The 288358-nt window shown below is 37.7% G+C and overlaps 1 protein-coding gene across 1 annotated transcript; it reads right to left on the minus strand.

The window, feature by feature from the left end:
• Window positions 1-227385: 227385 nt before the first annotated feature.
• On the minus strand, window positions 227386-228096 carry LOC149194225 (protein PPLZ12-like). The gene has a single exon (XM_089407377.1). The coding sequence runs from the start codon at window positions 227974-227976 to the stop codon at window positions 227440-227442; it is 537 nt and encodes a 178-aa protein (XP_089263503.1). The 5' UTR covers window positions 227977-228096; the 3' UTR covers window positions 227386-227439.
• Between the last annotated feature and the right edge of the window lie 60262 nt (window positions 228097-288358).

A 288358-nucleotide genomic window follows, 5' to 3' on the forward strand; every position in this document is an offset into this window, starting at 1 on the left:
AAGATCAATCAGCTATTTGTGAGGCCAAGTTCTGAAGTGGTGATGAATCCTCCTATTGGATATGAGTACCTAAATGATTTGGGCAGAATGCTAGTGGATTTGATCAGCTATGTCCTGGGGTATAAAGGGATTGAAGATGTTGATGATACTATGATGGCAATGCTGTCTATATTTTCTCCTGGAAAGCCTCCAGCTGTACACTTTGATTATGCCACATATATTGCAGAAAAGATTCATGAACAGCTAATGAATCTGCCAAGGGAGAGGGTGTTCAGATACACCTCATACATCTACCATCTGTTCCTATACTATCAACCAGATAGCTTCTCTGTTCCCCTCAAGAAGCTAAATGCCCAGGGAATCCCAAGATCAGTTGTTTTTTGGTCCTCAGTTTTTCATTGTTCTTCTGACTCACCTTACACATACTGTGAGTTCATAGATCTGTTCATTCACCCAGCAATGACCTTGCTGCATGGTGTTCCTCCTCCAAGGTTGACTGATGAAATGCAAAGAATCCTCCACCTCTCCAAGGCCTACAGCATTGGTGATTGGTATTTCTACCAACATCATACAGTAATCAGAATTTATGGCTGTGAGTTGAACCTGTTTAGGCTTCCAAGGTATGTCCCCATGAGGCTCTTTGCCCTAGAATATTTCAGGCAGTTTGGAAATGCTGACCACATCCATTTCCAAAGCAAAAACAAAAAGGTGCAGCTGAAGGTAAGGAGCCAGCTAGGCCCTTTCTTATATAATAAAAGAGAAGAGGGATGGAGGGAGGCAGATAGAATCCTAGAGGGCCTCAGATTAAAAACTAGCTTCAAATGGTCACCTTATGACCGGAATCACTTTATTTCCCTCAGGAGGATAAAATACAAATTAGGTACATATGCACATGTAAAGCTACCTCATATTGAGCAATATGCTAATACCATGAGCTGGAGAGAAGGCACTCTAGAAGAGCCAATTACTAGAGAGCAGATGCTAGAAATTGAAGCTAGAAATCTACGAAAGGAGGCTGACTTGGAAACTTGTGGACAGGTCTCTTTCTCATACCAAAGGCAACTTGGAGCAGCTGCCTCATCTTCAACAACACATCAGCAAGCTGCAATGGACACTCAATAAGCATCCAGCAAGGGCAAAGAAAAGCATGTGGAGGAGGAACAGCTACCTCCCATGACTGAAGAACAAACAGATAAAGAGATGGAACAGCAGGGAGAAGTGTAGCAGCAAGAAGAACAACAAAAGCAGCAACAACAGGAAGAACAAAGACAGGAGCATCCTGTACAGCCAGAACAAACAGTGGAAGCCCCAAAATCCACTGAGCAACAGCCACAACAAACTATGCCTCCAAGGCAAGAAACATCAGCGGAAGCATCAATCCTCCAGACTCCACAAAAGGAGGATGTAAGCAGAAAAAGAGACAGAGAAACTCCCCTGACATTATCTATAAATCAGGGAGAAAAAAGGCAAAGATTGAATGCTCTTTCTGAAGAGGATATGGCAATGGGGCAGTCATTAGGCATGGGCCCACCGAGCAGAGAAGCATCCGCCAGTTCCTTCCAGCAGGAACAGGACAGAACATTGGGAGGAGAGGTCAGCTCCTCTAGCCAGCAGAGAGAGGGAGAACTGAGCATTAAGCAACAGTTCATTGAAATTAAGAAGAGAAATGAGCCCATAAAAATACAGCTGTACAACCATTTGTTGAAAATGGCTCCCACCAACCAGCAGCGACTAATGTCTGCATATGATGTCCAGGAGGGCAAAATGATCATGAGCCATTTCATGCCAACTACTATGCATCCACAGTCCGCTTCTGATTACCTAAGGACCAATCTGGAGGTCCTTGCCAAGGACATACACCCAATGGACAAGATTGAATTGCACAAGCAAACTGGTGAAATGGTGTATGCCTCCTTGGCAGACAAAACATTGGATAACTACAGGCTAGAAAGTAGCCTTAATAATACAGCCTCTCAACTGGAGTTGGAGAGAGCATCATCTCAGGCAAAGGACAACAGAATAAGGTCCTTAGAGGATATAATTATTGAGATTGGGCATGATCCCAAAGATATCAAGGGAATACAGGAAATATTGAAATTGAGGGATGCTGATATGGCGGTCTTAAGGAGAAAGATCAAGCTCCCAGCCACAATTCACCCTCAGACAGATGAAGTAGCTCAACAAAGGCATGATCAAGATGCCACAGCCTTGCTGGTGTCACTTTATAAACATCTCATTCAGACTCAAGAAAAGCTAGGAGAATCAGAGGCTGCACAGGCAGCATTACAAGCAACTTTGAAACAAAGAGAAGAAGGTCAAACCTCCCAGCCTCCTCCTCTAATCATTAATCTTGAGGAAGCTGCTCCTACTACTACTCCTCCTCCTCAACAGACTGATGAAACATCACCATCTACTTCAGCACCACCAACAACAGAGCAGGCCACAAGCTTAGATATGCAAAAGCTAAGGACTGAGATTCAAGCCCTGGAAGCTCAAATGACAGAATTAAATGAGACCAGGGAAAAATTGGCCAAAGTCAATGATAGATATGACAAATCCAAGCAGGCTGTGGCAAAAAGGGCAGGGAAGTAAAAGCCCTCAAGGACAGGATCAAAGAACTAGAAAATGAGCTCAAGTTAGATAAGGTTGTGACTGGGATTAGAACAGTGCTGTGGGCTAATATTGGCCAGTCCATTACTGACCAATGGCAGTATATTAAAACAATCCATGAGCAGTTAGAGCTCATTCCAAAGGCACAGGCTGAAATTCACAGATCAAGGAATGCCCTGAGCAATATGCCTGAAGTTGCCACCAGGATGATTAATGTGCTGAACAATAGAACAAGTTCTCAGTTATCTACCATGGGGATTTCTAACAGAACTGAGACCATTCAATTAATTAAGAGGGTTCTTACTTTGAGAAACTTGGTGCAGACATTAGAAAGAAGAACCCAAGACATGCAAACTGAGGTAAACAAGTTCATGGACAAGTTTCAGGTGTTACAAAACAGAGGGCTCCCTAGCTTACTGAACAGCGCAGGGAGACTATTCACACATGAGCAGTATGCCAAAAGGGTAAATGCTTTTGCCACAAGTCAGATCAATGAGAAGCCCAGCACCTCAGAAGAAACAGGGCCAGCTACAGGACAGACTCTCTACAACAAAGTAGAAAGTTTATTTTTTATAATGAATGAAATCAAACACTTGTTTGAAGTGGCTCCAAATTTTTATAAGTATACAGAGGCAGAGGAGACTATGGATGCAATTCTCAGGCATCAATTACCTACACAGGACTGGTGGACCAAGGCAATACAAATGATTTTGTAAACAGGAAGCCATTCACCAAATTTTGTTTATAGAAAATACGAATTGTCATGCACAGGACAGTTTAAAATAATCAGCATGCATTAAAGATGAAAGCTGAGCCAACTCAGCAGAACTTATGGCCAACAAAGCAAGATGAGAAGCTACAGGTGTCCAGGCCGAGAAGCTACAGCAGAGCAGCTCCAAAAGCGCATTTTCCAGCATTAATGCAGATTACTCCAACCGACTCGTTGGCTTCCAAAAGCCAAAATATCTTCTGACAGATGAAAAGAGCATTTATGTTGTATTAAAGGCAACAATAACTTCTTATCTGTTGTTCTGTACAAAGTTGGTGTAACATTTATTTCTCAGATGACTCAACGCCTTAGATATTTTGTAAAACTGTTTGTATATATTTGCCCCTCGCACAAGCTTGCAGGGGTTGGTTGTTGTTTATTTCTCTTGAAGAAGTTTCTTCTGCTGTAATCTTTTCAGAGTTAATAAAGAAAAGTGATGGAATTTCTCAAGTTCTGAAGTCGGTTGAATGCATTCTGGTGTTTGTTGAATACTGCAGGATCCCTGTGCATCTCACAATACAATAAGTTTTTCTGTAACTCTCTTCGTTATGTGTTTAAATCTTTAGCAATCCATGTATGTTTCTGAAATTCTAAATGTTTAACAGCAAAGAAAAAGAATAGCCTTCAGGATTTATTCATTGAATACCCTGGGCTCAATCTATGTTTGTTAATGAATGTTTTCTTCAGCTATAATCTGTATAAGTGTAATTCTTAATTGCTGCACTTTCAGGATATATCTTTCACAGTGATCATAGTTTTCAGGAATTCAACTTTGCTCCTGGGTAACATATTTCACTTTCACATCATCAGCTTAATGGAGAATTCTTAACTGCTTTCCATGGGCTAATCATATTTCATCACTTAAAGTTTAAATTGTTTTGTTGGATACCCAATAGGCCCTGCAGGCTAAACATTCCATTTCAAGCATTCCAAGCACTTCACACCTCCAGACTCCATTGCCCAATGAAATATAACTGTTTGAACATTACACCTTAAGCATTGAGAGAAAGTCTTCCAACCAAAATATAAAACAAAACTTGAGCATAATAGCTAGCCTGAAACATTAACAGAACAGATACAAATCATAAAGAGAGAGCCCTCTCTGATTACAGGTTGGCTAGAAGCTGTGATCCAAAGGTTGGTTAGTGGTTACCCCGGCCGTATTCCCTTGGGAGTCAAAGGGAACAACCTGGGTGTTAACATAATTGGCGACTCCGCTGGGGACTTCCTCAAGATTTTCTAATTTTTGTTTATCTCTTGAAAGCTGATCATTCACTTTGCTGCTAGCTTTGGAAAATACACAGTAAGTTCAAAATCTTGTCTGGCCTCTGTAGACACAAAAATATCCTGAAAAATACCAAAAAGAAGTTTAGAAGCTGGCTCCTAAAAGGAAAACCAGACACACTAGGTCAAACCCTGACCCAGAACCACCAGCTGTTTTTGAAAATCCTAATATAATCCCTAGGATCATTAGGAAGCAGCAGGGACAACAAACTCTTGCTGATTCCAGTCCTGAGACAGCTCATCCAAACCTTGTTCCAACTCCAATCAAGGTTCTATTTCGATCTACCCTTGACTCCCCTAGTTCCCCTTCTACATCTCAAAGTCCTCCTTTCACATCTTCATCCACTGCACATACTCCTCTAACTAACATCCTAGTTTCTACCCCTCCCATTAACCCGGTAATACCCATTATCCCTGTTGTCCCATTTATCCCTGTCAACCCCTTAAACCCTGTAAATATGGCCAATAGGTATGCACCTTTGCAGTTACCTGCTAATGCTGCAGCTCTACCTCAGGACTACCAATCCAAAATCTCATATTTTGACTCCACTGGCCCTTTCACTGCCATTCAGCATGCCAGAAAGATGCAGGACCATTTTGAGAACTATGAAATAGATGATGACAGTGTGAGAATGAGAATTTTCGTTCAAAGCCTGACTGGTGATGTAAGAACTTGGTTTAGATCCCTGAATGCAAATTCCATCACAACTCCTGATGAGCTTTACCAAGCCTTTACTAATAGATGGGAGAAGAAGAAAGATCCCTTACACATACTTGGAGAATATGACACAATTAGAAGAGGTCCCCAAGAGACAGTTTTGGAATATTGTGCCAGGTTTAACAATGTATATAATGCAATACCACAAAACCTAAGACCTCCTCCTGATTTGGCCTTGTACAAGTTTCCTGATGGTTTTGACCCTGACATGGCCTATCAGTTGAAGGAAAGAGCTCCTGAAACCCTTGCAGATGCCCAAAAAGTTGCTGTCACTGTAGAAGCTAACCTAATTGCTAAGAGAAACAGAGCTAGGTTGGAAAAGAGAACCACCTTTAAAGAAGAACCCTCAGCTTTTGATCAAAAGCTGGATGCAATAATTAATGGAATGAAGAGATTGGGTGATAGAGTGGAATCAGTTGAAAGAAAATCATCATGGGAAGCACCACAGAATAACCCTACCAGAAATCCAAATTTTAGGAGAACTCAAAACCCAAACATGGGCAAGGCAAATGCTGATCCAGACATAAGACCCCCTTTTCAAGAAAACTATGCAGAGACTTCTACATCACCTGAAACCAACGAAGATCCTCACATTAATTTAATGGGTTTGGGCGGTGAGAGTCAAGTTTTTTTGACACAAGAGGATCATGAGGATGATGAAATCAAACTGTTCCAAACCAAATCAGGTGAATCATTTGACTTTAAACAAGGCTATGACACAGCTGTGTATGAAGTCCACAAGCAATACAAGCTAAGGAGCAGAACTGTAAATGTAACTCAGCCTGAAAAGACTAAAGACAGCCAACAGCCCAAAAGAGCCATAGTGATAGAACCTGATGACAAAACAAATTCACCTGCAGAAGAAATAACTATTGAAGAAGTCATTGAACCATCTTTCTCAAAACAACAGCCTGTGGCAACATCTGCCTTTCACCCTAATCCAAGTCTCACCCTTCAAGAGATGAGTAAAAAGGACAAACCCCAAAACCAAGATAAGAAACAAGAAGAAGAATTAGTGAACAAGGAAAGGACTGTTATCCATAACCCTAAGACCCAGTTTGAAAAACCCTTTGACCTAGAAACTGAACTTGGCAAATTAAAGATAGCAATTCCTCTCTCAGAACTAGCCAAGCATGACATTTATAAACAACAGATCAAGAAGTCCCTTCAACTTACCAACAGCAAAGATGATGTCAATGTGTTGGATGACACTCCAGAATTACTGTTTGGCCCAGAGGTGGATGGAAAAACAGTAGTTACAGGGATATTACCTTTTTATGTCAGCTTACATATTCATGACAAAATATTACATAATGCAATGTTTGATTCAGGTGCCTCTCACAACCTCATGCCAAAAGCAGTCATGGAAAGATTGAATTTAGATATAACAAGACCATATAAGGACCTGTTTTCCTTTGACTCCAGTCAAGTCAAGTGTTTAGGTCTCATAAAAGATTTGTGTGTGTCTCTGGTTCAATACCCAAACAAAACAATTCTAATGGATGTTGTAGTTGCTGATATCCCACCTAAGTATGGGATGCTGTTATCAAGATCATGGGGGGCTAAACTCCAAGGCTCCCTACAATTAGACATGTCATATGCCACTATCTCTGTTTTTGGACAACCAAAAAGACTATACAGAGAAACACTCATGAAATACATGGTCAGCAGTGAAGAAAAGCCTCAAAACTTTCCCATATATGCTGTCCATTCAGACATAGACTCATACATTCTCTTCAATGACAGCACAACTCCCTCAAATAATGATGTTGAAACCAAGATATTCATACAAGAGGAAAACACTAAGGAAGCTCCTATTACCCATGAAACAACAGTCAATCAATCACTAGACACTGGTGCTGCTCTAGTTGTCAAGCATATTCAATTAGATGATAAGACTGTCCTAGAAGACAAACCAGAAGTTCAACTTACAAATCCAGCTCATGAACAGATCATTAAATCTCCCTTACAACAAGACATTCTATGGTTCCTTGAATTTGATGGCTCAGTCAATAAATTAGGGGCAGGAGCTGGAGTTTGGGTACACAACAAAGAAAACAGTTATGCAGAAGGCAGAGCATATAGGTTAAACTTCAGATGTACCAATAATATGGCAGAATATGAGGCTCTTTTACTAGGCCTCAAGTTAGTAAAGTTCTTACAAGCTGCCAGGGTTTCAATCATGGGAGATTCAGATTTAGTCATTCAACAAGTGAAGGGAAATTTTGTCACCAATGACAAAAGATTGAGGTCTTATAGGTCTGCTGTTGCTGAAATACTAAACTCCTTCTCTGAATTCCAAATCACCAAAATTTCCAGGACTCACAATCTTCATGCTCATAGTTTGGCCACATTTGCTAGTACTTGCAAATTACCATTGGAACCTAACAATTGTTTCACAGCTGAGATAAAACACAGACCCTCCATTCCAAACAATGTCAAAGATTGGCAAGTATTTGAGGATGATATGCAAATAAACAATTTTTTAACTTTACAACAAGAATTTGCAGGATTAAATATTGACACTGAGAGAGCAAGTCAATCACAAATACTTGACAGAGCAAGTCAATCACAACTACAGTTTCAACAGGTTGTTCATCCAATATCACCTAGAACAGCAAAACAAATACTGCATCCAACCATTTTCAACAAGGAAAACATTCATAAAATTCAACGAAGAAGTGGCCAATGCTGAAGCTAAGATAATAGAGTTGAAAGACAACTTTCTTCCAACAGGCCTCACTCCATTAGAGGACATCTTTGATTCAAATGATATTCCTAGAAAACCAAAAATGCAGCCCTTAAATGCAGCCATTGAAGAATGTAACATTGGTACCATTCACAAGCCCAAAATAATAAAGTTGTCTGCATCCTTACCTCCTGATCAAAAACCTAAATACATTGACCTTTTCAAAGAATTTCAGGATGTCTTTGCATGGGGCTATGAGGATCTAAAGTCCTATGATACCTCTGTTATCCAGCACACTATCCCTCTCAAGCCTAATCAAAAACCATTCAAACAAAAATTGAGAAGGATCAATCCCATGCTCCTTCCTTCAATTGAAAAGGAATTACAAAAAATGTTTAAAGCTGGTATCATAGCACCAATCAGGTTCTCTGATTGGATTTCAAACTTAGTCCCTACAAGAAAGAAAACTGGTGAAATAAGGCTTTGTGTGGACCTAAGAAATCTAAATCAAGTATCACTCAAAGACAACTATCCCTTACCCAAGATGGATCACATTCTCCAAAGAGTGGTGGGAGCCTCAAGGATCTCACTACTTGATGGATTCTCAGGCTTTAATCAAATCCTGGTACACCCTGATGACCAAGATAAAACTGCATTTACAACCCCATGGGGAACTTTCAAATATGTAAAAATGCCTTTTGGATTGAAAAATGCAGGGGCAACATTCCAGAGAGCAATGGATATTGCTTTTGCAAAGGAGATTCATGAATTTTTAGTCATTTACTTAGATGACCTCACACCTTTTTCAAAATCTGATCAAGAACATTTAAAACACTTAAGGCAGATTTTCTTAACATGTAGGAAATATGGAATTTCCTTGAATCCCAAGAAATATTTATTTGGTTTGGAAGAGGGTAAGCTCTTAGGACACATTATTTCAAAGGATGGCATAAGAATTGACCCAGATAGAATACAAGCTATCTTACAAATGCCCCACCCAAGAAATATCAAAGAATTGCAGGCATTCCTGGGAAAGATCAACTTCTTAAGAAGGTTTATCCCAAACTTAGCAGAACTAATCAGATTACTAAATAACATGCTAAAGAAGGATTCAAAAGTGAAGTGGACAGTTGAAGCCAATCAAGCCTTTGAAGGTATAAAATTGGCCCTTACCCAAACCCCAGTCTTGACCAATCCTCAATTTGACAGAGAATTTATAATCTTCTCTTTTGCCTCCCAGCATACAATTGCTGCTGTTTTGTTACAGAAAGATGACCAAGGGAATGAGAAGCCAATTGCTTTCTTTAGCAGAGCTCTTAGAGATGCACCTTTAAAATACCAAATCATGGAAAAACAAGCTTATGCTTTGGTCAAAGCCATCAAAGACTTTAGGATTTACATCCTTTATTCCCATGTTGTAGCATATGTGCCAAGTCCTATTGTAAAAGACATACTCACTCAAGAAAACCTAGAAGGCAGAAGAGGAAAATGGATTGCCAACATCTTGGAATTTGATATTGAAATAAAACCTACAAAACTGATAAAAGGGCAAGGTTTGGCCAAATTAATGACAGAAGCAAACTTCCAAGCCTTAGACATAAATCAGCTGGACAGTGAACCGGAGCTGGCGACTCCAAAGATCAATGTAGCCTTTGAACAATCCCCCTGGTACTCTGATATATGTTATGTATTACAAAACCTGTGTGCTCCCCCAGGATTGTCCAGAACTAAGTGTAGGTTCTTAAAAATGAAAACCTCAAGATTTTGTGTGATGGATGGCAATTTGCTTTGGAAAAACCATGAAGGAATATTGCTGCACTGTTTAATTGAAAATGAAACTGACAATATCATGAAAGAATTTCATGCAGGAGACTGTGGTGGACACTTGTATTGGAAGTCCACTGTGGACAAAATATTGAGGGCTGGTTACTATTGGCCCACTGTTTTCTCTGATGTTAAAAAATTTACCACATCATGTCACAAATGCCAAGTGTTTGAGGGTAAGAGAAAATTGCTACCACTTCCCTTAAGGCCTATTGCAACAGAGAGACCTTTTCAACAATGGGGCCTAGACTTCATTGGGGAAATTCATCCCTCATCCTCAGGACAACACAGGTGGATCCTAACAGCAACAGACTATTTCACTAAGTGGATTGAAGCTGCCCCATGCAGACAAGCAAATGATTCAATAATCATTCAGTTCTTGGAGAACAACATATTGGCTAGATTTGGCTGCCCTGATAAAATAATCACAGACAATGCTGCTGCTTTCAGATCTAAAAAGATGGTGAATTTCTGCCACAAATTTCACATTACCTTGGGCCATTCTACTGCTTATTATCCCCAAGGAAATGGCCTGGCTGAATCATCAAACAAGAGCCTAGTAAACATTATAAAGAAGGTGCTGGAAGAAAACAAGAAGAATTGGCATAAGAAACTGGTCAATGCCTTATGGGCAGATAGACTAACAACCAAAAGATCAATTGGGACCAGCCCATATGAGTTGGTTTATGGATTAGAAGCCAAATTTCCCTCATCACTAGGAGTTCCTGTCATGAAACTTCTTCAAGAAAGCCAAGCTGAACCAAATGATATGCAAAGAAGGATTAATCAAATAATATGTCTGCAGCAAACCAGAGACCAAGTTTTCACCAGAGTTCAAGTGTTACAAGAAAAGCTAAAGAAGGCCTTTGACCGAAGAACTAAGGCAGAAGATTTTAATGTTGGAGACAAAGTCCTCAAGTGGGATGCAAGAAGAGAAGATAAAGGAAAACATGGAAAATTTGATTCCTTATGGAGAGGACCATTTGCTGTCCAAGCAGTGCAAGGAAACAATACTTATTTCCTCAAAAGTCTTAATGAAACTGACTTGGATGAAGGTCCTGTGAATGGCAGGATGCTGAAGCACTATTTTGACTATTACCCATAAGTGCAGCCTGGGTTTCCCTTGTACATATTCAGATGTATATATTATTTTCTATTAAGATATAAAGTGCAGTTTCTCAAGTCTTCTTAACTACCAGAAAAAGGTAAATAGGTTCAGAGATCTACCAATAAGGAAGAGCACAATTTTGGTATTCCAAAGCAGCATACTTCAAGTTTTACTAAAAGAAGTCAAGGGCCAAGGCATTCTGACCTGCTGTTCTTGGTCTTTCAAATGAAAAACCATCCCCATGTGGAGCCACTGTTAGCTACCTATACCAATAGGTTTCATATTTCATGATTGGCTATAAAAGTTCCAAATATGCTCTGCTTTGATGATGCAAAGATCACATATTTCCAAAGGAATACAAGGTGTGTAAATAGCTTGATGTGTCCTAATTTTGATGGGTGGTCCAAAAGCCTAATCTGGATCATGCCAAGGTTTAAATTTGCAGTTGTAGGATAGAGAAAGAAGTCTGTCCAAACTGTTTAATCTTGGCAGACAAGTAGCTTAGGTAGAGAAAGTAAGGCTCCCAACTGCTTAATCTAGGACCTTGGAAGAAATAAGAGTAGAAATAGATAGAAAAAACAAAAGGAAAGAGCCAAAGAAAAGAAAAGGAAAATGAGGGTCTGCAAGCCTAAGTGCACCCTCCAAGAAGAAACACAAAATGCTAGGCAAGTAGATGGGTAGGCAGCAGGGGTTGCAGAAATGTCATTTCTTACAAATTGCATGTATGTTAAACTTGTTCACAAAGCAAAATCAGTGAATTGAGAAGGTGTTCTTCTTCATCAGGTTGCAGCAAATCAAAAAAGCATGTCTAACCTCCCTTTTTCCCCTTTTCCCATTTCATTTCTAACATTCCCTCATCAGTTGAGATTCTTGGAAGAAATTGTGGTTTTATGTTGGTTCTTATTCTTTTAGAAGCCACATTTCCTGTGTAAAAATTCTTTTCATTTTGATCTACTCCCTAAACTAAGTGAGTTTCAAACAACTTAGTGGTATCCCCCTTCATCCACCCTTTCATACATATTAACCCCTAACTCTATTATGTAATTCCCCTATGTTACCCTTCCCCTAATATTATTAACACCATGGTGTCTAAACCCCAAACATTGTACAAATATCCCTCCCCTTGGCATTATAGCCATGTGTTCTCTAACAGGGATCAAAATGACATCTGGTCACTTTGACAAACCTAAGCCCTACCCCTCTCCCCTCATTTGGATCCATTTGACCCATTAAATCTTCATTTGCTAAAAAAAAACCTTACAAAACACCCCTTTTACCCATAATCCGCCCCAATTGCAAATTACACACAAAAAACCCACTTTATGCAAATTATCCAAAGTTTCTGCCCGCATGATTTTCATTCCGAAAAAATACATGGAAAAACTTTATAAAACACCATATCCTAAAGTTTTCCGCCGGGCGCACACTTCAAAACAAATAATATTTTAATCCTCCGCCCGCGTCCTTATCAACCTATCACTTCATCAACCCGTCAACCGTCCGATCGGGCACTTTTGATCGGACGGCTATTGTGCATATCGGGTTGGGCCCGAGGTCCGACGTTTAGCGCCCGAGAAACTGTCAGAGGGTGACGTCAGGCCTCTGCCACGCGTCGCCCTCACAGCTTCTCGGGTTGCCCTCTGACAAAACCGTCGCTGTATTGTAAGCGGTTCGAGAAAAACCATTACCGCTGTTCCACTTACCACCTGTTTTGCCGGGCCTGCGTCATGCCCACGTCAGAGCCACATCGCTGCCATCCCGCCGTCGCATCATCTCATTCGTCCGTCCCCTCGCTGATATGTCCGCCACTTCATCACATTCGTGGACCAATCAGGGCCTGCCACATCACCCAGTGACGTCATGCTGACGTCATCCGACTTCGACCCCACCCGATGACGTCATGTTGACGTCATCCCAAAAACACGCCAATATGGCCAAAAATCCATATTTAGGCCAAAATGTTATGTTTTTTCCACTTTTGGCAAAAGAAACTCTTGCTATTTCTGCATGCTGCTCACGTTCAAACCAGCGCCAACCTGCTAAAGTTGATTCCGAGACCACCAGCGCCTCCATTGCACCTGCATTTGCAACTCTTACCGGCGAATTCACCAGGTTTTCCTCAAAATCATTCCATGAGCCTGGTTTTATCCATATTTCCTCAAGCAAACTGTTAAGAGACTGTAAAACACTGTTTTCACCACCAAATATACAGTAACCTGCACCTATTTTCAACCAGTGAAGCCATAAACCTTCTGCAGAGCCGCATTTGACAAATTAAGCTAAATTCACAGCTAGTTCGCGCAGTCGTGAACTAGAAACCTTGAAACTGACCAAATTCACCAGAGAAAACACTCCTGGTCAGTCTTGCTACTGTTTTATTAATCCCTTAAATAGTATTTCAATTGCTGTTTACTCAATTTGCTCTCTGTTTCTTATAATTCACCTCCCTTGCAAAGAAACACTCCTCTGTGTCGTTTTGCTCAATTGAAACCGGTTCACATACAATTCAAAAGCCTCAGTAGCCATGGAGACACCAATAGCTCTAAACATCCAGCCTCTGAATGCCCCTCAAAGAGAGATAGATTGGAAACCCCTGGGTGATGTAGATTATCAAATGCTAGATTGGTTTCCAATGGGCTCCAAGTTCAATATTCATATGCTCAATGAGTTGAAAGCCCAACACCTCAATGGAGCTGACATCTTAGGGATTTGGGATTCAAATTTGCCTATTTACAACCTCCCTCAGATCAATCCCCTACCAGATTTGATTCACAAATGCCAGGAATGCTATGATCCTTGCCAAAGAGCTGTTCTCACTCCCACAGGCTCAGTTTTGTTCTTCATTACTCCAGAAACCATCAATGAGATGCTCCATTTTCATACTGCAAGGCCATTGACCCCTCTTTCCATGTTGGATTTAGTAAAGAAGGGAAGTAGTTTGTCAAGTGCCCAGATTGTTAAGATCAATCAGCTATTTGTGAGGCCAAGTTCTGAAGTGGTGATGAATCCTCCTATTGGATATGAGTACCTAAATGATTTGGGCAGAATGCTAGTGGATTTGATCAGCTATGTCCTGGGGTATAAAGGGATTGAAGATGTTGATGATACTATAATGGCAATGCTGTCTATATTTTCTCCTGGAAAGCCTCCAGCTGTACACTATGATTATGCCACATATATTGCAGAAAAGATTCATGAACAGCTAATGAATCTGCCAAGGGAGAGGGTGTTCAGATACACCTCATACATCTACCATCTGTTCCTATACTATCAACCAGACAGCTTCTCTGTTCCCCTCAAGAAGCTAAATGCCCAGGGAGTCCCAAGATCAGTTGTTTTTTGGTCCTCAGTTTTCCATTGTTGTTCTGACTCACCTTACACATACTGTGAGTTCATAGACCTGTTCATTCACCCAGCAATGACCCTGCTGCATGGTGTTCCTCCTCCAAGGTTGACTGATGAAATGCAAAGAGTCCTCCACCTCTCCAAGGCCTACAGCATTGGTGATTGGTATTTCTACCAACATCATACAGTAATCAGAATTTATGGCTGTGAGTTGAACCCGTTTAGGCTTCCAAGGTATGTCCCCATGAGGCTCTTTGCCCTAGAATATTTCAGGCAGTTTGGAAATGCTGACCACATCCATTTCCAAAGAAAAAACAAAAAGGTGCAGCTGAAGGTAAGGAGCCAGCTAGGCCCTTTCTTATATAATAAAAGAGAAGAGGGATGGAGGGAGGCAGATAGAATCCTAGAGGGCCTCAGATTAAAAACTAGCTTCAAATGGTCACCTTATGACCAGAATCACTTTATTTCCCTCAGGAGGATAAAATACAAATTAGGTACATATGCACATGTAAAGCTGCCTCATATTGAGCAATATGCTAATACCATGAGCTGGAGAGAAGGCACTCTAGAAGAGCCAATTACTAGAGAGCAGATGCTAGAAATTGAAGCTAGAAATCTACAAAAGGAGGCTGACTTGGAAACTTGTGGACAGGTCTCTTTCTCATACCAAAGGCAACTTGGAGCAGCTGCCTCATCTTCAACAACACATCAGCAAGCTGCCATGGACACTCAACAAGCATCCAGCAAGGGCAAAGAAAAGCATGTGGAGGAGGAACAACTACCTCCCATGACTGAAGAACAAACAGATAAAGAGATGGAACAGCAGGGAGAAGTGCAGCAGCAAGAAGAACAACAACAACAGCAACAACAGGAAGAACAAAGACAGGAGCATCCTGTACAGCCAGAACAAACAGTGGAAGCCCCAAAATCCACTGAGCAACAGCCACAGCAAACTATGCCTCCAAGGCAAGAAACATCAGTGGAAGCATCCATCCTCCAGACTCCACAAAAGGAGGATGTAAGCAGAAAAAGAGACAGAGAAACTCCCCTGACATCATCTATAAATCAGGGAGAAAAAAGGCAAAGATTGAATGCTCTTTCTGAAGAGGATATGGCAATGGGGCAGTCATTAGGCATGGGCCCACCGAGTAGAGAAGCATCCGCCAGTTCCTTCCAGCAGGAACAAGACAGAACATTGGGAGGAGAGGTCAGCTCCTCTAGCCAGCAGAGAGAGGGAGAACTGAGCATTAAGCAACAGTTCATTGAAATTAAGAAGAGAAATGAGCCCATAAAAATACAGCTGTACAACCATTTGTTGAAAATGGCTCCCACCAACCAGCAGCGATTAATGTCTGCATACGATGTCCAGGAGGGAAAAATGATCATGAGCCATTTCATGCCAACTACTATGCATCCACAGTCCGCTTCTGATTACCTAAGGACCAATTTGGACGTCCTTGCCAAGGACATACACCCAATGGACAAAATTGAATTGCACAAGCAAACTGGTGAAATGGTGTATGCCTCCTTGGCAGACAAAACATTGGATAACTACAGGCTAGAAAGTAGCCTTAATAATACAGCCTCTCAACTGGAGCTGGAGAGAGCATCATCTCAGGAAAAGGACAACAGAATCAGGTCCTTAGAGGATATAATTATTGAGATTGGGCATGATCCCAAAGATATCAAGGGAATACAGGAAATATTGAAATTGAGGGATGCTGATATGGCGGCCTTAAGGAGAAAGATCAAGCTCCCAGCCACAATTCAACCTCAGACAGATGAAGTAGCTCAACAAAGGCATGATCAAGATGCCACAGCCTTGCTGGTGTCACTTTATAAACAACTCATTCAGACTCAAGAAAAGCTGGGAGAATCAGAGGCTGCACAGGCAGCATTACAAGCAACTTTGAAACAAAGAGAAGAAGGTCAGACCTCCCAGCCTCCTCCTCTAATCATTAATCTTGAGGAAGCTGCTCCTACTACTCCTCCTCCTCCTCAACAGACTGATGAAACAACACCATCTACTTCAGCACCACCAACAACAGAGCAGGCCACAAGCTTAGATATGCAAAAGCTAAGGACTGAGATTCAAGCCCTGGAAGCTCAAATGACAGAATTAAATGAGACCAGGGAAAAATTGGCCAAAGTAAATGATATATATGACAAATCCAAGCAGGCTGTGGCAGAAAAGGGCAGGGAAGTAAAAGCCCTCAAGGATAGGATCAAAGAGCTAGAAAATGAGCTCAAGTTAGATAAGGTTGTGGCTGAGATTAGAACAGTGCTGTGGGCTAATATTGGCCAGTCCATTACTGACCAATGGCAGTATATTGAAACAATCCATGAGCAGTTAGAGCTCATTCCAAAGGCACATGCTATAATTCACAGATCAAGGAATGCCCTAAGCAATATGCCTGAAGTTGCCACCAGGATGATTAATGTGCTGAACAATAGAACAAGTTCTCAGTTATCTACCATGGGGATTTCTAACAGAACTGAGACCATTCAGTTAATTAAGAGGGTTCTTACTTTGAGAAACTTGGTGCAGACATTAGAAAGAAGAACCCAAGACATGCAAACTAAGGTAAACAAGTTCATGGACAAGTTTCAGGTGCTACAAAACAGAGGGCTCCCTAGCTTACTGAACAGCGCAGGGAGACTATTCACACATGAGCAGTATGCCAAAAGGGTAAATGCTTTTGCCACAAGTCAGATTAATGAGAAGCCCAGCACCTCAGAAGAAACAGGGCCAGCTACAGGACAGACTCTCTACAACAAAGTAGAAAGTTTATTTTTTATAATGAATGAAATCAAACACTTGTTTGAAGTGGCTCCAAATTTTTATAAGTATACAGAGGCAGAGGAGACTATGGATGCAATTCTCAGGCATCAATTACCTACACAGGACTGGTGGACCAAGGCAATACAAATGATTTTGTAAACAGGAAGTCATTCACCAAATTTTGTTTATGGAAAATACGAATTGACATGCACAGGACAGTTTAAAATAATCAGCATGCATTAAAAATGAAAGCTGAGCCAACTCAGCAGAACTTATGGCCAACAAAGCAAGATGAGAAGCTACAACTGTCCAGGCCGAGAAGCTACAGCAGAGCATCTCCAAAAGCGCATTTTCCAGCATTAAAGCAGATTACTCCAACCGACTCGTTGGCTTCCAAAAGCCAAAATATCTTCTGACAGATGAAAAGAGCATTTATGTTGTATTAAAGGCAGCAATAACTTCTTATCTACTGTTCTGTACAAAGTTGGTGTAACATTTATTTCTCAGATGACTCAACGCCTTAGATATTTTGTAAAACTGTTTGTATATATTTTCCCCTCGCACAAGCTTGCAGGGGTTGGTTGTTGTTTATTTCTCTTGAAGAAGTTTCTTCGGCTGTAATCTTTTCAGAGTTAATAAAGAAAAGTGATGGAATTTCTCAAGTTCTGAAGTTGGTTGAATGCATTCTGGTGTTTGTTGAATACTGCAGGATCCTTGTGCATCTCACAATACAATAAGTTTTTCTGTAACTCTCCTTGTCATGTGTTTAAATCTTTAGCAATCCATGTATGTTTCTGGAATTCTAAATGTTTAACAACAAAGAAAAAGAATAGCCTTCAGGATTTATTCATTGAATACCCTGGGCTCAATCTATGTTTGTTAATGAATGTTTTCTTCAACTATAATCTGTATAAGTGTAATTCTTAATTGCTGCACTTGCAGGATATATCTTTCACAGTGATCATAGTTTTCAGGAATTCAACTTTGCTCCTGGGTAACATATTTCACTTTCACATCACCAGCTTAATGGAGAATTCTTAACTGCTTTCCATGGGCTAATCATATTTCATCACTTAAAGTTTAAATTGTTTTTTTGGATACCCAATAGGCCCTGCAAGCTAAACATTCCATTTCATGCATTCCAAGCACTTCACACCTCCAGACTCCATTGCCCAATAAAATATAATTGTTTGAACATTACACCTTAAGCATTGAGAGAAAGTCTTCCAACCAAAATATAAAACAAAACCTGAGCATAATAGCTAGCCTGAAACATTAACAGAACAGATACAAATCATAAAGAGAGAGCCCTCTCTGGTTACAGTTTGGCTAGAAGCTGTGATCCAAAGATTGGTTAGTGGTTACCACGGCCGTATTCCCTTGGGAGTCAAAGGGAACAACCTGGGTGTTAACACCCCTAATGTATTCAAATAAATTCAATGAATACAAGCATCTTTCTTTCTCTATAATTTCCTTTTAACTTTCCAACTCTATCACTATCTATTATTTTTCCTTGCTCTCACTCCAACTCATTCATCCTAGTGATACAACAAAAATTAAATCTTGACAATGCAACCATCATCTCTTAATTGAATAATTTAGTCCATATTTGCATACATAACAATGTATAAGATAAAAGTAAACTTATATTACTCTAACAAGGTGACATTTTGGCCCTTTTCCAAGAAAAATTTCTTGTTGATTTTGCTTTAAATCTGGTCATAAATTGGGAAAATCATATTTTTAAGTTATTGAGTCTATACAATGAGACGATTTTCCATGGTTTTGGATCCATTTATGCATTCAAAAATACAATTGAAACAACTGAACATTGATATCTTACTAGGAATCACGTGATCAGAATTATGCAAAAAAAGCCAAAATTTGCCTTGTTAGACTACTACATTTTTTAAAGTTCACTCTCTATACCAAATAAAGTTAGTGAGACCCTCATAAATATGCATGTGAAATTTTATTGGATTTTTATACAATGGTTGTTTCACTCTCCAATTCACATTTCAAGGACGATGGTAGTTGTAAAAATGAGAATTTGTCTTTCGCTAGTATTATGACATATTACACTTCAATTTTTGCACAAAAAGTAGCGATGTGCTTCACAACCTAATATGAGGGATATGTTGTCATGAACAAATATAATATTGACATATAAATCTACTCTAATGGTATGTACACAAGGCATGTTATCTTTACATGTTATCACAATCACTTGGAAAAGATGGCAAGGGAAGAAGAATCAGTGTTCAAAAATCTATATATATCCAAATCATATCAAAGTGCAACTTGTTCCTTAAAAATAATTCAAAATATTTAACATTTAATTTTACACAATGAGATAAATAAATATATCTTACATGTAATTAATAACACATTTAAAATTATTTTTTTAATATTATAATAAATTTATATTTTTATATTATATTCCCATGATTTTATACAAAACAAGGACTTGAAATTAAAAAAAAAATAGTTTTCATATTTCTTTTTCTTATAAAATGCAAATTGCATATCTTAAAATTAAAGTTAAATCTAGTCCTTATTTTTAATGGTTTTTTTTTTAAGTAATAAATAATAGATACTTAATATAGATTGGGTGATTATGGTGGCTAGTGATGCCTTTGCCACATGTAGGGCATAGTCTTAATCTTCAACTCTCCCTTAATACCTTTCTTGGGTGAGATTTGATAACATACCTTAGTTGTTATAGAAATTCGTGGGAGGTTGACGACTATTGAATGTGGAATGAGGAATTCTTATGTCCTAAGTACATGAGGTGCAAGTGGATGCATTGATGATGACATTGGCATTAGTAATTTGAATGATGGAAACATATCCAAGCACTTGTGTAATAGGAAGTTGATGAATGTGGGTGGCATTTGTTTTTAATAGATAATTCTATGGTTGATTATCAACATATGTTGACTTCTCATAATATAACCTCCTTGTGACCCACTATAGTAGGCCAAAATGGTAGCTTGATCCCTATCCCTCTATTCCTATTTAACACTTATATGCTTTCTGTGTGCATGCATTAAGGTTTGACCTAGCTAGTGTTCAATTTTATATATAGGATAATAGTATCCCTTTTTCTACTAATCATAAATATATTTTAAGCTTATAGGATGGTAGGGGTTGGAGGGTTTCCCCATCCTTCTAGGTGCTGGTTGGTGGTAGTGTGTAGGGCCACCTAGTTTCATCCTTTGCCCCCGTTACTCCAATTTTGTGTACTAGATGGCTAGTTATCATCTTGTTGGGGCTTTGATGGTGGCTTCTTGAACCATTTTGAACCTGCATGTTGTGGGTTGCTCATGGATCAAGGTGGAATAGACCTTGGCTCTTGCCACTTCAAAATTGGCCACTAGTGATGGTAGATAAAATAATGAATAATACCCTTGAATCCAATTAATGAGGTGCTTGAATATGGAAATGAAAGGCCAAAACAATAATGGACAGGCATGTCGTTCCTTGCTCTCAGGTTACTCATATGGAAAGGTTGGATTTGTAGGCTCATACAATAGTTCAAGGGGATTGAGCTTTGCTACTCTGCCCTTGCGTGTGTATCGGATCACAGACTGTTCCCCCAGGTATATTTGTTTCCGTTGGTAACCATAGTGACCATAATCTATAGGATTCTTTCCTAAGGTGATGGTGGAGGGAAGATCCCACTGTACCTTGAGCAGACGTCGACTAGACTCACTTGGATTTTCTGGGGGGTTCTCTTCACTCGAGACGGTTTAGTGGAGAAACTTGTGCAAGTCTATTCATTAAGCAGGTTTTCGGGGTAACTGTTCCAACCGCCATTTCTATATTGAATTCTGCGACGTTGGATTTCATCACCAACTAGTGTTTTCGGTGTGGAAAGTTACTGTTTGTGTGTGGTTTGACTCCTAAATTTGATAGCGTATGTTAATTTGTTTGTTTTTACTTTTAGAGACCACAGGTGTGAATTGTGAATTTTAATTGTTAGGTGTGAATTGTGAATTGTTAATTTTAGTTTTAAACTGTTAATAAAATTCACTGAAGTTGAATATAATGGCAACTGTTCCAGAATTTACCAACCAAGGAACCCCTCTTAACGAGAATCCTAGTATATTTCCTTACTTTGGAAATGTTGGTCCTCCTTATATGGCTACTTTGTCATTACCTGGATTTACAATAGGTTTACCGATATGGTTATTTTCAACTTCGTTGGCCCCAAATACTCCAATTGTTCCACCTCAACCGAATGCTTCACCTCAACAGAGTTCACCATCTCAAAATCACCAAACTTTTGTTGACCCTTTACCTTCTTCGCCTAATTTTTCTTCCTCCATTTCTTCCTCTTTGCTTGGTAAAAGCCTTGACGCTAGTAACCAGGTAGCTAAGAAGAAGAAGAAAGGGAAGAAGAAGAAGAAGAAGAAGAAGAAGAAGCAAGATAAGAGAGAAGTCAACCAACCAACCATGGCTATAAGTGTTAGTTGTGTTGAGGAAACCTCCAACATGCATCGTAAACCCAAATACCCTTGCAGGCTTTGTAAGGGTGACCACTTCCTTATCAATTGTCTTGGTATTCCAAAGGCCTTGGAAGTATGGTCAGAAAAATCTCATCAACTTTCCATTGATCCATCAACCAGTGATAGTCAGGTTTATGGGAAAAAGGGTAAAGTTAGGTTTCCTTGTAAGTTATGCAAAGGGAGTCATCAAACTCACATTTGCCCTCACATGGATGAAGCCTCAAAATTGTTGGAAAATCTTACTGTTCCACATCAATAATTTCCAACTAGTTACCGTAAACTTTCTCCCAACCTACCATCAACTGACGGAGTGATTGATCTAATTTCAAGTACAGTCGATCCCACTCTTCCATTGGACAGTGAAACTCATATCACTCAGGTTGATGATCCATTAGTTGATCAAGTGGTCGATTCAATTTCACATTTGGTCGATCCCACTCTCCCTTTAGAGAGTGAACTTCATACCGCTCAGGTTCTTCTTGTTACATCAGATTCTTTGATGTTAGGGGGCATTTCACCTGTTTCTACAGAACCCCCTCTAAGTACTGAGGTCTTTTCCTTTGATTGGAATAGACTGATAGAACCTCGTCTTCCCTCCTCCATCCCTTTCCAAATCATTGTCAAGGTTGGTGGTAGGGACATACACCGCACACAGGTAGATGAAGGTGCTTCTGTTAGTATTTTATCCTCAACTGCTTGGAAAGCTTTGGGTTCCCCTCAGCTTGCACCTATTACGTAGAATTTGAAAGCTTTTAACAAAACCATTAGTGAACCTTTAGGGATCCTTCCTAAGTTTTCTATTACCTTGGAAGGTAAAACTGTTTGTATTGATCTTATGGTGGTTCGAGGTCCCTTGGATTTCAATTTACTCCTTGGGCGAGACTATGTTTATGCAATGAAAGCTGTCGTATCGACACTCTTTCACGTGATGTCTTTCCCTCACAATGGAAATATTGTGACTGTAGACCAGCTTTCATTCCCTAGTCTTGTTTCAACTACCAATAATATGACACCCCTAAATGTTCCTGATTCTAAAGTGGTATCTACCCTGCCACGGGTTAATTATGTGGCAACTGGTCCCATGTTTTTAGTCACCGATGTACGTGAGCCTCTCACTGTTTGCTCATCTTCCTTTGATTTAGATCCAGTAATTGACATGGAAAACTCTATGGGATTTCTTGAACATGATGTTCTTATCCCTTTTGAGTCCCTTGACATGTGTTCCTTCCAGAGAACTATTCTTCCTTCTGACAAAGACCTCTTGGAAGCCATGATCAACGTGTGTCCATTAATTCCAGTTGGAAGCCATGATCAGTAGATATGAGGATAGTTTGTTCCTGTCTCAACCTCGTTAAAAAATGAAACAGGGTGTTTTGAGCATAGTTCCTTGTCTTGTGTCAAGCTCGTTAAAAAATGAAACAAGGATAGGTTATACAGGTAGATTGTAGAGAGTAGGATTTCGAGGAAAGTTCCTTTTACTGTGTCGACCTCGTTAAAAAATGAATCAGTGAGTACGAGGATAGTTTGTTCCTGTCTCAACCTCGTTAAAAAATGAAACAGGGTGTCTTGAGCATAGTTCCTTGTCTTGTGTCAAGCTCGTTAAAAAATGAAACAAGGATAGGCTATATAGGTAAATTGTAGAGAGTAGATATGAGCATAGTTCCTTGTCTTGTGTCAAGCTCATTTTCAAACATGAAACAAGGATTTTGAGGATAGTTCTTTTCTTGTGTCAACCTCATTAAAAAATGAAACAACTCCCTTTTCAAGTCGAGTCTTTCCAAGATCTCGAAAGTAAACCTTCATTCCATCCACTTCGTTGAATGCAATGAAGCTTGGGGGGCATGTACCTCATTTTGCGTCATTATGCTGGGGGCATGCGAACTTATAACAAGCATAGTTTTTCATTTCAAGCTTGTGTAAACATGAAACCAAATCCAATCAAAGTTCTCTATGGTTCAAGCTTGTGTAAAAATGAATCTATACCTGATTTACATCTCGTGATTGTCATTTTTATCCACTAAATTATGTTAGATGAGCCTTGGTTGTTTTCATTCCATCGCCACCATCTCTTTGGATGATCATATTCTTTCACTTGCTTGTTTACCCTTCCCAAGGGACCGCATCTATGAGTGGTTTTGTTAGGCAGCCTCTTAACCATTACATGTTTTGAGCAGTTCCTCCATTACTGGAACCAGTTGCTACCCTTTATACCACTCGTTCCTCTAGGATGAGTCCTCTTTAAGCTCTTTTCTGACTCGTAAAATATGAAAAGATTGCCGAGTTTTTTCTTTTTAAACTCGTTAAAACAGAATTAAAAGGACGGTCCACTTACAACTCTTTTCTGACCGTAAAAACATGAAAAGATTGTCAGATTTTTGTCGTTTCAAATTCAATATTGGTTATAAAACGAAGTGTCGTTGATCGCTTTTTTACTTTTTCAGGTCAGAGACACTAATTATGAAAATTACTCCTTGATCGTAATGGTCAAGCGGTTCTCTCAAGTATTATTTTATACTTTTTCAAGCTTGGGAGACACAAATTTACGAAAAAGGACAACCATGGAGTTTTCTTAAGTGTTTTCAGACTCCCTAAAATTTAAAAACACTGAGTTTCTCCTATACTAGACTCGTTAAAATTTAACAGTAAAGGACCTGTTCAATTACAAATAGGAATGGACCACTCCTTCTTAGGGTTCAAATTTAAACTAAGTTGGACTCATCCGAAGGATGAGCTTATAATCAAGCAAATGTTATCCTCCTCAAGCTTGTAAAAATAAAGAGGTACTTGCCAGAAATGGTGGGGTAAAAGAGAGAAAAATGAGCCTGTTTGTCATACTTTGTGTCTCAAAAAAACATTTAACCACTCTTGAACATGACACTTTTTATTCACCTAGGTTGGGAAATCCTTTTCCTAACAGTTGATCAAACCATATTGAAAGTCTTCAGCCAGTTTCTGGGTATTAACTTTGGGTCAATTGTCACCAAACCATCTGCTGTGTCATTATGTGTTCAAGAGGTCAGTGCAAATAAACCATTCATCTGCAAAATATCTGTCATCCATCTCGACCATCCCTGAGTCAATCCTTGCAACTATATTTCTTCAAACTTGATCTATGATTTCGTGTTGTGGGCTTGCCTACGACGGATCGCTTTATATCGACTTCAGCTCATTATCTAGAAAGATGATCTAGAAATTGTCAGTGCCTTGGGATCTGCATGTCTCAATGGAAGGTTTCTCGCCTTTGACGACAGGTTGCATCATTGACCTTCGATCAAAGGATTCTGTGACATGTTCGAAATCAACACATCTATTCACATCTCATGGATTATACTAAGTACTTTGAGAGCCATTGACATTAATGATGGTTTCTCTCACACTTGTTAACAGTTTACATCATCGACTAGTAATCAAGTGGTTTCTACCATGTTCGACTTCAACACATTCATTCACATGGATAAAATCGTATTATTTCGGGAAGTAGAAATCAAGACCCTGGATCTAGTTTCCACCATCCAGGCTGCGAGGAATTTTGTATTCGTTATACTGTAGACTATTCATAAACAAATGGCTGCGTCCATACTGTGTCTACATGTGTCTATACTTGTGATGTATTGCAAGATCATTCCTATATCAAAGTAGTAGTTAGTTTTCTAGTCAATTTTGATCTGAGTATGGGAATGCCTACCTCAGCGATGATATGATCTCATATATATATTTTGTATTGAATGTTTTTACAGGTTCCAACCGGGCTCTCCACAAGATGATCCTCGAAATGATAAAGTACTTCAATCTTCTTAGATGATACATGAAACCCTCATCTACTACAGACTTCGCACTTTAGGGGGCAATCTGTTACACAAAATATTGTCACCATTACTATTTGCAGTCAGTATGGGTCTATCATCATCCATACTATCCTCCTTGCCAAGTCTCAAACCTCAGCTCTTCATGTCAAGCTTTAAAAATGAGAGAAAGTCCTTAAAAAATCAATAAAGCTCTGGTTCCGCACTTTCTCTTACTGTTACCTGTGGTCCTGCACCCCTTGTTCATGTTACCTGTGGACCTGCCTGCTCTGTCTCTAAAGGAGTGGGTGCGGACCCCTGTGAAAGTAAAAAAGGCACAAGTTTATCCTTAAAAACTTACTTGTGGTTAATTCTAGATGATTCTTGATGTGGATGGTGTTAACGCTTGAATTTGCCTCAGGCTGAAGAAGGCGAAACTCAAGGCAACATCAAACCATGCTCAGCCTCGTAGCTAGCCCTACGAGGACAGGAGAGGGCTCTCTCCAGGTCTATCTTAGCAGACAAGTTTTCAAAGGGGCTGAGATGACCAATAAAGAATAATGATTTTAGGCTAGTAAAGAGATAGAAAGGGGTTTTTTGATAAATAATTGGGTTTTCTGGGCAGCGTGGTATCAAGAATAGCGTGAGCAGAGATTTAATCAAAGGCACAGATTATTCCATAAGGCGAGGTAGGAGCGAAATTTAACAATTAAATTGAGTTTAAACGGAATGGCAAAACCGCTGAGAAGTCAACAAGGGCATGTGTGATGAATCCTTATTGAACAGAAGAAAACATTAAATATGAACACTTCCTCAAGACAGAGCAAATAAATTGAATTCTGTCTTTCTCACTTAAAAGTATTCATTGAGAAACGATTATGAAATGAAATGGAAACATTACAAAGACATATGAGACAGAAGAAAAACATATGCTAAATTTCCACACCACAAGAATCTTACAAACCAGAGCTGGGCCATTTAATTAATCTCTGTCGTTCAACTGTACAATGAAGTGCTCTGTCTTTTTCCTCCACCAGCGCTCAGAAAAAACTCCTCTTCTCTCTCTTTACAAGTGATTTTTAATACATAAAAAAAAAACTATTCTAGGAGAAAACAGATCGACCCAAAACAAGGGCACTGTTTCACCTGAAGTTACAAAAATAGAGATAGAATTATCTATTTATTCTAAAAATAGAAGACCATTCCCCTTAAAATCCTCTGATGGCCACTTTAAAGATATCAACTAGAGCGTAGATCCACTTGGAGATTTAACTGAAGCTATTAATAGGAGATCGAATCCTATTTCTCTATTACGTAGGCTCCCATTGATGACGCAATCCTCCCATTTTGACAACTTGCCAACCACTTTTATCCCTTTCGCAACTCAACTATGACTGGTGTCCATTTCTCACCAACCGAAACAGAGAAATGAAATCAAAGTGGGAGGTGCTTTCGTTAAGGTAGAACCTCGACAACGGATCCCGTCCAATTTGTAGCAAAAGAAGATAGAATGACCATGACAAGTTTATCGCTTGGGCACAATACTTCTTTGAAGGTTTTATTAGCGTGACATTCAGATGACCGCAAGCAGCAACAGAACTACCTCCAACAAATAGACCAACATCGAGCAACAAAAGAAACTTGATCTGCGGCTATCACCCCATGTCCTTCTTCTTCTCACGACGTCCTTCATGGCCACCGATGCCACTGTCGATCTACAGCCTCACATAAACCATGTTTCCGGTTCAATTTTTCTAGAGCTGGTATACAGAATAAGAATAGAATGAAGTTCAACCTGAAAGTTGAATTATTTGTTCCAAACATTATCAAGTCCCCGTTACTTAGGATTGTCTCCTTATTTGCTAAAGAAAACACAGGCTTTGAGCAACTTTCCTTGTTGACAAATGTGCCAAACTTTGAAAGATCCTTCAGGAGAACCCAAGACAGCTAGTGCTGCATATTCTCTAATGCAATGCTTGACATCTCTGTCATCTGAAGCTACCTTCAGTGCTTGGTCTGCAAAAGTCTGAGCTTCTTTTGCATCATTATTCAGCAATCTATGCCTTGCAAGATTTAATAGGCCAAACATCAATTCCTTAGACCAACATTTCTGATCCATGTCTGTTCTTGCCAAAAAATGATGAGCCCCTTTCCTCCTGTCCTTGGATTCATCCACTCCTTGCTTATCCTCTGCATGCTCTGAAGGATAGAACATATGATAACCTGCGCCCTTTAAGGAAATAACCAGGTTTGTTGTCTGGCCAGTTAAATAATGATTCTTGAAAGACACTGATGCTTGCTGTGTCACCTCCATAGTGTGATTCAATGCAAGAATAGACAGGAACAAGTTCAACACAGGTAGGGTAGAGTTTCCTATAATGGCAACAGAGGTCGCGTGCACTGGTCAATCCTTCAAATGCTGACACAAATTTAACATGGTTAACAACCAATGCATACACTGCTAAAAGAGCATCCTTATCATTCTTCCACCACTCGAGAGAATCATGAAAACAGCATTCACTGAGACTAGAAACTGCAAAGTCCATCAATTTCATGGAACTATCTCTAGATGCTTCTGAAAGTTGACAATCCTGCCAGTCAACATCAAAAGGTAATTCCTGTTCAAATTCAAGCCGCCCCAAAATAGCTTTAGGAAGCTTTCCATATACTATGAAATACGTACAACAGACCATAAGTACACAAACATCCTTCTTTCTCAAATATGGCAATACAGTGGAGATGCTGATAAAGTCTGACTGCCCTTTGCCATAATTTTCGGATGAATAGTAAAGGAGTTCATCAATCCATGTCATGGCTTTATGCGTGTTGCCTGACATAGACAGATAATTAAGCATCTGCAAAACAATGTCCAGGACAAATGGACTGGATGATTTAACATGATTTTCATCACCACCTACATTCTGGCATAATGTCGTAATTGCAGAGTTGTAAGCTTCCAATCTCTGATCCATTTGGAGCCGGCTATTTATAAAGAGAAGCCAAAGTTCATATGAACCTTTATTGTGCTGCACCGCATGATGAAACATATCATCTGTTCCTATTACTTTCTCCTTTCTGTAGAAAATATGGAGGTACGCTATCCATACAGCTACAGAGTTTGGATTAATCTCAATTGCTCGCGATAAAACATACAATGTTTTTTTTTTTTTTTTTTTTTTTTTTTTTTTTTTTTTTTGCCATCTGATTTATCAATATTGCTGTCAATGTTCATTGAATCGATAGCCAACTCCAGCCAGCATTCTATATCGCCAAGTCCTCAGAAAAGGTGTTGCTGTGTATCATATGGTTTTCCAATAACACTAGAAGTATATAAACAAGTAGATAGTCGACTGTTATTGCCAAGCATCCACTCCCTAACTGCTTGGTGAGGAACATACCTCCGGAAAAATACAAGTCCATCGACAAATATTAATGTTGTTGTTATCGCTCAGAAATTGTCCTGGTTATGGAAGAAGATCTTTGAGATAACCCTTTTGACCAATCTTTGGGTTCGAAACTGACCTTTCCAAGATTTGGAAGAAGACCTTACTACAGAATCTAACCAGTTCCATCGACATTGAGACAAAGCAAGATTGACAAGGCTTGGAAACGTTATGCTAATGTTGTTCTGTTTGTTTGTGCCTTTGCAGGGATAGGGGCTGCTGAAGCTGAAACAGGGTGAAACCTCCTCTAATTTTCACATGTTATTGGAACATTCTGAGAACAAGCTATGCAACAGAGACATTAGCCTGATTGACATTAGCTTGCATATTGAACAGAGACTTTGACAGCCACCTGTCTAAATTGGACTGTGACAAAGGATTTGAGAAGACGGAGTCTAACAGATGGTTCGCTCCTAGGTGGTTCATGCATCCCAAAACTAAAGGAGCTAATCCCTTGATAAGAGGAGCTTATCCCTTTGAAGGAGGAGCTTATCCCTTTGAAGGTGGACCTAGTAACTTCCCTCCATTGCACTATAAATTAAGGCATTGGGCTAGTGGCTAGGGAGGTTAGAAGCTGAACATTTTTGAGGGTAAATGCTAGTGGAATTGAGACTTCCTAGTTAAGCTTGAGAGGAGAGATTACATACCTTTTGGCTTCATTGAGAAGAGAGTGAAACTTGTCAAAGTAGAGGAGACTTCTTGCTGGACTTGGGAGGAGCTTGTATAGCATCAAGGCACAGGTTGTAAAGTTCTTCTTTGATTTAAGTTAATACAATCAAACTCATTTTTCTCAAAAAATTGTATTATGTGATTTGTTTCATAAATTCCTTTATCATTATTATGAAAATGCTTTATTATATTGGCTTTTTAGGTGCTATTTAATGTGTGTGCTTGTTTGTGTTTGCAGATTCTTTATAAAGGAGCTCATTTGGATCAAAGGAGCGTGGCTTCTACAAACTTGCACTGGACCCAAGGTAGGCCTAAAAAACTTGTTTGCCTTTATTTATGAATTGCATATTTAGAGAAAGATAGAATTTGGTTGGTTTGCTTGTCGCTAGATATCATTGGATACTAGGGAGGTTGGTCTTGTCTGCAAGAACGACTCATTCCGTGTGACACCTCCTAATGAACTAATTTCCAAATACAATTCCCTTCCACATCTGTAATAAGGATGGATTCATCCTTATTTATAACTAACAAGATAATCTTAATCATAAAAACCTCATTACTAGCTAATAGAACTTATTTAATGAGGCCCATTACATTTATTCAATAGTACTTACAATAGTGGGCCTTATTTAATAATAAAAATCATGATGGAACTAGTCCACCTTATATTGAATGAACTTCACTATATTATTCTACTAAGCTTACCTACAAATGATACAACACATATCTAACATTTTCCCACTTTCTTGAATACTTTGCAAAAAGGGGGTAGGGGGGATGCTTTCATATAATCAATTGCTAATAGCAAAGATACCCATTGGTTCTCTACATGAAGATAATTTTGTAGTAATAACAAATGTTCCAATGAATTTATAACATTCTTCAAGGCATCAACCTTATCCAAGAATACTTTTTTGTTGTTTAAACATGTTTCTCACATCAAATATGATTTCCCATGTAAGGATAAGAAGGGCCATCTAACAAAAATATTGAAGTTGAGTTGTCACAACATATTTTCACTACTTTCTCAATGAATCAAATACCCTAACACAATATTTGCAATTGTACAAATTCTATACTTCCATATATGGTTTCCATGTACTCAACATATATAATTGTCAATGCAACTATCCTACCTATTGCTTATTCAAATAATTACTCCACTAATTATATTGGAGACATAGCCACTTGCAGATTTCCCACAGTTAATATCTCTAACCTAGATTACATCAACAAACTTGTGTATGTCTATCTCTTTGTGAGGTCCATGCCTCCATGGTAAGATATTGCATAATTTGAAGTCCCACACATGTATATGAAGAGCATCTTTACAATTTTCCAAAGTTCTTTCCCTATTTTTGCCATATATATACTTAAAACTTTGATTACATGGGAAATGGTTAGTTTGTTAGACCATAACATACATCAAATTTCGAAAAACACTTGGATGGAGGACCTGAGACATATTGTATGCCCCTTCTTGTGTCTCGGGACATTGATGTATAGATAAATTTAGACATACAAGAATAGGGAATTTTACCAACTTACATTCCTATGCATTAAACCTCTACAACATTGTCTCAACATATTTCCTATGATTCTACTAGAGTTTTGTATTTGTCATATATCTTTTTATTTCCAATTCCAAATAAAATTTTCAGTACCAATATCTTCCATAACAAATTCGTAAGACAATTGAGCCTTGTCATAATTGATGATTTCCTTGTTTTTTCCAAGCAACATCATATCATTAACATAGAAGGCCAACTATGTAAAATTATCACTAAGTTGCTTGGAATACATGTGTTGGTTAACTTTTCTTCTTAAGAAGCTAAGTCCCAATAGGTAAATATCAAGCTTTTGATATGACATTCTTGGATATTGTTTTAGTCCACACAGAGTCTTCTTTAGCTTGCAAACAAACTCCCTATTTCCCTTCATTGAAAACATTTTGGTTGTTTCAAGTATATTTATTATTCAAGACCCCCATGTAAGAATATTGTGTTCACATCCATCAAATATACTTCAAGATCAAAAGCAATAATTATAGACAAATAAATATAATAGAAGTAATTTAGCAAGTGGAGAAAAAATCTCACCAAAGTTAATTCTCTTAACTAAAAATATCCATTTGCTACCAGGAATGCTTTATACTTCTCTACCTTATCTTTTGCATTGAACTTCTTCTTAAACACCCATTTTTTACCAATGGGTTTTCCTCCAGCTAATAGAACACAGTTACCAATCAAACAAGAACTTGGTTGAATTCTCACTTTTTAGAGATAGCAAAGAATCATCCAATTTTGAAAAGTGTTGATTTAGAATACACATTTTTTTAGCATATTTTTTATACTTTAAATTTTCATATATATATATATGTGTGTGTGTGTGTGTGTGTGTAATCTTAACAGTACCTTGCATTCATTCATCTATAAACAAGCAGGTTACAATTATATGAGTCGTTTGGTGGCCTCAACCTACCCAATGGGAAACCAGATCTGTTGTCCACTGAATTGCATTATAAGCCATCCAAAACATAAATAGTTTGAGTCTATTTAACCAAGCCTTATAAGGTTGATTGTCTGGAAACTAACTAGTAGGCATAATACTGAAAACATAAATGCTAGCCAACATATACAACCAAAATTAAGTAAAAAATAACAGTCATAGCTTTGATCCACTAATCATCTGACAATTCCACAGAGCAAGATCTTTAACACTTGATCCTGGCAATTCAGATTGCGACAGACATGGGATATGCTGCTCAATGTGGCCCAAGTGGGCATTCTAATTCTGCAACTAAAGTTGGATAAGATGGAACTCATTTTGAATGCCTCGTAGGCCTGACTCGACCTCACTTTGCTCCATTGTGTTGGTGGTCGCAACCATTTCTTTGGCAACTATGCACTTCATTAACTAGTAGAGATGTATGGACTGTCTGAGGAGGGTGAGATGGTTGCGTGTGTACTCAGGGTCCGTGATTAGTTCCCCCCAATATTCGACTTGAGGTTCAAGCTCAGCTTGCAAATTCAAATTTGCCTCCCAGTTCACAATCAATTGTTTCACCTGCACCAAGGTCCCTTCGCAGTAAGCCTGAATCATTGTCTGAATATTCACAGAGTTTGTTTTTCGACCCATCTGCCATGCAATCCCTTGTTGCACAATCCTTTCCCATGCAGTCGCCTGCCATGTAGTCTTGTAGGCTCCTACCACATAGTCCCTTCCTGCACAGTCCACTGCCGCACTTTCACCTGCCACACAGTTTCCCATCGCAAAGTCCTCTTCTGGGCAGTTCGATTGGAAGATAGACCAACATATTTACCTTTTCCTTCTTGGGGTCTTCAGCCTCCTCCACCTCGACATGAGGCTACATCACGAGGCTGAGACTTCAGTATATCTTCTAAGGTCGAGCCCCCTTTCTTCACGCTTCTCCCACTTTCTTGCACTCATAACCCAACCCACTATACAGAGGCCAGACGTGGATACAATGTACCTGGACCTAGAATATGATTTGTACAGAGAACCACCTAAAAGATAAGCATTAACTGAATGAATGGCCAGAAAAAAGGAAATGCCAGGCGACACTGCATCCCTTCAGAATTCCACCACCCGAACTAGCGTGCATATATAATCAATAACCCTCTGGGAGCGGGAGCTATCATCAGAATAAAAATGGTGTCCCCCATGCCCCCTTGAGCCCTAAGTTCATAGACTCGAACTGATCATTTACCAAAACCCTTGCTCTCCACAGGGCTTGCCCTAACAATTCAAGCTTAAAACGGGTAACCCAATTATCAACATGTAGAGAAAACATCACGAGAAAAAAATGGAAACCAATAAACATGCCCATGCGAGAAAGGATCTTGCCAAAAAAATATAGAAATCAACACTACAAAGTCGAGAAGGCCAATATTGCCATTCACAAAAACTACTAATTTAACCAATGTTTCTTTTCCCCTTCGGGTGCGAAGCTTATTATGAGTAGCTGCCCCCCACCCAAGTTACTAAGATAGTATTATGACATGTCAAACTTTATAAGCCAACCTTGAACAGAGACAGGAAACAACTGGGTATACCTCTTGCATTCTTGGCGCTACGAACATGTAACCAACAAACTTAGGCTCCCTAAGAAGTTGAGGACCTGAGTTTATAAGCCGAATATATGGTCTTAACTCCACCTTCTCTCCCACTACCTGTAGGCTCTGAGGGTTACCAACCTTTATGTCGTGGATCTGCCATGATCTGCGACGCTTCATGTTATTGCGGTGAATAAGCATGGGAGGGCGGGGGGGATACCACCCACCACCCAAAACAATAAAAGCTTTGTCATATCAATCAAACCCAAGCGGGCCTCCAATTGTTTCACACTCCGATAAGGGATAAATTTTCATAAATATTAGGCATGCATATATATTTTTTTTAAATGTTGGTAATTTTCATGCTAATTTGAAAAGTGTTAATGCAACATCAACCTTTTTTCTGTGCTTATTTTTGACACTTTAAATTTTTCTGATATATTAAGTATGGTTAATTTTTTTTAAATATTATTGGTTTTCATGTGGATTTTAAAAAACATTATTAATATTTTTTTTTTTTTTAGACATTTTTTTTGACACTTCAATTTTTTTATGTCTTAAGTATGCAGTCTTTTTTTTGAATATTTTTTATTTAACCATTTGGCAAGTTGTCTTCTTCTTCTTTGTTCCCGAGATGCTTGTTTTTAAAGGATTTCTCAAGTTTGCGTTTTTTATTTTTCCTTACAATTTTTTTTTGTAATGATTTTTTTATTCTTTTGCAAAGTTAAAAAAACTAATAAAAATAATATTTTGAAATTAAGATTTTTTATATATATTTATGTATCATTAATTAATAGTTAATTACACATAAAACAATTTTTACTAAAATGATAATAATTTTAAACAGTTGACAAAAATATATATATATTTTGGGACCTTTTCTCAAAAAAAACATGTCAAATATATATATATATATATATATATATATATATATATATATATATTACACCCAAACAAATTGAAAAATAACAATTTAATTGAATTTTATGTGTAGATATCATAATATTTGATTTTTTTGGAAAATTAATGATTCACAGAAAATTTAAAAAAAAAATAAATTAAAAAAATAGCTTGAAAAAATAAATCAAAGTAACAAATTAAAAATAAATTGTTAAAAAAAAAAAAAAAAATTGAAACAAATACCGGAAGGGAAAAAAATGAAAAATTATGGGAAAAATTAAAACATTATAAATCAATAAAATTAAAATTTATTAAAAATATAATAGAATAAGAAAATTAAAAAAATTATAAATAAAAAAAAAAATAAAAAAATCTTTAAAAAATTGAAATATATATATATATATAAACATAATAATAATAATTAAAAAATACATAACATAAAAAACTTAAATATATCTATATCTATATATATATATATTAAGAAATAAAACACAATAAAATAAAATAAAAAATATATATATTAAAAAGTTTTAGAAAAAATGTTAATTTTTTTAAACATAAAACAATAAAATAATAAAGAAAGAAAAAAACATAATTTTAAATATTAAAAAATAACCCAAAAAAACAAATATTGCCTTTGCTGTTAGGCATGGTTTTCATCATAAACTCGTAACACTAGAGTGGCTAAGGTATTGAGAACACCTAGCTTTTGAGCGAGGAAATGATGCGAATTTGTATGAAGATATTGTTCGGTGTGAGTTTTCTTCCAAAAAACTTGATGGGAGAAAGAACCATCATCTCTATTTGAAATAAGAACGTTGAGGAAAGTGAGGCTGCTATCGATTTCACATTCCATAGTAAACTTTATAGAACTAGATTGATTGTTAAGATGTTGGAAAAAGAGCTCTGACTTTTCTCGACCATGAGACCAGATGATGCAAGTGTCATCCACATACCTTTTCCAAAGCTTAGGCTGAAATAGAGTTGAGGACAAGGCCTTAGATTCAAAGCCATTTTTTAAATTTTTTTTTTTTTTTTTAATTATATTTTATTTATTAGCTTTATATCCACATTTTTCTAAAAATTTATATTTTAATACAATTATATATATATGTATTCCATTTTTTTTTATTTGCATTTTCTTATTTTTTATGTTTGGTTTTTCATTTTGGGTTTTTTATTTTTTATTTTTTACTTATTATTATTTTTTGTTTTTATTTTTATTATTATTATTATTATTATTATTTTTTATTTTTTATTTTTTTCTAATTTTATTGATTTTTTTGTTTTTAGGGGTTGCATCAATGTTTGACTAGCTATCTAACACCAATATGTATCAATTTGACAGTTGATTTTTCAATTTTCATTACAATGAATCAAGTTCCCCTTCACTATGCTTTAATTTGGAAGTTGATTTTTAAGTTTCAATTGCAATGAGTCAAGAATACCCCCACTATGTGTCAATTTGATGATTGATTTTTAAGTTTTTGTTACAATGTGTCAAGTCGTCCTAGGCTAACGTTTTAAAAGAACTAGATTTTTAGAATTTGGTATAATGACTTTTTGATTTAGATAATTTTTTAAGGTTTAATTTAGTCATGATATTTGATCTCGAAATATGTTGAAAATCTAAGGTTTTCTATAGTCATAATATTTGTTTTTAATTCCATTGCTGAATTTTTTTGAAATTTTAAAGTTTTCTGGAGTCATAATATTTTAACTCTAACACAATGGTCTAAAATTGTTGAAATTTTTAGGTTTTTTGAAGCCGTGATATTTTATCTTCAACGCATAGTTGAAAACTATTGAAATTTTAATGATTTTTGGAGTCATGGTATTTTATTTTTAATGCCACTACTATTTTTTTTTTGGAATTTAAGCAAAAAAAAATGTTGATGCCAACATCAACATTTTTTGATTCCAAGGTGTTTTTTCATGTTTTTTGCGCAAAAAAATTTGGTTTTTTCTACCCTTTTTAAAAAATGTTGAAAATTTACCCAAAAAACGTCGTTCCAACATATACACTTTTCATTTTTAGACTGTTTTTTCATGTTTTTTGGGGACTTTTTTGGTAGAATTCTTGTTTTGAGATCATAGTTCCCGATTGATTGGTAAATATTTTATATCTCAACTAGATCTTGAGCCTTATTTTTCAAGACATCCATTTCTTCAACAATCTCCTTATTCTATAGTTTACTATCCTCTAAGTAGGTTTCCTCCCTAACAATTATAGGATCATCGGCAACAATAGATAGAATAAATCTAGAAGGAAAATCAAGTGGGTATACCTTTCTAGTTACATCTTTCTCAATTTGATATCCTTAAGGATGTGGTCCAAGGTCTTTCCTTTTTCGACTCATCTTCTTTTATTTATTTAAAATCTTCACACTCCAACTCAAACTTTATTGTCTCTTGTTCTTCTTTAATTAGTTGAACATATAATGTAGAAGTGGTTTTAACCTCTCTAAATACTACACCTTGACTATAAATACTTTTCTTTTCACAAAATTTAAAATTTTATAACATTAGAAACTATCTTTGTAACCTATTTTCATTAGATCTTGCACATAAGCATCAAAACTAGAAACTCTAACATGGTTAAGAGAGTAATTTTTACTAGTCTATGCCTCGTGTAGAATTTTATCAACTAGTGTTGATGTAGATGATTGATTTACTAAATAACATGCACTATCCACTACCTTTGGCTAAAATCCCCATGATAACTTGCACCATTGAGCATGTTTGTTTCCTTTTCCATCAACATCTTGTTCATTATTTCTACAACTTCATTTCTCTTAGGTGTCTATGAAGTGGTATTTTACTGTGCTATTGGCACTTATCACATAATTATTGAAACTCACTTCCACATGACTCTGTGTGATTATTTTTTCTCAACACATTTGTTTTCTTCTCTCTCTACAACTCTTTAAATTTACTGAAAACTTCAAAGTTATTTTGAAGGAGATAGATCCATGTGTTCCTTAACAAATCATTTATGAGTGAAACATAATGAACATAAGTTCCTAGTGATGGAATAAGTATAGATCCAAACACATCACTATGTATAACTCTAAATATATTTTTAATCTTCTAGCAAAAAATGAAAATATCACCTGATTATGTTTAACATATATACAATAGTCATAGAAATCAAAATCCAATGAGCAATTAGACATACCTTAAACCACACCTTTACCATATTTGTTTGAAGGATCCTCTCCAAAATTTCCTAGTCATTAATGCCACAACTTGACTTCTTTCCAAGGATAGTAATGGTCCTATATTTCTCATTGTCATCCCCAAGAACAATGAAACTATTATACTCATCATTAATAGTGCTTTCCAATAACTTGTACAATGTTCTAATCTTAACTCGCCTCATCAACAATAATGCTCCTCAAATGTCTCCTTTATGAATATAGTATGTGTGCCTACATTTTCTCATCTTACTTAGAGATATTAGGTCAAGAATTCTAATTCTAAGATTGTATCTTTTTTTGAAGAAACAACTTGTTTACTAGGAACTTTGACTAAGTCAAATTCCTTAACTTATCCCATAACTTCTTTGCATAATCTCTATGGATACAATCAACAACACCAAATTTGAGAGGTAGAGTGAAATCTTTTCAAATTTTCCTAGTCTTATTTTAACATATTTGTAGATTTTGTACTTTGATCCACAAAAACACAATGTTTTATATCTACAATAAAATATTCCATCATTAGCTTTCATAATTTGAAGGTTTTACCTTTAAACTTCTCTATTTCTATTCTTGAACTACTCACATTTTTTTATTTACACAAGATTCATATGCAAATCTCCCACAAGCTTAATATGCCCTTACTTTTCATAAAATGAGCTAAATGCTAACAAAAAGAGTATTCCATTGAAGCCAATAACTTGACTCTAATCACAAATAATGAGTTTGATATACATATGCAAGAAAATCAAATAATGTAAGAATTTTACACATAAGAATAAAAATGAGACATTCACATAGTATACATAAGATTCACCTTGGAAACTCTGAAGTAAGAAAATTAGCATAATCAAAAGTGTGCCCCTCTCTCTACATATATATGTGTGTCTCATTTTATTTAATTCACCATCCAAAATACAATATTTAGATATTCCATAGGATCTAAAACCCTGATCAATTAACCCATATTATATCATAACCCAAATTTGTAACTGAAATTATATTTAAATGCATTGAAAGCATAAACTAAAGTAATACATAATGAAATAATAAATTTATAATGTGTATGGTTGAAATAATAAAAATAATAATATTTAGAATATGTTATATATATTTAAAAAGGTAAATTTATATAATATTAAGTAAATTTGGCTTTGGAATAAGGTTTAATGATTAAGTATGTAGTATCTCTTCTACTAAAAAATTAGATTTAGGCCATCAATAAGTTTTTTTTGTAAGTTTTGGTAAGACTACATCATCATCATGTCTAATATATCACCTCAATTGTTAGGCCCTCGAGTCATCACCGTCGCACTTAGGCGAGTCGGGCATGCAAATCGGGTGTGTTTAACCGATGAGCTGACAGATGAATCGACGGGCGCGTTTAACTGACGAGCTGGGTAGGCGCGCACATAACTGATGAGCGGATGAGTGCACATAACCGACGAGCTATGGTGGGCACGTTTAATCGATGAGCTAGGGCAAGTGCACTTAATCAATGAAACGAGGGAGCGCTAATAAAAAATTGACTAAGTGTTGGGCGAGTGCGACAAGTTGGTTTATAGGCAGACAAATTGGGCGATGGGCCAACACGATGTGTGGATGTGAACGATGGACTAACGGTTGGGTAAGGGCTGATGTGTGGAAATGTTGAAGTGCCATGAGGTATGGGTCGACTGGGCATAGCCAAGCCCCCTCCCCACGACTGAGCAACGTATATATGTGACAGAGGCAACACAGAAATGAACACAAGTGAAGTGTGTAGATAGAAAACGAAGGGAGATAACCGAACAGGGGTCGGCTGACATGAGCCCGCGGGTTGAGTGGAAATAAGAGCATAGGCAGTTTGGGCAAGGGTGACCGTAGTAGGGTGGGTCGACTTGTCACATATCGGGAGAGCAGCAGATAGTTCGGGTAGGGAAACTGCAGGTGGGCGGGCCTGCACGAAGGGCACGATGACCAGTTCAAAGGGTGCGACGAAGGTAGAGTCGGGCGGGTCTGCATGAGTGTTCTGCATAGTGGACAGGCCGCAGGTGGAGAGTGCAGCTGCACAATGGGTGAGTCGAACACTGGGTGTGGGCAGAACTGAATGGGGAGCTATGGTCGAGTTGTGCAGTAGGCCGACTGATCGGACGACTCACCCAGGTTGTTGGATTTTATGAAACGGGTCGAGTTTGTCTCCTCGAGAAATTATAAAATTACAGAAATTGTATTAAACTAATTATACATGGAAAATGTGTCTCTTGCATTTATGATGATGTTGTGACTATTTAGTTAAGTAATTTCTCACTTAACTCGTTAATAATGGTGAATGATGAATTAGGTAAGTGTAGTCTAGAAAATGTAAAGGAAAATAATGTGTTGAGTCATTTAACCGGTGTCGCACATAGCTCAATTCGGGAAAAAAAATTGGGGCCGTGACATCGATCAGGGCAGGGAATTGAACTAGTGACTTCACATCAAGGAGTGCCTTAGTGCACCCAATCACTCTCTATCCAAGAACTCGTGGACTAGACCATCAATAAATTATTTTAAATGATTTAATTCTTTTTATTAAATAATAGTAATAAGTAAACTTAAATTTATAAATAACAATCAAAATTAATTAACAATTAAATTATAACCAATTTTTTTACCCTATAAAAACAAGATTTGATTTATTTTTATTTTTATTTATATATCATTCAATTTTTCTTTCGAGTGGGTATTAGTTTGTTTTCGATAAAAAATTTATGACACTTATCCATAGTTTAACATTAGGAATTTAATTTTTATTATTATTGAAATTTATTTATTTGTAATGTGATTGGTTGAGGTCTTATTATGAGTTGTTTAGTAACTTACATTTCTATTAGTTACTAATTTTTTGTTTTTAGTTTTATTTTCTTTTTATTTAACTTTTTGATTTTTCTATTATTTCTATTCTCACAATATATATATATATATATATATATATATATATATATATATATATATATATATATATATATATATATAAGCATAGTGTGTATTTGTGTTATCGATTACAATTTTCTTTATTTTTTATTTTTAAATTTAATTAAAAATATTAAAGTAAATTATTTTAATTAAAAAATATAATATAAAAATTTAAGCATTCTATTATTATATTTGCTGGTATATCTATAGTTTAATATTTGGAATTTATTTTTTGTTATTTTTTATTATTATTTATTTGTAAGGTGATTGGTTGAGGTTTTCTTATGTGTTGTTTAGTAACTTCCATTTCTATTAGTTACTATTTTTTTTTGTTTTTAGTTTTATTTCCTTTTTATTTAACTTTTTGATTTTTTTTTTCATTTTTCTATTATTTCCATTTTCATGAATTATAGTTTTTTCTCTATATTTAGTTTTATTACTTTTTAATTTGACTTATATATATATATATATATATATATATATATTTGTCTTTTTCTATGGTTTTTTTAAGATGATAAACTTTAAAGAGGAAAAAATGGTTAAAAAATAGTTTTCCAATAATTTCTTTTAGTTTTCTTCCTTTTTAATTTGACTCCTTTTTTTTGGTCTATTTTCAATTCCAATTACATTAATCATAATATTTTTCCTAGTTTACACATAAATTCTATAATTAATAACTATTATGATAATTAGTTATTAGTTTTTAATCATAATATTTTTCCTAGTTTACACATAACTTTTATAATTAATAACTATTATGATAATTAGTTGTTAGTTTTTAGAATGAGAAAGTTTTATTGATGTATGGTTATTAATTTTTAGGATCTCGTGAGCATTGAGCATTTTTTTCCTAACTTTGTTGAATTTAATTTACTTAGGCATAGCTTTTATAATTTTTGCCTCCAAGTATATAAAAAATTCAAGAAATTGATCTTATAACCATAAATTGAATTCAAGAATTCAAGAAATTAATCTTCTTGAATTCAAGAAGTTTTGTTTTGTTTTGTTTTGTTTTTTTTTTTGTTTTTAATTCCTTTTGTGGGTCTGTGATTAATGTTTATTATTCCCACAGGTCAAAAGATTTGAAAATCTAGCTCAAATATTATTAGGATCACACTTTGAAGTTCCATATTTTGTTTCAAGTGGTTGGAGATTTTTCCACATTTATTGGGAGGTTAGTCTTCAATTTCTCATTTGTTAAAGTTTTTTTATCTTCTTTCCTCAAATCAAACACAAAAGATTGGTTCTCATTTGTTAAAGTTGTTTTATCTTCTTTCCTCAAATCAAGCACAAAAGATTTGTTAATTCCTTCTGTGTGTCTGTGATTAATGTCTATTGTTCTCAGGTCAAAGGATTTGAAACTCCAGGGATATTATTGATCTCACTTTGAAGTTCCATTCTCTATTTCAAGTAGCTAGAGATTGTTCCACATTTATTGGGAGGTTAGTCTTCAATTTCTCATATGTTTCAATTGGTTTGTGAAATTTATTTTATCTTCTTTCCTCCAATCAAACACAGAAGAGATTGATTTCAATTATGTGTGAGCTTTGTAAAGTGGTTTAATCTGCTGCAACTTTATTCAATGTGAGTGTCAAATTCAATCAATTCAATACTATATCACAAAACATAGACAAACATATAATATTTAGAAAAAAAAAAATGAAAAATGCTAATGATATATTTTATTTATTTTAATATTTAAATTTTTTAAATGATTTTTATTTTATTTTTTATTTTCACAATATGAAATGTTTTAGGAACTAAGTATTTTGATTAGAAACTAAGTGTTTTGATATTCATCTACAATTACTAGTTAAATTAATAGTAAAATAATTATTATTACGAATTATTCATAAATATTAATTAACATGTCTTTACAGTTTAATTTAAAAATTAATTTAATACTAAATCACAAATTATAGATAATTTTTCTTTTCAAAAGAAAGAAACATCATTTGAGTGATAACAATAAAAGTTTTGTTTCAGAGTCCTATGCCTTCACTGCCACAAACACAATTGCAATCAAATCTATATCAATCATGTTCAATTCCCATGAACTTTGTAGGAGACAATTAGTTGTGCAAAACAAGTTACTTGAAATTGACATCTCATTGAGTTGCAACTAAGTTTTTCCATATCAATTTGAACCAAACAATGCAAAAATAAAATAAAATTATAAAGCTTCATTACAACCAACGACGTAGGGAGCCCACCAAAAAGCAACATTTTAGCACAACATTTTCACTTTCATTTCTATTTTTTTTTATGAAGGATTTAATTGATCATCTCACTCCTTGTCAACAATTCATACTCCAATTAGCTATATTTAAATTAAGCGGCAGCTTCTAGCTACTATGTAGCACTTGTTAAATAACAAAAAGTTGAATAGATGTAAAGTATAACAATTTTCTAATTTTTATTATTAAATAATAAATGTTGGAGGGTCGTATAGTTTTTATTAGAAAGTTTAGAAAATATATAATGGATAGTTAAACTTAATATACACAAATATAAAGTGTTCTTAGTATACACCATCTTAACAAAAATATAAAATTTTAAAGTTGTGTAATTGGTAAAATGTAAAATAAATATATATCATTCTATATTTTTCTTGTAAGCTTGGCATTGGTAAGGCTACATCATGGTCATGTCCAAGAATAACACCCAAATAGGGTAGGGAATTGAACCAGTGACTTAAAATCTAGAAGTGCCTTAACAACACATCTGATGTTGAAGAGAGATTCCATACAGGCTGGTAGAGTATTTAATTAATGGAAAGACCTGTGAGCAATTTTGAAACCGACGTTTCGGACTAGCTAGGTGAGTCCATCATCAGGGTAATGAGATCTGCATTTTGAGAAGAGAGAGTCAAGAAAATGAGAACCTATTAATAGAAGGATGGATAGATAACTTTGGTTTGGAGAGGTCGGCTTGATTTTCATCAATTTATTAATAAATGGATTAAATAAATTTTAATTTTGTTTTAAATTTTAATTTAATTAATAAATTTAAAACTATATTAAAAATAAAATTTTACCTAAATTAATTTGACCTAAATTAAAAATAAAATTAATTTAAACTAAATTTAAAATAAAATCAATTTAATTAATTAATTAATTAATTAAATTAATTTTAAATTTAGTTTAATTAATAAATTTAAAACTATATTAATTAATTAATTAATTTTTAAATTTAGTTTAATTAATAAATTTAAAACTATTTTAAAAATAAAATTAATTCACCTAAATTAATTTGGCCTATATTAAAAATAAAATTAATTTAAACTAAATTTAAAATAAAATCAATTTAATTAATTAATTAATTAAATTAATTCTAAATTTAGTTTAAATTTTAATTAATTAATTAATAGAATTTAGTTATTAATTTATGCATATATATATATATATATATATATATATATATATATATATGTTAATTTTAATTTATTTAATTTTTGAGCTGTAAATGCTGTCTTAAGGGAGAATTTGTATAAATTAAAGTTACTTTATTTTGTTTAGCAAGGGTTTCCAGGTATTACTTAGTTTAAGACCATCATCCCTATTCATATTATTAGAAGATTTTTCAATTTCTATTGCTTCTTTAATTCTTCTTTTTAAATAGTGGTCTTCCTTGTGGATTATTTTAGCTTGTTCCATGCATATATAGTGAGAGGAGGAACAAGCATGCTCTGCAAGACCTGATTTATCAGACCTATTTCTAGTAATATCACTAATGTGCTCTTTTAATCTTACTCCAAAGGATCTCCCTGTTTCCCCTATATAAACTTTACCGCACGATCAGGGAATCGAATAAACGCCTTTGTGACTTTTTGGGTCAATTGCATCTTTTGCAGATTCAAGCATGTTTTTTATGGTGTTAGGGGGGTGAAAGCTACCATAATGTTATGCTTAGCGAGAACTTTGGCAATTTTATCTGTGGTTCCTTTGATATAGGGAAGGGATATTCTAGGGTTATCAAATGATTTCTTTTTGTTTTGTTTATTGGTTAAGGAATTTTTATGGACTCACCTAGCTAGTCCGAAACGTCGGTTTCAAAATTGCTCACAGGTCTTTCCATTAATTAAACACATCTGATATCTGTATATCTAAGATCCTGTGAAATCTATCATTCTATGTTAATAACAAGTGTATCTAATGACTGATAGATCCCACCACCTGCGCCGTTAAGTAGAAAGGTACCTATATAAAAGGAGAAGAGATCTGGATGGGCTCTGCGATGGCGATGGTTAGGGTATGTTCACGCAGGGATCGCTATGCAGCCGGATCGGACCCCAAACCAGCCGCAGGTCCTGAAAATGATCCAGGGTATGCGTTAACGGTGATCGTGGTCGATTATGGTGGGAGAGCGATGGAGGTTGTTAATGACGGGGCTTCAGAAGATCCGTTTTGTGCAGCCACAGGCCCTAAAGACTTGATCCGCTGTGGATCGACCAGAAGTCTGACCGCTGGAGTATACGATGTTTCCCTCTGGCAGAGACCTGGATCTGCAGACGGCAAAGACTCTCATAATCCGAATCACAGGAAACAGAACCCGGAGCGTTACCCAACCTTCTGGACGTAGATCTGTCTTAATCTGCTTTTTTCCGCATACGCTCTCCCCAAGTTTGGTAGATCTGCCCACGATTATCAAAAACTGAAGCATAAGACTCTTACCAGACCCATTCTTGGTATGCCGTGGTCTCGATCCGCTGTGATAGGGCCAATTTCAAATAGCAGGGTCGAAGACAAGGTATGGGGGGAGAATATGGACCTGGTTCCTTGGTATTTTGAGGTTCCTCTGATTCCGTCAGTGCAGATCTGGACTCATACCACCGTGAAGCATTGCTCTAACAGAGGGTTTATAGACTACGACCTGCAAACAAGAGACAGCCCCAGCAGGAACCCTGATCTGGGAAACGGCTCTTCAGAATGGGTCGAACACTGTAGAACAGGAGTGGATCTATCAGATCCGGCCAGAACCAGGTCTCTGCCAGATCCAGAACACGTGGGCAAGGGCGAAGCGGAACGGCTGGAGATGGCCGTGTGTGCTGGAGCCAAACAGAGTAAGGGAAACCAGATCTGGGGCGTTCCCATGGATATTGCTGCTAATAATGCTGGATCGGTCGCGACAGGGTTCCACAGGAGCGATCCACTGTGCAAGGGTACAGATCTGGCACAAAAAAGGCCCCACAGCACCGATCTAGCCCATACAGATGTAGATATGATCCAGATCTTCATTAAATTGCTCGAAGGAAAACACTGCTGCATGCAGCTCAGGAAGGCAACAAGCATCCAGGAACTAAAAAAGGAAATACAGGGCCACCATGGAACCCCAGAACGATTACAAAACCTCACTTATTTAGGATTCAATCTGCAAGACAACAAAACCCTGCAGCATTATGGCATAGCAAATGATTCAACCATCAATCTAACCCTCCGACTGCGGGGCGGAAGCTCTGGAACCAGCTCTAAGAATACAGGTTCCTTTCGGGATGCAGTAAAAGGAAAGGAAGAAAAAACGGGAAATAAAGCAGCACCAACAACAGAATTGCCAGGACCCTACATCGTCGAACAAAAGCCAGAATCACCAACTCTTCAGGTATCTATACCAGAGGTAATTAACTTATACACAGATTTATCAAATACTGCGGTCATATGTAGATTCAATGGCTTCTGGCCAAAATCAGATGCCCTGCATCAATGGATCTACACAACTTGGACATCAAACTGCGAAATTTACCTCTGCCCTAAAGGGTTTTTCATAGTAAAATTTGATACAGAACAGGAAAGAGACAGTATTATTAAACAGGGGCCTTGGTTTTGGGGCAGTGCTGGCCTCTTCACAACCCCCTGGTTCTCGGGATTTGATGCTACTACAATGATAGTCTCAACCATGCCTGTATGGGTGAGGCTACACGGGCTCCCACTGCATTTCTGGCATCAGAAAGTACTAACCGCCATTGGGAATTCTCTAGGGAAATTCCTAAAAATGGATGAAGACAGAGCAATCAGGGGTATCTTTACATTCGCCAGAATATGCGTAGAAGTGGATTTGAGTCAGGGACTACCTGACCACATTACGCTAAACTTCAACAACACCCAATGGATACAACAGCTTGACTATGAAAACACAGCATTCTGATGCAGGAACTGTTTGCAGACAGGGCATCTCCAAAATGATTGTCCATCAGCTCGAAAGGACCCTAGGAAAACCAAGAAACAACAAAAAAAGCCCAAAGGCTGGCAACACACAGAGCCATTGGAAGAAGAGGACATCAAGGAGGACCCTCCAGAGAACCACATGGAACCAGAACCTCAAATGGGACAGAAACAAACTCAGGAAGCAAAAAACCATTTCACTCATACGGGGCTGATCATTACAGATCTACATCATGAGCTGCAAATGGAAGTAAGTGGCATAAAGAGAACCCATAGCTCAGAGGGCTTAGAATCAGACAAAGAACAACAAATGATCACCATGGAAAACCAGCTAGCTACAACTACACCCACAGTTGACTCGGGAGGATGGCGCCGGGTGGAGAAGAAGAAGGGAAGAAAAGAATAGGCTTGCTGGAATTTTTATTTTTTTACATTCTCTGTTTCTCTATTGGATCCTGTTCTTACAGGAAATATTCATATGCTATTCAGTGTTATTTTCTTTATTCTGCTGCCTGTTAATACTGGATCAGCCATCTGCATATGCCTATGGCATCTACAAAATGTAATTTTATCAATTATGAATAAAATTACGACTTTTTCCTAGGGGAAAAAAAAAACAAGTGTATCTAATATTATTATATTTATATTATATTAATTAATTAGGTCGATAGAGATGTCTATTTTGGAATAGAGCTTCCACAATTTTAATTCAATTATCAATAATTATTAGATTGATGACACAAATTTAAACTCTATAGAATATTCTACAATATTCTTAGTAGTATACTCAAATAAAAGATTGAGATTGATCTCTATAATAATAGTTATTCCCTTTTAATAAAATTCATTAATTAAAATAAATGTCACATGAACAAGTGCCATACGAAAAGAGTTATGTTCTTTTGGGCATGTGGTATTAATAAGCCATGATATTGGCCCATGGTATTTTAAGAAAGCCTATTTTCTCCATGATAAAGCGTGGGTGAATCTCCATGGTTAAGAATATTGTTACATATATATTTGTAAAAGTATACATGTTTAAGTTATATATTAATTATTCCTAAGATGGGGTGCCTAGTGGAGTGAGGAGAAGGGGAGGGGGAGGTGATGAGCAGGTTTCCACTAACCCACTTGATCAATAGGCAGGGAGATGTGGAAACACACCCCTTGCATATGACATAGCCTAGGATTAACATAATTAAACAAGTCCAAAGAGGGGAGAAGGTTCATGATCTCGCGTGTGGGAAGGGGTTAGAAAATGCATTGAACATGCATGCAATGTATACAGAGGATGCCCCAACTAGGAGATCCATCTTGGGAAAGTGTTCTAGCCTACATCCACCAATAATTAGGTTAGCCACACACCAAATGAAATGATGCCTAAAGGAGAAGGTAGGTGGCATTATGCGTGTGAGGGGCTTAGTAATTAAGAAGAGCATGATAAAAATAAATCTTATGGGGGAGCCTACAACCCGAAGCACAAAGGCAATAAGATGTCGTAGACCAAATTGAAAATGGAAAGGAGCTGATAAGAGGTAGAAGGAGGGGAGAAATTGTAGAGAATTGAAGTTTGTAAAGAAAAATCTCTAGATGGTTATGGAGACTCGACAAGGTTATGAAATTTGTTGGTAGGGGGATGCTACTAGTTGCATACGAAATAGAGTCCAGGAGAGGAAAGAAGCTTCAAATTGGAAATGCGTGTGACAACATAAGCAAGTAAGATGAAGCCCTCTCATGTCTTACCTAGGTAAAATATTTTATGAAGTTTACCACTCTTTTATTGTGTTTGTTAATAGTTCGCTCCTTTGCAACCTTATCTAGGAGAACCCATCCTTCTTAGCTGGTTTCATGGATGAATTTCGAATTGTTTATCTTTATGTTACAATTTCTTTGTTATTGAGTTGGAGGTGGAGTTGAGAGTGGAGGAAAAAGGAACTTGGGTAGATATTTACTTGAGGGAGAACAAATATTTTTGGATTAGTTTGGTGGACTATGACTTTATAGGTTTTGGGGCATCCGTTCACCTTGAGCACTGGAGAGGGACATATGAGAGAAACACCTTTATTGAATTCTGGTGGTGCTAGGTCTGGCATGGGTGTTCACTAGATGAAAGATGAAACATGGAGTTGAGGGCTTATCCCAGGTTTTTTCTATGTAACCATATCTCAAAAATAGAAGAAAAGATAGATCAATGACTTGAAAATAAGCCTCTTCGAGGGGAAACCCTCCTTTAACATCACATAAATGAACAATTTTTGAATGATACAAATGAAAATACCTCCTTGGTATATATAGGAGTCTAAAGGGTCATAATACAATCAGGGCCTACATAAGAAAATACTGTAAGGGCACAACAATAACAATAGTGGGCTTCTATGGGGCACAATAATAACAATATGGGGATACACTAGTATTATAGGGACCTAACATGGATCTCTCCTTCAAAAAAGTGTTGTACTCAATGCTTGAGTGGTTTTGGATGCTTTTGTAAAAAATATCATCCTCCCAGGTGGAATATTCAGTGGGTAAGTTTTTCCACTTAATGAGATACTATGAAATTGATCAATTTCGTAGTTGTCATGTTCTTATTTCTATGACTGCTTGAGGCTCCAATATGATTTTTCATTCTTCGTCAAGTTCTGGCAATATTGTTTGAACTGGGAGTTGGTCACCTATAACCTTATTTAAGCATGAAACATGGAAAAATGGGTGTAATTAGGAAGATGTAGGCAACTCCAATTTGTATGCCATAGTACAAATATTTGCAACACCTTGTAAGAACCATAGTACTTGGGTGATAGTTTATTATCCTTCTTAGCTTACTTAAGGGGTGTTTGTTTGTATGGTTGTAGCCATAAAAAACCCAATAGCGTACATCAAAAAATTCTTTCACTATGATGTTGTTTCGCCTGTTGGTTCATTCGATTTTGTGCCAGTGTTAGGTTATCCTTTAAGAGTTGGAGAAGTTGTTGTCGATGTTCCATGTGATTTTCCGTTTCTTGAACTTTAGAATTTTATCTTAAAGATGATGTGATGGATGATGGATGATATCCATAAAGTTCCATAAATGTGGCCATTTTTGTTGTGGTATGGAAGGAAGTGTTATACCACCATTCTACCAGAGATAACCACTTGACCCATTGTGTTTGTTTATTAGATACAAAGCAACGAAGGTATCCTTCCAAGAATTTGTTCACTATCTCAGTTTGCCCAATAAATTGAGGATGATAAGATGAGTTGTGATCTAATTGATTACCAAGACAAGAAAATAATTTTGTCCAAAATTTTTCAGTGAAAATGGGATCTCTGTCATTTACAATATTATTTGGGTTTCCATGTAGCTTTTGAACTGTTTCCATAAATGTAGTAACAACTGTACCGGATTTGAAAGGATGAGATAGTGCACAAAAGTGTGCATAATTGGTAAGTCTATCAACTACCACCATTATGACACTATTTCCTTTAGACTAGGGTAAACTTATGATCAAATCAATTGAGACCTCCCAAAGTTGACTTGGAATGGCTAAAGGTTGTAATAGACTCGGGGTGTAAATTGTCTCAACTTTGTTTTGCTGGCAAACCAAACATTCTACCACAAAAGTCTGAATATTAGATTTAAGGCCATTCCAAAAAAATTCCTTCTTGACCCTATGGTAAGTTTTTAAAATTTTTGAGTGCCTTCCTAAAGGAGAGGTGTGCAATTCCAAAAGAATATTTTGTTTGAGTTGGGAGTTATTACATATATATAAGTGATCTTTGTACAATAATGAATCATTTTTTTTTCAAATAAATGGTATCATATGTATTGAGATCTTGTTGCAACTTTTGAATAAGTGTCCATACCTCTTTGTCATTCTTCCATTCATCCCTTGCTCCAATTATCCAATCAGGTTGGATAATAGTGTCAGGCCAGGTAGTAACTCCACAAAATTCAATTCATGTTATTCCTTTAGGTTGTCTTTATTATATACATGAGGGAGACTGTTCACTTCATCTCTCGATGACTGTTCATATTACTTATTTATTTGTTTACATTATATTCACAATGTAGGTTTTAACCCTGTACAGAAATTACCTGCATACGAATTCTTAAACAAAGAAAATAAACAATGAGAGAGCATAACCCATAAAACACATATGCGCAGATATTTTTCCCTGGATCCCAAAACCGGGACTACCAGCTTGATTTTTCATTATATTCCTTTCAATGTTACAATACATATTTATACATGCCGAAGCATCCAATACCATGTACTGAAAAACCATCGCGTCCAATACCATGTGCAAAAATCATGCACAAAACCATAGGTAGGTTCGCCCTGGAACCTAATATAGGGTCCAAAAAAAAATTTTTCCCGGGGCGCTGCCCCGGACCCCGTAGAGGGGGGCTACCCGCCCCCCGCTGCGCAATCGGCGCAACGAAGGGGGGCTACCGCCCCCCTCTAACCCCCCGTTTAACTACGTAGGTTAGTCGTGGAAAGAATATAACACAACCCAACAATCTCCCACTTGTTGTTTTCTTTCCACAGGGGGCCACAGGAGAGCTTAGTCATTTTTTCAGCCCTGAAACACCCATTGTTTCTCTACACCAAGAGAACTTCTCAGAGCTCACAGATTTTGTCAATGCATCTGCAGTATTCTTCAAAGTGTCCACCTTTGCCAGCAACACCTTTTTGTCTTCTATCATATCCCTCACAAAGTGATACTGAACATCAATGTGCTTTGTCTTTGAATGATAAGCCGGGTTCTTTGCCAAGAAAATTGCACTTTGGCTGTCACAGTCTATTCTTATAGCTCCCTGTACTAACCCCATACTTGAACACAACCTCTGCAACCAAACTGCTTCCTTGCTTGCATGAGTGGCTGCCGTGTATTCTGCCTCTGTAGTTGATAGTGCCACTACAGATTGTTTCTTACTCATCCAACTGACTGCACCTCCAAATAGGTTAAACACATACCCACTTGTAGATCTTCTCTGATCCAGATCTCCAGCCCAGTCTGCATCAACAAAACCATGAATATCCAACACTCTGTCCAATCCTGGTCTTCCTTGGTAGCACAAACCATAATCACTAGTGCCACGCAAATACCTGAAAACCCACTTCACTGCTGTCCAGTGATCCTTCCCAGGTTTTGACATAAACCTGCTCAATACTCCCACTGCATGTGCAATGTCTGGTCTAGTACAGACCATTGCATACATCAGGCTACCGACTGCACTTGCATATGGAACACGGGACATGTCCTCTTCCTCTTCTTGTGTCTTGGGACACTGTTCAGTAGATAACCTCACACCTACAGGAATAGGAACCTTCACCGGTTTACTATGCTGCATATTAAACCTCTGCAGTATTGTCTCGACATACTTCCTCTGGTTTAACCAGAGCTTCCTCTTTGCCCGATCTCTTTTAATTTCCATGCCCAAAATATAGTTTGCAGCACCAAGATCTTTCATGTCAAATTTGGAGGACAATTGGGTCTTCAAATCCTGGATAATTTCTTTGTCATTTCCAACCAGCAACATATCATCCACATACAAGACCAGATAAATAACATGGTCACCAATTAATTTAAAATACACACAATGATCTGCTTTGCTTCTGGTGAAGCCAAGTTCCCGTATAAATGTATCAAATTTCTGATACCACATCCTTGGTGACTGTTTTAACCCATACAGAGACTTCTTTAACTTGCATACCAGTTCTTTCTTACCCTTCACCGCAAAGCCTTCAGGTTGCCTCATGTAGATTTCCTCTTCCAAATCCCCGTGAAGAAATGTTGTCTTCGCATCCATCTGTTCTACCTCAAAATCAAAAGCAACAGCAACAGATAAAAGTAATCTAATAGAAGCTACCTTGGCAACAGGAGAAAAAATATCACCAAAATCAATTCCCGGCACCTGGGAATAACCTTTTGCTACCAACCGAGCTTTGTATTTCTCCACCTTTCCTTCTGCATTAGTCTTCTTCTTGAACACCCATTTGCTGCCAATGGGTTTCCTTCCAGCCGGCAACTCTACCAGATCCCAAGCCTCATTTTTGTGCAAAGATTCCATTTCATCAACCATGGCCTCTTTCCAGAGTTTTCCATCCTCTGAATCCAATGCTTCCTTCACAGTTCTGGGATCATCATCAGTAACAGACAAAGCAAAATTTGAACTGAAACCAGATGGACTATACCTTTCTGGCTGCCTTCTTTCTCGACCTGATCTTCTCACAGCCGGAGTTTGTGGCTCTTCATCTTCTGATTCCTCCTCTGCTACAGAGTCCGATTCTTCCTCCTTTGGCTCAAACTCTATCTTCTCAGGTTCCTTTGGTTGGACTTCATGTTGAATAACATCTTTTACCTCTCTGAACACCACATCTCGGCTGTACACAACCTTCCGTGTGACTGGGTTCCAAAGCTTATAACCCTTTAAACCATCCTTATACCCAATAAAGATGCACTTTTCAGATTTACTATCCAACTTGGTTCGTTTCTCCTTTAGAACATGTACATATGCATCACATCCAAATACCCTCAGATGTGAAAGAGAGGGTTTCTTACCAGTCCATACTTCTTGTGGAGTCTTATCCTCCAACGCTGATGAGGGTGATCTGTTGATCAGGTAACGTGCAGTATCCACCGCCTCTGCCTAGAATTCCTGTCCTAACCCGGCACCACTAAGCATGCTTCTTGCCCTTTCCATCAACGTCTTGTTCATTCTTTCTGCGACTCCATTTTGCTGAGGTGTATATGGAGTAGTCTTCTGCCGTGCTATACCACACTTCTTACAAAATTCTTCAAATTCCTTGCTGCAAAATTCTCCACCATTATCTGTCCTCAGCACCTTTATCTTCTTCTCTGTCTGATTTTCCACCAGAGCCTTAAATTCTTTAAACCTGTCAAAGACTTCAGATTTCTTCTTAAGGAAATATATCCATGTATTCCTTGAGAAGTCATCTATGAATGATACATAGTACACAGACTTACCCAGTGATGGAACCTTCACAGGTCCAAACACATCACTGTGCACAAGCTCTAATATCTGTTTCGTCCTCTTACCACCAGAGGGGAAACTCACTCGATTCTGCTTCCCATACACACAATTTTCACAGAAATCAAAATCCAGAGAGCTATCATTCATACCTTCTACCATACCTTTACCATGAAGTATTCGAAGGCCCTTCTCTCCAATATGTCCAAGCCTTTGATGCCACAACATGGTCTTCTCTCCAGAGACCACTAGATTTTCTACTCCATTTTCAGGAACCATAGAACTATTGCACCCATCAACAATAGTGCTACCTTGCAACTTGTACAGAGTTCCAATCCGAACTCCCCGCATTAATATCAGTGCTCCTCGAACCATCTTGCAGGTATCTTTCTCGAACACCGTCTTTACACCTGCATCATCCAACTTGCTTACAGAAATCAGATTTCTGGCCAATGCAGGAATATGTAGAACACCCGGAAGTGTTCTAACCCTTCCACCTTGCAACTTCAACTTTACTTTTCCCCGACCAATGATTCTAGCCTTCCTATCATCTCCTAAGAAGACATCACCACCATCGTATTTCTCATACTCGCAGAACCACTCTCTATGGGGAGTGAAGTGAAAGGATGCACCTGAGTCAATCAACCATGCCTCATGATCTACATGTGTACTTGAAGAAGCCAAGTACACATCCCCACCTTCATCTGAGGTGGTTTTCGCCTCTGCAGAAGGAGCATCATCAGATCCCTTTCCTTTATCAGGAGCTTTAGATTTACAATCCCTTATGAAGTGCCCTTCCTTTCCGCATTTCCAGCACACCACCTTTGTAGGTTTTCCTGGAGATTTAGATCTCCCTCTAGATTTAGATCTCCCACTCGATGACTTATTTTTGTTTCTGTTCTGGGACCGTCCTCATACAGACAAGGCATCACCATTCTGGTTGTCCATATTCTTCCGTCTCATCTCCTCCGTCAGCAAGGCTGAGACTATTTCATCAAACTGCAAAGCAGTTTCATTGCTACCTATTGCAATAACCAGACTATCCCACGAATCTGGTAGAGAACACAATAGACTGATGCACTTATCTTCATCTGAAATTTTAATATCAACAGATAATAATTGACTTACCACAGTATTAAACGCATTCAGATGCTCTGTCACCGAGTCTCCATCTTTCATCCTCAGGTTATACAGCTTTTTTCGCAGGAACAGTTTATTCACCAGAGACTTAGATTGGTACAAAGTCCCTAACTTGACCCACAAAGCCTTTGCCGTAGCTTCCCCTGATACATTCAGCAATACTGAATCTGAGACACACAATCGTATTGTGCTCTTTGCCTTTCGATCCAATTTCTTCCATTCTTCATCGGTCACTCCCGATGGTTTAGTACCCGGATCTACCGCGATCCACTGATCTTTATCAACCAACAGATCCTCCATCTTGAGTTTCCACAACTCAAAACTCTGACCATTGAACTTCTCAATCTCGATCTTTCCACTGCTCGCCATCTTCTTTCACCACCAGAATCGATTTCGCAGATCTCCCACTGAACAGGGTCTACCACAGGCCCGAGTGAAACCCCTCAGCAACAAAGGCGTCCCCTTGAAGCCAAAACAGCTCTGATACCAAATGTAGGTTTTAACCCTGTACAGAAATTACCTGCATACGAATTCTTAAACAAAGAAAATAAACAATGCGAGAGCATAACCCATAAAACACATATGCGCAGATATTTTTCCCTGGATCCCAAAACTGAGACTACCAGCTTGATTTTTCATTATATTCCTTTCAATGTTACAATACATATTTATACATGCCGAAGCATCCAATACCATGGACCGAAAAACCATCGCGTCCAATACCATGTGCGGAAATCATGCACAAAACCATAGGTAGGTTTGCCCAACCTAATATAGGGTCCAAATTTTTTTTTTTCCCGGGGCGCTGCCCCGGACCCCGTAGAGGGGGGCTACCCACCCCCCCACTGCGCAACCGGCGCAACGAAGGGGGGCTACCTCCCCCCTCCAACCCCCCGTTTAACTACGTAGGTTAGTCGTGGAAAGAATATAACACAACCCAACACACCTAATCCTGATGATTAGGTGTCAACATTCCCCCCCTTAATCTGAAAGGATGTTGGTGAGTCCAAGCATCATTCTGAATCATTCAAGCTTTTCTCTTCCAAGTTCTTTGGTGAAGATGTCGGCAATTTGCTCATTAGTGGAAGAATGACAGAGATGGATTGTTTTTGCCTCAACATGATGTCGAATCAGATGATATTTGGTATTGATGTGCTTCGTTCGATCATGGAACTTTGGGTTCTTGGCCAACTTTATTGCAGAGGTATTTTCAATCATGAGTGGAGTTGATTGTACTTGTTTTACCTGCAAATCTTCAAGAATTTTCCTGAGCCACACAATTTCTTTTGTTTCTTCAGCTGCTGCCATGTATTCTACTTCTGTTGTGGAATCTGCTGGAACTGATTGTTTGTGTGATCTCCAGGAGATAGCTCCTGATCCAAGACTCATAGTATATCCTGAAGTAGATACCCCAGTTTCTTTGTCTCCATCGAAGTCTAAATCAGAGTATCCAATCAAGCTGAAGTCGTCCACCTGTGTATACTTGATTCCAAAGTCTTGAGTTCCCTTGAAGTACCTTAGGACTCTTTTTGCAGTAGACCAATGTCCCTCACAAGGCTTTTGCATAAACTTGGAGAGGATTCCAAAAACAAACGAAATGTCTAGTCTGGTAGTAGTTAGGTATTTGAGACTTCATACAAGTTGTCTATACTTTGTTGCATCCTCAAATTCTTTTCCTTCAATAGATGTGAGCTTTAAGTTTTGTTCCATTGGAGTAGTAAGAGGATTTCATTCTGTCATTCCAATCCTATTCAACAGATCTCCAATGTATTTCTTTTGAGAAAGAAATATGGACTTCGGATGTTGGGTTACTTCAATACCAAGATAGTAATGAACATAGCCCAAATCAGTCATTTCAAAGCTTTTTCCCAATTCCTTCTTTATGGATGCAATGTAGCTTTCATTGTTCCCTGTCATTAAAAGATCATCTACATATACCACAAGATATACAACTTTTTTTCCAACTTTCTTGACAAATAAAGTTGCATCATCAAGATCATAATGTTTGAAATTGAGTTTCAGAAGATGCTCAGTTAGTTTTTCATACCAGGCTCGCGGCGCTTGTTTGAGGCCATACAAGGACTTCACCAGTTTGCACACTTTATGTTCATGTCCTTTGACAGCAAATCCTTCAGGCTGGGACATAAAAACATTCTCTTTTAGATCTCCATTTACGAAAGCAGTTTTTACATCCATTTGATGGAATTTCCAACCGTTCTGAGCTACTAGGGCAAAAAGTGTTCGTATGGTAGCCCATTTTGCTGTGGGGGAAAAAGTCTCCTCATAATCAACCCCTTCCTTCTGTGAAAAACCTTTTTTCACAAGCCTAGCCTTGTGCTTGTCAAGTGAGCCATCAACTTTATGCTTGTTCTTGTAGACCCACTTGCAGTCAATTGGTTTGGTTCCTAATGAAGGATAAACCAGCTTCCAAGTGCCATTCTTTATGAGGGCATCATACTCCTTTTACATCGCTTCTTTCCATTCATCATGAGAAGTAGCTTACTTGAATGAAGTTGGTTCAAAATATGTAGACAAGTTCAATTCACAATCATAAGAAACATCCATATCAATAGGTGAATTAGAGTCATCTACATCACCTCCATTTTGAAGGTTTGAATTTCTAGTTCCTGTCTTTCCAACCTCAGCAAGATGAACACTTTCAAGTGTCTTTGTCAACCACTTTGGGGGACCTTTCTCAGATGGTCCAGGCTATTCCATTGATTGAGTTGGGACTGAATCAAGATTTAGTCTCCCAATTCTATCAATCACATCACTTAAAGCATCATCTGTTGTTGGAGTTTCATGCGGGGGAGAGTGTTCTTCAGAAGAAGATTCCACATGTTGATCTAATATAGGAATCCCCCCTTCAAGATGTGGAATATGATTATCAAATTCTTGAAATGATTTTTCTTTTGCGAATCTATCCAAGCAATCAAGTTGTCGCTCAATAACATTGTCAGTTTTGGATGATTCAAGAAAAATTACATCTCTAGATACAACAAAATTTTTATTTACTTCATCATAGAGATGGTATGCTTTGGAGGTGTTTGAATACCCCAGGAAGATACATTTACGACTTCTTGCACCAAGTTTGTTTCTATGTACCTTTGGTATCAAGGCATAACAGGTGGAACTAAAGACCCTGAGATGCTTTACTGAAGGAACATGTCCCTACCACATTTCATATGGAGTCTTGTTTCTAATAGCATTAGATGGACATCTATTCTTTATATATGCAGCACATAGAACAACATCAGCCCAAAACATTATCTTTACATTTTTGAAGAAGAGCATGGATCATACCATATTTAAGATTGTCCTATTCATTCTTTCAGCTACACCATTCTGTTGGGGATTATAAGGCACAATTGTTTGATGTTTGATCCCATGTTGGTGAAGATAGTTTTCAAATTCATTTGATGTGTATTCTTTTCCATTATCAGTGTGAATAGACCCAATATGAGATTGTGCATCTTTTCAATCCATTGATTAAAGTTCTTGAATGTTTGAAAAGCATCAGATTTGTTCTTCAATAAATAAACCCAACACATTCTAGTGTAGTCATCAATAAATGTCATCATATATTTATTTCCATTTTCAAAAGGAATAGGCATTGGACCACATAAATCTAAATGGATGAGTTCAAGTTTTCTATGTGCTCTTGAATGTGAATCATGAAAAGATTGTTTGCTATGCTTTCCTAGAATGCAAGCATCACATTGCTTAAGTTTTCTAGGAATTGTAGGCAAACCAGCAACACCATTTTTCTTCAACAAGCGGAGGCTGTCATAGTTCAAATGTCCAAATCTAGCATGCCATAGTAAACTTGATGGAACTGTACCTTCTTCATGATGAGAATTGTATGAGAAATGTTGTGCACGAGCAGAGGTTCCTTGCAGCTTGAGAAGCCTTTCTTCTTCTATTCCCCTCATGAAAAGTGAGTGGTCAGATGCTTTTCTCACCTTAAGCTTGCCATCAAACATATGAATGGAGTGACCTTACTAGCAGATGTGAACCAAGGACAACAATTTTCTCTTCATCTGTGGGAGATATAGAACATGGTATAGAAGAAAGTCTGGAAGACCAGGCAATTTAAGCTTGATTGTGCCTAGCCATGATGGCTTGATTTTTGATTGGTCTGCAAAGTATACTGCTCCATCAACATTGTCAGTAAATTCTTCAAAAAAATCTTTTCTATGAGTCATGTGGCAAGTTGCTCCTGATTCAAGCAACCAATAATTTTTCCAAGAAGCAAGTGAAGCATTAAATAAATCTTTATTTACTCCAATATTACATTGTGCCACAACATATTGAGCGGATTCAGGTGCTTTACCTTTGTCTGTATCATCAGTTTTACCTTTCTATTGGTTCCTTTGCTGCTCAATTTTGTCCCATGGTAACTTGCATGTAGAGGCATCATGTGATCCATTTCTTTTGCAGTGTATGCAATGCAAATCTACCTTTTCTCCTTGAGAGTGTCTGCTCCCCCACCTCTGAAATATCTTCCCCTTCCTCTTTGACCACCTCTTCCTTTGGAAGAATCTTTAGCAGGATTCTTTTCTTTATGAGCAAGGCACACAGCCTCTTCAGAAGATTCAGGGGTTGTCTTCTTTCCAAAAGCTTTCTCTCTTTCAGCAAACTTTTTCACAAGAGAGTCAAAGGTGATATCTTTGAGATTTTCATTTGCTTGCAATGACTCAAGATAATTGGAGTAAGTAGGATAAAGTGCCTTGAGAAAAGCGATAAGAGGAATATCCAATTCAACCTTAGTGGATTTGATATCATGCATTATAGACTTTACTTCAGATGCAAGAGGAAGAGGATCATTATTTTGTAGTTCAAGAGTGAAGAGTTTAATCATGAGTTGAACAACTTCAAGTGCCAAATGTGAGTCGTAGAGTTCTTTCAGATTTTGTAAGGCTTCAAAAGTAGTTGAAAATGGTGAAATATGGCGACTCACCTCTTCATTTACAAACGCTGCGATTAATGCATAAGATTTGTTGTTCTTGTTTTCCCAAATGACGAGCTCTTTATCTAATGTAGGTTGTTCTGGCTCTGTGTCTCCGTCTCCAACACACATTCATTTCCACAACTCATTGAAAATAAGCATGTGTTTTATCATCTGGGACCACTCAGGATAGTTCTCTTTGCCAGTGAGAACTATTCCCACAATAGATATGATTGAATGCATACTGTAAAAAATACTGCTGATAGAAAAATACTTCTGCCAATATACAGTAAAATTGTACTTCTGGTGGTAAATTTTAAAAATTACAATTCAAAGGGGCATTCTCTCCATATAGGGCTTTGTACTATCTTTGTCTTTAATGTTAAGGATGAAACCCAACAATGAAAATTGATTATTATAAAACATTTCCAAAGAAATATTCAGATCAGCTATGCTCTCTCAAAAAAATTTCAAATCTCTTCCTCATCATTTTTTTTTCTTATGGTTCCTGTGTAGCGCGTGATATAGCACCGATAACATCTTTATCAGTTCAGATTTTCACTTTTCCTCAACGACACAAAATATTTGAAAACCTGTGTTCAGAGTTTCACTTACTACCAAAACAGAAAGAATTGAAATTTTGTGTACAGCTGTGCGTACTCCGCTCCATAAAGTGCTGGTAGGTACAGAGTCGTTACCCTCAGTGCGTAGGCTAATTTCCAAAGAATACTTATGGAAGCAGCATCCTTCAAGATAGGAGCAGCTTCATATTTCACGTAGCATTCAAGAAACTAGACCACCAACGTTCTTCAAAACAGGAGCAGCTTCATATTACATGCAGCATTCAAAAAACTGTACAGCGCATTCAAGAAACTAGACCACCAGCGTTCAATGTAATACAAGAACTGTGTATTAACTTATAAATTGACTTATAACAGGTAGCGTCAATCATATTACACGCAACATTCAAACTTCAGGCCTCAACGCATATGCCAACACGGATTTAAAAAGGAAAATCAATGCTCATACCAGAGACAACTCACTAATGTCATATACAGTGTTAACTTATAGAGTTAACTAATACCATAGATAGTGTACGCAGCTGCCACTGCAAATGTGGAGGTCTTCATTGCCATTTTCGTTACAGGTTATGAAGCTGGATAGAATCAATCAAAAGTTGAATCACGGCGTTAAGCGAAGGAGACAACAACCGAAGAGAGTGGGAAGATTCACCAGTGTTAACTTACAGAGAGCATCATTCAAGCAACAAAGAGAACTGTTAGAGGGCGGACTGGTCTATGCACAGAAGATGGTAGAAAATGATTATGGCAGAAGCCACGCTGAGAATGCAACGTTTAGACAGAGGTAGTGACTGTGGAGGGGATAGAGAGCGCAACAGTGGATAGGCTGTAAGAAACTAGTAGAAGGGAGTTACAAGACTATGCCAAAAATAGAGCTGGCACTCATACCATGTCATGCCAGGTAGTAACTCCACAAAATTCAATTCATGTTATTCCTTTAGGTTGGTATTTATTATATACATGAGGGAGACTGTTCACTTCATCTCCCAATGACTGTTCCTAATACTTATTTATTTATTTACATTATATTCACCCAATCCTGATGATTAGGTGTCAACAAATAGAAATGGCACAAAGCAATGCTTCCACATCCTCATCCCTTTCTGAGAGTGCATCTGTAATAACATTTTTCTTCCCTTTTTTGTAGATGATTTCAAACTCATAACCCAACATCTTTCTGACCCATTTTTGCTTCTCTTCTAAAGATAATCTTTGATCCAAAAAGTAATTAATACTATCATGATCTATTTTTACCTTGAAGTGTCTTCCCATTAGGTAAGGGAGACATTGTTTAAGGGCATGTAGTATTGCCAACATTTACTTTTCATAAATAGGTTTGTGTAAATACTTTCCCTTGATTGGATGACTTTCAAAAGCAATGGATATTCCTTCTTGCATTAAAACAACACCAATTCCATATCATGAGGCATCACATCCCACAATAAAGGTTTTTGTGAAGTCTTGTGGAGCTAATACCATAGCTTGGAACATTGCTTCTTTAAGATGTTCAAAGGAATTAGTTGCTTTCAAAGTCCAAAAAAATGCATCTTTATTTAGTGATGTTGTTAGAGATGTTGTTATTTTCCCATAATTCTTAACTGTAAAACCCTCTCCCAGGTCTACCCAAAGTAACCAACCAACCGGGGTAAACATGAGACAAGGGGCTACTATGATCAGATTCGACATCCTATGTCACCTTAAGGAAGTGGAATCGATGAAACATCACACACAATCATCCAACATCATCAACAAAACCCTCAAGAGGCAAGTCAACTAGTCAGGAAGCCTATCCCTGGGTCCCACTTCTATTTTGGATCTCTTAGGCCATATTCGCTCACATTCTATGGGAAAGGGAGCAACCAACAACCTAAAGTTTCTCTCATGGGCCTACCTGCCAGCGACTGTGGACCAAAATTTCTAGCTATGTGCCGATGACCCCGGGATTTAAGCCACTTTTCTACCCCAGAATCCTGGTCTCTAACCAGAACTTGCTACAACCTTCATAATTCAATAAGGGAATGATACCAATGTTGTTAAATCAAAATCAACCTCAGGACTAGGCCTGAGCATCCCCATATGGGACTAGAATTCTGTCAAACACTTGGCATCAATGCACCCTACAGGTCTAGGATACAAGGCAGAGCATAAATGATTGAACCCACTTATGAAACATAACCAAAAGGATCACCTCCTTCTCCATTGAAATACTACATCATCAATTAGATCTTGCATCCATCCATTTAACATTTACAAGTAAATACAAGAAATAACCATGACATGAACCAGTCATTTAACCATTCTATTAACCAGCATAAAGCCATATAAATATCAAAGATAAGACAACCACTGAATCCACATATAAATAAGTGAAAAGTAAGAGAACTTAGCTTTTATTACTCATAGACAAATCCAACCAGGTTTTGGGCTTCCATGTACCACCCAACCATAGACATGGCTGAACCAAATCTCTCTTTCATCCAGTCACCCCCATGCCATATTCCAAGCATGAATGTGGGATCTCATAGAAAAACCAATCCAAGAAAAACCAAGGGAATCTAGAGGTTAAACCACCTCCACCCTCATTAAACTGTGATCACACCAAAACCGATGCTTCGATCACAACCAAACCAAATTTGGAATGCCATCTGGAATCCATCACTACTCTTGAGGAATTTTCAATCTCCTTGTCTCTCAGGCTTTACCGCAATACAAACCCAGATCACTAGGCCCTAAACTGATACTTCTCCCTCAAGCTTTACCGTGTATCTCGCCACAGCCAGTCAAGGGATACCTAGGCCTTTGCGAATGAAACTTGAGACCACCTCTGCCCCGGATTCCCAAATCCATCCAGCAAACCAAAGCTCAAAATCCAAAATAAACATCCCAACACCATGGCATCCGGAAAATGGAAAGGCTAGGCTGAAAAACCACTGTCATAACGTGACAAAACCATGCCATCAATAGCTAGAGAACTATACACGAACATGCAAAGACATGCATGTCCAACCAAACTAGGAAATCACACATGCGAAAGGTTACCTGCAAGTATTCTTGTTGAAGCTGCTTGAATCCTACTTTCCTTTCCTTGATAAATTGGTTGAATGTGTAGTCTTCACTGAAATGAAGTGAGCTACCTTGCTCAACCTATCGATCATGACCATAATAAAATCATGTTGCCTCACTATCCTCGGAAGACATGTGATGAAATCCATGGAAATGACCTCCCATTTCCATTATGGAATCACTATAGGTTGTAGAAAACCACCTAGATATTTACATTTCACCTTTAATTGTTGACAATTGAAACATCTAGTCACAAAATTTGCCACTTCCTTCTTCAGATTTAGACAATAGTAGAACTTCTTAGCCACCGTCAATGTCTTATGATATCTTGGATGACCTGAGTATGGATTCGTGTGAAAATTTCTCATGATAATATTCTTGAGCTCAATGAAATTCGGCACATAGATTCTGTCTCGAAATCTCACCAAGCCATCTACCGTGAGACGATAGTCTACATCCTAATCAATTGTAACTACACCTATACCTATACCCGTACTCTGTTGTAACCTATGCATGATTTCCATATATTTGTCATCTTGTTGTCCTAGTTGCAAAATCCTATCTTGTAACTTTGTCCCATAAGAGCTCATGGCTACTATATGATTTTCTTGTACCTTCCTGCTAAGAGCATCTGTGACCCAATTCTCCTTCTCTTTGATGTATTTGATCTAGAAGTCGAACTCGCTAAGGGTAGCCAACCATCTAGCTTGCCTAGATTTTAGATTTCACTGTTAAACAAATACCTCAACCCACTTGATCACTCATCAGTACAAACCTCCTGCCAAGAAGATAGTGCCTCCACATCTTCAATGCGTGTATAATCTCTACCAGCTCAAGATCATGCGTTGGACAGTTTTGGTCATGCTCGTTCAGTTTTCATGACTCATACCACACTACCTATCCTTCTTGCATGAGAACTCCACCAAGTCCTCTCTTGCAAGCATCTGTACATACTATAAAATCCTTGTACGGATATGAAATCTTCAGTACAGGTGCATGTGTCAACAATTGCCTAAGCTACTCAAAACTAGCCTCACAATCTTCTATCCATTCAAACTTCTTACCTTTTCGCTGCAATGATGTGATAGGATATGCAATGAGTGAAAATTTCTTGATGAACCTCATGTAGCAACCTGCCAATCCCATGAATGATCTCACCTCACCCACATTCTTAGGAGCTACCCACTCCATGATGGCCCTTATCTTTTCTGTATCTACTGCAATTCCTTCCTTGGAGATAACATGTCCCAAGTAATGTACCTCATTCAAAAATAAGTTGCACTTGCTAAGCTTAGCATACAACTGATGCTCTCTTAGCAATCTCAACACTGCTACTAAATGATCAACATGTTCTTCCTCATTTTTAGAATATAACAGTATGTCATCAACGAATACAATAACAAACTTGTCCAGATAAGGGCACAACACACTATTCATTAAACACATAAATGTAGTTGGAGAATTAGTCAAACCGAATGGAACAACAACAAACTCTTAATGCCCATACATGGTTCTGAACGCAGTCTTGAAGATATCCTCTTTCTTGATGTGTACTTGATGATATCTCAATCTCAAGTCTATCTTAGAGAACACTGCTGCTCCCTTCAACTGATCAAACGAATCATCAATCCTTGACAATGGATACGTATTCTTGATCATTTCCTTATTCAGCTGCCTGTAATCAATGCACAATCTAATAGTACCATCTTTCTTATTTATGAACAACACTAGTGCACCCCAAGATGATACACTCGGTCTGATGTATCTTTTGTCCAACATTTCCTTCAACTGTAGCTTTAACTCAACTAACTTAGGTTTTCTCATCCTGTAAGGTGCTTTTGATGTTGAAGCTGCCCCTGGCACTAACTCAGTAGAAATTTCTACCTCCTTGTGAGGTGGCAACAATGTAATGTCCTTATGGAATACATCTTGAAACTACTACAATATTGGGTACCTGCTCAACACATCCACATCCTCAACCTCCTTACTCTTGTCACTAGAAATGTGTACTGCAAACATCACACAACCTTTTCTACAACTACACTTAGCCTACATAGCGGTAACCATCCTCACTGATGTAGGTTTCTTCTTTCCCTGCAAGGTCCTATTTTCCCCACTATCATCCGCACACTCAATAGCCTTGTCGAAGCAATCCACTTTGTTTCTATGAAGGTATTGACAATCCATACACGAAAGCATACTATACGAACCCAATGGAAATACATTCAAATGCGGTACTGTAGGCATACCATTTAACTCAAATGCACAAGATCTTACCCAATGGTGAAATTGCTTCTTTGTACTTGTAGCCAACTGTACCAACCAATATTCTGCATGCAATTATTTTCTCAAACCACACTTATTCAGTAGGTCAGGGTTAGTATAAATAAAGTTAGACCTAGGATTAATCAAAATGGAAACAACTTGATCATAAAGCTTACCATCCATCTCAATGATCGATGCCTGATGATCTGTCTGCATGTTGTCCACAACTGTATAGATCCAAGGAATGTTATGACCAACATCACCAACTGTATGCGCCTCCTGAACACTATAGATCTGGGGTCTACCACCACTCTGATACTACAGATAGTACTTCTTATGATAATCCTTACCACATATTCAACACTGCAATCATTCTCTACCACCACCTCTAGTCTGCTACTCTCCATGTCCTTTCTCATATGTATTGAATCTCTTGTAAGGAAATGTATTTTATTTCTCACTTGCATCTTGAGGTCTTCCTTTCTTTAGTGGCCATTTTCCTTTAGCTTTGTCATTTCTTTTCAAGTCACGCTTCGGCTCAACTTTGTTCTTTGACTACTCATAAAAATGCTTCAAATTTTGGATGGCATCCTCCAACGATCTAGGCTCATTGAAGTCAATCCGGTCTTTGTATTCAACTGGAAGTCCACTGATGAATCTCTGAACCTTGGCCTTGTCCTCCTTGAGGTAAGGCACATATCTCAACAACTCTAAAAACTTGCTAGTATACTCATCATCAGTCATGGAACCCATCCACAACTCATAAAACTCCTTAGATTTGTCATCATAGTACCTCTCCAATAAGTACTTCTTCTTGAAGAGCCTTTCAAACACATGCCAAGTCAAATCATCTTAATCAATACCTTTAACATTATTCACATCTTCCCACCAAATATTTTCTTTACCTTTGAGATTGAAAACGACTATCCTTGGTTTCATGTTTTCTGGATAATCATGCAATCTAAATAATTTCTTCATACCAAGAAACCAAGCCTTTGCATCTTAATTTTTGTTCATATCTCCATCAAATGTAGGTGGCTTTGCCTTCTTGAACTCATCCAACAAGTATTCCTTATCACTCCCCTAGTAAGGATGATAATGATGACAATCATGATACCTATCAGAACCAGAACTAGAATAATACATGTGTCCAACACCTCTCCTATCCGGAGTGTCCAACAACCTGCCATCCTTGATCGTGTCAAATATATCCAACCTGTGACAACCATAAGACCTGTATATACTAGGATACCTACTGAAATATGCCCCATTAGTTCTATCTTGCTGTCCATGGTTGATCTGAAGTGGTCCTGTCACTGCAAATCTGAAAATTTTTGAAGTAATATAGGATTCACCTTTGCTTGTTTCTCTTGTGCTTCCATGCTTTTGTCATTGTTTGGTTTGCAACTCCATATATCTTCCCTCAAGCTTCTCAACGTGTCTGCCAAATTAGAAGAATTGCCCATACATGCTGCTCATCTGATGCAAAGGGAGATTCTATGTAGTCTACAACCTTGCTAGCCATCTGATCTCTTTTTTGTAAGGTATACAATGTCAACTAAACCAAATCACCATAAATCAATGCACCTTAGCATAACTCGGGGAGGATACCTTGTTTTCAATATCATCAAATCAGTGTGATACATGTATAACATAATCATAATAACATATAGACATATATCAAATAAATGCATCAACGCATAAACATTATTCTAGCTAGGGTCCAATCATCAATATAAGGCCATATCAACAATGCATGCTATGACCTTCTGCATGACAACAACCATTACTCAATTGTACACATTTCCTCATGCAACTATCAACCTGCATAAGCAATCCTTAATCAACTACACATACACATAACCGCATGTAGTCAAGCATAAGAGGTCAATTCTTGTAATCAAATACATGACTGATGCATGTAATCAAATACATGATTGATACATGTAATCAAATAATCAATAATGAAACCCAACATACAAGGATGTAATCAAGCTCCATATAATCATATAACAAGTCATATACTCCTGAAAATGCATTCCATAAAATCGACATCAAGTTCCTCATGATAACCTTATTGCAACCATGATCAATATGATGCAGTGCAACAAGCACATGGAACGCAAGTGTAAGAGACACACACACAATTGACATGCATGCATGACCAACACACTCACCCATATCTGTAGCATCAAATATGACCTGAAGAGAGTGCAACCCTACTCTGATGCCAATCTATAACCATGCGTGGTTACAGATTCAACCAAGGAGAGTGTAACCGCTCTCTGATGCCACTCTAATACACCCCCTCCCAGGTCTACCCAAAGTAACCAACCAACTAGGGTAAACATTACATGAGAGGCTACTATGATAAAATTGACCTTCTATGTGACCTTAAGGAAGTGGAATCGACGAAACATCACACGCAGTCATCCAACATCATCAATGAAACCCTCAAGAGACAAGTCATCCACTCAGATAGCCTGTCCATGGGTCCAACTTCTATTCTGGATCTCTTAGGCAATAGTCACTCATGCTATGGGCAAGGGAGTGACCAACAACCTAATTATTTTCTCACAGGCCTACCTGCTAGCGACTGTGGACCAAAATTGCTAGTTATGTGCCAGCGACCTTGGGATTTAAGCCACTTTTCTATCCCAGAATCCTGGCCTCTACCCAGAACTTGCTACAACCTTCAGAATTCAATAAGGGCATGATAACAATGTTGTTAAATCAAAATCAACCTCAGGATTAGGCCTGAGCATCCTCAAATGGGACTGGAATTCTGTCAAACATTTGGCATCATTGCAACCTACAGGTCTAGGATACAAGATAGAGCATAAATGATTGAAACCACTTATGAAACATAACCAAAAGGATCACCTCCTTCTCCATTGAACTACTACATCATCAATTAGGTCTTGAACCCATCCATTTAACAGTTACAAGTAAATACATGAAATAACCATGACATGAACTAGTCATTTAACCATTCTATTAACCAACATAAAACCATGCAAATGTCAGAGATAAGACAACCATTGAATCCACATATAAATAAATGTAAAGTAAGAGAAATTAGCTTTTGTTACTCATAGGAAAATCCGACCAGGTTCAGGACTTCCACATACCACCTAACCATAGACATGGCTGAACCAAATATCTCTTTCATCCAGTCACCCCCATGCCATATTCCAAGCATGAATGTGGGATCTCATAGAAAAACCAATCCAGGAGCAACCAAGGGAATCCAGAGGTTAAACCACCTCCACCCTCATGAAACTGTGATCACACTAAAACCGATGCTTCGATCACAACCAAACCGAACTTGAAATTCCATCCATAATCCATCACTATCTTTGAGGAATTTTTCATCTCCTTTCTCTCAAGATTTACCGCAATCCAAACCCGAATAACTAGGCCCTAAATCGAGACTACTCGCTCAGGATTTACCGTGTATCATGCCAAAACTGGTCAAGGGATCCCTAGGCATTTGGGAATGAAACTTGAGACCATGTCCACCCCAATTCTGAAATCCAGTTGGAAAACCAAAGCTTAAAAAATGAAATAAATAGTCCAATACCAAGGCATCGGGAAAAAGGAAAGGTTGGGCTGAAAAACACTATCATAACAGGGAAAAACCATGACACCGACAACAAGCAAACTGTACACCAACATGTAAAGGCATGCATGTCCAAACCATCTAGGAAACCACACATGAAAAAGGTTACATGCAAGTATTCCTGTTGAAGCTGCTTGAATCCGTCTTTCCTTTCCTTGATCCTTGCTTGCTTTTCCTTTCCTTGCTCCAAACTAGAGTGCTCCAAGAAATCTCTAAGTGACCAAGAGTGAGAGAGAGAGAGAATAATGAGAGAGCTCCAAAATTTTATTGACAAAAGGTTAGAAAAAGCTTTCCAATTGATACTCTGAAGCCTTTTTATGAATGAGGCCTCTATTTTATTCATTTTACATTATTTTCCTTCAATTTCCTCCTCACATGCAACCTGTGACCTTTCACCTTAATTTTCTCCTATTTTCCTTTATTTTCTTAAATAAATGTGCCAAAATGCCTTTTTGCCTTTTAATGCCTTTGCCTTAGCCGTTGCCAATTTTCCTTAGTCAAAACACACATCCAGTGATGCCCACTAGGATATCTTTTCCCAACACTCAGCTTGGAATAAATGTCCGTTAATTGTGGTCTTATTTTTCCTTTATTAAATTTTATTATATGAACTTTTCACGAGGGTTGTTACATTAAAAAACTTGTGATAATGCCATGTCAACCCGAGAAATCCTCGAAGATGCTTTAGGGTTGTGGGGATTTTCCATTCGTTTACAAATTTAATTTGTTTAGGTTGTACCTTAAAACCCTCATGAGATATAATATAACCTAAATATTCCACCTTGTATTCCCCAAAGAAACATCTGGAGGGTTTTTTATACAATTTTTTCTACTCCATAAATTTAAGCACCCTGTCAACATGTTGAACATGATGTTTCCAAGACTTGATGTATATTAGTATATCATCAAAAAATACTAGCACAAATTTTCTAAGAAAGGGTTTGAAAGTGGAATTCATCAAACTTTGAAATGTGGAAGGTGCATTGGTAAGGCCAAAAGGCATGACAAAAAAAATCATAATGACCTTCTTGAGTTTTGAATGCTGTTTTTGGAATGTCTTCTATCTTCATTCTAATTTCATGATATCTAGAATGAAGATCTATCTTGTTGAAGTAAATTTCTCCATGTAATTTATCCAACAATTCATTAATGTTAGTGATGAGAAATTTATCTTTAATAGTGAGTTATTGAGCTCTCTATAATTTGGATACATACACCATGATCCATCCTTCTTGTGCACTACTACTACTAGATAAGCGAAATAATTTTGGCTAGGGTGAATTATATATGCCTCTAGCATTTATACAACCATATGTTCAATTTCACTCTTCTGGGTGTAGGGATATATGCAAGGCCTAATATTTGGAGGAACACTTATTGGAATCAAGTGAATGATATGATAATGATCTCAAATAGGTGTTAGATCTTTGGGAGTCTTAGATACCTTGGAATGATTGTCTAGGACTCTTTGGAGATATGGAGAAATGGATTATTTCGATGTTTGAACATCTAGTGGGCATAATTGTGAAATTATGCTTCATTTTTATTTCTTCAAAATATTTTTCATGCCATTAGAGCTTACTATTTTCCACGGTTTCCTTGTGACACTCCTTAATTCAATTTCCTTTCCTTCCCAAAAAAAAATCAAGAAAATTTCTTGAAAATTAAAATCTGTCGTCCTGAAAGATTGTAACCATTATAATCTTAATACAACATCAACACCATCCATTGGAATGGAAAGAATTGGACTATTGAATAAATATTCCCCCATGTTCAACTTAATATTATGGCACTTCCTTGAGAAATTTATAGTTCCTCCATTTGCAATAATGACTTGACAATATGGTGCTAGATATAGAAAGCAATTCAATTCCTTGATTATCTTATAATGAATAAAACTATGGGTACTACAGAAATCAATCTATAATATTACCTTTATTTTCTTTATATATCCTTATATCTTGAGAGTTTGAGGAGTGGTAATTTCTGCCAATGCATTACAAGATATGGTTAAATTCATTTCTTCTTTATCTGGGGTTGGTTATTGTTGTATATCCTCTTATTTGGTTTTTCTTGTTCCTTTTCTTACCGCTCTTCACAATCTATGTAAGATAATTTCTTCTCAACACACTTATGACCTTTAATGTATTCTATATCAAAATTGTAACAAAGCCTTTTTTTTTTCCCTTTAGTTGTTGTGTTGTCAACCTTATAGGTTGTGGGAGGCTAGGAATGACAACACTTCCAACTTTATGTTAGGTCTCTATAACACTAGTGTAGCTCCCATATTACTATTATTGTTCCCCATTTAGGCCCCATATTGTTATTTTTATGCCCCATAGAATCCCAATATTGTTATTGTTGTGCCCTTACATTATTAATGTTACATATGCCCTGATTACGTAACAACCCTGGTTAAAAACTCATGTAAATATATATAAGGCCACGATGATGGGGCACATATTCCAAGATGAATGGTGGGTAAAACATCCTAGTGGGTGTTGATTTGGTTTATTATGGCTAAGGAAATTGGCAAAGGAAATGACAAAGGATTTGGAAAGGCATGAGGTATTTATTGGAATTTTATCTATGAAAATAATGGAAATTAGGAGAAAAGGAAGGTGAAAGGTCAAATGTTGCATGTGAGGAGGAAAATGATGGAAAATAATGGAGAAATGAAAAAAATAGAGGCATCAGTGCTAAAAATGCTTATGAGGATCAGTTGGCAAGATTTTTTGACAGGTTTTGGTGGAGCTCTCTTCTATTCTCTCTCTCTCATACTCCTCGACACTTAGAGTTTTCTTGGAGCACTCTTGGAGAGTGTGGAATAATTAAAATTTTGGAGCAAGAATGCAAAGGGAGAGTAGGAAAACACAAGAGGACATCGAGATCAACAACTACAACATATTTTTCTTGCAAGTACTGGTGAGCTCCAGTATTGTAGCAATAATGCTACAACTCCTGGAGCTTCCTATCTCTAATTTTATCAACCCGGTAGTTCGTACAAACTTGGAAGCGACGGTGCTGTATGCACAAGTACTAGCTCCTGTCGCAGCTGGCACTTGGTCAGCTAGTACAAGTCCACTAGGGCTCAAGCCAACTTCTATATGCTCTCAGAAGAAGCTTGCTAAATGATGAACGAAAGCTAGCTCAAAGAAAACTAATCTACTTGGCAAAAATGAACTGGAAACAAACCAAAGCATGGAAACCCTAGGAAACCCTAATCTGACTAGTTTAACCTCTATGATGCAATAGTGAGAGTGCAGATGTCTAAGAATGATGCCATTACCTCTAGTTATGTGAAATGCATGAACTCAAACTACTTTCATGGAGAAGGATGTTGTTTTTATGTTTTTGCTTTAATGGTTGGATTGATTGTGATTTTGTTCTTATTAGGGTTTGGTTGTGCAGAGGTGGTGCAGAAGGAAGGAAAGCTTGGGAAAGGTTGGGGAGGCTAGGAGAGGTCCCCAGGGATCCTTAGCATCAGTCCACAGAGGTTCCTCACGTTCAGATGCTCAGCAACCGAGTGTGTGGGCTCCTACAGGATGTCTGCAGGGGATCCTACAGGAAACTCAGGGATTTCTACAGGATGTGCTGTAAGTGGAAGTTTTGGGTGATGGTGAAGGGATGGAATGGTTTGGGTGGATAGGTAAGGTGGAGATGAGACTTGTGATGACTCAGGGGCAGAGAAATAGGACAGAGAATGAGTGCACGAAGTGGTTGGTGGATAGAAGGATGGGATCAACAAAAGGACAAAAGGATGAAGCTACGTGGTAATGAATGAGTTGGAAGGTGAACAACAATGTAAAACCTATGAACAACAATGTAAAACCGAGAAAAAGGAGCCGTGCATGGAATGAAAAATGTAGAAGTATGGTTCAATGTCAACAGTGCATGGATGGATCTTCAATGACTATGTTGCAGCTTGCATGGAAGGAAAAGACTGCGTTTCTTTTTGGTGGTTGATATGGACTACACCCCAATCCCTAAACAGAGATGGCAGTGAGGTCCTTTCAACCTTTTCTTGGAGCTCAAAGGAACACTAATCCTCCTACTCTAATTCAAAACAACTAAAAGCACTTAAACCATAAACTAATCCTACTTCAATCACATAAAACAAATCAAATCAGCAGGCTGGAAATTCTAAATGCATGACAAAACAGAGGAAATAAAGTGCTGCAAGGAAAAAGAAATAACATTACAAGGAGGAAGAGGTCTATTGCTCTCTTAAAAACTCAGATTTGGATCAAAAGCTGCCTGTCTTTATTGAATAATCATGAATCTAATGACATGCCAAAACTGGCTTACAAGGAGCAAAAACCGAGCTACAACATGACTAACCAAATTGACTAACTAGCTAACCCCAAATTGACTAACTAGCTACACAAAATGACTACCCACTAGCTAACCAAAATGAGGCCCCAAGCCTTCTTATTTATACAATTTGAGGACCCAACAGTCCTCCTAAAAGTTAGGGACTTGGCTGCCCAAGACTTGTAGTTAACAGCAGTCCAACTTGACTTGCTTGGCTGCCCTTGAGCTGATTGATTCGGTGGCCCTTGAACTCCGAGCTGATGGTGGAGAATTCGAGGTAAGGGCCCATAAATGAGGGGGGACACCTTCCTACAAATCCTCTAGCTTGTTCTCCCACGAATTTGGCTGCCAAGTGCTCATTAAGACCTTCCATTTTGTCTCCAAGTTGACCAAAAAGGCTACACAAAGCACCCATTAGACTTGTTGGCATAATGACTAACCAAATTCACTCTATTAACATAAAAATAATAAAAAACATGCAATAAACAAATGAGAACGGTGGACTAAGCCAAATTAGGAGGTTGAATGAGCCCAAATAATGGTACATTTTTGGGGCTCATCATCACCCCCCTACTGAAAGTGTTGCTCATCCTCTAAGCAACCAAATCTCTCCCCTTGTCTTTGATGGCCCTGGTGACTTCCTTGGCTAGCATCTCGGCCAATTTCTCCTTTGGCTTCCCGCTTTTCAAACTTTCCTGTAGAAACTCTTCGCTGGCTTCCTGTAGAAACAGTCTGCTAGCTTCCTGTAGAAACAGTCTGCTAGCTTCCTGTAGAACCAATTTTCTCTGATTTTGCCTGCGGTATTGTCTCAACTTGTTCTGTTTTAGTGGCTTGTTGAAGGCTTACATTCACAGGTACACTGATAGTTTCACCAGATGGATTGGACTCAGACACTGCATCATTCAAATCTGAAACTGCTTTTTCCTCTTCTCTGGAACTTTCACCATCAACTTTTTGTTCAGTTGATAATGTCAAAGATCCATCTACTTGCTCTGCAATGCTGTTTGTTAATACATCCTTTGTCTCAGAAGCTTCAAAATTTTCAGTCTCTTTTAGATATGCAGAATCATTTGCCAAGACATCCTCCATTTCTGCTGCTTTTCTTAGTGCCCTCAGCCTTGGTATGAGTGTGCAAGTATATTCTTGTAGAAGGCTGAACCATGATCAGATTATGTCCAAACCTTGAAATTTAAACGGCCCCTCTGAAAAATGGTAGCTGCATGCAGAGCCTCAGTCAATCTTCACTGATAAGTATATTGTCCACACAAACCAAAGGCATGCATAGAAATCTATTATACCGGTCAGAACAAAAAATGAGTATGACATGATGGGCATGTAGCCAAAATATGAAATTCTAGAAACAAGTTTTGTCATCTCCAGCTTGGTGAATAAACAAAATGTGGCATAGAGAAACAAGTAAAATGCGGAGGAGCCTGCAGTCAAATAAGATCTCCACCACCGGTTGTAATTTTCACTGCACAGTTCGAAGTAGCACAAGATAATGGTGATCTCTACATATGTAACAATGAGGATCTCAAAGACAATGAACAGGAACCCAAATATACAGTAGAAATGATGCAGCCATATTGAAGTTAATCTGAAGAACAGTCCAATGAATACAGCTCCAAAAGGCAGCATGCCTCCAATTGGTATTGGGAAAAAAATGGGTTGCATATACCAAGCTTGCTCTAGAATCTGCCTGGGGATTTGATTGGTCTTCACTGGATCTTCAATTTTAGGCTCATTGTAGCCAAAGTAACTGCTGGCACAGAAATTCCAAACCATAAAAGGACTGAGGCAAACATAGTCTCGAAAGGAACTATACCAACTGATTTTTTTTCCATAGCAGTGCATTGAGAATAAAGAAAATGCAAAAGGAAATGCATGGAAACAAGAATGTGGCCTTCAACATATTCCTCCTTTCTCCTCGTTTTGAGCTTGAACTTTTCTAAAAATCCCGTGGTCAGCCAACAGAAGCATCAACCCACAGATGCTCCTCATGTTTTCTTTCTGCAGGGCTGTTTTCTGCCTTTCCTGTAGACGACATCCTGTAGAAACGCCTGTAGAGCGTGATTCGGCCTTTGAGTGAGCCCGCTGCACTAGAGAAATTTGAAAATAGGTAGGAAACTCAGCGGAGGACGATAGATTAAGCCGATTGTGGAAGCAGAGGATGTATTCTTTGAGTGAACATGATGCAAGTGCAAGTTGACTAACGGTCTTTGGATTTCAGCCGAGCGCTCAGTGATGTCTGCATGATTTTTGGAGTGAGGTGGCAGAGACATGTGTTGGCCATGCAGACAGTTAGGCTATTGTGAACTGCATGTTCTACTTATGAACCGTATGTTTTCTTCTTGATCCGCTGCACTGGAGTTCAAGCAGCTGACACTAACTGTGTTTTTTTTCACGTGAATGACTGATCATGCTGCGTGATTTGCTAGAGAACTGGACACCAAGTGAACCTTCCCAAATTCGTGGCTTAATTCCATCACTCCATTCGTTCATGCTGTTCTTGAATTAGATTCATGCAATAGAGGAATAGGTTTTGTCACGTACCTGAAGCCAAACGGCTGCTTGTGGAGCTTCTTGCTGCTGCATGCTCTGATTCTGCTGCTGCATGCTTGGATCCTTTGATTGCATGTGGCTTGGCTACTAATCTTTGATCCTTTTTTTCATGTGCAGGTGTCCTCTGGCCGGATCTGAGTGCATGCAATCATTTCCACGTTCAACTCTGCCCGTTCAAGCTGCTGCTGCTGCATGGTCACTAAACCAGAACTTCTTTTTGCCATTTCTCCCAAATGGTAGATCGGATTGATCTGAAACTCGGGGAGCGTGTTCCTACCATCATTATGCATCTCCCATAGCAAATTCGTGATCAATGGATGCACGGATTTCGAGAAAAATGGAAAATGGCTGAAGATTTCAGAGGTCAATTTCTCGGAAACCGTGCATTGGAACCGGCTGAAACTGCTGGGGTAGGCTACTATCACCCATGTGCATCTCCCCATGAAACAGGTTTTAAAATGGATGCACGGATATGGAGAAAATGAAAAAATGGCTGATGGTGATGGAGGCTGATTTCTTGGAAACCGTGCATCACAATTGCATGACACTGCTTAGGCATGTTGTCATTAACCCTGTACAATTCCCCATGAAACGGTTTGTCAAATGGATGCATGTTTTTCAAGTTATGGCAAAAACAAATTCTGCTCTATGGATTTTTGCTTCAAGGTACTTTGCATGTGCTTGCATGGGATGACAAAATGAATTTTGGCTGTGATGCAGGTATGGAGATGATGGAGGAGGAGTTGGAAGATTGCATGAGGGCTGCTGAACCCTTGAGAAAGCTACCATGCTCGCCAAACCACTTTTTGAAATGCATGCCTAGTTTCCCATAATTTCTACAGGAAGTTCCTGTAGAAGCACAATGAGAAGCACAAGGAGGTGGAAAAATGATGGAGAAAGGCCAGGGATGGACACACAAGTGCTTGTAGGCATAATCAACAGATTCCCACCATCAGATTCACTTTTGAAATTGGATTTGGCTCGTCCAAAGGTTCTACAGGATGTTTCCTGTAGAAATACAGAGCTTTCCTGTAGAAGGCACAAGAAAGTTCCTTTGACCCTGATTTGAGTGTTCCTCCTGTCATGAAACGTCCTTCTTGCAACCTGAAATGTCATTGCTGCAACATGAAATTATTCAATGGAGATTAGCTTTATTTTTCTTTTTCTTTTTTCCTTTTTTTTTTTTTTTGAAAAACAACTAGGGCACCTCATGGAGGTTTTCACCCTAATTGCCTGCCTTGGGTGCCCCCAAGGGAGGTTTTCACCCAAAGATCTTATTCCATTTTTATTTCCTTTTTTCCAACCCATTGACCGCCTCATGGAGGTTTTCAATCAATGAGCCAATCTAAGGCGCCTCCGAGGAGGTTTTCACCTTAGATTTTTATTTTTCTCTTATTTTCATTTATTTTTCTCTTTTTTCTTTTTTTTTCTACCCTACCCTACTTGAAAAACAAAATCATTTTCAAGTATAAGAATACTTCCAATGGAGCCATGTGCACATCGAGATTAGAGAAAAAATGATGTGAAGGCTCGAAATGCATGCTTTGACAGGTACCCAGATCTCAGAGACCAAATGATCTGGCTTTGAAGGGATCAAACAAAGTTGAGGAAGAAAGTACTGCTGCAACTTAGTGACCTTCTGAAACCATATCTCAATATAGCTTTGATATCCTTGGTTCTCTTGCTGATCTGGATCATTCTTCATGTCACCTTCTAACATGACTTTCTGATCTTCCTCTTTTTGTTGATCTTTCTCTTGAATACATGGAAGATTTGATGGTAACCATGAAGGAATTCTCTCGATCTCTGATTCTGATCTCTTCTCTTCATTAAGTGCAACCCATGGTTCTTTGATCTCCTCTTTGGAATCTTCTTTTGCTTTTGGTCCTTCAATGTTGTCAATAGATTCTCTCTTTTGAAACACTCTTCCTAAGCTTTGGTGAACATCATTGAGCTCAAAAGGAGTCATTTGCACATGTTGTGCCTCAGCTTTGCAATTGGGTTGAGCTGCTCCATTGCATGGTTTTGGAAATGGAGGTACGGGTAGCTGAGTGGAGGTGTGAAATTGAGATGGAGATGGATGGCATTGTGGTTGGGTAGGCATTTGGGGTTGCCTTGGTGGAGGAGGAGGCGATGGTTGTGGATGAGCAGGTGGTGGAGGAAAATGAGCGGGATGAGAGTTGTACTGGGGCCTCCACTCCTGATAAGGTGCATTCCACTGAGGCTGTGGCTGAGCATAAGAGTGAAACGAATGAGCAACTGGTTGGGCATAATATGGATCTGTGAAGGAATAAGGAGGAGGTGTGAACCAGGAAGGATGAGCAGGGGGACCCCAAGAAGGCATGAAGGTGGCTTGGTAAGGGTCATAATAGGTCTCAGGTATCCCTTGTAGTTCCTGCTGGTAGGGTATGGGTCCATGTGGCCTCCTTTGGTTCATATAATAGAGTGATTCAGTGGCTCCCTTGGCTCTTTGATATGTAGCTTTGATTCTGGGCAAGGAAGGGCACTGATCTGTAGGATGGTATTCTTCACAGATGAAACACACTTCTAGAGAGTGCATTGGACATTCGTTCCAAGGATGCTTTCTAGTGCACCTAGGACAAAAAATGGCCAAAGCCCTCTTAGCTTCTTCTTGCTTCTTTTGGATCCGCAAGGTATCCAGTTGCATGGCAAGAAACTGCCTCATATCACTCTTGAAACCTTCGATCTGATTTTCAAATTCATCTTTGGACAAGGGATTGCTCCAATCATTTCTGCTTGTAGCCATTTGCTTCAGAGGAGTGTTTCTTTCTTCTTCTCCCCTAGAGGTTCTTCAGATATGTCTTGATGTCCACCCAGGGGTTCTTTCATCACAGCCATCGAAGAAGAACGTTGGCTGTGTGAAGCAGTGGGGGGGTTGTGCAATCATTTTTCTAACTTATCTCTACTCCTACAAAGCATGAAATGAAATCTTTTTGGTTGTTTTTTCTTTTTTTTCTACTTCTACTTGCAAAACTGAAATAGATTGAACTGCAACTAACTATCTTGCTGACATGAAAATGCGGAATTGAAATGAAAGCAGGAAAGGACTAATCTATTTTGCTCAAATGAAATTGCAGGAATGAAATGCTAGGCTACGCTTGCGAAATTGAAATGCTAATCTACACTTGCAGAAATGAAATTGCGGAATTGAAATGCTAATCTACGCTTGCAGAAATGAAATTGCGGAATTGAAATGCTAATATATGAAAGCAAGAAATACTAATCTATGAAAGTAGGAAATGCTAATCTATGAAAGCAGGAAATGCTAATCTATGAAAGTAGGAAATGCTAATCTACTTTTGCATAAATGAAATTGCATAAGGGAAATGAAATAAACTACTTAGCAGAAAGTTGTAGTAGAAAATAGAAGAATAGCAACAATCACCAATACTCTGCCGCTTCCCCGGAAACGGCGCCAAAAAGATGGTGAGCTCCAGTATTGTAGCAATAATGCTACAACTCCTGGAGCTTCCTATCTCTAATTTTATCAACCCAGTAGTTCGTACAAACTTGGAAGCGACGGTGTTGTATGCACAAGTACTAGCTCTTGTCGCAGCTGTCACTTGGTCAGCTGGCACAAGTCCGCTAGAGCTCAAGCCAACTTCTATATGCTCTCAGAAGAAGCTTGCTAAATGATGAACGAAAGCTAGCTCAAAGAAAACTAATCTACTTGGCAAAAATGAACTGGAAACAAACCAAAGCATGGAAACCCTAGGAAACCCTAATCTGACTAGTTTAACCTCTATGATGCAATAGTGAGAGTGCAGATGTCTAAGAATGATGCCATTACCTCTAGTTATGTGAAATGCATGAAGTCAAACTACTTTCATGGAGAAGGATGTTGTTTTTATGTTTTTGCTTTAATGGTTGGATTGATTGTGATTTTGTTCTTATTAGGGTTTGGTTGTGCAGAGGTGGTGCAGAAGGAAGGAAAGCTTGGGAAAGGTTGGGGAGGCTAGGAGAGGTCCCCAGGGATCCTTAGCATCAGTCCACAGAGGTTCCTCACGTTCAGATGCTCAGCAACCGAGTGTGTGGGCTCCTACAGGATGTCTGTAGGGGATCCTACAGGAAACTCAGGGATTTCTACAGGATGTGCTGTAAGTGGAAGTTTTGGGTGATGGTGAAGGGATGGAATGGTTTGGGTGGATAGGTAAGGTGGAGATGAGACTTGTGATGACTCAGGGGCAGAGAAATAGGACAGAGAATGAGTGCACGAAGTGGTTGGTGGATAGAAGGATGGGATCAAAAAAAGGACAAAAGGATGAAGCTACGTGGTAATGAATGAGTTGGAAGGTGAACAACAATGTAAAACCTATGAACAACAATGTAAAACCGAGAAAAAGGAGCCGTGCATGGAATGAAAAATGTAGAAGTATGGTTCAATGTCAACAGTACATGGATGGATCTTCAATGACTATGTTGCAGCTTGCATGGAAGTAAAAGACTGCGTTTCTTTTTGGTGGTTGATATGGACTGCACCCCAATCCCTAAACAGAGATGGCAGTGAGGTCCTTTCAACCTTTTCTTGGAGCTCAAAGGAACACTAATCCTCCTACTCTAATTCAAAACAACTAAAAGCACTTAAACCATAAACTAATCCTACTTCAATCACATAAAACAAATCAAATCAGCAGGCTGGAAATTCTAAATGCATGACAAAACAGAGGAAATAAAGTGCTGCAAGGAAAAAGAAATAACATTACAAGGAGGAAGAGGTCTATTGCTCTCTTAAAAACTCAGATTTGGATCAAAAGCTGCCTGTCTTTATTGAATAATCATGAATCTAATGACATGCCAAAACTGGCTTACAAGGAGCAAAAACCGAGCTACAACATGACTAACCAAATTGACTAACTAGCTAACCCCAAATTGACTAACTAGCTACACAAAATGACTACCCACTAGCTAACCAAAATGAGGCCCCAAGCCTTCTTATTTATACAATTTGAGGACCCAACAGTCCTCCTAAAAGTTAGGGACTTGGCTGCCCAAGACTTGTAGTTAACAGCAGTCCAACTTGACTTGCTTGGCTGCCCTTGAGCTGATTGATTCGGTGGCCCTTGAACTCCGAGATGATGGTGGAGAATTCGAGGTAAGGGCCCATAAATGAGGGGGGACACCTTCCTACAAATCCTCTAGCTTGTTCTCCCACGAATTTGGCTGCCAAGTGCTCATTAAGACCTTCCATTTTGTCTCCAAGTTGACCAAAAAGGCTACACAAAGCACCCATTAGACTTGTTGGCATAATGACTAACCAAATTCACTCTATTAACATAAAAATAATAAAAAACATGCAATAAACAAATGAGGACGGTGGACTAAGCCAAATTAGGAGGTTGAATGAGCCCAAATAATGGTACATTTTTGGGGCTCATCATCACCCCCCTACTGAAAGTGTTGCTCATCCTCTAAGCAACCAAATCTCTCCCCTTGTCTTTGATGGCCCTGGTGACTTCCTTGGCTAGCATCTCGGCCAATTTCTCCTTTGGCTTCCCACTTTTCAAACTTTCCTGTAGAAACTCTTTGCTGGCTTCCTGTAGAAACAGTCTGCTAGCTTCCTGTAAAAACAGTCTGCTAGCTTCCTGTAGAACGAATTTTCTCTGATTTTGCCTGCGGTATTGTCTCAACTTGTTCTGTTTTAGTGGCTTGTTGAAGGCTTACATTCACAGGTACACTGATAGTTTCACCAGATGGATTGGACTCAGACACTGCATCATTCAAATCTGAAACTGCTTTTTCCTCTTCTCTGGAACTTTCACCATCAACTTTTTGTTCAGTTGATAATGTCAAAGATCCATCTACTTGCTCTGCAATGCTGTTTGTTAATACATCCTTTGTCTCAGAAGCTTCAAAATTTTCAGTCTCTTTTAGATATGCAGAATCATTTGCCAAGACATCCTCCATTTCTGCTGCTTTTCTTAGTGAACCCTCAGCCTTGTTATGAGTGCACAAGTATATTCCTGTAGAAGGCTGAACCATGATCAAATTATGTCCAAACCTTGAAATTTAAATGGCCCCTCTGAAAAATGGTAGCTGCATGCAGAGCCTCAGTCAATCTTCACTGACAAGTATATTGTCCGCACAAACCAAAGGCATGCATAGAATTCTATTATACCGGTCAGAACAAAAAATGAGTATGACATGATGGGCATGTAGCCAAAATATGAAATTCTAGAAACAAGTTTTGTCATCTCCAGCTTGGTGAATAAATAGAATGTGGCATAGAGAAACAAGTAAAATGCGGAGGAGCCTGCAGTCAAATAAGATCTCCACCACCGGTTGTAATTTTCACTGCACAGTTCGAAGTAGCACAAGATAATGGTGATCTCTACATATGTAACAATGAGGATCACAAAGACAATGAACAAGAACCCAAATATATAGTAGAAATGATGCAGCCATGTTGAAGTTAATCTGAAGAACAGTCCAATGAATACAGCTCCAAAAGGCAGCATGCCTCCAATTGGTATTGAGAAAAAAATGGGCTGCATATACCAAGCTTGCTCTAGAATCTGCCTGGGGATTTGATTGGTCTTCACTGGATCTTCAATTTTAGGCTCATTGTAGCCAAAGTAACTGCTGGCACAGAAATTCCAAACCATAAAAGGACTGAGGCAAACATAGTCTCGAAAGGAACTATACCAACTGATTTTTTTTCCATAGCAGTGCATTGAGAATAAAGAAAATGCAAAAGGAAATGCATGGAAACAAGAATGTGGCCTTCAGCATATTCCTCCTTTCTCCTCGTTTTGAGCTTGAACTTTTCTAAAAATCCCGTGGTCAGCCAACAGAAGCATCAACCCACAGAAGCTCCTCATGTTTTCTTTCTGCAGGGCTGTTTTCTGCCTTTCCTGTAGACGACATCCTGTAGAAACGCCTGTAGAGCGTGATTCGGCCTTTGAGTGAGCCCGCTGCACTAGAGAAATTTGAAAATAGGTAGGAAACTCAGCGGAGGACGATAGATTAAGCCGATTGTGGAAGCAGAGGATGTATTCTTTGAGTGAACATGATGCAAGTGCAAGTTGACTAACGGTCTTTGGATTTCAGCCGAGCGCTCAGTGATGTCTGCATGATTTTTGGAGTGAGGTGGCAGAGACATGTGTTGGCCATGCAGACAGTTAGGCTATTGTGAACTGCATGTTCTACTTATGAACCGTATGTTTTCTTCTTGATCCGCCGCACTGGAGTTCAAGCAGCTGACACTAACTGTGTTTTTTTTCACGTGAATGACTGATCATGCTGCGTGATTTGCTAGAGAACTGGACACCAAGTGAACCTTCCCAAATTCGTGGCTTAATTCCATCACTCCATTCGTTCATGCTATTCTTGAATTAGATTCATGCAATATAGGAATAGGTTTTGTCACGTACCTGAAGCCAAACGGCTGCTTGTGGAGCTTCTTGCTGCTGCATGCTCTGATTCTGCTGCTGCATGCTTGGATCCTTTGATTGCATGTGGCTTGGCTACTAATCTTTGATCATTTTTTTCATGTGCAGGTGTCCTCTAGCCGGATCTGAGTGCATGCAATCATTTCCACGTTCAACTCTGCCCGTTCAAGCTGCTGCTGCTGCATGGTCACTAAACCAGAACTTCTTTTTGCCATTTCTCCCAAATGGTAGATCGGATTGATCTGAAACTCGGGGAGCGTGTTCCTACCATCATTATGCATCTCCCATAGCAAATTCGTGATCAATGGATGCACGGATTTCGAGAAAAATGGAAAATGGCTGAAGATTTCAGAGGTCAATTTCTCGGAAACCGTGCATTGGAACCGGCTGAAACTGCTGGGGTAGGCTACTATCACCCATGTGCATCTCCCCATGAAACAGGTTTTAAAATGGATGCACGGATATGGAGAAAATGCAAAAATGGCTGATGGTGATGGAGGCTGATTTCTTGGAAACCGTGCATCGGAATTGCATGACACTGCTCAGGCATGTTTTCATTAACCCTGTACAATTCCCCATGAAACGGTTTATCAAATGGATGCATGGTTTTCAAGTTATGGCAAAAACAAATTCTGCTCTATGGATTTTTGCTTCAAGGTACTTTGCATGTGCTTGCATGGGATGACAAAATGAATTTTGGCTGTGATGCAGGTATGGAGATGATGGAGGAGGAGTTGGAAGATTGCATGAGGGCTGCTGAACCCTTGAGAAAGCTACCATGCTCGCCAAACCACTTTTTGAAATGCATGCCTAGTTTCCCATAATTTCTACAAGAAGTTCCTGTAGAAGCACAATGAGAAGCACAAGGAGGTGGAAAAATGATGGAGAAAGGCCAGGGATGGACACACAAGTGCTTGTAGGCATAATCAACAGATTCCCACCATCAGATTCACTTTTGAAATTGGATTTGGCTCGTCCAAAGGTTCTACAGGATGTTTCCTGTAGAAATACAGAGCTTTCCTGTAGAAGGCACAAGAAAGTTCCTTTGACCCTGATTTGAGTGTTCCTCCTGTCATGAAACGTCCTTCTTGCAACCTGAAATGTCATTGCTGCAACATGAAATTATTCAATGGAGATTAGCTTTATTTTTCTTTTTCTTTTTTCCTTTTTTTTTTTTTTGAAAAACAACTAGGGCACCTCATGGAGGTTTTCACCCTAATTGCCTGCCTTGGGTGCCCCCAAGGGAGGTTTTCACCCAAAGATCTTATTCCATTTTTATTTCCTTTTTTCCAACCCATTGACCGCCTCATGGAGGTTTTCAATCAATGAGCCAATCTAAGGCGCCTCCGAGGAGGTTTTCACCTTAGATTTTTATTTTTCTCTTATTTTCATTTATTTTTCTCTTTTTTCTTTTTTTTTTTCTACCCTACCCTACTTGAAAAACAAAATCATTTTCAAGTATAAGAATACTTCCAATGGAGCCATGTGCACATCGAGATTAGAGAAAAAATGATGTGAAGGCTCGAAATGCATGCTTTGACAGGTACCCAGATCTCAGAGACCAAATGATCTGGCTTTGAAGGGATCAAACAAAGTTGAGGAAGAAAGTACTGCTGCAACTTAGTGACCTTCTGAAACCATATCTCAATATAGCTTTGATATCCTTGGTTCTCTTGCTGATCTGGATCATTCTTCATGTCACCTTCTAACATGACTTTCTGATCTTCCTCTTTTTATTGATCTTTCTCTTGAATACATGGAAGATTTGATGGTAACCATGAAGGAATTCTCTCGATCTCTGATTCTGATCTCTTCTCTTCATTAAGTGCAACCCATGGTTCTTTGATCTCCTCTTTGGAATCTTCTTTTGCTTTTGGTCCTTCAATGTTGTCAATAGATTCTCTCTTTTGCAACACTCTTCCTGAGCTTTGGTGAACATCATTGAGCTCAAAAGGAGTCATTTGCACATGTTGTGCCTCAGCTTTGCAATTGGGTTGAGCTGCTCCATTGCATGGTTTTGGAAATGGAGGTACGGGTAGCTGAGTGGAGGTGTGAAATTGAGATGGAGATGGATGGCATTGTGGTTGGGTAGGCATTTGGGGTTGCCTTGGTGGAGGAGGAGGCGATGGTTGTGGATGAGCAGGTGGTGGAGGAAAATGAGCGGGATGAGAGTTGTACTGGGGCCTCCACTCCTGATAAGGTGCATTCCACTGAGGCTGTGGCTGAGCATAAGAGTGAAACGAATGAGCAACTGGTTGGGCATAATATGGATCTGTGAAGGAATAAGGAGGAGGTGTGAACCAGGAAGGATGAGCAGGGGGACCCCAAGAAGGCATGAAGGTGGCTTGGTAAAGGTCATAATAGGTCTCAGGTATCCCTTGTAGTTCCTGCTGGTAGGGTATGGGTCCATGTGGCCTCCTTTGGTTCATATAATAGAGTGATTCAGTGGCTCCCTTGGCTCTTTGATATGTAGCTTTGATTCTGGGCAAGGAAGGGCACTGATCTGTAGGATGGTATTCTTCACAGATGAAACACACTTCTAGAGAGTGCATTGGACATTCGTTCCAAGGATGCTTTCTAGTGCACCTAGGACAAAAAATGGCCAAAGCCCTCTTAGCTTCTTCTTGCTTCTTTTGGATCCGCAAGGTATCCAGTTGCATGGCAAGAAACTGCTTCATATCACTCTTGAAACCTTCGATCTGATTTTCAAATTCATCTTTGGACAAGGGATTGCTCCAATCATTTCTGCTTGTAGCCATTTGCTTCAGAGGAGTGTTTCTTTCTTCTTCTCCCCTAGAGGTTCTTCAGATATGTCTTGATGTCCACCCAGGGGTTCTTTCATCACAGCCATCGAAGAAGAACGTTGGCTGTGTGAAGCAGTGGGGGGGTTGTGCAATCATTTTTCTAACTTATCTCTACTCCTACAAAGCATGAAATGAAATCTTTTTGGTTGTTTTTTCTTTTTTTTCTACTTCTACTTGCAAAACTGAAATAGATTGAACTGCAACTAACTATCTTGCTGACATGAAAATGCGGAATTGAAATGAAAGCAAGAAAGGACTAATCTATTTTGCTCAAATGAAATTGCAGGAATGAAATGCTAGGCTACGCTTGCGAAATTGAAATGCTAATCTACACTTACAGAAATGAAATTGCGGAATTGAAATGCTAATCTACGCTTGCAGAAATGAAATTGCGGAATTGAAATGCTAATCTATGAAAGCAGGAAATACTAATCTATGAAAGTAGGAAATGCTAATCTATGAAAGCAAGAAATGCTAATCTATGAAAGCAGGAAATGCTAATCTATGAAAGTAGGAAATGCTAATCTACTTTTGCATAAATGAAATTGCATAAGGGAAATGAAATAAACTACTTAGCAGAAAGTTGTAGTAGAAAATAGAAGAATAGCAACAATCACCAATACTCTGCCGCTTCCCCGGCAACGGCGCCAAAAAGATGGTGAGCTCCAGTATTGTAGCAATAATGCTACAACTCCTGGAGCTTCCTATCTCTAATTTTATCAACCCGGTAGTTCGTACAAACTTGGAAGCGACGGTGTTGTATGCACAAGTACTAGCTCTTGTCGCAGCTGTCACTTGGTCAGCTGGCACAAGTCCGCTAGGGCTCAAGCCAACTTCTATATGCTCTCAGAAGAAGCTTGCTAAATGATGAACGAAAGCTAGCTCAAAGAAAACTAATCTACTTGGCAAAAATGAACTGGAAACAAACCAAAGCATGGAAACCCTAGGAAACCCTAATCTGACTAGTTTAACCTCTATGATGCAATAGTGAGAGTGCAGATGTCTAAGAATGATGCCATTACCTCTAGTTATGTGAAATGCATGAACTCAAACTACTTTCATGGAGAAGGATGTTGTTTTTATGTTTTTGCTTTAATGGTTGGATTGATTGTGATTTTGTTCTTATTAGGGTTTGGTTGTGCAGAGGTGGTGCAGAAGGAAGGAAAGCTTGGGAAAGGTTGGGGAGGCTAGGAGAGGTCCCCAGGGATCCTTAGCATCAGTCCACAGAGGTTCCTCACGTTCAGATGCTCAGCAACCGAGTGTGTGGGCTCCTACAGGATGTCTGCAGGGGATCCTACAGGAAACTCAGGGATTTCTACAGGATGTGCTGTAAGTGGAAGTTTTGGGTGATGGTGAAGGGATGGAATGGTTTGGGTGGATAGGTAAGGTGGAGATGAGACTTGTGATGACTCAGGGGCAGAGAAATAGGACAGAGAATGAGTGCACGAAGTGGTTGGTGGATAGAAGGATGGGATCAAAAAAAGGACAAAAGGATGAAGCTACGTGGTAATGAATGAGTTGGAAGGTGAACAGCAATGTAAAACCTATGAACAGCAATATAAAACCAAGAAAAAGGAGCCGTGCATGGAATGAAAAATGTAGAAGTATGGTTCAATGTCAACAGTACATGGATGGATCTTCAATGACTATGTTGCAGCTTGCATGGAAGGAAAAGACTGCGTTTCTTTTTGGTGGTTGATATGGACTGCACCCCAATCCCTAAACAGAGATGGCAGTGAGGTCCTTTCAACCTTTTCTTGGAGCTCAAAGGAACAATAATCCTCCTACTCTAATTCAAAACAACTAAAAGCACTTAAACCATAAACTAATCCTACTTCAATCACATGAAACAAATCAAATCAGCAGGCTGGAAATTCTAAATGCATGACAAAACAGAGGAAATAAAGTGCTGCAAGGAAAAAGAAATAACATTACAAGGAGGAAGAGGTCTATTGCTCTCTTAAAAACTCAGATTTGGATCAAAAGCTACCTGTCTTTATTGAATAATCATGAATCTAATGACATGCCAAAACTGGCTTACAAGGAGCAAAAACCGAGCTACAACATGACTAACCAAATTGACTAACTAGCTAACCCCAAATTGACTAACTAGCTACACAAAATGACTACCCACTAGCTAACCAAAATGAGGCCCCAAGCCTTCTTATTTATACAATTTGAGGACCCAACAGTCCTCCTAAAAGTTAGGGACTTGGCTGCCCAAGACTTGTAGTTAACAGCAGTCCAACTTGACTTGCTTGGCTGCCCTTGAGCTGATTGATTCGGTGGCCCTTGAACTCCGAGCTGATGGTGGAGAATTTGAGGTAAGGGCCCATAAATGAGGGGGGACACCTTCCTACAAATCCTCTAGCATGTTCTCCCACGAATTTGGCTGCCAAGTGCTCATTAAGACCTTCCATTTTGTCTCCAAGTTGACCAAAAAGGCTACACAAAGCACCCATTAGACTTGTTGGCATAATGACTAACCAAATTCACTCTATTAACATAAAAATAATCAAAAACATGCAATAAACAAATGAGAATGGTGGACTAAGCCAAATTAGGAGGTTGAATGAGCCCAAATAATGGTACATTTTTGGGGCTCATCAAGTACCGAGTTGCATGTATGTTTTCCTTACTAGTTTCAGCATGCATTGCACATGCATGTGGTTTCTTGGTCATGATTTGTCATTGGCATGGAGGATTGCCTGGATTGATAGTGGATTTTCCTAGCCTTGCCATTTCCTAGATAGCCATGAAGATCGTGGTTTATTTCATTGTTTTGTCTTGGTTTGCCCTCATGATCCTTAGCTTGGGTTGAGTTATTAGTTCCTGGAGCCTTGGTTGGAAAAACGCTCTAGAAGCCCTGTAACAGCTTGGGTTGAGTTACTAGTCCTGGAAGCATTGGTTGGACACATGCTTTGGAATCCCTTGGTGGGTTGAGTTACTAGTCGTGGAATCCATGGTTGGAAAAATGCTTTGGAAGCCCGAAAAATGCTATGGTTTGAGTTACTAGTATTGGATATTTGGTTGGACAAACGCTCTAGAGCCCGATGGTAACCGTGGGTTGAGTTATTAGTCATGGAAGCTGGGTTTGAACAAATGCTTTGGAGCCTTCGAAGGCTGGGATAGAGACCAATTTGATGATGGTTTGGTGATGTCCAACCGTGAGGTGGAATCATTGTTTGATGGGTTGAGGTGGATGGCTTCTAGAAGCCCTATATGAGTTTGATTTTGTATGTTCTATGAGATCCCACATTCATGCTTGGAATATGGCACAAGGGTGAATGGATGAAGAGAGATTTGGCTCAACCATTCTACAGTCAGATGGAATGTGGATTTCCCATCTCGAGTTTGGATTTTGCATCATTAATGAAATGTTATTTCTCCTTGTATTTCTATGAGAATTTTGATGGATTATATGTGGTCTATATGGTTGTACTTTCATTGGTGTTTATGCTACTATTATGTTGGTTATGTATGTGTTTTATGACAACAACTATGTATGAATCTCATCATCTTTTACTTGTATTTGAATGATCAATGTATCTATGATTTAATGGATGGAATGATAGTTAATGTGTTGAGGCATCAATGCTTCACAACGAATCTCAGATAAGTATGAGACCCATATGCTCGGATTTTTTATTCACACCTGTAGATTACATATTCAGGATATTTATAACGACATGCCTATCATGGCTCATAGGGGCCTATTCAATCTCTTATTCAGGTATTTGCATTAGTACTATTATTTCCATGGTATCTTACTATTTTGAAAGTGTCATGTCATTCTAGGTAGTGACCTAGGCTTTGGGCCTGAGAATCTGGCTTAATTCCCGGGGACGCTTGCATAAAATTGACAAGAAGAGTCCCTAAATGCTGGGAGACCGGTATGTGAGAGCGTCCAGAGGTCCATGGATGTTGTCATGCCCATAGCATGAGAGCATCTGGGGGGTTAAGTTGTCCAAAAGTTTAGTGGGACCCAAGGGCAAGCTGTTTGAAGTGTTGGATTGTTTCTTGATGGTCTTGATGATGATGTCGAATGTTTTTATGGTGTGTTTCCATCAATTCCACTTCATTAACATGACTTAGGAGTTCAAATCATATCATGGTGGCCTCTCATCGTATGTTTACCCCAGTTGGCCAGTTGCTTGGGTCGATGTGAGAGGAGGGTGTTACATAGTGGCATCAGAGCGTGGTTTCACTCTCCTTGGGATGTGTTTTGGTCATGTATTCATGTCAGTTTCATGTGTGTCTCTTGTGTTGTAATCCATGTGCTTGTTGCATTTGCATGGTTTTGATCATGGTTGTAGTGATGTCACCATGTGAAGGTTGAATGTGTTGTCGTGGAGTATGTAATCATGTGCATATGGCTGATTATGCATTGTTATGCATGTTAGTGTTCACATGTGATCAAGTGCATGTGATGTCTTTGTTGTCATGCTTGAGGTCATTGTTTGGGTAGTTGATATGGTCATGCATTAATGACTAGACCCTAGCTAGAATGATGTGTATGCGTTTTCGTACTCATGTGTGATGTCTATATGTAGTTGTTATGAATGTATGGTCTTGGTTATGGTTACACATGTATGGTAATTTATACATGCATTGTAATGTCATTGTATGCAATTAGGTCATCCTCATGATATTGATATGTTATGATGCTAATGTGTTGAATTAGGTAAAAACAAGAGATGCAGATCATTAAAGTGAACTTGCAACATGGGACCTCAAGGCAAGAGCATGTCACCATAGAGGTTTGGATGTTGGGCATGTAGGTATGTAGGTTAAGGATTGTTATGTGCATTATGGTTATGTGTACGCCTTAATTCTATTGATGTTATGGTTACATACATGATAGATGCTAGTTGATTAGTGTAGTCATATGCACATGTGTCAGATACTGTAATGTTCCTAAACATGAATTTAAGTGATAATCTAGATAAACAAATGGTGCAATAGTGGAAAATTAAAAACATTTATCAAACACCCATGAAACACTATAATACTAGAAATGTTGAGCCATATATTATGAAATATGAGAGGATGAGTATGATATATAAATGAAGTGGTGCACTTGGGCTTGTCTCAAGGACAAGCTGGACTAAACCCAGGTGGTAGAATAGTTGGAAAGATGGTTGTTTAGCTGCTGCTCCACTATGTTCTGTGCTTTCTTAGTAAACTGCTGATTTGCTGACATTGGCCTTCTAGAATATGCCCAAAATCTACTTAGAAAATTCCATCCTTTCAGCCTTAGACTCCTTGGACAAAACCCAGAAAAACCTAGAAGGGAATTTCTTTGATTTTGACTTTGGATTTTTGGCCTCTTGGGAGCTCCTCTCCAGCTATTGTTGCCAAATTATATTTGTAGGAAACAACCACCAAATCCACCTAGAAACACCCCTCAAATGCTACTTTCACCTGTAATAGCTGATCCCTTGCTTCCCGGATGGTCCTTGGCCCTGATGGCTGCTCAATCAAGCCCCACGAATTTGCTGTTAGAGGCCACTGCACAGTCTCTCTGCCCAGAAATGCATATTGCTGCGTGTACTGGCTGGTTGGCTACAAAACTCTGAGAAAATACCCTCAGCCCTCTACCTTCCTTGCTCCCGAAACTCCCAGCAAGTTAGGGGCCTCTTGGCTGGCTAAATCAACCTCTACGTATTTCTGGCTGCCCAGAAAACACGTAGTCCCTTCCTCTGCATGGATGGATGAGCTGTGAATCACTATTGGAAACTCCTGCAACCTCTATGGAAAAACATCCCTAGGGCGGGCATGGATAGTCCCCCAAAGTAGAGGTTGAATCTTCCTTGCACAAGACTCGGTGGCTAAACAATCGGTAGACTCACTAAACAACAAAGCATACAAGAGTGGGTTTGTTTGTCAAATATTCAGAATGCTAGAAAATGAGAACTCCATCCCCTTTTATCACCTTGGCCCCCCTTAGCCTCTTGTGGGCCCCTCCTTCCACTAACTCGAATTCCCTCCAATGTCCTCCTTGTCCAAATTCGAATTATGCATGTGGTGGCCCCCACATTCCACTAGCTGCGAGAAATAAATTGAACTGCCTATAGTTCCTAAGTTTTTGCGTGTGGGGTCCTCCTCCTAAACCAAAAATGTGGCCAAAATTGTGTTACTACATCTCGTGACTAATTCATTTGAGAAGGGACCTGATAGTCCTCCCCTCCCAAATTTTTCTTGTCCTCAAGCAACCTTAGAGCTAGGTGCTCTAGTATGTGCTCACCCTCCCAGGTGGCATCCTCATCCAGTAATTTCTTTCAGCGTACCAAGAACTCCTTGATGGTTCTACTCCTCAGTCTTCTCTCCCTGCTCTCTAGTATGGCCTCTGGTTCCAGCACCGAATGGCTCTCATCATCCAATGCGGGTAGATCAACTACTGTGGTCACTTGTTATCCCAACACCTTCTTTAGGCATGAGACATGAAACACATTGTGGATCTTTCTCCCCAGAGGTAGTGCTAGCTCATAGGCCACCTCCCCAACTTGCATGGTCACCTAGTAGGGCCAATAGAAGCGTGGTTGTAGCTTCCCATCCGCCTTTTGTTTAGCGTGGGCTGTCTGTAAGGCTGCAACCAGAGGTACACTAGGCCCCCCTTGTCAAAGTGCCTCTCTATCCTATGTCGATTTTCATACAATTTTTGCTGATTCTGGGTTGTCGCTAGATTATCTTGAGATTTTTAAGGATATCTTGGCTCTCTTGGATCCAGCCTTTGGCCTTTGGGACTTGACTGTCTCCAAAAATAATACAAGAAAAAGTTAGAGCATCATAACCATGGAGGACACAAAAAGGAGTCGTACCAATAGACACATGGTACGTGGTTTTGTAGCAGAACTTGCCCAAGTGCAACCACCGAATCCATGTCCTCTGCTAACTCATCACATAGTTCCTCAGGTACTCCTCCAACCACCTGTTGACCCTCTATGTCTAGTCGTCCATCTGAGGGTGGCAACTGGTGCTAGGAGTAATCTCTGTCCCAACCAACCTGAGGAGCTCCTGCCAAAAGCCACCCATAAATTTGTTGTGTATATCTCTAACAATGTTCTTGGGGAGTCCATGTAGTCTGAAAACCTCCTGGAATTACAAGTCGACAACCTGGGCAGCCGTGAATCTAGTGGGGATGGCAAAGAAATGGGAAATTTGGTCAAGCTCTTGACCACCACATACATGCAATACTTCCCTTGTATTGTGGGGAGCCTAGTGATGAAATCCATTGATATACTTTCCCATTTCCCCTTTGGAATGGAAAGTGGCTATAATAGCCCTTCAGGGTGAGTCAGCTCCCTCTTGTTCTGCTGGCAGGATTCACACTCCCTTACATGTTGCAGCATGTCCTCCTTGAGGCTTTTCCACGTGAACCTCTCCTGAACAACCATGTAAGTCTTCCGGAACCCTTGGTGTCTAGATAGTGGTGAATTGTGAGTTGCCTGAAGTACACTCTCCCTCAACTACGAGCTATGCACTAAGTAAATGTGCCCCTTTTAATAGATGACCTCATCCATCACACGGTAACACTCATCTGCATGTGTCCCCTCTAACACCTCGAAGGCCTCCCTGTTTTTGGAGTACTCAACCAACAACTGAGCTTTCCAATCCTGGAAGATGCTCATAAGAGATAACCCATTCAGTCACCTGGATAGAGGATCACCCACCATGTTGTGCTTGCCCACACATACTCAATATCAAAGTTGTAGGCATGCACCTTGCTAACCCATCTTCGCTACCTGTCATTGAGGCCCTGCTGCCCCATGAAATGTCGAAGACTGTTGTGATCAGTCTTCACTGGGAATCGGTTGCCCACCAAGTACTGGTGAAACTTTTTTAATGCATGCATGATGGCCAACATCTCCTTGTCATATATGGAATATGACAGCTCATGCGGTAGGAGCTTTCGACTCTCGAAATCTATGGGGTGCCCCTCTTGTAACAAAACGACTCCATCTCCCACCCCTGATGCATCGCACTCCACCATGAATGGTTGGGAAAAATTTGGGAGTGCCAAACAGGGTAATTACTCATCACCTCCTTGACGTGATGGAAGGCAACTTGTGCTCCCTTAGTCCACGTGAAGGCCACTTTCTTGATCAAGTCGGTCAAGGGTGCTTCCAGCTACGAGAACCCTTTGACAAACTTCCTATTGTAAGTGAAAATTCCCAAGAATCCTCTTAGCGTAGTCACGTCTTAGGGTACTAGCAAATCCTAGATAACCCTGATCTTCTCCTCATGAACCTTCACCCTGTTTGATCCAATGATATGCCCGAGATAAAGTATCTTGGTCAATCCAAACTCACATTTGGAGAGCTTGGCATAGAACTGCTACTCCTCTAGAATGCACAGAACCTCCTCCAAGCATTGGAGATGCTCCTCCCATGTCCAACTATAGATCAAAATGTCATCAAAAAACACTAGCATGAACCTCCTCAGCTACCCCAAAAAATGTGGTTCATGCAAGATTGAAATGTGGCGAGCACATTGGTTAGCCCAAATGGCATGACCAGAAACTCAAAGTGCCCATAGTGGCACCAGAATGTTATCTTTGGGATGTCCTGATCTTGAACTCTAATATGGTGGTACCCCGAACATAGATTGATCATAGAGAAGTACTTGGCTCCTCTAAGCTCATCCATAAACTCATCAATTTGGGGAATGGGGTACCAATTCTTGAGGGTATTCCTGTTAAGGGATTTGTAGTCTATGCATATCTTAAGGGTCCCATTCTTCTTCTTCGCCCGCACTATAGAAGAAGCAAAAGGACTCAAAATAGGCCTGATGTGACCAAAAGCAAGCAGCTCCTGAATAGCTTTCTCTATCTCATCCTTATAGGCTTTGGGATGCCTATAAGGAGTAGTGATGAATGCTTGTATACCCGACTCTAGCTCAATGGTGTCCTCAAACCCTCTATCTGGTGGCTGCCCTGGTGGAATGTCCTCGAACACCACTACGTACCTTTCAAGAAGAGCTTGTATATATGTCAGTGGTAACTGTGACTGTCTCCCAGCCTTTGAGATCCTTAACTCAACTACCCACGCAATGTACCCATGTTGAAGATCTGCCTCCATCCTGTGGGCCAAAACTATTTGAGACTGATAAGACTACATGCCTCTCAAAACCACCAGTTTGCCATCTGGCCCCATGAACTTCGTCTTAGGTTTCCTCCAATCAGTCGTAACTCTCCCAAGGGAATACATCTAGTGGACACCCATCACCACATTGGTGTCTCCCACGTCGACCACAAAGAAGTGGTCTGTCATCGAGTAGTTTTCCCAAACTATTGTAAAGGAGGGCACATATCTGGTACATTGGATGGTACAGTCACCTGGCACTAGGACGAAGAATCCATCAAACTCTGTCGTGGTGAGGCCCCTTCTCTGGACCAGCTATGCATCTATGAAGTTGTGGGTAGCCCCACTATCGACTAGTACTGACACCCTCTGCCCCTGTACGTACCTCTAATTCGGAGTGTCAAAAACTTAAGAATCTCGCATAGAGAAGTGAGGACTCCCCATGATGAGGCAAGAGATACCCCTCCCCATGGAAGTGGTGGCGGTGGTGGCCCTCTGTCCCCCAAACTCTCTCCATCTATCCCATGTAATCCTACTCCACCTCATCCTCCTGGTCACTGTCAGAAAAAGCCTCAATGTAATTTTCTCTACCCGTTGTGCACCTATGGCCTGGTGCCCAGTTCTCTATACATGTGAAGCATAGCTTCCTCCTCTAGAGGTCCTTCTGTGTCTCCTCATCTAGCTGCCCCCTCCCCTGTGTGGTCCTCGGTGGTAGGAATCTAGTCTCATGCCCCTTCTGTGGGAAAGGGGTTCATGCAGGAAATGACACTCTAGTCTTAGGGATGCACCCCTGCAAATCTCTGGCGCACACCACCACCTCCTGTAGCGTAGAGGGTTTGTGTGACCTTACTAGTCCACACAAAGGCTCAAGAAAATCCTAAATGAAGGTGTATACCCTCCTGGCCTCATACAGATCCGGGACCATCACTGACACACGCAAAAAATCAGAAAAATACTGCTCTGGGTTGTCTATCTGGTGCAGCTGTGTCAACTCCCTGAAGGATGGTTCCGGATCCCTCTGATCAAATCACTCCACCACCATCCTGGTGAAGTCCTCATATGAAACTATCTGGGCATGCCCCAAGGTGGTTAGGTCATGAAACCACCAGTCATGGGCTTCCCCCTCCAAGTGCAGCGCTGCCATCTTAATGGCCTCCTGTTCCGTCATTCGGCTGAGTTGAAAGAATGTGTCCATATTTTCAACCCAAGCCTGCCTGTGGACTTGGTAGTGACATCAAACGTAGGGAAGTACATCCTCCCTATAGTTCTCTGTAGCTCATAGTTTTGGGTTCCCTGTCCTTCGTACCCCTTGTTCCTCTCACTTTGCTTGAGCTTGCAATCATCTTTGAAGGGGAGGGATTCTTTGAAATCTTCTTCCATCGCCTGTCACTCTGAAGTAGTCCCCCATCTAAGGAGTGTCCTCCTCACGTGCTGGATTGATTCGTGCTATAGGAACGAAAGAGGGTAGTGTAGCCCTAGTGGGAACACTTAGTAAAGGGCATTGTGCTGCTGGTGAGTTTTGATCAAAAAGCTGAGAAGCCCCTAAAGTCTCTCCACACAAGAACCCTCTAGTGTGGCTTTGTCCCGGTACTGTGATTTGATCTCTTCTAGCATGTCTTTCTTGCCCTTGGCCAAGTCACTCAAAGCCCTCAAGAGGCTATCGAAATCATCACCTCCTTGCTATTGGGCTATGTCATTTCCTCCTCTCCGGCCACATTTTTCCCTCTTTCCTCTGTGTCCAGTGTAATTTCCAGCTCCCTTTCTTTGCTCCTGTACCTCTGCCTCCAATAAGTAATGTTCTCCTGGTCTTCCCCTCTCATAGGAAACCAACTCCACAATTGAGCCAAGAATTAGGCTCTGATACCACTATAATGTTTCGAAATAGGAATTTAAGTGATAAATCAAATAAACAAACAGTGCAATAGTGGAAAATTAAAAACATTTATCAAACACCCATAAAACACTATAATACTGGAACTGTTGAGCCATATATTATGAAATATGAGAGCATGAGTACAATATATAAATGAAGTGGTTCACCTAAGCTTGTCTCAATGACAAGTTGGACCAAACCCAGGTGGTAGAATAACTGGAAAGATGGTTGTTTAGCTATTGCTCGACTATGCTCTACGTTGTCTTAATAAACTGTTGATCTACTGACTTCATCCTACTAGAATGTGCCAAAAAACCACCCAGAAAATTATGTCTTTTTAGTCTTAGACTCCTTGAACAAAACCCAGAAAAACCCAGAAGGGAATTTCTCTAAATTCAACTTTGGATTTTCGGCCTGTTGGGAGCTCCTCTCTAGCTACTACTGCCAAATTCGATTTGCAGGAAATAGCCTGCAAATCCACCTGGAAAAGCCCCTCAAATGTTTCTTTCACCTGCAATAACTGATCCCTTACTTCCTGGATGGTTCTTGGCCCTGATGGCTACTCAATCAAGCCCCACAAATTTGTTGTTAGAAGCCACTGTGTAGTCTCTCTGCCCAGAAATCCTATTGTTGCATGTACTGGCTTGATGGCTACAAAAATCTGGGAAAATACCCTCATACCTCTACCTTCCTTGCTCCTAAAACTCCCAACAAGTTAGGGGCCTCTTGGTTGGCTAAATCAACCTCTGCGTATTTCTGGATGCCCAGAAAACACGTAGTCCCTTCCTCTGCATGGCTGGCTGAGCTGTGAATCACTGCTGGAAATTCCTGCAACCTCTGTGGAACAAACTCCCTAGGGTGGGCATGGATAGTCCCCTGAAGTAGAGGTTGAATCTTCCTTGCGGAAGACTCGAGGCTAAACAGCCGGTAGATTCGCTAAGCAACATAGTGTACAAGAGTGAGTTTGTTTGTCAAATATTCAGAATGCTGGAAAATGGGAGCTCTATCCTCTTTTATCACCTTGGCCCCCCTTAGCCTCTTGTGGGACCCTCCTTCCATTAGCGCAAATTCCCTCCAACATCCTCCTTGGCCAAATTTGAATTATGAATGTGGTGGCCCCCACATTCCACTAGCTTCCATAAATAAATCGAACTACCTATAGTTCCTAAGTTTCTACGTGTGGGTTCCTCCTCCTAAACCAAAAATGCTGCCAAAATTGTGTTGCTACATCCCGTGACTAGTTCATTTGAGAAGGGACATGACAGATGGTCATGAATGATAGTAAGTTGTGGTTGTATGCATTGATATTGTTGTTTTATGATAGATAACTTGATGATTATGTTATATGTTATATATTGTCAATGAAAATGTACATGTTAGCTTGTTATGATTATGACATATGTTATATTTTATTGATGAGTATGTTATATATTAACTTGTTATGATTAGGTTATATGTTTTTTATGAGCATGATATATAACTTCTTGTTGTTATATGCTAATAACTTGATGATTAGGGTTATTACATTAAGATATTGATGTTATATGTATCATACTAAGTTGGATTGGTTTATGAAAATGGTTAGGGTTATGACATTCAGGTATGAGATACTATGTGGTGATATTATGTCATATTAATCTAGATCGACTGTGCAGATGTGATTATTATGTATGAATGAACTTGTTAGCTAGTGACTATCATGGATATCATGACCTTATTTATGGTTGAGTTGATATGTTGTGATGTTATATCATGCTAACCTAGATTGATTGTGCAGACATGATAGCCTCCCCTAAGATTCATTAAGGTATGAGCTTGATTATGTATTCTACTTTGTGCTTGAAGGTTTGATTATGCCATCTATTTGGTGTTTGAGTGTTGGTGTCTATTATGTCATCTATCTATTGTTGAATGTTTGACTAATTGCATGATATGAGTATGTCTCTATAAGATTGCATCAAGAAATGGTCTTGTTTTAAGTTGATTTTACTCATGCACACTTGTTGAGACAGTTGATATGTACTTGAGTGTAATAGGTGAGAGTTGTAACATTATGTCTAATGACTACAATTTGGTTATGGATTATGACATGATTGTTATTTTTGGTAAAGGTTGACTTCAAATTGATACATATGATTGTCTTGATGTTGGAACATGTGGTTGACATGTGTGAGTAGTTGCAGTGTAACATGCTTGGTATTAACATGACAAGGTAATAGTCTATGTGTTTATATAACTAACAGTTGGGTGATGTGGCAATACTTAGTAAGCCTTGATTGCAACAAGGTAAAAGGTAAAAGAAAGGAATTGGGCAAGAATTCCTTGGGATATGTTTGGAAACCATAGTTCCAAACAAATCAGTGCTTTGCATATAAGAAGTCTTCTTAGCCTGGATTTTGTCCGACATTACGTGGATATGTGCTAGATTCATGAACTTGTATTTGACAGGTATATTAGTTAGTCTCTAGTTACATGTGGATCTGTAAAGAGAATTGGAGTCTCTTGAGAGATGGCGTGGATGTGTTCAGTTGCAAGCAACTTTCTTGCCACAACAAGATAAGTTAACTGATGTATTTTTACATTATATATGCACCAATAGTTGTGTGTTTATGGTAGTATGATGCAGGGGATTGCATGGCAAAAGAAATTTCCATGAAATCTGAAGAATGCTCAGGTTGAGATTTTCTTGGGAACCATGGGGATTGAGTCATGGCATTTGTTGTCAGTCTTGTGATTTTGGTATTTTGGTGATTTGTTATGCTTGATTGTGGTTTTGTTTGCATATTATGCATGGACATGCCACTTTTATTGTGATGTCATATTGCTGTTGGTTTTCATAGTATTCTTCTTGTTTGTCTCTTGTTTTTCCTTTTATGTTTTGAGTCTTGGGAATTGGTTTGGAAATAGGAAAGTTAGTGGAGCTTGGAGAGAGATGAATGGTACCTAACAGGTAATGTAAGACATGAATGAAGTTCGATGCATGAGTAAGCGCAACATAATGTAAGACTATGATAGTTGGTTGGACTGGTTGGGCCCATTGTGGTAAATGGATGGTGGCAGTACAGACATGAGAAAGGTAACCAGAAAAAGGTAAAGTAAATGAATCTGAGGTGTCAGATGCCTTTTCTATGTTGGGAACTGTTTTTCTCAAAGTCGTGCATGTTGTGCATGAATAAAGGAAGTTCTCTTAACCCTGACCTTACGATATCTGATTATGTTGATGTTTATATATGTATACATGTATGTGTGTATGTATGTCGTTGTCTAACAAGATCATGATTGTTTTATGCTAATGTTTATATATATGTATGTATGTATCCATGTATCTATGTCACTATTCGATAGGATTTTCAGGGATCATTCTTGCGGATGAATGATTACTTATGCAGGTGATTGGCACGACAAGGTTCCTGGTCTTATGAGGAATCAAGTGGAAGAGTAGTCATGACAAATATATGAGGTCAGTATCATGTGGTTATGAGATGATATTATGTGATTATATTATTTCTATGTTATGGATAGACTATACTGAGGGATACATCATCATAATGAAATTAGTGTGGTCTATGGCATGTTGGGACAAGCACTGATAAGACACTAGAAGCAAGGTTACTTGGTAGAGACAATGTGGTTTTGGGGATATGTGGTACTATTGTTGTGCATGTGTTGCATATATTGTACATGTTGCATCTGTGATGTTGTGAGCATGTGGTGTTGTGTATAGTGAGTGTACATGCTGTTTTTGCAATGTTATGTACAAGATGGTACAAATAGTGTTGTGCAAATGCAGTGCTAAGTATAGATGGTGCTATGTACATGTTGGATATGTGATGATGTATACATATTGTACTGTGTGCATGCTGGATATGCGGTGTTGTGGGCATATGGTGTTGTACACGTGTTGGATATGCAGTGTTGTGTACATAGGGTTCTATGTACATATTGTATATGCAATGCTATGTACATATGGTGTTGTGTGCATGTTGTACATATGATGCTATGTATATATGATGTTGTGTGCATGATTGTAGAAGTGTTATTGTGAGCATGTGGTGCTGTGTATATATCGTGCATACGATGTTGTGTACATGTGGTATCATGTACATGTCGTGCATGTGGTATTGTGTACATGTGGTATTATGTACACATTGTACAGGTGGTGCGGTGTACATGTGGCATTATGTACACATTGTGCAGGTGGTGCCATGTACATGTGATGTTGTGCACATGTTTTTCAAGTGGTGCCTTGTACAAATGGTATTGTGTACGTGTTGTACATATGGTACTGGTGTACATGTGCTATTGTGTGTGTGTCATACATGTTGTGTTGTGTACATGCAATACTATGCATGTTCATTGTGTAGTTGTGGTGTCATGATATGTGCATTCATTCTGTTGTACTCTGTGTGAGTACATGCATTATGTGGGGTTCTACATCGAGTATAGATGTATGTATTGTGTTGTACATTAGGTATATCTGCACGTATTGTGTTGTACTCATGGATGTAGGTGTATGTATGTGTTGTGTTGTACACTAGGTGTAGGTGTAGGTGTTGTGTGTCAGGTGTAGATGCATGTGTTGCATGGTGTTGTACGTCGTGTGTGGTTGTATGTGTGTTATGCACACTATTTGTATGTTCACATGGTTGAGGAGAAGGCACTGGGTGTTTTACGGGTTTGGCAACCAATCCGGAGTGCATATGGAATAAGGACAAAGGTAGAAGCTAAGAATTTCTTAAAGGATAAGTATCTATATTTTATTCAGTTTTACTATGCATGTGATTTATGATTCTGGTCTATGACGATTACATGTGATCTATGATTCTTGCTTATGATGGTTACATGTGATTTATCATGTTGATCTATGATGGTTGTGTTCTAAGCTAACCTGATGTGATATGTTTATACATGGTGATTTGATCAAAGATGATAGTTTGACTTGTTGTGACAGGAAGTAAACATGATTGCAAGTGTACCTTATTGACGAGTCACCAATGAGGTATGATTTTCATTTATTTCAATTTATTTTGAATCTAATGAAAATTATGTGTTTGGAACAAGAATGCATGAATATGCCCGGTTGAGAAGTTGAAATCGACTGCAAGAATTAGCAGCAACAGTGAAAGAAATTGGAACATGTAGCAGTATGTTGGTAAAGTACTTTAGGAGTAGGGCCATTGTGGGACACTGGTACCTAATAGTGTCCATTGATTTCCATGAGAATGCTATGACCGATACGATAGTTTTAAGGTAGGGATATGCATTTTTTTTAGTATCTTTCGATGCGAGGAAGCTTTGCCAAGGGATGGACTACCTAGGATGGGGGTGCCAGCATAACTTGGAAGGTGAGTGATTGCACAAAATGGGGTGATCAGATTGCCCGAGGGACTATGTAAAAAAGAATGGAAGGTTGAGGATGGATTTTTTTGGTCATTAGCATTGCAAGATGGAATCAGATGCACATTGGGAGTGCGCCCTGGAACAATTAGCCAGTATTTGTTCACTAAGAAGACAAGTGGTGCAAGATTATAACGTTGGATATTGGATGCAGATTTGACTTTGCAGTGGATTCTGGACTTCTTGGGAAGGAGGTGAATCTTGGTATTATTTTGAGGGTGGAGGTGTGAGCCTTTGGATTCCCTTATTGTGAATGTAAACATGGAATCCTTTGATTTGCTGGTTGAAAAAATGTGCATATGTGTATGTGTGTGTATTATTGTAAATATTAGATCGAGATGGATTTATAAAGCTCCATAGACATTATAATTATTTGTTGGTTGAAGAAAATGTGTATGCATATATGTGGTTATTATTGTAGATATCGTAATGAGCTATGTTATAAAGTTCCATGGGAAATATGTTTTGTTTTCAACAGTCTTGTTGGTTATAAATGTCATTGAACACCGAGGATGGTGTTCCCCCAAGGGGGAGGCGTCTGTAACAACCGTGGTTAAAAAATCATGTAAAAATATATAACTCCATGGTAATGGGACACATATTACAAAGTGAATTGTGGGTAAAACATCATAGTGGGTTATTGATTCGGTTTATTATGGTTAAGGAAATTGGCAAAGGCAATGAAAAAGACTTTGGAAAGGCATGAGGCATTTATTGGCATTTTATTTATGGAAATAATTGAAATTAGGAGAAAAGGAAGGTGAAAGGTCACAGATTGCATGTGAGGAGGAAAATGAAGAAAAATAATGGAAAAATGAAGAAAATAGAGGCCTCATTGATAAAAAGGATTTTGAGAATCAGTTGGTAATATTTTTTGACAAGTTTTGGTGGAGCTCTCTTCCATTCTCTTTCTCTCATGCTCTTGGACACTTAGAATTTTATTGGAGCACTCTTGGAGAGTGTGGCATACTTAGAGTTTTGGAACAAGAAGGCATAAAAGAGCATAAAAATGCAAGAGGACATCAAGATCAACAACTACAACAAGTTTTTCTTGTAGGTACCGAGTTGCATGTATGTTTTCCTTGCTAGTTTTGGCATGCATGGCATATGCATGTGGTTTCTTGTTCATGATCTATCACTAGCATGGAGGATTTCCTGGATTGATAGTGGACTTGCCTAGCCTTTCCATTTCTTGGATAGCCATGGAGATTATGGGTTTAATTCCTTGTTTTTGATTTGGTTGGATCTCATGTTCCTTAGATTGGGTTTAGTTATTGGTTCATGGAGCCTTCGTTGGAAAAATTCTCTAGAAGCCCTGTAATGGCTTGGTTTGAGTTACTAGTCAGATAACCTTGGTTGGACAAACTCTCTGGAAGCCTTGTAACAAATTCGGTTGAGTTACTAGTCTTGGAAGCCTTGGTTGGACAAATGCTTTGGAAGCTCTTGGTGGGTTGAGTTACTAGTCCTGGAAGCCTTGGTTGGACAAACACTTTGGAAGACTAGAAAATGTTGTGGGTTGAGTTACTAGTCCTGGAGCCTTGGTTGGACAAATGCAATGGAGCTTGGCGATAATTGTGGGTTGAGTTATTAGTCCTAGAAGCCGGGTTGGAACAAACGCTTTGGAGCCCTGGAAGGTTTGGATAGAGATCAATTTGATGATGGTTTGGTGATGTCTAACCGTGAGGTGGAATCACTGTTTGATGGGTTGAGGTGGATGGCCTCTGGAAGCCCAGGACGAGTTTGAATGATGTGTTCTATGAGATCCCACATTCATGCTTGAAATATTCCATGGGGGTGAATGGATGAAGAGAGATTTGGCTCAACTGTTCTATGGTCGGGTGGAATGTTGAAGTCCCATCCCGGGTTTGGATTTTGCATCATTAATGAAAGGTTATTTCTCCTTGTATTTCTATGAGCATTTTGATGGATTATATTTGGTCTATATGGTTGTACTTTCATTGGTATTTCTGTTGCTATTATGTTGGTTATGTATGTGTTTTATGACAAAAACTATGTACGACTCTCATCATGTTTTTACTTGTAAATCTATGATCTAATGGATGGAATGGAAGTTAATGTGTGGAGGCATCAATGCTTCATGGCAGATCTCAGATAAGTATGAGAATCCAATGCTCATATTTGTTATTTACACTTGTATATTACATATTCGGGATATGTTTAATGAAATGCCTGTCATGGCTAGTAGGGATCCAATCAAGGTATTATTCAAGTATTTGCATTAGTACTATTGTTTCCATGTTACCTTATTGTTTTGAAGGTGTCATGTCATTCTGGGCATTGACCTAGGCTCTAGGCCTGAAAATGTGGCTTAATTACCGGGGACGCTGGTACAAAACTGACAAGAAGAGTCCCTGGATGCTGGCAGGCAGGTCTATGAAAGTGTCTGGAGGTCCCTGGACATTGGCATGCCCATAACATGAGAGAGAATGGGGTTTAAGTTGTCCAAAAGTTCAGTGGGACCCAACAACAAGATGTCTGAAGTGTTGGATTGGTTCTTGAGGGTACTGATGCTGATGTTGAATGTATGTATGTTGTGTTTCCATCGGTTCCACTTCCTTAATGTGAACTATGAGGTTGAATCATATCATAGTAGCCTCTTGTCACATGTTTACCCCGAATGTCTAGTTGCTTGGGTAGATGTGGGAGGAGGGTGTTACAGATTATATTGTAACCCTTTAGACTCCTATATATATCAAGGAGGTCTTGTTGTAGGAATTTACATGGTAAGTTCCTTAGATAGAACACCAAAGGACACCACTCAAAAACAGATCATAGATCAATATACCAGTATTCTTGACATGGTTAAAACCCTCAAAGAGGGAAACATTCCACGACCCGAGTCAACGTGGCCACTTGAGACAATTTATTAATGTATAAGAAAGAAAAATTACATAAGCTTCTCTCATGAATGGTCACCTAACAAATGACCCTCCATGCTCTTTAAATATATATCATGGACCAATCGGGTGTTAAACCACAGATCAAGTGTTGGTAATATTGAGGAGAGAATGAACCTTTAGATCACTTCATGTCTAGAACATATCAAGGCCGTCAGATTATAAGTTACAAAAAGTACATACTAAAGAAACACACTTTACTTAACTATACACTAGACCGAGTTATACTTAATTATTTCCCGTGTCGGAATATCCTAATATCCCCCCTTAAGAACAAATTGGGATAAGATTGAAGGATGTACAAATATGACACAATAGGAGAAGGAAGGAGGCATTAGAGCCTATGACCCCTTAGTGACAACTTCCTAAAGTCCAACCATAAATCGAAGTTTAGTAAACTTTGTTTCCGTGAGAGCCTTTGTAAAGTTGTCTGCAACTTGATCGTTGGTTGAACAATATTGTACTTCAAGAACATGGTCATGAATTGGCTTTCTTATGAAGTGCATGTGTATTTCAATGTGTTTGTTGCACTGATGTCAGGGAAAATTTTAAGGACCCCCTAAATTTATATGTATAATAAATGGGCTAATCTCCATGGTATATAGGAAAAATGGAAGGCTATTTTATCAATAATATAATATGTATATATAATTTTTTGGCGGATCTCTCACTAGGCATGGTGAATATTTTTCTCAATTATAAAATCTTGTAAGATCTTAGCGAGTCTTTCACTAAATAATAAAACTTTGTGAAGTCCTAGTGAATCTTAGCATTGTGAACTCCTAGAGAATTTTTTGAAAAAGTATAAAACCATATGTGGCAAGAGCCACATGGTGGCAATATCACTGTTTTTTCTTCACATTTCCACGACATGGAACTTGTTTATAAAATTATAAAAAATCCAACCAAGTCCCTTATAATATGCAGTTAAGCTTATAATAGAGTCTGATACATCTACTATGCTTGTCTTCATTCAAGTGTCATAGCTACTATACTTAACATTGTGAATCACAACTCTCAAAACTCAACTCTATAGTGTAATTAAAACCTTTGGAAATTGAATCTGACAACTCTATAAAAAGGATTAGTGAAATAAAAGCTTTTGTGAATGAGCCCACTAACTATCACTGCTAAACAATCAATTTTGACTATGAAGTCTTCCATATTGATCACAATAGTGCTCACAATCAAGGGAGTGCTACCACCTGGCCTGACATAATGGCCATCATAGCTTCCAATAATCAACAACCACCTTGCAAGGACATCCTAGCTCATGTCTCATGAAATTTATTCATCAATCTTAACTGATATACATCTTATAAAGAATATTAGAATCCTCTCCAGATTCACTGTTAATACAAGGGTAAAGGAAATTTTCTAGCTCAAGGCACTAGCCAATACCAACTTTGGTATTTGTGACCCCTTTGTGGGGATGCACCTACCCTGCCCTGTTGGGTTTCTGCCTTGTAACATAGTTCAAGGATCACAAGAATTTCCAATCTTCCTACTCCATTAGACACACTTTATATGCTATGCATATTGAATGGAAAATAAGCATTATAGAACACACAATTTCAAAGAAGGAAGAAAAATATTAGCCAGTTCAATATCAAAATCTTAACCCACTGATTAATAAAGAATAACAAGTAGTGTAATGAATTGTTCCGAGTTATTTATTTACAAGTTGTAAAGAATGCAGTGGAATGGAAAATATTACTTAGGCAACCCTTCAATATTTTCTACTAATATTCTGTCCATGTACATATGAAATTAAGAGCATTATTGAATACAAAGTTTCCTTTTCTCTTGCCTCCATTTTGACAAATCAGTGTGAAATCAATGTCACTTTGAATCTCCTTTCTAGCGTGGATGTTTTGACAAATCAATGTGAAATCAAAGTCACTTTTAATTTCCTTTACTGTGAGGGATCACATCCACAGTTGATTAGTAAAAGATAATCTACTATATATTATGTTCAAGAAACTGACTGCAATCTATAGTGGAAATGAGACCTCAATTCTTATTCTGAATTTGAATATCTCAGGACAACATAAGAGATAAAAATTCATATGGCCTTAGTAGCTAGAAAACAATCACTCCATCATTACAAGACCACCTAGATTTCGGCACTTAATCTAAATAATGGAACTAGTTGCAGTGCTTATTTGCATTAACACCATGGAAAAGCAACAACAATGTTTCAAAGCACACTTACTGGAAAAATTGTAATGTTATGAGAATATTTAACGATAGCATCTGAACCTCGTAGCTATGGTGGGGAAAATAGGGAACCCAAATCTTGGAAGATATCTCATACCAAATCTAAGAAAAAAATAAAAAAGGGAAAAAATCAAAATCTATAAATCAAGCAAAGAATTGTTTACAAATCAAATACAATTCCTTTAACTAACAGTTAAATTGTGGTGATATATTTAAATATTTAGTAAAGGGGAACTTCAAACCATGGAATATTACATTTGTCATTACTGTCATCCCTCAATGACTGAGATTACAAATCAATACTTATGGAAAGATTATAAGAAATTATGTGAAATAGTAAAGCATAACCTCTATTTTCAAGCAACAAAATCAAGACATTGTTACAACAAGAGCCATAATTGATACATAATCAATGAATCAAGTCCTTGTATGGCACAGGCTTGTTTCAAAACCTCTATTTTCTCAATAACAAAATCAAGACATTGTATGTGGTTATTGCCAAAAGGAAACTGCATTCTAATTTGGAAGAGGATCTTATAAAAAGACATGGATTTATTCAAAGCTACAAAGCCTAATGGGTTACTGAAAAATAAGTTGGAATATGGGATCATGATACTTAAATTGAAAAAATATGCTTTCCTTTTAGAAACATTACAATTATACAATGTTCTTTGAAAGCATTAGAATTTGAAATTGGGCTTTTCTATCAAGACAAATTTTCATTAACAAAATGTACTTTCCTACCTGAAACATTGTAGATATCCAAGAAAAACTTGAAAAGGATAAGAGAACTTAGCATAATGTACTTTCTTTCCTTCCTTAACATTCTTAAAAAGTTGAGGTTCCCCAAGTCATCAGGTAACTTTCAAAGGAAATGACAGTTTGTAATAGTCCAATTCACAACTGAAGATGTGTCACAAATACAAGGGGGCATCTCCTCCAAATCAAAAAAGTGCTCCAGGTTAAAATCTAGCATTATTGGAAGCTTAATGCTCGACTTGGTGTTATTGAACTTAGACATTTTTCCAATCTTCAATAAAAGCTTAAAGATAGCTTCTCTAAGTTCTACATAACTTTACTATGCTCTTGAAGTGGGGACACATGCAGCCCCTCCAAGTGAATAGTCTTAAACTAAGAGAAGATAAGGTCAATAGATCATTTAGTGTGGATCTCTCTAACCCATAATTGAATACTATGTCTCTCTTGAACCCATAATTGAATACTATTAGGACTTTCAAATTTTTCATGGAACTCAAAAATGTTGGAAGAAAGTATTTTCTTCCATAAAAGAGTAAAACTAAAGTCTCTGCTTGAGGACAATTGATGTCACACCACTAATACTTCTCCATGGAATCTGTATAGGTAAACCACAAATGTAGAATTCCATTAGAATATTGTGTTTATTGAATACACAAATGAAGTCATTGCATTTCTTTAAAATATATTTTGAAATCAAAATTACTAAAACTACATATCGATAACCTAGTGGGTGTAGGATAAAATTCACCCATGTCATTCACAGAAAGCATGAGAAAAAACCTAATACGATATATAAAACCAAGAAAAATTCAAATTCATCACTTCTAGGGACCTCGTAACCACCCTGCCAATACACAAGTATATTCATATTTGCAGTTAGAAAAATTACCCAAATTACAATTCTGTTTACTCCAGCCTATGTTGGAAAGTTATAGAAGGATGACTAGTGTAATCAATCCATTCCTTTTAGCCCTGGATTTGTTTCAGTTTAAAACAGAAGTATACATATATACTTGTCCAATGTCTATGCTTTAATCATTCACCTTAAGATGTTTTACAATATAATTACCTAAGTCTATTTAATATCTTCATTATCATAAAAACCAATCTATATCCATCTTAACTCCACATCTACCACTCTTAGTGGCATGAAATCTATTTATCCCTATGAGCACTTGGTAGACCCAAAATTAAGATGGATCTAAGATGATAGAATTTCCCCTTTAAATAGTCTATGCTCACATGAATAACATGGTATTACCATGGGTCAATACCATGGGTTATCATAAACCTGGAGCTTAAAAATTACTATTAGTAATTTATAAAAATTAATAAAATTAATAGTTGATTTTTATTTATTTTTTATTTTAACCAAGCTAAAATGTTTAAGATACATTAAATTACAACATTCATTTTTACTCTTGATCCACCAAGCCCCGAGAGGGATCAAATATTTTTTCACTCTATGCTAGTTTTCATATCACGATATTTGATACCTCTCGGGGGTTAGTAGATCCAGAGTACATATGAATCTATGCTGGTTTAATTCCCCCATTTAGATAGGCTACATTCCAGGTGAATACCAGGGTCAATACCATGTGCCATTTTTATTTTTATTAATACTAATATTAGGGTTAATAATGTTTTTTTGCATGGTATTAATAATAATCTAGCCCATGGTATTTGTCCCATAGTATTTTGCCCATCGGTTTCACCTAAATATAACACATTTTTTGAGTGTCCTTAAATATAAGGTGACTTATGGAGTAAATACAAAAAAATGTTTTATTTGTTTACCATACCTTTAGTTTATTTATATTTTTATTAATTTAGCATACCTATTTTACAAATATGGTATTTGGGCCATAGGATTCACTTAAATAAAACCTCTTTTTTGAGCCTTCATAAATAGCACGAGGGTTATGGACTAAATATAAAAAGAAGTTTTATTTATTTACCATACGTCTAGTTTATTTATATTTTTATTTATTTACCATACCTTTTGAGTAAGTATAAAAAGACGTTTTATTTATCTACCATACCTCCACTTTACTTATATTTTTATTTGTTTACACCCTTGCATGTATATAAGGTGACTTATGGAGTAAATATAAAAAATGTTTTATTTATTTACAATACCTCTCATTTATTTATATTTTTATTAATTTACCATACCTCTTTTATAAATATGGTATTTGGCCCATAGGATTCACTTAAATAAAACCTATTCTTGAAAATGGGCGAATGCAAGGTTGTAACCCCTAATTTCAAGGGCTAAATTTACCTCTTTTACCCTCTCCCTTAAAATAAGGTGGGCTATTTGAGGTGATTTGTAAAAATGTACTATTATACAAAATATTCGCCCACTAAAAATTTAAAACCCCTTAATTCCCCCAAAGGGCGAACATTCACCCCTAAAATTTTCCATGATTGATGTTGAACTTGATGTTTGCTTAGCTGAATGGTACTTTGATTATCACACCAAAGTGTAGTCATATGCTGCTACTGAAAACCAAACTCTAACAGGATATGACGAAGCCAGAGGACTTCCTTACTAGCTTCAATGATGCCATGATACTCTACTTATGCTAAAGAAACAGAAATGGCACTTTGTTTCTTGCAAGCCCATATAATAGGTCCAAAACCAAGAGTGAAGACATAACCTGGAGTAGACTTCCGATCATCAAGGTCACCAACCCAATTAGAATCAATGAAACCAACCAATAGAGGAGATTCTTTTGCAATGTAATGAATCCCAAACTGAACTATACCTTGAACATAACGAAGTATTATTTTAGCTGCTTTCCAATGACCTTCATGTGGGTTTTTCATAAACCGAGCAACAAGGCCAACAAAAAAGGAAAGTTTAGGACGAGTATGGGTCAGATACAAAAGTTTTCCAACAAGTTGACGGTATAAGGTAGCATCAACTTCAGGGGAAGTACAAGTGATTGGAAGTTTGACACTAGATTGAAATGGAAAAGGGGATGGCTTACAGTATTCCATGTGAAAGTGGCGTAGAAGATCACATGCATACTTGGACTGGGAAAGAGAAATACCTTCTTTGGATTGCAAGACTTGAAGACCAAGAAAATAATGCAAGTGTCCTAAGTTTATCATTTCAAACTGCATTTTAAGGCTAGAATTCACATGGTTTATAAGGTTGGGATCACTACTAGTAAGGATAAGATCATCAACATAAAGAAAAATAATGATAAGAGACTTACCCACTTTCTTGGTGTAGACAATATTGTCAGAATGACACCTAGAAAATCCATTATCTAAAAGAAAGCTATCCATTTTGGCATACCAAGTTTGAGGGGCTTGCTTGAGACCATAAAGGGATTTCTTAGGCCGACATACAAGGCTAGAGTATTTTTGTAAGAATCCAGGAGGTTGTTCCATATAGATTTCTTCATGCAAGTCCCCATGAATTAAGGCAGATTTAACATCCATCTAATGGACTTCCGATTTGAAAGAGGCAGAAAGGGAAAGAATAAGGAGGATAGAGTTCATTTTGGCTACAGGGGAGAAGGTTTTAGTACAGTCAATACCTTCAACGTGTGAAAAACCCTTAGCAACAATATGAGCTTTATGTTTATCAACTTTTCCATATGGTCCAAACTTAGTTATGTAAAACCATTTTCATCTAACAAGTTTTCATCCCTTTGGAAGAGGAATAAGGTCCCATGTATCATTTTCTAATAATGAAAATTATTCTTCATTCATAACTACGTCCCAATATGGATGGCCTGATGCTTATGCAAAGGTGTTAGAATCATAATTTGCTGAAGCTTGGGCCAGTAAAGAAGAGGCTCTATCGAACTAAGAATGTGTACGACATTGATTTGTAGGATCGCCTGCAAGAGCACTTGTTGAATCTCGAGTAGCGCGGTCCCATTTTTGAAGCTAACCAGCTGAAGCAGGATCTCGAGAAGGTAGGGGAGGATTTTAATCCTCGTTGTCATCATCTGAAGAAGGAATATTTTCAGAAGTAGAAGGGATAGAGAGAGGTGTCACATCTGTTATCGGGAAAACTAGTGTCTATGCAGAACTGTTAGTCCCACTAAGGGTGATAGCTACCTTAGAAACAAACACACTAAGTCTACTTTCATTTTCCTTTATGAGAGATAAATGAGAGAAGAATAAACGAGACCAACCTCTATCTTGCGCTTGGTTCCTTACTCGGTTCTTCTCCCTTCTGATAGTCCTTTGCTACTTGCTTCCTTGTATACCCAGCTTCAAAGAGCACCTGTAGAATCAAAGCAACATAACACTATACGAGAACATGGATCTATTATCATAAACAATATAGGATCAGATGTATATTAACCACACAAATGCATATAACATCAATTACACAAGAATATGGAGGAAAACTTGAATAGCTTTATTAATAATCAAGAAAGAGCAAAGAGGATTACAACCAATTGTTCTGACCCAACATCATCCTCTCAGCTAGAAGCCCTTCTTCACCTCATGAAAAGCTTAGATCACCCAACACTATGAGATTGCACCAAGAAACCAGCAACACTTCCTTACAAGATACACAATTCCAGCCTCTGGATCTCTGGGATGAGGGATCCATATATAGATGTTTGCAAGGGGGGTGAGTCAGCTTTTGAGATTTGATTAGTGTCTTCTCTCTGATAGTTCTTGATTCCACTTGGAGATTGATGATCTCTTACTCATCCCTAGTCGAATTTAGAGAGGCAAGTGTCACAGGAGAAGTTTCTAGAAGATTCCATGCTCCTCCACCTTGCGGATTGACTCTGCCATTTGTCTCTTCTCTCCCATCGCACCCCATAGAAGGGTTTTTTGACATGCATCGCACCTACTGAGTGTATTCAGGTGGGATGCAGCACACTTTGCCTATGGAGCAGGTGAAATGGCCCAGTTTTGACCAGTTCTGAGTGGTTTTTCATGGAGAACTTATGGGAGAAGATGTAATCAGTTTACCTTGTTCTTTTAGGGGATAGAACAACACTTTTAGGGACTTATGAGCCCTTGGTTTATGGACATTTATGATTGGGGTTGCAGTGCCCAAAAATGTCTATAACAGTTGCCCCCTAAAGGATGAGGTCGTTAATTTGTTGATGTCGGGTGAAATGCTTTATCATGAGGATCTAAAGTTTTTCGAGCTGGTAGGCGAGCTATAATAAGATACAATACAATACATTATCTTCATAATATTTTCATGATCTAGCTGAGGCGGGCATTTCCCATGCTCAGCTTTATAAGTTCATCTACATGTACATGAGATAGACAATCGTCTGAGTGTAGTCTGATGATTCTGGTAGAGCCATCATCCAGTAGGTTGGATGATTATCTGTGCAGTAATGATGTAAATTTGATGTCTTTATTTTCCTGAATATATATCACAGCCCGGATGGATGAAACTAGATCCGGGGTCTTCAATCTCGTTCGATCTTTGCTCAAAGTGTAAGTCGATCCATGTGAGAGATGTTCCAGAGTCGAACATGGAAAGACATCGCCTGATTACCAGCCAATGATGTAAGTAGTTAACAGGCGCGAGAGGAATCACCGATAATGATGATGACCCTCAAGGTACTACAGTACAATTCACGTGGTGTGAAGAAGGACTTGGCATCGAACACCACGCAAAATCTTTCGGTCGAAGGCCATTGGCGTAAACCTGTCGCCAGAAGTGAGAAACTTGCCATTGAGGAATGCAAGCTTCAAAGTACTGAAAGGGTTGTTCCTAGATCGACTTCTTAGATAATGAGCTGATGTCGACAAGAAGCGATCCGTCATAGGAGGGCCTTAGGGAATCCCACATCAATGACACGAAACTGAGCAAATGATTTTAATGGAGGTGAAAACGATTTGATGACATAAGGTTCAGGGTGGCAGTCATGAAAGAATGGAGCGTAAGTGTATTGCAGTGGGTGAGACACAGGTGTATTCTCTGAGCGACTTCTCTTGAACATATCGGCGACACTGACATGATGGATTGGTAGCATTAACCCCAAATGTGGATGGTGTGACGGAACCATGGTGATGTGACCAGTGAATGGAACAACCTAACCCGACTCGGATGCGGAGTGAAAGTGTCATGTTCAAGAGTGACTTGCTACCAACAAAGTTTCTTCAAGTTTTCTTCCCAATTTTCCCCAGTCATTGCTGACTAGTACCTCTTTATTTTTTTCAAGCTTGAGGAGGATAACATATACTTGTTCTATAATTCGCCCTTCGGGCAAACCCATCGCTATGTTTTAACGAGCCTAGCGATAGTGAAACTCGTTCTTGTCTGCTGTGGACAAGTTTGTTGCTATTAGGTTTTAACGACAAAGATAACTCGGTCCTTTTCAATTTTAGAGAGTCTGAAAAGGGATGTAAAGGAAACTCCATAAGATCCTTTTTCCTCATCTAATCCCTTGGGTCTGAAAAAGTATAAAATAATACAAAAGGGATGAATTTTCGGGGTTTTTAAGGAGCCGAACAAAACAAGCGCTCGATCTTTTTGTGTAATAATCCCTCAGGTCCAAAAAGATTAAAATCTAAAGGAGAGATAGCACTTCCGGTCACTTTAACGAGCTGGAGAGGCCAATGGCTCGCCAATCTTTTCATATTTTACGAGTCAGTTAAAAGAGCTTAAAGGAGACTTGTTTTTGAGGAATGAATGATAAATTCAGGTAGCAGCTGATTCTGGGTAAGGTTTGGAATTTTCCAATCACAGCAGTGTCACAAGGATGGCTAACAGGATCACTCTTTGCAGCTGTTCCTCAAAAGGGGTAAACAATCAAGTGGAAGTGAATGATCAACCAATACGGAGTGGAGGTGATGATGAGAACACGACCAAGGCTTTAAAGGCTGTAGTACTACATTCACGATGGTTATTTACCGAAAATTGGTTCATTTTTTAAAAATGAGCTTAAACTCTGGAGGAACATTTGCTCATGACTTATGTTTATTTTTTAATGAGCTTGAACTATGCGCTAAAACTTCTCGAATCCAGTCGTATAATAAGGATGTCTCATCTAAATGGCATTTTTCAAAGTTTTGCCCCACATCCTTTCTTTATGCAAGTTAGGAAACGACAAATCCTACAAGTTTAATGGGTTAGAGGACCTACAAACTTAAAAAATAAATGGTCGCTCTTCGCTTGCATGCCAAAAGGTTTGCATGCCCCCAGGTATAAAATAGAGTTTCGAGGTTACCCTTCAATTTGCAGATAAAACATTTGTTTTACTGGGAAAGGCTTACCTCTTTCAGGTTACCAAAGATTGTTCTATCTGTGGTACAAACAAAACACTTCTTCGGTGATGTCTACCGAAATAGACAAAGGTGGGTGGCGCAGACGCCTCCACTCACATAACTTTGACGAGGGAATCTTATTCTAGCTTAATCCCCTTTTCCTAAACGGACGGGTGTGTCAAACTAGTCATATAACCCTCGCGGAAACCTACCCTATACCTGAAGTTTCCCTGCCGAAGCAGACCAGGGTGCATGCCACCTGGGTTTCAGTCATATCTTCTGAATCACTCGCGCTCATCAGGAGGACGGACTAGAGATTGATGAGACATTCCTTGCCTGAAAAGACCATTCAGGGTTGGTATATGACTATTTTCCATGTGTGATGGCATCAGAGAGAAGTTCTATCAACGCGCTATATTCAGCGACGTTATTTGTTGACCGACCAATACACGCCCCTCTGAAACTTACTAGCTCGCCGCTTGGATCGAAAATGGCCCAGGCCGCAGAAGAAAGGTTCCGCGAACTACAACTTGCTCTATCGACATATCCAACAAAAGATTCCAATAGGTTTGTCATCTGCGACAAATTAAAAAGTCGATTACTTGACCAAAACAAATATGTTTAGCGAAAACAAAAATGTAACAAAAGCACATGTGTTACCACACTGAATCATGCGTAGTAATGTTTGAGGTACAACCCATTACGGGGTTGCGCCAGCGGAATCCTGTCATAATCCATTAACTCGTAGGCTCCTTTTGCTAACACTCGCTTAACAATATAGGGGCCCATCCATAAAGACTGGAATTTACCTGCTCCCAATTTATCGGATTCCTGGTCATAAAGCAAGACCAAGTCACCTTCTGAGAAGACACGGGGTTTGACATTCTTGTCGAACTGCGCCTTGACTCGTTTCTTATGGGCTTCGTTAGCCAAAGAGGCATCACGACGAGTTTCATCCAATCAGATTAATTCCAAGAAATGAGCCTCCTCTTCTGAAGTTCTGGGGAGAAGGTCGACTGCGAGTTTGAGGGACAAGATTTCACACTGAACTGGTAAGATTGCTTCTAGGTCATACACCAGTTGAAAAGGCGTGAACCCGGTTGCATTCCTTACCGACGTTCGGTATGCCCACAAGGCTGAGTACAGGATTAGGTGCCAATTCCTTTTGTGGACTCCAATCATCCTTTGCAGCATCCGCTTCAGGACTTTGTTGATTGGTTCAACTTGTCCGTTGGCCTGCGGGTAATATGGAGTAGAGTTGTCGTGGAACAACCCTAATTTGGTAGCTAATTCGATCATCATGTGATTGCAAAAGGGTAATCCATGATCTGTGACAATGGCTTGTGGAACGTCGAATCTAGCGACTACATGATTGAAAAAGAAAAGGGCAGTTGTTTCACCAGTGTTATTTAATGTAGGCATCGCCTTGGCCCATTTGGTAAAATAGTCTACGGCGACTATGATATACCAATGCCCCCTGGTCGAGGTGGGGTTACATGTCATAAAATCTATGCCCCATTTGGCGAATGGCCCAACATCAACTATTGGCTACAGAGGTGTGGGTGGTCTTCTGGTTTTGCTATCAAAAATTTGATAGGCATGGAAACTTCTGACTGCGGTTATGCAATCTTTGAACATTGTTGGCCAGAAGTATCCTGCTCGTAAAAATTTTTGTGCCGTAGCGTAACCAGATTGATGCCCCCCACATGCGCCTGAATGGCAGTCATTTAGGACTTTCTCGGCCTCCTCATGGGTGAGGCACCTCCTTAGAACTGTGTCGACGCCACGACGGTAAAGTGTATCACCTACGATCATGTAGTCTTTTGATTGGTATCGAACACGTTTTTGTTCTGAGCGTGAGGTATTAGGCCTATATTTTTGGGTTTGGAGATAGGTGATTATATCTCCATACCATGGATCACTTGAAGATATCAGAAACAAGGATTCATCCACGATGATTTCTTCGGATGTTTCATTGTTGGACGACGATGGGAGATCGCATAGTAATTCTGCGAATACCAGGGATTTCTTTGATTTGGATTTTACAAATTCCAGATCAAACTCTTGAAGAATTGCTATCCATTTTGAATATTTGCCCCCCAGCAACTGTCGCGACAATATATAAGTCATGGGGTTGCAATCTGACAGAATGGTAGTTTTTCGAAAGAGGACATAGTGTCGAAATCTCTGTATCGCTTGAACAGCTGTGAGTGCTAGCTTTTCAACATAAGAATATTTTCTTTCTCTATCATTTAAGTTTCTACTTAAATAGTATATAGGATGTTCAATTCTGTTGTCTTCTTGAACTAAAACCATTGCAATGGTTGTATCTACTGCAGCCAGATACAGGTTATAGTCTTTTTCATAATCAGGAGCATATATTAATGATGCTTTCATTAGGGATTGTTTTAAAGCATCAAAGGAAGCTTGTGCGACCTGATCCCAAACGAAGGGCACTTCCTTTTTCAATAGACGTGTATAACCTTTAGCAAGTTCGGCATAATTTGGAATGAACCTCCTCAGAAAGTTTGCTTTCCCTTGGAGTTTCTGAATCTGAAGCAAGTTTGAAGGTGGAGGAAAATTTATGATTGCCTGAACCTTACATGGGTCAAGACGAATCCCGTCCTTTGAGACTACAAAGCCAAGTAATCGACCAGAACTGACACAGAACACACATTTGTGTGGATTGAGTCATATCTTGTAGTGTTGGCAACGTAGAAATATCGCTCTTAAATGGGGCGGATGATTGGTCTGCTTTCGCGAATGAGCCGGAAGGTCGTCGAGATATGGTTGAACGATGTTTTTGATGTCATGGAAGGCATAATTCATTGCCCTCTGAAATGTCACCCCTGCATTCTTTAAACCAAAGGGTAATTTGCGATATGCGAATGTGCCCCATGGACAAATAAATGCAGTCTTTGACTGGTCCTGTGGGCGGATATTTATTTGATTATACGCGGAGAATCCATCCATGAATGAAAATATTTCGCATCCAGCGCATTCATCAATTATCTGGTCAATAAAGGGTGTAGGGTAGTTGCCTTTTGGACAAGCTTGATTTACATCCCTATAATCGACGCACACTCTAATCGTTCCTTGTTTTTTCATCACAGGAAAAATGTTCGATACCCAATCGGTTAGAGGAACCAGGTAAATGAAACCAGCATGTAGAAGCTTTTCAACTTCTGCCTTGATGGCAACGGCTTTCTTGGGGTGCACCTGCTGTAGCCGCTGTCGTACTGGTTTGACATCTGGATACATCTTGATTTCGTGTTCAACTATACTCGAGTCAATGCCTGGCATTTCATCATATGACCAAGCAAAGACATCTCTAAATTCGCGAAAAAGAGCATTATATATTTCTAGTTCTGAAGTAGAACAACATTTGCCTACATATATATTCTCTACAATATCTGTTTTGGTCAAGATATTTATGGTGATAGTCTCTTCAATATTGGACAAGTTTCGCTCCAAATCCACTGTGTTTACAGTATTTGATAGGAAATCAAAAACTAAAGGATTACGAAGGTCATCAGGAGTATCTTCTTTACAATTCGGAAGATGGGAACGATGGTGGTTGTCTTCCCATGGTGCCCCTTCAGTTATCATGGATTGAATAATTCCTTCGTCGGTGTAATGCACTCGCGACCAAGGATGTAAAGGGGTGTCATATTCCTTTGACCTATCTACCCAAACGCTTGATGAGCGTTGATTTGGGCTTGCTTCCCATGCTAGAAAAATTGATTGCCACAATATTTCTATTGGGCTTGGAGGCAACATCGACAGATGATCCATGTTTATATGATTCTCTGAGATCTTTTGAATTGAAGATATCATATTGCAGGTTCCTACCGTCGCCACTTCCGCCAAATTGATTGGAGGTGGGAGGGAAAAAGTACCCATTAATATAGGGTCTTTTAATAGGCCTACTCTGATATTTTGAAGCAAATGGGAGCTTCCATGGATCATCGGGATGCTTCCCATAACTTGGGAACCATTGGGGAGAAAAGTTTGTTGATCGACGATTGTAATCCCTCCTTGGAAAGGAAATGCAATCTTCCTAAAGTAGGTCGACACAATGGTAGTCATAGCATATATCCATGGTCTTCCCAGTAGGATGTTGTAATCGAGGTTTCCGTCGATTACTTCCACATCTATTTCTACTGTTTTCCCCCTAGTTCAACTTGCAAGTTACTTAGAATACCATATGGGGTATATGTTTGTCCGTCAAATGATTTTAATGTCGTCAAAGACTGTGACAAGGTTGGAGATCCTAAAGTTTTCTAGCAACTCATCGACATAATACATGTAGATGCCCCCTCATCAATAATTGTTCGATGAACAATTTTGTTGAGGGCCTTCACTTGAATGAGGAAAGATAGTTGAGCTGGTAATTGAGGATCGTATCCTTTATGATCGAAGGATACAAGATTAGAATCCTTTGGGTCTATCCCACCGATAGCTGATAATAAAGCCTGTTTTTGGGACGGGCAGTTTTGTAATACCTCAAGTGTCGACATAGTGGATGGCGATTGTGCCAGATATTCCACTATATTATAATGTTGTGCTGCTCTGGCACGAGGATTAAATGTCGACTTGTGTACTACTCCCTTTGGTGGTTTTATTGTCAGTTCTGGAATGGTGGGCGGCGCAACTTCTGTCGAAGTCGTTGTCGAACTACTAGGTTGATCATTATCCTTGTTGTTCGACAGCTGTGGATTCCTGTAATCTTTATTCCTTGTCGATATCAAAGCATCATTTTGCTGTTTCAAAACCGACAACATCAGCACTTGGGATGGGGAAGCATTTTCACTAGCAACCAGATTTGTGCCTGGATTTGGAAACGGATCAGTTAATACCGCCGAGGTTTTTGAATTCTTAAAGAATTTTTTAAGCTCAGCTTTATATGGACACTCTCTTGTCCAATGATCCTCATCACATATTGAGCATGGATTTTTTGGTTTCCTATTTCCAGAAGGGTTCGAAGAAGATTTTTCAGGTGATGATTCCTCCTGTTTCTTTTTCTTCCCTTGGTTTTTTTTCTTGCCTCCTGGTCGCTTGGTTTCTTTGCCTTTGTCTGTCGAGACGGCATTTACTTCCGAGGCGAGAAGTTCTTCTTTTGCATTTTGACCGGAAATCTTACGGGCCTTCTTAGATGTAGCCCTTGTCGATTTCATGTCTGTCGTACCAATCACACCATCGCCGGCATGAGAGTCATTGTTTGATTTAGGAGGATGAGGGATAGAAAATTCCGGTCTGGGAGCGTCAGGGATGTTATCGTAGAGCGTGCCAGACTGAGTATAAACCAAGTCTAAATATTGTGCACGAGCAATAACTTGCTCTTCCGTGACGACTCCTCCTTTTGCCACATCTTCTGTAATGGAAGGTAATAATGACTTAATAAACCATTTAGCTAAAAGCTTATCAGGAACATACGTTTTTACCATTCTACGACGACGTCGCCACTCATGAATATGATCTGATATGTGAGTGGCCGTTGTTTGCTTGAAATTGGTAAGAAGTTCTGTTCCTGTTTCGTACCTTATGGGTAATTGAAAATGGGTTAAAAAGGTTGTGGCTAGGGTACTGAAGTTGTCAAACGGAGCTCTGGGTAATTCGATATACCACTTTGCTGCCGGACCAGTTAACGTCCCCTGAAAAAGGCGAAGCCTAATCGAATCATCGTTTAGGGTGTTTGATGAACACCACAGATGAAAGGTCATCACATGATTTGACGGATCTTCACCCGGATTTCCATTAAATTTAGGAATATCTGATGGAATTTTATGCGGAATCATTGGCCACCAAGGGGCGTAAGAAATTGGATCGTTCGTTAGCCGATTCAGATCTGGTAACTCTAAAGTCGCCACGAAGGGTAACTGTTGATTCAGGTTAGGCAAAGCATATCCAGGATAAGATGGGATCGCCTGAGCTATTGGCCTTTGCATACCAGCATAATTCATTTGATGCTGGTAACTTTGATAAGGTTGATGGGCATAACCATTGTATAATGGTTGATTTTGACCATTTTGAATTTGCAAATATTTGTTGCTCAGACCCCTAGTATACTTGTTGGAATTGCGGTTGTTGGTACTGCACCAGCCATGGTTGCGAAGCCATGTGTTGTTGTCCGATACTAACCGTTTGACCAAGTTGAGGGGTAATTGTACCCGTTTGGGCCTGTGTCATCCCACTAGTAGGTGATGGCGGCTGAGTCACAGGGACAAGAGCCTACTGCATTACAACCTGAGAAACCTGAGGTTGGCATACAAGAGGTAGCGCTTGTACTTGTGACGCTGTCACAATAGCCGGTGTAGTTGGTATATTTGACATAGGCAAACATTGTTGCATCGAGTATACAACTCTTGGTTGTTGAGGCAGTATCGGCATCCAACCGCTGGATGTAATTCCAGCATAACCTGAATTTTGTTGTGTACTCTCATATGGTTGTCCTCCTGGGGGAGACAATGAAAGGGTATATTTCCCCCCATACGGCGGTAATCCGGTACCTAAAGGAATTGTTTGCCCTTGAGGACCAGACTGCCCAAATTGACATCCTGAAGGACCAATTTGTTGAGACTCAACATAAGAGTTCCCGGATACTATTCCGGATGAACAAACAGGAACGGACCATACTGTCGAAATAGCCCCTGTGTGGGCCCCGTCTAGCATTTGAGAGCTAGTTGGGACAGATGGTATGCCGGCGAACATCATTGGAGTGACAGCAGGAAGTTCTGCCGTCGCTGTGTCTGATGACACAATCCTAGATGTCGATGATTGTTCAGACATTTCTAGTCTATCCAAAAGATTGCCTAGCGATTCTATAGGAGCTTCTGATGGCGGTGGACTAATTTATGAAGAAGAAGGATATAAAGTGATCCCAACTCCAAATTGCGATGGAGTACTAGATGGAGGATCCTCTATAATTTCTTTTATAGCAATCAGACCAGGTGGAAGAGGTAGACCGTCAGGTCCGTAAAATATTTCTGGTGCCGAAGAAGTTATTGAGTCTACAACGACAGATGTTTGGGGAACAACACCTTCCGAATCAGCTGTAGATGGAGCTGGTTCAGTAATGCAAGTGTTTACTTTCACACTAGGATCAGTGCTACTGTCCTTTGGTGGCTGCTAAACTTCTTCTGTAAAGGCAGGGATACCAGAAATGTTTGGAGTATTTGGAGTCTGTGATTGTGTTGGAACACTTGTTCTAACTTTACTCGGGGATTTGGAACCGGTTAAACGAGTTCGCTTTGTCCGTAATAGTTTCGACTCTGGAGACAAAGACGGTTGACTCGTAAGCCTCCGCGAATGACGGGGTTTCAATTGACTTTCTTCCATGATTGTGGATTACTTAATCAACTAAAAATCAAGGGGAAGTATCTTTCCGAATTAGATGAATTTTAGACGCTTTGACACAACTTGTTTTTTCAATTTTTAAGAGTCGAGAAAAAAAAAGATGACTCTAGTCGCCTTCGATTTTTAATGAGCCTAAAGTGACAAGTGCTCAGATGGACCTTTTCTGTTAAGGAGTCTGAAAAGGAACGAAAGGGACTGCTCTGGAAATCTAGACAGAGGGATTACCAAACCAATCGCAAAACTGTAGAATACTTTTTACGGTACGGCAGTCAATCTTCCCAAATGTTGTGTTCAGTGCATTGCGATCGATAGGGCAGCAGACACGGCTTCCTATGGATAAAGGAAAAAGCCTATTGTGGTCTCCCAATATATACTTGACCGTACATGGGAGCACAAGTCCGTATTGGCACTTGTCGTCTCAAAGTGGAGGAATCACCCAACCAGCAATGAAAGCAACAGTTACCAGGTTTTACGATGCCGGAACATGTCTCTAGCCTAGACTTCTAAATGTTGTGTGTTAGGTTCCAAAGCGTTTTTAGATTCATTAAATTTATTTTATAGTTGATCTTGCTTAAGAAATTTGCCTTTCAGGTTCACCGCGTGATGTAGATGTACAATTCCTAAAATGCAGTCTAAGATGATAAACAGTCGTTTAATCTTCTTTCAGCAATGAAAATCCTAGCTACTAAGGAAAGAGAGATGGCGTTCTTTCAACAAAGAGCAAAGAGCACACACTATATGCACTTTCCTAAATCAAACGACAAGCAGTCTAAATGCAAATGCACATGCATGTATTGTTTTTCAGCCTTCTTAATGTGTGAATGATAAAAATAAAGCTAATGCGCAAATTCGAATTATTTTTCAAAGCGACAATTGCTAACAAGTTTCTTTTCAAGACAAAATGAGGACAACGACAACACTTTGCTATTCAAAATTGAAAACTTGCTTTCTACACTTGAAAAACTACTGATTCGAATCAAATACAAGAGTAACAGTGTAATCGACTATCAAGAACAATTGGATTCTCTTCTATGACTGAAAACGACACTTGCGACACTTTCAAATCAAGAAACAACAGTACAATTACGCTACTTCTTTGTAAAGGAGAACTGAAAATGTCTGAAAATACATAAAAACATTTACAGTTCTTTGCACAATGGAGGTAGAATAATAGCAAGGAAGGGGTTTCAACAGAGGTGTACTAATTACAGGCAGCAAAACTCCTGAATAGATCTGAAAAGAGTGAACACAGAAACCAAAATTTAGGAACAAGGCCTAGTCTGATCAGCGCACCTGTAACACAGTGAAACTGAAATGCAGTGCACCTGCTACACTCGGGAAGTGTGATGCATTTGAGGTTCACAGAACAGAGAGTGTGATGGACCAGAGACGAGACTTTGAATGGGTTTCGGGTCACAGTTTGCAATTCAGTTCAGGGATTTAGGCCGAGCAAGTGGTAATCAGTAAATCAATCACAGGGGTAGATCCAAAGAGGTTACTAGAGCTACCACAAGGGCAATTAGAGAGCTTGTAGATCAATTGTTCAATTCATAAACGAACCTGGAGATTGACTGAAGCAGCATTGATCTACTTTGCATTCGTAAAACAAATGCAGTTCGAAGGCTAGCTGGCTTGGCTTCAGGCTCCGTCTGTAAGTTTATAAAGTAAACAAATGTAGATAAACAAACAACCTATTCGCTCCCCAGCGGAGTCACCATTTTGTTATCGGGAAAACTAGTGTCTATGCAGAACTGCTAGTCCCACTAAGGGTGATAGCTACCTTAGAAACAAACACACTAAGTCTACTTTCGTTTTCCTTTATGAGAGATAGATGAGAGAAGAATAAAGGAGACCAACCTCTATCTTGCGCTTGGTTCCTTACTCGGTTCTTCTCCCTTCTGATAGTCCTTTGCTACTTGCTTCCTTGTATACCCAGCTTCAAAGAGCACCTGCAGAATCAAAGCAGCATAACACTATACGAGAACATGGATCTATTATCATAAACAATATAGGATCAGATGTATATTAACCACACAAATGCATATAACATCAATTACACAAGAATGTGGAGGAAAACTTGAATAGCTTTATTAATAATCAAGAAAGAGCAAAGAGGATTACAACTAATTGTTCTGACCCAGCATCATCCTCTCAGCTAGAAGCCCTTCTTCACCTCATGAAAAGCTTAGATCACCCAACACTATGAGATTGCACCAAGAAACCAGCGGCACTTCCTTACAAGATACACAATTCCAGCCTCTGGATCTCTGGGATGAGGGATCCATAAATAGATGTTTGCAAGGGGGGTGAGTCAGCTTTTGAGATTTGATTAGTGTCTTCTCTCTAATAGTTCTTGATTCCACTTGGAGATTGATGATCTCTTACTCATCCCTGGTCGAATTCAGAGAGGCAAGTGTCACAAAAGAGGTTTCTAGAAGATTCCATGCTCCTCCACCTTACGGATTGACTCTGCCATTTGTCTCTTCTTGTCCATCGCACCCCATAGAAGGGTTTTTTGACATGCATCGCACCTACTGAGTGTATTTAGGTGGGATGCAGCGCACTTTGCCTATGGAGCAGGTGAAAGGGCCCAGTTTTGACCAGTTCTGAGTGGTTTTTCATGGAGAACTTCTGGAAGAAGATGTAATCAGTTGACCTTGTTATTTTAGGGGATAGAACAACACTTTTAGGGACTTAGGAGACCTTGGTTTATGGACATTTATGATTGGAGTTGTAGTGCCCAAAAATGTCTATAACAACATCTGCTGAACTAGGCTCGTAGGCTGATATATTTTCAGCAAACTTTACATCTCTTCTAATGATCACATTTTTGGATTTAGATTGAAGAAGTCTATATTCTTTGATATCTTTGGAATATCCAACAAAAATAAATTTTTCACTCTTAGGTTCTAAGGCTTTATGTTTCTCATTTGGAATATGGGTCCATGCTTCACTTCCAAAAACACGAAAGTGACTTACATATGGTTTAATTAAGATCCATGCTTCTTCTGGAGTGATATTCTTTAAAACCTTTGTAGGAGTGTGATTTACTATGTAATTTGCACAATTAACTGCTTTTGCCCAAAAATTAAGACTAAGTCCTTTAGATTGAAACATACAAGTAGCCATTTCCTTTATGGATCCTTTCTTCCTTTCAACTACACCATTTTGTTATGGAGAATATGGAACAATATGTTGCAATTGAATTCCATGCTCAGTGTAAAATTTGATGAATTTTTTATGAACATATTCTCCGCCATTATCATATCTTAGCTTAAGAATTTGATGTCTAGATTATTTCTCAATAAAGGCCTTAAAGGCCAAGAACATGTTAAATATTTCACTCTTGAGTTTTAAGAAGTATACCCAAGTCCGTGTAGAGAAATCACCAATGAAAGTGAAGAAATACTTGTAGCCAGAGAATTAATCAACTGGAAGTGGACCACATAAATCACTATGCACAAGTTGTAAAGAGGCTAAGGTGTACCAAGAGGCACACCTTTCAAAACTATCCCAGTGATGTTTTTCGAGTACACATCCAGAACAAACACCATCTCTACAAGATACCATAGGAAGATTTGTCACCATATTTTCTTTACATAGATTTTGAAGGGAGCAATAGTTTAAGTGACCAAATCACTCATGCCAGATTTTGCTCACTTCATCATTATGAGCGACAAATACTGAGGGAAGAATTTATGACCCAAAGTTGTTAAACTTAGACAATCTTGTAGAATCATCAAGAATGGCAGTAGCTAAAATTTGTCTAGGATCTCTTAGGTCCTTAATTACAACATCATGAGGTAAAAAATCAACGGTTTTACCTTCACCTGAATGAGTTATCTGATATACAGATAGAAGCTAGTTGTAGGATAAGCTAGGAACACATAATACATCCTTAAATTTGCCACTGTCTAGATGAATAGTTCTAGTCCCTACAACACTAAGAGGTCTATCATCACCAACATATATATTTTTGGTGTTACAATCATTTAAAGAAGAAAACATGGCTTTGTTTTTGGCCATGTGATAAGAAGGTCTAGAATCAACGAGCCACACATGAGAATGAGAAAAAGTAAATACATTTAGTGCATAACTAGACCAAGATTCTTGACAACCACATGTAGAAATTGATATTTCTGAAGATGAAGTTGAAGTTGAAGAGTGCTCCAAATGGATGCTATGCTTGTTGATTGCTACTTCCAAGGCTTCCATCTTTTGTTGAGTTGATTTTTCATTGTGAGACTGAAATTGCTTAGGACCCTTGTTTGGTTTAGGGTGATCCTCTTCAGGATACTATGATCCAGGTGGATGTGGGCAACCATCCTCCTGTTCCACTAGGACCTCCCACCATTGTCTCTTTCAGTTTTTCAGTTTCCTTAATTGTATCACAATTTACTATTTTTGTTAGTTTTTTGGGTCCTAATCTTCTGGAGTCATTTTGAGGCCCTAAACAATGTTTTTTGGGAAAATTGGGGGCAACATGGCTCATTGCCCAACATTATTCATTCAAAAGTTGTATTACTCGGATAGATCTTTCTAACGATGCATTGTGTGCGTCAAACAGAGATTGTATGCTGAAGTTATGACGCTGGGAAGTTGTTGTACCAATTTGCCCAAACAGGGCCCATAGTTTTGGCGCTTCATCTCCTAGGGCTAGGTTTTTGGATGTTTAGGGTTTTCCATTATTTCTAAATAATAAATAGGCCTTTGAGCCTCATTGTAACATAGTTCAGAGGCATGTAGCTGCCACATCTCTTCTTAGAGATAAGCTACCATCACTCGAGCTAGTATTATTTCCATTCTGTTTGTAAGCATACTTCAATATTTGATATTAATGAAATGAAGTGTTATTTCTGTTGCATCTCTGTATTTATGGTTATATATGTAATTTGATGCGTTCCTGTTTAAATCCAGATCAGTGGTATTAGAGTGGTCTGCTCTCTCTGTTTTTCTTTTCATGTCCCCAACAAGGTCAGGATATAAGGAGTTAAGGCTTGAACTCATCGAACCTTTGCAAGACCATCCTCACAAATCTCGATGACCTCCCATGGGGGGAGAAAAGAAATACGAGGGAGCAAGAGATCCTATCAAAATATTTCTTATGGGGGTCCTAGAGAAGCAAAGGAATTCGATGATGGATAACTTTGCCTAGATCCTTCAATGGTTGCCCACTGACGATGCATCCACATCCAACAACCACTCTGGAGGCTCCACTCCTTTTAAGGTACAAGTAAACTTTAATTTTCCCATATTTGAGGGCCAAATAGATGTAGGCATCATAGATAAATGGTTAAATTTGCTAGAAGGATAGTTTTCTATTCATGATTTTTCTAGCCGGGAAAATATTACTTTTTCTCTTCTCAAAGCCGCCCCACACGTCAAGGACTTGTGGGAAACCTATTTTGAGTAGAAGGATGAAAGTACGCCTCACTATTTTCAACAGGACCCACATGGAACTCGTTCTGGGACGCCATCAAGGAGCAATACTACCCTGTCGGGCGATATGAATATAAGTACATAAAGTGGACCATGCTGCAATAGGGTAGGGACCAAGACGTACTTGATTTTACCAATATTTTTCATACCCTTCACAAAAAGTTGGGTATCAAGGATTCTAAGAGGAATTTGTTACTCAAATATTGCGACTTCCTACACTAGTACATCTAGTATGAGATTGAGTTCCTGGACATCTCCTCGTTTGACATGGCATACTAATACGCTGTCAAGATCGAGCAAAAGTTTAAACAAAAGAAGCGAGACTTTGGATTTGCAAATCCAAAGCAAGGGAAAGGTTCCCTCAAACCGTGGAACCAAGGACAAAGCTAAGGTAGGGTGACCCAAGACAAACCATTGAATCCACAAGAAAATAACACCATCACGAAGTCAAAGAAGGGCACAGGAAAGTGGTGTGAGTTCCATAAGAGTCCCACTCACAACACAAGTGAGTGTTGGGCTAAGAAGTTGCTGGTGGCCGACTTAAAGGCTTCAGAATCAAATGCATGTTCCAACTATGAGTCAGAACCCAACAAGAGGAATGACAAAGGGAAGGATATTATTGATGCAGATCCCAACGTCTCTATTGCCACCACCAAGATCTAGAAGAATGAGCTAGAAGATCCAGAGGAGGGGGAGCTTCTTTTCCACTGACAGATGTGGGTGAAGGGTTCACCGCTACAATTCATTGTCAACAATGGGAGCCAAAATGGCCTCATTTTAATAAGTGTCATGAAGCGGTTGGGCCTACCGACCATACCACACCTGCATGTAGGTTTTAACCCCGTACAGAAATTACCTGCATACAAATTATAAAACACAGAAAAATAAACAATGCGAGAGCATAACACATAAAACACATATACACAAAGATTTTCCCAAAATCTGGACTACCAGCTTGATTTTTCATTATGTTCCTTTCAATGTTATAATACATATTTATACATGCTGAAGCATCCAATACCATGGACCGAAAACCATCGCGTCCAATACTATGGAACGAAAACCATTGCATCCAATACCATGGACCAAAAAACCATCGTGTTCAAAAAAACCATGTGCGAAAATCATGCACAAAACCATAAGTGGATCTGCCAACCCAACATTGGGTCCAAAATCAAAATTCTCTGGGGCGCTGCCCCTGACTCCATAAAGTGGGGTTATGGGTACCCCTCAAACCCCCTGTTAACTACGTGGAAAGAATATAACACAACCCAACATTCTCCCACCTTTTGTTTTCTTTCCACAGGGGGCCACAGGAGAGCTTAATCATTTTTCGAGCCCTAAAACACCCATTGTTTCTCTACACCAAGAGAACTTCTCATAGCTCACGGATTTTTTCAATGCATCTATAGTATTCTTCAAAGTGTCCACCTTTACCAACAACACCTTTTTGTCTTCTATCATATCCCTCACAAAGCGATATTGAACATCAATGTGGTTTGTCTTTGAATGATAAGCAGGGTTCTTTGCCAAGAAAATTGCAATTTGGCTATCACAGTCTATCCTTATAGCTCCCTGTACTAACCCCATACTTGAACACAATCTTTGCAACCAAACTGCTTCCTTGCTTGCATGAGTGGCTGCCATGTATTCTGCCTCTATAGCTGATAGTGCCACTACAGATTGTTTCTTACTCATCCAACTGGCTGCAACTCAAAATAGGTTAAACACATGTCCACTTGTAGATCTTCTTTGATCCAAATCTCCAGCCCAGTCTGCATCAACAAAATCACAGATATCCAAACTTCTCTCCAATCCTAGTCTTCCTTGGTAACACAAACCATAATTACTAGTGTGACACAAATACCTAAAAACCCGCTTCACCACTGTCAAATGCTCCTTCCCTGGTTTTGACATAAACATGCTCAATACTCCCACTGCATGTGCAATGTTTAGTCTAGTAGAGGCCATTACATACATCAAGCTAGCGACTGCACTTGCATATAGAACATGGGACATATCCTTTTCCTCTTCTTGTGTCCTAGGACACTGTTCAACAAATAAATTTACACCTACAGGAATAGGAACCTTCACCGGTTTACTATCCTGCATATTAAACCTCTGCAGTATTGTCTCGACATACTTCCTCTGGTTTAACTAGAACTTCCTCTTTTCCCGATCTCTTTTAATTTCCATGCCAAAAATATAGTTTGCAGCACCAAGATCTTTCATGTCGAATTTGGAGGACAATTGGGTCTTCAAATCCTAGATAATTTCTTTGTCATTTCCAACCAGCAACATATCATCCACATACAAGATTAGATAAATAACACGATCACCAATTAATTTAAAATACACACAATGATCTGCTTTGCTTCTGGTGAAGCCAAGTCCCCGTATAAATGTATCAAATTTCTGATACCACATACTTGGTGACTGTTTTAACCCATATAGAGACTTCTTTAACATGCATACCAATTCTTTCTTACCCTTCACTGCAATACCTTCAGGTTGTTTCATGTAGATCTCCTCTTCCAGATCCCCATGAAGAAATGTTGTCTTCACATCCATCTGTTCTACCTCAAAATCAAAAGCAGTGGCAATAAATAAAAGTAATCTAATAGAAGTTACCTTGGCAACAGGAGAAAAAATATCACCAAAATCAATTCCTGGCACCTGGGAATAACCTTTTGCTACCAACCGAGCTTTTTATTTCTCCACTTTTCCTTCTGCATTTGTTTTCTTTTTGAACACCCATTTGCTGCCAATGGGTTTCCTTCCAACCGGCAATTCCACTAGATCTCAAGCCTCATTTTTGTGCAAAGATGCCATTTCATCAACCATGGCCTCTTTCTAGAGTTTTCCATCCTCTGAATCCACTGCTTCCTTCACAGTTCTGGGATCATCATCAGTAATAGATAAAGCAAAATTTGAATCGAAAGTAGATGGACTATACCTTTCTGGCTGCCTTCTTTCTCGAATTGATCTTCTTACACCCAGAGTTTGTGGCTCTTCATTTTCTGATTCCTCCTCTACTGTAGAGTCTGATTCTTCCTCCTTTAGCTCAAACTCTATCTTCTCAGGTTCCTTTGGTTGGACTTCATGTTTAATAACATCTTTCACCTCTCTGAACACCACATCTCGGTTGTACACAACCTTCCTTGTTACTGAGTTCCAAAGTTTATAACCCTTCAAGCCATCCTTATACCCAATAAAGATGCACTTTTCAGATTTACCATCCAACTTGGTTCATTTCTCCTTTGGAACATGTACATATGCATCACATCCAAATACTCTCAGATGTGAAAGAGAGGGTTTCTTACCAGCCCATACCTCTTGTGGAGTCTTATCCTCCAACGCTGATGAAGGTGACCTGTTGACCAGGTAACATGCAGTATCCACTGCCCCTGCCCAAAATTCTTGTCCTAACCCAGCACCACTGAGCATGCTTCTTGCCCTTTCCATCAATGTATTATTCATTCTTTCTACAATGCCATTTTGCTGAGGTGTATATGGAGTAGTCTTCTGTCGTGCTATACCACACTTCTTACAGAATTCTTCAGATTCCTTACTACAAAATTCTCCACCATTATCTGTCCTCAGCACCTTTATCTTCTTCTCTGTCTGGTTTTCCACCAGAGCCTTGAATTCTTTAAACCTGTCAAAGACTTTAGATTTCTTCTTAAGGAAATATATCCATGTATTCCTTGAGAAGTCATCTATAAATGATACATAGTACACAAACTTACCTAGTGATGAAACCTTCACAGGTCCAAACACATCACTGTGCACAAGCTCTAATATCTGTTTCGTCCTCTTACTTCCAGAGGGGAAACTCACCCGATTCTGCTTCCCACATACATAATTTTCACAGAAATCAAAATCCAGAGAGCTATTACTCATACCTTCTACCATACCTTTACCATGAAGAATTCGAAGGCCCTTCTCTCCAATATGTCCAACGTGGTCCTATCTCCAAAGATGACTAGATTTTCTGCTCCACTTCCAGGAACTATAGAACTGTTGCACCCATCAAAAATATTGCTACCTTGCAACTTGTACAGAGTTCCAATACAAACTCCCCACATCAATACTAGTGCTCCCTGAACCATCTTGCAGGTATCCTTCTCGAACACTGTTTTTACACCTGCATCATCCAGCTTGCTTACATAAATCAAATTTCTGGCCAATGCAAGAATATGTAGAACACCCAGAAGTGTTCTAACCCTTCCACCTTGCAACTTCAACTTTACTTTTCTGCAACCAATGGTTCTAGCCTTCCTATCATCCCCCAAGAAGACATCACCGCCATCATATTTCTCGTACTTGCAGAACCACTCTTTATGGGGAGTGAAGTGAAAGGATGCACCTAAGTCAATCAACCATGCCTCATGATCTACATGTGTACTTGAAGAAGCCAAGTACACATCCCCACCTTCATCTGAGGTGGTTTTCACCTCTGTAGAAGGAGCATCATCAGATCCCTTTCCTTTATCAGGAGCTTTAGATTTACAGTCCCTTTTGAAGTGCCCTTCCTTGCTGCCACATTTCCAGCACACCACCTTTACAAGTTTTCCTGGAGATTTAGATCTCCCTCTAGATTTAGATCTCCCACTTGATGACTTATTTTTGTTTCTATTATGGGACCATCCTCGTACAGACAAGGAATCACCATTCTGGCTCTCCATATTTTTCCATCTCATCTCCTCCGTCAGCAAGGATGAGACTATTTCATCAAAATGCAAGGCAGTTGCATTGTTACCTATTGCAATAACTAGACTATCCCACGAATCTGGTAGAGAACACAACAAACTGATGCACTTATCTTCATCTGAAATTTTAATATCAATATATGCTAATTGAATTACCACAGTATTAAATGCATTCAGATGCTCTGTCACCAAGTCTCCATCTTTCATCCTCAAGTTATACATCATTTTCTGCAGAAACAGTTTATTCACCAGAGACTTGGATTGGTACAAAGTCCCTATCTTGTCCCACAAAGCCTTTGCCGTAGCTTCCCCTGATACATTCAACAATACTGAATCTGAGACACATAATCGTATTGTGCTCTTTCCTTCCGATCCAACTTCTTCTATTCTTCATCGGTTACTCCTATTGGTTTAGTACCTGGATCTACCACGATCCACTGATCTGTATCCACCAACAAATCCTCCATCTTGAGTTTCCACAACTCAAAACTCTGACCATTAAATTTCTCGATCTCTATCTTTCCACCACTCGCCATCTTCTTTCACGACTAGAATCGATCTTGTAGATCTCCCACTGAACAGGTTCTACCATAGGCCCAAGTGAAACCCCTTAGCAACAAAGGTGTCCCCTTGAAGCCAAAAATAACTCGATACCAAATGTAGGTTTTAACCCCGTACAGAAATTACCTGCATATGAATTCTAAAACACACAAAAATAAACAATGCGAAAGCATAACACATAAAACACATATACATAGAGATTTTCCCACTGGATCCCAAAACCTGGACTACCAACTTGATTTTTAATTATGTTCCTTTCAATGTTATAATACATATTTAGACATGCCGGAGCATTCAATACCATGGACCAAAAACCATCACATCTAATACCATGGACTGAAAACCTTCGCGTCCAATACCATGGACCGAAAAACCATCACGTCCAAAAAACCATGTGCGAAAATCATGCACAAAACCATAGGTGGGTTCGCCAACCTAACATAGGGTCCAAAATCAAAAAAATTCAGGCACTACCCCAGACCCCATAAAGTGGGGTTATGGGTACCCCTCAAACCCCCTGTTAACTACGTGGAAAGAATATAACACAACCTAACACCGCATCCATAAAGCATTGGGTGGCTTTACCAAGGATCTCTGAGTCAACCAATAGTGTCACCTTCCCTACAACATCAAGCCCTTCACGGATGATGTACTGTGTGATGTTTCTCCTCTTGATGTTTGTGATGTATTATTAGGATAACCATACTTGTGGAAGTGACATGTTGTATATGAGTCTAGACCTAGATATGTGATTATTTCTTTGGGTAATACATTATATAGGATACCTGAGGTCGCCCCACTGATGAGCCTCATCATTTGGTAATTATATGGACCTTAATTCACCTCCTAGCTTAGTCAAACCAACTATTCTCACAACTTATTGCATAATTTTGATTATATTTTGTTTATGAGATGAGTTAGAGTTGGATATTTTTATTTTTGGTCTAATGCCCATTTAATGTAGGATTAAAGGATAAAAGAAAGGAATTTTGGAAAAGACCTTGGTCAAAACTTGAATGGGACAAGGGAGAGGAATTATAGGCGGTAAATCCTCGATATTCTCTTTCCTATCCCTTTGGTTTTATTGAGCAACTCCATTTATCCTCATTCTGAGACCTTTTTGAGGTGAGTCACTTAACGTACCTCTCCTTACGCGATCTCCCGCCCGCTTCTCTAGCCTGCGACTGATTTTTCCTCTTCAAATACGTTATGCCTAACTGAATTAGAAATAAAGGGGCCTAGGTCGAGAGTGAATAATTATCAAACCCAAAAGTGGTTAGGGGGGTCATCATGCCTGCAAGCATGAAGCTTGCCCCCAGTTCATCATGATGGGTGGAAGGATCAAGTGCTATAGGTAGGTGAACATGATGCCACCTTCCATCAGCTCGGAGTGCAAACAACCAAATCGTAAGGACTAGAAGGCAGCCAAGAAAGTGAAACACAAAGAACCAATTTATCTCAAGTTTGGGAACCGAGCCTCCCTAATTTTAAGGAAGTCATTGGAGACTTTAGATGTATAAGTAGAGAGGCCTAGGACCTCAGTAGGATTCATATTTTTTATTGTAAAACTCTACTCTATTTTCGAGTTGCAAGACTTTTGACAATTTTTTATGTAATCCATTGTTTTGATAATAAGAATGAGTTTTGTTTTGAGCCAACACTGGGTTAACTTAGAAGGCTGAAGCTCTTGGGTTAGGGCCCAACCCTAGCAGCCAAGGCTCCTCTTTAATGTATATGTTTGCTAGCATAGTTTCATGGTTTAATTGTTCATTTGCTTAAGTAGCTGCATTTCCATTTCAGTAGTGTAGAGTAGATTAGTTGTATTTTAGTTTTCTTCCATTTGTGCCTTCTTTCAATTAGTAGGTTAACATGAAGAAAACAATCACCATAAGGTTTTTAGCAAGTGTCTCGACCTCACTTCCTCCCTCTGGGACCATGACTTGAGGAAGAGACCCTTCAGCAACCCCAAAAACACAGATTTCTAGTTCTAGCATGAGCTTTGGAGTTTGTTGTCATGATTCAGTACTTGGTTCATTGCATTGTCATCTTTTTCCGTCACTCTCTTTCTGCAAGAAGATCTCACTCATGTTGTCCTTTCCTTCAACACTTTCTTCATGCATAATATGGGCAATTGATTCATTGCTTTTCTAGTTTATGAGAATGTATCTTGTTGCATAGTTCTTGGAAGACACACACGTTTTAAGCATTTCAGGTAGTTTAGTAGGAGGTCTAGACTTCATCACTAACATCAGCTTCCACATCATCCAACTCAACCGCATCTTGGTCCACCATCACCCTCACTAGTTTTTTTGTCCTTTTTTTATTGAAATTCCCCTAGACGCATTGAGTGAATCTAGCCATCTCTCCTTTTGGATATTGACTCCTAAGTGTTCCTATACCTTATAACACCCCATCCCACTCATCGCACACCTTTTCCAAGCTTCACAATACCTCCAACATCTCACAATTAGCTCTCGGCTACATCCTTTAGGTTTCCCGTAATTCCTACAGGATCATCCTGTAGGTTTCTAGTACATTCTATAGGTTTTCTTGAAACGGCCTGTTTTGAGGCTGAATTGATGGGGAACCTCTAGGAAGTCACAAAAAGCCTCCTAGGACCCTTCCACACCATCCAAACACTCCATAGACCTTGTGGCCATCCTCAACCACCTTCCATCCACCTGTCACATCCACAAGAAAAATTAAATCGCATGCTTGATTTTACCAAAGAAAACCAAAAAAGTGAAAACAGATTTAGTTTAGTTTTCTTGCTTACACATTGGGATGGTTTGATGCTCTTTACTTTTGTAACTTAGATAGCAGCATTAGGTTAGTGTCGATTCAACAATTTTGCTTAGCATAACTATTTAAATGGTTAATTAGGATATGGTGTGATTTATCATTACATGCTGTTTTGTTCATTACTGCAGTAGATTAGCTCTCTTATAATAAATTTGCTCTTCTTCCATCAAAGAATAAAGCTTCCTCTGACTCTATAGAAGTTTGTCTTGGAACCCCTTCGGTCTCTCACTGGATGAATGGTGACAATAGGCAGTACCTTCACTTTTACCTGTGCATATAGCACTGTCACCTCCAAGTTTGTACAAACCCTAGGTTGATAAGTAAAGTTGGTAGTCCAGGAGTTGCAGCATCCTTGCTGCAATACTGGCACTCATCACTTTTTGGCATCGTTGCGGGGGAGGTGTCTAAGTAGAATGTGACCACTGCTTTCTTTTCTTCTATTTCTAGTCTCCAATTTTCTACCATTAGTTTATTTATGCAAAAGTAATCTAGTAGCTTCCTTTCTTTCATTTTTCATTATCTTCTTTCCTTTTCATTTTGCAAGTAGAATTTCAATTCAGCAAGTAGTTTTTTCTGTTAGTAGTTTTCATTCAATCAACAATTTCATTTCTGCAAAGTAATTTCCAGCTTAAAAAATCTTATAAAATCCAACCCAAAAACATTTCCTTTCATGCCTCGTAGGAATAGGGACAATTTAGGTAAATTCTTGCTAAATACCCCCACTGCATCCAAAAACCAACCTTCTCTCTTCTTCGATGGTTGTGAACTGGAGGAACCTTTAGGTGAGCAACCTGCCATATTTGAAGAACCTATAGGGGAAGAAGAAGAAGAGGAACCCATTCCTATTGAACCAATGGCTGAAAACTGAAATGACAGAGGGAATAGAGAGAGAGTTGAGGGTGCCTTCCCCATCAGGGAAACCAATGGGGACACCAAGATGAAGAATATAAGCCCCTCTGCCCTACCTCATTTCCATGGCCTGACCATAGAGGACCTCAAAACTTTCCTATTTGAGTTTGTTGTTATATGTCGAACCTATGACTATACAGATGATGAGAAAAAGTTAAAATTGTTTCCATCTACCCTCAAGGATGCAGCATTGCATTGGTTCATGGGTTTACCTAGAGATAGCATCACAACTTGGGCTCAGATGCAACAGGCTTTTAACAACAAATATCAGGACTATTGTACGTCAAATGATACTAAAGAAGAAATTTTTAGGATGACCATGGGCCGGGATGAATTCTTAGAAGACTACGAAGAAAGATTCCAGCTTAGTTAAAAAAGGGCCAGGTGCACACTTGACCCCGAGTCACTAAAGTTGGTCCTACTCAGAGGAGTAAGGGAATATCTTCTAGATACCTTACATCTATTAGCAGGAGGATATATCTACCAATTACCATATGAGGATATCAAGACTGTCTTTAGAAACCATTCTAGGGCAGCGAGGAAAAAGGGTAGGAGTAGTCAACCTATGGCCAACATGTCATCTTCTAACTCATCCATCAAGGGTGAAATTGGAAATATGTTGGAAGATTTCAAAAGTGAGATGTTGCAAACCCTTGCCTTGCAATTGGATGCCATGGATATCTAAAAGAAGCAAGAGGAAGCAGAGAGAGCCTTGGCCATCTTTTGTCCTAGATGCACCAGGAGACATCCTAGGAATGAATTTCCATTGAACTGTATTGAAATTTGCATGGTCTGTGAAGAAAACCACTCCACAGAATAGTGCCCTTCTTTAACCAGACTCAAAGCTTTATATCAAGGAGCTAAAGGGGTCACTGAGCAGTTTTTCTACATCAACTAAAGGAGACCTCCTGGGCCTAGACCATACTAGCAGGGTATGCAAGGGTCATCCCATGCATATTACAACCCTAACCAAACCACGACTATACCTCTTTGGGGACCCCCTACTCATCCATCCTCATCTACACCCCCTCCTTGGTCCTATGCATCTCAGTATCATTCTCAGCCAACCAACCAGTCATTTCAACCTTATGCTCAGCCACAACCTTAGTGGAGTCCACCACTCTACGGGTGGAGGCCCCAATACAACAATGCTCTAGCTCTATTGCCTCCACCATCTACCCAACCACAAATCCTACACTCTACTCCACCCAAGCAACCCCAGATGCCTGCCTAGCCAAATCTGAACCCGAACAATAGGCAGACTCAACAAGTATACAATGGAGAGACATCACACCCAACTTATGCTATAGAAATCTAGGAAATCAACCTAAGATCTAGGAGAATTCTCCCGGATAAACAACCTCCCTCTCCACATAGGGAGGTTGAGGAAGAAAGAGAGGAAAGCAACCTTAAAGTAAATCCACCCTTTCTTGAGAGATTAGCCCAACCACTCCAACCTACCCCAAAAGAAACTAAACTTCTGGGAGAATTGAAAAATCTATGTGTAAATATGCCCCTTCTCCAAGCAATAAAAGATGTCCCCATTTACAATAAGTTGATCAAGGAGAAGTGCTTCAAGTATCTAGGTTGAACAAAAAGGGATGACCCTACCATTAATGTCATTGGGCAGCTATCCGACTTAATGCTGGGGCAGGTAATATGTTCGAAATATTTGGACCTTGGAAGCCCTATAGTAGATGTGCACATCAATGGCTCCATCGTCCCACAAACTCTGATCGATCTTAGGGCTGCCATTAATGTGATGACCAAGGACACCATTCTCAAGCTCAACATCGAAGGGCCATTGAGGAAGACCACAACAGTTATGCAACTTGTAGACTGTTCCACAGTCACCCCTGAGGGAATTATGGAGGATGTAATGGTCTCCATTGACTCCTGGGAGTACCCTACAGATTTTCTAGTTCTCCAGCCTAAGGCTAAGCTTACTGGTTACCCTCTCATCCTTGGGAGGCCATGGGTGGCCATAGCCGATGCTTACATTAGTTACAGAGCTGGGAATATGACCATCAAGAATGGGCATATGTCTAAACAACTAGTCCTATACCCTCTTGCTCAACCTTCTCTAGAGCATGATTTACCTTTATGGTTGGAGGAGGAGGAAGAAGATGAGGTTTATTCTGCCCAACTTTATGCTTTGGAAGCAACCATAGGAGGAGGACAACAAGATGAGGATGACTTAATTGAACATCTATTGCAGATTCCAACTCTTAGATCATTATCATTAGAAGAAGAAGTAAGGGAAACCTAGAACAATCATCCAATTGACTTATGCTTGGCCAATCCCAACCCACTCTGTGTCAAAACCATAGAATTCGGCCCAAAGAAAACCTTGAAAATTAATCCATCTCTTTCTGCTCTCGAAGAGGAAAAGTTATGCAACATGTTGAGAGAAAACCTAGAAGCCTTCGCTTGGAGTTACAAGGAAATGAAGGGAGTACACCCCTCAGTGTGTACTCACCACATATACATCAAAGAAGGTTGCAAGACGGTCCGACAGACACAAAGGAGGATGAATCCAACTCTTAAAGATATAGTCAAAGAAGAACTGCAAAAATTGCTAAATGCAAAATTCATTTACCATATCTAAAATAGTGAGTGGGTCTCTCCTTTAGTGCTAATTCCCAAGAAAAATGGTAAGTGGAAAATTTGTGTTGATTACAGTGAGTTGAAAAAGGCCACAAAGAAGGATCATTTTCCCCTACCCTTCATTGACCAAGTGTTGGATTGCCTGGCAGGGAAGAAGTTTTTTTCTTTCCTAGATGGATTCAGTGGGTACAACCAAATCCAAATCTGCCCAGAAGACCAGGATAAGACCACATTCACCTATCCTTGGGGTACTTTTGCCTATAGGGTCCTTCCTTTTGGTCTATGCAATGCTCCTGCCACTTTCCAGAGAGAAGTTTTCAGTATTTTCACCGAATTAGTACATGATGCGGTGGAAATTTATATGGATGATTTTACACCTTATGGCTGTGATTTTCAAGAAGCCCTGACAAACCTAGGCAAAGTATTGCACAAATGCATTGAAATGAACCTATCTCTCAATCCAGAAAATGTGAATTCTTAATGATTGAAGGGATTGTGCTAGGTCATTCAATATCTCAGCAAGGACTACAAGTGGACCCGAACAAAATAGCAATCATCCAAAGGGTCTCACCTCTGTAAAAGAAAAGAGATGTCAGGAGTTTCTTAGGGTTAGCTGGATACTACCGAAGGTTCATAAAGGACTTCAGCAAGTCAACCTCTCCTTTATTTGGGTTGTTGGCCAAGGATTCTGACTTTATATGGTCAAAAAGTTGTCAAAAGGCCTTAGACATTCTAAAGGGTAAGTTAACCACTGCACCAATTCTCTGAGGCCCAAACTGGGCCCTCCCCTTTCATATTCATGTTGATGCCTCACACAAAGCCATAGGAGCAGCCTTAGGTCAGGTAGAGGAGAAATTTCGCTATGCCATCTATTTTATTAGTAAGAACCTGTCAAAGGCTGAGCTAAATTATAATGTGACAGAAAAGGAACTCCTGGCTGTTGTGCATGCATTAAAAAAATTTAGGTGTTACATTACAGGCTATCAAACATTTGTGCATACTGACCACACTCCAATAAAATATTTAAGGAACAAACCAGATGTGAATGCTAGAATTATAAGATGGTTGCTTTTATTACAACAGTTTGATCTAACCATTATTGATAAGCTTGGTAAGGAAAATGTTGTTGCAGACTTTCTATCTAGGATGAATCTGCCTTGAGGTGAAGAAGGAATGGTGGATGACCAGTTACCAAACGAGCACTTGTTTGCTATTTTAGTTCTCTCTCCATGGTTTGCTAATATAGAAAACTATTTGGTATCAACACAGTTCCCACCAAACTTGCCCTGGAAAGAAAAGAGCAAGATAGTCAGGAAAAGTGCCCCCTTCACCTGGATTGGGGGCAATCTTTTCAAACTTGGCCTAGATCAAATATTGAGAAGGTTTATAAGGGAAGAGGAAGATTTTGACATCCTTCTGACCTGTCATGATGGGCTTTGTGGAGGTCACTTTGCAGCAATGAGGACAACATTCAAAGTGTTACAAGCAGGCTATTATTGGCCCACTCTTCATCAGGATGTGAACAAGTACATTAGTCAGTGTGATCAGTGCTAGAGGATGGGAAAGTCCACTCCAAGAGATGAAATGCCCCTACAACCTCAAGTGACTTTCAAGCCATTTGACAAATGGGGCATGGACTTCATTGGGCCTATCAACCCTCCTTCAAAGCAAAAACAATGCATTATTGTGTGCATTGATTATTTGACTAAGTAGACTGAAACCAATGCAATTAAGGTAGCAACAAAAGAGAAGGTGGTTGAGTTCTTAAGGGAGAATGTATTCTATAAATTTGGGTACCCTAGAGAGCTAGTCACAGACCAAGGCAACCAATTTACCTCCAACATGATTGAAGAACTGCTCAGCCATCACAAAACCAATCATAGGACCTCCACTCCCTATCATCCACAAGCTAATGGGCAAGTGGAGGTGACCAATAGGACACTAGAAAGCATCTTAACCAAGATACTGAGCAGCAACAGAAAGGATTGGGCAGAGAGACTAGTTGAGGCCACCTGGGCCTATAATACAATATGGAAGACCACCAGTGGATTTACACCCTATGATCTGGTCTATGGAAAAAAGGATTTTCTATCCATTAAGTTTGAATATAACGCATTGAGGATGGCAACCCAACTATATTTGTATCTCAGTCATGCACAGAAAGAAATATTGTTCCAACTAAATGGCTTGGATGAATTCAGAATGCAGGCCCTCCTACATATAGAGATAGTTCCGCTTCAGAGGAAGATCTGGCATGATAAACATATTAAGGAGAAGCAATTTGAAGAGGGCGATTGTGCATTGTTATATGATTTTAGGTATAAAGACTTCTATCGTTTCTATCGTTTTTTCACTCCATTGCTTCAATTTAGGTGAAGACTATGTTTTCTACAGGATTCCCTGTATTCCTATAGGATCCCCTGAAAACCTATAGGATGATCTTGTAGGAATTACAGCGGCCTGAAAACCTACAAGAAGCAATCCGAGGATGAATGGTAGGGTTGGTAGGTCCCTAAAATTCATCCTAGACATGGTCTAACACCTCACCTCATCCATTATCATCATCCCTGCAATCACCATCCAAAACAAAAAGAGATTAGTTTCTACCAATTATGAAAAAAGGAAGGAAAAACAAACGAGAGTAAGAGCATTACCTCAATGTCCCTTGCTCAACACACACTCCTACTTCCTCTACCCAGTCATTGCACCATCCTCATAGCCCCATCTAGCAACATGATTAATAAATTCTAAGGGAGAAGCAGCTACACGACATCTAGTAGGAAATCATGTAGTAGCCTATCCCACAAAATGTCAATCATCAGCTACAGGTCTTCACTAGGATGATCCAGGAGCTCCAAAGCAGCAACAACATCAGATCTTCAGTCACAAATGCCTGTAAAAGCCAAGAAACCATGAGCAGACAACAAGAGGAGAAAGAAGAATGACCATGCAACAAATAAACAACGCAACACCCCTCATCTTCGACAACTGTAGCATGGCATCGAGACCATAGGTAAGTATCCCACTTACTCACTCATATGCATCATTTGATAAAAAAATTTAAGGGTTACAAGATAGTTGGTTTATAAGTGAAAAGGTGGCCAATTATCTTGGCCACCTTCGTTCAGTCATCACATGCAAAACCGAGTGTCCTCTCACACGTGGTTGCAGTCAACTCAAAGACAGAGGAGGAGTAGGACAAGAGGTGGTTAACTACGAATCTACGAGGTGGGAGTTGATTACGAGGAGAGGAAATGATGAGGTGCTAGTGGGGACCAATGGTCCAAAAATGGAAGCGTACCTCTACTGCCAGCACACCACCTCACCCTGAAACACCATAAAGGGAAATAAAACATTGTTTGCATGCATTCATGCATTCCACCTCCTCAAAACTCCCTCACTCAAGTCACTCTCATAACTCTGGCCACCCACCAGAAGCAAGGATACATTGTTTTGCAAGAGAATGTCTATAGGAGCATGCATAGGAATACCTACAGGAACAATCTATAGGATACAGTCTATAGGAGCAGTCTACAGGATACACAAAGGAATTCTACAAGATAGGAAGAGAAGGTTCAAGGGGGGATATAACGGGAATTGTCCACTGCCACTATTATAAGGAGGTAGGATCTAAAAATCCACCCCCATTTACAAGAAAATTAACTAGAAATGCTTTAAAATCTAGTGGAGTTAGCAATTGTAGGAGGTGAATTACACATAGTAAACTCTGTTTTCCTCCTGAATTTAAAAATTTTGTGTCAAACCTCTCATTTTCTCCTCAAGCCTCACAAGAAAAGATACAAGAGGGTTTAATAAGAGAGAACCCATAAACACTGTGAGGATACAAGGGGTTTTTCGAAAAATTCACAGGGTATGATGATGAGGTGGCTCAATAATTTGCTCATTCCCTCACTCCACACAGCAGAATCCATGCCACTATTATAGTTAGAGGGCTCACTATAGATCTCACCTGAGAGCTCATCAATAGGGTCACAACACTTCCCTTAGGAATTCCATGGAGAAAATAAGACAAAGCAGACAGTCAGATGGCAAAAAGGAAATTCTTTTTAGAAGGCAAAGAACCCACAGAAGATAAAAATGGAGTAAGGAGGGACAGTCTGCCATACCCATGGAGTGAGGTAGGCTACCAACTCATCAAATATATCTCATGTGAGGGTAGATATGATGTTGTTTATGGCTACCACTTTAGGATCCTTGAAGAATTAATATTTGAGGTAGAGACACCAGTTCATCAAAGACTCAGCATACCCTATTTCTTGATGCAATCACTCACAGACTCCAGCATACCCTATTTCTTGATGCAAATGAAGGGAATTCCAAACAATTGGCTCACCATGGGTTGATCAGGATCCTCATTGAGAATGCCCTCCAAAACCTCAAGATCACTATAACATGGTCAGTCTTCAGAGACTTGCTAGCAGAGGATGACATCAAAACCCGTACCTATGATGTTAGTCCTTTTGTTAATGAGGAGGAGTCAAAACAGGAAGAAGAAGATACAAATTTAGATAAGGATGAAGAAGAAGAAGCTGACAAAGAAGAACATAATGAAGCATAAGAAGAAGAGGGAGAAGAGAAGGAGGATGATGATGAAACATAGGAGGAAGCTAAGGAAGAAACTGATGGAGATGAGGAAGAACAACAAGTGGAAGAAGATCAAAAAAAGAGAGAGGAAGAAGGCATTGAAACAGAAGGGGAAGAACACAAGAAGGAGTCACCTAGGGTGTCTCCAGAGGCTACTGAGAGGGAGGCAACAACTACCCTTACTACCCTCAGCACCCCAGTCAAGCAAAAAGGGAAAATAAGGAGGCAATCCCCTCCATATTTTAGAACAAGAAAGAGTACAAGAATCAAACAAGGGAAGCCACAAATACAAAAAAAAAATCCCTATTGAGATTGAAGATTCCCCTACACCAAGAGATAAAATGCCTTCCCCTAAGTCACCAATCACCTATGTAATGAGGCCTAGTACTAGATCAACTTCCTTAAAAGGTAAGGCCATCCTACAGGGTCCATAGCAAAACCTAGAGGATGCAAAAACAGTCCTACAGGATACTCTGCAAAAACAATAGGAAGCACAGAAATTGGAAAGAAAGGTAAGGGAGCAGCAAGAAACAAAAGAGGAATACCCTGAAACAAAGGAACCAAGTCCCTAACCTAACCTAGATTCCTACTATTAGTTTATTGAAGGAGGCAAGGTGTTACCTCAAAAATTTACCATCCCATTGGTTTTCGAACTTGAGAAGGAGAGGGCCAGAACCCACCAATGGATGCAAATCGCCAAGTCAAAAGGGGTGGAAGACATTGGACACATGGAAGAGAAGCTCAATGAAATGGGAAAAGAGCTAAGTGGCTTAGGGGGACAGAGAAGCAATAATGAGAGATCAACTTGAGAGGGAAAATGCATGGCTGAGGGGACAACTACAGGAAAGGGAGAACCAACTAGCATGTATGGCCAGCCTCTCCTTGGAGGCCATCCAGTGTAGGATTCCAACTAAATCCTATGCGCTTTACCTCAAAGAACAAGGGTTGTAGTTTCAGATTAAAACACTAGCACAAAGGGGAACCATGCCATTTCAGGACTACATGTATTTTATTGATCTTTGTGATCAAAGTAAACTAGAGGATAGGGCCAAGATGGCTGATTTTTACTTGCACAACATGGCCCTCACAGACACGAATGTTTGGGACCCTAATGCCAAGCTAAGAGATGTACAATTAATGGCTTTGGCATCATGGATGAACCATGAGGAGTTGAGGGTTGCAGAGATGAAAATAATATTGGCCAGAGAGAAAAATGAACCTCTTTTCATTAGAGCTGAACAATCAAATCCCATGGACCTAATCAGCACCCATAATCTGATTGCAAATGATCCTCAAATGGAACCTAGATATCTTTCTACCCAAGAGCAAGCAATTTCACATTTTGAGGATATGTTTAGGTTGCTAGGAGATGATAGTATACATGCCTGCCTAAGGAGATGGAACACACTGCCACACAGCTTGAAAATCAGAGAATACCACTCCCCTCAAAGGCTGAGAGAGGCACTCAACATGACACCTATGTACAAGGAATCAATGCAAAGGTTGAAGGTCAATTGGATAGGCCTAAAAGTCAGTCCGCCACTACTCCTAGGGATGCTAGAAGGGAGAAAAGAAGAAGAGGAAAAGAGGCAGTGGGAAGAAGTAGAAAAGAAAGTAGGATTCTATGAACAAGAAGAAGAGACCACAACAGAGGCATGGGATGTCAGAGAGGCTACCAGAGCCATGAAGGACATGGACATTGATTAAGTTGCTCAAACGATGAGCAATAATTTCAGCAGGGGGTGATGATGAGCCTCATCATTGGGTAATTATATGGGCCTTAATTCACCTCCTATCTTAGTCAAACCAACTATTCTCACAACTTATTGCATACTTTTGATTATATTTTGTTTATGAGATGAGTTAGAGTTGGATATTTTGCTTTGTGGTCTAATGTGAATTTAATGCAGGATTAAAGGATAAAAGCAAGGAATTTTTGCAAAGACCTTGGTCAAAACTTGAATGGGACAAGGGAGAGGAATTATAGGAGGTAAATCCTCCTCATTTAATACCCCTCCCTTTGAATATTCCTCCATCAGCTCGGAGTGCAAACAACCAAATCATGAGGACTAGAAGGCAGCTGAGCAAGTGAAAGACAAAGCACCGATTTATCTCGAGTTTGGGAGCCAAGCCTCCCTAATTTTAAGGAAGTCATTGGATACTTTAGATGTATAAGTAGAGAGGCCTAGGACCTCGGTAGGAATCGAATTTTTTATTGTAAAACCCTACTCTATTTTTGAGCTGCAAGACTTGTGACAATTTTTTATGTAATCCATTGTTTTGATAATAAGAATGAGTTTTGTTTTGAGCCAACACTGAGTTAACTCAGAGGGCTGAAGCTCTTGGGTTAGGGCCCAACCCTAGCAGTGAAGGCTCCTCTTTATTGTACATGTATGCTAGTATAGGTTCATGGTTTAATTGTTCATTTTCTTAAGTACCTGCATTTCCATTTCAATAGTGTAGAGTAGATTGGTTGTATTTTACTTTGCATCCATTTGTGCCTTCTTTCAATTAACAGGTTATCAAGGAGAAAAATATAACCATAAGGTTATCAGCAAGTGCCTTGGCCTTGTTAACACCCAGGTTGTTCCCTTTGACTCCCAAGGGAATACGGCCGAGGTAACCACTAACCAATCTTTGGATTACAGCTTCTAGCCAAACTGTAATCAGAGAGGGCTCTCTCTTTATGATTTGTCTCTGTTTTGATAGTATTTTAGGCTAGCTATGATGTTCAGGGTTTTAGTTTTATGTTTTGGTTGAGGGATGTCTTCTGTATCTAGGGTGTAAGTTTTCAGGCAGCATTAGTCCATTGGGCAATGGAGTCTGTGGCTACAGGTTGTCTGAAGTATTGAGTTGAGTTGCTGAAATTGCAGGGCCATTTAAATATTTCATGGAACAAATATGAAATTGTGATTGTGAGGTGTGTTTAACTAGTGAAAAGAAATTAAGAATTTTCCACTAAGCTGGTGTGTGAGAAAGAGATATGTTGCACAGGAGCAAAATTGAATTCCTGAAACAACAATCAATGTGAAAGCTATAGTTTGAAAGTGCAGCAATTAAGAATTACACCTTATGACTATAACTGAAGAAAACATTCATAACAGCATAGATTGAGTTCAGGGTATTCTGTGAATAAGTCCTGAAACTATTCTTTTTCTCTGCTATTAACTATAGAACACAGAAGCATGAATGAGCTATGAAAAGATAACAAAAATACATAACGAAAGTTTATAGAAGACTTATTGTGCCATGAAACACGCAGGAATCCTGTAACATTCAGCGAATCACCACAATGACTTAGATAACGCAGAGCTTTGGAAATTCCATCAGCCTTTGTATTAATAGTTTGGAAACTTACAGCACAAGAAACTCTTGAAGAGAAATCAACAACAACCCCTGCAAGATTATGCGAGGGGGGAATATATACAATCGGTCACACAAAATATCTGAAGCGTTGAGTCATCTGAGAAATGAATGCGTTCACCAACTTTTCAAGATAGTAGATAAGAAAGTTATTACATCATTGAATACAAAATAAGTGCTCTTTATGTCTGTCAGGAGATATTTTGACCTTTGGAGGCCACTGAGTCGGTTTGAACGTTCTGCTTTAATGCTAGGAAATGTGCCTTTATGGTTGTTGTGCTGTAGCTTTTCGGCCCTGTTACCTGTTAGCTGTCAATTTTGCTTTGTTGGCCGAATAGTTCTGCTGAGTTGGCTCAGCCTTTTCCTTTTCATGCATGCTGGTTTCATCAAATTTTTCCTGTGCATGATCACTTGTGAATTTGAATAATAAATAACAAAAACTTGATTTACAGGCTCTGGCTTACAATATCAACTGTATCATTTTGGTCCAGTATTCCTGTGTGGGCAATTTATGTCTCAGAATTGCCTCTAAGGTCTCATCTGCCTCTGTGTATTTATAGAAGTTGGGAGGCACTTCAAACAGATGCTTGATCTCATCCATAATAAAAAATAAGTTCTCTACCCTGTTGTAGAGACTTTGTCCTGTTGCTGGCCCTGTTTCCTCTGAGGTGCTGGCCTTTTCTGTGATCTGATTTGTGGCAAAGGTGTTCACCCTCTTGGCATAGTTTTCATGTGAAAGTAGTCTTCCTGCGCTGTTCAGTAAGCTTGGAAGACCTATGTTTTGTAATGCCACAAATTTGTCCATGAATCTATTGACCTCTGTCTGCATGTCCTGGGTCCTTCTTTCTAGTGTCTGCACTAGGCTTCTTAGTGTTATGACCCTCTTTATTAACAAAATAGTCTCAGTCCTGTTGGAGATTCCCATAGTTTCCAACTGAGCACTGGTTCTGTTATTAAGCACATTGATCATTCTATTGGCAACCTCAGGCATATTGCCTAGAGATGCCCTGGCTCTTTGGATCTCTCTGTGTGCTTTTGCAATGAGCTCCATCTTCTCATGAATTGTCTCAATATATTTCCATTGGTCAGTGGTGGACTGGCCAATATTTGCCCATAAGACTGTCTTGAGCTCAGCCACTACTTTGTCCAGTGTGAGCTCCTTCTCCAGCTCCTTTATTTTCTCCTTGAGTGCCTTTATCTCTCTCCCTGATTGATGGATGCTGTGAGGGGAGTCTCTCTGTCCCTATTTCTACTTATGTCCTCTTTTTGTGGGGTTTGGAGGACTGAGGCTTCAGCAGTTGTTTCTTGCCTAGGAGGCACAATCTGTGGTGGCTGCTGCTCAGTGAAAATTGGGGCCTCAGCTGCCTTTTCTTGCTGTAGAGGCTACTCATTCTCTTACTGCCCCTCTTGTCGCTGTTGTACCTGTTGTTGTTGCTACTCCATCTCCTCATGAAGTGGCTGTTCTGGTTCCATCTCCCTTTCTTTGCCTTTGCTAGAGGTCTGCCCAGTAGCTTTAACTGCTTGCTGATTTGCTGTGGAGGAAGAGTCAGCTGCTCCCACTTGAGTGCTTGGAAGAGTAAACACCTGTGAACAAAGCTCAAGGTCAGCCATCTTTCTCAGATTTCTTACTGCTCTTTGATTTAACTCTTCTTGTGTGACAACCTCCTCTAAGGTTCCTCTCCTCCATTTTACTTGATTTGCATATTTTTCTATGTGAGGAATCCTTACGTGATCATAACCGGACAGCCTATACTTGACCCTTCTTAAAGTTATGAAGTGATTGGGGTCATAAGGTTTCCAAAGGAAACTGGTCTGAAGACCAAGGGATTCAAGCATTCTGTCTGCTTCTTGCCAACCTTCCTCCCTTTTGTTATAAATAAAGTGGCCTAATTGGTTCCTGACCTTGAGCTGTGCTTTCTTGCCTCTGCCTGAAAAGTGAAGCACATCAGCATTCCCAAATTGCCTGAAGTATTCCAGGGCAAACAATCTCATGGGCACATATCTCGGCAATCTGTAGGGAGGCAATTCACACCCATATATCCTGATAACTGTGTGGTTATGGTAGAAGTACCAGTCCCCAATGCTATATGATTTAGACAACTGAAGTACCCTTTGCATCTCATCAGTTAGTCTTGGAGGAGGTGAGCTCATAAGCAGGGACATGGCTGGATATATGAAAAGGTCAATGAACTCACAATAAGTGTATGGAGAATTAGATAGGCAGTGGAAAGCAGAGGACCAATAAACCACTGACCTTAGATTTCCTTGTGCATCCATTCTTTTCATAGCAAAATGAAATTTCTCATGTTGATAGTACAAAATCAAATGGTAATGTAGGAGGTGTATCTGAACACCCTTTCTCTTGCCAAGTTCATCAATTGCTAATGTATTTTGTCTGATATGTAGGTGGCATAGTCATAGCAGATTGGAGACTTGCCAGGGGCAAACATAAGCATCATTACCAGCACAGTTTCATCAACAAACTCAATTGAATTGTAGCCCAGAATGGGACTGATCATATCTACTAGGTCTCTGCCCAATTGATTGAGGTATACATGGGAGATAGGAGGGTACATCACAGTGTCAGAGTCAATGTATAGTTGATTTAGCTTGGTGACCTGAGCATCTGTCAACTTGGCTCCTTGCTTTATCAGATCAATCAGTGACAAAGGAACCAATTTCTTCTCAGTTTTGAATTGCAGCATCTCTCTGATGGCTTCAGGGGTGACATAGAAAACAATTGAGCCTGAAGGGTCAATCACAGCCCTCTGAGTGGCATCATAACAGTCAGCACACAGGTGGATTAGCTCAGGAAACTGGTTGACCTGTGGGAGCTTGAAGATAGGGAGAAAAGAGTCCCAAATACCTAATACATCTGTTCCAGCCTCATGTTTAATCTTCAACTCATTCAACAGGTGAATGTGAAACTTGTTGTGCATCAACATTTCTTCTGATATCTGATAATCCAGGTCCGCTAGAGGTTTCCATTCCAATTCTCTCTGAGGGGCATTTAGTGGAGCAACATTCAAGGCCACAGGAGCTACTGGTGCATCCATGGTTGCTTTAGGATTCTGCTTGTATAAGAACTAGTGTTATTGTGCAGAGCAACACAAAAGAGTACTCTTTGAAAAGGAAGGTGAATTACTTAGGAACAGAGGATAAATGGTCAATTGCAGCAATTGAAATACTGCTCAAAGCATTGATAAGACAAATGCCTGGCCTTAAACTCCTTTTCACAATAAATTGGCGCAGTTTGGACTTCCCGTTCACGATTGCGCGAACAGAATGCAGGTTTTTGTGAAAACTCGGGTAATATAAAGCTCAGCTGGTGAATTTCGACCTTATAGTTGTAAATGGGGACTAGGCACAGGGGATTCACCGGTGAATTATATGTTTTTTAGTGTTTTAAGCTATTTTTGGTGATTTACAGACAAAACCAGGCGCAGGAGGGATTTACAGGGATAAATACCTGGTATACGGTGAGCAATGGTCATGAATGTAGGTGGATTTGGCGCGCCAGCGGTCTCCAGGTCGAATTCAGCAGGTTGGCGTGAGTTTGGACGTGAAAAACATGCAGAGAGAACAACTGACGTTTTTGCAAAAAGTGCAAAAAACGCGAAATTTTGGCCAAAATATGGATTTTTGGAACATTGGCGTTTTTTTTGGATGACGTCAGCATGACGTCATCAGGTGGGGTCAAGGTCGGATGATGTCAGCATGACATCATCGGGTGACATGGCGGCATAAGAGAGGTCCACGGGGATGGTGAGGTGGCAAACAGGTGGAGCAATGGCGGACAAGGGTGCCGGTGTGGCGGTGACGTAACAGTGAAGCTGGCAGTGACGTTGGCAGGGCGGATTCACCGAAACCGGAGATGGTTAGCGGTTTGATATCGCACCGCCTTCCATACGGAAGCGGAAATGTCAGAGGGGGCTCCGATACGATCTGGGGGTGACGCGTGGCAGAGGCCTGACGTCACCCTCTGACAAATATTGGAAGGTATCTTTCGGACGTCGGGGCCGGTCCGAAATGCACGAGAGTCGTCGAATGAAAAGGGCCCGATCCGACGGTCGACGGATCGTTGAGGTGGCCGGACGATACGGATGGGGGGCGGGATTAAAATAATATATCTTTTGAGATTTGCGCCCGGCGGGAACCTTGGGATTTGGCGGTTTACATGGGTTTTTTTCTTTTTTTCAATGTTTTTTTTATAAAAATGCGGATAGCGCTAAGACTTTGGGTAAATGGAAAAAGTGGGTTTTTATATGTATTTTGCAAATGAAGCGGGTTAGGGGTAAAAAAGGGGTTTATCACAAGGTTTCTTAGCAAATGAAGGGTTTAATGGGTTAAATGACTTCTGAAGGGGAAAGAGGGGTAAGGCTTAGGGCTCTTAAATTGACCTGGTGTCAATTTAATCCCTGACTGTGGACATATGGCTATAATGCCAAGGGGAGGGATATTTATACAATGCTTGGGGTTTATACACCATAGTGTTATAATAGTAGGGAAAGGGTAACATAGGGGATTTAGATAATAGAAGTTAGGGGTTAATATGGATGGAAAAGGTGAATGAGGAGTGATATCAATAAATCTATTTGAAAATCACTTAGTTTAGGGAGTAGATCAAAATGAAAAGAATTTTAGACAAGAAATGTGGCTTTTAAAGGAATAAGAACCACCATAGAACCTCAAATTCTCTCATGAATCTCAACTGATGAAGGGATGTTAGTAATGAGTGTAAGAGGGGAAAATGGGAAGTTAGACATGCTCCTTTGCTTTGCTGCAACATGATGGAGAAGAGAACCTTCTCAAACCACTGATATTCCTTTGCAAACAGGTCATCAAACACTCAATTGAAAGGAATGACACTTCTGCAACCCCATCTGCCAACCCATCTATTTGCCTAGAATTTTTTGTTTCTTCATGGAGGGTGCACTTAGACTTGCAGACCCTTATGTGCCTTTTTCTTTTCTTTGGCTTTTTTCCCTCTTGATTTTCTATCTAAGGCTACCCTTATTGCTTCCAAGGTCCCAGATTAAGCAGTTGGGAACCTTACTTCTCTACCTAGCTACTGGTCTGCCAAGATTAAACAGTTTGGACAGACTTCTTTCTCTATTCTACAACAGAAAAATTGAAACATGGCCTGATCCATATTAGGCTGTTGGACCATCCATCAAAAATTGAGTCAACATCAAACTATGTACACACATTGTTTTCTCTTGGAAATATGGGATCTTTGCATCACCAAAGCAGAGCATATTTGGACCTTTCTTTGCCAATCATGAAATATGAAACCTATTGGTATAGGTAGCTAACAGTGGCTCCACCTGGGGATGGTTTTTCATTTGAAAGACCAAGAACAGCAGGTCAGAATGCCTTGGCCCCTGACATCTTGTATCAGAACTTGGAGTATTCCTCTTTGAAATCCCAAAATTGTACTCTTCCCATCTTGGTAAAACTCTGAACTTATTTTCCTTTTGCTGATAACTTACAAAGCTTGAGAAATTGCATTTTTTTTTTTACATGTCAACAGAAAGTAATATATACACCCGAATATGTACAAGGGAAACTTCGGCTGCACTCATGGATGGTAGTCAAAATAGTGCTTCAACATCCTGCCATTTACAGGACCTTCATCAACATCAGCTTCATCAAGACTTTTAAGGAAATAAGTATTGTTTCCTTGCACTGCTTGAACAGCGAATGGTCCTCTCCAAAGGGAATCAAATTTTCCATGTTTTCCTTTATCTTCCCTTCTTGCATCCCACTTGAGGACTTTGTCTCCATTATTGAAATCTTCTGCCTTAGTCCTTCTATCAAAGGCTTTCTTTAATTTTTCTTGTAAAACTTGAACTCTGCTGTAAACTTGATCTCTAGTTTGCTGCAAACATATTATTTGATTTATCCTTCTCTGCGTATCATTTGGTTCAGCTTGACTTTCTTGAAGTAGTTTCATAACAGGAACCCCTAGTGATGAAGGGAATTTGGCTTCTAGTCCATAGACTAACTCATATGGGCTGACCCCAATTGATCTCTTGGTTGTTAGTCTATCTGCCCATAAGGCATTCACAAGCTTCTTGTGCCAATTCTTTTTATTTTCTTCTAACACTTTCTTTATGATGTTTACCAGGCTTTTATTTGATGATTCAGCAAGGCCATTTCCTTGGGGATAGTATGCAGTAGAATGGCCCAAGGTAATGTGAAATTTGTGGCAGAAATTCACCATCTTCTTGGATTTGAAAGCAGCAGCATTGTATGTTATTATTTTGTCAGGACAACCAAATCTGGAAAGGATATTGGTCTCAAGGAACTGAATGATAGTGGAATCATTTGCCTGTCTGCATGGAACAGCTTCAATCCATTTAGTAAAGTAGTCTGTAGCTGTTAAAATCCATCTATGTTGGCCTGAAGATGAGGGATGAATTTCCCCAATGAAATCCAAGCCCCATTGTTGAAAAGGTCTCTCTGTTGCAATAGGCCTCAAAGGAAGTGGTAGTAACTTTCTCTTTCCCTCAAACACTTGACATTTATGACATGATGTGGTGAATTTCTTGACATCAGAGAAAACAGTAGGCCAATAGTAACCAGCCCTTAGTATCTTATCCACAGTGGACTTCCAATACAAGTGTCCACCACAGTCACCTGCATGAAATTCTTTGGTGACATTGTTAGTCTCATTCTCAATCAGGAAGTTTAGAAGTATACCCTCATGGTTTTTCCAAAGTAATTTGCCATCCATAACACAAAATCTTGAAGCTTTCATTTTTAATAATCTACATTTAGTTCTGGACAATCCTGGGGGAGCACACAGGTTTTGCAACACATAATATATATCAGAGTACCAAGGGGATTGTTCAAAGGCTACATTGATCTTTGGAGTCGCCAGCTCCGGTTCATTGTTCAGCTGGTTTATGTCTAAGGCTTGGAAGTTTGCTTCTGTCATTAATTTGGCCAAACCTTGCCCTTTTATTAGTTTTGTAGGTTTTATTTCAATATCAAATTCCAAGATGTTGGCAATCCATTTTCCTCTTCTGCCCTCTAAGTTTTCTTGAGTGAGTATGTCCTTCACAATGGGACTTGGCACATAAGCTATGACATGGGAATAAAGGATATAAATCCTAAAGTCTTTAATGGCCTTGACCAAAGCATAAGCTTGTTTCTCCATGATCTGATACTTTAGAGGTGCATCTCTGAGAGCTCTGCTGAAGAAAGCAATGGGTTTCTCATTTCCTTGGTCATCTTTCTGTAACAAGACAGCAGCAATGGTGTGCTGGGAGGCAAAACAGAAAATGATGAATTCTCTATCAAATTGAGGATTTGTTAAGACTGGGGTTTGGGTAAGGGCCAATTTTATACCTTCAAAGGCTTGATTTGCTTCGACCGTCCATTTTACTTTTGAATCCTTCTTTAGCATGTTATTTAGTAATCTGATCAATTCTGCTAAGTTTGGGATAAACCTTCTCAAGAAGTTGATCTTCCCCAAGAATGCTTGCAATTCTTTGATATTTCTTGGGTGGGGCATTTGTAAGATAGCTTGTATCCTATCTGGGTCAATTCTTATGCCATCCTTGGAAATGATATGTCCTAACAGCTTACCTTCTTCCAAACCAAACAGAGACTTCTTGGGATTTAAGGAAATTCCATATTTCCTACATGTTAAAAAGATCTGCCTTAGATGTTTCAAATGTTCTTGATCAGATTTTGAGAAAGGTGTAAGGTCATCTAAATAGATGACTAGAAAGTCATGAATCTCTTTGGCAAAAGCAATATCCATTGCTCTTTGAAATGTTGCCCCTGCATTTTTCAATCCAAAAGGCATTTTTACATATTTGAAAGTTCCCCATGGGGTTGTGAATGCAGTTTTGTCTTGATCATCAGGGTGTACTAGGATTTGATTAAAGCCTGAGAATCCATCAAGTAGTGAGATCCTTGAGGCTCCTACCACTCTTTGGAGGATGTGATCCATCTTAGGTAAGGGATAGTTATCTTTCAGGGACACCTGATTTAAGTTCCTAAGATCAACACAAAGCCTTATTTCACCAGTTTTCTTTCTTGTAGGGACCAAATTTGAAATCCAATCAGAAAACCTGATTGGTGCTATGATGCCAGCTTTAAACATTTTTTGCAGCTCTTTTTCAATTGAAGGAAGAAGCATGGGATTGATCCTTCTCAATTTCTGCTTGAATGGCTTTTGATTAGGCTTGAGAGGGATAGTATGCTGGATAACAGAGGTGTCATAGGATTTTAGATCCTCATAACCCCATGCAAAGACATCCTGAAACTCTTTGAAAAGGTCAATGTATTTGGGTTTTTGATCAGGAGGTAAAGATGCATACAACTTTATTATTTTGGGCTTGTCAATAGTACCAATGGCCGCATTTAAGGGCTGCATTTTTGGTTTTCTAGGGATATCATTTGAATCAAAGATGTCCTCTAATGGAGTTAGGCCTGTTGGAAGAAAATTGTCTTTCAGCTCTATGATTTCAGCCTCTATAGCAGCTATTTCTTCACAACTGATTTGTTGAATTTGTTGTATGTTTTCCTTGTTGAAAATGGTTGGATGTAGCATTTGTTTTGCTGTTCTGGGTGATATTGGGTGGTTATTTTGTTCAAACTGTATTTGTGATTGACTTGCTCTCTCAGTGTCAATGTTTAATCCTGCAAATTCTTGCTGCAAAGTCAAAAAATTGTTTATTTGTGTATCATCCTCAAATACTTGCCAATCTTTAACATTGTTTGGAATGGAGGGCCTGTGTTTTATCTCTGCTGTAAAGCAATTATTAGGTTCAAAAGGCAGTTTGCAGGTACTTGCAAATGTAGCCAAACTATGAGCATGAAGATTATGGGTCCTAGAAATTTTGGTGATTTGGAATTCAGTGAAGGAGTTTAGTATTTCAGCAACAACAGACCTATAAGACCTCAATCTTTTGTCATTGGTGACAAAATTTTCCTTTACTTGTTGGATGATTAAATCTAAATCTCCCATAATTGAGACCTTTGTGGCTTGTAAGAACTTTACTAGCTTGAGGCCTAGTAATAGAGCTTCATATTCTGCCATGTTATTAGTGCATCTGAAATTTAGTCTATAGGCTCGGCCTTCTGCGTGACTGTTTTGTTTATTATGTATCCAAACTCCAGCTCCTGCCCCTAATTTGTTGACTGAGCCATCAAATTCAAGGAACCATAGGATCTCTTGTTCCAGGGGAGACTTAATGACCTCTTTGTGTGCTGGAAATGTAAGTTGAAGTTCTGGTTTTTCATTTAGTTTGTCTTTTAGGACAATCTCATCACTTGATTGGATCAGTTTGATTTCTAGAGCAGCAGCTTTGTTTAATGGTTGATCAATCATTAATTCTGGGGTAGCAGTTTGTTCCTTAATGTCCTGCTCTTGTTTGAGTGTCTTGGTTTCATCATTATTTGTAAGACCTGTATGATCATTAAAGAGAATATATGAGTCTATGTCAGAATGAACAGCATATATGGGAAAGTTTTGAGGTTTTTCTTCACTGTTGACCATATATTTCATAAGTGTTTCTCTGTATAGTCTTTTTGGTTGCCCAAAGACAGAGATAGTGGCATATGACATGTCTAATTGTAGGGAACCTTGGAGTTTAGCCCCCCATGATCTTGATAACAGCATCCCATACTGGGTGGGATATCAGCAACTACAACATCCATTAGAATTGTTTTATTTAGGTACTGGACAAGGGACACACATAAGTCTTTTATTAAACCTAGACACTTAACTTGGCTGGAGTCAAACGAAAATAGGTCCTTATATGGTCTTGTAATATCCAAATTCAATCTCTCCATGACTGCTTTTGGCATGAGGTTGTGAGGCACCTGAGTCAAACATTGCATTGTGTAATATCTTATCATGAACATGTAAACTGACATAAAAAGGTAAGATTCCTGCAACTGCTGTCTTTCCATCAACCTCTGGGCCAAAAAGTAGTTATGGGGTATCATCCAACACATTAACATCATCTTTGTTGTTAGTAAGTTGGAGGGATTTCTTGATTTGTTGTTTATAAATGTCATGTTTGGCTAGTTCTGAAAGAGGAATAGCTACCTTCAATTTGCCAATCTCAGCTTCTAGGTCAAAGGGTTTTTCAGATTGGGTCTTAGGGTTGTGGATGACAGTCCTTTCCTTGTTCACTAACTCTTCTTCTTGATTCTTATCTTGATCTTGAGGCTTGTCCTTCTTACTCATCTCTTGAAGAGTGATACTTGGATTAGGGTGCAAGGATGATGTAGCCATAGGCTGCTGTTTTGAAGAAAATGGTTCAGTGACTTCTTCAATGGTTACTTCCTTTGCAAGTGAATCTGTTGTGTCATTTGGCTCTGTGACTATGGCTCTTTTGTGCTGCTGGCTATCCTTCATCTTTTCAGGCTGTGTTACATTTACAGTTCTGCTCCTTAACTTGTATTGTTTATGGACTTCATAAACAGCTGTGTCATAGCCTTGTTTAAAGTCAAATGACTCACCTGATTTGGTTTGGAACAACTTGATTTCATCATCCTCATGATCTTCTTGTGTTAAAAAGACTTGATTTTCACTATCCAAACCCATTAAATTAATATGAGGATCTTCATTGGGTTCACTTGATGTGGAAGTCTCAGCATAATTCTCTTGAAAAGGGGGTCTTATGTCTGGATCAGAACTGGCCTTGCCAACGTTTGGGTTTTGAGTTCTCCTAAAATTTGGATTCCTAGTAGGGTTGTTTTGTGGTGCTTCCCATGATGACTTTCTCTCAACTGATTCCACTCTATCACCCAATCTCTTCATACCAGTGAGTATTGCATCCAGTTTTTGGTCAAAGGCTGAGGGTTCTTCTTTGAAGGTGGTTCTCTTTTCCAACCTTGCTCTGTTTCTTTTGGCAATCAGGTTAGCCTCTACTGTGACAACAACCTTTTGGGCATCTGCAAGGGTTTCAGGGGCTCTTTCCTTCAACTGATAGGCCATATCAGGGTCAAAACCATCAGGAAATTTGTACAAGGCCAAATCAGGAGGAGGTCTTAAATTTTGTGGTATTGCGTTATATACATTGTTGAATCTTGCACAATACTCCAGAACGGTCTCTTGAGGACCTCGTTTGATAGTGTCATATTCGCCAAGTATGTGCAGGGGATCTTTCTTTTTCTCCCATCTATTAGTAAAGGCTTGATAAAGCTCATCAGGAGTTGTAATGGTATTTACAGGCAGGGATCTAAACCAAGTTCTTACATCACCAGTCAGGCTTTGAACAAACATCCTCATTCTCACACTGTCATCATCTATCTCATAGTTTTCAAAATGGTCTTGCATCCTTTTGGCATGCTGAATGGCTGTAAAAGGGCTAGTGGAGTCAAAATATGAGATCTTAGATTGGTAGTCCTATGGTAAAGCTGCAGCATTAGCAGGTAACTGCAAGGGTGCATACCTATTGGCCATATTTGCAGGGTTTATAGGATTGACAGGGATAAACGGGATAACAGGAACGATTGGTACTACAGGGGTTATGGGAACGGTAGAAAGTAAGGTGTTTGTCAAGGGAATATGTGCAGTGGGTGAAGGTGTGAAAGGAGGGCTTTGAGAGGTAGATGGTGAACTGGGGGAAACAGGGGTAGACCGAAATAGAACCTTGATTGGAGTAGGAACTGGTTCAGGGTAAGCTGTCTCAGGGCTCAAATCAGTAGGATTTTCCTGCCTTTGGTGTTTCCTGATGATTTTGGGGATTGTATTAGGATTTTCAAAAATAGCTGGTGGATTGGGGTCAGGATTTGACCTTGTGTATCGTGGATTCCTCTTAGGAGCCAGCTTCTAAACTTCTTTTGGTATTTTTAGGATATTTTTTTTAGAACTGTTTCAAGGGAATGCTCAAGCTTTTGGAACTACTGTCTATGGACAGACAACAGTTGAAAAATATGATTTTGTCCCCAGTGGAGTCGCCAATTATGTTAACACCCAGGTTGTTCCCTTTGACTCCCAAGGGAATACGGCCGGGGTAACCACTAACCAAACTTTGGATTACAGCTTCTAGCCAAACTGTAATCAGAGAGGGCTCTCTCTTTATGATTTGTCTCTGTTTTGATAGTATTTTAGGCTAGCTATGATGTTCAGGGTTTTAGTTTTATGTTTTGGTTGAGGGATGTCTTCTGTATCTAGGGTGTAAGTTTTCAGGCAGCATTAGTCCATTGGGCAATGGAGTCTGTGGCTACAGGTTGTCTGAAGTATTGAGTTGAGTTGCTAAAATTGCAGGGCCATTTAAATATTTCATGGAACAAATATGAAATTGTGATTGTGAGGTGTGTTTAACTAGTGAAAAGCAATTAAGAATTTTCCACTAAGCTGGTGTGTAAGAAAGAGATATGTTGCACAGGAGCAAAATTGAATTCCTGAAACAACAATCAATGTGAAAGCTATAGTTTGAAAGTACAACAATTAAGAATTACACTTTATGACTATAACTGAAGAAAACATTCATAACAGCATAGATTGAGTTCAGGGTATCCTGTGAATAAGTCCTGAAACTATTCTTTTTCTCTGCTATTAACTATAGAACGCAGAAGCATGAATGAGCTATGAAAAGATAACAAAAATACATAACGAAAGTTTATAGAAGACTTATTGTGCCATGAAACACGCAAGAATCCTGTAACATTCAGAAAATCACCACAATGACTTAGATAACGCAGAGCTTTGGAAATTCCATCAGCCTTTGTATTAATAGTTTGGAAACTTACAGCACAAGAAACTCTTGAAGAGAAATCAACAACAACCCCTGCAAGATTATGCGAGGGGGGAATATATACAATCGATCACACAAAATATCTGAAGCATTGAGTCATCTGAGAAATGAATGCGTTCACCAACTTTTCAGGATAGTAGATAAGAAAGTTATTACATCATTGAATACAAAATAAGTGCTCTTTATGTCTGTCAGGAGATATTTTGACCTTTGGAGGCCACTGAGTCGGTTTGAACGTTCTGCTTTAATGCTAGGAAATGTGCCTTTATGGTTGTCGTCCTGTAGCTTTTCGGCCCTGTTACCTGTTAGCTGTCAATTTTGCTTTGTTGGCCGAATAGTTCTGCTAAGTTGGCTCAGCCTTTTCCTTTTCATGCATGCTGGTTTCATCAAATTTTTCCTGTGCATGATCACTTGTGAATTTGAATAATAAATAACAAAAACTTGATTTACAGGCTCTGGCTTACAATATCAACTGTATCATTTTGGTCCAGTATTCCTGTGTGGGCAATTGATGTCTCAGAATTGCCTCTAAGGTCTCATCTGCCTCTGTGTATTTATAGAAGTTGGGAGGCACTTCAAACAGATGCTTGATCTCATCCATAATAAAAAATAAGTTCTCTACCCTGTTGTAGAGACTTTGTCCTGTTGCTGGCCCTGTTTCCTCTGAGGTGCTGGCCTTTTCTGTGATCTGATTTGTGGCAAAGGTGTTCACCCTCTTGGCATAGTTTTCATGTGAAAGTAGTCTTCCTGCGCTGTTCAGTAAGCTTGGAAGACCTCTGTTTTGTAATGCCACAAATTTGTCCATGAATCTATTGACCTCTGTCTGCATGTCCTGGGTCCTTCTTTCTAGTGTCTGCACTAGGCTTCTTAGTGTTATGACCCTCTTTATTAACAAAATAGTCTCAGTCCTGTTGGAGATTCCCATAGTTGCCAACTGAGCACTGGTTCTGTTATTAAGCACATTGATCATTCTATTGGCAACCTCAGGCATATTGCCTAGAGATGCCCTGGCTCTTTGGATCTCTCTGTGTGCTTTTGCAATGAGCTCCATCTGCTCATGAATTGTCTCAATATATTGCCATTGGTCAGTGATGGACTGGCCAATATTTTCCCATAAGACTGTCTTGAGCTCAGCCACTACTTTGTCCAGTGTGAGCTCCTTCTCCAGCTCCTTTATTTTCTCCTTGAGTGCCTTTATCTCTCTCCCTGATTGATGAATGCTGTGAGGGGAGTCTCTCTGTCCCTCTTTCTACTTATGTCCTCTTTTTGTGGGGTTTGGAGGACTGAGGCTTCAGCAGTTGTTTCTTGCCTAGGAGGCACAATCTGTGGTGGCTGCTGCTCAGTGAAAATTGGGACCTCAACTGCCTTTTCTTGCTGTAGAGGCTGCTCATTCTCTTGCCGCCCCTCTTGTGGCTGTTGTACCTGTTGTTGTTGCTGCTCCATCTCCTCATGAAGTGGTTGTTCTGGTTCCATCTCCCTTTCTTTGCCTTTGCTAGAGGTCTGCCCAGTAGCTTTAACTGCTTGCTGATTTGCTGTGGAGGAAGAGGCAGCTGCTCCCACTTGAGTGCTTGGAAGAGTAAACACCTGTGAACAAAGCTCAAGGTCAGCCATCTTTCTCAGATTTCTTACTGCTCTTTGATTTAACTCTTCTTGTGTGACAGCCTCCTCTAAGGTTCCTCTCCTCCATTTTACTTGATTTGCATATTTTTCTATGTGAGGAATCCTTACGTGATCATAACCGGACAACCTATACTTGACCCTTCTTAAAGTTATGAAGTGATTGGGGTCATAAGGTTTCCAAAGGAAACTGGTCTGAAGACCAAGGGATTCAAGCATTCTGTCTGCTTCTTGCCAACCTTCCTCCCTTTTGTTATAAATAAAGTGGCCTAATTGGTTCCTGACCTTGAGCTGTGCTTTCTTGCCTCTGCCTGAAAAGTGAAGCACATCAGCATTCCCAAATTGCCTGAAGTATTCCAGGGCAAACAATCTCATGGGCACATATCTCGGCAATCTGTAGGGAGGCAATTCACACCCATATATCCTGATAACTGTGTGGTTATGGTAGAAGTACCAGTCCCCAATGCTATATGATTTAGACAACTGAAGTACCCTTTGCATCTCATCAGTTAGTCTTGGAGGAGGTGAGCTCATAAGCAGGGACATGGCTGGATATATGAAAAGGTCAATGAACTCACAATAAGTGTATGGAGAGTTAGATAGGCAGTGGAAAGCTGAGGATCAATAAACCACTGACCTTAGATTTCCTTGTGCATCCATTCTTTTCATAGCAAAATGAAATTTCTCATGTTGATAGTACAAAATCAAATGGTAGATGTAGGAGGTGTATTTGAACACCCTTTCTCTTGCCAAGTTCATCAATTGCTCATGTATTTTGTCTGATATGTAGGTGGCATAGTCATAGCAGATTGGAGACTTGCCAGGGGCAAACATAAGCATCATTACCAGCACAGTTTCATCAACAAACTCAATTGAATTGTAGCCCAGAATGGGACTGATCATATCTACTAGGTCTCTGCCTAATTGATTGAGGTATACATGGGAGATAGGAGGGTACATCACAGTGTTAGAGTCAATGTATAGTTGATTTAGCTTGGTGACCTGAGCATCTGTCAACTTGGCTCCTTGCTTTATCAGATCAATCAGTGACTAAGGAACCAATTTCTTCTCAGTTTTGAATTGCAGCATCTCTCTGATGGCTTCAGGGGTGACATAGAAAACAATTGAGCCTGAAGGGTCAATCACAGCCCTCTGAGTGGCATCATAACAGTCAGCACACAGGTGGATTAGCTCAGGAAACTGGTTGACCTGTGGGAGCTTGAAGATAGGGAGAAAAGAGTCCCAAATACCTAATACATCTGTTCCAACCTCATGTTTAATCTTCAACTCATTCAACAGGTGAATGTGAAACTTGCTGTGCATCAACATTTCTTCTGATATTTGATAATCCAGGTCCGCTAGAGGTTGCCATTCCAATTCTCTCTGAGGGGCATTTAGTGGAGCAACATTCAAGGCCACAGGAGCTACTGGTGCATCCATGGTTGCTTTAGGATTCTGCTTGTATAAGAACTGGTGTTATTGTGCAGAGCAACACAAAAGAGTACTCTTTGAAAAGGAAGGTGAATTACTTAGGAACAGAGGATAAATGGTCAATTGCAACAATTGAAATACTGCTCAAAGCATTGATAAGACAAATGCCTGGCCTTAAACTCCTTTTCACAATAAATTGGCGCAGTTTGGACTTCCCGTTCACGATTGCGCGAACAAAATGCAGGTTTTTGTGAAAAATCGGGTAATATAAAGCTCAACTGGTGAATTTCGACCTTATAGTTGCAAATGGGGACTAGGCACAGGGGATTCGCTGGTGAATTATATGTTTTTTAGTGTTTTAAGCTATTTTTGGCGATTTACAGACAAAACCAGGCGCAAGAGGGATTTACAGGGATAAATACCTGGTATACGGTGAGCAATGGTCACGAATGTAGGTGGATTTGGCGCGCCAGCGGTCTCCAGGTCGAATTCAGCAGGTTGGCGTGAGTTTGGACGTGAAAAACATGCAGAGAGAACAACTGACGTTTTTGCAAAAAGTGCAAAAAACGCGAAATTTTTGCCAAAATATGGATTTTTGGAACATTGGCTCTTTTTTTGGATGACGTCAGCATGATGTCATCAGGTGGGGTCAAGGTCGGATGACGTCAGCATGACGTCATCGGGTGACGTGGCGGCATAAGAGAGGTCCACGGGGATGGTGAGGTGGCAGACAGGTGGAGCAATGGCAGACAAGGGTGCCGGTGTGGCGGTGACGTAACAGTGATGCTGGCAGTGACGTTGGCAGGGCGGATTCACCGAAACCGGAGATGGTTAGCGGTTTGATATCGCACCGCCTTCCATACGGAAGCGGAAATGTTTGAGGGTGCTCCGATACGATCTGGGGGTGATGCGTGGTAGAGGCCTGACGTCACGCTCTGACAAATATCGGAAGGTATCTTTCGGACGTCGGGGCCGGTCCGAAATGCACGAGAGTCGTCGGATGAAAAGGGCCTGATCCGAGGGTCGACGGATCGTTGAGGTGGCCGGACGATACGGATGAGGGGCGGGATTAAAATAATATATCTTTTGAGATTTGCGCCCGGCGGGAACCTTGGGATTTGGCGGTTTACATGGGTTTTTTTCTTTTTTTCAATGTTTTTTTTATAAAAATGCGGATAGCGCTAAGACTTTGGGTAAATGGAAAAAGTGGGTTTTTATATGTATTTTGCAAATGAAGCGGGTTAGGGGTAAAAAAGGGGTTTATCACAAGGTTTCTTAGCAAATGAAGGGTTTAATGGGTTAAATGACTTCTGAAGGGGAAAGAGGGGTAAGGCTTAGGGCTCTTAAACTGACCTGGTGTCAATTTAATCCCTGACTGTGGACGTATGGCTATAATGCCAAGGGGAGGGATATTTATACAATGCTTGGGGTTTATACACCATAGTGTTATAATAGTAGGGAAAGGGTAACATAGGGGATTTAGATAATAGAAGTTAGGGGTCAATATGGATGGAAAAGGTGAATGAGGAGTGATATCACTAAATCTATTTGAAAATCACTTAGTTTAGGGAGTAGATCAAAATGAAAAGAATTTTAGACAAGAAATGTGGATTTTAAAGGAATAAGAACCACCATAGAACCTCAAATTCTCCCATGAATCTCAACTGATGAAGGGATGTTAGTAATGAGTGTAAGAGGGGAAAATGGGAAGTTAGACATGCTCCTTTGCTTTGCTGCAACATGATGGAGAAGAGAACCTTCTCAAACCACTGATATTCCTTTGCAAACAGGTCATCAAACACTCAATTGAAAGGAATGACACTTCTGCAACCCCATCTGCCAACCCATCTATTTGCCTAGCATTTTTTGTTTCTTCATGGAGGGTGCACTTAGACTTGCAAACCCTTATGTGCCTTTTTCTTTTCTTTGGCTTTTTTCCCTCTTGATTTTCTATCTAAGGCTACCCTTATTGCTTCCAAGGTCCCAGATTAAGCAGTTGGGAACCTTACTTCTCTACCTAGCTACTGGTCTGCCAAGATTAAACAGTTTGGACATACTTCTTTCTCTATTCTACAACAGAAAAATTGAAACATGGCCTGAACCAGATTAGGCTGTTGGACCATCCATAAAAAATTGAGTCAACATCAAACTATGTACACACATTGTTTTCTCTTGGAAATATGGGATCTTTGCATCACCAAAGCAGAGCATATTTGGACCTTTCTTTGCCAATCATGAAATATGAAACCTATTGGTATAGGTAGCTAACAGGCCTCACCTCCTCCCTATGGGACCATGACTTGAGGAAGAGACCCTTCAACAACCCCAAAAACACAGATTTCTAGTTCTAGCATGAGCTTTGGAGTTTGTTGTCTTTATTCAGTACTTGGTTCATTGCATTGTCATCTTTTTTCGTCACTCTCTTTTTGCAATAAGATCTCACTCATGTTCTCCTTTCCTTCAACACTTTCTTCATGCATAATATGGATAATTGATTCATGCTTTTCTAGTTTATGAGAATGTATCTTGTTGCATAGTTCTTGGAAGACACACATGTTTTAAGCATTGCAGGTACTTCAGGAGAAGGTCTAGACTTCATCACCAGCATCCATCTTCCACCTCATCCACCTCAACCATATCTTGGTCCACCATCACCCTCACTAGTTTTTATGTCCTTTTCTTTATTGAAATTCCCCTAGACACATTGAGTGAATCTAGCCATCTCTCCTTTTGGATATTGACTCCTAAGTGTTCCTAGACCTTCTAGCACCCTATCCCACTCATCACACACCTTTTCCAAGCTTCACAACACCTCCAACACCTCACAGTTAGCTCTCGGCTACACCCTGTAGGTTTCCTGTAATTCCTATAGGATCATCCTGTAGGTTTCTAGTACATCTTGTAGGTTTTCCTGAAATGGCCTGTTTTGAGGCCGAATTGATGGGGAACCTCTAGGAAGTCACAAAAAGCCTCCTAGGACCCTTCCACACCATCCAAACACTCCATAGACCTTCTATCCATCCTCAACCACCTTCCATCCACCTGTCACATCCACAAGAAAAAATAAATTGCATGCTTGATTTTACCAAAGAAAACCAAAAAAGTGAAAACAAATTTAGTTTAGTTTTCTTGCTTACACATTGGGATTGTTTGATGCTCTTTACTTCTGTAACTTAGATAGCAGCATTAGGTTAGTGTTGATTCATCAATTTTGATTAGCATAGTTGTTTAAATGGTTAATTAGGATATGGTGTGATTTAACATTACATGTTGTTTTGTTCATTATTGCGGTAGAGTAGCTCTCTTAGAATAAATTTTCTCTTCTTCCTTCAAAGAATCAAGCTTCTTATGACTCTATAGAAGTTTGGCTTGGAACCCCTGGGGTCTCTTGCCGGATGAATAGTGACAACAGGTAGGACCTTCACTTTTACTTGTGCATATAGCACTGTCACCTCCAAGTTTGTACGAACCCTGGGTTAATAAGTAAAGTTGGTAGCCTAGGAGTTGCAGCATCGTTGTTGCAATACTGACACTCATCACCCACCTACCATCAGCTCTAAGATCATCTCTCAGACTAGGAAATATATTTTCTTTCTGGTTTGCTCTCAAAGTAAGGGGAAGATCGTAGCCACATCCATGGCCCCTGGGAAGGGTTCCTCCACGCAATAGAAGCAGGTGGATACAGTCATGAAAGATCACAGGGATATATTCTTTTCACCAGCAGGGGTATCATTGCACTGTTAGGTTAAGCATTCGTTTAATCTGACTCCCAAAGAACCTCTACCCAATGGGATGATATATTGTCGCTCCATTATGGAAAATTCCAATTACAAGAAGTGACATGATCAACATCGGATGCCACATAAGTTTCAGGTGGGCGACAAATTTTGGTTTCATTTGCAGAAATAATGCCTTACTAGAGGCTATCAAAAGCTCATACCACTCTGATATGGTCCTTACACCATTACCAAGGTTGTGGGCTAGAAGGCTTTAAGGCACAACATTCCCTCATTCCTTGGCTTGCACCCAGTGTTTAATGTGGACCACCTTCGACCATACTTCCCACCATTACTGGACACATCAGACATTGCAGAACAACTCATAGCAACTGAGTTAAATCCAAACTGCATGGAACAGGTCACAACTAATCAAATTATGGACACATAGGTTAAGAAACCTTGAAATCAAAGGATACAACTGTATCGAGTTTTCAAATCAGGACAACTCCTTCATCAGGGCAAGTGGCTCGCAAGGGACAAAATTCAACCGAAATTTCCTCATCTCATGGAGGAACTCAATGACATGAGGACCATTAATCCCTAAAGGGGGAGGATTAATCTAGGTGGATGTGGGCATCCATCCACCTATTCCAATGGGACCCCCACCATTGTCTCTTTCAGTTTTTTAGTTTCTTGAATTGTAGCACAATTTACTATTTTTGGCAAAATTTCGGGTCCTAAAATTTCGTAGCCATTTTGAGGCCCTAAACGATTTTTTTGGGACAACTGGGGCCAACATGGATCATTAAATAATGATGGCCTCTCAGAAGTTGTAGTTGTTAGATATATATTTCTAACGAGGTATTGTCTGTGTCAAATAGAGATCGTATGCCAAAGTTACGACCCCGAGAAGTTGAAGTACAAATTTAACCAAATGGGGCCCATAGTTTTGGTGCTTCATCTCCTAGGGTTAGGTTTTTAGATGTTTAGGATTTTCCATTGTTTCTGAATAATAAATAGGCTTTTGTGCCTCATTGTAGCACAATTCAAAGGCATGTAGCTGCCACATCTCGTCTCAGAAATAAGGTACCATCGCCCGAGCTAGTCTTATTTCCATTTTGTTTGTAAGCATACTTCAATATTTGATATTAATGAAATGGAGTGTTATTTCTACTACATCTCTGTATTTATGGCTATATCTATAATTTGTTGCGTTCCTGTTTAAATCCAAATCATACTGCTTCTTAGGATTCTTTGAACTTGCTTGCTGCTGGGTTGCTAACGCTTTCTTAGAAGAGTTTCTAGTATTGAGAAGACCAAGATGTAAGAGTTTTTCTTGCTCTCTTATTAAAGAATCACAAAATTCATCAAAAGAGGGGGACTTGTAGTCTTCTCCTTGAGAAATAAAAGCTTCTATAATAGAATGGAAGGTGGAAACAAACACAGAGTAGGTTGATCCTAACTTAGTAAGAATGCAATAGATAAGGCTATTATATTCTTTCTTAACCTTAACACCTTCTAGGAGAAGTTTAAGAGACTTGAATTTGGAAAAAAAATATCCAATGGAAGAAAAATTATTGGGGTCCAACGTAAGAAACTCATTTTTGAGTTGATGGGCTCTAATTTCATTTTTAATTCCAAAAACTTTATTGAGATTTTTCATTGCTTCATCGGGGGTATCAATTTGTGTGATAAAGAATATAAGGTCTAGAGAGTAAACATCCCTATCAACCCACGTGCTTGATCTTGCTTATTTTCCCATTTGGCTTGCTTATCTTCATCTTGAGGTTTAGACTCTTGGCCTGAGGCTATTCTATAAAGACTTTTACTTTTAAGTAAATCCACCATGTAGGATAACCATTGGAAGTAGTTAGTGCTGTCAAGAATAACTAGGCATGGACTTTCCATTTTAAAAGAAACTGAATCTATATGTGCTGAAACTAAGTGCTCCAATGGAAATATATCGAAAAATTAGGTCGATTAAAAAAAAATGGCTCTGAAAACGGCTTCCGAATGAAGAAGTTATGGATTTTTGAAGAAAAGTTGTTGAAGATGCAAATGAACCACGTGAATGTTGGGAAGTTGATGATAATGTTATATTTAAAAAAAATTCACCCCTTTCCAAACTTAATCTAATTAGCTCACTTTAAAAAAATATTACTTTATGTGACCCACTTTTATAAATAAGTGAAAGTTACAATGATACTTTGTGAACTATCCACTAAATTGTAACTTAAATAAAAGATAAAGTGACTTTAGAATGGAGTCGTCTACCGAGGCGGAGTAATTGCCCGGATGACCAAAAGTGGCCGGAATACGAGAATTTTTTTTTACAAGAAATCTTGTAGAGGTAGTGTTTGAATCGTGTTTTTGATGGTGTAAATGGATTCATCACCATCAAAAACTTCTAGGACACCTAAAATTTTGAATTTTAACAACTATAACTTGGATTTTCTCTAAATATGACTGGAATTTCCATAACTTTCCGGGCAATTCCTCCAGCTAGTTAGACTACGGCCTTTAGAATTATAAGTGACTCACTTTTTATAATGGGTGAGAACACCTTTACATAAAGTAAATTTAAAATATAAGTTACATGTGCTTTTTGAAAAAGTACCTCAACATAAAGAAAAACTTGAACCCAAGACCTTTATTCTCATAAATTACCTTTAGACCAAGTGAGGCAGTTTGATATGTTAATAATTTATGGAAATGAGCAAGAGTTTTTTTTTTTTCATTGAAGCTTTGGGGTGTGTGCTTAATCGAAAAACCCCCTTTTGCCTACAAAATAAAAAAACAACCATACAAACCAAATGAATAAGAAAAAGTGTCCAAGCCTTACGGCTTAAATTTAGATTTCGCCGGAAACTAGATATTTTCCTCAATGTTTCTAATTTTCCGAGATCACATAAAGGCGCGGTGGAAAACAACATACACATGAGAAAACTCATTTCTTTTTGTTTCTGGTTTGCCTAGATCGCACAGAGTTGCAGGGAAAAAAGCATAAGAAGAAATGAAATATATAGATCTATAATAAAACAATTTATAGACGAATCTAAACAAAAATAAACAGAGAGATAAATAGCTATAACTACAAATAAAGATTGTATACCTCCAGATCTTAAAAATGACATAGCTAGGGCTACCAAAAACCTTTTTGCGTGAAACGAAACGGGTTCCTCATTGGAACAGATGCTCCTAACACAATAGATCAGTCATCTTAGACCAAAAGTGGTCAGAAACAGTAGATCCAGGAAACGACAGTCGAATGTAGTTGTACCAGCTTCGGATTTGAATCACCAACAGATAGATACAACACTAAATGACAACACTCACAAATAGATCACAGATCAGTACACTAGTATTCTTGACATGGTTAAAACCCTCAAAGAGGGAAAAATTCCACAACCTGAGCCAATGCGTGCACTTTAGGCAATTTATTAATGTAAAACAAAGAAAATTTACATAAGTTTTTCTCATGAACAGTCACCTAATAGATGACCCTCCATGCTTTTTACATAGAGATCATGGACAATTGTGTGTAAAGCCACATATAAAGTGTTGGTAATACCAAGGAGAGAATGAACTGCCAAATCACTTCATGTCTAGAACACATCATGACCGTCGAAATGTAAGTTACAAAAAGTATATACTAAAGAAACACATTTTACCTAACTATACACTAGACCAAGTTATACTTAATTATTTCGTATGTGTCGGAATATCCTAACACTTGTCATTTGTATCATTAAAAAATTGTTCATTTATGTGATGTAAAAGGAGGTTTAACCCTTAAAGAGACTTATTTTCAATTTGTTGATCTATCTTTTCTTCTATTTTTGTGATATGGTTAAATCAAATTTGGTATCAGAGCACTAGATCCTAGTGTTTTGCTGCATTAAACGAGCCATCTTGGAATTTTCGCTGTAATTTTATTTATTTATTTATTTTTAATGAGGTTTCAAAATACAAAACTTTTATCACGTGTATTTTAAATCTTTTTAAACATCATGTAAAAATTTTAGAGTTTTTTTCACTACGGAGACATGAGCGAACTAAGTTAGGATTTCAGCATGCTCTAGAATTCATTATAAAACAAGTGTTCCGAGAAAAAAGTCATAAATTTCTCTTCATGAGTTGGATTTGAATTTCAAAAAAGGTGACCGAAATAATGGAATTTTTTTTCTTGTGTATAATTGTCAAGGATGAAGGTCTAAATAGTGACACATGGCATCTCGTACAAGTTTTCTCTACTAAACCAGTCCATAATCAGGTCATTGTGGGATATTTGTCATAATTTTATCTTGAAGGATCCAATCTTGTTTTAACTCGTGGATTTGAAAAGAAGACACAAAGGGATACCAAAAGATGAAATTTCAAACCTTGGAGAGCCAAAATTATAGAGATAAAATAGTTTCAATATCGAGCTCCTCAAAGCAAGAAAAATGTGCTTATTTTTTAAATTTGCATAACTTTTGTTTGAAATATTAGTTTGAAGTGATTCAAAGGGAATATTTAAGAATAAATATAATTATTTGGTTCTAAAATTCTTCAAAACAAAAAAATGGATACACACATTAAGCCTACAAATATCTTTACTGTGACACATGAAGAAGAAGAAGAAGAAGAAATGCAACATGATATATCGAAATTATGGACCAAGTGCAACAATTTTTTCTCTCGCAAAGAGTAAACAAAAAATGATATGGAAGCTAAGATGGATACTTTAGAAGAAAAAATAAAAGGGAACATGGAAGTTTTGTAGGATGTTTTAAAAGAATACATGCCAATTTTTAAAGTAGACATGAACATGGTGAATGTCAAGTTCGAAGGGTTGACAAAGTTTTTGCATGAAAGGCTTCCTAATGGTGACAAGATAATCCATGAAAATCATAATGAGGAAAAAAGGAACATGAATTATGATATTAGAGACTCCAACATTGGGTTTAAGACCACCCACATTACAAAGATCGACACAAAAAAGTTTGATGACAAACATACGGTAACATGGATACTACAGATGGAGCAATTCTTTGGTCTACATGATGTGTCGCACACCCAAAAGGTATTGAAAATAGCAACAATAAATTCTAAAAATAGAAATGCTATAAATAGCATCTCAGGTACCAGTGTTGGAAATAGCAACAAGGAATGATAAAATAGAGATGCTAAAAATAACATTGCTATAAATAACATTTCGGGATAGATTCCAATTTTAGTTAGTCCCTAAACTAAAATTCAAATTTGATCTTAGCAACTGTTTGTAAAATAATTAATTAATTCATCTTGAGTTAATTAGTTGTAGGAAATCAAACATGAAGTCTATGTGAAGACATGCAATAGTTTCTCCATTGATTGAGGAAGCTATTCCTTGATTAAGGAGATCAGGATGAGTTGTACTTTGAGTTGTAATTAGTTAGCTCAGTTATCTGAGTTAAGTCCAGTTAGATTAGTTCCAACAGTTTTTGGAACTAATTGTGATTTCAGTTAGTTAATGCATGCATGCATGTAATTGTTGCACTTTAGATAACTGAATATTCTCTCATAAATAACTCATGCATGTCAGTTCAGTCAGAGACCCAGTTGAGATCAGAGGAAGGGACAATGTACTATCAGTTGGAGGATTTTTCCTATCTCGGAAACTCATACATGCAGAAGGAGTTATCTCCTTCAGGACTACACAATTAATTTTGAGTTTCATGTGTTGTGTGAGAGGCCAATTCCCATAGGTGGCAGCATTGGACCCCAAGAGAAACTACATAAGGAAATAGGAGGCTTGGAGGGCTGAGGGAAGGCATATGTTGAGTCTATTCAATCTATAAGCAACATTGTAGGATTGTACTGAGAGCTGGATAGCTTGTGAGCTAAAGCTTTGTGTAATCCGGACATATTTTCCACTTGTATGATATTACAGAGATCGGGGTTTTTAGCTATGGCTTTCCCCAGAGTATTCTTCTGTGTTCATGTGTGATTGCTTTCTCTTCTCTATTATATGTGTTTCGATTGATGTTGCTCAAATTGATTAAGCTTCCACAAAGTTTGATAGTAGAAGTAGATCAAGTATTTTGCTTTAGTATATTGCATTATCAGGTGATCTACGGTAAAAGTTCTACATGGTATCGGAGCAAAGGTGATCAAAGGAGAGAACAATATACAAATAAGGGAGAAGTCCAAAGTTTGAAGTTCCTGATTATAGAATTCGAATTCTTATCACATCTCAAATTTCACCAATGGTGTTCAACGATTTAAGACTCGAGTATGCCCTTGATGGCGGCTTGAATTATATATCCTGGAAGGATCGCATGGAAGAAGTATTAGAGGGCAATGGTTTGAAGGACTTCATTGATCAAGAAGTCCCTAAGCCAACAACAGATAATGCTACAGAATTGACGGAATGGAATAAATTTGTGGCTAGATCGAGGATAATCCTTCTGGAGGGAGTTCGAGACCACATAGCCTCGAGTCTCGATGCGAAGGAGACACTGTTTTCAATGTGGAAAACATTGAAAGATCTATACCAGAACAACAACGATTAGAGGAAGCTGGCATTGAAAGACAAGCTTTGGAAAATGGAGTGTGAAAAGGGCGACACGATCTCTACATATCTGAACAAGCTCACGACCTGCAGGGATGAGATTGGAAGTGTAGGGATCACGATAGTCGATGATGACATGGTGATTCTTGCTCTCCTCGGTCTTCCTAAGAGCTAGAATAGCTACCAAGACTTGGTAAATGGAAGAGAGAAACTGCCAGATTGGGAATGACTTTGGTCGGATCTGAAGCGAGAGGAGATAAGAAGAAGCACCAGAGATGGTTCTTCATCCAAGGAGGATGAAGAAAATTGCGCCTTAGTGAGTAACGTAAAGAAAGGAAAGGAGAAGGACACTCATCCCAAATCGAGTTCTTCCCATGGTTGGAAGAAGTTTGACAAATCGAAAGTGTAATGCTTTCATTGTCATGAGGTGGGCTATTATGCAACAAATTGTCCACAGAAGAAATCCAAGAAGGGATCCTTGGAAGGATCAGATGGTGAGGCACTGGCCTCACAGTTCGAATTGGATTTCACCCATCATCGCATGCATGGTTTCATCGATGATGGGTTGCGATTGGTTTCTTGATAGTGGAGCTTCATTCCACATGACCGGCAATAAGAGTTTGTTCAGTACCTTGGAGGAGAAAGGCCTCTAGATACTCATAGAGATGGGTAATGAGGAAAAGTTTAATGTCTTAGGTGTAGCCACGGTTGCCTTTCAGAGGAAGTATGGAGCTCTCATTACCTTGACAAATGTGAAGTATGTCCCAGGACTGAATAAAAATTTGGTATCGATCGCGATGCTGGAAGACAAAAGCTATGATGTAGTCTTCAGTAAGGGAATGGTTTTCCTTAGACACATCACCATGAGACAGGTGAAGCAGATTAGTTCATGAGTCAAGAACCTGTGTGCTCTTGAGGTTCAAGATGCATGCAAAGCCTTAAGGAGAAAGGAAATTGATGGAGACTTGGTGGTTGAGAGGGAGAGTACATTACCTATCAACATGCAACGTCAGAACAAGTCTCAGAATATTGTGGAGGAGCCACAATTGGTGAAGCAGCTTCAGGAGGTTGTGGAGCAGCCACAACTGGAGAAGCCGAGAGGAGACCGAGTGGATGCATCCACTCATGCAGAGACCTCTAGTAGGGGGAGATTTCAAGCCAAGTGGGCAGAGGGATCACATGCATCCATACCTCCAGGTAGGAGGTGGGGCGATGTGGAGTGATCGTCCCAAGAAGGCTGGAATAGGGGCAGGATCATTGAGGTACCCAACCTCTTTGATTAGACCTTGCTATGGGAGCCCCGACAAGGAGTAGCGGGACTAACTGATTGGGCAGAGACAGATGCGAATGGAGTGGCAGAGGAAGCTTTAGCATCAGAGGATGTTTCTAGCCCAACCAGGAGGTTAGTTGGGAGATCAGTTACTTACTTCTTAGTAACTGAGTTGCAGTGCAGCAATGGGCAGCACGATGCAACATGATGAGAGGAGGTGCAGTGCGGATGCAGTGCTGGGAGATAGGACCAACAACAGCATGGATGCAGCAACACAAATCAGTGCGATTGATGTAGCCAGAGATCAAAGTGACTGAGGCTAGAGCAGTCAGATACTGAAGAGCACAAAGGTGCAGAGTTTTCAGTCGACAAAGGCAATAGTTGCAGTTAGAGACTTTGATGGCAAAGGCATCATTCTGATTCAGGTTGGATATTTTTTTGTTTCTAGAGTTGTTGGAGCAACAACACTACAGAGAAGTGTTTCATGCAGAATATTCCAAAGGTTTAGGATCAGGTTCAAGTTGAATGCCTTTCTTGTTGAGAGGGAGTGTTGAAAATAGCAACAAGAAATGCTATAAATAGCATCTTATGTACCAGTGTTGAAAATAGCAACAAGGAATGACAAAATAGAAATGCTAAAAATAGCATTGCTATAAATAGAATTTCGGGATAGATTCCAATTTTAGTTAGTCCCTGAACTAAAATTGAGAAGTAAAATTCAAATTTGAACTTTGTAGTTGTTTGTAAAATAATTAATTAATTCATCTTGATTTAATTAGTTGTAGGAAATCAAACATGAAGTCTATGTGAATGCATGCAACCATTTCTCCATTGATTGAGGAAGCTATCCCTTGATTAAGGAGATTAGGATGAGTTGTATTTTGAGTTGTAATTAGTTAGCTCAGTTATCTGATTTAAGTCCAGTTAGATTAGTTCCAACAGTTTGTGGAACTGATTGTGAGTTTAGTTAGTTAATGCATGCATGCATGTAACTGTTGCACTTCATATAACTGAATATTCTCTCATAAATAACTCATGCATGTTAGTTTAGTCAGAGACCTAGTGGAGATCAGAGGAAGGGACAGTGTAATATAATTTGGAGGAATTTTCCTATATAGGAAACTCATCCATGTAGAAGGAATTATCTCCTTCAGGACTGCGCAGTTACTTTTGAGTTTGATGTGTTGTGTGAGAGGCCAATTCACATAGGTGGCAACATTGGACTCCAAGAGAAACTGCGCAAGGAAATAGGAGGCTTGGAGGGTTGAGGGAAGGCATATGTTTGAGTCTATTCAGTCTATGAGCAGCATTATAGGATTGTACTGAGAGTTGGATAGCTTGTGAGGTAAAGCTTTGTGTAATCTGGACATATTTTCCACTTGTATGATATTATAGAGATTGGGATTTTTAGCTATGGCTTTCCCCAGAGTATTCTTTTGTGTTCATGTGTGATTTTTTTCTCCTCTGTTATATGTGTTCCAATTGATCTTGCTCAAATTGATTAAGCTTCCACAAAGTTTGATAGTAGAAGTAGATCAAGTATTTTGCTTTAGTATATTGCATTATCAGGTGATCTACGGTGAAAGTTCTACAAAAGGTACACATTGCATCTTTATATTTAGAACCCAATTAATTTGGGTGGCATCAATGGATTTTTTTGTGTAAATGAATTGTCACTTAGACATTTCTTATGGAGGAATTGGTAGTGCATTATGAGGATACAAAGAGAAATACTTTATTTAGCCAATTGATAAATCTCAAACAAAAGGGTTCACTCACTGAGCACATTAAGGACTTCCAAAGATTGAATATCAAGGTAAATGATGTTCCAGAAGAGAATATGATTGATTTCTTCATAGGGAATTTAAAGGATAACATCCAACATGAGGTTCACCTTTGGGAACCTAATTCATTGGAAAATGTGTTGGATTGTGTTATATTCTTTCCACGTAGTTAAAAAGGGGTTTGAAGGGCACCTGTAACCCCATTTTATGGGGTCCGGGGCAGCGCCCCAGAAAATTTTGGTTTTGGACCCTATGTTAGGTTGGGCGGACCCACCTATGGTTTTGTGCATGATTTTCGCACATGTTTTTTGGACGCGATGGTTTTCAGTCCATGGTATTGGACACAATGGTTTTCAGTCCATGGTATTGCACGTGATGGTTTTTGGTCCATGGTATTGGATGCTTCGTCATGTATAAATATGTATTGTAACATTGAAAGGAACATAATGAAAAATCAAGCTAGTAGTCTCAGTTTTTGGATCCAGGGGAAAATCTCTATGTATATGTGTTTTATGTGTTATGCTCTCGCATTGTTTATTTTCTGTGTTTTAGAATTCGTATGCAGGTAATTTCTATACGGGGTTAAAACCTACATTTGGTATCGGAGCTGTTTTGGCTTCAAGGGGATGCCTTTGTTGCTGAGGGGTTTCGCTTGGGCCTGTGGTAAACTCTGTTCAATGGGAGATATGCGAGATTGATTCTGGTGGTGAAAGAAGATGGTGAGCAGCGGAAAGATAGAGATCAAGAAATTTAATGGTTAGAGTTTTGAGTTGTGGAAACTCAAGATGGAGGATCTGTTGGTGGATAAAGACCAGCAGATCGTGGTAGATCCAGATACTAAACCAACGGGAGTGTTCGATGAAGAATGGAAGAAGTTGGATCGGAAGGCAAAGAGCACAATACAATTGTGTGTCTCAGATTCAGTATTGCTGAATGTATCAGGGGAAGCTACGACAAAGGCTTTGTGGGACAAGTTAAGGACTTTGTACCAATCTAAGTCTTTATTGAATAAACTGTTCCTGCAAAAAAAGCTGTATAACCTGAGGATGAAAGATGGAGACTCGGTGACAGATCATCTAAATGCATTTAATATTGTGGTAAGTCAGTTAGCATCTAGCTATATTAAAATTTCAGATGAAGATAAGTGCATTAGTTTGTTGTGTTCTCTACCAGATTCGTGGGATAGTCTAGTTATTGCAATAGGTAGCAATGCAACTACCTTACACTTTGATGAAATAGTCTCATCCATGCTAACGGAGGAGATGAGACGGAAAAATATGGAGAGCCAAAATGGTGATGCCTTGTCTGTACGAGGACGGTCCCAGAACAGAAACAAAAATAAGTCATCGAGTGGGAGATCTAAATCTCCAGGAAAACCTGTAAAGGTGGTGTGCTGGAAATGAGGAAAGGAAGGGCACTAAAAAAGGAACTGTAAATCTAAAGCTCCTGATAAAGGAAAGGGATCTGATGATGCTCCTTCTGTAGAGGAAAAAACCACCACATATGAAGGTGGGGATGTGTACTTGGCCTCTTCAAGTACACATGTAGATCATGAGGCATGGTTGATTGACTCAGGTGCATCCTTTCACTTCACTCCCCACAGAGAGTGGTTCTGTGAATATGAGAAATATGATAGTGGTGATGTCTTCTTGGGGGATGACAGGAAGGCTAGAATCAATGGTCATGGAAAAGTAAAGTTGAAGTTGCAAGGTGGAAGGGTTAGAACACTTCCAGGTGTTTTGCATATTCCTGCATTAGCCAGAAATCTGATTTCTGTAAAACAATGTTTGAGAAGGATACTTGCAAAATGGTTCGAGGAGCACTGGTATTGATGCGGGGAATTCAGATTGGAACTCTGTACAAGCTGCAAGGTAGCATTGTTATTGATGGGTGAAACATTTATGTGGTTCCTGAGAGTGGAGTAGAAAATCTAATGGTCTTTAGAGAAAAGACCATGTTGTGGCATCAAAGGCTTGGACATATTGGAGAGATGGTCCTTCGAATACTTCATGGTAAAGGTATGGTAGAAGGTATGAGTAATAGCTCTCTAGATTTTTATTTCTGTGAAAATTTTGTATATGGGAAGCAGACTCGGGTAAGTTTTCCCTTTGGTAGTAAGAGGGCAAAACAGATATTAGAGCTTGTGCAAAGTGATGTGTTTGGACCTGTGAAGGTCCCATCACTGGGTAAGACTATGTACTATGTATCATTTATAGATGACTTATCAAGGAATACATGGATATATTTCCTTAAGAAGAAATCTGAAGTCTTTGACAGGTTTAAAGAATTTAAGGCTCTCGTGGAAAATCAGACAGAGAAGAAGATAAAGGTGCTGAGGATAGATAATGGTGGAGAGTTTTGCAGCAAGGAATTTGAAGAATTCTGTAAGAAGTGTGGTATAGCACGGTAAAATGCTACACCATATACACCTCAGCAAAATGGAGTTGCGGAAAGAATGAATAAGACGTTGATGGAAAGGGCAAGAAGCATGCTCAATGGTGCCGGGTTAGGACAGGAATTCTGGGCAGAGGTAGTGGATACTGCATGTTACTTGGTCAACAGGTCACCTTCATCAACGTTGGAGGATAAGACTCCACAAGAGGTATGGACTGGTAAGAAACCCTCTCTTTCACATCTGAGGGTATTTGGATGTGATGCATATGTACATGTTCCAAAGAAGAAACGTACCAAGTTGGATAGTAAATATGAAAAGTGCATCATTATTGTGTATAAGGATGGTTTAAAGGGTTATAAGCTTTGGAACCCAGTCACACGGAAGGTTATGTACAGCCGAGATGTGGTGTTCAGAGAGGTGAAAGATGTTATTAAACATGAAGTCCAACGAAGGAACCTGAGAAGATATAGTTTGAGCTAAAGGAGGAAGAATCAGACTCTACAACAGAGGAGGAATCAAGAAGATGAAGAGCCACAAACTTCGGCTGTGAGAAGATCAGTTTGAGAAAGAAGGCAGCTTCAAAGGTACAGTCCATCTACTTTCTGTTCAAATTTTTCTTTATCTATTATTGATGATGATCCTAGAACTGTGAAGGAGGCCATGATTGATGAAATGGCATCTTTGCACAAAAATAAGGCTTGGGATCTAGTGGAGTTGCTGGCTGGAAGGAAACCCATTGGCAACAAATGGGTGTTCAAAAAGAAGACAAATGCAAAAGGAAAAGTGGAGAAATACAAAGCTCGGTTGGTAGAAAAAGGTTATTCCCAGGTGCCGGGAATTGATTTTGGTAATATTTTTTCTCCTGTTGCCAAGGTAACTTCTATTAAATTACTTTTATCTATTGCTGTTGCTTTTGATTTTAAGGTAGAACAGATGGATGTGAAGACAACATTTCTTCATGGGGATCTGGAAGAGGAAATATACATGAAGCAACCTAAAGGCTTTGCGGTGAAGGATAAGAAAGAACTGGTATGCAAGTTAAAGAAGTCTTCGTATGGGTTAAAACAGTCACCAAGGATGTGGTATCAGAAATTTGATACATTTATACGGGGACTTGGCTTCACAGGAAGAAAAGAAGATCACTGTGTGTATTTTAAATTAATTAGTGACCGTGTTATTTATCTGGTCTTGTATGTGGATGATATGTTGCTAGCTGGAAATGAAAAAGAAATTATCTAGGATTTGAAGACCCAATTGTCCTCCAAATTCGACATGAAAGATCTTGGTGCTGTAAAATATATTTTGGGCATGGAAATTAAAAGAGATCGGGCAAAGAGGAAGCTTTGGTTAAACCAAAGGAATTATGTCGAGACAATACTACAGAGTTTTAATATGCAGGATAGTAAACCGATGAAGGTTCCTATTCCTGTAGGTGTGAGGTTATCTGTTGAAAAATGTCCCAAGACACAAGAAGAGGAAGAGGACATGTTACGTGTTCCATATGCAAGTGCAGCCGATAGCTTGATGTATGAAATGGTCTATACTAGACCAAACATTGCACATGCAGTGGGAGTATTGAGCAGATTTATGTCAAAACCAGGAAAGGAGCATTGGACAGCAATGAAACGAGTTTTCAGGTATTTGCGTGGCACTAGTGATTATGGTCTGTGCTACCAAGGAAGACTAGGATTAGACAGAGTGTTGGATATTCATGGCTTTGTTGATGCAGACTGGGCTGGAGATCTGGATCAAAGAAGATCTACAAGTGGGTATGTGTTTAACCTATTTGGAGGTGCAGTCAGTTGGATGAGTAAGAAACAATCTGTAGTGGCACTATCAACTACAGATGCAGAATACATGGCAGCCACTCATGCAAGCAAGGAAGCAGTTTGGTTGTAGAGATTGTGTTCAAGTATGGGGTTAGTACAGGGAGCTATAAGGATAGACTGTGACAGCCAAAGTGCAATTTTCTTGGCAAAGAACCTTGCATATCATTCAAAGACAAAGCACATTGATGTTCAGTATCACTTTGTGAGGGATATGATAGAAGACAAAGAGGTGTTGCTGGTAAAGGTGGAAACTTTGAAGAATACTGAAGATGCATTGACAAAATTTGTGAGCTCTGAGAAGTTCTCTTGGTGTAGAGAGACAATGGGCATTTCAAGGCTGGGAAAATGACTGAGCTCTCTTGTGGCCCCCTATGGAAAGAAAACAACAAGTGGGAGAATGTTGGATTGTGTTATATTCTTTCCACGTAGTTAATAGGGGGTTTGAAGGGCACCCATAACCCCACTTTATGGGGTCCGAGGCAGTGCCCCAGAAAATTTTGGTTTTGGACCCTATGTTAGGTTGGGCGGACCCACCTATGGTTTTGTGCATGATTTTTGCACATGTTTTTTAGATGTGATGGTTTTCGGTCCATGGTATTGGATGCAATGGTTTTTGGTCCATGGTATTGGACGTGATGGTTTTTGGTCCGTGGTATTGGATGCTTCGGCATGTATAAATATGTATTGTAACATTGACAGGAACATAATGAAAAATCAAGCTGGTAGTCTCGGTTTTGGGATCCAAGGGAAAATCTCTGTGTATATGTGTTTTATGTGTTAACAATATGGGGGATACACTAGTATTATAGGGACTTAACAATCTGCATGGTTTCTTAATTTTAATTTTGGAAGGTGGTATAGGAAAGGAGTCAGCCTTGGATTTCTTTTAATTGCATGGGTGGGAATGTGGATTTCTCATTCTGCTTTGGGTTGGGGTTCATTCTTTTAGGTATGGGGAATAGGATGTTAAATTAACTTTTGATTTAGTGGGTTGTGGAAATGGTTAAAGGATAACATCCAACATGAGGTTCACCTAATTCATTGGAAAATGCATTCAGGGTGGCAAGAAAAATTGAAAGCAAAATTATGGAAACGAGGAGGTTTACCACTCACAAAAATAACAATAGTGGACTTATATGGGGCACAAAGATAACAATATGGTAGATACATGGGGCACAACAATAACAATATGGGGGATACACTAGTATTATAGGGACCTAACAATCTGCATGGTTTCTTAATTTTAATTTTGGAGAGTGGTATAGGAAAGGAGTCAGCCTTGGATTTCTTTTAATTGCGTGGGTGGAAATGTGGATTTCTCATTTTGCTTTGGGTTGGGGTTCATCTTAGGTATGGGGAATAGGATGTTAAATTAACTTTTGATTTAGTGGGTTGTGGAAATGGTTAAAGGATAACATCCAACATGAGGTTCACCTTTGGGAACTTAATTCATTGGAAAATTCGTTCAGGGTGGAAACAAAAGTTGAAAGCCAAATTATGGAAACAAGGAGGTTTACCACTCACAACAATAACAATAATGGACTTCTACGGGGCACAAAGATAACAATATGGTAGATACATGGGGCACAACAATAACAATATGGGGGATACACTAGTATTGTAGGGACCTAACAGTCTGCATGGTTTCTTAATTTTAATTTTGGAGAGTGGTATAGGAAAGGAGTTAGCCTTGGATTTATTTTAATTGCGTGGGTGAGAATGTGGATTTCTCATTCTACTTTAGGTTGGGGTTCATTCTTAGGTATGGGGTATAAGATGTTAAATTAAATTTTGGTTATTGGGTTGTGGAAATGGTTAAAAACCACATCAAGTCAATAATTCCAATTGATATTGACCACCTTATTCAAAATACCTCGTTGGTACAAGAAGCTTAAATTACTCAAAACAATCATATCCTTTAATCTAAGTAATTTATGTGAATCCCATTATATTGAGGGAGAGGGTATGATTGAGGAGAGAAGCTACATATTATGAAGAATGAGCCCGCAAAGGAAACTCCTATATATAGAATAGAGCAACAAGATTTTGAACAAGGTATCGATAGTGAATACCATTACATGTGTAGGAAGAGTTGATAAGATCAGAAAGGGAATATTTTCTCAAAGAACTTCCCTCTCTCACTCAAAACTAAGGTTAGAGTGGGTAAAATGGATCTCTAACACATGGAAAACATGGAGCAGAGAAAAATAATATCTACAAGCAATAGATCTTTATTGGAAAATGAGGTTTCTCTTGGGATGAGTGCTATTAAATAGCCCAAATTCAAGGAGGGGAATGTAAATTGGATATGATGGATCATAGACTTATGAGAATTAACATCACCTTAGTATTACTCTAACAACTTCTAGACCTCCAGAAGATATAGCAAACCCGATCCCAGTTGCAAGCTCAAATTCTAAATCACTTCCTTGATCATTTGATGACTCATGTTTGTGTTTTTCTTTTTTAAACTAATTTTCTATATGGCTAGATAAGTCAACAATTTAGTGTAAAGCTGACTATATTTATGTTATGTTTTGTCTATCTTTTGTGTCCCTTCAAAGGGTACAATTTTGGTTATGGTTTGGTCTCCCTCACAAGAGATCAGAATGAACTATGAAGATTTTTTGATTTAATCTCCTGGTTTGAAAAAATAGAATTCACTCTACAAAAAAAAAAAAAAACTTATATATTTATTAATTTTAATAATAATAATAATTTTAAATAAAGTTATAACTAAGTTAACTTTTATGATTTTTTTTTTTTTTAATTTTAACAACGTGAGATATATGATGAAGTAACTATTTTGATGCTTATTATGGTTGATTCCTATCGAATTTTACCAAGCATTTAATTTATATGGTCGTGTTAGTATATATAATGTTGTTATAAAATCCTAAAAAATATTAGGAATTTTAAGTAGAAAAAACAATTGAAGCAATCTTTAACTTTTTTATTAGCCATAAGTTTTTTTATTTTATTTTATTTTTAATTTATTTTAGTTTATTGTCATTTATTTTTTTTATTTTTATAAATATGGTGATAGAATTGCAACTGCTCTAGAAATTTAATCTAAATCAAGAGACACAATTTTACTCTATTGCTCTACAAAACTTAATACATGATTTAGAACAACATTCACAAACATGCATAATCAATTACACAGGTACACAAATGTTTATAGGGGAAAGAAACTACTAGAAAACCCTCAAAGCCATTTGCATTAATAAAGTGATTTGAGAAATAAGTACAATTTTGATCTCTCGCTCTGAGGACAAACTGCAAGAATAAACTTGTTCTCACTCTGCCTACACTCATGTTTCCCACACTCGCATTGCCTGTGCTTGCGCTTCCCACACTCGCGATGCCTGCACTCACTCCTATTTCCTTGTGCAATTACTGAGGAAACATGCCCCTATTTCCCCTTGTTTTCTTGCAAAATTCCCAAGGATTAATCACCTGACCAATACTCTAAACTGTACACTCAATCTAGTATATAATTAATTGGACATTGCTTTGGAATTTCCACCACAACTTGAGAAATTCAAATTCCTTGTATGCATGAGCTATTTTGGGCCGCTTTATCAGTTAACTAGATGATCATTGAGTTAAACTACCATCCCATTGCACAACTGACCTTCCACTAGTTCCATAAATGGTTAGAACTAGTTTAACTGAAAATAATTGGAAATAATTGACCTTGATTGCTACAAATTAGTAATCACACATGTTTAACTGAGTTCCAAGCTCTCTAACTTAAATTTACTGAGCTAAATGAGTGACAAGAACCATGTCACCTCAGTTATCTACATCCAAGTTGTCAGTTGATGTGGAAATCCAAATTTTCTCAATTTGACCAAGGGAAATTCAAATTGAGACTTTATTACTACACTTCTCAACACTCCCTCTTAGCAAGAAAGGGATTTTCAGCCACCCCTATCTTGCACTTGTGGAACTTATTGTAGCAACACCTCTCACCATTGTTGCTGCTACTGTAACACCTGCAACTGAGATGCATAAAAAAAAACACTGAACCAACTCTGTCTACAACTGTCTACTATGAAAATTGTGTTGCTGTTGATTCTACTACTGAGCCTATTGCTTTGCTGTCAACACTCCTATGCACTCCTCAATAACTAAATGACACTTATCCTCCTACTACTGAATATTGTGGTAATGATCCATGAGGAGGACACCTCAATGGACCTTGCCCAAATATTTGCAACTGTGGGTCTAGGAATCTACATCACCACACCTCACTACTGGAGGTATATCTGAATGTGCTCCCTTTGCTCACTTGGATCCAATTCTCCTTCTAGTGGCAGTCTCTGGCTGGTCTTCATCATCATCATCCTGCTGGTCAACCCAATTTCCAAGTGGTTGAGGCTCCATTTTGAGAGGTATATCTCGCTCCCTCTCAACCACCACATCTCCAATCCATGTCTTTCTCCTCAAGGTTGTACATGCATCTTCCTCTAATGTGTAGAGGCTCTCGATCTTGACACCAATTCTATTGATTTGACATGAAGTAAAATGCTTAAGGTAGGCCTTCCTATCTCTGAAGGCTACCTCATACCCTTTGTCTTCAATCTTTTTTCCATTGGGCTAGGTTTTGGGCATCAAATGATCCTAGTTTTGGAATGATCGTGTTGACATAATCCAACAAGCCATTTTCATCAAGCACTGCCTCCATGCGATCCTTCTAGGAAATTAATTCGAGATTCCTTCCAAGGCATACTCTAATCTTAGTCCGTTGAAGGTCATCTTCCCAACTCTAAAGAGATCCCACTACACTAAAGCTATAAATTCGAACCTCCTGAGGAATAACTTCAAAATTCTTGTTCTACTGTGAATCTTTCTCTAATACCATGTAGAAATATGGTGATATAACTGCAACTTCTTAATAATTTAATCTAAACAAAGAGCTACAATTCTACTCTACTTCTCTACAGAAATTAATTCACAACGTAGAACTACATTCACAAACATGCATCTTCAAATACACAGGTACACAAATGTTTCTAGGGGAAAGAAACTAATAAAAACCTCTTAATCTTGTTTGCATTAATCAAGTGAATTAAGAAACAATTACAATCTCTATCTCTCACTTTGAGGACAAACTGCAAGAGTAAAATTGCTCTCACTTTTCCGGCACTTGTGCTGCCCACACTCATGTTTCTCATACTTGCGATGCATGCACTTGCTCTGCCGAAACTCACTCCTATTTCCTTGTGCATTTCTTGAGGAAATAGGCCCCTATTTTCTTGTGCAATTACCAAGGATTGATCACTTGACCTATACTCTAAATTTTACACCCAATCTAGTATATAATTAGTGGTACACTTCCTTGGAATATCCACAACAACTTGAAAATTTTAAATTCCTTGCATGCATGAGCTATTTTGGGTTGATTGATGAGTTAACTAGATGACCATTGACTTAGACTATTGTCCCATCGCACAACTGACCTTCCACTAGTTCCATCAACTGTTAGAACTAGTTTAGCTGAAAAGAACTAGAAATAACTAACCTTGATTGCTACAAATTAGCAATCGCACATGCTTAACTGAACTCCAAGCCCTCTAACTCGAATTTATTGAGCTAACTGAGTGATAAGAGCCATGCCACCTTAGTTAACTACATCCAAGTTGTTTGCTGATGTGGAAATTCAAATTTTCTCAATTTGTCCAAGGCAAAGTCAATTTGAGACTTTCTTGCTACGCTTCTCAAAATATTTTTTTTTTTCATTTCCTTTGTTTTTCTATTTCAATTCAATTTTGAAATAAAAATTCAATTCTTTTCACCAAAAAAGTGATACAAAAATAGAATTTTAATATATGACAAAAATGAAAAAAATTATCAGCCTCGTATTTTTTATTAGCAAATATGTAAATATTTATAGTTAACACATAACTAATGTAAAGTTAGTGATGAATTGATTTCTATAGTCCTTCTCTTAGGCAATGACCAATAAAAGAGGTGATTAATTTTTTAATTAAAATTAGATTGATTTGTACTCTTATATTTGATTCATATCTAGTTTGGGGAGTTAGTTAAATCTTTATGAGTTAAATATAATGGTGAAGTTTAAGTATTTTATACTATTTTTCCTCAAAATGTGGTAATATAATTCTCAGTGAGATGCTTATTTTCATTATTTGAAATGCATTTTGAATACATAATTAGATTTAAAGTGATGAAAAATCTCAAAGTACTTAATTTACATAAAATTAACAACTCGTGTCGACTATTTTAACAATGTTTGATTGGATATCTAACAAACCTTGTTGAGAAATATGCCCCCAAAAATAAAAAAATAAAAAATAATAATTTCTTTTTAATATAAAATCTCTTGAGACTCTTGTTATTATTTTTATTTTCCTTATACAAGAGATGAGAAGCTACATGGTTTTTTTAGATTCACATGCACACACACATGTCAATTAATTTTAGCTTAAGTGGTTGGGTGAATAGTCGTTATCCTCCCTACCCAGGTTCAAGTCTTTTAAGTTGACATGTTGATGCTCTGGAACTTAGTAACTTTGTTGCACTCCTAAGTGAGTCTATACTTGCTGCTTTAGAGTGTAGTAACTTTATTGCACACGTAAGTGAGTTTATATTGAGGGCTTACCTAGTACTAGCAATCTCTAGTCTAGTGCTAAGAGTGAATTTATTTGTTATTGTTGCTAGTTGTTGTTGATCACAGGTTTGACTCTCTTCATTTTCCTTCAGGTGAGGCCTTGTAATCAGGGCTAACAATTTACCTGGTTTACCATCCTTGAAATGTGGGAAAGTACTCTAGGGTTTCTTGTGTTTTTATTCCAAGTAAAATACACATGCACACACATATTTTTTGTTTGTTAGGGTGTTTATGGTTTAGGGGACTAGCCTATAATCTAAGAAATAGTGACTTATAGGTATTTAAACCGTCAAAACCACCTATGGATTCCACTCGGCCTAAATCATATAAAGATTTAACATAATTGGATTTTTTCTTGTGTTTCATCGAGACTATAAAATTTGAATTCTTATAAAATATAACAATATTCATCAATGCATTATAGCTCATCATGTCACTAGTGGGGATTTGAACCTGGGTAGGGAAGATAACAATATTTCCACTCAATCACCCAAGATAACCCTAATTGGCTAAAAAAAATTGGCATTGGGTACCACACAAAGAAGAAATTCAACCTCCAGTTTAGCCCAAAGGCAAGAGAGACGTTGTTGGTACTAGGCCAACCCTTAATATATACTCACTTAAGAGCGCAACACAATTACTCTATTCCAAAGCATAAACATGTCAACTCACGAGACTTGAACCTAGGTGGGGAATATAACCATTATTCTTCCAACCAAACTCTCTCTCTCTCTCTCTCTATATATATATATAATTCATTATTTATAAAATTTATTTAAATGAATTTAATTTTATACATACAAAAAACATAAGATATATGAGTAATAAATTATTATACTTGTCGAGGGCAACGTATGTTGTAATTACTTTTTCAAATTAGTGTTTGGATTTTAATTAATTTGCAAATTTTTGAAAAATATGACAAAGTTTACAAAAAGTTTTATAAAATTTAAATATTAAAGTCAATCTTTTGAAAAATAAAATTAATTTTTGATTTTTTAAAATTTAAATTTTTTAGTTGGTGAATGTATATGAATGCACTGTTTTTATCTAATTTGAAATAAAATTGTTCAAAATAAAAATTATTAAAAAATAAAAAAATCAAGTAAATTCTCACAACACCAAGTGTCCTAAAAATTAATTATAAAGTACAATTATTTAATGTTTTATTATCAAACATTTATTAATGTACTTGTTTTACAACCAAATCTCTCATGCATATGTTTTGTTTTTTTAATTAATTAATTTATCTATTTTTATTTTGTTTTGACCAATAGCTAATACATTTTAGAAAAGTAAAGATGATTTTGGGAAGTTAAGAAAATCCAAAATGACTAAAGAAAAGGAACCCATGTGGTATACAATGTGAGGAAAGGCACTGATATTTTATGGCTTCACTGGTAAGGAATTAATCGTATACCTCTCTCTCTGATATTTTCTAGCTTGACAAAGAAAGAGTTGATCCTATGTGGAAAAATATTTTCAATGCAATGTGATCTTATAGGTCACTTCAATTTGAATTGTAGTTTAGAATTGTAATTTCACAGAGTAATATTTTTTTTAAGAAAGAAATTGTAAGTCTAAAAGTTTTATTGATCAAATAGAAAAAATTACGTCGTTTTCCATCATGACTCTTTTTCTGGCATAATTTTCTCTATACTAGTGGCATCAAAGCAAAAATGAATGATACAAAGAGTAGAAAAGTAAACATAAAAGGGCAAAAGATACAACTAGAGGGGAGAATGATCCAAATTGGGGTTGATCCTCAAGGTGAGCTTTGTTTCCTTTCTTTTTTCAAAACCTCAATACCAAACCTTCCAAAGGTGGTTTGATCAAAGGGATCTACAAATTATCATTGTGCAATGAAAGGGATTCTTTGTTAGAGTTCGAAGAAGCCGACTCGAGATCGTTTCAATATACCCAAAGAAGAATTATTATTCAATATTTCAAAGGAGCATGGTCCACATCAACGATCACAAGAGATGTTTGAGGCCTTGAGTCTTGGACCTTTATCCCTTAGATGGATTTCATCAACATCTTTCTCCAACCTAAAGGGATTTCCCTCCATTGGAGGAGGGTTATAGGGATTCCAATTTTAGATTTGTAATTGCAGATGCTCCACTTCTGTTGAGAACTAAACACTGGGAAAGAGTTCTGTAAGTGGTATGTTTAATGATAGAAGTGGCAACGAAAAACATTATTCTCACAGCCTAAAGTTTGAGTCAAGTGAAAATCACCGATTTTTAAATTGATTTGATTGGTAATCCCTTTACTGATAATGAGTTAAACACAAATTCTACCATATGAGTATACATCAAGCTTCCCATGAGAGACATTAGTAGTAAGATAACAACCCTGAGAGTCTCCAATGCCCTGAAAGATTTTGTAGTGCCACAGGTGAGTTGGTAAATTAAGAAGCCTAACTCATATTTCTATCGTGGTAACGAAAGCTATGCAAGGGTCAAATTCTAGGAACCGAGGTGATAAAAACAATCCAACATTTCCCCAAAATTAGGGTCCTTTAGATAAAGCTTTATGATAATCTTCAAATTCCTCAAATAACACAATGAAGAATCCTCTTGAGTAGAAAATAACCTTGCAATTCTTAGTCCATACAAAATGGATCCATTGGTAGAGATTGACTATGTAGGGCCAAAATCCATTAAAATGACATATTAAGGCCACCTCTGAATACTCGTAATGAGGATCCTCTAGATCTAAGTGAGATATTTCTAGGGAGGGAACTTCCTCATATTTTTCCACCAAAAATGGTCTCGAAGTTGTCTAAGCATGATCTTCCTTGGGGGGGGGGGAGAGCGTGGATGACATCTTTATAAGGAAAAGATCGAGAGGAGGAAGTATTACCTCCAGTCCCCTATGGTAGATGAAGAACCATAAAAGTAGTGGCATCTTTATCAATGTTGTAAACTGAGAGACGAGTAGGATAATCTAGCTACTTACCTTGAAAAAAAAAAAATTGCATGTATGAGGGGATACTCACTCAAATCTCTAAATAAAGTTTGAGGTCGCGAACCAGATCTAAGCAGCAAACCCTAATGAACAATAACTACCCAGAGGGGAGCTTGACGAAGATTCGATAACAAGTTGAAGAATCTGACGCATTGACCACAAACCCCTTGAACTCAGACACAATGATAGTCTAGGCTACCATGAGGGTTTCTGAAAACTCTTGATCATACACAGATCCTGGAAACCCTTGCAGAGCTCTTGAAAAATCAAATAGGTGCGTTAAGAAGTATTTCATTGTTAATAAACAATTTTAAAGCTCAATAAAAAATTATAAGAATGGAAATAATTTATCTAAATAGTAAAATCATTTGTGAAAATTAATAATATTCTATGTTATAGTAATATTCTATTTAATTTGCCCATGGGGCTTTGGATTGACGGTGAATGGGTGCATTGTTAAGGCACTCCTTGCGATAGGTCACTAGTTCAAATCCCCCATGGGTACTTAGGTTAGTCTTAACTAACATATATATATATATATATATATATATATTCTATTTAATTTAATTTATATATTTTTTATTTTTTATTTAACAAAATAGAATAGTAATGTATCACTAGCATAGATCTATCATAACTCCAGATCTATCAAGGGCAAAGAGATCAAATCGCTCAAGGTTTAAACCTTTTTAGAGTGCAAAACTTGAGGAAAGGTTTACACCTCAAAATATTTAATTCCTCTTAACATTCCGTAGATATAGAGTTAAAATAAATCTATGGTTGTTCTTATATATATCATTTTTCTTTTGACATTTTTAAAATTATATAATATGATATGCACAGAATTGAAGATATATATAAATAAATAGATATATAACTAAGATACTTTTTTAGTTGTAAGTATTACATGTTATATGATTATTAATTTTTTTTTTTTTTTTTCGATGTGGTTCACGGGGCACCGGAGGTGGGCCGCTACGTCCACAGTGAGAAGCGGGGCAGCTCCACCCAAAGGGAACTGCCGGTCGGCCATATCAGGCCTAACCCCGAGGGCGTCGAGGAGATTTGACCCCATGACCTCCCAAATTGGGAGAGTACTATCAACGGGAACTCGACCATTTGAGCTATCCCTCAGGGCTTATATGATTATTAATTAATAATAATGATAATAATAATAATGATTAAATAGTAGCTAATATATAAGAAATAATTTTATTTTTAAATATATGTGCGTTAATTACATTTATTAAGTTTTTATATGTTTATTAACTAGCATATATCCATCTTAACTTTGGATCTACCAAGGGTCTAGAGAGATCAAACCTCTCAAGATGAAAACTTCTTTCTAGGTGCAAAACTTAAATAAAGGTTCACACCTCAAGAGATTTGATTGGTGTGTGCTCTTGGTAGGTCCCGAGTTAAAATGAATATACACTAGTTTTAGGAAACATACTAATAAAATGTTCAACTATAAGAATTATTCTTATTTTTATTTTCATTTGTTTTATATAATATATAAGTAGTTGAGATTGAAATATTTTATTTATAATTCACATTATCCACATGAAAATGTTAATACATGCCCCTTTATATTCAATATATATATATATATATATATATATATATATATATATATATATATATATATATATATATATATATATATATATATATATATATATATATAGATATATATATATATATATAATATCTCTGTGTGTGTACACACATATATTAAATTATTTTTGTTACTAATTTTTTTCTCTATATGTATATACATTTAATTATTTTAATTATTAATATTTTTTTAAATGTTACATATCAAATCCATATTAAACATTGAAAGAATCTGAAATCTCCATCAAACCTTAAGTAGAAAGCAACATGGAATAAGGATTCTCTCACTTTTTTTGTTTGATGTTAATTTTTTTTACTCAAGATGCACTCATATTTGGTTTACAATTTAAAAATTTTACTTAGAGTTGACAATATAATATTTTTTTGTTATTGATATATTTTTGTTTTAAATATTACATGTAAATCGAACATAGAATGAATTACACATAATGTGATATCAATAATACTATTTTTGGTCAACTCCAAGTTAAGTATTAAAGATATTACATATCTGCCTCATACTAGAATGTAAATTATTATTTACTTTCAATTATTTTATCTCTCTATATAGTTAAATGTAAAATTAAGGTATAAATTGAAGTATTTTATTTATGGAGGATATTATAATTTTGTTATTATTATTTTTAATTTGTTAATGTAAATATTATTTTACTATTTTCAAATGTAACATTATGTGACAACATCTTCCCCATACCTAGTTGTAAATCATCTCTCAGCCTAACAATTACTTTGATATCGTGTCTAATTTGGAATAGGTCTTCTAGAATTTTAATTTAATTATCAATAATTATTAGATGGATGATAGGGATTTAACCTCCAATATTGTTACTAGTAACCATAAATCAAAGGCTAAAATTTATCTCAAAAGTACTATTATGTCTTTTTTGTCTTTGAACTAAATTGAAGATTAAAAAAATGTGTTATAAACATGTGTTTTAAGAATATGAGTTATTATTTTTTGGACATATGGTAGTAATCCATAGTATTGTAACAAATCCTATTTACAAGTTAAGAATTACATGTTTGTTTATATATATATGCTTAACTCATATATTAATTTATTATTATTAGAATAAAATAAAACTAATAATACTAGTAATAAATTAAAATACACTCATTAGTTAATTTTATTTGTTTATATATATATATATATATATATATATATATATTGGTAATGTGAGTTGTTTGTATGGCCTAGATCCATCTTAACTCCCAATCTACCAAGCACCCAAAGGGATGAAAGATCTTCTCATTTTAAAATAGGTTTGCATCTAGATCCAAAGTTAAGATGAATTAGAATTAATTATAATGATAATTATAATCATTTGATCATTTAGTTATTAATTATAATTATAAGTATAATCAATTATAGTTATAATTGTACAATTATCACCCCTTGTGAGGTTTGATCCTAGGTTGCCTTGTTAAAGAGCCGCATCTCCATTCCCAACCAATTGTGCTAGTGGGACTTGACTATAATTATGCTTTATTATTATTATTTAATTTAATGCTCCATTTTATATTTTGTAGACACTACAATATCTCTTTAATATTGAGCGATATTTAAATGTTAACACTCGTTTACAACCACTACAACATCTCCCTCATATAAAGCCAACATTTAAATGTTCATACTCATTTAACACTACAACATCTCCCCTATAGTGTGTTGTAGAGCACCTCCTGACACAAAATTTGAGGTTTAATTTGAAATCTATATAGTATAAAATTGTTTTATGTTAAATATATTGTGGATATGTTTATTTGTTATTTATAAAGATAATACATTTTATTAATTTAAATGGATAGTTTTTGTTAATTTGTAGCAATAAAAGGCTTCATTTGACTTGTGCCTTAGTCAAATGATGAAATTTAAATTCAACTTCAAGTAGGATGAGTTGTCAGGTAGTTAGTAGGAGTGATATGGCCAAATCACTCAGTTAAGTCAACCAATTCGAGTTTGTGGGCAAGTAGTAGATTTGTGTACAAGTTGATGCCTAAGTTCTAGCTATCTAGTGGTGTTATCTTTAATGTTTGAAAGTTAACAAATCTCTAGAGTAGAAAATTGTCAGCTAGGAGCTCATTTGAGTAGTGGAACTATTGTAAACTCAACTGACTCTCAATTAACTAGTTCATTTACTAAAAATAGCCCTAGTCATGCATGCAATTCGAATTGCCTAGTGAAGTTGGAGCGAAAAGGAAAGTTCTAATTATTATTGTATACTAGTGAGCGTACAAAGTTTGTTGCATGCATGTGAGCTAATTTCCTTGGGAATTGCGTAGGGCAATAAGAGCCTTTCCTATTCTTTAAGAGCTGAGCTAATTTCCTTGGGAATTGCATAAGGAAATAAGAGCATTCCCTATTCTTTAAGAGCTGAATTGCGTGAGGAAATATGGGTCCAAGAAAAATCCTATTTTGTCTAAGTATTGGACAGAGAAGGCTCAAGAAAGAGATCAATATTGCAGTGCAAAAAGAGCTTCAAGCATTTAAGCTGTCATTGTAATAAATCATTGTTTTCATCTCACATAATACAAATAGAGGAGGGGTTTTTCCTAGTTGGGTTCCTTAGTAAAAACCGTGTTCATGTGATCAAATGTTGATTGTATTTCTATTGTATGTTTTGGGTTCCCTAGTAAAAACCGTGTTCATGTGATTGAATGTTGATTGTATTTCTATTGTATGTTTTCCCTTCTGCAGATTAAGTAGATGAAATTTTGTGTCTTTTGATTTTAGCTTGAATTCATTAGAAGCTACAAAACTTCAAGATTTTTTTTATAGTTTTAATCTTTGATTAACACTTAGATTAATATCATTAATCAAATTATTGGTGATGATGATGATGATGATGATTAATGTCCACAAAGACCTATATGGTCTATTAGACCTTAACAAGGTAAGAGATTAATTATAATTCTTTAACATTTTATTTCTACGTTAAAACAAAAGTGAGAGAAACATTCCCAAATCACCATAGTTTTGCTAAGTTAAATGATCAAAAAAGTTGTTAGTGAAATTAACTATTATTGAATAAATAATTCATTAGATTAAATTATATTTACATTTATTAAATTAATTATAATATTATATATTTTTTTTCAAATTATGCTGGTTGGGGCCAACCCTTATGTTAGATGGAAGAATGATATGCCACTAGTGGGATGCTATCACCAAGATTGCGTAAAGTTTGGTTGAGCTTAGATGCCCCTTGGAATAGCTTAATCCCCTAGAGATAACTCGCGTCCTCAACCTCTCTCCATAAAATTTAACTTAGTAATAACTAAACTGCACACAAACTAACTAATTTATACTTTATAGATTAATTATCATATTATATTAAAATAATTATAAATTTATTAAATTAATTTGAAAAAATAACTATAATAATTTTATAAATAAAAAATAATTAATTAAATTTATAAATATTAAAAACTTTAATAAATATTTTTATACATCAATTTATTCAAATACCATTTTTTAAATAAATACTTAAATCAGTTTTTTAATTTTATATTATATCAAAATAACTAGTGATTAATTTTAGAAAAATATAGTACTAGAATATCCTCTTCCCACCACCAAATTTGAGTATAGATACCAATATGTTAATCTATATCATAATAAATATGAAACCATTTTACATTATTATATTTATTTATAGGTCGAATATATTATAGTTGATTGCTGGTTAAAGTTAATTTGACTTTAATTAGTTAGTAATTTTTAGAAAAAAATAATCAATTTTAGTCCAAGTTTTTTTTAATAGAATTCAAATATTAAATTTAATATATTGAAATTTAAATTTTTATTTAAAATTAAAATTAAAATTTTTTAATTTGCTGATGTATATGAATTGACTATTTTAATCTTATTTTAAATAAAATTATTAAAAAAACTCACAATGGCAAAGTGCGCTAAACATTAATTATCGGAGTTGTCTATAATGCGATTTTTTGGAGATTTCGGTGACGGAATCTGGCGAAAAAAATTGAGGTTAAATCTTGACTTGTTGCAGTTAAAATGGTTTTTTAACTTCATATTTGGAATCTTGACTTGTTGCAGTTAAAATGGTTTTTTAACTGCATATTTGGATTGAGCACCGTGGAAAACCCCTGGGAGGCTTTGATTGTGCAAAAACTAGCTATCAAACTTGCGATTCCAATAAATTACTACCGGATTTTCACTGCAAAAACCCACCAGAAAAACTTCCAAAAAGTCCCATTATAAACAACTGCTTAATTATCTGTATATTCAATACTTTATCCATCGAACATTTATTACCTTACCTGTTTCTATAGCCAGGTCCCATCAAACATTTATTACCTTACCGTTTATATAGCCAGGTCCCATCAAACATTTATTACCTTAACTGTTTCTATAGCTAGGTCTGACATGTGACTGACCTGTTTCAATAGCCAGGTCCCATCAAACATTTATTACCTTACCTTTTTCTATAGCTAGGTTTGACATGCGACTGCTAGTTGAAAATTTGTGTAATGCTTTTAATTTTTATAGGGTTAATATAAAAGTTATGAAAATTTTAGTTATATTTTGAAAATTTGAGAGGGTTTTTATGTAAATCTAAGTAAAAATTGTTAGATTTCATAATTTTAAATGTTTTGTAATTTTTGATAATATTAAATCTATTTCCATCATCAAAAATATAATTTAAACACTATGTTAACAAAAAAAAATTTTTTTTTACCAAAATTCCAACTACTTTAAACTATCAAAACAATTCACCCTGAACGATTCCGAAGATACATACACACATCTAGGCAAAATGAAATCATTAAATTAAAAATGATGCTGCCACCAACTACTCCGTTAGTCAACTTTCACCAAAATTATTATTTTTTTTGACCTCCACGAAAATATAATAATTTAATTTGACGTCACTTCTTTTGGATATAGCGTCATATTGGTGATTTTCTTAGTGTCCTTTTAACATCAACCTCTCTTCGTATAATATTTTAGTTTGACATCACTTCTTTTGGTTATAGTACCATAGTGATGATTTTTATTATTGCCATTTTAACATTAATATGTCTTCGTATATATAATTTATTTTGATATCACTTATCTTGGATATAGTGTCATATTGATGATTTTTCTTATTATTGTCTTTTCAACATCAACATGTCTTCATATTTTAATGCCCCTTCGGATGAATTTTCTACAGGGCCATTAAATGTTTTGGATTATTTTTATGTATCTATGTAAGCTTCAATTTCTCTCATGATCGTTTCTCTCCCTAATGTCCTTTCTTTCCAAGATTTCTCACCTTTTTTATTTTTTATTTTTTTTCTTAGTAACGGATTGACTTTCTATTCTCCACTGCCTAATCATTTTTTTAGAATAAAGATTCATGGAGTGTATGGAGCATTACTATAGAAAATGTATATTTGGATTCATGGAGTGTAATTAGGCATATATTTATAGGCATTGTCTGCACGTGAGTGTATGATGCGACGGTCGGGGCGGTTTGTTTGCATGCTCCCTGATTGCAATCGAGTCCTGTAGAGCTGCGGCTGCAGCATATTATTATCCATGGAGTCCCCGATGCCGGAATTTGATATTTGTTTTGATGTGACCACTGTCAACATGTTCTGACACGCAATTGTACTAATATATGTAAAAAAAAGGGCCCATAATGCTTTTGTAGGGAACTAGCCCCTCCCATTTTAAAAAAAATATATTTATAGGCATTGTCTAAAAATATTATATTTTGGCATTTTGATTGAAATTTGATTAATTTTTTTGCCAAATTTTAATTTTTGTTTTTTAAAATGGTTTTTGACTCTATATATATGGATTCAACACCTTGAAAACCCTGAAGCACTCTGATTGTGAAGAGTTTACAATTCAAAATTGTGATTCCAAGATATCCTTTCCAAATTCTACAAAAATATGTCATAAAACCCTCCAAAAAATAGAACATATAAACTACCAATATGTTTATATATCTAGATAGTGGTCATTATTTGACATTAGGTATACAAAAGTTTAAAAATATTTAATAACACAACCAATTTTTTTTTGAATTTGCCATAAACTATTTCAAATTCATTTATTTCTCTATAAAACCATTGACTTGACTTTGAATTTATATTATTTGATTTTAGAAAATTTATGATTTATTTTCTTTTAATTTTTATGATTAAAGTTTTATTTTTAATTTATTATAAGTATTTTAAATTATTTTTATTATAGGTATTTTACAATAAATTTGTAATCAATTTATATTAAAATATATAAATTTAACAAAATAAATTATAAATTAAGTTTAAAAATAAAATAAACAAAATTATTAATTTATTTATTTTCTATATATTTATAAAGATTAATTAAATTATTATAATTATCTAATAACTTGCAAGCTTTAATAAACTTCCAAACCATTCTCATTACTTAGAGTGGATGGTTAGTTCCATTTTCCTAAGGTGGTACTTAGTCCATGTAATTGATTCCCAATGAGTTGAGTGTAACAATTATTACAATAACCTCTCAAAAGTAACACAAAGAATCAAACACTAGTCAAGATTCTAATACCATATTGAGGTTTTTCAATTAACCAAAATCCATAAACTTTAATAAACTTCCAATCCTTACCATTTTAAAAAAAAATTATTAATCCATATTTTTAAGATGAAAATTAATCCATATAATTACTTCTCAAAAAAATAAACTTGAAAATTACACCACCATTAAAAAAAATATTTATTATTATGTTAAAAAACAAAACAAAAAAAAATAAATATAAATAACTTTATTGTTCTTTGCTATTGATTTCACTTATTTATTTATGAAATAAAGTACCATTCAACTTTCAAAATCCATATAATTTTTTTTTTGGTGTGGTTCATAGACACTTTCGGTCAACGGGTGGCACTAGGTCTACGGGAAAACTCTGGGCTGACACCCCTCGGCCTACTGCAAGACCTAACCCAACAACTTTCGAGAATTGACCCTGAACGGGTGGCGCTATGTCCACAAGAAAAATCTAGGCTAACGCCCCTCGGCCTACTGCAAGACCTGATCCCAAGAGCTTTCGAGAATTGACCCCGTGATCTCCCATTTGGCAAGGTCCCGACTTGACCAATTGAACTAATCCTTAGAGCTTCAAAATGCATATAATATATTAACAACATTTTATTTTTTAATAATGAATGTGTTTATTATTTTAGTATAAAATCATTTCAAATAACTTTATTGTTCTTTGCTATTGATTTCACTTATTTATTTATGAAATAAAGTACCATTTACCTTTCAAAATCCATATAATATATTAACAACGTTTTATTTTTTAATAATGAATGTGTTTATTATTTTAGTATAAAATCATTCTAAAAATAATTTAATGTTCCATTTACATTAGTAAGTAAAATAATTTATAGAATAAAGTGTCATTTATATATAGAATAAAGTGTCATTTTCTTTATAAAGTTCACTTGATATATATTATTAATTTTTAAATTTTTAATGGCTAATGAATATGTTTTGCTTTTTAGATTTAATCATTTCCAATAACAAATATATAAAGATTAGCCATCAAACATAGTTTCATTAATTTTTTTTATAAAGTTCACTTAATATATTACTATTTTTTACTTTTAAATTTTTAGTGGTTAATGAATATGTTTTTCTTTTTAGATTTAACCATTTCCAATAACAAATATATCAAATGTATAAAGATTAGCCATCAAATATAGTTTCATCAATTTTTTATAATTATTAACTTTGTTTTATGAAGACTTTCCAATTCAATAAATCAACATGACATGTCATAAGATATATATAATAAAATCAGATTTTATTGAAAGAGTTTTTATTGTTTTTATGATTATTTTTAAATTCAACAATAAAGTGTCATTTTCCTTATAAAGTTCACTTAATATATATTATTATTTTTTGCTTTTAACTTTTTAATGACTAATAAATGTGTTTTGCTTTTTAGATGTAACCATTATTTAAAAATATAATAAATAAAAAAAATGTCAAAGGTATAAAGATTAGTCATCAAACATACTTCAATGAATTTTTTATAATTATTAACTTTGTTTTTAGGAAGACTTTCAAATTCATCAAGTCAATATGACATGTCATACAATACACATAATAAAATCAGATCTTATTGAAGATTTTTATTTTTTTATTTTTTATTTTAAATGAAATGGATATATAGATTTGCATTAATAAAAGTCTATGTTTTGGGTTAGTACCCTTACATCTTGTACTATTAACAAAAGGGAGATCCTCAAAAGAATAAACATAGTGTTTATTGTCTCCAAGACTATTTATTCTCTTAAGATTGAAAATATATTCTCCATAAATTCTAAAAAAGGAGCCCAACAAAGGGAAAAATTTGCAAGTTAGCATTATAACATCGAACAAAGATAGAACATACTACATACCAAGTGAAAACTACCTCTACAACTGATAGGATGAATCAACAAATACCATGACCAATTTCTCCCAAGACATGAGCTCAACGAGACCTCTGATGTCTAGTACAATCCCCATCGACATTGTCCTCCTCATCAACTCTTCCCCCTTGAGCAGGTGAGATTTCCAAAACTACCACCCAAGAACTAAGTTTCCAAACCTCCTCATTAAGTCTGTCCAACGTGTCCTCCATGTTTGCAAGATGGACTAAGGGCTTGGCTTCCACAAATAGCTGAAAAGAACAATGTTGACGCTCAATGAGATTTTCTAGGTTGCTAATTGTGGAAACCAGAGCCTACGTGGAGTCTAATATCTTATCTATAATATCTGATGCACAAATACATTGCACAGATCCATACTATTATTCATTCAAAACATATATATCAAAACAAAGAGAACAAAGGACTGCCAAACTATCTAGGGAGGACTGGAAGTAGGAAAGACCAGAGCGACAAAGCCAACGAAGATGGAATTCCAATTACTAACTAATGAGACTTGGGAATTCCTTTGATGATGCAAAATGCCTTTGAGAAACAATATATAATTGGAAATCAAACCATGGAATGAGATGACCTGAGGCCATTGATTTGACATTGTAGTGAATATCTCACTAGGACATAAGAGAAGTAACAAAAATCTCGCACAGGATAGAGGAATTAAGTCCATTCTCATACTTTCCAAGGAGGATGTCATAGTCAAGAGGGATAAAAATAATGTGAGGGCAGAGAGAAATAAATAGAAATGACAGAAGAGAGTGAGCATAGTTAATAGTGAGAGCCACCTATTTGTTGGAAAAAGCCACGTATGAAAAACCATGCAAGGAAGAGGCCAAAGTTGGCCTTGGTGATGCACTGCGATACAAACAACAAAGCCTTTTGAGGATTCAAGCATGTTCAAAACCTGGGGAATGTAGAAAAAATATCACTCCCAATGATCTTGAGAATGTAATCATTTTGACCCATTTAAGGAACTAGAGATGGGTATAATTTTGCATTGATCTTTATTATTCCTTGAGTCATATTGACCCCTCTTTTTGCTAGACCATCAACATTGGAGTTTATATATCTATAGATGTGATAGAATTTCACTTGTTAAAAAATTGTTAAAGATGCCTAGATCCTAAGGGCCAAGGGAGAAGATAGGGAATCAATATATTTTTTTGTTGAAGAGAATTGGCTAATGACTAATTGAGAGCCCCCAAAATTGTAGGCTACATATTTCGTCAATATGAAGCAATCTCTAGACCTTTCCAAATAGCAAGGTACTCAACCTAGTCATTTCTAACTTTTCCGAGTCCCTATGCATAGTGCAACACAATTTTTCCTTTAGGGTCGCATATAACCACTCCCCGTCCTGCCTCCCCATTTATGAAGAAGTTTTTAACTGTCTTTATGAAGACTTAAATTCAACAATAAAGTGTCATTTTCCTTATAAAGTTCATTTAATATATATTACTAATTTTTTCTTTTAAATTTTCAATGACAAATGAATGCATTTTGCTTTTGAGATCTAACCATTATCCAAAAAGATAACAAATAACAAAATTTTCAAAGGTATAAAGGCTGACCATCAAACACACTTCAATCAATTTTTTATAATTATTGACTTTGTCTTTATGAAGACTTTCAAATTCAACAAACCAACATGACATATCATACGATATACATATTAAAATCAAATATTATTGAAGAAGTTTTTAACTGTCTTTATAAAGACTTAAATTCAGCAATGAAGTGCTATTTTCCTTATAAATTTCACCTAATATATATTACTAATTTTTTCTTTCATTTTTTTAATAACTAATGAATGTGTTTGTCTTTTGAGATCTAACTATTATCCAAAAAGATAACAAATAACAATATGTCATAGTTATAAAGAATAACCATCAAACATATGTTAATCAAATTTGTATAATTATTAACGTTGTCTTTATGAATACTTTCAAATTCAACAAGTCAACATGACATGTCATATGATATACATAATAAAATTAAATCTTATTGAAGAAGTTTTCAACTGTCTTTTTGAAGACTTTTAAATTCAAAAATGAAGTGTGATTTTCCTTATAAAGTTCACCTAATATATATTACTACTTTTTGCTTTCAATTTTTTAATGGCTAATGAATGTGTTTTGCTTTTGAGATCTAACTGTTATATAAAAACGTAACAAATAACAAATATGTCATAAGTATAGAGACTAACCATCAAATACACTTCAATCATTTTTTTTATAATTATTAACGTTATCTTTATGAAGACTTTCAAATTCAACAAGTCAACATAACATTTCATACAATATACATAATAAAATCAGATCTTATTGAAGAAGTTTTTAACTGTCTTTATGAATACTTTTAAATTCAACAATAAAGTGCATTTTCCTTATATAGTTAACCTAATTTATATTGCTACTTTTTTCTTTTAATTTTTAATGGCTAATGAATATGCTTTACTTTGGATATCTAATGGTTATCCAAAAAGATAACAAATAACAAATATGTCATAGGTATAAAGACTAACCATCAAGCATGCTTCAATCAAATTTTTATAATTATTATTAACCTAGTCTTTATGAAGACTTTCAAATTTAACAAGTCAACATGACATGCCATACTATAGACATAATAAAATCAAATCTTATTGAAGAAGTCTTTAACTGTCTTTATGAAGACTTTTAAATTCAAAAATTAAGTGTCATTTTCCTTATAAAGTTCACCTAATATATATTACTACTTTTTTCTTTCAATTTTTTAATGGCTAATGAATGTGGTTTTCTTTTGAGATCTAACTGTTATCCAAAAAGATAACAAATAACAAATATGTCATAGTTATAGTGTCTAACCATCAAACACACTTCAATCAATTTTAATGTTGTCTTTATGAAGACTTCCAAATTCAAAAAGTCAACATGACATGTCATATGATATACATGATAAAATAAGATATTATTGAAGAAGTTTTTAATTGTTCTTATGAAGAATTTTAAATTCAACAATAAAGTGCAATTTTCCTTATAAAGTTCACCTAATATATATTACTACTTTTTTCTTTCAAATTTTAAATAGCTAATGAATGTGTTTTGCTTTTGAGATTTAACCGTTATCCAAAATATAATAAATAACAAATATGTCATAGATATAAAGACTAACCATCAAACATATTTCAATCAATTTTTTATAATTATTAACATTGTGTTTATGAAGACTTTCAAGCTCAACAAGTCAACATGACATGTCATACTATATACATAATAAAATTAGATCTTATTGAAGAAGTTTTTAACTGTCTCTATGAAGACTTTTAAATTCCATTATAAAGTGTCATTTTCCTTATAAAATTCACCTAATATATATTGCTACTTTTTTCCTTTAAAATTTTAATAGCTAATGAATGTGTTTTTCTTATGAGATTTAACCGTTATCCAAAAAGATAACAAATAACAAGTATGGCTTAACAAATGTCATACTATATACATAATAAAATAAGATCTTATTGAAGAAGTTTTTAACTGTCTCTATGAAGACTTTTAAATTCAATTAAAAAGTGTCATTTTCCTTATAAAGTTCACTTAATATATATTGCTATTTTTTTCTTTTAAATTTTTAATGGCTAATAATTGTGTTTTTCTTTTGAGATTTAACTGTTATCCAAAAAGATAACAAATAATAAATATTTCATTTAATGTAGAAAGATTAACCATCCAATGTACTTCAATCATTTTTTTATAATTATTAACTTTGTTTTTATGAAGACTTTCAAATTCAACAAGTCAACATGACATGTCATTTAATATACATAATAAAATTGGATCTTATTGTTGAATAAGCTTTCAACTGCCTTTATGGAAACTTTTAAATTCAACAATAGTGGCATTTTCCTTATAAAGTTCACTTAATATATATTACTACTTTTTGCTTTTAAAATTTTAATGGATAATGAATGTGTTTTGCTTTTGAGATCTAACCATTATCCAAAAAAATAAAAATAACAAATATGTCAAAGGTATAAAAACCATTAGACATACTTTAATCAATTTTTTATAATTATTAAAAAAAAAATTATGAAGACCTTCAAATTCAACATGTGAATATGACGTGTCATACATTATACATAATAAAATAAGATCTTATTGCAGAAGTTGTCTTTATGAAGACATTTTTTTTAAAAATAGAAACAAGAAAATCCTAATTAAATTGTGTATTTGAATTAAATTAGGAATTAAATTGTAATTCTAATTCTCATAGCAACTTGTAATAGTTAAGTAAGTTAATTTGGCTTAGTTGGATTAGTTATTTCGAGTTGGGAGTCTATCTAGAGTCATGTAGAGTGGTTCCTAAATTTTAGGGGCCTAGGTTGAGTTCTTTTGAGTTGTAATTATTTAATTCATTTTAACTGAGTTAAATTTAGTTAAACTAGTTCCAAATGATGAAGGAATTAGTGGGAGATCTAGTAGTGGGGTGTAACCTGCATTACTGGGTTGTAACCAACACTGATCAACCAGTAAATTGAAGATTCACTCATAATTGACTCATGGATGTCAGACCAGAGAAAGGCACAATTGAGATTGGAGTTCATGGACAATGTACTATTAGTTGTATAATCATCTGAATTGTACAGGTGGTGAATGAAACTAGAGGAAGTCCTATGATGGATTGCACAATTATGGATGATGGATTTCCTAATTATATATGCACTAATTCCCTAGGAACTGCACAAGGAAATAGGAGCTTGGTAGGGAAAACAAATTGGTTAAGTATTAGCTGGAACTTGTTTGTGAAGTAGTGAGATAGATTAAGATAGTGAAGAGGTTGCCCGGGCTTGAGAAAAATATTGTAATCTTTTGATATTTTCTGATTAATGGAATATACAAATAGCAGGGGTTTTTAGCTATGGATTTCCCCATAAAATTATTGTGATATGTGTGATTGCATTATTTCTCTTTTATGATTCGTGATTTCATCAATCAATTATTGTTTCTGCCAATGAGTAGAGTAGATTCAAGTCAATTATTTTAGCATATTACAATATGAAGTTTGAATCTACAAGGAATTTCTACATGGTATTAGAGCTAAAATCACTTTAGAAGAGGAGAATACAAGTTTATCTTTTGCAAGAGAAATCAAATTTGCAGTATCATATTTCAAAGCCAGCAGGATGTCGTTCTATGGATTGAGACTCAAATATGCCCTTAAGGGTAGTTCAAACTATATTTCTTGGAAGGACAGGATGGAGGCAACGTTGGAAGACAACGAGTTTAAGGAATTCATAGACAAAGATATTCCTAAGCCAACTGATGCTTAGGATTTGGCAAAGTAGTGAAAGTGTGTGGAAAAGGTGAGAAGGATTATCCTAGAAGGAGTTCGAGATCATATTGTCTCGAACCTCCATGGTAAGGAAACTCCATTTGAAATGTGGAAGGCCTTGATGGACTTGTTTCAAAACAATAATGACTACAAGAAGCTAACACTAAAGAACAAGCTCATAAAGATCAAGACGGAGAAGGGCGACATAATATCGAAGTACTTGACCAAGTTCACCCAATGTAGGGATGAGATTGGAAGTGTTAGTGTTGTAGTTGTTTAAGATGATATGGTGAGCCTAGCACCTCTAGGCCTTCCCAAGAGTTGGCACAATTACCAGGACTTAGTTAATGGGAGGGAGAATCTACTAGAGTGGGAGCGGTTGTGGTCAAACTTGGTACAAGAAGAGATTCGACGGAACACTAAGGATGGATCCTCATCCAAGAATGATGATGAGAAGAAATGTGCCTTAGCTGGAAAGGTGAAGAAAGGGAAGGGGAAGTCATCCCATTCCAATTCAAATTCTAGTCAAGGTGGCAAGAATAAGGATATGTTGAAGATTAAATGTTCTCATTGTCATGAGTTGGGACATTATACCATAAAGTGTTCAAATAAGAAGGCTGGTAAGAATCCCTTAGGAGCAATGGTAGGTGAAGCTCTTGCTTCACAATTCGAGATGGATTTCACCCTCATCACTTACATGGTGACATCGATGATGGGTAGTGTGTGGTACTTGGATAGCAGATCCTCATTCCATATGAACGACAACAAAGTGTTCATCAGTGACTTGGAGGAGAAGGACCTCCAGATGCACATCGAGATCAGAGATGATGGGAGGTATAGTGTGACTGACATCAATTACCTTTTAGAGTGAGTCTAGTACTTCTCTCACATTAAAACATGTCATGTATGTTCTAGGTTTAAAGAAGAATTTGGTTTCACTTGCCATGTTGGAGGACCATGGCTACAATGTGATATTTAGTAAGGGAAAGGCTTTCCTTCGTCACATAGCCTTAGGACAGGTGAAGCGGATCAGGGTTCCACTCGACAAATTAGATGTAGAAGACTGCACTTCTTTAAGAACTAAGGAAGAGGAGGTGAAAATCCAAGACATCAGTAAATTGTGGCATAAAACATTGGGTCACTTGCACCATAGATTTGAAGATCATGCAGAAAATTTCTATAGGAATTCCCAAGGGTAAAGTAGAGAAGAGAGACACATGCAAAGGTTGTATATTGGGGAACTACACCAAAGCTTCATTTCATGATCAATACAGTCAAGCGCAAGCGATCCTTGATAGAGTTCACTCAGATGTGTGAAAACCATTCTTGACAACATCCACGTCCAATCATAGGTATTATGTAATATTAGTTGATGATTTTTCTCGTAAGTGTTGGATTTTCTTCATGCAGAAGAAATATCAAACATTCACTAAATTTTGTGAATTTAAAGCACTTTTCAAGAAATACATTGATAGGAAAGTTAAATCTCTTATAAATGATAATGTTGGATAATATGTGTCGAATTAATTCAATAACTTTTGTGCATCAAAAGGAATTTGAAGAGAGTTAATCACACCTCATAAACCACAGCATAATGGGGTGGTTGAAAGGAAGAACACAAGTATTGTGGGAGTGGCACAAGCGATATTACATGATCAAGGCCTATCATTGCACTTGTGGGCCAAGGATGCAACACAATTGTTTATTTTCATAACAAAAGCCTTCAACGAATTCTCAAGATGAGTACACCAAAAGAAGACTTTTCAGGTAAGAAACTAGACGTGGCAAACTTCAAGATCTTTGGTTCATCAATCTATTGTCATTTTACCAAGGATGCAAATAAAAAGATAGATCCAACAACTAAGTTGGGCATATTTGTGGGGTACATTGATACACCTCATAACTATCAGGTGTAACTATCAGGTGTACTATGGTTGGATTCGACCTCATATGTGACCTTAAGGAAATGGAATCAATGGAAACATAACAAAAAGACCTTCCACATCAACTACAGGACCCTGAGAAGCATGCCAACACTTCAAGAAGAATTCCCCTGGGTCCCATCGAAGTTTTGATCAACTTAGCCCCTAGTCACTCTAATGTTATATTAGGTATGACAATGTCTAAGGACCTGTAGTCGCTCTCACAAGCTTACCTGCTTGCATCCAAAGTATTTTTGTTAGTGCTATGCTATCGTTCCCGGGATTTGAGCCACTTTTTTAGGCCCATAGCTCAGGTCACTGCCCAGAATTACATGACATATTCAGAATCATAAAATGACAAGGAAACAATGATGCTAGAGAAATTACTTAAATAAATCCTCAATCAAACCCTTACTAGCCATGATAGGCATTTTGTCAAACATATCAAAAACATGTCATCTACAGGTGTAAACAATAGATTTAAGCATATGGATCTCATACTTATCTAAGAATTGCTAAGAACCATTATTCCCTCATGTCATTTGCTGCATTACCATCTATTAGGCTGTAGATTCATTATCCATTCATTTACAAGTAAAAACATGTTGGGAGCCATACATAGCTGCTGTCTAAAACATACATATAACCAACATAGTAACAATAAGATACCATAGATATATCAGCCGTAAGATCCATATATAAACCAATACATTTGCACATGAAAATCAAGGGAATGGATTTCTCATTAATGAATGCAACAAACCAACCGGAGATGGGATTACCACATTCCACCCGACCATAGAAGCGATGAGCCAAATCTCTCTTCATCCATTCACGCCCATGCCATATTCCAAGCATGAATGTAGGACTCATACCAAAAAAACCAACCAAGGCATACTAAGGCTAAACAACCTCACCCTCATCAATAGAAACCAGGCTTTACTGTAATCCATCCCGGATCACCCAAGACAATGGACACATCATAACAGGCTTTACCATGAGCTCCACTCAATCTCTAGGCCAAACAATAATGGATGCCACTGAATTTCTCCACCTAAACTGTGAGGAATTTTCCTATTTCCTAGTATCTCAGGCTTTGTTGCAATCCAAACCCAGATCACTAGGACCTAAACTGAGCCCCACTCTCCAGGCTTTACTACATATCCAAAACCTGAGATTACTAGGCCCAATAGAGAGAAAACCACCTCTTTGATTTACCGTATATCCTGCCATTCACCAAAAAGGATTCCTAGGTCCACTAAGGAAACACAATCCTGGCTTCACCGCAACCCACAATTTGGCTGACAGGTCACTAGGCCAGTGGCTTTACGATGATCCACATTCTAGTTCAGGGAACACTAGGCCATGTGTTTGATCATTAAGGGATTCACCTCACTCAACTTTGAATCCATCTTGCAATCCAACTCAACCAAAATGTGAGAACCCCATCAAACCATGGTTATCCAGAAATGGAAAGCCTAGGCTAAAAACACTGCTACACCTAACAAAACCCATTCCATAGCAACAAAAAAACCAAATGCAATACCATGCATGCCAAATCTAGCAAGGAAAATACACATGCAAACTGATACCTGCAAAGAATACTATTGTAGTTGCTTGATCCTACCTTTCCCTGCTTGATCTTTGCTTCCTCTTGCCTTCTTTTCCTTTCTTGTTCCCATACATAACCAAAGAAAAAACTTGAGCCAAGAGTTTCCACTGACCAAGAGCTTTCCAACTGATCCTTATAAGCCTTTTTATTAATGAGGCCTCAATTTTCTTCATTTTCCATTATTTTCCTTCATTTTCCTCCTTACATGCAACTTGTGACCTTTCACCTTCCTTTTCTCCTAGTTTCAATTATTTTCATAAATAATTGTGCCAAAATGCCATTTTTCGTTTCCAAAGCCTTAACCATTGCCTTTTCTAATTTCCTTATACATTAAATCGATGAACACCCACACTACGATGTTTCGCCCAACATTTAGCTTGGAATATGTGTTGCATCACCGTGGCCTTATATATTTTTACATGAGTTTTTAACTAGGGCTGTTACAAAACCCTCCCCTTTGGGGGAACACTGTCCTCAATGTTCAATGACACCTATAACCAACAACACTACTAAAAAGAAAACATACTACCCATGGAGCTTTATAACATAGCTCGTTGCAGTATTTATAATGAATAACCTGCCCAAAAGAAAAACATCATGACAACATGACCAAATAACAACCATATGGTATACTGGAACTTTATAACACAACTCATTACAATCTTTACAATAACCACATATACACATATGCACATTTTCTAAACCAACAAATAAATGATATGATGCTTGCATCCATAACAAGGGAATCTAAAGGCTCACACCTCCACCCTCAAAGTAATACCAGGTTTCACCTCTTTCACAGGAAATCCAAAATCTACTGCCACAATCTAAGGTGCATCCAATGTCCAATGCTATAATCCCATGCCACTTATCCTCTCAGTGAAAAGTTAGCGGCTCATTGTTCCAGGGCACACTCCCAATGTGCATCTGATTCCAATTGGCAATGCTAATCATTGAAACAAATATATCTACGACATTCCCTTCTCTGCTACACAGTCCCTCTGGAAATCTGGTCATCCCCTTCCATGTAACCACTCACCTTCCAGGTTCCCTGGAATCCCCTATCCTGGGCGATCCATCCCTTGGAAAGGATTCCTCGTAGCAGAAGATCAAACAACCAAGGAATATACATACCTTAAAACCATCATACTGGTCATATCATGCTCATGGAAATCAATGGACACTATTGGGTACCAGTGTTCTAAAAGCTCTGAAAATTGTTGATGCTAATGAGAAAAAGATAACATATCAATCAAACAACAATTAAATCAATTCAACAATTTGCAATGTAATATTAAAGCCTACTCAAATACTCAAAACATATTCATCAAATAAGCTTAATCATATTACATGTGCTACTGTAATTTAGAAAAGAGGAATCAAAATCTGTGTAAAAACTCTATCGTTTCATGAAAATAATTAAAAGAACACAATCTATAACTATGGGAGTTGTGAGTAAAGGGGGCCCTCCCTTACTCACAACTCCTTCAACTGCTAAAGTTGTTTAAACAACACAATGAACATCACATGAAATTTGTATTAATCTGAACAAGTATTACAATAGTATCAATGTCTGATATATCAACCTTCTCTATGAATGATACATGAAAGTATTTATACAAATATAGAGGCATAAACTTTCCCGAATTAGGAAAACTGAAAAACTGCAACTATATGCTAATACTAACTGGAAAAGACAGTAAAAATAAGCTTGATGAGTTTGATCCATGATTGAAAGCATGGATCAAACTGATCTCATTGGGTTGCTGAGGTTGTTTCCCATTTCGACTGTTCATGAGAAGTCTAAAGATCTCGGTGGTTTTGGTGGTAGTTTTGAGGCAACCAATAGGACAACATCCATGAAGGGAAATTTCTTGAAAAACCCAATGTTTTCGTTCTCTTCGAGGTTGACTGGAACATATTCAACCATCAATATCATTGTAGGAAATTGAAGCAGTTACAGGAAATTGGCATATATACAAGAAATCACACCCTGTTTGTAGGAAATCACGGAATTGCTTCGGAAGATAGTTGATCTACATAGGATTCGGTAAACACTTTTGCAGTTGTTGATAATTCGATTAGGTATCATTTAACTTCAGAAGTACTCAAGAATAAAGAGAAATCATACTTTTTACAATAATTTGCATACTTTAAAGCCCACAACCCCCTTTTGGTAAAAAAAACATAGGATATGGCAAAAAGAGAGTCATGAAAGGTCAAAAGGAGTTCAAAATAAGGGGGAGCAAGGCCTTAGAACATTATAAAAAATCGACAAAATTAGGACTCAACATCGCCCCCACACCTAACTCCTTGCATGTGCCTTATGCAAGAAAAAATGCTGCACATCAGAAGAAAAAAATCGTTTTGTGCACTTTGTTGTAGCTACTATAGCCAGGTGATCCAGTTGTGCCCTGCTGGACTCAGCCTCCTAAACCCTGCCTTGATATTCTTCATTATTTTTCTATAGGTGCTTGATTTGAGCCTGGTTTTTCTTTGTGACTCAGCATGCTTTTAATGCTTCTCTTTTCACTCCTCCAGTTATTTCTATAGACGTAAGTTGTTTTCTTTTAGAGTTTCATTTTCCCTATGAAGAACTCACTCAGACATAGTGAGCTCAGTGATAGTTTCCTCCATCTCCTTTAGGGACTGCTTCTTTTTAGAGGTTTCCTCATCCCCATGATGTGCTTGAGAGGACTGAGGCAGACTTGGTTCTTCTCGCTCTCTACAACCTTCGATCGTTTTCTCCCAACTTTCTTGTGGGCCTTGGAAAGATGCGGCCTCCAACTCTTCTTTGTCAACGAACACAATTGACTCGATCTTTACTTACTTCCCTTTAGCCAAGTCTCAGGGTTTCTTATCCTTCTTCTTAATTTTAATTTGTTGCACCTCCTCCTCCGGAGTTTCCTTTATCTCTAGCTTCGTTTCCTAGCTCCTCGTAAAATGCCTAACAGGGGTAGGGATACCTCTTGAGAGATTCAACTTCTTCCCCTTAGTTTTCTTGATCACCATCATCTTCTCATCTTTCTTAACTGCTTCCCGTGTAAAGAAGCGAAGTAGGAAACTCCACTGGGGTACTGACTAGGCTCGTTGACAGTGGAGCAATGCTTGTGTTCCTGTGTGACTCTGTCGGGGTACTATCCAGGCCTGCTGGTAGTGGAGCCACACTAGAGATGAAAACTTACACTTTGAAAATATTAAGCTCATAAGCTAATCTACCCTTCCCTATTTTAAAACATTATGATTTGGCTAAATCTTTTGTTGTGTTTGACTGAGTTTGTACAAGGTGAACCATGTTTTTCCATGCGTTAAGTGGGGAAGCTGAAGTGAAATGCACAATGAATCAATACTCCCTAAAATCCCAAGGCCCTGCATTGGGAATGAACCAAAATAGAGAAGCTAGTATTCAACCAGTGTGTCGCCAAGTGTTGTAGCTACTGCAACACCCTCCAAAATGTTGGCATGCATCCTAATTTTGGAGCCTTCCTTGGTTTTTCCACCAATGGTTATAAACACTCAAGCTCATTCCATGAGCTCTTGTAGATTCTTTACACCCTTTTGCTTGTTTGATCAATGGTCATATTTTGGCATGTTGATTGATTTGTCATGCTTGTGATCTTGTTTAGATAGTGATTTTTAAGGTTGGTCTTTGTGTGTATGAGTTGTCTTCTCTTTGTGACATCGATCATACTCACACACAAAGTTGTAAGCATTGTTGTGCAAGTTTCATCATGGTCATTTGAAGGTCTATCTCAAGTATCGCACTTATCACTCTTAACCTTAAGACAATTTCACTGAGCACATGTTTGTCTTGTTAGTTTGTGATGTCTTGTCATCGAGTCATGCTAAGTGTCTGAGCAAAATGTCACATCTATACAAGTTCACTTTCTCTCACACTTAGCCATTTTTTCCTGAAAATATGTCTACCGGACAAACTCGTTCAACTAGAACTTGACTGAGTTGCACTGTGTAGTCTCAGCTCTCAGTAACCTTGCTCTACTGCCTAGAACTGTGTAGTGGTTGAGGATGTCCTCCTAGGAAATGTCACTGTGCAATCCTGGAAGTGAGCAGGTTGTTTGTCGATCTCCCAGAATTGTGCAGAAATTGTCTCCAAAATCGATCCAATATGTGCTTCCCGCAAGATCAATTACCAAGCCTCCCTCTAGTATACAGTAAATTTGTACTTCACTGTGACCCGGGGCTGCACTCCTCTCCAAAATTCCGTATACATGCCCATCTATGTATCCTACACTGCCTTCAGAAACTATGTAGTCATGTTGAGTCAGGCCTCCTGTTGGCTTGCTCTGCTCTGCTTCTGAAAATTGCACAGTTTTGATTGGTACAACTTCCGTTGCCTCACTCTACACTATTTCCAGAAACTGTGCAATGTTGCCTGTCCCTCACTATCTCTCAAAAATGCGCAGTTGTGACCAGTAGATCCTCATAGCCCGATCATGCCTTGCTCGAGAAAATTGCTCAGAATTTCTTGCTACTTCCTTCTATTGCCCCTCTTTGTCTCTCTCCAAGAAATTGCACATATTCCTAGCTGGACCTCGAGTGGCTCACTCAGCCCTCATCCTAAAAATTGCATAGAACTATCCAACAGTTCCCCCCGACACCCTGCCTTATCTTCCTCCCAGGAATTGTGCAGTTCTCCCAAGATGGGTCCCACCTTGCAGTTATCACTATTGCCCCTGATTGCACAATTTTGCCTCACAGTGACCTCTACGTAGTTTTTCCCTATAGTACTCTAGAGCCCCTCATCCCAGCCTGAGTTTTTTCTTGTGTAGTTTCAATGTCTTGTCCTCTCTCCTGATCACCTGGACCTGGAACCAAAAACAATGCATCATGCTAGACTAGGAGATTTTTGGATTTGATGTTGTCCCATCATGAGTGGATTGTAGGAATAGGTACATTGATGGAACATGGTGCAACGACAAACAGGATGAAGAAGGAGCACATGCTAGGAGACTTTCTCGTAGCTGAACGGACATACAAAGTACATCGAGCAATAAGCGAAAGGGATACATGCACTGAACCATCAAGCAAAGACCAAGACCATCGAAGAACCTGCAACACTTTGCCATGCAGAGGTGAAGACACAACACATCGAGAGCACATCCATCACTCAGCAATATAGCAGCTTGATATGGACACCACAACCAGCCAATACATGTCAGCAATGTCATGTCGAGTTGTGTCATGAGTTGTCTCGGCCACATCACTACTATGGGCCATACTTGTTGCAAACAAATGTACTGTAAAGTGTTAGTCCAACGAACACACAAATTACATCGAGTAGCAAGCGAAAGGGATACATGCACTGAACCATCAAGCAAAGACTAAGGCGATAGAAGAACCTGCAACACTTTGCCATGCAGAGGTGAAGACACAATGCACCGAGAGCACATCCATCACTCAGCAATATAGCAACTTGACATGGAACCACAGCCAGCCAATACATGTTAGTAGTGTCATAAGTTGTCTCAGGCACATCACTACTATGGGCCATACTTGTTGTAATCAAATGTAATGTAAAGTGAAAGTCCAACAGACACACATAATGAAGTTGAAGAGTCACGTCAGTTGAAAAGTCATAGGAAGTTGAACAGTCGTGAGGGAACTCCAAGAGTCACAAGGGTCAAGCATCACCCTTTGCTATATATACCCCCTCATTGTATGAGCAAAGGAATTTTTACCTTGGCTCCTCCTAGATACCCTTGAGAGTCTGTAGTCTATTCTTTGAGGAGCGAGGAGTGGCTCCAATGTCCCACTGCTGGGACTAGTGATGTATGGTGTACAAATGTATCTTGGAACTTTTGCCTAATTCATAATCCTGTCTCATGCTAGCACTTTTTCACACATGTTTTGTATCTGTTTGTAAGAATATTCTTTAAACATTTGTAATCCATGTTTTCTTAATGTGTACTAATATAGTTGAACCACTTCGATTATTTTAGTACTTACTTTGTTGAAGATGTGTTGTATTGTTTATCACTGTTGTCTCGTTTGTATGGACTACTCCACAGGAAACTAGACAAAGCATTCTTGTTTTTGCTTGGTTATAATGATCGGCAACCCCATGTGGACTATTCCATTGGATGGCGTACATGTTTTCCCTTGCACTTTGGTTTTAATGACTACCGCATCCATTGTGGACTACTCCATTGGATGGTAGACAAACCCTTGTTATTTTTCGTGTGTGTCTCTCTCAGTGGTACTATTACTTCTCAACATTTTTACGCTAAAAGTGGTAGGTGATTCAAAGATCATGGTACGTTAGGTATGTAACACCATACACTATGTTTCACCTTGTCTTAAGAGTTACCAACAAGAGGTATGGTGGTTTATCTCTAACTTCTAAGATTCCAATATTATTTATGTATCAATAATGCGTAATGCAGCTGCAGATGCTCTAGAAAATGAAGCTACTAGGATGACATTGCTTAGGGATAGGCTTCTGTTGAAATTTTGTATAATCCATCTATCCCTGAAAAAATCCCTAATTTATGTGTTTTTGATGATGATGAACAGATACTACATTTCATAGTCAATGCTAACGTCTTCAAGGAGACAACGATAGATGAAGACGATCATGAGCACAAGCAGTCTATGTAAGACATAGCTGATGAAAGTAAAGGCAAACTCATCACCAAGGGTATGGTTTTAGTCGAGAAGATATATGACTTGCATAACTTCTTCTAGGGACCCAAGAACACTAAAATCAAATGTTCCACAGTGATTCACAAATAGATCAATCTGGAAACAGACAAAGATCCAAAGTTTGTGAATCTCGATACATGTTGCACACTGAAAGAGCAGCAAGCCTTTGTCCACTTGTTTAGATAATACCATGATGTATTCGTTGGACGTATGATACAAGAATAATCCAACACGGTATCCCAATCGAGAACAAGGCCAAATTGTTTTAGCATAATCTCATAAAATTACATCTATCGATAGAGGCCCTCATTTAGAAAGAGTTGACTATGTTGTTGGATGCTCAGACTATTTACAAAGTTCGTCATTCTACATGGGTCTCAAACTTAGTTCCTGTCAGAAAGAAGTCCCGAGAGATTTTCTTGTCCGTTGATTTCTGAAATTTGAATCGTGCCTCGGACAAAGACAATTATCTTGTGACATCCATGGAATGCATCTTGCAGACAATTCCTGGATTAGAAATGTTTTCTCTGCTAGACGATTTTTCAGGATACAATCAGGTTCTAATAACAGAACCTGACAGACTAAAAACTACATTCCATACCAAGTGGGGTATGTTCGCTTATCAAATAATTCCATTTGGGCTGGTAAACGCAAGCACAACTTTTCAGTGCGTAATGGACATCACCTTTTGTGGGCTCATCGGACAGAGCGTGGTGGTCTACCTTGATGACATAACAATTTTTTCCAGAAAATGGTCAGGCCACTTGCACCAGCTCAAGAATATATTTGAGCGATGCCGTAAGTATGAGATTCCTGAATCCCAAGAAGAGAATCTTTGCAGTGTTTGTGGGGAAACTCCTTGGGCACTTCATTGCCAAGAGTGGGGTCAAGGTAGATCCGGACCGAGTTCGGACCATAATGCAGATTCCTCATCCCCTAAAAAGGAAATCTATGCAGTCCTTCTTGGGGAAGAACAACTTCCTTCAGAATTTTATCTCAGTTTATGCACAGATCGTCAAACCCACAAAAGAGATGATCAAGAACAATGTGGTTTATAGCTGAGGAAAGAAGGAAAAAAGACACATTCACCCCTATAAGCAAGTGATAGTAGAAGCACCTACATTGTACAACCCATATTTCAACAAATATTTCTACACTTGGTTGTACATTGTACGTTGTACCTTCTCTTCCGACACTTCACTCGTTGTAGTTCTCACTCAGAAGGATAAGCTAAACAACGAACATCCCATCTCCTTCATGAGCACGAGCTTGCAGGGACCTGAGCTCAACTATCTTGCCATGGATAAGAAAGAATATGTTATATGCAAGGATATTAAACATTTCAAACCTTATCTATTGAAGAATAATTTCATAGTCTTTATGGTGCACCCAACAGTCAGATCGTTGCTTGTTCAACAAGAGTTGGGTGAAAGACAAGTGAATTGGATGACAGGAATGGAAAAGTATGATCTTGACATCAAGCCAATTCACACCATCAAGGGTCATGGAATCTATAGATTAGCAACGAAAGAATTGCATGCGCAAGAGGAAGAAGAAGATCTCGTCGTTTGGGAGCAATAAATTGAAATGTACAATGTAGAGTGAACACCCCCCACTTCGCACAGTAACTCTTGGTACGAAGAAGTGTGCGAGTACCTTGAGCATGGAACCATGCCCTCTCACTTCTCTATGCGACAGAAGAGGGCATTTTGACTGAAAGCCTTATCTTACCAATTGGTGCATGGAGTGCTTTCCAGAAAGCACCACAAAGTCATTTTTCTTAAGTGCTTGGAAGCACAAGATTCAGAGAGAGTATTACATGATATGCTTGACGGACTAGCCGAGGGTTACTTCGTGGGTAAAACAACAACACATAAAGTCACGAGAGCCAGTTTATACTAAATCACATTGTTTAAAGATGCATACGCTTATGCCCGCAAGTTCCCGATTTTCAGCGATGCACCAATAGAACTCAAAGGTCAGCAACCCCATTGTAGGTTGTTGCACTGGAAAAACAATTTTGACAGTGGGGCTTGGACATCATTGGGGATATTTTCCCACATTCTTCAAGGCAACACTGCTACATCCTGACTGCTACATATTACTTTACGCGGTGGAGAGACGCAGTTCTGCTCAAACAAGTGAATGACCAGGAATTCATCAGCGTCCTACAACAGAACATCATCGTGAGGTTTGGCATTCCTATATCACTTGTTTTTGAAAATGAAACTTACTTTTCTTCATTGAAGTTGCATGATTTTTCATTGCAATATGGTATTGTGTTAAAGAATTTAGCTAACTACTAGCTGCAGGGAAATGGTCTTGTTGAGTCTACAAATAAAAATCTCATCTGCATCATAAAAAAGACCATTTACTCTGAACAATAAAATTGGTATTCTGCTCTGGTAAATGGTCTTTAGGTGGACTAAGTTACACCCAAACCCTCTTTGAACACATCTCCATACTTCCTCGCATAGGGAAAGAATCCATCCTCCCACCAAATATCTAATTTCCCACTCTTTAGATATCCTAAGAATCCCAAGCCAAATTGTGTTTATTGGTTCAGCGTAGGATGCACACACTACACAAGTTACAAGAAGAGCGAATGAAAGAAAAAGAAAAATTTACACTCCTCCAGAAGCGTATCAAGAGATGGTTCAACATAAAGTCTATAGGGAACACCAACTTCATTTTGGGTGACTTAGTTTTGAAGTGGATAAACCCCACGATGACAACAACAAACATACGAAGTTGCAGTCCCTGTGGATTGGTCCTTTCATGGTTCACGAAAATCTTGGCCAACATACATACCGTCTTCAATCACTTGCCGGGAGGATTGACAACCTTCTTGTCAATGGCCAAGATTTAAAAAGTTATTTTCAATGATCTGGGGTCATGCCCCACACTATGTACATATCATGTTTATTGCTTATTATATTGTTTTTCTTTGTTGTTTTTGCTTTGATTTTGCTTTGCTTCATTTTGATGTCTTGTCATTTAATTTTATAAATATGTGTTGTCTTGCACTATGTTTTGGCTTTTGAATAATTATGTGGTTGAAGTTCAGGAGTCTTGTGGCATTACAATGCTTGGTCAATCATGTGTCCATCTTCTCTATGATTGGTTGTAACTTTTGGCCAATGAAGTCTCGACGGAAAATAAGATCTGTCTGTAATGGAAGCTCTGATCAAACCATGAAATTGTGTCCAAACTGGAAACCCCATGCATATTCTCAGTCTCCTTCTCTATGTGTTCAAGCTTATCCAACTAGTAGAAATGGAGAAGGGGAAAAATCTAAACGAGAAAACCTAAATCAGAGGTCTTACATGCTTCTCTGAAGGAACAACCTCTTATGCTCTTAATAAGTTAGGATCCCTCTTCCGCCCCAAAAATAAATAAGTGCCTATGCACAATCCTCTTTAAAAAAAATACAAAGGTGAAAGAAGAGAAAGGCTTCCTGCATAGAGAAGTGAAGTAGGCAACTCCGTCGGGGTACTGACCAGGCTCGTTGATGGTGGAGAAATGCTTGTGTTCCTGCGTGACTTCGTCGGGGTATTGTCTAGGCCTGCTGGCAGTGGAGCAACACTAGAGATAAAAACTTATACTCTGAAAAATATTAAGCTTGTGAGCCAATCTACCCTTCCCAGTTTTGAAACATTGTGATCTGGTTGAATCTTTTTTTGTGTTTTACTGAGTTGGTACAAGGTGAACCATGTTTTTCCATGCATTAGGTGGGGAAGCCAAAGTGACATGTACAACAAATCAATACTCCCTAAAAGGCCAAGGCCCTGCACTAATAATGAACCAAAATAGAGAAGCTGGTATTCAACCAGTGTGTCACCAAGCGTTGTAGTGGCTACAACACCCTCTAAGATGTTGGCATACATCAAAATTTTGGAGCCTTCCTTGGTTTTTCCACTGATGGTTACAAACACTCGAGCTCATTCCATGAGCTCTTGTAGAGTCTTTACACCTTTTTGCTTGTTTGACCAACGATCATTTTTTGGCATGTTGATTTCTTTGTCATGCTTGCAATCTTGTTTTGGTGATTTTGAAGGTTGGTATTTGTGTGTATGGGTTGTCTTCGCTCCGTGAACATCGATCATACTCACACATAAAGTTGTAAGCATTGTTGCGCAAGTGTCGTCATGGTCATTCGAATGTCTATGTCAAGTGTCGCTCTTATCACTCTTAACCTTAAGACAGTTTCACTAAACACATGTTTGTCTTGTTGGTTCTGTGGTGTCTTGTCATCAAGTAATGTGAAGTGTTTGAGCACAATGTCACATCTATACAAGTTCACTTTCTCTCGCACTTAGCCATTTTTTCCTGAAAATCTGTCTACTGGATAAACCCGTTCAACCGGATCCCGACTGAGCTACAATGTGTAGTCTCAGCTCTTAGTGACCCTGCTCTGCTACCCAGAACTGTGTAATGCTTGAGGATTATCTCCCAGGAAATTTTATTGTGCAATCCTGGAAGTGAGCAGGTTGTCTTTCTCCCAGAATTATGTAGAAATTGTCTCCAAGCCCGATCCAATATGCTCTTCCCGCAAGATCAGTTACCAAGCCTCCCTCTGGTATACAGCAAATCTACACTTCACTATGACCCAAGGTTGCATTGCTCTCTAAAATTGCACATACATTCCCAGATGCCTACCCTACACTTCCTTCAGAAACTGCGTTGTCATGTTGATTCAGTTCTCTTGCTAGCTTGCTCTGCTTTGCTCTTGAAAATTTTGTAGTTTTTACTAGTACACCTTCTATTGCCTTGCTCTGCACTATTTCCAAAAACTGCATAATGTTGTTTGCCCCTCACTGTCTCTCAGAAATGTGCAGTTGTGACCAGTAGATGCCCGCAGGCAGATCATGCCTTGCTCAGGAAAATTGCATAGAATTTCCTGCTTATGTCCTCTGTTGCCCCACTTCGTCTCTCTCCGATAAATTGCACATATTCCTTGGAACATGAGTGGCCCACTTAGTCCTCATCCTAAAAATTGCGTAGAATTTTCTAACAGTTCCCCCTGATAACTTGCCTTATCTTCCTCCCAAGAATTGCACAGTTCTCCCTAGTTGGGTCCCACCTTGCAGTTGTCATTGTTGAACCTGGTTGAATAATTTTGCCTCCCAGTGACCTTTGCATAGTTTTTCTCGAATGCACTGTAGAACCCCTCATCTCGGCTTGAGCTTTGTTCTGTGCAATTTCGGTATCTTGTCCTCTCTCCCTGTCACCAGGACTCGAAACCAAAAATAATGCATCATGCTAGACTAGGAGATTTTTTGGATTTCATATCATCTTGTCATGAGTGGATCACAGGAACAGGTACATTGATGTAACATGGCACGACGACAAACAAGATGAAGAAGGAGAACATGCTAGGAGACTTGCTCATAATTGAATGGAGATACAATGTAGATCGAGCAACAAGCAAAAGGGATACATGCACTGAACCATCAAGCAAAGACCAAGACCATAGAAGGCCCCACAACACTTTGCCATGCAGAGGTGAAGACACAACGCACCGAGAGCACATCCATCACTCAGTAATATAGTAGCTTGACATGGACACCACATCCAACCAGTACATGTCAGTAGTGTCATGAGTTATCTTGACCACATCACTACTATGGGCCATACTTGTTGTAATCAAATGTAATGTAAAGTGAAAGTCCAACGAACACATAATGAAGTTGAAGAGTCACGTCAGTTGAAAATTCATAGAAAGTTGAACGGTCGTGAGGGAAGTCCAAGAGTCAAAAGGGTCAAGCATCAACCTTGGCTATATATACCCCCTCATTGTATGAGAAAAATACTTTTCACCTTGGCTCCTCACAGATACCCTTGAGAGTATTCTATTCTTTGAGGAGCGAGGTGTGGCTCCAATGTCCCATTGCTAGGACTAGTGATGTATGGTGCACAGATGTATCTTGGAAATTTTGCATAATTCGTAATCTTGTCTCAGGCTAGCACGTTTTCACACATGTTTTGTATCTGTTTGTAAGACTATTCTTTAAGCATTTGTAATACATGTTTTCTTAACCTATACTAAGATAGTTGAACTATTTCGATTATTTTAGTACTTACATTATTGAAGATATGTTGTATTGTTTATTATTGTTGTCTCATCCATGTGGACTACTCCATAGGAAATTAGACAAACCATTCTTTTTTTTCTTGGTTATAATGATCGTCACCCTGATGTGGACTATTCCATTGGATGGTGTACGTGTTTTCTGTTAGCGCTTAAGATGTCACCTCAGGCTGAGAAAGGTAAACCTCAAGGTAACATCAAACCATTCAGCCCCGTAGCTAGCCCTACGGGGCAGGAGAAGGCTCTCTCCGGTCTATCTCGGTAAAATCTTCAATAGATGAGATGACCAACAAGGTGACACTGATATTAGGCTAGTAAACTGATTAGAAAGATTGATTTGGGGTTTCTGATTAAATAACGGGGTTTTTCTGGGCTGCATGGGCAAAATCACAGCTTGAACAGAGAAATATAATGAACAACACAGATTATCGACTGAGGCAAGGTAGGCAAGAAATTTAACACCAAATCTAGATTTAAATGGGATGGCAAGACTGGTGAGGAGCTGACAAGGGCATAGGAGATGAATCCTTGTCAAACAGAGGAAAACATTAAACATGAACAAACTTATAGGCAGAGCATGGCAGGCATGAATTCTTACCTAAACACTTCATTTGTTCAGTTAGAAATGATCATGTAGTGAAATGAAACATAACAGATTACATATGAAACAAGAGAAAAACTTATGCTAAATTATCATACCACAGGAATCTCAGAAGTCAGAGCTGTGAAATTTCATTAAAAATCCCTGTCAAAAACTGTACATGGTAAGCTCTCTTCTCCAGCACTCTCAGCACTCAGAATTCTCCCCTTCTGTACTCTTTTCACTTTTACAAAATGATTATTTTTATAAACTATTCTAAAACAAAAACAACAGAACGACCCAACAATCAGGGCGCTGTTTGAACTGCAATTACAATAAATTAGAAAAGAGAACAGCCTTCTATTCTAAAATAATACAATGTCCCTCTAAAAATCCTCTGATGACTAATAAACATGGAGCGCAGATCTTTTTGATTTCTGAGGTCTTGAAATAGGAAATTGGTTCCTATTTTTCTGTTACGGTTGATGTCTTTGTGGCGTGAATGAGGACCGGTTTTAGTGCCCTGGCGGGGTTGACATCACCCGATTCCATATCTAAAGAGAAAACCCTTTTCATTGTAGATATCTGTTATTGGGGCGCCCGCATCATTCGTGAAAGTGGCGGTGGTGATAGTGAGGGGAAAACAAGCCAAGACATCCAGTTTCATGGGCAAGATGTTCTAGCACTGTATGCGCAATTGCCTGTCCATCTGTTTTGAAAAGGGGCAGCGTTACATATAAAGTTCGATGATAATCAATGTGGAGGCAACAACTGTAGCTGCATATCCTTTCTGAATCGGAACTGAAGCCAGGAATAGACCGTTTACTCCTATTTCGATGTTTCTGTGGCATTCGGTCTTTGACTATTTTTGCCACCCAAAAGATAAGAACCGCAGATGTCATTAAACCAAGCCAGGAAGCCAGCATGTATTGACCCAAGCCAATAGAAGTCACAGACAGCAGATAATTTAGCACGTTGAATGGAAGTAATGGTACAAGCCGTAGAAGAAAAACAATCTTAAACCCCGATCTTCGAGTTGCTATAGAAACAGCTTGGAATTGTGGATAATCATTCAACTTGGATGCTACATAAGATCTTCCAATCGTTTTTCCAACGATGAAGGCAGCTGTACAACCCATTGTAGATCCAATGGAATCAGCGATGAAACCAATTGGCAGCCCAAATAGGTATTCACCCCCAATTGTGAGGACGGATGCTGGAACTGCTAGCACTGTCAATGGGATATAAACTAGAGCTAAAACAAGAGGTCCCCAAGGATCTAAATTCTTATCAATCCAAACAAGGAAATATCTGAGCCTATTCTGGCGATGAAACATAATATGAAACCATTGCAATAGCTTGATTCCAATCCGCAAATTCCACAAACGCCTGGTTGCGATTCGATCCAACATTGACCAGCGCTCCACGAGTTTATGGCCAGTGTTTAGTCAATTTAGTATTCCTAAATTGCTATTATTAATTGTCAACCCGGGGCTCGTAAGCTGATGAAGTGAAGGTGTACTATATGTACTTAAGCAACCTCTTAGAGCTTTTTGTTGTTTGGGGGTGTTGTTTATGGTTAACTTATCTTCCTAAGATGGAGTGATGATTATAGACAGATGAGTGAAAGTGTGTGTAAAGTGAGTTCTAGATGAGTGAGAGTGTGTGATTAGTGGTTTCTAATTACTTGCTGAATTTGTAAAGGAAAAGAACTTGAAAGAAATGAATAACTTGAAATGACTTGAAAGCAAATAACCACGTTCTAATGGCATTAGTCTCTACTCATATTGTTGTAAATAAAAGAAATAAGAAAATCATTTCAAGGACTGATGATAATGGTTATCTCTTCCTAACTCCCTGCTTCTACCACATAGTACTGTGTAAAACACGATTAGGAAGTAGCTAAAGACAAATCCAAGAATTGATAAAAACTCTAAATGACAAATTATAACACTACTATGCCTTTTCCATCATACTGCTTCCTACATATATGAACAAGTGGAAAAAGTATTAGTGCTACAAGCCAAGACTACTTAAAAACAAGCTGCAATTAATTAGTGTTCTGTTCTCTGAAAGATAAATCATTCATGATAAAGAGACCATAAATTAGTGAGCATACAACTTGTAAAACTAAACTAAAAACTAATCTAGAAAACAGAGTAAAAAGGGCAGCATTATGAATAAGACAACTGCAACTACCATTAGATATTAAAGCAAATACAACACACTCAATCCCGAGTTAAAAACCTGCAAAGAAACAAATTTGATCAGTGAAAATAAAGGCTGCAGCAATGAAAAGAAATCAAGCTGTACATAACTCAAGAAAGGAAATGCTGAATATGAAATAAGGAAATTGCAGAAGTATACACATGAAATACTTATACAAGGGCAGTCATGAACGGGGGCCCTCCATCCATACAACCCACAGAAAACTCAGATGCTTTAAGACTTCAAAACAACACTGTTTCCATTACTTCATATGCAGAAATACACAGTCAAAAGTGCTGGAACAGCACTATAAAAACAGAGTTCAGAAATGTGCTAAAATTCTCACAAGTTCATAAACTACAGCAGCTAAAAAGTTAACATAAGCGTACGCAGACGCAAGTATTTATAGGCATCTGCAAGATGGCCTAATGCGTAAAGCATAAAACAGAAAATAAACTGAATATCATGCGTATTAAAGGTGCAGTTAACACGTCATATGTTTCATGGTCGAGCTGAAGGTCCTGGTCGTTATGGGCAATGAATCCAATGTTGGATCATGTTCCCCACAGCTTGCAAAACACGGACAAGTCACTGTTTCCACCGACGTGACCCAACAGCTTACGCATCACCGTTAAGCTGCCTTTATTTGACCGAAACTTGACCCCCTTTGACCGGAGGTACAGATGACGTGGCTGGTTGAACTGATGGCACAGGAACCTCGAGCACGTTTATTCCAACATGCCCATGTGGCTCGTTCTGTAAAATGGCACGTGGAACCTTGAGATTAACAAAATGGCTGCGGAATCATCAGATGGCTGCGGAATCGCTGAATGGCTGCGGAATTTCCAGACAGCTGCGGAATCTCTGCAAATATGTCAAAATCTAAAAAAAACAGTCACACATTAGCAAAGCTCACTTGATCATGTTTAATGACAACTAATGTAATGATCTGGGTGGAAAATGAGGCAAAAGAGAGAGGAAAGTGATGAAAACAGTAGGTAATGATGGATGATAAGGTGTAAAGTAGAGGCTCTACAACCAGTGAAATACTCAGCAAGAAAGATGCACACAAAGGGAGTTGTATCCTTTACCCATCCGCTCTGTTCTCCTCTCCAAGTGGAACTTCATCATTTGACAATTCAAACTCTGTTTTGGGGACAAAATCTGTAAGCAAAGTGGTGGAAGAATCCCTGCCAAGAGGTCTTTTCCTGGCTACCGCCTCTACAGAACCATCCACTATCACTTCACTCTTAATCACCTGTACGTTATCAGAATCATCGGGAAATTGTTGAACAAGACTCTTCCCAGACCTTGAATTTATCTTTTCTTTTATTTGTCTTCTTACTCACATTTGTCCCTATTGAAATACGCCGCTTCAGCCACTGTTTATCTTTAACAGAGGTTTCTCGCCCAAATGTTGCCTTGAAAGTTTCATGAAGTTCTTTAATAGTAAGATTGTCCAAGGAAAAATCACACTTTGCAGCATCTGGATCTGTCTTTGGAATTACAGTCTGAGGTGGTGGTGATCTGCTTGAATTTTGTTTTTTAGTTTTTATGCTGGGATAGGAGCAGTCCAAATTCAAATTTTCCAAAGTATTATCTTCAATTTGACCATAGCTTAAAAGAGGAAAACTTTTCTCAAAAGAACCATCTTCAGCAAGGAAATTTGACACCGGATTCACACAGAAAGTAAAGGAACCAAGCAAATTTCATGCACCATAAACAGTATCAAATCCTTCGCAATTTTCTAAAGCAAATCCTGAGAAACACTTGATGCTTCCATAAGTCCATTCCTTATTTGCTCACTGACGTCTCTCACATGCCCTGGACCATGCGGAATGAAGACAGTCGTGTTCTTGGATGATGCCCCAACATCTTTTATTGTGTCAAAGTACTGAGTTATCATGACTAAATCCATGACATCCTTCGAAGAAGTGCCGGGGACTTTATGGGAAAATTCTAACACATTTTCTCGTAGCCCATCTGTGATAGCTTGTCTCTGTCGTGCAACCCCAACACCAGCAAGATATTTTGCCTCTGCATCAGCTTCCGCCCTTTTAACTTGTAGTATTTTGTCTGCTTCACCTCTAAACACACTTGCAAGTTGAAGTCGTTGAGCTGCATTGATCTCATTCATTGCCTTCTGTACTGAAGGATCCGGAACTATATCAACCACAAGTATCTGTTGTATGTTATACCCATATGACCCCATTGCTTTTTCAAGCTCTTCTAACACAACTTTGGCAACATCGCCCTTTTGCTCAAATAATTCATCCAAATTCATCTTTGGAACATTTGCTCGAACCACATCAAACACATAAGCTTGAATTTGTTCTTGAGGATTTTGCAGCTCATAAAATGCATCGTCAGCATTCTGTTTCACAACACGATACTAGATGGAGCAAAATAATTGCACAAAGACATTGTCCTGAAATTTATCTGAAACCATATGACGAAGTCGTTGATAGTAAACTGGACCAATGAATATTTCACAAGTAAGCTCTGTACCAAGGGTGCCACTGTAGAGAACCTCTGTGCCATGATAGTTGAAACCATATGAAGATAAAACCTGACCAAATTCATCAACAGTAGAGTCTGATGTATGCTTTGTTTTCTTTGTGCTTTTACAGAGGTAGGAGCTTGAAGTCGCTGCCAGTTGAAGAGCTGAAGAACAAATTACATAATCTAAAAAGCAACATTTAAATGATTTCTTCTTCAAAACCCTGTTTTGAAGAAGAATCAATCGCACACTGTCATGAGACGGAGTCTAACATTTTCCATTGCACTTTGGTTTTAATGACTACCGCATCTGTTGTGGACTACTCCACTCGATGTTGGACAAACCCTTGTTGTTTTTCACAAGTGTCTCTCTCTGGGTGGTACTATTACTTCTCATTTAGAGGCTCATGTTTACCCTCTCCCTTACAATGAGAGAACTCGGACACGAAGTTACATTACGCACTCACCAGACATACTCACTTTGCTTTCTTAAAGTTACAAGCATAACACTCTCATGTGCTGAACAACGAGAGTTAAGGCAAATCTCTAATATAATGGAAATTGGGCCATCGTATCAGATGGGACTCCTACACCAAACGGTGTGAGGTCTAGTTGGGACTTCATACCAGGGAGATCCCCTGATTATTGGTGGGTCCAACACTGTCAATGGATTCATATGATAAAGGAACTATGTATAAAAGATCTTGAGGAAGCAATATGCAAAGAAAGGTGAAAGAAGAGTTCGATGAATATATGGTCACGAAATCAACATCTGATAATGATTGAAATAATTAGCAATAAAATATGCATGGACAAGGTACGAATACCTTGATTTGTATATTGGAAAAGAATGACCTTGGTAATGTATGGCTTGGAGATGGAATCATATAGTATGTGAAAGGATGTTGATGTTGTAAGAAGCTAATGACATGATTGAAGGCCATCATAAAGAGGTAACTTTGATTTAACGTTCATTTTTATTTTTGAGAAAGCATTTAGTTGGGTTGAAACAGGGCTATAGAAGAGAGTTGAAGAAGTCACCTACAACTAAAACTGATGAGATTGGATGAAGTATCTTGAAATAAACATGACTTGGAATAGGTAGTTGTATAAAAGATAGCTAGATGATTACAAGGAGATCAATTTCCGATGAAGAGAATAATGACATTACTATTGGTTCAACACGACGTTTTGTTGAGGGGAAGTAATGAAGATGATGGTCGATGCCCTACAAAAAATAAGAAGGCTCCATAATGAAGAAGTTGAAATTTGTGACATGATGTCGAAAGGAGGATCCCTACAAGCAGCTAATAGTACCATGATCTCCACCAAAGAGAGTTGTTGTTGATAACAAGTCCCTTGTTAAGAGGGAGCTTGGGTATATTCTTTTTATAGGAATGAGTAGATCATCACTAGTTGAGAGGGAGAAATAGACACATCACTCTTGTCTTCAAGTTATGAAGAAAGAATCAAGGATTGGGTAAGCGTATGAGATTGATCAATTAGAGGAAATTTCAGCCTAAAAATGACCTCCTAAGGAAAAATATTAAAATAATAGTTAAAATAATAAAATAAAAGTTATGAATTTTGGAGGGTGTTGTGTTGTACAACAACTTCCCATTTCATAAAATTTTTCTTTAGAATCATAATATGAAATGGGTCCCTTTTAAACATAGATGTGTGAATAAATTGGTATTAACTCATCAGAAAAACCCTCATCAAAAGGTCCAACTGAAATGTGATATACCTTTCAAACAATGATAAAATAGATCTTTTAAATATGATAGCAATCGCAAGATCGCATATCACGATAATAAGAAAAAACATATATAAAGACCCATTGAATTACTCCTATCCGAAAAGGGAAATCACTATCGGATATCGGGGAAAGGCAAAACACATAGCATAAAGACAGCGCCTCCCCCATTTCCCCGATGTGATAAAAGGTATCGCCATTGGCAGTCGGCTACGACAACTTAACACATGGGTTGTGACACTTTCAAATCTTCAGATGCAAAAAGGTATCGCTATCGACAATCGGCCGTAGCAATCAATTCATTAACTTTGACGCCTTCAAATCTTCCGACTTGATAAAGCGTATCGCCATCGGTGATTGGTGATTTTGCAATAACGTAAGTAATGTGACCCGAGCCCTTTCCCAATTGCGATACATTAAATCAAGGTGCGTGTTTCGAAAACTTTATGATGGTTATTTAAAAGCTCCCTTACCATGATTGACAGGTGAGGCGGCCATATTAATGAAGCAGTTATGCCAAGATTTTTCACTTAGATTTTATCTGCGGAAGTTTCACTATAATCTTTGATTATTCGCTAATAGATATAACTCTTTCATATTGGCTCATGCTACCTGTTTCCCTATATCACGTTGGTTTTACTTCTTGTGCAGAATTCCGTCGAAATAACAAGTTTTAAGCAAATGGGAAAGAAATCCAAGAGATCCCCAGCAGCAGCGCCCCTATATTAACAGTCCAACCCACCAGTGACCTAGGACCGAGTAAAAAGGGCCTAATCTCAGACACTACATGTCTCAGCCTTGGAAATACAAGCTAGCAAAGCATTTATAATTTAATTGAGGCAGAAGAACCAGAGGAAGTGTCATAAGAAGCTACTACAGGCTCAACTAATAAATCAGAAGCCTCCTTGAAAGATTTAGCCGACTCATTTTTGCACAAGATAGCAGCTCGGGAGAAAATTCTTCCATACACTGATGTAGTCAGATGGGTGGTCGAACAAATTCGAGTGTCAAATAGAACATTTTTCACATTTGACGGAAGAGTTTTTGGTTCATTCCAGCCTGATGACTTAAGGAAAATGTATCATTTTCCTGAACCTGAAAAGAAATACAACAAAGCCTTTCTAGAGAAATTCGCAGAGGAGAATGAGACGGAATCAGCCCCGATTAGGCAATGGAGACAGAATCCCACAAAGCAAAAACATGAATCATTGGGTAAGTACTTCGTGGATTCCTTGTCGTCTCCTTACTATTATGCTGGGGAAATGATGTGTAGGATATGGGGAATGCATGATTCAGCAAAGTTTACTATCGAAATGGTTCCTTTAATGGAAGCGACTGTTAATATTTATGTTATGGATTTGGCAAATATATTGTCCGATAAATTAGCCTCTGCAATTCTTAATTTTAGATTCAATTCATGCAAAACCACCAGGACTATTCCCCCCTTCTATTACGGTGCTTATGTTATGGATATGCTTTACTTTATATATGAATACCCGGTACTTGGGTGGAGATGGATGCCACAGGATCCTAAGCCAATCCACATTTATCATCAGATGTTAGGGAAGGCACATTATAAAGACCACTTGTATCAAATCTGTAATGGTTTCGTGTTGCCTATCTATTATGCCACTTTTGATAAGCCTACCCCAAGGATTTCGGAGGATGCAGAGATTGACTTGACTGCTGTAGGGAATTGGTTTGGGGAAGACAAGTTCACATATATAAGGGTTTATGGTAGCCTCACAAGATCCCATGTACTTCCATTGTATGTACCCGATAAGCTGTTGGCTCGAGAATTAGCTTACCAAATAACAACAACAGGAACATCCAAAACTCTTAGGAATTCCAAAAAGCAGGCATGGCCTACATTTCCTTTGAGGTGTGGTGTTTACACCCTACATGACTTCAAACATGCGGAGAAGGAGGTAGAGAAGATAAACATGCTCAATCTTGCAACCATCCCTAACAGGCTATTCGATCCAAGGAAGGTTGCCTATAATATGCTTGAACAAGCCAAACTCACAAAGTTTGAACATGAAAAAGATGAGTTTGACGACCTGTTTTCTTCAGCAAAATCATTGTCTCAGGTTAAAACATTGGCCAAGATAAAATATAATGATGAAGGACTAGTAGAATTCAATAGGCTCAGAGAACAGAGGTTGCAAACTTTGCCTCCGGACTTATTGACTACTACACCAACAACTAAGTCAAGCGATCCTGAACATAAGATTATTAATGAACCTCCTGCTACAGAGAAAATTCATAAAAAGGGAAAAGAGCCAGAGCAAGGAAAAGAGCAGGAAACAGAGCAGGAGAAAGAGAAGAAGCAGGACAATGAAGTTATTGATCTAGAGGCTCAAATTGATCCCAAACTCCTCAAAGAGTGGCGACAATTTGACTCTATTATAAGCAATCCCGAGACTTCATAATGATTCGGCACACCTAAAGTAACAGTTGGTCAATAAACAACAAAACTATGGTTCCAATTAAAGGGACCAACAACCTATCCATTAGCAAATATGCATAAATAATTCCTAAAGATCCATCCGATCATATTGTTTTACAGATAGAAGACATACCACCATTAGATGTCTTTTACAGTCCCAAACACAGGGCTGTGGTGAAAAGACAGAGGAAAAGGAGGAGACTTGATCAATCTTCCATTTTATCAGACCAAATAGAGATGGCTAATGTGGTGTGGAAGGAGGAATTTAACCCTTCCGACGACCTTACAAAACTTTCTCAGTATGCCGGAGCTTATTCGGCAGCCACCATGGATAAGGCCTCGGAAGTAAGCAATTTACTTAAGGAAAAAGAGCAAACAGTTGTTTCATTGCAGTCACAGGTGTCTGAAGCACAACGAAAAATAGAACAATTAGAACAACAACTATCAATACAGCAGCAGACAAACAGCCAATTAAATGAGCAATTGCTCAAAGAGAAACAGGATAGACTTGAGCGCAATACAGAAACAAAAGGAATTTTCTGAAGCATTGGCCAGATTAAAGGTGATGAATGAACAAATGAGCAAGACTAAGGATGAGCAAATCGCTCAACTGTTACAAGAAGTAGAAAAGTTCAAGAGTCTTCCTCAAGTAGTAGAGTTAAGAACTGAAGCTCTACAAATCAATAAGGCATTGATTACACAGCTAAAACTGCTATGTCATAACATTTCTCTAGTTGAGCCTCTTTATGAGATTACTACATCAATAGTTGATAAATCAATTGATGCCAGGCAGGATTTAGAACAGGCCGATGAGATCTTAACCAGCTTTCTTGCTTGGCAAGACTCCAGTGAAGGACAAACCATGAATCTGCCCAAAATTCTACAATCACACAAAGACATCCTTTTCCTAGAATGGCAAACACAACTGATGAAAGCAGAGAGAGAGACCTAAAGATGTCGATTATCTACCAGTAATTTAATTGAATTGGTCAATGACACTCTTTATCTCTCTAACATGATTTCACAGTGCAATCCAGGAAAATTGACGTCGGCTAAAGCCTTGGAACAAACATGCAATCAAGAATTGGAAAAGAATGGAAGACTAATTGCTGGCATCCAAAGTTTAACTTGGGATGCGATTTGGTTTTTCTTAATTAAACCATACAGTCAGAGGGCTGCACTCAAATGTTTAACTGATGCCATCAGTTGCATGATTCCCAAGATCCATGATGCCATATATTCAGCCCAACTGCATTCTCGTCTAAGTCACCCTCCAGAATTGCAACCGATGCTTGCTATCTACCAGCTCAAGCTGAAGAGAGATCGTCAGAAACAATGAATCATACTGTTGACTAAGAAAAAGCCGATTTTAAGGAGATATTCATAATTTAGTTGTACCAATTAATAACATTTTTATTTTGTAATTAGTTAGCGTAATTAGTATTTATAGGCCCTTTCATGCATTTAGAAAGGGTCCTCAGTTTTTGTATAAACTCAAATCAGTAAGTCACACTATTGTGCTTCTGATCTATTTTCTTTATGAAGACTGGGCCAGTATTCTGAATTTTAACGAAGAAAGCTTTGATGACATGTGCACTATTGCCTTTTGTGGAAGTGTTTCTAAGTTAGAAGAAGGAATTTGAATGCGATTGATATCGGGAGTGATCCAAATAACATATGGTACTATTATCTATGCTCTTGTGTCATTCTTTTATGTGAATTGGCATTTTATTAAATCTTGCTATCACTGAATATATGTATGTTTGTCCCTCACTGTCTCTCAGAAATGTGCAGTTTTGACCAGTAGATGCCCACAGGCAGGTCATGCCTTGCTCGGGAAAATTGCATAGAATTTCCTGCTAGTGCCCTCTATTGCCCCACTTCATCTCCCTCTGATAAATTGCACATATTCCCAGTTGGACCATGAGTGGCCCACTCAGTCCTCATCCTAAAAATTGCGTAGAGTTGTCTAGCAGTTCCCCCTGATAACTTGCCTTATCTTCCTCCCAGGAATTGCACAGTTCTCCCTAGTTGGGTCCCACCTTGCAGTTGTCATTGTTGACCCTGGTTGCATAATTTTGCCTCTCAGTGACCTTTGCATAGTTTTTCTCGAATGCACTGTAGAGCCCCTCATCTCGGCTTGAGCTTTGTTCTGTGAAATTTCGGTATCTTGTCCTCTCTCCCTGTCACCAGGACTCGAAACCAAAAATAACGCATCATGCTAGACTAGGAGATTTTTTGGATTTGATATCATCTTGTCATGAGTGGATCGCAGGAATAGGTACATTGATGTAACATGGCACAACGACGAACAAGATGAAGAAGGAGAACATGCTAGGAGACTTGCTCATAATTGAATGGAGATACAATGTAGATCGAGCAACAAGCAAAAGGGATACATGCACCGAACCTTCAAGCAAAGACCAAGACCATAGAAGACCCCACAACACTTTGCCATGCAGAGGTGAAGACACAATGCACCGAGAGCACATCCATCACTCAGTAATATAGTAGCTTGACATGGACACCACATCCAACCAGTACATGTCAGTAGTGTCATGAGTTATCTTGTCCACATCACTACTATGGGCCATACTTGTTGTAATCAAATGTAATGTAAAGTGAAAGTCCAACGAACACATAATGAAGTTGAAGAGTCACGTCAGTTGAAAATTCATAGAAAGTTGAATGGTCGTGAGGGAAGTCCAAGAGTCAAAAGGGTCAAGCATCAACCTTGGCTATATATACCCCCTCACTGTATGAGAAAAAGACTTTTCACCTTGGCTCCTCACAGATACCCTTGAGAGTTTGTAGTCCATTCTTTGAGGAGCGAGGTGTGGCTCCAATGTCCCATTGCTAGGACTAGTGATGTATGGTGCACAGATGTATCTTGGAACTTTTGCATAATTCGTAATCTTGTCTCAGGCTAGCACATTTTCACACATGTTTTGTATCTGTTTGTAAGACTATTCTTTAAGCATTTGTAATGCATGTTTTCTTAACCTGTACTAAGATAGTTGAACTATTTCGATTATTTTAGCACTTACATTATTGAAGATATGTTGTATTGTTTATCATTGTTGTCTCATATATGTGGACTACTCCATAAGAAATTAGACAAACCATTCTTTTTTTTCTTAGTTATAATGATCGTCACCCCAATGTGGACTATTCCATTGGATGGTGTACGTGTTTTCCATTGCACTTTGGTTTTAATGACTACCGCATCTATTGTGGACTACTCCACTGGATGTTGGACAAACCCTTGTTGTTTTTCACAAGTGTCTCTCTTCGGGTGGTACTATTACTTCTCATTTAGAGGCTCACGTTTACCCTCTCCCTTACAATGAGAGAACTCGGACACGAAGTTACATTACGCACTCACCAGACATACTCACTTTGCTTTCTTAAAGTTACAAGCATAACACTCTCATGTGCTGAACAACGACAGCTAAGGCAAATCTCTAATATAATGGAAATTGGGCCAACGTATCAGATGGGACTCCTACACCAAACGATGTGAGGTCTAGTTGGGACTTCATAACAGGGAGATCCCCTGATTTTTGGTGGGTCCAACACTGTCAATGGATTCCTATGATAAAGGAAATATGTATAAAAGATCTTGAGGAAGTAATATGCGAAGAAAGGTGAAAGAAGAGTTTGATGAATATATGGTCACGAAATCAACATCTGATAATGATTGAAATAACTAGCAATAAAATATGCATGGAGAAGGTACGAATACCTTGATTTGTATATTGGAAAAGAATGACCTTGGTAATGTATGGCTTGGAGATGGAATCATATAGTATGTGAAAGGATGTTGATGTTGTAAGAAGCTAATGACATGATTGAAGGCCATCATAAAGAGGTAACTTTGATTTAACGTTCATTTTTATTTTTGAGAAAGCATTTAGTTGGGTTGAAATAGGGCTACAGAAGAGAGTTGTAGAAGTCACCTACAACTAATACTGATGAGATTGGATGAAGTATTTTGAAATAAACATGACTTGGAATAGGTAGTTGTATAAAAGATAGCTAGATGATTACAAGGAGATCAATTTCCGATGAAGAGAATAATGACATTACTATTGGTTCAACACGACGTTTTGTTGAGGGGAAGTAATGAAGATGATGGTCGATGCCCTACAAAAAAGAAGAAGGCTCCATAATGAATAAGTTGAAATTTGTGACATGATGTCAAAAGGAGGATCCGTACAAGCAGCTAATAGTACCATGATCTCCACCAAAGAGAGTTGTTGTTGATAACAAGTCCCTTGTTAAGAGGGAGCTTGGGTATATTCTTTTTATAGGAATGAGTAGATCATCCGTAGTTGAGAGGGAGAAATAGACACATCATTCTTGTCTTCATGTTATGAAGAAAGAATCAAGGACTGGGTAAGCGTATGAGATTGATCAATTAGAGGAAATTTCAGCCTAAAAATGACCTCCTAAGGAAAAATATTAAAATAATAGTTAAAATAATAAAATAAAAGTTATGAATTTTGGAGGGTGTTGTATTGTACAACAACTCCCCATTTCATAAAAATTTCTTTAGAATCATAATATGAAATGGGTCCCTTTTAAACATAGATGTGTGAATAAATTGGTATTAACTCATCCCAAAAAACCCTCATCAAAAGGTCCAACTGAAATGTGATATACCTTTCAAGCAATGATAAAATAAATCTTTTAAATAATCATAAAGCTTTTTATTATTACAATAAAGCGATCGCAAGATCGCATATCGCGATAATAAGAAAAAACATATATAAAGACCCATTGAATTACTCCTATCCGAAAAGGGAAATCACTATCGGATATCGGGGAAAGGAAAAACACATAGCATAAAGACAGTGCCTCCCCCATTTCCCCGATGCGATAAAAGGTATCGCCATTGGCAGTGGGCTGCGACAACTTAACACATGGGTTGTGACACTTTCAAATCTTCAGATGTGAAAAGGTATCGCTATCGGCAATCGGCCGTTGCAATCAATTCATTAACTTTGACACCTTCAAATCTTCCGACGTGATAAAGCGTATCGCCATCGGTGATCGGTGATTTCGCAATAACATAAGTAATGTGACCCGAGCCCTTTCCCAATTGCGATACATTAAATCAAGGTGCGTGTTTCGAAAACTTTATGATGGATATTTAAAAGCTCCCTTACCATGATTGACAGGTGAGGCGGCCATATTAATGAAGCAGTTATGCCAAGATTTTGTACTTAGATTTTATCTGCGGAAGTTTCACTATAATCTTTGATTATTCGCTAATAGATATAACTCTTTCATATTGGCTCATGCTACCTGTTTCCCTATATCATGCTGGTTTTACTTCTTGTGCAGAATTCTGTCGAAATAACAAGTTTTAAGCAAATGGGAAAGAAATCCAAGAGATCCCCAGCAGCAGCGGCCCCTATAGTAACAGTCCAACCCACCATTGACCTAGGACCGAGTAAAAAGGGCCTAATCTCAGACACTACATGTCTCGGCCTTGGAAATACAAGCTAGCGAAGCATTTATAATTTAATTGAGGCAGAAGAACCAGAGGAAGTGTCTGAAGAAGCTACTACAGGCTCAACTAATAAATCAGAAGCTTCCCTGAAAGATTTAGCCGACTCATTTTTGCACAGGATAGCAGCTCGGGAGAAAATTCTTCCATACACTGATGTAGTCAGATGGGTGGTCGAACAAATTCCAGTGTCAAATAGAACATTTTTCACATTTGACGGAAGAGTTTTTGGTTCATTCCAGTCTGATGACTTAAGGAAAATGTATCATTTTCCCGAACCTGAAAAGAAATACAAGAAAGCCTTTCTATAGAAATTCACAGAGGAGAATGAGACGGAATCAGCCCCAATTAGGCAATGGAGACAGAATCCCGTAAAGCAAAAACATGAATCATTGGGTAAATACTCCGTGGATTCCTTGTCATCTCCTTACTGTTATGCTGGGGAAATGATGTGTAGGATATGGGGAATGCATGATTCAGCAAAGTTTACTATCGAAATGGTTCCTTTGATGGAAGCGACTGTTAATATTTATGTCATGGATTTGGCAAATATATTGTCTGATAAATTAGCCTCTACAATTCTTAATTTTAGATTCAATTCACGCAAAACCACCAGGACTATTCCCCCCTTCTATTACAGTGCTTATGTTATGGATATGCTTTACTTTAATTCCGAATACCCGGTACTTGGGTGGAGATGGACGCCACAGGATCCTAAGCCAATCCACATTTATCATCAGATGTTAGGGAAGGCACATTATAAAGACCACTTGTATCAAATCTGTAATGGTTTCATGTTGCCTATCTATTATGCCATTTTTGATAAGCCTACCCCAAGGATTTCCGAGGAGGCAGAGATTGATTTGACTGTTGTAGGGAATTGGTTTGGGGAAGACAAGTTAACATATATAAGGGTTTATGGTAGCCTCACAAGATCCCATGTACTTCCATTGTATGTACCCGATAAGCTGTTGGCTCGAGAATTAGCTTAGCAAATAACAACAACAGGAACATCCAAAACTCTTAGGAATTCTGAAAAGCAGGCATGGCCTACATTTCCTTTGAGGTGTGGTGTTTACACCCTACATGACTTCAAACATGCAGAGAAGGAGGTAGAGAAGATAAACATGCTCAATATTGCAACCATCCCTAACAGGCTATTCGATCCAAGGAAGGTTGCCTATAATATGCTTGAACAAGCCAAACTCACAAAGTTCGAACGTGAAAAAGATGAGTTTGACGACCTGTTTTCTTCAGCAAAATCATTGTCTCAGGTTAAAAAATTGGCCAAGATAAAATATAATGATGAAGTACTAGTAGAATTCAATAGGCTCAGAGAACAGAGGTTGCAAACTTTGCCTCCGGACTTATTGACTACTACACCAACAACTAAGTCAAGCGAGCCTGAACATAAGATTATTAATGAACCTCCTGCTACAGAGAAAATTCACAAAAAGGGAAAAGAGCCAGAGCAAGGAAAAGAGCAGGAAACAGAGCAGGAGAAAGAGAAGAAGCAGGACAATGAAGTTATTGATCTAGAGGCTCAAATTGATCCCAAAATCCTCAAAGAGTGGCAACAATTTGACTCTATTATAAGCAATCCCGAGACTTCACAAGGATTCGGCATACCTCAAGTAACAGTTGGTCAATAAACAACAACAACTATGGTTCCAATTGAAGGGACCAACGGCCTATCCATTAGCAAAGATGCATAAATAATTCCTAAAGATCCATCTGATCAAATTGTTTTACAGATAGAAGACATACCACCATTAGATGTCTTTTACAGTCCCAAACACAGGGTTGTGGTGAAAAGACAGAGGAAAAGGAGGAGACTTAATCAATCTTCCATTTTATCAGACCAAACAGAGATGGCTAATGTGGTGTGGAAGGAGGAATTTAACCCTTCTGACGACCTTACAAAACTTTCTCAATATGCCGGAGCTTATTCGGCAACCACCATGGATAAGGCCTCGGAAGTAAGCAATTTACTTAAGGAAAAAGATCAAACAGTTGTTTCATTGCAGTCATAGGTGTCTGAAGCACAATGAAAAATACAACAATTAGAACAACAACTATCAATACAGTGGCAGACAAACAACCAATTAAATGAGCAATTGCTCAAAGAGAAACAGGATAGACTTGAGCGCAATACAGAAACAAAAGGAATTTTCTGAAGCATTGGCCAGATTAAAGGCGATGAATGAACAAATGAGCAAGACTAAGGATGAGCAAATCGCTCAACTGTTACAAGAAGTAGAAAAGTTCAAGAGTCTTCCTCAAGTAGCAGAGTTAAGAACCGAAGCTCTACAAATCAATAAGGCATTGATTACACAGCTAAAACTGCTATGTCATAACATTTCTCTGGTTGAGCCTCTTTATGAGATTACTACATCAATAGTTGATAAATCAATTGATGCCAGGCAGGATTTAGAACAGGTCGATGAGATCTTAACCAGCTTTCTTGCTTGGCAAGACTCCAGTGAAGGACAAGCCACGAATCTGCCCAAAATTCTAGAATCACACAAAGACATCCTTTTCCTAGAATGGCAAACACAACTGATGAAAGCAGAGAGAGAGACCTCAAGATGTCGATTATCTACCAGTAATTTAATTGAATTGGTCAATGACACTATTTATCTCTCTAACATGATTTCACAGTGCAATCCAGGAAAATTGACGTCGGCCAAAGCCTTGGAACAAACATGCAATCAAGAATTGGAAAAGAATGGAAGACTAATTCCTGGCATCCAAAGTTTAACTTGGGATGCCTTTTGGTTTTTCTTAATTAAACCATATAGTCAGAGGGCTGCACTCAAATGTTTAACTGATGCCATCAGTTGCATGATTCCCAAGATCCATGATGCCACATATTCAGCCCAACTGCATTCTCGTCTAAGTCACCCTCTAGAATTGCAACCGATGCTTGCTATCTGCCAGCTCAAGCTGAAGAGAGATCGTCAGAAACAATGAATCATACTATTGACTAAGAAAAAGCCGATTTTAAGGAGATATTCATAATTTAGTTGTACCAATTAATAGCATTTTTATTTTGTAATTAGTTAGCGTAATTAGTATTTATAGGCCCTTTCATGCATTTAGAAAGGGTCCTCAGTTTTTGTATAAACTCAAATCAGTAAGTCACACTATTGTGCTTCTGATCTATTTTCTTTATGAAGACTGGGCCAGTATTCTGAATTTTAACGAAGAAAGCTTTGATGACATGTGCACTATTGCCTTTTGTGGAAGTGTTTCTAAGTTAGAAGAAGGAATTTGAATGCGATTGATATCAGGAGTGATCCAAATAACATATGGTACTATTATCTATGCTCTTGTGTCATTCTTTGATGTGAATTGGCATTTTTTTAAATCTTACTATCATTGAATATATGTATGTTTTCCCCTCACTGTCTCTCAGAAATGTGCAGTTGTGACCAGTAGATGCCCACAGGCGGATCATGCCTTGCTCGGGAAAATTGCATAGAATTTCCTGCTAGTGCCATCTATTGCCCCACTTCGTCTACCTCCAATAAATTGCACATATTCCCAGTTGGACCATGAGTGACCCACTCAGTCCTCATCCTAAAAATTGCGTAGAATTGTCTAGCAATTCCCCCTGATAACTTGCCTTATCTTCCTCCCAGGAATTGCACAGTTCTTTCTAGTTGGGTCCCACCTTGCAGTTGTCATTGTTGACCCTGGTTGCATAATTTTGCCTCCCAGTGACCTTTGCATAGTTTTTCTCGAACGCGCTGTAGAGCCCCTCATCTCGGCTTGAGCTTTGTTCTGTGCAATTTCGGTATCTTGTCCTCTCTCCCTGTCACCAGGACTCGAAACCAAAAATAATGCATCATGCTAGACTAGGAGATTTTTTGGATTTCATATCATCTTGTCATGAGTGGATATCAGGAACAGGTACATTGATGTAACATGGCACGACGACGAACAAGATGAAGAAGGAGAACATGCTAGGAGACTTTCTCATAATTGAATGGAGATACAATGTAGATCGAGCAACAAGCAAAAGGGATACATGCACTGAACCATCAAGCAAAGACCAAGACCATAGAAGACCCCACAACACTTTGCCATGCAGAGGTGAAGACACAACGCACCGAGAGCACATCCATCACTCAGTAATATAGTAGCTTGACATGGACACCACATCCAACGAGTACATGTCAGTAGTGTCATGAGTTATCATTACCACATCACTACTATCGGCCATACTTGTTGTAATCAAATGTAATGTAAAGTGAAAGTCCAACGAACACATAATGAAGTTGAAGAGTCATGTCAGTTGAAAATTCATAGAAAGTTGAATGGTCGGGAAGGAAGTCCAAGAGTCAAAAGGGTCAAGCATCAACCTTGGCTATATATACCCCCTCACTGTATGAGAAAAAAACTTTTCGCCTTGGCTCCTCACAGATATCCTTGAGAGTTTGTAGTCTATTCTTTGAGGAGCGAGGTGTGGCTCCAATGTCCCATTGCTAGGACTAGCGATGTATGGTGCACAGATGTATCTTGGAACTTTTGCATAATTCGTAATCTTGTCTCAGGCTAGCACGTTTTCACACATGTTTTGTATCTGTTTGTAAGACTATTCTTTAAGCATTTGTAATGCATGTTATCTTAACCTGTACTAAGATAGTTGAACTATTTTGATTATTTTAGTACTTACATTGTTGAAGATATGTTGTATTGTTTATCATTGTTGTCTCATCCATGTGGACTACTCCATAGCAAATTAGACAAACCATTCTTTTTTTCTTGGTTATAATGATCGTCACCCCGATGTGGACTTTTCCATTGGATGGTGTACGTGTTTTCCATTGCACTTTGGTTTTAATGACTACCACATCTGTTGTGGACTACTCCACTAGATGTTGGACAAACCCTTGTTGTTTTTCACAAGTGTCTCTCTTCGGGTGGTACTATTACTTCCCATTAAGAGGCTCACGTTTACCCTCTCCCTTACAATGAGAGAACTCGGACACGAAGTTACATTACGCACTCACCAGACATACTCACTTTACTTTCTTAAAGTTACAAGCATAACACTCTCATGTGCTGAACAACGACAGCTAAGGCAAATCTCTAATATAATGGAAATTGGGCCATCGTATTAGATGGGACTCCTACACCAAACGTTGTGAGGTCTAGTTGGGACTTCATACCAGGGAGATCCCCTGATTGTTGGTGGGTCCAACACTGTCAATGGATTCCTATGATAAAGGAACTATGTATAAAAGATCTTGAGGAAGCAATATGCGAAGAAAGGTGAAAGAAGAGTTCGATGAATATATGGTCACGAAATCAACATCTGATAATGATTGAAATAATTAGCAATAAAATATGCGTGGAGAAGGTACGAATACCTTGATTTGTATATTGGAAAAGAATGACCTTGGTAATGTATGGCTTGGAGATGGAAACATATAGTATGTGAAAGGATGTTGATGTTGTAAGAAGCTAATGACATGATTGAAGGCCATCATAAAGAGGTAACTTTGATTTAACGTTCATTTTTATTTTTGAGAAAGCATTTAGTTGGGTTGAAACAGGGCTACAGAAGAGAGTTGTAGAAGTCACCTACAACTAATACTGATGAGATTGGATGAAGTATCTTGAAATAAACATGACTTGGAATCGGTAGTTGTATAAAAGATAGCTAGATGATTACAAGGAGATCAATTTCCGATGAAGAGAATAATGACATTACTATTGGTTCAACATGACGTTTTGTTGAGGGGAAGTAATGAAGATGATGGTCGATGCCCTACAAAAAAGAAGAAGGCTCCATAATGAAGAAGTTGAAATTTGTGACATGATGTCGAAAGGAGGATCCCTACAAGAAGCTAATAGTACCATGATCTCCACCAAGGAGAGTTGTTGTTGATAACAAGTCCCTTGTTAAGAGGGAGCTTGGGTATATTCTTTTTATAGGAATGAGTAGATCATCCCTAGTTGAGAGGGAGAAATAGACACATCATTCTTGTCTTCATGTTATGAAGAAAGAATCAAGGATTGGGTAAGCGTATGAGATTGATCAATTAGAGGAAATTTCAGCCTAAAAATGACCTCCTAAAGAAATATATTAAAATAATAGTTAAAATAATAAAATAAAAGTTATGAATTTTGGAGGGTGTTGTGTTGTACAACAACTCCCCATTTCATAAAATCTTTCTTTAGAATCATAATATGAAATGGGTCCCTTTTAAACATAGATGTGTGAATAAATTGGTATTAACTCATCAGAAAAAACCCTCATCAAAAGGTCCAACTGAAATGTGATATACCTTTCAAACAATGATAAAATAAATCTTTTAAATAATCATAAAGCTTTTTATTATTACAATAAAGTGATCGCAAGATCGCATATCGCGATAATAAGAAGAAACATATATAAAGAACCATTGAATTACTCCTATCCGAAAAGGGAAATCACTATCGAATATCGGGGAAAGGCAAAACACATAGCATAAAGACAGTGCCTCCCCCATTTCCCCGATGCGATAAAAAGTATCGCCATTGGCAGTCGATTGCGACAACTTAACACATGGGTTGTGACACTTTCAAATCTTCATATGCGAAAAGGTATCGCTATCGGCAATCGGCCGTTGCAATCAATTCATTAACTTTGACACCTTCAAATCTTCTGACGTGATAAAGCATATCGCCATCGGTGATCGGTGATTTCGCAATAACATAAGTAATGTGACCCGAACCCTTTCCCAATTGCGATACATTAAATCAAGGTGCATGTTTCGAAAACTTTATGATGGTTATTTAAAAGCTCCCTTACCATGATTGACAGGTGAAGCGGCCATATTAATGAAGCAGTTATGCCATGATTTTTCACTTATATTTTATCAGTGAAGTTTCACTATAATCTTTGATTATTCGCTAATAGATATAACTCTTTCATATTGGCTCATGCTACCTGTTTCCCTATATCACGCTGGTTTTACTTCTTGTGCAGAATTCCGTCGAAATAACAAGTTTTAAGCAAATGGGAAGGAAATCCAAGAGATCCCCAGCAGCAGCGGCCCCTATAGTAACAGTCCAACCCACCAGTGATCTAGGACCGAGTAAAAAGGGCCTAATCTTAGACACTACATGTCTCGGCCTTGGAAATACAAGCTAGCAAAGCATTTACAATTTAATTGAGGCAGAAGAACCAGAGGAAGTGTCGGAAGAAGCTACTACAGGCTCAACTAATAAATCAGAAGCCTCCCTGAAAGATTTAGCCGACTCATTTTTGCACATGATAGCAGCTTGGGAGAAAATTCTTCCATACACTGATGCAGTCAGATGGGTGGTCGAACAAATTCGAGTGTCAAATAGAACATTTTGCACATTTGACGGAAGAGTTTTTGGTTCATTCCAGCCTGATGACTTAAGGAAAATGTATCATTTTCCTGAAATTGAAAAGAAATACAACAAAGCCTTTCTAGAGAAATTCGCAGAGGAGAATGAGACGGAATCAGCCCCGATTAGGCAATGGAGACAGAATCTCGCAAAGCACAAACATGAATCATTGGGTAAGTACTCCGTGGATTCCTTGTCATGTCCTTACTGTTATGTTGGGGCAATGATGTGTAGGATATGGGGAATGCATGATTCAACAAAGTTTACTATCGAAATGGTTCCTTTAATGGAAGAGACTATTAATATTTATGTCATGGATTTGGCAAATATATTGTCCGATAAATTAGCCTCTGCAATTCTTAATTTTAGATTCACTTCACGCAAAACCACCAGGACTATTCCCCCCTTCTATTACAGTGCTTATGTTATGGATATGCTTTACTTTAATTCCGAATACCCGGTACTTGGGTGGAGATGGACGCCACAGGACCCTAAGCCAATCCACATTTATCATCAGATGTTAGGGAAGGCACATTATAAAGACCACTTGTATCAAATCTATAATGGTTTCATGTTGCCTATCTATTATGCCATTTTTTATAAGCCTACCCCAAGGATTTCCGAGGAGGCAGAGATTGACTTGACTGCTGTAGGGAATTGGTTTGGGGAAGACAAGTTCACATATATAAGGGTTTATGGTAGCCTCACAAGACCCCATGTACTTCCATTGTATGTATCCGATAAGCTGTTGGCTCGAGAATTAGCTTACCAAATAACAATAGCAGGAACATCCAAAACTCTTAGGAATTCCAAAAAGCAGGCATGGCCTACATTTCCTTTGAGGTGTGGTGTTTACACCCTACATGACTTCAAACATGCAGAGAAGGAGGCAGAGAAGATAAACATGCTCAATCTTGCAACCATCCCTAACAGGCTATTCAATCCAAGGAAGGTTGCCTATAATATGCTTGAACAAGCCAAACTCACAAAGTTCGAACGTGAAAAAGATGAGTTTGACGACCTATTTTCTTCAGCAAAATCATTGTCTCAGGTTAAAACATTGGCCAAGATAAAATATAATGATGAAGGACTGGTAGAATTCAATAGGCTCAGAGAACAGAGGTTGCAAACTCTACCTCTGGACTTATTGACAACTACACCAACAACTAAGTCAAGTGAGCCTGAACATAAGATTATTAATGAACCTCCTGCTATAGAGAAAATTCACAAAAAGGTTAAGGAGCCAGAGCAAGGAAAAGAGCAGGAAACGGAGCAGGTAAAGAGGAGAAGCAGGACAATGAAGTTATTGATCTAGAGGCTCAAATTGATCCCAAACTCCTCAAAGAGTGGCAACAATTTGACTCTATTATAAGCAATCCCGAGACTTCACAAGGATTTGGCACACCTCAAGTAACAGTTGGTCAAGAAACAACAACAACTACGGTTCCAATTGAAGGGACCAACGGCCTATCCATTAGCAAAGATGCATAAATAATTCCTAAAGATCCATCCGATCAGATTATTTTACAGATAGAAGACATACCACCATTAGATGTCTTTTATAGTCCCAAACACAGGGCTGTGGTGAAAAGATAGAGGAAAAGGAGGAGACTTGATCAATCTTCCATTTTATCAGACCAAATAGAGATGGCTAATGTGGTGTGGAAGGACGAATTTAACCCTTCCGACGACCTTACAAAACTTTCTCAGTATGCCGGAGCTTATTCGGCAGCCACCATGGATAAGGCCTCGAAAGTAAGAAATTTACTTAAGGAAAAAGAGCAAACAGTTGTTTCATTGCAGTCACAGGTGTCTGAAGCACAACAAAAAATAGAACAATTAGAACAACAACTATCAATACAGCGGCAGACAAACAGCCAATTAAATGAGAAATTGCTCAAAGAGAAACAGGATAGACTTGAGCGCAGTACAGAAACAAAGGAAATTTTCTAAAGCATTGGCCAGATTAAAGGCGATGAATGAACAAATGAGCAAGACTAAGGATGAGCAAATCGCTCAACTGTTACAAGAAGTAGAAAAGTTCAAGAGTCTTCCTCAAGTAGCAGAGTTAAGAACCGAAGCTCTACAAATCAATAAGGCATTGATTACACGGCTAAAACTGCTATGTCATAACATTTCTTTGGTTGAGCCTCTTTATGAGATTACTACATCAATAGTTGATAATTCAGTTGATGCCAGGCAGGATTTAGAACATGCCTATGAGATCTTAACCAGATTTCTTTCTTGGCAAGACTCCAGTGAAGGACATGCCACGAATCTGCCCAAAATTCTAGAATCACACAAAGACATCCTTTTCCTAGAATGGCAAACACAACTGATGAAAGCAGAGAGAGAGACCTGAAGATGTCAATTATCTACCAGTAATTTAATTGAATTGGTCAATGACACTCTATATCTCTCTAACATGATTTCACAGTGCAATCCAGGAAAATTGATGTCGACCAAAGCCTTGGAACAAACATGCAATCAAGAATTGGAAAAGAATGGAAGACTAATTGCTGGCATCCAAAGTTTAACTTGGGATGCCTTTTGGTTTTTCTTAATTAAACCATACAGTCAGAGGGCTACACTCAAGTGTTTAACTGATGCCATCAGTTGCATGATTCCCAAGATCCATGATGCCATATATTCATCCCAACTGCATTCTCATCTAAGTCACCCTCCAGAATTGCAACCGATGCTTGCTATCTACCAGCTCAAGCTGAAGAGAGATCGTCAGAAACAATGAATCATACTGTTGACTAAGAAAAGGCCGATTTTAAGGAGATATTTATAATTTAGTTGTACCAATTAATAGCATTTTTATTTTGTAATTAGTTAGCGTAATTAGTATTTATAGGCCCTTTCATGCATTTAGAAAGGGTCCTCAGTTTTTGTATAAAATCAAATCAGTAAGTCACTCTATTGTGCTTCTGATCTATTTTCTTTATGAAGACTGGGCCAGTATTCTGAATTTTAACGAAGAAAGCTTTGATGACATGTGCACTATTGTCTTTTGTGGAAGTGTTTCTAAGTTAGAAGAAGGAATTTGAATGCGATTGATATCGGGAGTGATCCAAATAACATATGGTACTATTATCTATGCTCTCGTGTCATTCTTTTATGTGAATTGGCATTTTTTTAAATCTTGCTATCATTGAATATATATATGTCTTTTAACAACAATCCTTGTACTTTTCACTATTGAATGTCTAAGGATTGTTATTCTTTCAATCATATCTATGTCTATGATATATATGAGGAATAGTGTAATAATGTTTGCTTGATTGCTTTGTTCAACTATTTGGGCTTAGTAATTATCATATGAATAAATATCTTTGTTTACCAACAGAGTCATCTATATGCCTATTTGTGGATGAACACCATCAAAAGTTACGCTAAAAGCAAAAATTTCCCGAGATAGAATAGTTGTTTATAATTTTACTTTTAGATTAAAGCATTCATCCATTACCATTAGACACTATAGAATCAACCATTTATCCATCCTACTTACCAATCATTGGGAAACTGGTCCCATTATATCCAGTTGGAGCCACCACACCAAACGGAAAACGAGTTGCTTTTAAGGCCCAGATCGGGTGGTTATCCCCGATGTTGTTGCAGCGATTTTCGAGGCATCAACAGAGGGAAAAGAATATAATTATTTTTTTGCTTGTATTTTTGGCTTATCTCCTTATAGGTTTACTCAAATTTCAAGTGTAGACACTCGTTGGATGCAAAATTAAGGTTCACATCCAACGAGTACCCATTGTGCATACTTTTGAGAAGATCCACATTGATAAAAATTGAAGATATATTAAAACAACACATTTTTTAATGTATCTTCAATTTTTATCAATGTGGATCTTCTCAAAAGTATGTATAATGGGTACTTGTTGGATGTGGAGTTTAATTTTGCATCCAATGAGTGTCTACACTTGAAATTTTAATAAACCTATAAGGAGGTAAGCCAAAAATACAATTAAAAATAGTTTTTATTTTTTACCCCCAAAATATTTACATGTACCTCTTTTTAAATTTAAAGGAATTTGATTGGTTTACATATTTTGACATGGAAATTACCTGAAAATTTCATGGGCACTTTTAGGCTGAAATTTCCTCTAATGTTCGATACTCTTTGAGGATGAGGTAAGGCATCCAATAGGTAAGAATAGTCAAAGAAGAAATTCCATGAGGATGTGTTAATCCAATATAGGCATGGTCCTAGAAGGGCATACCTTGTGAACATCTAGATGGGGTATGTGTCTTGAGAGACAATGATGAAGGTGTTTATTAGTCATTGTATCCCCAACATTATGTTATGTTCCTGTGGAGAGACAAAGTTATTAGTAAAGGCCTTGTTATATGACAATGTCAAATGATATGATGAGATGCATTAATATAAGCTTAATAAATATCTTATGAGATGGCTTACCAATCTGAATCTTCTTATGAAAATTATTTAGTATGAGAAAGCCGAAGTACCTTGTATGGATTATGAATACCTCCCTAGTTAAGAGGGAGCGTTGAAAAGTGTAACTAGGTTTCGTCTCATAATGTCTAATGTAATCATGATTTTATGTATTTGATGTAAATATAAAAATAAATTTTATTATTGTTATTTTTGTAGCATGGGTTTCATGCTCAAGATTATTTTATTTATAGGTCAAGAACCCATTGAATAATTCTAGGGATTTGTCATAAAGTATAGGAGTCAAAGAAGTCATTTGCATATGTAAAGACCCTATTGGGTATATTGTATCATGTCAAGAGATTTATTTGTGTAATAAAAAGTGTCATAAAGACCCTCCACGACCTATTCAAACTAAAAAAGTAAAGTCGGCCTACAAAGTTATGAAGTCGGCCTCAATAGAGCCATTCAACCGCCATGAAGAAGTATATATATATATACAAGATGTTTGACCTCATTGAAAGTGAATTCAAGAAGTTCATTGAAACCCAAGGAAGGCAATAAATACCTAGCAAAGAGAAGGAGAACAAAGAAAAGAAGGAAGTGAAGTTTTAAAAGACCATTTTTTGGTCATTATTCTTCACATGCGCGAAATCAGGACATCAAACCTATTGCAACAAGAACATAAATTGCAGTTGCCATTAGAAGTTGAGGTTTGGACTTAAAGGAATCAATTTGAAGCCAAATTTCTAAGGAGAAGGGAGATCCTCCAACAAAGAAGAAAAGAGAGCTATTTTATCATATTTCCCTCACTTGTGCAAGAAAGAGTTTCTGTCATAAAGAGATGCAATTGCAGTCAGAATCGCAAGTCCAAGATTTTTGGTCGAAGGAGAAAGTTGTAGTAGATAGAAGTCAAATTTGACTAACGTTGACTTTGTGAAGGAGAAGTTCAATCAAGGAGAGGTTTGAATTGGTCTTGGTGAAGTCTTGGTCTTGGGTCATAGGTCTTGGAATTCATCATATGGACATTCTATAAGAAGAAAAGAATTCTTGTGGGGTTTCCTCTCAAGAGAAGAGGTTTTCACCCTGGCTAGCAACCTACATTTTGTGTCCTTTTGCCTCATTGATCTTTATTGTTTGGTAGTTGTTTGATGATAAAGAACATAATAATAATCAAGCTAATAACAAGCACATCAAGTTAAGTAAAAGAACATCACAAGCAATTATGAAAATAAGAAAAATCACCTAATTGAGTTGCCCTTTATTTCTCAACATGAGAACCCCGACACATCCAAAATCTTGAAGCTTGATAGTTGTAACCTTTATTTTGAAAAAAAATTATTGAAATTTCTATTATTTTCTCAACCTATTAAGACTTAGTCACTATTGTAAACCTTATTTTACAGATTTCTTTGAATAAATTTCAAACATTTCAATCAAGAGTAATTTGAAGTGGGTTTGTTGACTTTATTGTTTCTAATTTTTGGTTTGCCATTAAATGCTCAAAAATTTGTTGGGCACTTAATCCTCATGATTAATATTTGGGTTAGTGTGTGTTATGGATATTAGTTATTAGAGTCTAAGAAAACTTGGAAACTGAATCCAATTGTATCGACATTGTATTTATATGTGCAATATCCATAAGACAAATTGAATTCACTTTCTAATTTGTGATTCCAATAGTGGTATCAAAGTAGTGGTTTATATGCTCTGATACCATTTTTGGAATCAGAAATTGGACAGTGAATTCAATTTGTATTACGAATATCGTACATATAAATACAATGTTGATACAATTAGATTCAGTTTTCAGGTTTTCTTGGACTCTAATAACTACTATCCATAACATGCACAAACCCAAATATTAATTATGAGGATTATGTTTTATCATAGCATTGGTTCAAGGAGTATTAGATCAGTGGTTTATCTACCTTGCTAATTAACTTGTGCCACTAGTTTTGTGGCCATCCTAGGCATTGGGCACTCCACTTTTCTCATAATTTAGTATTGAAATTAAGGTTAGAGGATTTTTTCCAATACATACCAAGGAGGTCACCCCATGTGTGAGACCTACTTCTTTTGTCTTGTATATAGGTTTTGTTCTTGTAGTCGCTTGTCCTGGAGTCGTTGTCATTGTTCGGATGGTGTGATCAGCCTATGTGGAATCATGTCCCTGTAGTTGTTGTCTACATGGCCATTGCTTGAATACAATAAAAGGTAGACGAAGTTGTATGCCTCTCATTGTGTCTTCGAACAACATTTTTTGGGTTGAAGTGCACTTGTCTATAAAACATTTGAAGTGCAGTAGTTGTCAAAGGTATTGGGGTCGTCGACATGTGATTGTAGATGTAGTAAATGAAGATAAATATTTCTAAAAGGTGTGCCAATTTATATTTGTACATGTGTTTCGTTTTCCGTGGGCTTCCCTGCAAGTACCTCATCATTAATAATGGGATCTGAAGAGTGGATGAGTGGAATGAAAACATCCTTATGACTAGTTGTTTTTATTTATTGATCCAATTACATGTAGATAAATCATAACAGGGAGCAAGAGTGTAATAGTCAAAATGACAACATTCGTTGTTGTCAAGATGATGATGTCCATGAATGTTCCCATGGGTTGAATCCATCAACCATGTAACGAAATTCTCATCTAAGTCATTGTTAATAGAATTAAGAGATTTTGCCAAGTTCGGGAAGCTTTGCAAGTGTTTGAAGTGAAAATTGCGGGCAGAGAAAGCGTTGACCATTATTTGATGATGAAGTTGGTGACTAGAAGGAAATCATTGCTTCGACTCACCATGACAGACTGGAATATGTTTAAGGAAGTACGAAAACGGAACTAATTAACTACTACAATTTTGGTGAAGTCATTGTTAAGGTACTTTAATTCTGTTTAAATTCTTCTTTGAATGTCTTATAAAGATGTGAAAATATTGTTTTGGCATGTTTATGAGATAGGAACATTCTCCACATAGTGGTTTGTGTGTGGTGAAAATGTATCAAAGATGATGCAGTGTTCACGTGATGAATGTCAATTGATTTGGCTAAGAAAACATTTAGGTTTTTCATCTTTGTCTCTTACACCTCCCATTAAAGTTGTGTAGTTGTTGAATATTAATCTAATTTGTTGTGGAGTGTTGCATCGAAAACCTATATCTGTGGAGCACTTCTTATACATAGAACTAGGATAAGTTGATTGTGGTCATTTAAACAGAGGCAATAATACATTTTTTATTTTTCATGCATGGAAAGTATTTCTAGGGTTTCATCGAAACGAAGACTTTTTATTTTTTCCAAGTTATAAAAGCTATTAGAATTGGGTGGAATAATAAAAAGTTTAGTCACATTAAATAGTGGGTAAAGGAACATATATTGTTTAAAGTAAAGTTCAATGATATGAGAGACTTATAATATTAGTTCAATAAATATGAGTTCAAGTATAGTTTTATAAAGTTGAATTCAAAAAGTCAGTGTATAAATTGAAGAGTCAAAGTCAAAGTTATGGTGTCCAAGTTTAAAATTAAAAGTGTATGATCAATGTTGTATTTGGAAGATGTGTGCATGACCGGTCGAATCTGACACTCGGTTAAATCATTGTAAATTCACTTGTATTGGGTGCATTTTCGGTGGTAGCCAACACCTTTTTTTGAAATTTGACTGCAAACAAAATGGCCAAACTTGAGGGAATTTAGAGTTACTAAACACTCTAATACCATATATTGTTCATGACAGTCCAAATCAACAAGGACATGCTATATAACATCTATACATGTTTACAAAATGCTCAAAGCAAAATTGAGTTTTTTGAGCTTGAGTCACAGTTACGCTAAGATGAACTTACGAAGAAGAATTGTGATTTTGAACTAGTTATTGTCTAGAACAATTCCATGTTCGAGCCTGACTCCCATCAACAGTCAAAGATCGATAAAAATGATGGAGATACTTCAAAGGTAGATTTGCATATAGATGTGAAAATTCAACCTGCACTTCCCAATACCTTCATTAGACCTTGGTAAGAAATTGTGCACAACAAAAATAGAACTAGTGTTGGATATGATAAAGATGTGTCTTTTCATGTTCCTGACTTTTCAAAGCCCATACAATTTTGTAGTGGTGGTTTTTTTCAAGATGATTTTGTTGTTGTTCTACAATCACAACAAATTGTTAAATGCCAACATTGTGACAAAGTTGGACATGAGAAAGATCATTGTTATGATCTTCATCCTTGTGAACATTGTGGAAAGAATAATCATCATTCAAACAAATGTTTCAAGCATAAGACTATTGCAAGAGAGAAAATTAATTTTGGATGGATTGCTTCTTGGGATTAGTCTAAAACTGCCAAGAAAATTTACAGGTCATACCACATGTTATGTTCAAGAGTATTGACCAACCTTGCAGTGAAGAGTACTTCATCTTCTCACTTTGTATCTAAAAGGGGGGAATTGATGGAATTGAGGGTCTGCTATAGGTTCGAAGATTTATTAATCGAGCTTGAGTCAAAGATAATAAGAGTTTACTGCTACAACATAGAGTTCGAGTTTGCAATCAAATTCAAGTTGTAGTTAGATCATAGATGAATTTGTGTTCTATGAGTTTTTATACTCTATGGGCATGATTGCATGTTTTTTTCATGTTGAGTTTTGGTTGGTGTGTTTTATCCTTAAAACACCACCTACATAGCTACTTCGCTTTTTGCTACATCAGTTTATGGTAAAGGAACACTTCCACTAGCAAAAGATGCCAAATTAGGAATTACTCCAAGAACTGCTTGATAGTTCAAATTTTGGTTTGTTTAGGAACTACTATGATAGTTCTAGAGTTAGTAGTCATCTTTGAACCAACATTGGTTGAGACGTTGATTTCTCCCATCTTTTGGTTTGTGGTAATCCTTGAAAACCATTTCTGAGAGGCATACAACCCTTGGTTGTGATGCATTTTTTTGCATTTTTTCTCTCATTCTTTGACTTTGATACATCCATTCAGATTAAGCGGGAATGTTAGACACCTAATCCTTGTGATTTAGATTTAAGTTAGTGTGTGTTATGGATATTAGTTATTAGAGTTAAAAAAACCCAGAAACTAAATCCAACTATATCAACATTGTATTTATATGTATGATATTCATTATACAAGTTGAATTCACTTTCCAATTTGCAATTCCAACAAAATTTTGTCTAAAATTAATAATAATATTTGTTAAATTTTTATATTTTACTTTATTATTAGCCTAATTTAAATTTTGTAAAAATAAAATTGTGTTTTGAAATTTTTTATGTAGTCAAAGATATATATATATATATATATATATATATATATATATATATATATATATATATATATATATATATATATATATATACATATATATATATATATACATATATATATATATATATACATATATATATATATATATATATATATATATATATATATATATATATATATATATATATATATATATATATATATATATATATATAAAATCTACCCCTAAATTGTATCACCAAATTATAAAAAAATTGAGAAGGTCAACTTTACTAAAATAATATAGTTAAATGTGAAAATAACAAAAACTTGTATATCCAAATCTGCAACCAATTTAAGAAAGTACAAAGAAAATTTTAGTACTTTGTTAAAAGTATTATCAATCAAGTTTTAAAATTCACATGAAATGGTTTAAAAAATTGTAATTTCAGTACTGCGTTCACAATATTATCAAGTTTTAAAATTACATGAAATGGTTTAAAAAAATTATTTTCTAAGTAATTTATAGAAAGCTTTTCTTTAGAAAACTGTCAGGTTAGGAGGTAACTCCTTAAATGAAATTATATTGTTCATTATTATATACAAGAGGAAGTGGCTATTCAGTTTCATCTCCCGATGACTCTCCATTTCCTCTATTATTTATTTACACTAATTACAGTTGTTCACCCAATCCCTATGATTACGTGTCAACATTCCCTGCTTTAATCTGAAGGGGTGTTGGTGATTCCAAGCATCATTCTGAATCTTTCAAGTTTTTCTCTTCTAAGCCCTTTGGTGAAGATGTCTACACTCTGCTCATTAGTGGAGTAATGGAAAAGATGGATTGTTTTGGCCTCAGCATGATGTCAATCAGATGATATTTTGTATTGATGTGCTTCGTTCGATCATGGAACTTTGGGTTCTTGGCCAACTTTATTGCTGAGGTATTGTCAATCATGAGTGGAGTCTATTTTACTTGTTTTACTTATAAATCTTCCAGAATTTTCCTGAGCCACACAATTTCTTTTTTTGCCTCAGCTGCTACCACATATTCTGTCTCTGTTGTGGAATCTGTTGGAAGTGATTGTTTGTGTGATTTCTAGGAGACAGCTCCTGATCCAAGACTCATAGCATAACCCAAAGTAGATACCCCAATTTCTTTGTCTCCATCGAAGTCTGAATCAGAGTATCCAATCAAGCTGAAGTCACCCACCTTTGTATACTTCAGTCCAAAGTCTTGAGTTCCCTTCAAGTACTTTAGAACTCTTTTTGCAGTAGACCAATGTCCCTCACAAGGCTTTTGCATAAACCTGGAGAAGATTCCAAAAACAAACGAAATGTCTGGTCTGGTAGTAGTCAGGTAGTTGAGATATCCTACAAGCTATCTATACTTTGTTGCATCCTCAAATTCCTTTCCTTTAATGAATGTGAGCTTTAAGTTTTGTTCCATAGGAGTAGTCAGAGGATTGCATTCAATCATGCCAAACCTATTCAACAGATCTCCAATGTACTTCTTTTGAGAAAGTAATATGGACTTCGAATGTTGAGTTACTTCAATACCAAGATAATAATGAACATAGCCCAATTCAGTGATTTCAAAACCTTTCCTCAATTCCTTCTTTACAGATGCAATGTAGCCTTCATTGTTCCCTGTCATCAAGAGATCATCTATATATACCACAAGATATACAACTGTTTTTCCAACCTTCTTGACAAACAAAGTTGCATTATCAAGATCATAATGTTTGAAATTGAGTTTTAGAAGATGCTAAGTTGGTTTTTCATACTAGGCTCACGGTGCCTGTTTAAGGCCATACAAGGATTTCACAAGTTTGCATACTTTATGTTCATGTCCTTTCACAGCAAATCCTTTAGGCCGAGACATAATTTTTTTTTCTCTTTTAGATCTCCATTCAAGAAAGTAGTTTTTACATCCATTTGATGGACTTTCCAACCGTTCTGAGCTGCTAGGGCAAAGAGTGTCTGGATGGTAGCCCATTTTGGTGTGGAGGCAAAAGTCTCCTCATAATCAACCCCTTCCTTCTGTGCAAAACCTTTTGCCACAAGCCTGGGTTTGTGCTTATCAAGTGAGCCATTAGCTTTATACTTGTTCTTGTAGACCCACTTGCACCCAATTGATTTGGTTCCAAATGGAGGATCAACTAGCTTCCAAGTGCCATTCTTTATCAAGGCATCATACTCCTTTTGCATTGCTTCTTTCCATTCATCATGGGAAGCAACTTCTTTGAAGGAATTTGGTTCAAAATATATAGGCAAATTCAATTCACAATAATAAGAAACATCCATATCAATAGGTGAATCAAAGTCATCTACATCACCTCCATTTTGTTGTGTTAAATTTCTAGTTCCTATCCTTCCAACCTCATCAGGATGAACACTTTCAAGTGTCTTTTTTAGCCACTTTGGGGGACCCTTCTGAGATGGTCCAGGCTGCTCTGTTGATTGAGTTGGGACTAAATCAATATTGAGTCTCCCAATTCTGTCAATCACATCACTCAAAGTATCATCCATTGTTGGAGTTTCATGCAAGGGATAGAGTGATTTAGAAGAAGATTCCATAGGTTGATCTAGTATAGAAATCCCCCCTTCAAGATGTGAAATATGATTATCAAATTCTTTAAATGATTTTTCATTTGCGAATCTATCCAAGCGATCAAGTTGTCGCTCAACAACATTGTCAGTTTTGGATGATTCAAGAGAGATTACATCTCTAGATACAACAAACTTTTTATTGACTTCATCATAGAGATGACATGCTTTGGATGTGTTTGAATACCCCAGGAAGATACACTTACAACTTCTTGCACCAAGTTTGTTTCTATGTACCTTTGGTATCAAGGCATAACATGTGGAACCAAAAACCCTGAGATGATTTGTCGAAGGAATATGCCCATACCACATTTCATAAGGAGTCTTGTTTCTAATAGCATTAGATGGACATCTATTTTTTACATATACAACACATTGAACTGCATCAGCCCAAACCATCAATTTTACATTTTTGAAAAAAATCATGGAGCACACCATATTTAATATTGTCTTATTCATTCTTTCAGCTACTCCGTTCTGTTGGGGATTATAAGGCGTAGTTGTTTGATGTTTGATCCCATGTTGGCAAAGATAGTTTTCAAATTCATTTGAAGTGTATTCTTTTCCATTATCAGTGGGAATAGAACCAATATGAGATTATGCATCATTTTCAATCCATGTATAAAAGTCCTTGAATGTTTGAAAAACATCATATTTTTTCTTCAATAAATAAACCCAACACATTATGGTGTAGTCATTAATAAATGTCATCACATATTTATTTCCATTTGCAGAAGGAATAGGCATTGGACCACATAAATCTGAATGAATGAGTTCAAGTTTTCTATGTGCTCTAGAATGTGAATCTTGAAAAGATTGTTTGCTATGCTTTCCTAGAATGCAAGGATCACATTGCTTAAGTTTCCTAGGAATTGTAGGCAAACCAGTAACACCATTTTGCTTCAACAAGCGAAGGTTGTCATAGTTCAAGTGTCCAAATCTAGCATGCCATAATAAACTTGATGGAAATGTACCTTCTTCATAACGAGAGTTATATGAGAAATTTTGTCCACAAGCAGAGGTACCCTGCAGCTTGAGAAACCTTTATTCTTCTATTCCCATCATGACAAGTGAGTGGTGTGATGCTTTTCTCACCTCAACCTTGCCATCAAACATATGAATGGAGTTTCCTTACTGGCGGATATGGACTAAGGACAACAATTTTCTCCTCAGCTGTGGGAGATATAAAACATGATGCAGAAGAAAGTTTGGAAGACCAAGTAATTTAACCCTGATTGTGCCAAGCCATGATGGCTTGATTTTTGATTTGTCTACCAAGTATACTACTCCATCAACATTGTCAGTAAATTCTTCAAAAAAATATCTTCTAAAAGTCATGTGGCAAGTTGCTCCTGAATCAAGCAACCAATCATTTTTCGAAGAAGCAAGTGAAGCATTAAATAAGTCTTCATTTACTCCAATATTACAGTGTGCCACAACATAGTGAGCAGATTCAGGTGCTTTACCTTTCTCTTTGTCATTAATTTTACCTTTCAGTTGGTTTCTTTCCTGCTCAATTCTGTCCCAAGGCAACTTGCATGTGGATGCATCATGTGATCCATCTCTTTTGCGACGTATGCAATGTAAATTTGACTTTTCTCTTTGAGAGTGTCTGCCCCCCTTGCCTCTAAATTTTTTTCCTCTTCCTCTTCGAAAACCTCTTCCTCTCGAAGGCTCTAGAGCAAGATTCTTCTTTCTATGTGCAAGACACACAACCTCTTCAGAAGACTAAGGAGTTGTCTTCTTCCCAAAAGCTTTCTCTCTTTCAGCAAATTTTTTCACAAGAAAGTCAAAGATAATATCTTTGAGGTTTCCATTTGCTTGCAATGACTCAAGATAATTTGAGTAAGTGGACTAAAGTGCCTTGAGAAAAGCTATTAGAGGAATGTCCAATTCAACATTAGTGATTTTGATATCACGCATAATAGATTTTACTTCTGATGCAAGAGCAAGAGGATCATCATTTTGTAATTCAAGGGTGAACAATTTAATCATGAGTTGAACAACTTCAAGTGCAAAGTGTGAGCCATATAGTTCCTTCAATTTTTGTAAGGCTTCGAAAGCATTTGAAAATGGTGAAATATGGTGACTCACCTCTTCATTTACTGATGTTTCAATCAATGCATAATCCTTGTTGTTCTTATTTTCCCAAATAGCGAATTCCTTATCTGAGGTAGGTTGTTCTGGCTCTTTGTCTCCATCTCCAACACACACTCCTTTCCACATCTCATTAAAAATGAGAGTGTGTTTAATCTTTCGAGACCACTCAGAATAGTTCTCCTTCCCATTGAGAACCACTCCCACAATAGATATCAATGAGTGAATTTGAAAAATGTACTCAAACACCACAACACCTTCAGGTTTTGACCAAGCTCTCACATTGATTCTTCAATCGTTTTGAACTTTCCAAAAGCAACGTCTCAACGTAGTGATACGACCCCTTCAACAGTAAGATTACTGTTGAATATGACATGCAATAACACACTTCAACGAATGTATTCAAGAATGAATGAGATTTGCAGGGTTTTGACAGAGATTTTAGCCTGCAAAAAATTTAGAATAAACGGATAGAATATGGCGGAGAAATTTGAAATATCAGGCCACACTACAGAAAACTAATTTGGGACCTGTGCTCTGATATCATGTCAGGCCAAGAGGTAATTCTTCAAATGAAATTGTATTGTTTATTTAGGTTGTTCATTATTATATACAAGAGGGAGTGACTATTCACTTTCATCTCCCGATGACTCTCCATTTCCTTTATTATTTATTTACACTAATTACAGTGGTTCACTCAATCCCTATTATTAGGTGTTAACATTTTTTTTGGGAAATATGATATCCAAGAGTAAAAATTTACGTATTCATATTTTAAGTAATTGTTTTTATTTTTTATAAAACCATTATATGGAAACCAAATTCTTGCTTAAAAGTAAAAAAAAGATATATTGAATAAGTCAAATTTAAGATGAACCACATTAATTAGTTCGGAACTTAGAGCCAACCCTTATAATGTAATTAATGGGAAATACTATTCTCTATATTTTTTCATGATTAAAACAAATAAATCTTTATATAAATTAAATATTAATATATTTTTTTAAATCAAGATATCTTTGTAGTGTGGAAATCAAAATTCTACCCTCTCATATTTACCAAATTTATTAAATAGTAGAAAATTCCAAAAAAATACATATTCTAAGCCGAAGCCATCTTGCTATCCAAAACGAGAGAGGTATATGTATCACAAAACTATCAAAATCAAAATACAACATATCATAAGAAGCCATTAAGTTGATCTAAACTTTCCGTTGGTCCTTTCCTCCTCAATTTCTTCTGCTGGAGTCACGATGTCCACGTGGAGACAACTAAGCTGACTTGTTTCCCAGCCCCCTACGTACAAGGCCGCACTGACGTGGCATCTTGAGTCCTTTCACTGTCCAAGAACCAGTGCAAAGAAAAACTGGAGCTGTTCAAAAGGAATCAGAGATCAGAGCTTCAAGACTCCCACGCCAAGTTATGCGCACAGGCCCCAGTAAAGAACCTGTGAAAGAATCCCTCTATTCCCTCGACCAAACTAATCACCGTGACTTGCTTGAGGCAATAAGTACCCGAGAAAGAGAAATTAAATATAAGCCACCACCTCAGTTCGACAGAATCTCACCACTGAAACCGCCAGACGCACCTGAGAAGGAATATCTAAGCATAAAACACCACCACAACCCTGGGATTAAAGGAATATCACCCTAGAGACCACTAGACTCAACACAATTGACCCAAAACCAAAGATCAAACTTAAATAGGGGATATATAGGAATATCACCCTAGAGACCGTTAGACTCAACACAATTGACCCAAAACCAGAGATCAAACTTAAATAGGGGATATATATATATATATATATATAGCCCCCTCCGCCAATGCAACCAGAGATAATGGGACAAGCTCAACCCAACCCAGACATAGCCTCAACCTCGGAGAGAAGAACAGAAACCCATGCAAACCCATGGTCTGTGAGTTAGGGATACAACAACTAGCCCAGTGCATACGACACAATACACTCCCTAATGCGAACCATAAGATGTTAGAAATCTGCTATTAGAAACTGCAAATGGCTCATTTACTTTTAACGTTATGCAGTTTCTAATCTTATTGTGACGTTATGCAGTTTCTAAATCTGCTATTAGAAACTACAAATGGCTCATTTAGTTTTAACGTTATGCAGTTTCTAATCTTAAATGTGACGTTATGCAGTTTCTAATCTTAATGTGACCCGATTAATTAAGTCATAAATAGATCATTCTATAATTAAAGCATTAGATCTGTGATTAATCTTAAGTGTTGAATTGGTATATGATGGACGTACCAGATTTAGAGTTAAATGATATATAAAGGATTGGGTCCTCTCTCTCCCGGCCATGAGTCGCATTCTTCTCCATTAAGAAACGCATAAAGAAATAGGGTTAGAGAGAGAAACCGAATTCTGAGAAGAAGAGTAACCGTCAGGAGTCAGAAGAAAGTATATGGCAGCCATTACATCTTCCGCTGTTAATCAAGGTATGTCATCTTAAACAATAGATCATATTAAGTTTTGTTTGTGAAATATTCGGTATTGATGATCTTTGGGCTATTAATTGAATTGTTCATAATTAATCAAGAAAGATCTCAGAGATAAAAATATATTTTACATTTGGTATCAGAGCCACCAATCAATAACTGAATATTTCCTATGATTGCAATTGATCTGTTCTGTGCTTTACTCATGATGTTAATCAAATCCTGCGCATGCTTCACAACGAAACTAATCAAGATTCGTTTCGCCCATCGTGGGTTAAAGTTTACTAGTAAAAAGTAATTGTTCTGTGACTGTTTGTTTTGCATAAAGTATGTGTTATAAATCATTTATGCACATGAGATTTATGATTTTGTTAATCACCAAAGTGGTCAAAATCAGAATAATCATTTAGTGCATAAGTGACATAATGATTATTGATAGAAATTGCCAGTTATAATAATACCAATTAAAACTGGCGTCACTAATGATAGAACCTGAGAACTTACCCAAAGGAAAGTCTTGTTCTATAACTAGTTGACATGATGAGGTTTAATAAATATTTTGATTAAATAAATATTGATCATCCAAAGATGTCAGTTCTATTTAATTGAATATATTTATTACCTACTTATGTTTTGGTATTTAATTATGTTAAGTATAAGATAGTATCTACCCAAAGGAGTGCTATATTATACTATTATGTCTACATCTGAATCGCGTTAGTTATGAGCTTATAGTTATTTCATTTTTTAATTTGCAGGAGTTCCCATGAATACACATGCTTCATCTGTTACATTGTTCACTGGTGTTAATTTTTCTGAATGGAGAGAACAAGTCAATTTCCATTTAGGTGTTCAGGATCTTGACTTGGCACTCCTTGAGGATAAACCTGCTGCTCTTACAAAAGATAGTACTGAGGCAGAAAAATTACACCATAAAGCATGGGAACGCAGTAACAGATTGAGCCTTATGTTTATTAAGATGACTGTTGCTAACAACATCAAGTCAACAATTCCACAAACAGAAAGTGCTAAGGAATATATGCAGTCTGTGGAAGAGCGTTTTCGTTCAGCTGATAAGTCACTCGCTGGTACTCTTATGGCAGAACTCACGACCATGAAGTTTGATGGGTCGCGAACTATGCAAGAGCACATTATAGAGATGACTAATCTTGCAGCAAGGTTAAACTCCCTGGGACTTACAGTAGAGGATTCTTTTCTTGTCCAGTTCATCCTGAACTCGCTACCTTCTGAATATGGACCTTTTCAGATTAACTATAACACTATAAAGGATAAGTGGAATGTTAATGAATTGGCCAGTAGACTTGTTCAGGAAGAAGGACGTTTGAAAAATCAAGTGAATCACTCAGTAAGTTTTGTGAGTAATAAAGCTGGTAAAGAAAAGAAAGGAAAATCAAGTCATTTCAAGAAGAAAAAGGCACCTGCTAAGAATGGGCAGGATAAGGAAAAGAAGGAACTAAAGGATGTTCAATGTCATTTCTGTAAAAAGAAAGGACATTATCAAAGTGACTGTCCGAAAAGGAAAGCTTGGTTCGAAAAGAAAGGTAATTATCTATCTTTCGTATGTTTTGAATCAAATTTAGTTGAAGTTCCTATTAATACATGGTGGCTTGATACTGGTGCTACAATTCATGTTTCCAATAATATGCAGGGATTTCTTACGATCCGAACCATAAATCCAAATGAAGATCGTTTTCTCTTTATGGGAAACGGAATGAAATCTTCAATTGAAGGCATTGGGACTTATCGTCTAATTCTAGAAAGTGGATATGTATTAGACTTATACAGTACCCTTTATGTACCTTCATTATCTAGAAACCTTATTTCCGTAAGTAAGTTGGATATTTCTGGTTTTAGATGTATGATTGGATCTAGTTGTTTTGATTTATATAAGAATACTGATAATGTTGGTTCTGGTATTCTAATTGATGGTTTATATAAATTGAAACTGAATGACACTTATGCGAATTCCTTGTTGAATGTAGTAAATAATGTTGGATGTAAACGTAGCATGTTGAATGAAAATTCTGCTTTCTTGTGGCATAAAAGACTAGGTCATATATCCAAAGAAAGAATGATGAGATTAGTAAGTAATGAAATTTTGTCAAATTTGGACTTTAGTGATCTAGAATTATGTGTGGATTGTATTAAAGGTAAACAAACCAAACATAATAAGAAAGGAGCCACTAGAAGCAGCCAGCTTCTTGAAATAATACACACTGATATTTGCGGACCTATGGACACTCCAGCCTTTAATGGAGAAAAGTATTTCATCACTTTTATTGACGATTTTTCCCTTTATGGTTATGTCTATTTGCTTCATGAAAAATCTCAATCTGTGAATGTCCTTGAGACGTTTGTAAAGGAAGTTGAGAGGCAATTAGATAAAAAGGTGAAAATCATAAGGTCTGATAGAGGTGGTGAATATTATGGTAAATATAATGAGTCAGGCCAGTGTCCAGGTCCATTTGCAAAATTCCTCGAAATTCATGGCATATGTGCGCAATACACAATGCCAGGTACACCACAGCAAAATGGTGTAGCAGAAAGGCGCAATAGGACGTTAATAGATATGATTAGGAGTATGATGTCAGATTCTACACTACCTAAGAATTTGTGGTCGTATGCTCTCAAAACAGCTAATTATTTGTTGAATAGGGTTCCTAGTAAAGCTGTTCAAAAGACTCCTTTTGAGTTATGGACTAACAGGAAACCTAGCTTAAGACACCTGCATGTTTGGGGTTGTCCAGCGGAAGCGAGAATTTATAATCCACATGAAAAGAAATTAGATTCTCGAACGATCAGTGGGTATTTTTTAGGTTACCATGAGAAATCTAAAGGGTATGTGTTTTACTGTCCTAATCATAGTCCAAGAATTGTAGAAACTGGTAATGCAAGATTCATTGAGAACGGTGAAGTCAGTGGGAGTACTAGAAGAGAAATAGTAGAAATAAAGGAAACAAGGGTAAATGTTACATTGCCTAGAATAGTTCCTCCATCTACTATTACTCCAAATGTTGTTCCAGCTGTTGTAGAACAGCATGATGATAATGAACAACATATAAATGAAGAAGTACTTCCTGAAGGAAATGACTTACATAATGCTGATATGCATGAACCTGTTGTAGAACAGCATGATGATAATGAACAACATATAAATGAAGAAGTACTTCCTGAAGGAAATGACTTACATAATGCTGATATGCATGAACCACAACAAGTAGCATTAAGAAGACCTCAAAGAATCGTAGGTCAGCTATTTCTAATGATTATGTGGTTTATATGCAAGAATCAGATTATGATATTGGAATCAATAAGGATCCAGTTTCGTTTTCACATGCTGTAGAAAGTAAAGAGTCAAAGGAATGGATTAATGCCATGAAAGAAGAACTGAAATCCATGCAACAGAATGAAGTTTGGGATCTCGTTGAGTTACCACATGGCTGTAAAAGAGTCGGATGCAAATGGGTTTTTAAAACCAAACACGACTCTAGTGGTAATATCGAATGGTATAAAGCTAGACTTGTTGCTAAGGGTTACACTCAGAAAGATGGTGTTGATTACAAGGAGACATTTTCTCCTGTTTCGAAAAAGGACTCACTAAGAATAATAATGGCATTAGTAGCTCATTATGATTTGGAGTTGCATCAAATGGATGTGAAAACAGCCTTTCTGAATGGAGATCTTGATGAGGATGTTTATATGGATCAACCTGAGGGTTTTTCTGTAGAAGGTAAAGAACAATTGGTGTGTAAACTTAAGAAGTCAATATATGGGCTTAAACAAGCATCCCGGCAATGGTATATTAAGTTCAATACCATTATTACATCTTTTGGTTTTAAGGAAAATACGGTTGACCACTGTATATACCAAAAGATCAGTGGGAGCAAGTTTATTTATCTGGTCCTTTATGTTGATGACATCTTGCTTGCTGCAAATAATTTAAGTATATTGCATGAGACTAAGGAATTTCTCTCAATGAACTTTGAAATGAAAGATATGGGAGAGGCATCCTATGTGATTGGAATAGAAATATTCCGTGATCGATCACAAGGAATATTGGGATTGTCTCAGAAAGGATATATCGAAAGGATTCTAGAGAGATTTGGAATGAGTAAGTGTTCACCTGGGACAGTTCCTGTACAGAAAGGTGATAAATTCAATCTCATGCAATGTCCTAAGAATGATGTTGAACGAAAGGAAATGGAATCAATTCCATATGCATCTGTTGTTGGTAGCCTAATGTATGCTCAAACCTGTACTAGACCGGATATCAACTTTGCGGTCGGTATGTTAGGGAGGTATCAAAGTAATCCAGGAAGGGAACATTGGCAAGCTGCAAAGAAAGTTTTGAGGTACTTACAAGGCACGAAAGATTACATGCTCATGTATAGAAGATCCAATGAATCGGAGGTGATTGGATATAGCGATTCAGATTTTGCTGGATGCATCGATACTAGAAAATCGACTTTTGGTTACCTGTTTATGTTTGCTCAAGGTGCCATATCATGGAAAAGTGCGAAACAGACTATCGTTGCTTCATCCACTATGGAGGCAGAATTTGCGGCATGTTTTGAAGCCACAATTCATGCATTATGGTTGCGGAACTTTATTTCAGGACTTGCGGTTGTCGACACCATTAGCAAGCCGCTGAAAATTTATTGTGATAACTCTGCAGCAGTATTTTTCTCAAAGAACGAAAAGTACTCTAAAGGTGCCAAACATATGGAACTGAAGTATCTTGTTGTGAAAGATGAGGTTCAGAAACAAAGAGTGTCAATCATGCACATCAGGACAGAACTTATGATTGCAGACCCTTTGACGAAAGGGTTACAACCAAGACAATTTAAGGAACATGTTCAAAGAATGGGTCTTGGTTGTATTAATAATAATTGATGTGTGACATTCTGAGCTCTTTTATGTGTTTCTGATATACAATTATGTGTCTCTTGTTTTAATGTAGTAGTACGTATTTTATGTAATTTTAAACAAGAAAGAGTCTTATAAGGATATTATGTTTAATCATTATGATATAAGACATTATGTGGACCATTATGCTGTTTTATATAAATTATGAGTATGAATTGATGGATTGCTGGTATTGTAGTATATGGAAGGGAATGCATTGAATTAATAGTGCACAACCGCCATAACTCTCAGCAATTTATCATAGTATGATGTTCAACACTTAATATTATGAATAGTCGGGTCAAGTGGGAGAATGTTAGAAATCTGCTATTAGAAACTGCAAATGGCTCATTTACTTTTAACGTTATGCAGTTTCTAATCTTAATGTGACGTTATGCAGTTTCTAAATCTGCTATTAGAAACTGCAAATGGCTCATTTAGTTTTAACGTTATGCAGTTTCTAATCTTAAATGTGACGTTATGCAGTTTCTAATCTTAATGTGACCCGATTAATTAAGTCATAAATAGATCATTCTATAATTAAAGAATTAGATCTGTGATTAATCTTAAGCGTTGAATTGGTATATGATGGACGTACCAGATTTAGAGTTAAATGATATATAAAGGATTGGGTCCTCTCTCTCCCGGCCATGAGTCGCATTCTTCTCCATTAAGAAACGCATAAAGAAATAGGGTTAGAGAGAGAAACCAAATTCTGAGAAGAAGAGTAACCATCAGGAGTCAGAAGAAAGTAGATGGCAGCCATTACATCTTCCGCTGTTAATCAAGGTATGTCATCTTAAACAATAGATCATATTAAGTTTTGTTTGTGAAATATTCGGTATTGATGATCTTTGGGCTGTTAATTGAATTGTTCATAATTAATCAAGAAAGATCTCAGAGATAAAATATATTTTACATAAGAACCCCAACCAACCACCCGAGAAGCAATTTAATGAAATACACCAGGGAGATTCAGGCCTTGAATTACTTACAAAAATATCTAACTCAAAAGAAGGAAACTGGGCAAGCCGATGAGCCCAGCTTACCTTAAGATCCTCCACAGTTCAAGAAGAATGTTGCCACTATACATCCGCTATTAAAGACTGCACCCTGAGCTCTTTCCTTCTGATGCTCTGCAGTTTTTTCACCGGCATAATGAACCTGGAAGCAGGGTCCCAAATCCTTCGAATTTTCTTGTATTCTCCCCCAGTAGTCCCACAAACCAAGCAGAACCACAAGCTATCATCATACCATAGTTTCGGAGGTTGACCCTTCTACCTTCCATACCTGCAGTGTACGAGCATCTATAGCTAGTGAAAAGGGATTAATAATTTTCACAACCTTGATTTCACTTTGAATCTTGCTTGAAATAGTATTACCATTGCCCCATTCCATTTTCACTTTTATTTGCTTTTGTTTTTGTTCAGTAAGACATGATAACAGTGGATTGAGGGGATTTCGTAAGACATGATAACAGTTGAGTGAGGGATTTCGTAAGCCACTTTTCTGATGTGGTTTAATAGGTTTCCCATAATCTTATTTATGGGAGGATCCTTTATCGGTGTGTTGGACGATTAGAAGAGAATTCCTTATCACAAAAAGAACATTAATTTCTTTAGCTAGAAAAAGGTTATATGCTTAATTATTTGTCATTTTTCCTAAACTTCATGAGTATTTCACTACTTTAGTTCCTTCAGAATCAAAGTACTTTAGTCCCTCTTGCTTCTCCTAGATTCTTTTTAAGGCATTGTCAAAGCTGAGGACAAATATTGAGAGATTAGTCTTCCATTTTGTGAAAGCTTCCTAAGAGAGTCAAAGTTTCCAATTTTCCTTTGAGGCTTTTTTCACTAGCCCTGAACCCAACTTAACTGCCTTTGGATGAGAAACATTTAAGATCCAAGTAGACTCTTGGGAAGCTAAAATTTGTGAGAGTCTATTTTATATTGATGATGGGCCCAAAATTCAGCACACAAGTGCAAAGTTTTCATTGTTGTTGATTGAGGAAGCACTTGAGTGTTGCTGAAAATGTTTTTATTCCTAGCTAAAAAGAACTTCCAGCAAAGGAACTTGGGAAAGGCTTCCCAAACTTGTTTACAAAAAGGTTTTGATTTAATCTACCTAAATATTTCATTGTCCAAGAAGAAAAGAGGACTTGGAACAAAGATGGCCATATAATTATGTCTATCAATGGGGAAGGTGTTGTAATCCATACATGTTTAATATAAGGGCATTCCAAAAAATATGTTGTATAGTTTCTTTTTTGTTTTTGCATAATTGACAATGTGGGGGACCTAGGCTGCCCTAATTTTGGAGATTTTTTGTAGTCAAAATCTTCTTATACACTAAAAGCTAGTAGAAGGAGTTGAGCTTAGGAAGGCTAGTTGGAAGCCAATTTTTTTCTCAACAATAAGATTTTGGAGGATCTCCTTGTAGAGATAGGAAAGAAGAATACCCTTCCTAAATTATGTACCCCAAAAATTTCCATCCTTGTTCATCTAGCACATCGTGCCTCGATGGGGAGAATCTTGTAAGAGCATTCTGAATAAGATGGGATAGACTTGAGGGGATGAATTCTAAATTCCAAACACTCCATCTACCTCAACGATCCCAATTGGAGGTGAGGGATAATTTTCTATATGCAACAAATACATTTTTAAGTGGCAATAGATCTCGATCCTTCTCTAAAGGGATATTTCTCATAATCATGTCTATCCAAATATTGTTTTTTTCTCCATTACCAGGCTTCTAAATAATTTTTTATTCGATGAGAGAGATGTAGTTCACAAACAACTTTCACACTAAGGATCATCCTCTAGGGGGAGAAAGCGCAACTAGGCAAGAATCACACCCAACAAGGAGATGTTTTGAACATAAATATCAACTTCCACTAGTCATCTTGTGAGGAGGAAAACACCATACTAGCTTTGCTCCAATTTCTTTGTTCACGAGCACTATGTCTTTGATACCAAGCCCCCCATGTGCTTTAGGATGCTAAGAAGTGGCACACTTTACTAGATGAAACTTTTTCGTTTTGGCCTTACCACCTTCTAATAAAAACTTATGAATTTCTTAGCCATTAGGGAGAGGATGTTGAGAGGGACCAATAATGTGGAAAATTGATAGAGTGGTTGTGATATAAGAACCGCTTTGATCAAGACAATACACTCGGTGAGGTTAAGCCAACGAGCTCCACATTGTGGGAGTTTTTATTTAAACTTTGAAACAATACTTCACAAGCCTACATTGAATGAGATTTCGAGCATATGGAGATGCCAAGGTATTTAAAGTCTTTCCATGTTTCCACAAATGAAAGTCCTAGGATCCTTGCAATCTACATTTGTTTTCTAGCACAAATATTCCAAGAATAGATCCGAGATTTGTTAAAGTTTATCATTCCACTAGAGGCTTCTAGGAAATTATTAAGGATTAATTTAAACCTTCTACCCATGATATAAGAAGCTCCACCCATACATAATTTATCATTTACAAATTGTGAATGGTTTGTGCTCTTGATTCCCATTACAAATTGAATCATCAAGAGCTTTTTGCTTCTTCTCTAAAAGTCCAATCTCCTACTAAGAGTATCTTCCATTAAAATATAAAGAAATGGGGAGAGAGGGTAGCCTTAGCGTAGGCCCCTTGATGCTTTGAAGAATCCAAAATATCTTCCATTAACCAAAGGTGATCCAAGGGGATGAAATATATTAAGAAATCCAATGGATAAATTTACTATCAAAACCAAATTTGGAAATTACCTTAAAAAGAAATCGGTGGCACACTATGTTAAATTCATTTGCCATATCTGACTTGATAACCATGCCTTTATCACCCCTTATTTGTTGGAATGTATCAATTCTTGAACCAAAATAATGTTGTCAAAGGTTTTCCTTGAGATACAAATCATTCTTCATTTCCCATAATATTTTTTGGAAGGAAAAGTTTAAGCCTTGCGACCAAAATATTATAAATGAATTTCTAAGAAAAATTACAAAGTGAAATTGGCCTCAACGAAGCAAATGACAACATATTAACCTCTTTCGGAACTAATGCCAAAAATGGTGAGTTTATACCTCCTCCTTTACAATTGTTCTTAAAGGAGTAATCCACCATTTTGCATAAATAAAACTTGATCACATCCAAGAAATACTGGTGAAAATGGGTCGAAAACCCATTAGGGGATTTTGAGGTCTAAAATGGGCCTCCTAAGGAAAGTATAAAATAATAGTGGAAATAATTAAATAAGATTAGATTACATCATCAAATTTTGGAAAGAAAAAAGACAAAACTATTTTTTCAACTTATTTCCATATGTGATTACTCAAATTTCGAACGAAAACACTCGTTGGATGCATAATTTGATTCCTCATCCAAGGAGTACACATGTTGCATACTTTCGATGGACCCTACCACACGAAAAATGAGAAATACATAAAAAATGTGATTGTAATCACATTTTTTCATGTATTTCTAATTTTTCATGTAGCCTACCATAAAAAGTATGCAACATGGGTACTTCTTGGATGAGGAATTAAATTTTGCATCCAACAAGTACTCCTGTTCGAAATTTGAGTAAAAACTTAGGGAGATAAGTTGAAAATATGAGTTGAAAAAGTAGTTATATTATTTTATTATTTTTTAATCTTTGTGCTTTTTTACTCCAAAAATGGTGAATCATCCCCCATAGTTGACATCACCATATTGAATCCTATTGGTTCTTATAAAGTTTATTTTGGTTGTATATTTTCTTAGGAGGCCCATTTTAGACCTCAAAAATCCCCTAATGCATTTGGACGCAGAACTTTGTTTGGGATGAATGAAAATATTATTTTATTTATCTCTTCCTCTGTGATCTCCTTCAACAAATAATGTCTTCCTAGGAAAGTAGTTATGGCACATGCTCCAACATAATCTTCTCCAAGTTTGGACATGCAAGGTCCACCTTGCTATAGAGCTCACAAAAGTGCAAACATTAGGGGTATTTTGAGGTCTAAAATGTGTCTCCTAAGAAAAAAGTACAACCAAAATAAAATTTATAAGAACCAATAGGATTCAAGATGATGATGTCAACCACGGGGGATGATTCATCATTTTTGGAGTAAAAAAATAAAAATGATAAAATTAAAACTACTTTTTCAATTCGTATTTTCAACTTATCTCCCTAAGGATTTACTCAAATTTTGAGCGGGGGTACCTGTCGGATACAAAATTTAATTCCTCATCCAAGGAGTACTCATGTTGCATACTTTTGGTGGAACCTGCTACACGAAAAATGAGAAATACACGAAAAAATATGATTGCAATCATGTTTTTCATGTATTTCTCATTTTTCATGTAGCAGAGTCCATCGAAAGTATGTAACATGCGTATTGCTTGGATGAGGAATCAAATTCTGCATCCAACGAGTTCTATTGCTCGAAATTTGAGTAAACTCATAGGGAGATAAGTTGAAAAAACATTTTTTTCTTTTTTCCCTCTAAAATTTGATGTTGTAGTCTAATATTATTTTATAATTTCCATAGGGGGCCCATTTTAGACCTCAAAATTCCCCTAATGATTGTTTTTGCTTGAATCAACCCAAAATCATCAATTTTATACCCTTTAACCATGATCTCTTTGATATTATTCTTCCAAGTTCGACTATGCGTCTGGTTATATACGTTTTTAGAATTTTTATCCCTTGCTTAGAGATAGAAGCTACAAGATTTAAGCCTCCATAATTTTTCATCTTCATTTGAAGTAGAATGGTAGGCTTCAAATTCCTTCTTTTTTTCAATTAAAATTCTTAGTTGACAGGTCCTTGATCTAACTTTCTTTGAGTAGCTTCCAATTCGTTTTGAATTTGGATGATTGAAGCTTGGCTAGCTTCCTTTTATCATCTTGCACAAATATTCATGGCGTCTTTAGGATTTTTTATTTTTTTCTCCCAATTGTAAATTGGGCTTCATGTCACCCATTGTCTCCAAATTTGTTTTACCAAATCATAAAATCCATTTGATCTAATCCAAATTGGATAGAAATGGAATAGGAAAGGATCATAATCCTTTTTTTACATAATTTCTATTGAGATAGGTTGGTGATCTAAACTAATCCAAGGGAGGATCTTGAAGGAGAACAAGAGGTCTTGCTTCAAGAAGGAATCAAAAGCAAGAAATTAATGGAGGTGGGAAGAAATGTGGCTAGGGCCCAATCTCTAATTACTCCATGTGAACTTCTTAGAGGAGGGCTTGATATCCACTAGATTTAGCTTCTAAACTAGGTCCTCCATATTTTCTTGAAAATTATCTCCAACTTTACCTCCTTTTTTTCCCAAGATAAAGGGTCATATTGAAATCTCACCCAAATATTTTGTCATGGCCAAAGTTTGAATCTCCCAAAGCCATGACTAATGAGTGACGATCAACATTCAATATTTTCCCTGAAGTTAACAGGTTTGCATACATATATACTTTTTGCAAGGATAAATGAACAAATTTTGTTTCTAGCCAATGTGTAGAAGCACGTTGATCCAAAATATTAAGTGGTGCTCGATCCCAAAGGGTACAAAGGTTGTTTTCCATTCCTCTTGATTTCATACATAGAATACCACTACTATGCCAAAATTTATACTAGTTTTGAAGGATCTCTTAATCCCCCATCTTTTCTCCTGGAGTAGAAGGATAAGGGGCTACTCCCTTTTTACTAGGGATTTTACCTATGACATACTTTTCTCGGACCCTAACCTCCTCTATTCCAGGAGATATTCTTCATCATTTACTATGTGTTTTTGTTTCCCCTTGAGAAGGGGTTGAATTTCCTCCTTTTCTTGTATTTCAACCTCCTTGAATGAACCCTATATCCATTTTTAATTAAGTACCCATTTCTTCTTTCTTTGTCTTTTCTATTCTTGCTTCTCGATTTGTTTTCCTACCAAATTTGCAATCGATTTGCTCTTTTTCCTTTACCTTCTCAACTTTCTATTTCTTGTGTGCATTGCTCGTAAAGCTTAGCCTTATTTGATTTCCTGAAGTTAGTGTTATTCTTCATCTTTAGAGGAAGAGTCTTCAACCAATTAGGCAGGGGCTGGAACATCCTCCAACAATAACATGTTCTCAGTGGTCGAATCAACCTTGGACTCTGATGTTGGGATAAGTCCCTTTTCTACAGAAGCAACAACATTCTTCAATTGGATCATTAGAGGAAATTTCAGCCTAAAAGTGCCCATGAAATTTTCATGTAATTTACATGTCATAATGTGTAAACCAATAAAAATACTTTGAATTTAAAAAGAGGTACATGTAAATATTTCAAAGGGAACCAAAGAAAAACTACTTTTTTTAAATTGTAATTTTGGCTTATCCCTTTATAGGTTTACCCAAAATTCAATTGTAGGCTCTCGTTGGATGTAAAATTATATTCCACATCCAATGAGTGCCCATTATGCATAATTTTGAGAAGACCCACATTGATCAAAATTGAAGATACATTAAAAAAGCGTGTTCAACATGCATTTTTAATGTATCTTCAATTTTAATCAATGTGGGTCTTCTCAAAAATATGCGTAATGGGTACTCATTAGCTGTGGAGTTTAATCTTACATCCAACGAGTGTCTACACTTGAAATATGAGTAAAACTATAAGGAAATAAGCCAAAAATATAGTTTTAAAAAATATTTTTTTCTTTTCCGTCCAAAATTCTTAGCTCTTATTTTACTATTTTAATGTGTTTCCTTAGGAGGCCACTTTTAGGCTGAAATTTCCTCTAATGTGCTCCTTCCTCATTAATCTAATTAAACACTTCAAATCTATTATGGGCTCCCTTTCCCCTCTTTGTCTTGCTCTATCCATTTCCTTTTGTTAGGTTTCTAGGGGAAGCTTAAGATAAGGAGATCTGATTATTAACTTGCATTTGCAGGCCTCTTCTTCATTTTGGATACTGCCATGGATCTCTTTCTTTTGTTTGATTTTTCTACTCCTCATGTTTCTTCTTACAAGTTCTAGAAAATGGTCATATTCATGGCAAATTCGCACTCAAAAGGAAGTTGATCATAATCCACTTCTTGGAAACGGGACCAATTTTCTGGATTCAAATTGATGGCTATCGGGAGCCCTTTATCCATATCTACTTCGATGAAAATTCTTGCATAGACAGACATACCCTCTCGTTGTTCAACCCAATCGATATATTTACCTAGGGCATTTCCAACTATTCTAAAGGTTACTTCATTCCAATGTGAAGGGGAAGGAATAGGAGTTTCGCCCATATTGGTACAACCAAAGGCACATCATTTTCAAGGTTGAAATCAAGACTCCATCGATCCAAATACAACCCTTGGCCCCCCTTAAAAGAAGGCCCACTTCTAAGATCAAATATCAATCTACCTAATTTTCAAAGAAGAAGGTGAAAACCCCTTTTCCCACAAAAGGACGATGAGACCAATCCCTTGATTAATGGTTTCCAATTTTTCTCCACCCACAACCTTATTGATCGTAGGATCGACTAACTCAATGAATTGGCCTACTGATCCATGCTCAACAAACTACAAAGCCCAAGGATGTGATTGGGAGGCATATATCCCAACCTTAGGAATCTCTTTGATCCTGTTGACAAAGAGAGAGGGATTTTCCTTCTAAAATTTCGTCCCATTAGCCACCAAATAATTAAACACTTCAATGTTTGGAGTAGGTGTAGGAGGTGAATGCGTAGCTACTCCCAATTTTAAGGCCATGTATGGAAAATACATAGGGCATGACTAGGCTTTAAAGCTTCTAAATATAATGATAATGAGCCTACAATCAATTAACTATTAGCATAATAAGAAAGCCACTAGAAAATTTTTAAGTGGGTGTATATATATGGTATTTTTAGTAATTTTTCAAAATTTGAAAAATATAAATTAGATAAATAAAAATATATTTATCACCTTTTTATTTAAGAAACAAAACAAAATTATTTAATAAATTCATTTAAATATTATATTTAGAATAATAAAATTGTATTATTTAAAAAAAAAACAAAATTGAAAAATAATAATGATAATAATTTATATATATATATATATATATATATATATATATTAATTTCAAAATATAAAATTATATTATTCCTTTAATAATAATAATAAAAGAAGAAGAAGAAGATGATGCTAATAGTATTTTTGATACTTTAAATTGGTATATGAGACGACTCTCTTTTAGAAAAAAGGGAACTACCATTAGCATAAGGATTTCATTACTTAATGTATAAATATGTACATACTTCTATAATAATCTAAATATTTTTAATTATTTTTAATGATTAAATTTTTAAAATATATTAATAAAAATTTTGGAAGTAATTCTTCCATGTGTTGTTGTGAATTGTCATTGTGGGTCCCTAGGTGTCATTCTAGAATTAGTTATTTCCCTATATGTGTGAGTTGTATATGAGTCATAGATCCACCTTCTTTGGATCTTATCATCTAGAAGTCATTGATATAATTCTTAAATTTGTAGTTTCCTTATGTGATCAATAAATAAAAAAGTGTGTGATTTGTTGTCTGTATAATCTCCCCTAGCTCTCTTCTATTTTTTCTAACATGGTATCAGAGTCCGTACTCCCTTGACTCCCTAAGGGAGGGCCAGGAATATGTGAGGGATTCTGAGTGTTATTATTTCTATACATATTAGTATAGATGTGTGATAGTTTATTTTTAGTGTGTGAATTTTTTTGTGATCTTGTGTGTGTAGATATGTTTGTTTGTTTGCAACTTCTTCAAGCATCATTAGATCATTTTGTCACCTTGCTACCTATAAATTTATGTGTGTGCTTATCTGCCCAGAATCTACAAAGGAGTTAAACTCATGCCTAGATGATTTTGTCCTAATTGTGTGCATTGTCATATTATAAATTTGAAAAATCGTGCCCATGAACTATACATGCTGATGCACAGATTTTGATTTAAGATTTGGTGCAAAGGAGTTTCAAGTGGCAAGTGATATATTTCAAAAGTGTTAAAATTGGAGGCAGATATCAATTTTCGCTTCTGCTGGGAAGAGATCTTTGTGTTAGATTTTTCTTTTGTAATCCTTTTCCAATCTCAAATTTTGGAGTTTGAATTTTAAACACATTGAGTCTGGTCAACTCAATATGTGAGTGTAAGTTTGTTGGAATTGACCACTCTAATAGATGTTGCTTTATGAAGACGAGAAAGCTCGAAAACAAAGATTGAACCAGATGAACAAATTTTGACCTATGCTAAGGAGGGACGTGGTGACGTGTCTATGCCTAAATGACAATTGATATTTTGATGATTATTGAGTTTATAATTGTGAAATGTTTTAATTCTGGTTATAAAAAGGGTTGGTGGTTCTTAAATTGAAAGACTTGGTGTCTGAAACATCAATTCTTGTGTGTTAGTAAGGTCAAGTTGTTTGATCAACTTTTGTACACATTTAGTATCCAGACCTCCATCCTACAAACTGACGGATAATGAAAGCAAAATATCCAACAGATGGTGATTAGTCCATAGTATGGTTCATTACTTGACGACTCTTATCACGAAACCCTGATGAGGCGAGGTGTCAATATTGTTGATCTTGCAGAGTTCATCAATGATGGTCAGAGGTGGTTACATTTGAAATAGAGGTCAAGTAACAACTCGAAGATGTGCTGGTGAAAGATCGGAGTTTGCAAGATTCCAGAATGGATGTGAGTGCTAATGAAGACCAGTCAAACATAGATTATCTTTGTTGTTGTAATATGTGTTTTCAATGTTTTCCATGTAAGCATAAAGGGAGGGTGTTAAAAGTAATGCTTTAATGTATTGTTGTTCATTGTCATTATGAGTCCCTAGGTGTCATTCTAGAAGTATTTATTTCTCTATGTGTGAGTTGTGTGTGAGTCATAGATCCACCTTCTTCGGATCTTATCATCTAGAAGTTGGTGATCTAATTTTTAAATATGTAATTTCCTTATGTGATCAATTAAAAAAAAAAGTGTGTGATTTGTTGTCTGTATAATCTCTCTTAGCTCTCTTCTATTTTTTCTAACAAAAATTTGAAATAAAAAAAATTAATAAATAAAAAATATTGTATTAAAAAAAATTATAAACAATTATTTAGTTGATTATAATTGAATTTATATCAAAATAATACCATATGTTCATAGAATATTTCTTAATGGAATTGTGTATAGAATTAATATCTTGTTCGACGTTTCGAGTGGACTCTCCATCCATCATTAGGGACCAGAGATTATTGAATGATAACATGGGAATGTTCATTAGCCTTAAATAAATAGAAAAAAATTAATTAGCTATTAGGAAAAAATACTAATTTTTTTCAAAAGAACCATTAAGGGCCAAGTCAAAAGGGATAAAGAAGATTTTGATTTAAACAATCAATAATAGAGAAAAAATAATTTAAATAATTAAATCAAATTCAAAGAAGTGGACCAAGTCAAAGGGATAAACAAATTATATTGATTTAAAAATTAACAAAATAATAATAGAACTTTTGATTAAATGATTAATAATAAATTAAATTAAAAAGTTAAAAAAATAAAACTAATAAAATTCAAATAAATACTTAAAATAATATCAATTATTTTAAATAAATAAAGAATTAAAAGGGCACAACCCCAAGGGTTAGCTCAGTTGGTCGAGTTCTCATTGCTAAGTACCTTGCCAGTTGGAAGGTCACGAGGTCAAATCTCCTCGATGCCCTTAGGGTTAGGCATTGCTTGTTTAGTTGGCAGACAGATCCATTTGGGTTGATTTGCTTGGATTTTCCTGAGGATGAGCAGGGAATTTGGTAAACTCCTAAATATAACATGGGGTCAGACTTATCTTTGATTGACCAAAACATCCGCCCCAGAGCTTTTTGAGGTTTAAAGGTGGTTTTAATATTCCTTTCTTATAAGATTTTAGAATTGAGGTTAGTGGTTCTTTTAATATAAGGAAGCTAAATATAACATGGGGTCAGACTTATCTTTCATTGACCAAAACATCCGCCCCAAATCTTTTTGAGGTTTAAAGGTGGTTTTAATATTCCTTTCTTATAAGATTTTAGAAATGAGGTTAGTGGTTCTTTTAATATAAGGAAGAGAGACGTGACCTTGGTGAGGAGAGGGGGGAATAGACCAGGGTTTGGGATTGAAAACATCATGAAAGACTTTATGAATATGAGAAGGGGTGTAACCATTGGCTCTTGAAACTTGGAAAATGTGGGCTTTTTTTGAAGGAAGGAAATTCAATAGAGAAGATTAAGCCTCCTGGTAATGCTGAGAAAGAGTGGAAGCCTCATGGTAATGTCTCAACAGTGAGGGAGGGGATCTCCCCTCTCTCTCGTTATCAACAAACTTAGTCCCACACTTTCTAAGCATGACCACGAGGCCTTCTTGGCTGCCCATGCTTTCTTTTCACTTCAAATGCAGGCTTTTCATTACCACGAGGCTTTCTCAGTCATCCACACTTCCCTAGAGGAGGTTGCTTATGATGGTTTGTATTTGATTCCACAATATCGAAATTAATATAATGTTAGTATTTTTATGGTGCTTTTCTAGGTCTTCGAGATACGAAAATGTAAAGTGAAAATTAATCTTTGAAAATATTATCTCTCTTCTTCATCACTAACTAATTAGTGATAGACAATAACATATAGCCAATCCTAGAAGCCTATTATTTATCACACTTCTCATTAAAGTTTCCTTCTTTCTTTTGATCTTTTATTTGTTTATCTAATTTATTGTCGTTGGTTTATTCTCCCTTATTTTATCTCATCTAATCCATTTTTTATTTTGATTTAGCTCCACTAGATGATTTAATATTTTTTTATTATTTAAATTTTATTAGTTATTTTTATTAATGTATTTAATTTATTGTTAATTGTTATTAGTTGTTTATTTCCTCTTTTCCTCCCCTTTTAATTCTTTATTTATTTAAATAATTGATATGATTTTCATTATTTATTTTAATAGTATGTTTTTATGTCGTGATGAATAAATAGTTCAAAACATGTTAATCATAAAACTACTATGTGATAACATCTATATAAATCATGAATCACATAAGCCTGCATCCATTTTGAGATTATTTTATTAATTTGAACTGTTTTCTTTTTAATTTTTAATTTATTTTATTGTTAATTATTTAAATCAAAATTTTTATTGTTATTTTGTTGTTTTTAAAATCAACTTGTCCTGACGATGAACCACACTAGTTGGTTCGAAACGCATCGACAAATGATATTCTATGTGAGTTACGCTAAAGAATCTCTCATAAATATATATATATATATATATATATATATATATATATAATATTTTGTTTATCCCTTTGATTTTCTCCTTTAACCGATTCCTTTAAATTCGAAATTTACTATTAATTATTTCAATAAAAAATCCCTATTAATTGTTATTTGATGGTTAATTATTTAAATCAAAAGTTTTATTATTTTTTATTATTTTTAAATTAACATAATTTCTTTATCCTTTGATTTTGACCTTTCACGACTTTTTTGAATTTAATTTAATTATTTAAATCATAAAGAAAATTATTATTAATTATTTAAATTAAAATCTTATTTATCTTCTTAATTTAACTCTTAACGATTTTTTTTGAAAAATCTCATTATTTTTTCTCTAATGGTTAATTAATTTCTTTTTCATTTAAAACTAATTATCACTAGCATGTTATCATTCAATATTATTTGGTCCTTGATAATGGGTGGAGGATCCACTCGAAATATTGGACAATTAATCTTATAAAAAATTCTACGAAAAAATCTTTTAAAAATATAAATAATTGTGAAAATATTGGTTATATATATATATATATTCAAAAACTAAATTTTATATTATTGTTTTATTAGCAGATTTTACACTATTATTAATTATTAAATCTTAAAATATTAAAAAATAAAAATCAATGAAGAATATTATACATTCAATATTTACCATAATTTTTCTTAGAGTTTCATATATAAAATAACTACATTAAATAGCTGAAATATTTTATTAGCCGATTTTCAACTATTATTAATTATTAAATCTTAAAAATTTTAAAATAAAAAATCTTATAATTCAAAGTTCCTCATAACTTTTTTTAAAGATGTATATATAATTTTTAAATATTAAATATTAATTTTTAAAAATATTAAAATAAAAAATATTACACATATAATGTTTATTAAGATTTTAACAAGATGGAAATAATATATTTATAGGGAGTTATTGCTTATCATTATTTATGTTTTCTTCAATTCTTCAAAATATAGAAATAAAAGTGTAAATGTGCAAACTTGGGTAGTTGGAGAAGGCGGACAACTATGATTTGCTGAATTTTGAGCTTGCTTAACAACAAAATGGGGAGGGCGCAATGCTCCCTCCTATCGCATAGTCTTGGTTAATAGAGGTAAAGGTATCTAAGTAGGGTTTCAAACCCATTATGACAAGATGGATGACAATCCATAGGAAGGCAATAGGCCAGAGTCAACAAAAATTGTGTTCACATGGCACAAATTCCAAGGAATCTGAAGGGGGGTCTTCAGAGAAAGGTAGGCATAGGATAATTCCAAGCTCGAGTGGAGCCTGCAAGCCAAAGACCAATGAGAATCCTCAAGTTGTGATTAAATATCCACAAACCCAAGCTCTTTGAGACCACATGAAGACATACACGCCGATTTGCAAATTTATGAGGTTTGGTCCACAAAAAAAGTGTTAAGAACTTGAATCCAACATGTTTGGAAACCAAAAGGGGAGGTAGATCTCCATTTGGGATTCAAAGGTTTCTTCGCGATGGTATTTTCTAACCTGGAGGATAGAGACAGGTTTTTGAGGGAGGACCATATTTCCTCCCCTCAACAGGGTTGTACATGTGACCATGGAAGGAAAATTTTACACCAGAGAAGGAAACTTCCACCTCTATTCCATTTTTGATATGGTTATATTCCCTTCCTCTGGATTATTGACTTCCAACTACCCTAGAAGCTATAGGAAATAAGCTGGGATGATTTCTGAAGCTATTTGAGGTGACCTACCAGTGCAGATACACTTCATACGCTTGGATTTGCATTGAAATGGATGTCTCAGGTGCTCTTCCAGAAGTAGTAAGCCTATAGTTTCAGGATGAATATTGGTCACAAAGCATTGCCTACAAATATATTCGTCCTTTCTATTATAGAGGATGCCATGAATATGGAAACCTCTTTAGGGAATGCCCATTAAATGTAAGGGCGGAGCAACCAAGAGATCACTTAGAAAAAGACCAAGGGCTTCCAAATAGTGACAACCAAGGGTAAAGAAGGAAAGAAAAAATAGCCAAAGCATTTAGATGAAAAAATGGAAACAAAGAACCGCAATGATTCCCTAGATGAGTAAAACCTATAGGAGGAAGACAAAAATTAGGATGTAATGACAGGAAAACAAAATGAAACAAAGGAACCAGAAATATTGATGAGGGATCTTCTAAACCTCACTAAAAACCTTGGTAATCAGATTAGCCACAAGCGTGGGATGAAGATATAGACAACCTAGCTTAGCCTCAAATGTAGGATGGAGATTTGGAAATGACACCAAGCGAGGTAGGGACGGAGGATCCATATCTAAGGGAGGTTGTGGAAAGAGAAGGTTTAGATCTTTAGAATATGTTAGAACAATGGAAGAAGTAGGGAGTAGAAACAATCCCCACAGACCAAATAGATCGTCTCTAGTACTTACTCCTTATGAGGGAAGAAGCTAGAATGAGAGGAACAAAGAGATCGCATGAAGAGACTAAAGGTTTTGGAGTCAAGATGATGGACACACAAAACCCCCTAAGCCCCAAGCAAGCTCGTATGAAAAGAGGAAGGAAATACAATAGCATTTCCCTCTAGAAGCTCGGAGCCTTGATTATAAAATCAAGTAAGATGAAATCTTGAATCCCTAACTTCCCCCCCCACCCTTTGCAATGAAAATTTTAACATGGAATATAAGAGGCTTGAATAGCCTAAGAAAACAAAGGATCCTTAGAGATAAGATGAAAAAAGAAAACCCATATATCATTTTCATTCAAGAAACAAAGTGTCCAGTCGAATGCTTAAAAAAAGCTAGTTGAAAGTTTTGGGATAGATATGACTATGTAGATATAGAAGCTTGGAATGCTACATGGGGAATCATAACCTTGTGGAACCCCTAGAAGATATAACTAATTTCTTATGAATCCACTTGGCATTCCCTTTCCATAGTTCTGCAAGTATTTGGTTCACCAAAACCAATTCTTTGTATGAATGGGTATGCCCCCCAGAGGATTGATGAGAAGATTGCCTTTATTCAATCTTTGGAGGAACTTAGAAGAATAAATCCCCACATGAAATGGATAATGGTAGGGTACTTTAATATAATCCTCACCTTGGAGGAACAAGGAAACTAGATCATGACTCTAAAAATTTTCAAGCTCTTGTCGACACCATGAAGCTGGTGGACATAGAATAAACTAATGGGATGTTCATCTAAAATAATAAAAAAGGAGAAAATACAAGGTGGCCTCTCGTCTTGACATAGTTCTAGTTTTAGAGAAAATAATCCTCCAAGCGATCAATGTAAAGGTTATCATTCTTCACTATGGTAGGTGTTGTGTGTGGAGCATGATTGTTCAGAGGTCTTTGTTTCAGCCGGATGTATTCCCCGGGAAGTTTGTACACCCCTCCACATGGGGGGGACTTGTCCCCCAGCGGGGGTCTGGGGGGGCCGATCCCCCCCGGCTGGGGGGCTTGGGGGCCAGCAGTCCCTCGGTGGGGGCTCGGGGACAGTGCCACCGAAGCTAAAAACAGATGTAAAATTGCCTTGTAAAAGTATAGTAATTTCTAGTCAATCTGGGTCGTTCATTAGGCAGATGATTTGACAGTAGAACTTATGTTTAGTTTAGGTTTTTTTGCCCTAGAAGGAAACCCCTCTCTTCATACGAGGGCATTGTATTGAGTCTGTGTAATGTATGTGTATTCTCTGAGAGAGAAGCAGAGAGGTGAGACTGTGAGAGAAAACAGAGGATATTACAGCGGATCTGCTGTAGGTTGTGTCTCTTCATTTTGCTGGATAATAGAAAGGAAGGATTGGCTGTTCGGAGTGGACGTAGCCCAAGGGTGAACCACATATATCTGTGTCTCTTTTGTTTTATGTGTTTTCTGTGTTTATATTTCTGCAATATTTTATGTGTTCCATTGCTCGTAATATATAATTTTATAACAGTAGGTCTGATCATTGGTTGGTTCTTCTGGATGCTGAGATAATGGGAACGCCAATTAAAAAACCCTTTAGATTCAAGGTCTTTTGGATAGTCCATCCTTATTTTGTAGACAAGGTGAAACAATGATGGTAGGATGAAGGACAAGCTCAAGGCTCCAAAATGTTTAAGATACAGAAAAAAATTAAAGCAAGTAAAAGAACATATTAAACAGTGGAATAGAAATGAATTTGGAAATATATTCCAAGCCAACAAGGAGTTGGAAGATATAATTGAAGAGCTTCAAAAATCCATATTTGAAGAGGGATACAATGAAGAAAAGAAAGACCTAGAATGCTCCCCTCAGAGGGAATAGGAAGAAAGATGCATGCAAGAGGAAAATTTATGGAAACAAAAATCTAGCATACACTGGTTGCAATTAGGAGAAAGGAACACCAAATTCTTCCACAGAACAATTGTAGCCCATAGGAACAATAACGGATTCCTAAAATTAAAATATAGAGTAGGAAACAATTGTTATAGCCATCAGGAGATAGAATAGATTTTGGTTCAACACTTTTAGGAAATAACAATTGAACCCCAAGGAGATAGATTGGCTTATATCCAAAAAATGCTACAACATATCCCAAGGATGGTGACAAAGGGATAGAATGTTAACCTTGTTAAACCCATATCATTAGAGGAGGTTGAGTAGGTGGTGCAAGATATGCCAAATGCTAAGGCACCAGGACTAGTTGATTTTACAATGGACTTCTTTAAAGCCTATTGGAACATAGTTGGAAGAGATATACACGAAGTGGTGGAGTACTCTCATAGATACACAAACAATCCTCAAGGCTTTGAATTCCACCCTCACCACTCTGATTATGAAAGAAAAAGAAGCAAATTCCCTGGATAAATACCACCCTTGTTAGAAAATAATATATTACAGAGTAATGGAACACATAAAATATTGCAGAAATATAAAGACAAAAAACACATAAAATAAGAGACACAAATATATGTGGTTCACCTAGTTTGGGCTATGTCCATGGAGAAACTACTAGTCCTTCCTTTTTGTATTATTCAGCAAGCAAAAGAGATACAACCTATAGTAGATCCGTTGTAATTCCCTCTTCACTCTTAGTCTCCTCTCTCTTCCTCACTTAGAATACAGATATACATAGATGCAATACAATTTTGTCATATATAGCGAGGGGTTGCCTTCTAGGGAAAAAGACCCTAAATTAAACATAAATTCTACCATCAAATCTCTACCTAATGAATGGCCCAGATTGACTACAAAATTATAAAATTTTACAAGGCAATTTTACATCTATTTTTTAGCTTCAAGGGCATTGCCCCTAATGCCCCCACTATAGGGGGGGGGGAATCCTAAAGGTTGCAGCCGACCCCCCTGGACCCCCCCTGCAGCGAATATTTTACGGGCAACATTGCCGCCCCATTACGAATTGGGGTCCAATGCGGTGATACCTTTGAATATAGAAGATAATTAGGCTCCACACCCAACAACCCCATTAGTCTTTGTGATGTCATATATAAGATAATCTCCAAGATCATAGAAAATAGATTTAAGCCTTTGCTACTGATATTGAACTCTGGAGTGAAAGTAGGGCTTGTGGAAGGGGTTGAATGACAAGATTAGCTTGCTTATGGGAGCTGCGAAAATGGGGGTTTTAATAGGCGATGAAACCCTAGGTCGGTGGATTTGTGGTGCATAGAATGGTTAACCCATTTTACCCTAGAGAGGATAGGAGGGGTTTTACCATTACACTCGGAGGCAGTAACAGTTAAGAAGGGCGGTTTATGGAAGACAACCACTGGGAGGATTGACCCTTCAGGTATTTTAGCTACAATGACTTTTTGGCAGTTTATTGGACCTATGAGAGATCAGGGACAACAACTTGGGAATCAAATGGTGGAGGTTGCAGTTAGCTGAGATGGGGTCAGTGTTTGTCGAGGGGTTGAGAACAATAGCTTTGGAAAATAAAACTAATGAGTAGAAAACTCCGTTTGCATGGATGAAGAGTTAGTAGATTACTCATCTGATACCATGGAGCCATCTCAAATATGGGTAGAAAAGACATATCAACAACGAGGAGGGGTTCCACCAGAACCGCACCTATCACCGGAGGCCCAAGTTGTCGCTTATAACTCAAAAATGGAGTAGATGGAGGCCACCCTAAATGGATTAGGGATTACACAACCCGGCTCAATGGTAAATGAGGTTTTACTCAACCTTAGGGAGGAATAGGCTCAGAAATTTTTGAATATCCCTTCGCTTATAGAACTAAAATACTGGGCACATGAGCAGTAGGGATTTTTGATGAATATATAGGGAGTATCATGCGTGGCGGATAGAGGTGTGAGCGGTTCGGGTATTGACACTTATAGTGGGGTAAATCTGACTTTTAGCACACCTACTACATCTGGAGTTGACCGCTAAAGTTCGAGACTTGCGCATGCAACTCACATATCTAGATGTTTCAATGGAATCACTCGGTAATATCTGGGGCTTGAGGACAATAGGGCTTTGGACTTGGACAAACATACAGGAGGGGGACAAGCAGCAGTCGATAGCACAGGCTCTAAGTCTAGGAGGGAATAAAAAATTCAAGTGCTCCAAGGTCCATGAACAAGGGTGTCTATTGGTTCTTGGTGAATGAATTAGCATGGCCTAAGCCACTCTCATGGAGAGAATAATGCTAATTGTAAGAGTTCGAGGCTGAAACTATACCCCTACGCGATTAAAAAGGTCGACTATGGAGATTTGGGGTCAATTAGTGGACCAATTTCCAACTGTTATAACCATGAAATGGGGATGATTTACACTCATATTCCCACAACCAGAACCAACAAGTTGGGTTCTAACAAGATATTGGCATATTGAGATGACACCAGTGCTTTTCGATGTGGAGAAGGAAAATTTGGGGGTAGGGACAATTTGGGTAAGACTCCCAGGGCTGCCATTACAATTTTGGTCTGAGGAAATTTTCAAATGCATTGGGGATAATCTTAGTGTCTATCTAGACCACGATAGTTCCTACATTGATACTGGATGTCTAGCCATAATAAGGATATTGGTGCACTTGGACACAAGAGAAGGTCTAGTGGAGAGTTAACGGCTCCAACTTAGGGATATTATTAGTTGGCATATTCTGGATTATGATGGGACACCATTTCATTGTGGGAGGTGTCATGGGGTGGGAAACATGTATAAAGATTGCTCTCTTATCACCAGGAAGCATCCTGAACCCTCGAGAAGATTTGTCTCTGTGGGTACCCAGACTACTTTGGGGGCCAAATCAACTCCTATAATGCACACCAAGGAACCTCGGTCGAGGCAAAGAATGGATGTGGAGGCATCTCATCAAGAGGGCTCTCGGACTCCTGATGCTCAGATCACTCGCTCACGATCAAGGGGCCCTGAATTATTTCTAGGTACTCTTAACTCCTCTCCCCCCTCTTCTCATAATTTAATGAATATTGGAAATGCATTATTATCATTAGTTGTTATGGAATTGGGTATAGATGCATGTAAAATGAGTTTCATTAACTGTCATGTTGTATCGGCGCTCGCCTTTGTATTGAACTCCGTACCAACCATTACCATGGACCCTCTCTCTATTCCCACCAGGGAGGATTCTAACTCCAATGGCTCCCATAGGTACAATCTGTGATCTTACCCCTTCCCCGAACCCTCACCTTCGGATTAGGTGAGGACCCTATTCCCTCTAGAGCCCACAAATTGCCTAGGGGTAGACAATCAAATTTATCCAAAGCCATTCGGCGAGCGAGTATTGAGGTGGCGACTAGCATCCAGACTCCTATTGATCGGGTTCTTAGAGAAAAAGGAAACCCTGATCGGGTTACCCCATGAAGTGCCTTTCTTTCAACTACAGGGGTTTGGCCAACCCAGACAAGAAACTGGCTCTTAGAAGGCTTTTAGGATCAGATAGGATTGATGTTTTATTACTGCAAGAGACTTTGGGAGATGGGGTCTCCATCAACAAGATCCTGTTGAACATGCTTCCAGACTGGAATTTCCATACTTTGGATGTAAGAGGGAGATCTGGGGGATGTGCTTTGGGTTTCAACAAAAATACTATCAAGCTAGACAATATTTGGGGGGGGGGAGGGGG

Source organism: Pinus tabuliformis, chromosome 2_2, assembly GCF_031772625.1.
Source record: "Pinus tabuliformis cultivar Carrire ecotype Pingquan chromosome 2_2, CPIR1, whole genome shotgun sequence".
NCBI classification, from domain to species: Eukaryota; Viridiplantae; Streptophyta; class Pinopsida; order Pinales; family Pinaceae; genus Pinus; species Pinus tabuliformis.

What these genes read in the sequence shown, in the direction of transcription:
- LOC149194225 (XM_089407377.1), bottom strand. Translation starts at nt 227,976, where the DNA reads ATGAATTTGGATGAATTATTTGAGCAAAAGGGCGATGTTGCCAAAGTT.